Source organism: Rattus norvegicus, chromosome 18 (assembly GCF_021556685.1).
Source record: "Rattus norvegicus strain SHRSP/BbbUtx chromosome 18, alternate assembly SHRSP_T2T, whole genome shotgun sequence".
Classification (NCBI taxonomy): Eukaryota; Metazoa; Chordata; class Mammalia; order Rodentia; family Muridae; genus Rattus; species Rattus norvegicus.
In genome coordinates this window covers 68,569,450-68,857,807 of record NC_141551.1, presented here as the reverse complement: position 1 = coordinate 68,857,807, position 288,358 = coordinate 68,569,450, and the positions used below count along the sequence as shown (strand labels likewise).

At 40.6% G+C, this 288,358-nt stretch overlaps 1 pseudogene; it reads left to right on the top strand.

Moving 5' to 3' along the window:
- Positions 1 to 24,573: 24,573 nt before the first annotated feature.
- Positions 24,574 to 24,650, top strand: LOC147999869 (U4 spliceosomal RNA; annotated as a pseudogene).
- Positions 24,651 to 288,358: the final 263,708 nt, after the last annotated feature.

Sequence of the window (288,358 nt, the reverse complement as noted above, 5' to 3'; positions counted from 1 at the left end):
CCCCAAAGAACCTTTCTAAATAGGTCGACTCCCCCCATGACCTCCCACCGGCCATATCCTTTCTTTTCCACTACCTCTGGGGAGTGGTGGGCTACAAGGGAGGTTAAAGCACTTAAAAGCCATCATTAAAAATAATATTTAAAAAAATAAAGTTACTCTCTTTTCCAGCTGTCATAGGCTGGTCTCTGTCTCCTAGTTATTCTGCAGGTCCTTCCAGACTCTGCTACTTTTGTTCTCTCAGCATCTCCAGGTGCTCAGGGTCTCTCTGAGTAGACTTTCTTTCAAATTCATATAGTTTCTTGCATGACACCTACACTTTTACTCTATTTTGCCTTTATTAGAATAACTTTCTAACATTTAAGATATTCTTTTAACTCTGCTCTGCTACCTTAAGGATCCTTCTAATGGTGCTTCGAATGAGAATGTTCTCCATAGTCTCAAATGTTAGAAAACTTAGTTCCTGGTTGGTGGTGCTGTTTGGCTACTTTTAGTAGGCATGGCCTTGAAAGAGAGAGTATCTCACTAGGGTTGGGCTTTGAGGTTTCAAAGTCTTGGACCACTTTCAGTGTGCTCTCTCTGCTTCCTGCTTGTGGTTCAAGTTGTGAGCTCTTAGCTTTCTACTCCAGTGATCCTCTTGACCACCATGGCATGTTAAACTCTTATCCTTCTGAAACTATAAGACTGGAGGAAAATCTCTTCTATAAATGACCTTGGCCATGGTGTTTTACCACAACAATAGAAAACTAACTAATACCCTTTCTTAATCTGAAGCTCAGCCTATTTTCGGAGTCACTTGGACAGCCCTGCATTTTCCAGTTTATGACACATATTCTGTTGCAAGATATTTGTTTATGGGCCCAGATCCTTGCTGTCTTGTTACATTTTCAAGACCATGGTTGATCTTGTTTTATTCTGTTTTCAGAACCTTGGATATACTCAATAATTATGTAACATTTGCTGAACAAATCAATGGATGGCAGTCATTGGTCCATTAAATCCTCATTGATCGTTCATTAATGAAGTGGATAGAACTTTGGGAGCAAGAAGTGAGAAGGAATTAAGACAGGAAGGAAAAAAGCCAGGGGGTATTAGAGGGCTCCATGGCCTTTAATGCCATCATTCTAGCCTTCAATGAAGTTTATCTGGTATATTTATAGAATGCTACAGACCTTCTATCATTAAAATGTAATCTGATCATGGACAAGACTGTTTTATCTAGGTTGCTGAATGTACTCTATTGAAAAGAACTGTGCCTGGCACACAATTGTTCAGTGAATAGTTTTAAAACTCCTCATTTAACTTTCTTAGTACCCAGGAGTGAAGGGCTATTATTTTTAGATTCCAGAGAGAAAACAAAGCTGTGAGAGCTTATAAGTGGCCGGTCCAAGCTCACTAGTGGGCAGGTGAAAAGCCCCAGATGCAAATCCACACCTTCGGTGTCAAAGCTGACTTCATTCCCGTTGAGTTTTCTGTGCCACTTTGCAACACTACAAATGGCCAAGTCCTGGGGAGCCAGGGGAAACTGTTTCCAAGGCAAATATTGCAGATCTCAGCTGCACGTTGCGTTTTATGAAGGGAAAGGAGCCTAAAACGGTAGTGTGGGTGGGTCAGAAACCAGGGAATGAACCTCGTTTACCTGTGGAAACTGTCAGTCGGAGAAATGAAAATTACAGATTTCTTTGTCTGCCAGCAGTCTGAAAGCTCACTAAGGCTGTTCTCCTTTGTCCAGTATTCAGCAGCCAATATCCATCCATTATCAGAGGCTTCTGGACTCAATGTATAGCAAACACGAAGTAGATCATTGAGGTTGTAAAATGTACTCATTCTGAGATTTACACAATGTGATGTCGAAGAGACATGGCACAGCTATTTTGCCTTGCCCTATGTCTCTGCTGTCCTATGTTATACAAAGTCAGAACATTCAACAGGCTCATTTGCAAAGCCTTGTCCCTGGCAGGCAGAATGGAAGGACTCCAGTGACTCTTTACAGAGCACAGAGAAAGACTCCTCTGATCAGTCAGTTGGATGAAATGATCTTTGAAAGAAGCCAACAACACTTTTTAGTTTTATGGAGGGATATTTTTTTTCAGCCTCAGAGGACAGCATCCCAGAAATTTGGAGTTGTGTGAGAGAGGTGATCCCTTTGCTCTCACGGAACAACAGAGAGAATGTCACTGCTGTTCTGAGCAGATGTGCTGCCTGCGGAAAGGATATGGTGACCTCTTCACTCTTCCTCTCACTCATCAAACTCTCATTTTCAGAGTCCATCTTCCTTTGTTAACATTTTAACGGCTCACGCCTCTATGAGATGGTCCACTGGGGTTATGAGGCAATTTGGCTATTTCAAGAGAAGTACTGCCAATTTATGACATTTTCTCCCAATAACAGGAGCAATAGTCCTAAACCCCATGACCCTGAAGTCTGATCTTCATGGAGCAGTTATCCACAGGTGTTGGTCCTTGTGGTTGGCCACACTCAACAGTTGCTTGACTAAGGTTCCATCTAATGAGGTAGCAGCAAGTTCTGGGTAACTGAGAATCTGTCCATTTTGAACACAGGAACAAGCTCTGAGAGGAGCTAGTATGTCTGTCAGGTGTTTGAGTGTAATAGCTTGAATGGAAGACCTTAAATATATGGCCAAAGTCATTGTTTTAAGTTCAAAATACACCATCTATGGTACCGCCATTCTGAACCCTTGAAGGGAAGAAGCAGTTCCCTGGGTCATTGCTTTCACTTCAACAACTGTCAGGGGGATAGGAATTCTGCCTGGCTGCTGATATATTTCTCTCTCTATATATATGTGTGTGTATGTATATGTGTATATGTATATGTTGTATATAATTATGATTAAGTGACATATGTAGCTTCCTGACATTTCAGTTAAATTTCATGCTTTAGGCCTTGTTTTGCTCTGGTAAATGACAAGAGAATCAACCTTAGACTTAGCTTTCATCAAAGAATAGCTTTGTCATGTGACCATCAAAGCTGTAGGGTAAAACATAAACTCATAGTTACTGGACTTACCAAATAATTCACAAGATCCCTGTTTGATCTTCTACTGGGCATGGGCTTTCTGTAAGACTTCTTACTGCACTTTAGAATCAGAAACCAGCCAGACCTCACATTGGTAATGACATTTCTTTGAAGTTTTAGCTCTCTTTAGGGTTGAAGCATATGAAATAGCTCCAGATATCAACAATGAACATCCCACACACTCTTGAGTTATGCTTTTGGGGGTGGAAATTTGAGTGATCTTGAGTGAGGAGGTGGTCTCTGAGCTTCGCCTATTTTATCATAAGGGATTGTGATACTAAGAAAAGATGGGGCTCAGATTTGGGTCCAGGGTGAAATGTCACAAGTGTATGGTGGCTAGGATATTCTTATCTTTTGAAGTCGTTAGAATACAACATTTACTTACAGCTTCTTTAGTTTTAGATTCTTCTCCAATATTTCTAACACACACACACACACACACACACACACTACACCACACACATACACACATACACACACACACACACACACACACCCCTCATTGGGTGGGGTTGGTATAGGGAAAAATAGTTGTGCTCGCTGTGAGTTTGGAGAAATGTAATCTTTACCCTTGCCTTCCGGAGAGTACTTCTCCAGACACAGCTGGTCATGACATTTGCATGGCTTGGGTTTCAGAAGAAATAACACAGATTATGGAGAGGAACTAAAATAGAACTCACAGTACACATTTTATATTTTTTCTTTTTGAGGAAAATAGGTGTTAAAACCTTTTGAAGCAAATTTTATACAAAATTTAAGCATGTGTGTATGACTTATCCTTTTCGAAACTCTTGACATTCTGATATCCCTGTTATATTCTGTTGTATTGACTAAATAAATACAAAAGACATCATTGTATGCAATGAGTCAAAACTGCGTCCCCTAAAATATTTCCTACTATCTTATCCTGTGGTTTTTATGAATATCTGCTTATTGAAAAATAGGAACTTTGTAGATGTAATCAAGTGAAGATGGGGTCACATTTGATTAGGGTGGGACTCTAAATCCAATACAACAGCTGTCCTGGTGAAGGGAGAAAAGACATGCACAGAGGAAGTGTCACATGAAGAGACATGGGGAATACCAAGTGACCATGGGACAAGGATTGGTCAAGTTGTGGAAGAAGGTATCTTTGGTACTTGTGGCCACCCCCATCCCCCTTTCTGGATATTAAGCCTTCAGAACTGCAAAGTAACACAGTTCTTTTGTTCCAAGCTGCCTGGTTTGTGATACATCATCAGACAGCCCTAGGAAACAGAATACAATACCTGTCTTGATCAGTTTTGTGGTATGAGGATGAAACAATGGAGGCCAGGAACTTCATAAAGAACTGAATTTGGTTTATGATTCTGTTTGGAAGGCTCCAAATCGTGAGATTCCTAAAGGACCATCAGCTGGGTCGAAACATGGCAAAGAAGCAGAAAGGAAGCTTATCATGTGCAGAAGGGGGATGGGTGTGAACAAAGAAACAGGAGACCAGGGGAGATCCACGCAGGCTCTGTTGACAACAAAACCCAACCCATGCCAACAAACTGGTATTAATCTATTCTTGAAGATGGGGTTCTCATGACCCAGCTGTTATGAGCACAGCCTCTTAGAAGCTGCTTCTTCTCGGGAGGGGGGTGTTATCACATGACCTTTTAGATGACAAACCATATCGAACCATCACGGCACCTTCCTTTTATAGCCAATGATCACAGGGTAGTGTTAGTAACCAACTTTTGTTTCTCTATTACTATTTCAGAGTTAGAGCTATACCATGCTTTGCACATATATTTAGTACTTGGGATCATATTCTGGTTTTCTTTTCTAAGAAATTCAAGAACTTAAGTTGCTGCTAAGGCTCCATTTGCATAGTCTCTGATCCTAGTACCCAGCTTTGCAAAATCTCTAGAAACAATGTCTGTTAAAAATGGAATCAGAGACTTGGAGGATCGAGCACTGCCTTCTGGAAACTGAGTATCATTGAATAGAGGAACTGTTGGTCATACGCTCAAGAGTCAGAACCCTGATGAGAGGGGCCGGCTGTGTGTAGGAGTCCTGTGCACAGAGAATGAGATGCATGTGAAGTTTTTGTTTACATGTGCCTCCCTGAGGAGTATGGCGTGTCTAATTATCACAGCTCTCTTTTTTATATTAATTGTAGTTAACATCCAAATTAATGGTTCTCACTGTAGCTGCTGGTTTCTCCAGTGTCCCCCACTCCTGCTTTTAAGTCACATGTATTCCATTAGTCTCAGCCCTACCTTAAGGTCTTTTTTACTCTCAAGACCTTCCTTGTTTTGTAGCCTGTATGAACACATACACATGTGCACACAACAAACGTAACCCTCCTTAATTATCTTCTTTTCCAAGTTGTGTGTAAGATGTACACGTTTATACATGCATGTGTGCCTATGTAGAGTTGTGTGTCCATGCATGTAAGTCCAAGGTTAATGTCAGGACTCATACTTATTTGTTGACACAGGGGCTCTCAATCATGCTTCACTGATGTGGTTAGTCTTCTAGACAATTTGCACTCTCTCTGTCTCCATTTTCCAAAGCATAAATTACAGCTAAATCATCAGAGCACACAGTATTTACATGGTTTTTGGAGATCTGATCTATGGTCCTCAAGCATGTATGGCAATCATTTTAGCCACTGGGCCATCTTCCCAGACCCTATAATGTTAAGTTTAGGTTCTGCATATGAGAAAAATCTGAACTTGTTTGTGTTTCTGAGTCTAGCTTATTTTGCTTAACACATTGATTTCCAGTTTGGTCCATTTTTATGCAAATGTCCTGATTTCAGTTTTCTTTACAGTTGAATAAAATTTCCTTGTGTTTGTGTGTACCATATTTCCCATATTCATTCATCTACTGATGGAGAACTAGATTAGTTCCATTTTCCGGCTATTGGAAATAGTTTAGCAATAAACAAGATTGTGCAAAGATGGGGGAATGCCTCAGACCTCTCAAGAGCAGGGGGCAGGTTGCCTCAGGGGCCTCCAGAGCCAGACTTGAGGAGTGACTAGGCATACCTCCTCATTCTCTCTCTGAAAAGCAGTCCCCAGTTACAAGTGGTTGCCCACTGTTGTACAGTGTACCAGCACAGACAGTGTGCTGGGTTTTCTTTTCTCGTTTTTCCTTTTCCTTTTTGCAAATGTTCCTCACAGAAAGGGTTTGGCAGGCAACTGAACAACAACTTTGTCCCGGTGACTGATTAAACAAGACTGACAACCCAGATGGGAGCCTGGAAATTCCTTGGCCCTGATTGTCCTCAGGGTTGGGCTGGCTAACAAGTAGAGCTCTGTGATTACAGTTCAGCCTGTGAATGCAGTCTGTTGCCCCAGTTTGGGTGATTCTCCTGTCTTAGGTGCATCTTTGGAAAGCAGTACTGAGTTCAGGGGCATCGGTGCCAAGTAGGCCAAGGGGCTTTGGGCCGTTGTTATTGGTAACTCAGTCACTGTTTTCAACTGCTTTTCTACACAGTTCAGCGATGGAGATTTCATAGACTGTAGGTGGAAGGTGTGCTTAGGCCAACTGCTAGCAAGGAAGAGAGAGTCCTTAGCTTGATTCATCCCAGATACTTGGGCTTGAGCGTTCCAAAGTGAGGACAAATTGTGGCTGAGAAGTTCTACTTGCGTGTTGTTACTAATCAGCAGCTAGGCAGGGAAGAGACCATAAGTGCTCGCTCTGTCTGTCTGTCTGTCTGTTTGTCTGTCTGTCTGTCTGTCTGTCTGTCCCTCCTCTCCTCCATTTCTCTTTCTGACATCTCTCTTCTTGACTTACAAAAATAGGTGAATTTGTGAATAAGGTGGGTAAAGATAGTTTCTAACTCCCAGCAGGCTCTGTTTATTAACTCTCACATACATGTCTTCTTCCCTGGGCTTATGTTGTCATCCTTTGGAAATACAAGTACACGAGAAGTTTCCCAGAAAACCAGCTTCACATCAGAATTACCCGAGGATGTGATTGAGGATGAGGGTATGGAGATCTGAACCAGTGACTATCTGAACTGGTGATTCAGACTGTTCTTATGGAACTCCTAACTTCCTTCTCAACCTTACCACAGAGACCTGCCATCTATCTTATCTGAGCTGGATCTCTCGGGTTTCAGACTACAGTCTGCTTGAGTCTCTAGTAGTTCTATCTCCAATACTAGTGTCATAGCCTATGGCTTCATGGCGAGCATCCAGGCACAAACTCTTGGTATCTATACAGTACTCCCCATTCAGCTTTGGGCTCTGCTGGATATGCTTCGCCTGCTGTTAACACCTTCCTGGGCTATGATTGCCTGTGTATCCTTTCTCCTTCTTCAGACCAGAAGAAGCACATGGCAGGGGTGGGCAGGCAGAGATGGAAATCCCTGAGATGGATGGTCATTGGAATAGTTTGTCAAACTGAGAATCCTGTCTATTAACGGTACTAGGTGTGGGTAGATGAGTGGGGAGTCAGTCTCAGGTGGTGGTGCTGTAGTAAGCTACAGGTTGATATCTAGGGATGGAGTCTGAACTAAGCAGGTCCTCAGGATAGGAATGGAAGGTTGGAAGGGCAGAAGCAGGACTTCTGTTTTAGAGAGAATGTAAGAGAGACAGTCTAGGAGCCATGGCAAGAGGCTAAGATCTGAAACATTTTCAGACTAAGCTCATGCTACTTTTAGATTAGTTCATAGGATGTCAGGTTTAGAAACCCAGCTATAAGATGAGGTTTAATAGTTGTCAGACATATAATTGTCTCTTCAAGTGTGTGTAGAAAACTTACCCCTGGTTTCTGTGAATGTGACCTTATTTGAGAGTAATTTATCTGTAGATTTAACCAAGTTAAGGTTATACTTGATTAGGGTGGGCCTGAAACCCAATATGACTGATGAACAGTCTTTTATGAAAGGGACTCTGGACAAAGCTTCTCTGGGAGGAAGGTCATATGAGGGCAGAGACAAAGGTTGTAAACACGTGCTTGCTAGCTAAGGGATACCTATTGTTCCTATGGCCCACTAGAAACTAGAAAAAGACATGGAACAAATTATCCATCATAACCCCAGACTTCTGACCTCCAGAATTATTATAGAATAATTTTTTTCTTAAATCATCCATTTTGTGATTCAACATTCCCCAAGAAACCAATACACAGACTGGGGTAGTCCCATATTAAATTGCCACAATGCTGGTTCTTCTTTCACTTTCTTCTGTACAGAGATCAGATAGCCTTAAAGTTCAGGCAAAGGACTATGCCAAAAGGCATTATCAGCTTCATATGTTAGAAAAATAATTCACAACCATTATGTTTAGCTATAAGGGGTGTGTTGTCCACTTCATAGTTACCAAGAAGATATAGTAATTACAGCAGGCAGTAGAGAAAAGGGCCTATGGTGAAAATTACAAGCTACCTACACATGCTACAGTAGGAGTGGATATTAAGGTGTGGCAATATGCTTTCTGTGGTTTTGACTACATGGATGCAATAGTGATGCAGTTAAAACACCATATTTTACAAATTTTAATTTTATTCTTTCTCCTTGCCAACATTATGTAGTATCACACTCTCAGAATCCTGGACAGTGAGCGTGAGCTATCATGCTAGCCAGATATACGAGCTACTCAGTGCTGTATTGGAAAGTGTGTTTTGTTTTAGTTGATTTTGCCCAAATACAGGCTAATGCACATGTTCCAAGCATGAGCCTTGAGGCTCAAGGAAGCTGTAACGTTGGGTGTGTCAGGCATATTAAATGCATTTTGGCTTCTATTTTTGGGTTATAGGCACCTTATCCATTGTAAGTGGGGAAGCATCTTTTTACATGAGCCTCTACATGCGTGTATCTCTTATCCTCCCAGCATCCTCAAGGAAGAGAATCCTGGAGCCTAAGATTTAAGACCAGGAAACATGTAAATGATATATAATAAAAATTAAAAAAACCCTAAAAACAAGATAGTAAGGGAATGTATGGGTTAAGATAGTGAAACACGGTGCCATTTACAACTTGGTATGAGGTAACCAACAAGACTTGATGAGAGATTTACAGGTTCTAAGAAACCAGGATAGCAATGATGAGTCAGCTGGTCAGTTTCCACGAGACCTTCCCCTTTTGGAAAACATGCTGGGCACTGCTACTTATTACATGGCCTTGCTTTACTACAGTGTGGCTAATTATTGTAGATTGCTCTCAGTAAGCATGGCTTCTAGTGAAACTTACCCCATTTCAGGAAACAGGACCCAGGCCATCCTATAGAGATAACCAAGAAAACTACACCTATTTCTTGGTAATTGTGAGAACAAAGATAGCTTAGTACAGTTAATAGCATCTGGGAGACTGCAAAGGTCAGAAGTAGATAAAATCCAGTCAGTAGCTAATGACTAGAGATAGTCAAGGTCAACAACTCACAAAACCAGAAAGCTTAGCATAATTAATAGTTAGCAAGGCACCCACAAGGACCAAGGATAATAAACCTGGCCCTGTGGCTAACAGCTAGCAGGCAGTCAAGGTCAGTAACCAACAAAGCTAGAGTCAGAGATAGCTAAAGAGGATTGGCAGTTAAGCACTCCTAACGTGTTGGGCAGTAGATGATCCTCTCCATGGTTGGGCTAAGAGAACATGCTTAGATTAGGGGTCCTTTGATCCATGTTGGCCCAGATAATTAACCACTTTCAAGCGACATCACCTCAGCCGCTCTCTAGTTCCTATCTATAAGAATCCCAGACAACAGAATTTCACAGGCTTTTTGTCTGTCTTAGAAACCCCTCCCACCTTGAAGAGTTTCTCTTACCGTTCTTTGATTTCTTACTTTTCTGAAACAGTTCTTGAGAAACCGTGCTTCCATTTTAGCACTCCGAGGAAAATCCCTGTCTTTTATTTTTGTTGATGGGGACAATGAGTTTGGAACCACTGTTCCAAGTAAATCTTTGATGACTGTGAGTGTCCAGCATCTTAGGTCCTTGGGGTATACACAACCGTAAAATGTCCTATCACTCTCAAAAACCAATGTCAAAGACTTATTACCAAGATCAGCTAGGAAAGTTTGGTGCCCCCTTTCAGTGTCCCTAGAATGTTTGTGTCTTACGTTCCTTACATGTTGGGAAGTCTTTGTCATAAGCATCATTCCTTAACAAAGTGTCCTGAGCAGCAGGCTGAGCATCTCCATATAATCTCTTAGAGATCCAGGCTCTGCGAGTCCTCACCTGGTGTATCAAGAGAGGGTGTGTACCAATCCTCTACACTTCACAAAACCACTGCCTTGAAAACCACTCCCTTAATATTCTCTTGGAAGGACAGATTATTAGCAATACCTTGAAGCAAGTGGAATTGCTAGGCCGTACAATAGCTGTTTGCTTACCTTCTGGCTGTAATCCCAGATGACACTTGCCTCCCCGTCATAGTTATTCACGCAGCTCTCAGAACATTCACATTGTAGAGTCCCAAAGCATTCTTCTAAACTTCATTGGAATTTCATGGAGTGAATAACAGAGTAATAAAAGGAACTACTCAAATTTTGAATTAGACCCTGTTTGAAAGCTGACTTGAACCTTGAACATTTGTGTAAATTTTAGAAATGTATTAAATCCCATGTTTGCCGATTTCTAGATCTTTCAAGTAGTGATAATAGTATGTTGTTGGCAGTTAAAATTGATACATATATTTGGCATGTAAGTGTTTGTTAATAGATTTTATTTTAATCTTAATTAAATCATTGCCAATATGCTTGTCACCAATACACTATTGTCCAACTAATAATTTCTTAAATTTGGGACATTATTTATAACCTGAGTTAGTTTTCTTTCAGAAGCCTCAGGAGATCATCACACATGATTTCTAGGGACACTGAGTATTTTTTTCAAGGTCATATAGACAATCATTGGCAGAGATGAATGAAACCTTAAATCTTTTCAACTATAGCTCACTGTTCTGTCCAATTCTTTTCACAAAAATTTATCGAAAATTGAGCACAGTGAAATTGTAGCTCCCAATTGGAACTTTCCTTCTGTTTCCATTGGGCACAATAACTTTTAGGTTGGTTGTCATTTTCCAGAATTTTGGGTCATTTTTTTTAGTATTGCTGTACAGAAATTATCCTCAAATAATGAGATCGGTTGTTTCTAGATGAATTATTTCTACTCAGTTATAAAAGTGTGGCTTGAGATTCATTTTATTCTGAAAGAGAAAGAAATACTTTAAAGAGGATGAAAAATTGAGGCTTTAAATGCCATACTTTAAACCAATTCCTTCCCTCTCATTTCCCCAAAAAGACTGTATTTACTTCTCTCCCGTAATTTTCTGACTATTAGGAACAACCACCTCTGCCTGTTGTGACTGTGCATTTGAGCTTAGTGACTACATTATACTAAGCTTTGGTTAAAAAAAAAACCCACAGGACTCAGCAACATTGCCTTGAATGGACTGGGTTTTAAATACTTGTTATCAGTAATGCTGCTGACCTCCAGTTCGGACTGGTCATACATTGAATGTTCTTGGGAAGAATGAGAAGCGGTTGCTAGTCTTCTGAGGGTTTGACCCACGTGACCTTTCCTTTAAATGGTGGTGTTTGCTAGCCTCAGGAGAGGGCTTGATGATCTGGAAATCTGGTTCTGTCTTGTGTCTTGTGCTTTGGAAGCGTCTCCTTAGCAGTTGAAGATGCACGCCTTACACAGATCCCTAGTAATCTTGTGGTGGATGGACACATTAAGGACCCTGAAATAGATGAGGAGACTTGGAAGGTCAGTATGTCAATCTCTTGACTATGGCTGGCTGCTGTCTTTTATAGCCTTATAGCAATGGTATTCCAGGTTTAGTACCAACTCCAGGGTTCTTTACCAATCCTGTGTGTCTTTTCCCTTTTTCTTATTTCTCCTCCTTAAACTCGCCAAGCTGTGTCTTTTCACTCTTTCTTTCAAGGACCCTCAACTCATCAGGAGTAAACAACATCGGATGCTTCTTGTTCACTTTGTTATTGTAAATTAGGAGGCTGATTTTGCCAGTTAAATATGAGAGCTCACTGTGTTATCTATGGAAGATAGACAGGAAGTGCTGCTGCCAATAGTCATGGCTGACCTCCCAATTTATTATCTAAGAGGCAATTGCGTGCCACTAGTGAAAGTCCAAAAGAGCAATAAACAAAAAACAAAAACAAAACACACACCACACACACACACACACACACACACACACACACACACACACACACACTTCTTTCTGCTTTTATTGAACAGTCAATACTATAAAGTTTGTTTTCAGTTTTAGTACTTTGGAGGATTTTAGTATGTCGGGCTTGTACTTTGTGTAGAGTAAAAGGATTATGCTGAATAAACATGGATGCAAAATGTAAAAACGGGGGCATAGATTAGAATTTATCATTTTAAGGGATAAAAGTTAACCAATACTTATCAGTAAAAAGAAAAGTATCAGTTCACATAGATTATAATTTTAAGGGAAGCTCTCGCTTAGTATCATGTGTGGCTGGATTCAAGAGTATCAAGCAATATAACTTCTCTCTTCCCATTAGCTATGCTTTCTTTTGGCATATGTCATTGTGACAGCTGCTGAAAATCTCAGCACTGTACCATTGTTAAAGTTCTCATACCATTGTAGACTATTACTTTGTAAGTGATGTCAGATGGGGTACTTTACCTTCCAGAACTCCCTGGTGAAGAAAGATATTCTTGTCACTGATGAATAAAATCTGATTTCTGTTCAACATTGGGGTGCAGTGAGAGTCAGTCCTATTCTAAGGTCAGTGATCAACCTCATATTGGGGAGCAGACATTTTTCAGAGGTAAGAATATTTTATGAAACCACATGATCACCCGAGGAAGCATGGTGCTCAAACTGGAGGTAAGGAGCAGCCCCAGTCAGAGTACGATGAAACAAAGCAAAACTGAACCCAGAGAGTCACTTGGAGCAAACCCCTGAACAGGGAATCCTAGAGAGGGTGGTGCATGTCACTGGATCTGCTCTTAGAGAAGGATATCAGGCAGTGTTTAAGGAAATAAAGACACAGACATGAGCACGGAATGAAAACTGTAGAGGCCGTGGAGGCCGGAAGTCATGCAAAGGCAATAGCTTGGCGAGTCCCGAACAAAGGTGGTATGAAGCCTAGGACTCGCTGCCTCACTCTTTGCCTATTTTTCAGAAAATTTACCTTTGCTGTTTTGCTTCGCAGCGATCCTTGAATGTCCCCAGGACTGAATCAGAGCACTGTTTGTAAGGAGGAATCTAGGTCTTCAGTCAAGGTTTGATGATTAGAGACGGAGTAGAAAGACTTCAGGACAAGGTCTCTCGGTTTGGGGAAACAGGGACTGCTGAGGTAGACCATCCTTAACTCTTTCTTTCTTCCTCACCTGTTGACTGACGCCCACAATAGCGTCAAGGAGATATCGCTTTATGAAGTAGCTCACATGGCTGTTCCTAGACAGAGAGGTTTTGTTATGAATTCTGCTGTGTTATAACATTAATGAATAGGATCAGATATTTAGAAGGCCACATTGATAAGGTTAGTGAAGGGCATTGTTAATGTCGGAAATGAAAAATGGATGTCTACAGAAGTGCGAGAATGAGTTCAGAATGAGGAAGAACACTTAGTTAGGGACAATGTGCCTGCTTTGTGGGCCTGTGAGCTTGTGCTGGCAGCATGGAGAAGGACCACTCTGCTTCCGAAAGGCCAGTGCCCTGTTTCTAATATGCCAGAAAAGCCCAAGAGCTCTTGTTATAGAAATACAATATAAATATTTATTTGTTGGTACATCATATTTTATAGTTCTCTCTGTAGTGTGTGCGTGTGTGTGTGTGTGTGTGTGTGTGTGTGCGTGTGTGTGTCTTATTCTCTCAAAAATAATTTACCCTTTAAATTTCTGCATCATACAATATTCAGAGTAAGTTGTCACAGTGTATAGAATATGGTCTTATTGTTCCCACATCCCGTGGCTTAGCAAGTAGACAGAATACACAGATATGGACAAGCAGAGTGGGGGAGCAGAGTTGGGAAGCAGAGTGGAGGAGTGTTGTGTCCCTGGCCTGCTTGGACAAGGTTTGGAGGAATCTTGCCTCCTGGGAGGCTCTTGGTAGATTTCCCTGAGGACCACTCCTAGGCTTATTTGGAGAACAATGGAGACTCAGAACCCAGCATGGCACTTGCACAACAACTTATTTTTAAAGGGGTTATAAATATTTAATCATTTAAGCAAGAAATCAAAGCCTTTTGATTTCAAAGATCTTATAATCAGCTATCAACAACTCCCTCCTCTTAGAAATGAGCTAGATTACATTTTAGTACAAGTTTGTACCAAGTATTTGCTTTCATTTAATTACTGGTATTTTCTTTAAGGGCATATAAGACATGCTCCAAACAGTCATCTGTTTCCAAGCCCCACTGAGGGACTAGGTCACATGTCTCCCAGATGAGAGCTTCCCACCTGACATGGGCGTTGCTCTTCCCTATCTCCTCCCTCTCTCCCTCCCTCCCTGTGTGTGTAGGTTGCATTCATATATTCCATAGCACATACGTGTGGAGGTCAGAGGGCATCCTCATTCATCAGTCCTTTCTTCCCACTTTTGTTGCCTCTGCCTTCCCAGACTGATGGGGTCATGCTATAGCTCAGGAGATTTAGACAATCCCTGCCTCCCACACTTTTGCTGTAGAAACACTGGGATTACAGATGTGCATTGCCCTGTCTGGCTTTACATGGTTCTGGGCACCTAAACTCAGGTCCTCACATTTGCATAGCAAGTACTTTAACCATGAAGGTGTCTTCCCAACAGCTGCCCCCACCCCTGTTTCTCCTTGGTAGAAAGCCAGCTCTCCCCTAACATCACAAGGAAGCAAGGAGAGAAAGCATCTGGATGGTTTGGGTTTTTTTTTTAATAATCAGCTTGAGAATTAGGCAAAAGCTTGTTCAATTCCAAGACAAATCAGTTATTGCCAGTCTTGGGAAATTCTATAAGATTGAGCTAGACTCTCTTTGTTTATAAGGACAATCAATCCTTAAGATGTTCCAAATCTGGAAAGTCATTTATGTAACACACCAGGCAGTTAATAGTTTTCCCCTTTTGCTTGAAACATAGGCAGAAGTCTAGCATTTGAAAACTATGTAGAGTTAGTGTCCATTCGGAGGGGTGTGTAGATTCAAAGCAGGTTAGATTATTCTGCAGTTACAACCCGGAAATATAATTCCTCAAAGAAGTAGAATCCATCGGATATATGGATTTATGGTAGGTGCAGGGACTGGCTCATTCAATTCTGGAAAATGAGAAATTCTACAGTATGGACAAGGAACCAAAGAAACCATGGGGGCTCAGACCAAATCTGAAGGGCTGAGAAATTGAGGTGGTGCAGACACAAGTCTGGGATGCTGAGTGCAATGAAGACAGAATTCAGATGCCGAGGGCAGGTAAAGTGTCCTGGCGTTGCAGGCCCTCAGCAGTTGGCTGAACAGTCTCTATTATTCACATTGGGTGAAGATGGTTCTTATCCCCGTTGATTCAAATGTCAATGTCTTCTGTCTTCTGCAAATGCCTCCACAAACATCATCTACAAAGTAATCTTTTACCAGCTCTCTGGGTGTTCTCTAATGTAGTCATGTTGACACCCAAACCATCACAAATCCTCAAATCTCAGTGGCTGTGAAGATAAAGGCTTATTCCCCCTGCTCCCCTATGCCCCACCGCCATGCTACATGTCCAGTGTGGTCCTTGTGCTCTCTTTTTCCCCTCCAGTAGAATGGAGCAGCCTATCCATGCAGCGCTTCAATCATGGTGGTGAAAAGAAGCTAATATACTTTGGGTAGAGCAGGCCCCTTTATCCAAAGTGACACATATCAATTTGCCTATAATTTATTGATCAAGTCAGGCTATATGGCTGAGAATAATACTGATCAGGGTGGGAAAGTAGAAATTCTTTATTCCTTGGTGAACTAGTGGATCACTCGCGTTGAAAGCAAATGCTAAAAATCAGGTTCTGAGCCAGAGTGGGGCACAGTATTCTCAGGAAATATATAGGCTATAGATCTATGGTAATGGGATGTTGTGGGAGGTGCAGGTACACACAGTTAGGTCCTTTGCACAGGCTACATTTTTTCTGGTGAATGGCCATGGAGCCAAAATCTTGTCGCTTCTTTTTTAAAATAAGCAAGTTGGTTCTGAAGGGTTGAAAGGAAGGGTTAAAAAGAAATAACTCTACCCTTACGCAGCATCTGACAACTCTCTGTCTTCACTGCTTTTCTTGTTATATTTTTATTGAATTGTTCTACGGCCTCCTTATTTATAATTTACTAAGCAAGTGAATTGAGTCCTTTATATTTCTCCAAGGGAAAGAACGAAGTAGGCTGCTCTTTATTTGTTTGTGTCTCTCCATTGATTTCTCAGTGGGTCAATGGTTCACAGCGTAGAATAGCAGCGCCACCTTTGACACGAGTCTTTCTGCGATGCACAAAGATGGGTTTTGAGGCAGAGCCAGCCCTTGATGACCCATTTTCTTTAAGTAGTTCCTATGTGCTGCTGTACAGTCTTCAGTGAGCTTTTCATTGCTTTGTGAGAATATTAGGTTTACCTTTCTAGCTTGCTTATATTTCCCCTGTAGCACAAAATGAAGCTATGAAAGAAATCACTAGGAATAAGAGTTATAGGGGCACAGAAAGGCAAAGAAGCAAAGAGGTTATGTTAAATGGAGGCTTTGTCCTACATTGGATGGTAGAACTTCTCCAATATTCATTAATCATATTTTCTAATCCCAGCTGTAATTAAAAAAATGAGCCCAAATCATCCCTCTCCCTTATAGAATTGGAGAAAATGCCTCAGGGCACATTGCAGACATTGCTGGGCATCTAGGGAGGGTAGGCTACTGAGATGGCTGGGTACCACCTACCATCTTGGACCCAAGGCGTGTATCAAAGTCCAATCCCATGAGCATCTCTCAGTGGGATGACTGTAGTATTCAAGACTTTGTCTAAGGGTGAATTTGACTCTGAATTCTGGTTTATTCATCATTCCATAAGAAAGTGTGAAGTGTTCAATTACTTTCAGATTTCAGGAACATATTCTAGAGAAGGACTGTAGTCTAACATGGCTTCGTTCTTCCACAGCTGTCTTTCTTTTTGTGCTCAAATGCCTGGGTAGACGGGGTTGGCTAGCCCTGTACTTTGGCAGACATTGCCAGCACTGGGTATTCAAAGGAGGATAGGCAAAGTTCCTTGGTTCTCTGTGAGTGCTGCCCACTGAGTGATGGACAGCTAGATTCCCACAGAAATACCCTTTGGCTTAATATTTCATTTGTTGTTGTTGTTAAAGTGGAAAATGTCTTTGGGAAAATCCAAATCTGAGAACAAATTCAACCGAAGTTTATCTCTTTAGTTCTCAGGGCCAGGAAGATCAAAACCTCAGCCTCCAAGAGCACATTCCCTACTTTATAGATGGCACCTCCTTGCTGTATCTTCATAAGGCAAAAGGTCTCTGGGGTCTTTCATGAAAGGACACCATTTTCATTTACCTCCCAAGGCTCTACTCTCTAATACCATCACAATGAGGGCTAGAATCTGAACACTAATTTTCTGAGGACATCACCGGTTATTCAAACTGTAGAAGGTGTCTCATAAAAGTTTCCCACATACACTAATTTATGGTTTTCTTTTTTCCTCTGGAAGGAAAGATAGCCATATACTAAATGTCCTCCCGCCATCAGCATAGGTCCCTGATGACTACATGGAGGAGAGCCACCGCCCAGGGTCATTGGCCATGCGATATTGTGGTGTGGAATCACATATGCATTTCTATTATGTTTGAACAATTTTATATTTTCAGCCCACTGGATTTACAATAGCTTGAATTATCTTATACAGTATGGAAATGAGGAATGGGCAGGGAAGTTAATTGAAAACTAACAAGCCAGGCAGCCCAGTTTCAATTTGAGTTCCACATTTGCTGTTAATTAATGCTGTAGAGGGGCTAGTATTTTAAGTACTCACATACTAAACCCTCATACCCATAAAGTGTAGAAAATATTCTTGTGTTCTTAAGAAGTGTTAGACCCTTTATAAAGACAGTATAAATTGTTAAATGTTGTTTTTAGTTTTAATATGCTGGTTCATGAAGACTTTCAGGGGAGTAACTGAGGAGACAACAGAGCAAGGTTCCTTGGTACCCTAGGATGGAGGGAGGCATTTGAAATGTGAAGGGGGCACAGCCTAGCCATCCGGAGTTCAAAGACAGGTTCCACCTGCTTAGCTCTGTTTTTACCCACCTATAAGCGAGCATTCCACACATGTCCTAACTCTTCTAATAAGGACAAAGAGTGGGAAGGGAATTACAAGGTCCTTTAAACCAATTTTTTGGATAGCACACAAAGAAATGAATTTCACAGTGACGTTTTTTATGTATATAAAATTATACTTGGTTCTTATTTGCTCTCCCTCCCCCACGTCTTCCCCGTCTTGCTGGTCTTCTTTTCCTGAAAGAGTTCCATGTCTTGCTTTCACCAGGGCATGTATATTCCATTGTTCTCTCTTGTTTCCTTCCCCCACCCTTTAGATGCCTTCCTTCCCTTTCATACTTCCGTTTCTACTCTCATGCCATGTATACATGTAAGTTTGCATATGTGCATGTTCTCTGTATGTATACATCTAGATTCCACGTTTAGAGAGAGCAGGCAGTATTTGTCTGAGCCTTATTTTACTTAAATAGTAGATTTAAATCACTTTGACAGTGATTTCTAGGTCTATCCGTTTTCCTAGAATGCTATTATTTTATTCTCCTGTGCTGCTGAATCAAACTCCATTGTATATGTTTTCCTTATTCTCTTCCCTGTTGAGGGACATCTGTCTGGTTCCATATCTTGCCTTTTGTAAACATGTAACAACAAAAATGGGTGTGCTGGTCCCTGTGTTGTATGCTGACTTTTCACACTTTGGGTATCTATCCAGTTGAGAATCGCTAGGTCACATGGTAATTACGTTCTAGTGTTTTTGAGGCGTCTCCACCCTGGTTTGAATAATGGTACGCCAGTTTGTTGCCTACCAGCCTTGTATAAATGTTCTCCTGTCCCTACATCTTTGCTAGCATTTATTGTCATTTATTGATGATAGCCACTCTGAGCTGTAAGAAATAAAACATGGAGATTAATTTGCGTGTGTGTGTGTGTGTGTGTGTGTGTGTGTGTGTGTGGTGCTTGTACATGTGGGTGAGGGTATCTTCAGAGGCTAGAAGAGGGCATTGAATCCCTTGGAGCTGGAGTTGCAGACAGTTGTGCGTTGTTGTACAAATATAATAAATAATAAAATGTAGGGTTGTCTTTTACCTCTCTTGGTCTGGCACCGCGGTGCCCCCAAGATGTCTGCTAGATATCTTGGCGGAAACACATCCTTGGTGGCCCAGTGTCTCTTGCCGCCACACACTTTCCTACACTCAAACCGTCACATAAAAGAACACACAACACAATAACCTTTGACCCAATTGGTAAGCTATAATTGCCCACTTAAACATACAAAGCCCGGTACCATCCATCCCTTAGGAACATTAATAACAACCTGTAAATACACAGAGCGGAATCTTAACATCACCTGCCATGGCTTCTCACCCTCTCCTCTCCTTTCTCCTCTAGTCTCCTCCTCTTCCTTCAACCTTCTCTCCTGCCCATCCTTCCTTCTCCTCCAATGACAGGCCTCCTTCTATCCTGTACCTGCCCCTCACCTGTACTTTACAAATTCAATGGGGAGAAGTTTCTGGTGAAGTCACCTGATTCCTGAGTAAGTGACTAAGCAGCTGTCCTTGGGGCAGTGGAATTAGCATCAAAATACAGATAACTTCCGGGTAAATCACTACAGTTGTGAGACTCCATATGGGAACCAAACCTGAGTCCTTCAGAAGAGCAAGCATTCTTAACTACTGTGCTGTCTCTCCAGCCATGAAATGAAATACAATAGCAGTTTTAATTTGCATTTTCCTGATGTGGGAGGCTGTTGAAAAATTTTTCAGATAATGGATTCTTTCTTGCTTTAGAGATCTCTGCCCATTGGATGATGGGGTGGTTTGTTTTGGGTTTATTTCTTGCAATTCTTTAGAGACTCTATATAGTAATCTCTGACAGATATACAGCTGTCAGGGCTTTGCTGCTCCTGTAGGCTGTAAAGAAGCTTTGTAATTTCATGCATTTCTATTTTTTGTTTTTGGGGTTATTTTCTATGACATTGGAGTAGTTTTCTAGAAGTACTTGCCTGCGTTTGTGTCTCTATGTTTTCTTTGAGAAGTTTCTTTTTATCATTTCTGGTCTTCTATTAAAGCCTTTTACCCATTGTTTAACTTTATTTTTATACAGGATGTGATCTATGGACTTAGCTTCATCCTTCTTTGGATGGAGATCCAGTGTTCCCAACACTGCTATTGATTCAAGGGGCTGGGTGTTTTTGACACTTTTGTCAACAATTAGGTGGCTATGGCTGCATGGCTTTGTTTCTGGACACTCTCATCTATTGCACTATTTTTCTGTACCCTTATGCCAGTACCATTCTAGTTTTGTTACTGTGGATTTGTAACATACTATGAGATTGGGTATCAGAATGTCACCAGATTAACCTTTCTCCCAGTGACTATTTTGGGTGTCTTTTGTGCTCGTATGTGAGTTTTAGGGTTGTTTTCTAGATCTGTAAAGAATGCCATTAGGATCTTAGAGTGATTTCATTGAATACTTGTATTGCTTTTGTAATATAGTAATGTCCATAGGATTATTTCTATCAGTCTATGAGTAGGGAAATCTTTCCACTGCTCATGCTGACTTCAGTACTTTAAAGTCTCTACTGTAGAAGTCTTTCCTCCCTGGCTAGGTTTATTATGTAATTTTCGAAGATGTTGTAAATAGTATATTTTTCTAGATTTCTTTTCAATAAGTTCATTATTGGTATGTGAGAAGTCTGTTTAGTTTTGTCTATTGATTTTGCATCCTGATTCTTTGTTGAACATGTTTATCAGACCCATGGGTTTCACAGGGGAGATCTTTAGAACCATTTAGGCACAGGATCATGTCTCCTAAGAATAGGTATAATTTAATTTCATTATTTCCTGTTTATATCCTTTCTATCTCTTTCTCTGATTTTACTGCTCTAGCTGAGACTTCAAAGCCCATATTGAATGAGAATGAGAGGATTGGGCAGCCTTTTTATTTTTGATTTTACAGAAATGAAGGTTTTACAGAAGGTTTTACAGGTTTTCTCCATTTAGTTTGATATGGACTCATCCTATACAGTTTTTATCATGTTGAAGTATCATTCTTCCATTCCTAGTTTCTATGGGGGCTGTTATCACAGGGAGGGAATTGGACTTTCTCAAAGGCTTTTATGGCATCTACTGAAATGACCATGCAGTTTCTATCCATTGACCTATCTATGTCCTATGCTACAATAAGTTTCATATATGTTGACTCATTTTTGAATCTCTGGAATGAAACCTTGACAAGCATGACCTAAATGTTTTCTTGAATTGATTTGTAATTACAATATTTTCTTTTGACATTTTTGACCTCTGTGTTCATTAAGGAAATAATTGGTCTATAATTTTCTTTCTTTGTTGTGTCCTTATATGGTTTTGGTGTTGTAACACTAGCTTTGGAGAATGAGTTTGGTGACATTCCTTCCCTTTCTGTGTTGTTGGAAGAGTTTGAAATTCTTAACTCTGAGCACTTCTTTACTAGTATGGTAGAAACCAGCAGTGGATTCGTCCAGCCCTGACCTTTCCTTTCTAGGAGACTCTTGGGTCTGTTTACACTTTTTATATCTTTTTTAATTTTAGATTTAGTTGTGGAAATTCCTGTGTGTCTAAAAATTTATACATTTCTGCTAGATTTCCCATCTGGTAATTTAAGTTTTCAAAGTGTTCTCTAATGACTCTCTACATTTGACTGGAATTTATAGTGACATTGTTTTTCATCTCTAATTCTATTATTTTGGTTTTTGTTCCTCTTTTGGTTGGGCAAGAAGGCATGTCTATGTTATTTGAATTTTTCACAGCACTGGTTCTCTGATTGAGTCCACATATTGTTTTCATAGTCCCTTTTCATTGATTTCCGCCACAACCTCATTATTTTGTGTTGTCAACTGCTTTGATTTGATTTGGTTTGATTTGATTTGATTCCTCCTTCTTATTGTGCTAAACCTGAGGGTTATTTGTTTGAAATCTGATATTCAGTGCAAGCACACATAGCTCCAAAATTTCCAGTTAGAGGGGTCTCCACTAAAGCTTCTGGATTAAAATTGTTCTCATTTTCATTTGATTATAGGAATTCTAAAATTTCCTTCATGATTTCTTTAGTGACCTACTACTGTGCATTCAAGTGGACATTTTTCATACTCCAAATGTTTGTGTGTATTTGTGCTTTTTCCCTCTTGATTTCTAGTTTTATTATATCGTTACCTGATTTTTTTTTGTACTTGTTAAAGACTTGATTTGAGAAATAGAAAGCCATCCATTTTTAAGGGCTGATCCCAAGAACTACTGTTGTGTAGACATTTCCTGGGGAAATGCGCAAACATATATTCACCCATGACAGACTAAAGAAATGATTCTACCCATGTCTGACTTGATGAGGGAAAAAGTTTAGTTATGGTTATATTTATAGGAATTTGTGGTTATTTTCATTTTTATGGGAGTATGGGTAAAAATTTGTGCTGGCTATTCTTGATTGTCAATGTGACTGCATCTGTAACCAAAACCCAAAAATGGAGGGACATGCCTGTGACAGATTTCTACTTAATTAGAAGTGTGAAGATCCATTTCTAATCCAGAATTTTTGGAGACAAAATTCACACCATTAATCCAGATCTTTTGAGGTGTGAAGACCCACCTCTAATCTGGGCCATGCTTTCTGCTGGAAGAAGAACATGAGACAAGAAGCTTTTGCCCTTTCCTGATTGTTTTTGACCTCCTAGCAAGTCCATTCCTTTACTGGCGTTAACACCCACTTCTTTGGCATTCTGGTGCATGCTAAAGATCAGCTGAAACATCAGCCTCGTGGAATAACAACTACTGGGCTCTTGGACCTTTCTTTCATAGGCAGCCATTGTTAGATTTTCATTTGAATAAATCCACTCTTTCTGTCTGTCTGTCTATCCATATCTATCTATCTATCTATCTATCTATCTATCTATCTATCATTTATCGATTGTCTATTGATTCATTCTATAAGTTCTGTTATACTAGAGAAGTCAGATGAATACAGAAGTTACTTGCCTTGGAGCACAATACCACTGAAACCAACAACCCCAGCAACCATTGCCTGACTATATCACCTTGGGAAATAGTGGGGTCTTATGATCTCTTTACCCTAGTAACCATTACATACTTGTATATACCTATGAAGGGGGAGAGTTTCATGGACTCACCCCAGTCCAAGATGAGAGATTAATGGGCCCAGTGAGAATTTTGATTTCTTTAAGAACACAGAAATGTTATAGGAATATGATTTTGTTTTGACCCCAGGTGTGGGGTATGAGGCTGCTTTAGATTGTCCACAGCGCTGACAGTGATTTGCCTCATTCTCTATCAGGGGTGTGATTTTTGTCAGCTACAGATAGTTTCTGCAAGTGTATGACATTTGACATTTTGGGGACTCTTGAAAGCACACATACATACATATAAACATAATACATATATACACATATATACACATAGATATATGTACATATATGTACACACACACACACACACACACACACACACACACACACGCTAGAGCCCTGAGAGAGATGCCACTACTATTGGTCCTTCTGTTGCTGCTGCTGCTGCTGCTGCTGCTGCTGCTGCTGCTGCTGGCTGCTGGCTGCTGGCTTGCTTCTGGCTTCTGGCTTCTGGCTGTTGGCTGCTGTTGTTGAGGTTTGTCAAGGTTGATCAAGTGCAAGGAACTCAGTGCTCCTAATCAATGGGGAGAAATCTAATGAGATTGAGATCATTGCCCCCTTTCCCCTCTAACCTCTATCTGTCCTACCTAGTGTTGGGGTATTAGTAGAGTGGAATAGGGTGAAGGGTGGTAGAAAAACAAACCAATAAAGTAGCCAAAAGTCTGGTTATGGTCCAATATTGTTCAGGTCTCCTGTCAGTGATTATAGACCAGTAATTGAGAGTTTAAGTGGTCAGCATCTCGCCCAGAAAGCAATGTTTCTCAACAGTTGTAAGTAGAGTATATATTCCATATCCGTTGAGTGGAATATTCTGCATCTATCTGTTAAGTCCATTTGACTTATGGCACAGTATAAATCCGCAGTTCCTGTTTTCATTATTTGTTTGGATGACGTATATGAGAGGGGAGATTCAAAGTCACCAATAATCATTATATTGAGAACTATTTTACCTTTTATGCTATTAGTGTTTGTTTTATGTAACTGGGACCTTCAAAATTCATACATATATATTTACAATTGTTTTATCTTCTTGACGATGTTCCTTTTTATAAGTAGTGGCCCTCTTTATCCATCCCGACTAATTTTGGTTGAAGTACACTTTAGCAGATAGAAGAATAGCTACACCAGCTTGCTTTGGGGCTCTGTTCACTAGATAGATTTGTTAGAATGGAAGCAAATGTTAGCAGTAAAAAGAATGTTAGAAGCTTCGCACAGTGTCAGTATCGTAGCCAATGAGGTTTATCCGAGGTACCATTACTGCAAATTGAAAAAGAATGTTAGGGTTAAAATGGATTAAAATCAAGGGCAGTAAGAAAGAAGCCTTGCAGCTGGGTATGAAATAACTGATTAAGTAAGAGGAGAAACCAAAGAGCCAGTCTACACAGGCTCCAGCTGGCTCTCCCCAAAGCATCTCCCATAACTAACGTGCAGTAAACATCATTGCTCTTTCTTCTGTAAACTTACAAACCTTGTGGGTTGTCCCATTTTTATATGTGTTTTTGTATAGGATGTAGTTAATTAAAACAGGATGAATTAATGGTGAGGCTTGTTTCTTTTTTTTTTTTCTTTTTCCTTTTTCTTTTTTTTCGGAGCTGGGGACCGAACCCAGGGCCTTGCGTTTGCTAGGCAAGTGCTCTACCGCTGAGCTAAATCCCCAACCCCGTGAGGCTTGTTTCTATGGAAGCTTTCATCTATTCCACTTCTGTCTACCCCAGAGACTGGTACAGGGTAGAGAAATGTCAGATTAGGAAGTGCAAGTCCAAATGCTAGAGGCAGCACTTTGATATTGCCCCTCGGTTTGGGCTGACCTCCACTATGGTGGGTGTACTCACTTTCTGCTTTTGCTTTCTTACCTGCTAAAATAAACCTTGCCTACTCACTCACACTCTGTGTCCTGGCCCATTCAGAGCCTGCCCCACATGTGGCCCATACATATACAGCCACCAAACTAGATAAGATGGATGAAGCAAAGAAGTGGAGACTGACAGGAACCGGATGTAGATCTCTCCTGAGAGAGACAGTCAGAATACAGGAAATACATAGGCGAATGCCAGCAGGAAACCCCTGAACTGAGAATGGAACCCCCGTTGAAGGACTCAGAGAAAGGACTGTAAGAGCTTGAGGCCCCCTATGAACAACAATGCCAAGCAACCAGAGCTTCCAGGGACTAAGCCACTACCTAAAGACTATACATGGACTGACCCTGTACTCTGACCTCATAGGTAGCAATGAATATCCTAGTAAGAGCACCAGTGGAAGGGGAAGCCCTGGGTCCTGCTAAGACTGAACCCCCAGTGAACATGATTGTTGGGGGGAGGGCGGCAATGGGGGGAGGGTGGGGAGGGGAACACCCATATAGAAGGGGTGGGGGAGGGGCTAAGAGGATGTTGGCCTGGAAACTGGGAAAGGGAATAATATTTGAAATGAAAATAAGAAATACCCAATTTAATAAAGATGGAAAAAGAAAAGAAAAGGGGTTTCTGATGCCAGTTATCTTGTTGCTGTTGTTATTGCCAGATAGTCTAGGATCTAGGGAAAGCATTGTTAGACCTGTGAGATTCTTCCATGAAGATGGCAAAGACTCAAAAGAGACCCTTGCTTTAATCACGAGGCACTCGGAACAGACAGTTATTTCACCTACCAAAGGGAGCACAGGCCATTAAAATGTCTCCATTTCCAAATAGCCACTGTTAAGATTCCCTCATAGCCACAGTTCGCATCTACCACCTTTCCTCATTCTTGTACTCAGGAATTTGGGAGTTTTAGGTTTTAGGTTCTGCCTAGGCTTTGCTGTTTTTTCTTGTGCATGTTCCTTAATAGATTTGAGTCTATCATTTTCTCTTCTCAAAAATAAGAACAATAATTTTTACCCCCTGTAGTGCCAGGGATCAAACTCAGTATGTGTGTGTGCATTCGAGGCAAGCACTATCTTTGCTTAACCATAGCCTGGGGATTTTTCTACTTTAATTATTTTTTATTTTATTGAAAATAGATTTTGTTCATATAGTATATCCTAAGACTATTCATGAAAGTGTAGGCCTTAGGCTATTTCCCAACTAGCTCATAGAACTTAATTAACTCATCCCGGTATGTCCAACGTCCTCCATGTCTGGCTGGCAAATCTCCCACTTCTGAGTTTTTCCCACAATCCCTATCTCTTCCCAGAAGTCCCACCTTTTCTCTCCTGCATCAGCAATTGGCCCTTGGCTCTTTTTTAAGTCAACCAGAAGGTGAGGGAGGGGTACATTTACAAAATGCTGAGGCAGGTGATGAATACCTGTACAATAGCAAAGCCTGGCCTGTACTCAACTCTCTGCAGGTACAAAAATCAACATTTATCAACATTTGAATAATAGAAAGACAGCCTTTACCCAGATCACAAACTAATCACCTCAACAAGTGTTTCCTGCTCTGTGCTCACTGTTGTCTCCTCCATGCCTTTCCCTCTTGTCCTTGACTTGCTCCACCAGACACTCATCTCCCTTACACTCACGTGTTCCTTCTCTCCTGGAAATGTGCAGCTCCATTCTACCTCACAGTGCCCTACTTCCCTTCTTCCGGCCTTGTCATCAAATTAGGATTTTACTCACTTATCCCTGATTGCCTTAAATATTCTGAGATCTCAGGATGCCAGAGAATAAATAGGCACAGACACCTGGAGAAGGAAATGGAGAGAGGAAGAGGGAATGGAATATATATGGAGAGAGAGAGAGAGAGAGAGAGAGAGAGAGAGAGAGAGAGAGAGAGAGAGAGAGAGACTGAGAGAGAGACAGAGAGAGACTGAGAGAGAGACAGAGAGAGAGACTGAGAGAGAGAGAGAGAGAGAGTGAGAGAGAGAGAAAGAGGGAGGAGGGAGGTGGTGAGGCAGCTTTTATTTTTAAAGCACATTCTGTGGTCAGACTTAAAATACCAGAAATCAATATATGGAAGAACAACAGTATGGAGCAAATGAAGCAGGTACTAGTGTGGTGAGACATGTCTTTCTTTCCTGTCTTGAGTCACTGGCAGTTTATTAATTAGTGCCCAGAAATGTCAGACCAAAAGGGAATCAGACTTTAGACTCCACTCAGACTCCTGCCTTTCAAAAGTTCCAGAATTGGTATCCCTCATAGCTATTAGTGGGCTTGATGATGTCATGGGGCTATTAGGCAAAAGGTTCAAGCATGCTATCCAAAGTGGACAATTATCTCTATATGTGGCTCTTAATACTTGATATAGAATGTAATATTTTAGATTTATGGGTTTCTCTTCTATATTTCTTGCAGTATATAGGACTGTTGGAAAACAGAATTTATGTTCTATTTGTTGGTATACTGATTCCTTAGTAGGGTCTTTTCACTTTTGGCTTTTGAAGAATGTGGCTTACACTGTTTGCACACTGGAGCAGCCATAATACACTTAGAAATTTCACTACCTGAGGGCTGAGAGACACAAGAGACAGAGGGCCGCACATGCAGCACTAGCTCAGTTGCAATATTATTACTCTCCTTGAAAGAGGTCTAAATATGTATTATACTTCAGTCTTTCCCACTACTCTTATGACCATGCCATGATAAACCTTTCAATTCTTTGTTTAATGCACCAGACCTATCTGTGAAAGGGTACCAAACAAAACCTGATGTGAAAGGTTGGATGAGAGAGAGAGAGAGAGAGAGAGAGAGAGAGGATAGATGGTGGATGGATGAATGGATGGATGAGATAGTTGGATGGATGGAAAGATAGATAGATGATAGATAGATAGATAGATAGATAGATAGATAGATAGATGATAGATTGGCAGACAGACAGACAAATAGATGATAGATGGATGGAGGATGGATTGATGGATAGATGATGAATGAATGAATGGATGGATAGATAAGATGGATGGGTGGGCAGACACACAGACAGAAAGGATAGAAAAATATGTAGGATAGATAAGTAGATAGGTAGATAAATAGGTAGATAAGTAGGTAAGTAGATAGATAGATGTTAGATAGATGATAGATAGATAGATGATAGATAGATAAATACTCATTGGATTATGCTGGAGAGCATATACTGAAGTGAATATGGCGTGAAGTGTTCTCTGATGGGCAGCACGCAGTGCTTTGACTCATGTCCCTTAGCTGCAGGTGTCAATGGCTGACAGTAAGAGTCATCAGCCTGAATCTCTAATTGGGGATATAGCTTACACCTTGAGATGTTCCCAGGCAGTGAAGCTTCTGAAGCATGAAGACAATTTATCTGCTCTTAAACTACAGATCACAGGTTCGAGCTGAAGGCTTTACTTAGAAAGTCATGCCCCTGTGTGTTTTCTTAGGGCCATGGAAGAAATGCCTTCCTATGGGCACAATTGCAGAATATGATCTATTGGTTTTATTTCAAATTGCTTCATCAGGTAGAGACATCAAGTATTAGTCCCAGGAAAATGCTTGGAATTAGTGCATTAAAGCAAATATTCAGAAGCTAATCAATAGCTTTACCATACACTAAAGAGGTTCTTATTTTCAGAATTAGAAAAACAAGCAAGGAATTGTAGTAAAAGTTCCCCACAGCACTCACTTTAGTGATTAGTTCTGGCACAGTTTACCTTTTTGGATCCTACAGGGAACTATCCCTGTGTAACAAAAACAATAAAACGGCATAATTGCACGTTACTTTTCGCTGCTGTGATAAGACAGTAAGCTCTTGAAGCCAGCTCCCAGCAATATACTTCCTCCAGCAGGGCTGTAGCTCCCAAGTCTCCGCAGACAGCGCCACCAACTGGTGATTAAGTGTTAATGTTTAAGACTGTGGGGGCATTTTCCATTCAAACCAGCACAGAATGGTATCTCTTTAACCATGTTCTATTGAAAAGGGCAGTGGCAGTGGGGTTGTAGGCATATGTAAAAGGGGACATAGGAGCAAAAACTCTCCTCCTGCTCCAGTCTTGGCAAAGTTAAACTTATTCAGAATGCCTGCTTCCAATATGGCAGCCACGAGCACCTGGGCTGAGACCAACGAATGGACACACTGGATTTTAAGTTTTACTTAGACTTTATTTGACTTAAAGCAGCTCTCATTAAGCAACAGGTACCATTAAGCTGGTCCCTAGCTACCATCTGAGCTAGAACAGGGTTCAGGTATGACCTTGTGAGTCTGAAACGATGACATGGATTAATGGTATTGTCAGTGAGCAGTTCTAGTCAGAGCGTTCAAGTGTATTAGTTACTCTTCTTATTGCTGTTACTGAATACTCAGCCTGAGGCAACATCAGTGGGAAAGGATTTGTTTGGGCTCACACTTTGAAGTTGCAAGTTATTATGGTTGGGAAGAATCATGACAGTGGGAATCAGGATGGACCCACAGCGGTGGCAGCAAGAGTATGTAGCAGCCATATCCAGTCAGAAAGCAGGGAGAGAGAGAGAGAGAGAGAGAGAGAGAGAGAGAGAGAGAGAGAGAGAGAGAGAGAGAGAGAGAGAGAGAGAGAGAGAGAGATTGCAGTGCATTGCTAGCCTTCTCCCTTTTCTGTTTCTTCATATTCTGAAGTTCCAGCCAGTGAGATGTTGCAGCCTACACTTAGGGTGCGTCTTCCATCCTTAACATTCTCTTAAAATATCTTTATATATAACTGTGCCTGGAGGGATGGTGTGACCTAGGTAATCGTATATCATATGACAATCAAAATTAACAGTGAGAATAAAAGTTTCATTTTACGGAAGTGTAAGTCACCAAAACAGTGATAGGATAATGATATAGAGGAGGGACTGGGTCTAAAATCGAAGTCGGGGGAAGATAGAGATCTGGGCCAGAGAGGTGCTGATCGCAGATGGAGAAGTCCACCGGATGGCAGATGCGCCAGGTAATTTGAGATATTTAAAAGAAGGGGACAGTGATGACTCCAAGCAAGGGCCACACATTCCTAGTGCCCTGGTTTGTGAAGGACATGGGATAGAGTTGGGAAATGGTGCCAGCTCATGAGAGCGAGGGGAAAGAAAAGCAGAAGCCAGGACAACCAAATAGATCTGCTTACATTCCAGTGGGTAGAAGATCCCCCGCCCCCAGCACATGTGTCTGCGGATCTAGTTGAAATTCAGGTGTGATATTAGCAAAGAGAAAACAGATATAGGAATATAGAACAGCAGTTTCTGTCTTGTATGATTGATGGCGAGCTCTTCCCTCACTGGGTCTGAAGCTTTCAACTGTGTAGAATCAAGAGTAAGATTTCTCTGAACATGGTGAAAAGGAAATTACTGAACAGAGTATTTGCTGGTTCTGGCCATCCCTTTCCCTATTTTTTTGAAGGAGTTTACACCTGGAAACTTCCACTTTGAGTGCCTCCCATGCTTCTTTCTCATTCACAACTAAAACTGGAGAATCAAATAGCTAGGAGACCTATGGGAGCATAGACCAGGCCTACTGTTTTTAAGTAAGTTTGCCTCTGGTGAGGTTTCTGATAAAAAAACCATTGGTGTTTTATAAGGAAGATTTAATTCTAAATGTTAAGTTTCTGGGTTAAAACCTGAAATAACATGTATTTCACCAACTTCTGTAATGACAACTGGAGCACTTTCCTCTCTCTCTCTCTCTGGTGTGTGTTTTGTGTGTGTGTGCGTGTGTGTGTGTGTGTGTGTGTGTGTGTGTGCTTATTGTGTGCGTGTTGTGTGCATGTTGTGTGTGGTGTATGTGTGTGCATGTTTTGTCTGAATATCCATGTACATGGTGAATGACTAGGGAAGTGAGTTTGTTCTGAATAAGGTATGGTTTGAATTGAGGCTCTATCAATCACTAACAGTGTCCAGGACCTCTGTCCAGGACAGCGTTGTGCTTTCTTATGTATAAAATCACGTTGCTAGTGGTGGAGCGAGTGCTGAGCTCTCAGACGTCTTGGCTGCACTGTTCATAAACAGACAGTGAGGCGTGAAGTTGTAAAATGTTTTATAGGAAAGTCCATGAAGACTTCAAGCCTTCTATAAAATTGATTAAGAACAGCTTAAATCATTCATATTTTATTAGGAAATGACAGTGGTTATGAGTTAATCGATTTTGAATTGATTTTATTTGTGTAAAATTGGCATTTAAAAATGAATTTATTGCTCACGGCTACCTCTTCCGACGTGAAATTATCACAAAGCAGGTAGTAAATTCCCTCTGATGGAATCCATATCATAGACATTTATTCCAAATTGACCTCTTAATAGTATCTTATAAGAGCAAATAAAAAGGTACAGCGGGTGCTGGGAGCTTTGCGGGGTCTGGAGGAGGGATAAGAAAATGGTAAGAGTAAAGGATGTGAGCTAAACACCTACCTTTGGTCTTTGGTTGACTGGGACCAATCTGCATTGGGAGTATTTTGGATGGCAGACTTTCTAGTAAGGAAGGTGGCAGGTAGTGGGACTTCCCAAGTCTGAGGCTCCATCTATCAGGACCACACATCTGAACCATTGCTGAAAGACACACAGTAGCTACATGTAGAATCCCTCTGGCCACAGAAGCAGAGCTCTGGGTGAAAGGTCAGAGACAGGGGCGGTGCCTGGAGACCACATCCTCAAGTATGTTTTCACAATGACCCAGACCTACTTCCTCTCCCTAATTAGTTTGTACTCCCACTCTTCCAAATGTTGTTTTACAATTATTTTTGGCATTTTTCAAACTCCTATCATCTATTCCTTATAACTGGCTCTTAGTTAATAGCACTGACGCTTAGTTTATTGAGAAAAAAATAATAACAAGCTAACAACGGAGAACCTTCATGTTCCCCCAACCCAGCACCCTAACCTAACGCCATTTTATCCACTTCTTCAGTATCTACTATAATTTGCTTCTCTGTTGCTGTGATAAAACATTGACCAGAAGTAACTTGGAGCAGAAAGGTGATTTATTTAGCTTACAGGATGCAGCCCTTCATGGAGTGAAGTCAAAGCAGGAACTTGAGGCAGGAACTGAAGCAGAGACCATGGACGAGTGTTGCTTACTGACTTCCTTTCTGTGGTGATTTCTACACCTTTTTTACACTGCCCAGGCTACTGGCCTAGGGAGGGCAGCACCCACAGTGGGCTGGGTCCCTCCTATATGAAGTAGCAATTGAGAAGATGTACAAAGGTTTGTGTTAACTTACCAAAAACTAACCAGCCGAGAATCTTCTCTTGATGATGAGTGAAATATGTGCTCTGTTAGTCTTGGTGCTTCCCACAAAAGCTGGCTTCCATCCCTCACCCTGACACACAGGCATTGTTACTGCAGTTTCTTAGAATATCACCCAGGCATCGTCATGGTTTTCCTCTGTGCTTACTCCCATAGCTCACACATCCCACATGCTGGAATCACTTTCCAGTTGTTTTCCTTTAGTACCATTGTCATGTACTAGAACATCCTGAAAAGGTTGTCTGACCACACTTGCTCCAATTTCTCTTTTCCCAATTTAAATTTACTCAACTTTAATCTGATCTTTTTTTTATTTTTTTTTATTTTTTATCAACTATCTCAATAGGTCAAGAGACTTTTTTGCCTCACCAAATTCAGTAACTGATTCTTAGGGATTTTGGTAGTTTGATTGTAATTGGCCTCTTTAGGCTCATAGGGAGTGGCACTATTAGGATGTGTGGCCTTGTTGTAGGAAGTGTGCCGCTGTGTGGTTGGGCTTTGAGGTCTCGTATGTTCAAGCTATGCCCATTGTGGCTCACAGTCTCCTTCTGATGCCTGTGGATCAAGATGTAGAGCTTCCAGCTCCTTCTCTAGCACCATGTCTGCCTGAACACTTCCATCCTTCCAGTCCTGGTGGTAATGGACTGACACTCTGAAACTGTAAGCCAACTCCAATGAAATGTTTTCCTTTATAGGAGTTGCCTTGGTCATGGTGTTTCTTCACATCAATAAAACCCTAACTAAATAGGAATCCTCCTAACTCTTCGCTATACCTAAAAAAGCTCTTCTATTCCTAAAAGATATTCTTCCTCCTTTCCTCCAGCATCCTATCCTCTTTGTCTACTTCTCTCTCACTTGAATTTCTGCTCAGGTAGCTTTTACGGAACTCAATGACTCTTACCACTGGAGAATGCCAACACTCAATCTTGGCTCTGTCCTCTGTGTTCCTTTGACCTTATAATACTTGCTCTAGGCAATCCTATCAGGTCCTGTGGGTTCAGATGCCTTTAGCTCCATGACAACTATCAAATATATCCTTCCCCAAGAGATCTAGTCAATGACTGCTGATCATGCGGACTCGAATGCCTACTAGACACCTCAGTATGCCTTTAATCATACTCTAGATCACACTCTACTCTTCTTCTTCATGTTCGGTCCACCAGCTAATCTTTCTTCTCTTGCTTCCTCTTCTGTTTATTTTTGAGAGTATAATTTATTTACCAGGTTTCTCCTTTCCATTTTCTCCCTCCAACCTCTCCCATATCTCTTGCCTCACCTTCCTTCAAAATCATGAACTCCTTTTCCATTAGTTGTTAAGGCATTTACAAATATGAGCTGAACAAGGATGAGATGAATGTGCATTCCAACCTGGATAGGGGTAAGACCATGAGGCCTCCACCTTACACAGAAATCTAAAGACAACAGAGCAAAACTTGGAGTGGGAGAGGTGGCCCTCTGAAAGGAAGAGCAAAGCAATTGGTTGTTAAGTGCTAAAGGTTATTCTTGAGAACATACATACATACATAATACATATATAATACATATACACACACGCACTATGTGCATGCTACATAAACATACACACATGCATACATACATACATGCATATAAATAACATATGGAGCTGCCAGCTAATCTTGTTAGCATTCTTTAGGAATTGAGACCCCATTAGACCATTATCATCTCTACCATTAGCTATCAAACCTAACTAGGAACCCCCTCTCCATGGCTAGTAACCTCACTGGCACCCCTGTTTCTCCCTACTTCCCAACCTCCCACCTTTCCTCCTATAGCTTATTTCCCACCACATCTATATCTATATCTATATCTATATCTATATCTATATCTATATCTATATCTATATCTATATCTATATCTATATCTATATCTATATCTATATCTATATCTATCTATCTATATCATCTAATCATCTATATCTAGCTATCTATCTATCATCTATCTATCTATCTATCTATCTATCTATATCTATCTATCTATATATATATATATATATACATATGCTCTCTTAATGTCGTTTTTGACTCTCTGTTGTATTTTGAGTGTAAACTATCACACACAGGCTCACATGTTTGGAAACTAAGTCCCCCAGATGCTGGTGCTATCTGGGAGGGTTAGGGACTGGTTAAAGACTGGAGCCTTTCTGGAGGAAGTATGCCAATAAGGTTGAGCCTGAGGTTTTATAGCATGGCCCACTTCCTGCTCTCTCTCTGCTTCTGAATTGTTGATGCAATGTGACTGGTTTGTCCCCTGTTCCTGCCTCTGTGCCTTTCCTAATATGACTATTTCATTCCTTTTGGAACACCCTTCCCAACCTTAGGTTGTTTTAGTCAAGACAGGAAAATAAGCTAAGACACCCTCCTTTGCTATCAGCATTCAGGTCATTTACCACAAGGGTAGATGACATGGAAGGGATGTTAAAGTCCCTGCTCATCATAAGCCATAGTAATCTCTGCCTACTCTCTGCTCTGTCTCCAACTCCAGCCTCTTTCCTATCATACCCCTTCATGGCACACAGGCCTGGAATGTTCCTTGAAGGGACCACACACCCATCTGACTCTGTTTTCCACTGCTAGTCCTCCTTCTCAGATGCCTCTTCCTTTGGTATACACACAACCCATTCCCCTCCCTTATTCGGGAATCTAATGTTACTTCAAGATGAATATTGCCCAGCCCTTGCTAACCCCTCTTCTTATTTTATTTTTTTAAATTTTTTTTAGATTTATTTATTTATTATATATAAGTACACTGTCGCTGTCTTCAGATACACCAGAAGAGGGCATTGGATCTCTTTACAGATGGTTGTGAGCCACCATGTGGTTGCTGGGAATTGAACTCATGACCTCTGGAAGAGCAGTCAGGTGCTCTTAACCGCTGAGCCATCTCTCCAGCCCTTCTTAGTTTATTTTTGATACCTACCATTTCCCTTGATGTATTATGTGTGGCTGATTGTCATTATTTTTGGGTTCATTATTTATAAGTTCACACACTTACTAAGATGTATCTTGAAACCCATAATAAAATGCTCACAAAGGCAAAGTTTTATGAGCGTCTTGATGTATATGCTCTCAACTGAGTTGGAAAGCTAGGATCATCCATTTTCTTATTTTTAGCTCTCAGTATGCATGTCCCCTTTTAACGGCACACGCTGTGTTACTTTTTTCCTGCCTTTGTGAGTTTTTCTTATTTTTGGTGATGATTTCCCTGTTTAAGATGGCTCCCAAGGAGAGTGCTGAAGTACTATGAAAGTATATCATTTTTAAATAAATAAATGTACTTCATTGGTCCAAAATGAGCATACTTCTAATATATGCATAAACATTCTGATGAAACAAAGTAATTTTCATGTTAGCAAATCTTAACTTATTCTATCTTAAATAAAAGAGAAATCGAATGTCTGATATTTTATTTTTTTAATCTCAATGATTTGTTCATCTATGCCCTTGAAGATTGCATATCTCATTTCTGTATTTGATAGTTCCTAGAAATAGCTAAGAATTAAACATGAGAGAGTGCCTTGCTGGCCAAGTTTGGCTATAAGGTGGGAATGTTACATCTAAAAGGGATTGTAGATCCTTGTTGATTACTCCCATAGACACATGCTATCCGTACATATGTCTCTTGCTTATATCAACTGACTTCATAGTCAATCATGTATGTTTAAACGGCGCTATCTCGTAGAAACATTTTCCTTATACTGAGTTGAAATCTTTCAAACATTTTCTTCTAATCACACACTTATATTTTCCCACATAATGCATAAGCCAGTTCTGTCACACTCACCAGAACAACCCCCATACATATGTGCAGTTATAGTGGCTCCCAGAACTCACTACATTTTTCCAAATCTTTCAAGGGTTCCTTTTATGATGTACCTTTTTTTTTTTTAAAAAAATGAGGATTGTCTTGATTGTGCAAAAGAGGAGGGTCTTCAAAGAAATTTGATTGGAAATATAACAACATAGGACCAATTGGGCAGTGACTCTGGTTGAACAATTTTTAAAGAGCAGTTGAAACTAGTGGTGCATTTGTGTTGTTTTCTGTTCTCTGTTGGGTACTAATCACTACTTCTGTTCCATTATCTCTGAACAGTTACCGTCCAATGGCTGTGCTTTAATAGTGCCTTGGGTACAGGAGAAGGGGTGGGCCCAGACAGATGGCAGCATGGCAGGAAGCAAGGTAATTAGCTAAGTGATAAAGAATTCACTAGAAGAATTTAGAGAGTATTAATAAGAGACCATACACATTCCCCCAAATCCAAGGCATTGGGTGGGTGAGAATTTAAGCTGTGTCACTTATACTTCAAAGATAAAGTATTTTTAGTGTCTGTGGCCATCAGAAGAATGCAACTCAGAGCTACACTGAGAGTTCATCTTGCTCCAGTCAGAAATGGGAGGACAAACATATACACACTAAATGTGAGTGTGCCTAATTTCATAAAACAAATGCTGGTAGACACCAAGCCCTGTGGTTAACTTCAACACAGTATCAGTGGGTGACATGAACGTACCACTTTCACCAGTGTACAAGTCATATACACAAAAGTAAACAGAAAAATAAAGTTAAATGACATCATGCATCAAGTGACCCAACAGAAACCTGCAGGACAATCCATTAAACCGCTAGAGAATATACATTCTCCTAAGAAGCCCAGGGAACGTATTCCGAAATAGACCAAATACTACCACACAAAATTAGTTTCTTTTTTGAGTACAATAAAGTAGGAATAACTCCTTGTATTTTGTTCAACCACAAATAAAACTAGATATCAGCAACAATGGAAAACACGGCATGGAAATTAACAACACACTATTGGATGATGAATGGGTCATTGAAGAAATAAAAACAGGGGAAAAAAAGCCCTAGAATTGAATAAGATGAAAACAGAACATGTAGAAATCTACAGCACACAACAAAAGAGTCTAAGAAGAGAAAATTTACAGCTCTAAGCTCCCATATCAAAGAAACAGGGAGAATCTGAACAAACAACTTGAAAATATATGGCCTAGGCAAGGCGAGGTCCAACTGCATCTAAACCCATTAGATGTGGAGAAGCAATCAAGATCATATCAGAAAGAGTAAAATACAAACCAACGAACAACCAAACGCTCGTTAAAAGGAAGAGTTGGCTCTTGAAATATAAAGAGGATGGAAACATTCCTTAGAAAGAGAGGAAAAGCTAAAGTTAATGAAATTAGAAGTGAAATAGAAACATTGTAACAGGTATCAATGAACTTCAGAAAATTATGAGGAAATACCTTAAAAATCCCATTCCACTAACCTGGAAAAAAATCTACAGAGAAATGGATGAATTTCTAAGATGCATATGACCTACCAAAATTAAAGATATATAGCTAGCAATGTGATTGAAGTAATAATAAAAACTCTCTCAATTACAAAAGCTCATGACCAGATGGATTTCCTGAAGGATTCTACCAGACTGTCAAAGGAGAACTAAAATCAGTATTACTGAAATTATAATGTAAAATAGAAAAAGAAGGGTGCTTCCAAAGTCTTTTTGCAAAGTTAACTTGGTACCAGAACCAAATACTGACAGAACAAAAATGACAATTATAGACTCATCACCCTGATGAAGACAGAGGCAAGAGTCTGAATAAGACACTTTTAAACTTAATTCAAGGTCACATTACAAAGATCATTCGTCATCACCAAGACAACTTCATTCCAGAAGTGCAGCAGGTTCAACATAGGTAAATTGATAAATGTAATTCAAAACGTAAGTGAATTAAAAGATGAAAATCTCATACCATTTCCTTTTTTAATAGAAATGCTAGATCTAAACCATTTTTTAAAAGATTCATTTATTTATTATTTATCAGTACACTGTAGCTGTCTTCACATACATCAGAAGAGGGCATCAGATCTCATTACAGATGGTTGTGAGCCACTATGTGTTTGCTGGGATTTGAACTCAGGACCTCTCGAAGATCAGTCAGTGCTCTTAACCACTGAGCCACCTCCCCAGCTGTCATACCACTTTTATAAACTGTAAAAGGTCTTTGTCAAAATCTACCACCTCTTCATGATAAGTGTCATGGAGACTTCAGGGATAGAGGGAACATAACTCAGCATCATAAAAGCTGTGGTAAACCTTTAGCCAACCTCATTCTACAGAGACCAATGTCAAAGCATCCCTCCCTTGCTAAGATCAGAAACAGGACACGGATGTGTATGTTCTTCACAGAGGTCGAGCTACAGCAGCGAGCCCAGAGAGTTGAATAAAATAGATGCGAACAGGAAGAGAAGTCAAAAGCTCCCTGTTTGCAGATATTGGTTATGTACGTAGAATATCCTGAAGATTCTACCAAAAATCTCATAAAGTTGACACATACATTCAGAAGAATCCAAGATAAAAAATTGACATATAAAAATCAGTATGTTTCTTATATCCAAAGACAAGTGCACTGAAAAAGAAATCAGGAAAATGATCCCTTTCTTAATAGTCAGATACACATGCATGCATACATGCACACAAACTTCAAACAACAACAACAGACCACCAAGACCGGAGGGCAAACCTCGCCAAACAAGTGACTTTTAGAATGAGAACTTTAACACAAAGAAAGAAACCAAGAAAGATGGGAGGTGATAGGAAGACGACCATTTTCACAGATTGGAAGAAATCATGTAGAGGTAACCATTCTCTTTCAATCCCAACTGAAGTTCCAGGTATGTTCTTTACAGACAGAGAAAAATAATCTTAAAATGTATATATAAGCATGTACATACACACACACACACACACACACACACACACACACACACACACACACATACACACACACACACACACCCCAAAACCAAAAATAAAAAACAGCCACCCTAAAGACATGTAGAACAGTTCTGAACAAAGACAAAGACTATTGTTGGAGTATCACCATACCTGATTCCAAGTTATCCTAGAAAGCTCAGTAATAAAAATAGAACGAGACTGCAAGGAAACAGATAAATCAATAAAATATAAATACATGGTCCCAGATAGGATCCCATGGAACTGCAGATTCCTGACTTCTGACAAAGATGCTATGTGATGCTAGGGGGACTGACTGAATGGAACTGGACCGCTTTTTTCACCCTACATAAAACTAAACTCCAGTGGATCAAGGACCTAAAGGTAAGACCATACAGATACGTTGGAAATGCTTATTCCTCCAGGAGTAAGCAGGAGGCCATGTTGACACAGAAAGACAGGTAAAGGCTTTGTAAATAGGATTCTGGTAACTCAGGATGCAAAAACCAACGACTAATAGGTGTTATGAAAATCTACACGTGACTTCATAACAGAGAAAAAATCATAAACTAAGTGAACTGGCCCAGAAGGAGGAAAAAGATGTTATCTACGTTGCTGACAGAGGATTAATACCTGAAATGCACAAAGACATCAAGAAGATATCAAGAAAAAAACAACAACTCAATTAAAATGGTCCATGCATCTGAAAAAAGAATTCTCAAAAGGAGAAATATAATTGCCAATGAGCATGTAACGGTTTAGCGTCCTTTGCCATCAGGAAAAATGCAAAGTGAACTACTTTAGAATTCATCTCACCCCTCTCAGAATGGCTATCCTCTGATGACGAGTGCTGCTGAGAACAGTGGAAAGAGGAACTCTTGTTCACTGGCAGGAGACACGTGAACTGGCACAGTGACTTTGAAATCAGCGAGGATGTTCCTCTCAGATCTAGAAATACATCCACCACGTGACCCAGCTATACCACCCCTGGCAAAATCCAAAGGATTCTAAGTTAAGACACAGACTCAGCCTAATTATCCATCAGATGATCAATGGATTATGAAATTGTGCGACAGACACAATGTAATCTTATTCGGGAATAAAGAAAAATGATGTGATGTAAATTGCAGGAAAAAATGGGTGAAATGAGGAAAAAGTATTCGGAGAAGGGGAATCTAGACTAAGAAGATAAATGCTATGTACTCTTTTACATACTCAGTTCCTGGGGCTGGAGAGATGACTCAGTGGTTAAGGGCACTGCCTGATGTTCTAGGGGACTGGAGTTTGATGCCTAGCACCACCATGGTAGCTCACAGCATCTGTGACTCCGGTCCCAGGGGATCTGATGCCCTCTTCTGGCCTCCTTGGGCATGAAGACGCATGGGGTGTAAACAATACAGGCAGATGGACAATGACATATATAAATAAATACTTAAAAGTGTTTACAAATGTAATTCCTATAAGACAGCAGTATCCACTTAGATATGGCACATGTTATGATGCTCTTAAAATTTATATACGGGTCTCTTGCCTTCTTGTTCTTGCTCTGTCCTCTCCCTCATGTTCCCCTGCTCTTCCTCCATTCCCCTCCCCACCCTCCATGTGCTCATGGCCAGCCTCTATTCTCTCTCTCTCTCTCTCTCTCTCTCTCTCTCTCTCTCTCTCCTCTCTTACTCTCCCTCTCCCTCTCCCCATCTCCCTCCCCCTCCCCCTCTCCCTCTCTCTCTGCCTTTCTCTGTCTCTACTCCCTCAACTCTCCTCCACTGAATTTTATATATATATACATATATATACATATATATACATATATATACATATATATATACATATATATACATATATATACATATATTCACACACATATATACATATATACACATATATATACATATACATACATACATACATATATACATATATATACATATATACATATATATATATATAAAGAATAAAGCTTCAGGACAGTGATCAGAAATAAAGACCATTATGAGAGTACATACTTTGTATAGAGTTGCACATAGTATTTTATTTTAGTCTTTGGTGTCGTAACTTTTATGTTTCGAGGAGACCCGCCAACCTCTTCCCATTTATTGTTTTATTGTTTTTATCCAGTCAACACAGTGCCAAATATACTTGAATTACCCGCCTCTTATTTTTTTTCCAAAGAATTCACACTTCTGTGGGTGTCATGAATAGAAAGGCGGTATTTCCTATTGTGAACACAAGGATCACTTCTCCCTGTGCCTCCTGGAGAAGCCAACCCGGACTATTGGCTCCTGCGGGAAGTAAAAGAGTAGAGGCGGCTGTGTGTTGTAGCTGTAAGAAGAACCAGAAAAGGAAAATCCAGGAGAACGAGGGATCTCTGTAGCCTTAGTGATCTCCTATGTGGTGAGAAGTCTGGAAAGATCACTGGTCCAGATTCCAGAAGCAGGCAGGAAAACTCTTACTCTCTTCCTTTTGCATGCGGTGGATCAGAGAATTATTGGTTAAGTGGCGTGCCCTAGACTTCAGGGGAAATCGTGAGCGAGTGTGAGTTTACCATCATGGAGCACGCTTTCTGCTGTGACAGGATGGAGAAAGAGGAAGGGAGAAGGGGTGCGGGAGCATTCTAGCTCGGTCCAGGTGTCTATGAATCTTAGTATTTATTCTCCGAGGCTGTAACAGTAAAATCAATTCAGAGCAACAGATATTTATTTAGAGTCTCTGAAGTAGGTATCTATTTAGCGAGGAGTTATGAGGTCATAAAGCAATGGAAGTGCTTGTCTCTAGCTCCAGATTAGCCACAGAAGCCCTGACATAAAACATCTTCACTCGGGATCACCATAGTTACACCTACTGTTGCTAGCCCAAGCTATCAATTTTTGGGTTCAAAATGATTGAAGATCACCTTAGTTCTCTGCGGCTTTGGATTCACTTGAGGTTCTCATTTAGGCCTGCTAAAGAATAAAACGGGCATGAGGTGGCAGCATCCCATAAATGGTTGGGCCTGTAGGATAGACAGACCAGGTTTCATTGGAGGCCTTCTGCCCATCACGTGACCAGGGCTAAGGAGGACAAGTATTTTGCCTATACTTGTCCTACAGTGTCTCACTTGCTTAAGAGCTGCCGCTGGTCTAAAAGCGCCTGTGCCACTCACCCTCAAGGTTCCCATTTACTCTCGCTAATACACAGATCGTTGTTCCTAAGAGCTTTTGTGATTCTGGTGAGTCTGAAGTAGTGTCTCATTGTGGTTTTAATTTGCATTTCCCCATTAGTTTCACAAATCTTTTTCACAGGTTTATTGGTCATTTTTATCTCTTCTAAAGTAATTGCTTAAATCTTTTACAATTTTAATCAGGTTGTTTGTCTCATTATTATTGATCAGCAGGAACTCTTTATATATCATGAATACAAATCCTTTGTTGCATATAATAAGCCAAGAGCACTTATGTGTAGAAGAACTTGACTAAAGACGTTAAACAATAACTGTCTTGGTAACCTCTATCAGGCATCAGAGAAAGTAAAGAGCCAGACATCTCTGACTTACTGAACCGATCTGCTATCCTTAGCAGTTTGACTTTCACCTTGGATAATGGCTATAGAAACAGACACAGTCTCAACATTCTTATTTCCTGTTGGCCAGAGTTCAGTGTCCTGGACATGCACGTGATAAAAAAAAAGACCGGGAAAGCCAGCATTAGGCCATGTTTTACTTGGCTATAACAATTAGACATTGATTTAGACTCTTAGGATTTCTGTCTGGGGGCTGTGTACATCCCACGACTGCTGGTTCTGTGAGTTTAAAGAGTGGGATAGCCTTTACTCAGGCATCTGGCCCTGTGCATATGAAAACCCCAAAGACAACATGTCACTCTCTGGTGTGGCAATCGGTCCTTGGGGCCCTCTTGAGAAGTTAGAAAGTCAAATGCTTGTCCTAAATGCATAATCCACTAACTGTCATGAAACACCAGTGAGAGCCACCTCCTGGCTCAGCTTTAGCTGGACAAAAGCATTAGCTGTTATTCTTGCTGCAGCAGGAAGGCAGGAATCCTGACCACATTGTCCAGGGGAGCAAGGGCTTAAGGAACAAGCATCAGGTCAGGTTGGGGATTCTTCTAAAAAGTACACGTTGGGATGTCTCTTTGGGAAATGATTCCAACAAATGCCAGTGGAGCAGGGGTGGGTGGGTTGGAGGTCAGTGTTGGGGAGAAGGAAGTGGAGGAGAAAGGCAACACCGAAACCTGTGAGGAACTGGCTGTGTTAGGCTGAGGTACAGCTCAGCATCAGAGTGCACGTCTAACATGCTCAAAGCTCTGGTTTTCATCTCCAGCACTGCAAATGCACAGAAGGAAAAATTAAATCCTCACAGCAAAGCCCACAGAACTGACTGTCTCTGTGGGAGCCGAACCACATTAGGCTGCCCTGGAATATGAGACAGGTGTGTTCAGTGCTCTGTGAGGGTTGACTGACTTCAAGAACATGGAGTCGACTCTACTCAAGACCAAGCATGTGGGCCTCACCTTGACCTGAATTGTTGAAGTAGAGAGGGGAATGTAGGATCCTTATCGTATTCAGACAAACCTTAAGAAAGAAAGGAAGAAAGGAAGAAAAAAAGGAAGAAACTTTTAATTTAAAAGGTCGATTTTAAAATTAATCCGCACAACAATGGTAATTGTTATATTTTCCATACTTGCGTCCCTGGTCCTTGTCTCCTTCGTCTCCTTAAAAGTCCTTAAAAGTGCCTCCCTGCTGTATTTACACTACATATGAATAGATGTGTATTTAAATCTGGATGATGTACACAAGAGTAAACACCATGTTTACCACAATACCCACCCTATTATTCCTCTCCCTCCCCTCTTCTAAATAGTTCCCTTTATTAAATGTAGATTCTGCAAATGAAAGAAAAAAAAACATGACATTTTTCTTTCTGAATCTGTCTTAAAGGCTTTCTGTACATCTCCGTGTGTGTGTCTGTGTGTGCGCATGCATGTGCATAGGCCATAGTACACACATGGAGTTCAGAGGGTAACATTCAGGAGTCAGCTCTTGCTTTCCACCATGTAGGTTCTGAGGGTTGAACTCTCATTCCCCAAGCCTGGCAGCAAGTTCTTATACTGTAGACTCTTTTCTTGTCCTCAATGTGGCTTCTTTACCTTAACATGGGTCTATCCGTTTCCTTGCAAGTGACATAATGTCATTTGTTTTTGCTGAATAAGTACTCCATAGTACTATGCTGTCTTTAAACATCTAAGGTGATCCTTATACAGATCCATATTTGAGCACCATTAGTCTACACCACAGAACAGGTCAGAGATCTCATATCCCCCCTTATCAATGGGTTCCAAGCCCTGATGGTCAAATCACAGAGAGTTAATGCTGAATTGACATCTTCCTGGTCACACAGAGATTCCCAGAGTAGAAAGTCAGGGATTTCCCTTGCAGCTCTGCAGGGACAGGACACTATTTTTGACCTGGTACCTGGAGGAGCAATGGAGCTCACACAGCAGAGCAGAGACACCTGAGCCAGATGAAGACAAAAAACAGCATAGGCCAGTTTAGATCAAGGCAACCTCTCAATGCCCAGATTTCATGGAAGGAGCCAGGAAATTACTTTCTGGAGAATTAAGCTTTCTGTAAAGGGCTCTGAGCTCCCGGAAGGAAATATGCCATGGGACTGTACAGGAGTTCAGCAGACAGAACACATTAGCAAGACACATGAGAAGCAGTATCTTTTCTGTTGTAGTATTTCCTTGAGGCAGGGGGAGTGTTTTTTCCCATCTGTTGATGTCGCTCTGTTGAGATTAAGTTAAAGAGAATGGATTTCTCGCTTTACCTGGGAAAGCCTCCCAATGGCAGATATTCATCAGAGCTCCCGACTGACTTTCCCGAGAAGCTAAAGCTCGAGGTTTTCTATCTCTGTTGCTCTGTGCATCCATTGCCTTCTCTGTCAGCCCGCTCTTCCATTTTCTTCTTTTCTTTTTCCTTTTTTCTTTTAGTAATAGCAGGATAAGGAAATGTATTTTCTATGTACCCATCCTTCTTTCCCCCCCATTAATTTTTTTGTTTATTCAATTTACATCCTGATCGATCACAATCCCAGCTTCTCCCAGTCCCGCCTCACATAGCCACTCTCCTGTGCCCTCTCCCCTTCTCCTCTGAAAAGGGAAAGGTCTCCTCCCTGGGTACCAACCCATCATGGCAAATTAAGTCACTGCAGGACTTGGAACATCCTCTCCCACTGAGGTTAGACAAAGCTTTCCCCCTTGACTTGGAAAAAGTCACTACTTGTCAGGTCCCAATTTAGATCCCCTGTAAAGGAGATGGGAAGATTGGCCACTTAGACTAGAATTAACAGGTTTAAGAAATTAGCTGCCAGAAGGGAGGGGTTGGGGTGGGCTCTTCTGGTCCCCAGGAAATGATTCTTGATTTGTTAATAGACTTTCTGATTTTTGTTTAGAAATTATCATTAGGCACCAAGGTGAGGTGGAAAGACTGTGAAGCTATTTCTGGTCTGTGTAGGAGGTTCTTCATAACTCAGTTAATAGACCCTGTCATTTTGATTCATATATAAATATTGTATTAGTCAGGCTCCTCTAGAGGAATGAGACTTATAGAATGAATCTCTCTGTATATAGAAAGGGGATTTATTAGAATGGTTTGCAGGCTATAGTCTGTCTAGTCCAACAATGGCTGCTGTGAACAGAAGGTCTAAGAATCCAGGACTTGTGAACATCCATGAGTCAGGATGTCAAAATTCTTAAGAAAGTGGTTGGCTATTCCTATACCGTTTGTGTCACTGTTACATTGGTAGACATATCTCATAGTGAGAGCACTGTTATAACTTGCAGTGTTGAAAGCTGGGTGAGATTGTTGGGAAGTGCAGATGGAAAGTAAGATTCATCTTACGCTGGGTAGAATGGGCAAGATTAACAAAGCAAATGGCAGCCTGTGCTGATGAGGGTGAGGCAAAGGGGAAACACTCATCCATTGGTAGTGGGAGAGCAAACTGGTGCAGCCACTTTGTGAATCATTGTGGAGTTTCCTTAAAAGGCTGAAAGGAGACCTACCACATGATCCAGTTGTAAACTCTTGAACATGCACCTCAAAGACTCAGCATTTTACTACAGAGATACCTGCTTCTCCCTGTGTATGGCTGCTATAATAGTCAGAAGCTGGAAACAGCCAAGGTGTCCATCCATTCGTGAATAGACAATGAAAATGTACTCACAAATGGGATATTGTTAAGCCGTTAAGAAAACTGAAATCACGAAAGCAATTATCCTGAGTAAGGTCACTCGGGCCCAGAAAAACAAGAAATTCATATTTTGAAGAGAAAGTCACTGTGCACTGAGGTTTTCCTGGGGAAGATGGGTATCCTTTCCTGGGATTCTCATCTTACACAATCCAGTTATTCCAGTACATCTCTTACATATCACCCGCAGCCTGTAATGCCACCAAATGGATTCTCTTCACTAGAGAATGCAAATAACCTTTATACGGATCTCCTGACATAGACAGACACCATGACCTAGAAATCCAAGCAAATATAGATTGTTCAGGGTAGACATAGCATTTGCGCATTTTAAAGACTAGTTGTAGATCTTTATTCTAATTCAGGGTTTGTATTGACTGATAAAATCCTCTTACTGCCTGGGTAGCACTCTCCAAAGTCCTTGCTAATCATCAGCACTTTGATTTGTGGTGCTTTTAAGAAACCCCAAATTTCAATGTGGCATTTTTTTATCAGACAACTTTTTGAGGGTCCCCACTATGCCTTGAGTGTCATATTGCATGATAAGAGTGCAGAAGCCAAGCGACCGATCGGATAAACAGTTCTCTGCACCCAAATCCCATGGGAGGGAGAACTAAACCTTCAGAGAGGCAGACAAGCCTGGGAAACCAGAAGAGACTGCACTCTGCACACATCTCTGACACCGGAGGAAAACACCAAACGCCATCTGGAACCCTGGTGCACGGAAGCTCCCGGAAAGGGCGGCGCAGATCTTCCTGGTTGCTGCTGCCACGGAGAGCTCGTAGGCAGCACCCCACAAGCAAACTTGAGCCTCGGGACCACAGGTAAGACCAACTTTTCTGCTGCAAGTGACCTACCTGGTGAACTCAAGACACAGGCCCACAGGAACAGCTGAAGACCTGTAGATAGGAAAAACTACACGCCCGAAAGCAGAACACTCTGTCCCCATAACTGGCTGAAAGAAAACAGGAAAACAGGTCTACAGCACTCCTGACACACAGGCTTATAGGACAGTCTAGCCACTGTCAGAAATAGCAGAACAAAGTAACACTAGAGATAATCTGATGGCGAGAGGCAAGCACAGGAACCCAAGCAACAGAAACCAAGAATACATGGCAACATCGGAGCCCAATTCTCCCACCAAAGCAAACACGGAATATCCAAACACACCAGAAAAGCAAGATCTAGTTTCAAAATCATATTTGATCATGATGCTGGAGGACTTCAAGAAAGATGGGAAGAACTCCCTTAGAGAACAAGTAGAAGCCTACAGAGAGGAATCACAAAAATGCCTGAAAGAATTCCAGGAAAACATAATTAAACAAGTAGAAGCCCATAGAGAGGAGTCACAAAAATCCCTGAAAGAATTCCAGGAAAACATAAATAAACAAGTAGAAGCCCATAGAGAGGAGTCACAAAAAATCCCTGAAAGAATTCCAGGAAAACACAATCAAACAGCTGAAGGAATTAAAAATGGAAATAGAAGCAATCAAGAAAGAACACATGAAAACAACCCTGGATATAGAAAACCAAAAGAAGAGACAAGGAGCTGTAGATATGAGTTTCATCAACAGAATACAAGAGATGGAAGAGAGAATCTCAGGAGCAGAAGATTTCATAGAAATCATTGACTCAACTGTCAAAGATAATGTAAAGCGAAAAAGCTACTGGTCCAAAACATACAGGAAATCCAGGACTCAATGAGAAGATCAAACCTAAGGATAATAGGTATAGAAGAGAGTGAAGACTCCTAGCTCAAAGGACCAGTAAATATCTTCAACAAAATCATAGAAGAAAACTTCCCTTACCTAAAAAAAGAGATACCCATAGGCATACAAGAAGCCTACAGAACTCCAAATAGATTGGACCAGAAAAGAAACACCTCCCGTCACATAATAGTCAAAACACCAAACGCACAAAATAAAGAAAGAATATTAAAAGCAGTAAGGGAAAAAGGTCAAGTAACATATAAAGGCAGACCTATCAGAATCAGACCAGACTTTTCGCCAGAAACTATGAAAGCCAGAAGATCCTGGACAGATGTCATACAGACCCTAAGAGAACACAAATGCCAGCCCAGGTTACTGTATCCTGCAAAACTCTCAATTAACATAGATGGAGAAACCAAGATATTCCATGACAAAACCAAATTTACACAATATCTTTCTACAAATCCAGCACTACAAAGGATAATAAATGGTAAAGCCCAACATAAGGAGGCAAGGTATACCCTAGAAGAAGCAAGAAACTAATCGTCTTGGGAACAAAACAAAGAGAAGAAAAGCACACAAACATAACCTCATATCCAAATATGAATATAACAGGAAGCAATAATCACTATTCCTTAATATCTCTCAACATCAACGGCCTCAACTCCCCAATAAAAAGACATAGATTAACAAACTGGATACGCAACGAGGACCCTACATTCTGCTGCCTACAGGAAACACACCTCAGAGACAAAGACAGATACTACCTCAGAGTGAAAGGCTGGAAAAGAACTTTCCAAGCAAATGGTTGGAAGAAGCAAGCTGGAGTAGCCATTCTAATATCAAATAAAATCAATTTCCAACTAAAAGTCATCAAAAAAGATAAGGAAGGACACTTCATATTCATCAAAGGAAAAATCCACCAAGATGAACTCTCAATCCTAAATATCTATGCCACAAATACAAGGGCACCTACATACGTAAAAGAAACCTTACTAAAGCTCAAAACACACATTGCACCTCACACAATAATAGTAGGAGATTTCAACACCCCACTCTCATCAATGGACAGATCATGGAAACAGAAATTAAACAGAGATGTAGACAGACTAAGAGAAGTCATGAGCCAAATGGACTTAACAGATATTTATAGAACATTCTATCCTAAAGCAAAAGGATATACCTTCTTCTCAGCTCCTCATGGTACTTTCTCCAAAATTGACCATATAATTGGTCAAAAAACAGGCCTCAACAGGTACAGAAAGATAGAAATAATCCCATGCGTGCTATCGGACCACCACGGCCTAAAACTGGTCTTCAATAACAATAAGGGAAGAATGTGCACATATACGTGGAAATTGAACAATGCTCTACTCAGTGATAACCTGGTCAAGGAAGAAATAAGGAAAGAAATTAAAGACTTTTTAGAATGTAATGAAAATGAAGGTACAATATACCCAAACTTATGGGACACAATGAAAGCTGTGCTAAGAGGAAAACTCATAGTGCTGAGTGCCTGCAGAAAGAAACAGGAAAGAGCATATGTCAGCAGCTTGACAGCACACCTAAATGCTCTAGAACAAAAAGAAGCAAATACACCCAGGAGGAGTAGAAGGCAGGAAATAATCAAACTCAGAGCTGAAATCAACCAAGTAGAAACAAAAAGGACCATAGAAAGAATCAACAGAACCAAAAGTTGGTTCTTTGAGAAAATCAACAAGATAGATAAACCCTTAGCCAGACTAACGAGAGGACACAGAGAGTGCGTCCAAATTAACAAAATCAGAAATGAAAAGGGAGACATAACTACAGATTCAGAGGAAATTCAAAAAATCATCAGATCTTACTATAAAAACCTATATTCAACAAAACTTGAAAATCTTCAGGAAATGGACAATTTCCTAGACAGATACCAGGTATCGAAGTTAAATCAGGAACAGATAAACCAATTAAACAACCCCATAACTCCTAAGGAAATAGAAGCAGTCATTAAAGGTCTCCCAACCAAAAAGAGCCCAGGTCCGGACGGGTTTAGTGCAGAATTCTATCAGACCTTCATAGAAGACCTCATACCAATATTATCCAAACTATTCCACAAAATTGAAACAGATGGAGCACTACCGAATTCCTTCTATGAAGCCACCATTACTCTTATACCTAAACCACACAAAGACACAACAAAGAAAGAGAACTTCAGACCAATTTCCCTTATGAATACTGACACAAAAATACTCAATAAAATTCTGGCAAACCGAATCCAAGAGCACATCAAAACAATCATCCACCATGATCAAGTAGGCTTCATCCCAGGCATGCAGGGATGGTTTAATATAAGGAAAACCATCAACGTGATCCATTATATAAACAAACTGAAAGAACAAAACCACATGATCATTTCATTAGATGCTGAGAAAGCATTTGACAAAATTCAACACCCCTTCATGATAAAAGTCCTGGAAAGAATAGGAATTCAAGGCCCATACCTAAACATAGTAAAAGCTATATGCAGCAAACCAGTTGATAACATTAAACTAAATGGAGAGAAACTTGAAGCAATCCCACTAAAATCAGGGACTAGACAAGGCTGCCCACTCTCTCCCTACTTATTCAATATAGTTCTTGAAGTTCTAGCCAGAGCAATCAGACAACAAAAGGAGGTCAAGGGGATACAGATCGGAAAAGAAGAAGTCAAAATATCACTATTTGCAGATGATATGATAGTATATTTAAGTGATCCCAAAAGTTCCACCAGAGAACTACTAAAGCTGATAAACAACTTCAGCAAAGTGGCTGGGTATAAAATTAACTCAAATAAATCAGTAGCCTTCCTCTACACAAAAGAGAAACAAGCCGAGAAAGAAATTAGGGAAACGACACCCTTCATAATAGACCCAAATAATATAAAGTACCTCGGTGTGACTTTAACCAAGCAAGTAAAAGATTTGTACAATAAGAACTTCAAGACTCTGAAGAAAGAAATTGAAGAAGACCTCAGAAGATGGAAAGATTTCCCATGCTCATGGATTGGCAGGATTAATATAGTAAAAATGGCCATTTTACCAAAAGCGATCTACAGATTCAATGCAATCCCCATCAAAATACCAATCCAATTCTACAAAGAGTTAGACAGAACAATTTGCAAATTCATCTGGAATAACAAAAAACCCAGGATAGCTAAAACTATCCTCAACAATAAAAGGACTTCAGGGGGAATCACTATCCCTGAACTCAAGCAGTATTACAGAGCAATAGTGATAAAAACTGCATGGTTATCTATCTGAGACAGACAGATAGACCAATGGAATAGAATTGAAGACCCAGAAATGAACCCACACACCTATGGGCACTTGATTTTTGACAAAGGAGCCATAACCATCAAATGGAAAAAAGACAGCATTTTCAGCAAATGGTGCTGGTTCAACTGGAGGTCAACATGTAGAAGAATGCAGATCGATCCATGCTTATCACCCTGTACAAAGCTTAGGTCCAAGTGGATCAAGGACCTCCACATCAAACCAGATACACTCAAACTAATAGAAGAAAAGCTAGGGAAGCATCTGGAATACATGGGCACTGGAAAAAATTTCCTGAACAAAACACCAATGGCTTATGCTCTAAGATTAAGAATCGACAAATGGGATCTCATAAAACTGCAAAGCTTCTGTAAGGCAAAGGACACTGTGGTTAGGACAAAATGGCAACCAACAGATTGGGAAAAGATCTTTACGAATCCTACAACAGATAGAGGCCTTATATCCAAAATATACAAAGAACTCAAGAAGTTAGATCGCAGGGAGACAAATAACCCTATTAAAAAATGGGGTTCAGAGCTAAACAAACAATTCACAGCTGAGGAATGCCGAATGGCTGAGAAACACCTAAAGAAATGTTCAACATCTTTAGTCATAAGGGAAATGCAAATCAAAACAACCCTGAGATTTCACCTCACACCAGTGAGAATGGCTAAGATCAAAAACTCAGGTGACAGCAGATGCTGGCGAGGATGCGGAGAAAGAGGAACACTCCTCCATTGTTGGTGGGATTGCAAACTGGTACAACAATTCTGGAAATCGTCTGGAGGTTCCTCAGAAAATTGGACATTGAACTGCCTGAGGATCCAGCTATACCTCTCTTGGGCATATACCCAAAAGATGCCCCAACATATAAAAAAGACACGTGCTCCACTATGTTCATAGCAGCCTTATTTATAATAGCCAGAAGCTGGAAAGAACCCAGATGCACTTCAACAGAGGAATGGATACAGAAAATGTGGTACATCTACACAGTGGAATATTACTCAGCTATCAAAAACAATGACTTTATGAAATTTGTAGGCAAATGGTTGGAAAATATCATCCTGAGTGAGGTAACCCAATCACAGAAAAACACACATGGTATGCACTCATTGATAAGTGGCTATTAGCCCAAATGCTTGAATTACCCTAGATGCCTAGAACAAATGAAACTCAAGTCGGATGATCAAAATATGAATGCTTCACTCCTTCTTTAAAAGGGGAACAAGAATACCCTTGGCAGGGAAGGGAGAGGCTAAGATTAAAACAGAGACTGAAGGAACACCCATTCAGAGTCTGCCCCACATGTGGCCCATACATATACAGCCACCCAATTAGACAAGATGGATGATGCAAAGAAGTGTAGGCCGACAGGAGCCGGATGTAGATCGCTCCTGAGAGACACAGCCAGAATACCGCAAACATAGAGGCGTATGCCAGCAGCAAACCACTGAAATGAGAATAGGACCCCCGTTGAAGGAATCAGAGAAAGAACTGGAAGAGCTTGAAGGGGCTCGAGACCCCATATGTACAACAATGCTAAGCAACCAGAGCTTCCAGGGACTAAGCCACTACCCAAAGACTATACATGGACTGACCCTGGACTCTGACCTCATAGGTAGCAATGAATATCCTAGTAAGAGCACCAGTGGAAGGGGAAGCCCTGGGTCCTGCTAAGACTGAACCCCCAGTGAACTAGTCAATGGGGGACGGCGGCAATGGGGGGAGGGTTGGGAGGGGAACAGCCATAAAGAAGGGGAGGGGGGAGGGGGATGTTTGCCCGGAAACTGGGAAAGGGAATAACACTCGAAATGTATATAAGAAATACTCAAGTTAATAAAAAAAAAAAAAAAGACTGCAGAAGCCGAATGGGATGCAGTTGTTTCTCTTAGACAAGGTAGAGTTAAGTAGCCACGAGTATTAGCACTGTCACTGTCCAATGGAGCAGGTACTTTTAGTGCAAAGAAGGGCACCTACTTTGTTGACCTGGAGGGTGGGAGGGAAAGAGAGATAAAAACATCATAGAGAAGATAGAAGGTAAAGGGTGGAATCTGGCTTTGGAAGGGTATTTCCTTGTTTGAACCACGTGGTTCTGTGTTCAATGATCAGGTTGTAGCAACTTTAGGAAATGCTGAGGGCGCCAGTGAGGTCAGAAGAGGAAAGGTCACAGGAAATGGATCAAGCATCTTTCTTTCAATGAACAGGATCTTGGCAATCTGAGTTTTTAAAAGAGCCAGGTCATGGGATATTCAAGAGGGAAAGGGATGTGGGAAACAAGCTGACGTGGTAGTTTAGACCATAAACTGTTAGGCATTGGGACAGACAGGAAGTAAACCTGCCTTGCTTTTGTGATGCTGGGATTGAACTAGTGTCTACCCCATGTTAGGCAAGTACTTTTCCACTGAGCTGTATCCTAGACCCCAAACAGATGGCTTTTTACAGAAAATATCCAAAGTCCATGCCCTTTAATTAAAGTTTATAAGAGAAGATTTTGGGGAAAGGGGCAGATTCAGGGTATACGTTTCCAAAAGGCAAAAGGAAATTGGGCCAGGATTAAGCTTGAGAGGGGACAAAGGGCATTTCGTATGATATAAAGGGCACTTCAAATGATATTGGGGGAAGGGAAAAGGTTGAGGATGAATATGCTCAATTCAGTGGGGAAATGGGTGGAAGAAGATGGAGGGAAGGCCATGCCTAGTTACTTCTCTGTCATGTGAAACAGGAATCAAAGGCAGCTGGTCAGAGGGAGTGCTGGAACATTCGCATTTTAGATCTGTTCTGTCAACCAGATCAATGCAATCTGCCACAGACCCTCAGTTAGAGAAAAAGGCTGAATTAGAGGCAGACGATCTTCCGACACACGCTATGGAAAAACCAGAGAGGTCTATTCTTTACTGAGTTCCCATCTCCTTTTGGGGTGCTCTATCCACTCCTGCCTTGCCTCTCTCACCAGCCTCTAGAAGAGGGCACCATCCCAGAAATATATTCAGAGCAGGAATAAGTCACATTCTCCTTATTCCCTTGATTGCGACCAAGGCGAGCAGGGTTTTCCAAGGCTATCATTCCTTTAGAAGTAAAACGGAAGCAGGGGCACACAGGGCTGGTACTGGTTAGTGGTTGTAGCATTGGGTTGCTGGAAGTTACCTGTTTCTGGCTCACCCACAGGCTTACAAGCTCCTTCTCATCCCAAGCTGGAAGGTGACAAGCTCAGAGGTCAGGCTTCTCAAGCTCACGTCTACATCAAGGCTCCAGGGATGTGTTTCCATGTAGACTCTACTTCCTGCGTCCTTTGATCTCTCTAGAGACAAGGGACAGAGAGGGCTCAGTCTTGCTGCTACCTGTGAGGCTAAGTACAGTTTTACTAAGCAAAGGTTCCCTTTCTCTGTTGACTGGCTCTCTTGTTGAGCATGGCTTCCACATCTTGACACTCTGATCTCTATGCAGGCAACCACTTAGAACAAAGCAATAACATTACACTAGAATTCAGATCATATTCAGACTCCAAGATCTGCAGCAGAGGAGTTGAAACACTGTGATCTCCAAGCAACAAAGTCATTAAAAAAATTCTCTATTTTTAAATCATAGCATCCGCAACGATTCAGTCTTATTTTTGGCTTCTTTTCCTGGTGTGTGATTAATCCATCTATGGCTCTACAGTTGGTCAATTTGATAGATTGATTTGGGCAGACAGTTTTTTTTTTTAATTTAAATATTTACTGGGAAATACGAATTGTTTTTTTTTTCCTCCCAAGCGAACACAGTAAGTGAATTAGAGAACGGAGCTAGAACTCACTCCGTTTAGTGACACATTTGACTTGAAGTTTAATTTCAATGAATAAGAAATTAAGTACATGAATAAAGTTTGCTATGCCACCGAGGTAAGCACAAGGGGACAAATGCGTCAGATCAAACCGGTGCTATCTTGTTTTAACAATTATCTTCTGTGGAAATGAATACATTTGGGTTTAAAGGAAGAGAGAGGACTAGAACTGTATTGAAGGGAGAGCAAGCCATGCTGGGGTTGAGCTGCTCTGCTCATAGCTTCCTGAGTTACTTCACTTGTGATCATAACCTGTGCTGTTCCCTTCAGAAGTCATGTGAATGAACCTTTACTACACCAAAGCTTCCCTTTCAGAAGATGGTTTTCCCCACTGTACACAGGACCGAGGATGAATTTAGATCTCTCTTCAGTATCAGCCCAGGAAGATTTCTAGTGACACATCTGGATTTAGACAGTGAGCCTGTGGTTTTCATGGGGGGATGTCCTTGGAGTCATCTGTTTTCAGTCTCTGGCCACTGGTGGGCAAGAGCTAGGACAGACTGTAATTGTGAACACAGGCCCCAAGATACCCAGTGAATAAAGATATTAGGAAGCCTTACAACTAAAATTCAGACAAAGTTTGAACTTCCGACAGCATAGTTACAAGGAATAATTGAATCTACTGAGGACTGGATCTAGCAGGAAGGGAAAGTAGGGAAGGAAGGGACCCTGGTGAGGGTCCTGCCACCTTGGTGAGCTTTAACTGTGTGGTTAAAGTGGTTTTCTAGAGGAAAGGGAAACATGGATCTGAAATGACAATATACACTTTGAGGCTTTACATTTAACCCAAAGGTTGAGAAAACACTTGTATTTAATTCCTTAAGTTAATTTTGCTTGAGTAAAACCTCTTAGCTTAGATTTGACCCTTTGACTCTCCGTGTTTCCACAGTTGAATAGCACTCGATCAGGTGTAACCAGGATGATGTCTGCTAGCAAGGCATAGACAGTTCAGGGGTCAAACTGCCACATTCCAACAGGTTCTGTTCTTAGAACTTTCCCTAGCGGCACCGAGGGCCAGCCGGGTACCCACCACGCTCTCCCATTAGCCAACCTAAGCTGCGAAGACACTTGGCAAGGATACCAGTGTTTCTTTTTAGAAGAGAGGTGCTACATTGGAAATTAAGTGTGTGCATTGGTTTTGTGATACTCCTACTTCTCAAGGGAAAGGCTTTGTCCCACACCCTTCAGTATTACTGTTTGCCGGTGGCAAATCCCCAGGAAGGTTCCTTCTTCACAGTTTATGCTCCTGAGGGTCACACAGTGGGGAAAGACTTTGGCACACAGATCAAGTCCTGGGTTTAGTCAGTGAATGAACTTGAAAAATGCCTTGAATGTGTCTAGGCCTCTGTAGTTTGTTTTGTTTTGCTTTTTTATTAAGTAAACAAGGGAGTTGCACATTCTGAAGACTTCCCTAATTAGATCAGAGTGTCTTACTTGAAGAATTTCTGGTTGTTACAACTGAAAAGGGTTGCACGGCCAGACGGTTTGGGAAAGGGAGCATAAAAGAAGGCTAGCCCTTTCCTTCCCAAGAGAACCTGTGGCCGGTGCTTTGCAAATATGTTTTCACTCTAACAAGGGAGTCCACGTGGCATGAATCTTCTTCTCGGGTTTATTTGAAACTTGTTGTTTAAGAAGCATCCTGTGGGAGGATGCGTTTTTACCATCCTCTTTCTGCTTTAAGAGTTCCATGGCAAATACCACAGAAATCCCTTCAAAAGAAAGGATTGACTGTCTGTCAGACCCTAACATTCACCTTGATGGCCTCAATGAAGAGCAACTATTGGGCTTTCGTCCCAACAAAACACACCAGGCCAACATGGTTCCACATGCAGGGGTTTAATGAGAGAAGAAGAGTAGAAGAGGAGAGGAGTAAAGGGTGGCCGTGAGCACATGGAAGGAAAGGGAGAAGGGAATGGGGAGAGAAGGGACAAAGGGAAAGAGGCAAAAGCAAGAAAGCAAGAAGGGTGAGGAGGGGGCAAGCAGCCCCTTTTATAGTGTCAGGCAGAGCTGGCTGTTGCCAGGTAACTGTGGGGCGGAGAATACCTGACTGTTGCCAGGTAACTGTGGGGGTAGAGCTTAGACAGAATGCTAACAGCCACAATCCACTATCCACAATCCACGATCCATGATCCTGGGATGACCTCTCTGTACACCTCGCTGTCTTCTAATGGGAACTTTCAGACGCCACTCAGTGGAGAGCTCACCGATCATGGCCAAGTGTAAAGGAACTCCTCAAAGTGGGTACTTCCAAATAGTTGAACAAATCTCGCATCCTCATAATGATGTTTTCTTTATCTTGGGAGGTCCAGTCGTATGAAGGCAGTCCATACTTGAAATTTCAAGCAGAAGGTGTGAGCCATTCATGTTGCGGAGGTGGATTCTCTATAGAATAATTTTTAGAAGACTTTCTTTTAAAAACAGAAGTTGGTTGGTTTCACGATGATTTTCTTTCTTCTGAACTGTACAGCACTTGGTTAACTTTTGTAACTTTAACCGACTTAACCATTTTCTTTAAAACCATTAAAAGTGAAGACCCGATTTCCTTGCCTCACAGCACTGAAACCGGTGGGTTGACCCAGCATTTCTACTTTTAGCCTTGCTAGAAACCCTCTGGCTCTCTGCCTCTGGCCCTTCCCAAGGCTCCCCGCTGGGCAAGGGGGAGTTTCCCATCAGTAGGGGGCCATGCTACCCTTTCCCAGAACCTCGTTTACTCATCTTCCCAGTGTAATTTGCAGCTTGAAAACTTGTTCACAGGTTTATTTTGCAGGGCTACCATCTTTAGAAATCATTTTTTTTTATCATGTATCTGGAGCGTATGTTTTATTTCGCCAGCTGTCCCAAGTTGCTAAGGCTTTCCCCCTGCTGGCTGGGGAAACAGATTTCACTTTCAACAGCAGCTATGAATCAAGAGCTCACTTGATTGTGAAGGTGTTTCCTGCCTTGTTAACCAAATCATTATCACAGGAACGAACAGTTGGATCCTTCTGTGTTGACATAAAGCATTAGCTTTCTGGTAAGGATGGTTCTCCACTTCAGACACAATTAGGCCACTTAAGCACTTATCTTTATTAGTCAATGGACTGGCAAGTCTTTGCTCCTACCTGAAATAAGTAGTTTTTTTTTTTTTTTTTTTTTTTAAAAGCCATACAACCGAGCTCTAGAGGGGGAAGAGGTGTTTCAGAGTGAGGCAGTTGCTACTCCGTTGTTGGACATCCTCATGCCTGATCTTTTCCAGCAGTTTGGCTGTGAACTCACTAGCCCTTTATTATAGCAAAATAAATGTTTGCCTGCAAGTAGGATTTGTCAGTGTTTCTTCTCAGGGAGTGTGGTGGATGGCTGAACAAGTCTTTTTCTGTCTTTTGCGTTTGTGTGTGTGTGTGTGTGTGCATGTGTGTACACATGCATGCAGCCACCAGAGAGGGTTTCTCAGTCTGACCCTGGCTTGGGTATCATGAGGACAGGTCAACTTCTTAGCTTTGTGATGGTCAAGTGGAGATTTATGCTGGTCGTGTTTGGATTACACAAAAGATTGCGGGACTCATGTTTTTCTATCTTTCGCTTACAAAGCACGATAGCTTTATTAGTAACAGACAAGTATGGAGTTCTAAGACAGTGGATTTGGAAGTTACAGACAACGGTGTTTGAATGGGTAAGGGCCATGGACTATGTTACTTTTATATAATATTTGATTTACATGAAAAGGGGTCAAAACTGTGTTTGTTTGTTTTTTCTTTCTTTCTTTTTTCTTTTTTTTTCTTTCCGGAGCTGGGGACTGAAAAACTGTGTTCTTAATTAGGAAATATTCATAGTGACAGCTCTTCCCGGAGGGTTTTATGATTACTTGGAAAAGGTTGCTTCATCTGATTACATTACCTTATGTTGTGATGAACAAGATTTTCTAGTATCTTCATATCTTTGTGTGTTTCGATGCTAAACGTTGCTCAATCCCTCTTTATATAGATGATTTAAAACATGTAGTTGAAAGATTATTAGTTTATAAGAAAATAGTGGGTTGTGACAAGCACCACCTGTATTCCTTCCGCTCTGAGCTTTCTCTCTAGTGTATAATATTATGTCATTATCGCATATATTTGGAAACATTTTAAGTAACCATTTGTGACTGAAATATAAATGAAAATTCCACCCCCACTCCTGCCCCATCCTCACCTGGAGCTCCCTTCAGACATCTTCTGCCTCTAAATAGGGATGATTTGACTCCTCCATCTTCCCCATGTGTATCTCCTTCCTGTCTGTTCACTGCTCTAGCTAATGTGCTAAACATGTTACTGAACAAGAGTGGAGAGAGCAGGCACCCTTGTCTTGCTCCTGATATTAGAAGAAATTTTTTCATAGCCTTCCTCATTCAGTATAGCATTAGCTGGCTGCAGTTTTGTTGTGCGTAGTTTTCATGACGTTGAGTTTTCTCCCATTTCTAGTTTACTTGTATAAATGCCCTTTCTATACATCAATATTATTCTATGATTAATATTGTCAGTTTGACAGGCTCTAGAGCCACCTAGGAGCTAGGCTTTGAGGACTGCCTGTGAGAGATTCTACTGACTAGGCTAATTTGGGTGATTAGACACACTTTAGTCTCAGGCATCAATGTTCTGTGGGGTAAGATTTTGGAATAAGAATGAGAAAAACAACTAACATAACATCTATTGAGATAATTACATAATGTATGTGCTGTGTTTTCTTTATGGATCGCCATATGTTGATCCATTTATCCTTGCCCCTCTGGCATGAAAAGCTCCTCGATTTCATTCTTTCCTGATCTGTCGTGATTGGGATTCTCTTCTTAAGGCGTTTTGAGAATTCTATTTGTGACAACTTTGACTAGGAAATTTTCGTTTATTTCAACAGAGAAATTGGTCTACGGTGTTCTGTTTTATTGTGTCCAGTGACAATTTTGATATCACGTTAACCCTGGCTTCGTAGAACGAGTTTGACGGTGTTCATTTCTTTCCGTCTGATGGAGCTGCTTGAGGAACATTGGTGTGAGGTATTCTTCAAAGGTGCAGCAGAATTCAGCAATAAATCCTATACATGAGCTTACATGAGTTCTTCATTGTTGGAAGATGCTCTTCATTTATTAATTGTCATAAACATTGTGCAAAGAAGTAAAATTTATTAGATTCAAAGTCTATACAGCTTCATGAATGTTCTATACATTTGGAACACAGAAATTTTATTACTGCTTCAGTCTCATTGCCTGTTATGGAATTGTTTCAGTTCTTTGCACAGTTTTGATTTACATTTGGTAGGTCATATGTGTCAAGTAATTTATCCATTCATTCTAGATTCTCCAGTTTTAGGGGTTATTTTTTCCAAGTATTTGCTAATAATGAGCCTCTGGATTTCACTGGAATCCGGTACAGCCTCTAGTTTTATCAATTTGTTTCCCTTTATCTGTTAGCTTGGATAAAGGTCTTAGGGTTTTATTGCTGGGAAGAGATGCCATGGCTACAGCAACTCTTACAAAGAAAAATGTTTAACTGGGGCTGGCATACAGTTCAGAAGTTTAGTCCATTGTCCTCATGGCAGGAAGCATGGTGGCATGCAGACAGACATGGTGCTGGGGAGGTGGCAGAAGGAGAACGTGAAAATATGAGACCTCAAAGCCTCCATGGTGATGCACTTCCTCCAACAGAGCCATTCCCTATGGGCCATTCACACACTCGAGTCTATGGAAGCCATTCCTATTCAAACCACTACAGGTGGGTCAATCTTGATTTTTTTCCCAAAGAACTCTGTGTTTGGTTGAGTCTGTATATTGTCTTTTTACTCTCTGTTTTATTATTTTTTTGCCCCCATATTTATTATTTCTTACTATACCCTGCTTTGTGTCTAAGTCGTTCTTGTTTTTATAAGACCTGGAGTTGGATCATCATAAGTTAATTATATTTTTTTTCAGATGAAAAGTTATTCTGTTTTAGTTTTCTTTATTTTGAGAATTTCACATATGTGTGCAATGAAGCATCTTTCCCCTCACATTTTTTCACCTCAAATTTTTCTCTTATCTTCCTCAAACTATCCCCCCGCCCCAGTTCATATCTTTTCTGTTTGTAACTCACCTAAGTCCAGTTAGTGATGCCTATCTGTTCATGGGTTTGGAGCCGGTGCACAGTTGCATGGGAATCCTACTAGTCACCAAGTCTTCAAAAATTCTACCTTCCCTAATAACTTCACTGTCTATAGCTCCTCAACAATAGTCAGAACCTGAAGATCATATATCCCATCAATCAGAGTTTGGGTGGGCTTGACCTTGAATAGATCTTGTGCAGTTAATCCTAGCTATTGAGAATAGCATAATAGCGATGTCATATCTGTAATGTAGCACTTTACAGCACTCTTCCATCATACGACTGCTATATTCGTTCAGCCTCATCTTCCTTCATGCTCCCTGGGACTTGTGTCAGGGTTGGTATAAATGTCCCATTTAGGGTTAATCACTTGGTCTTCTATTCTTAGCATTTTGACTAGATGTGTACTACCATTGACTACTGTCTCCTGCAGAAAGAGTTCCTGACCGAGGTTGGGTATGTTGGTATAAACATACATATTAAGAAGATAATTTGGGCAAAACTATTTAGCAATGTAACAATACAGGTTCTAGTTTAAGACCTGTGGTTTCCATCACCATGGGCTTTAGAGCAGAATTACATTCCCAGGCAGGAAATTCTCCCATAGAGTAGATCTCAAACTAATTAGAAAACGGTTATTCACTCTAGAAGAGTCATTCCACACCTATGTCAGTGGACACATCTTGACAGCATGTTGTTATTTTAGCTGTCCAGTGTCCAGCACTGGGTAAGACTATCGATGTCGCCCTCAACCCACGGCAGTCTCCACAGCCCTTTAGGATTCTATGAAAGTTAGCCAGCAGGAAGTTTTGAGTCCGTTTGAGATTGATGTCTCTATGCCCTTCAGCCAATTGTGTATACTCATAGCTATAAACCATACCTAAGAGCTTTCCTACCTAGATCCTAAAGGTGCTGGTAAAAATGTGCCTTCATGTGCTTGAGATCCCATATGAACAAAAATGCCAACCAACCAGAGTTTCCAGGGACTAAGCCACTACTCAAAGACTATACGTGGACTGACCCCGGGCTCCAATCTCATAGGTAGCAATGAATAGCCTAGTCAAACACCAGTGGAAGGGGAAGCCCTTGGTCCAGCCAAGACTGAACCCCCAGTGAACGTGATTGTTGGGGTGAGGTCAGTAATGGGGGGAGGGTGGGGAGGGGAACACCCATAGAGAAGGGGAGGGAGGAGGGTTAGGGTGCTGTTGGCCTGGAAACCAGGAAAGGGAATAACAATTGAAATGTAAATAAGAAATACCCAATTTTATAAAGATGGAGGAAAAAAATTTTAACGAATAAAAGACTAAAAAAAAGTGCCTTCATTTACATTACATTCTAAGAACCTTTAATTTCTTTTCTGATTTCACCAATGACCCGATTCACTCAAATGTGTATTGTTTGGTTTCCAGGTCTTTTTATAGCTTTTTGTGTGTGTGTGTGGGGGGGTATTTTTTGCTACTTTTTTCTTCTAGGGTCATGCCTCTGTCATCTGATACATGATACCATAAATGACTTCCATTCTTTTATATTTGTTAACATCTTCTTTATGGTCTAGTATGCTGCTTCAGAGAAGGCTTTATGTGTTGCTGAAAAGAATGTGTATTCTGTATCTAGTGGATGGAGTATTCTGTAGATATCTGTTAAGTCTCTGATGTACCTAAACTCTGAAGTTTATTTCTGTTTATTTTTAATTAGCAAGATCTGTGAAAAGATGAAAGTGGGGTATTGAAGTCACCTACTATGATTCTATCAGGATCTATCTTACTTTTCATGCACATTAATTTTTTTATGCCACCGGGAACTTAAAGCATTTAGTTTCCATATGTTTGTAATTGTATCTTCTTGATCTATGGTTGCCTTTACTAAGAGTCAGTGGTGACAAGGGCCATTTCACTCATCCCTGCTCACTTTAATTGTATCCAGAATTATGAGACATCAAATTCATGTTTACTTAATTTTATGTTTTACCTATTGTAATATTTTATTTTCTGTACCCTTCCCTTGGTCCCTTATTATTTCTTCAGTTTAGTCAAGTTTTTGTTGTGTTTTCCCCCCACAGATTTATTGAATTTTTACTTCCATAATGTCTATTTTTTAGCCCAGCTTTCTTGATAAGCATTTTTTCCATGTTGTTCACTTTTCTACCCATATTTCACATTTTTTTTATTTTATACTGTTTTTCCCCCCTTTTCTACACTCTTTCTTTGGTATTGATGGCTTTCTTCTCCAGGCCTTAGATTACATTCCTCTGCTTGTTCTTATCTTCTTTAGGAGAATTGATCTTTATCATTTGAAAACTTAAACTCTTCACCCATCGTTTCCACTGATTTTGGTATATTTAAATCCAGCAGTTGAGGAATTATGGTCTTTTGGAGAAGTGATATTGCCTTAAGTTTTCATGTTCCATGTGTTTATGTGTTAAGATTTACACATCCACTAAGGTGCCTATCTTTCCTAGTTTTATCCTAGGAACTTTTTTTATTGAGGAGCCTGCTCTTGAGGGCTCAATTCTTAGCACCATTCAATGATGAGAAAGCAACTGTTAGAATATCAACACCAACAAACCAGGTAAGATATAGAAACATACCTATATTTTATTAACATCCAATCACCAGTAACCACGAGTTTGAAGATGAGTCTAAAGTAAAATGTGCTATATAATTAGAAAGTATTTGGGGGGTGCTTAAGAGATTGCTCAGCATTTAAGAGGACTTACTTCTCTTCTGGGGTCCTAAGTTCAGTTCCTAGCACCCACACATTTTTAACTTTGGTTCTTGTAGATTAGATTCTCCCTCTGGCTTCTGCAGGTAGCTGCATACACTCCCACATACACATAAATAAAAATAAATCTTAAAAAAATTAGGGAAAGTATTGAAATATAAATGTTATAAAGAAGGGAATGGAAGAAAGGAGAAAGACAAAAGAGAAAGAAAAGGCAGAAGAAGAAGGTGTGAAGAAGAATATTATGTAGGAAAAGGAAAAAATAGACCGAGCTAAGAGGGAAGAAAGGATTTAAAAAAAAAAGTTAAAAACCCCTAATAATAAGAAAGACTGAAAACAAAATTAAAAGTCAAAAAGATAATTAAAACAAAATTAAATGTTAAAAAAGATAGTTAAAAATGTAATTACAAACAAAAGAAAACAAAACCAAAAACAGACACAACCAAAAAAAAAAAACCACGATCAGATTAAGTCTGAATTCTACTAGTGGAGAAAAACAAAACCAAAATGAAACAAAACAAACGAACAAATGAACAAAAAATCAAGGACAGAGGTCAATAAAAAAAATTAGAAGAAAAGGATGCATAACAATGAAAAATGCTTAAAATTAATTGGATGTATGAAGGGGAATAAAATATAGCTTTAAAATAGAAGAATAAAACTACTGGAGAAAGTGGCATCTGCAGGGAAAGAGAGGTACATGGTGGGGAATCCGTCCTGTTGGAGTGGCCTCTTCCTGGGTTCTTCATGACTGGAGACTGCCTGCTCCATGTGTGGGAGGAGGGAGGACCGGTAGCACCTGCGCGAACTTGCCCTCTCTAGGGCTCATGCTGGTGTTTGTATTAGACAATGTCTGAGGTCCACCACTGGGGTCTTCATTTAGCACTGTCCTCTCTTTGCATGCTAGAGGCCTCTGCTGGCCACATTTAGATTTGCAGTCTATGGGCTAGGAAGGGTCTCCCACTCTTCCAGCTTCTCAGTTTCTACTTCCCGGGTGGCTCTTCTAGCAGGGGAAGAGAGAGATGTCTCAATTGTGTTAGGAGCGTGGGAAGCAATCACAGCGCTAAGATCTGTACAGTTGGAGACCCCGCCTTTGTATTTTCAAGACCTCTAAGTATCAATAATGCAGTTGGAGCGATATAGTTATGGGGTGTCAAGTAGACCCATGGGGAGTCAGCCTTTTAGACTCTACAGCAATGAACGTAGGTGGCTCCGGGGATAGATCTAGCCTTCAGCCTCAGCCTTAGCGGATGAGATCTGCCCCAGGCTATCCAGGGAGGTATTGCTCTTTCCTTGTTACTCACTGCCTCCTGCAGCCTGTCCTAAGGCTTGTCAGCACCTGCCACTCCCAAGCTGCACAACTGCTGCTGGGGTTTTCTCTCACCCAGGGATGGTGACATTAAATCCAGTGCCCCCGACTTCTCACCGTTTCCTGTTGTGAAGCCCCTATGGTAACTCAGTTTTAAACAATAGATTTCTTCTCAAGAGGGAGCCCAGCCAATGGGTGGGATTCCTTTAAATTTCTCACCTATCCTTTGGAGGAACCGCTCTCCCTAAAATTGCAACTGTTTTTTGAGGCTCTTTTGGGCTGTGTGCTTGTCCCGAGGATGGCCAGGCTTTCCCCACTGGGATGCCCTGTCTTACGTTTTCTGGAAGAATTCTCTGAACCCTCTCCCCACCGGGCATGTTGGCTGCTGCTGTGTTTAGCCGCACTTCCTTTCTGTCTATTATTTGATCCTTTCCCTATACCTTTAAGCTGTTCGGCCACCATCTTTATGAATTTGGGCATTCGCCCTCTCTTGGAACTGTCCCCACCCCCAACCTTATTCTGAGTCCTCTCCTTTACTGGGCGACAACAGGCAGTGTCTATTCTATCTTACCTAGCAGTCTCAGGCCGAAGGATTCTAAGTCAGCATATCACAGAGATACACGCACAGCCAAGCTTATTGCTACAGTATTCCCAGACTGCGAAAAGCATCAGAGAGTGAATGGATAACGAAAACGGGGCAAACACAGAATAGATTTTCTTCAGTCATAATGAAGTGTGGAATTACGGCTTCTCAGGAAAATAGACGGAATTGGCAATCATTGAGTTGTTTAACCAGACTTAGAGAAATAGTGAGTACTTTTTCTCATCTAGAACCTGGCTTTGATTTGTGTGTGTGTGTGTGTGTGTGTGTGTGTGTGTGTGTGTGTGTGTGTGTGTGTGTTTGTGTGTGTGTGTTGAAAGCAGGAAGGGTCCATGAAAAGGGGAGGAAGAGATCTTAAGTAAGGAGCGAGTAATGGAGCGAGAGGGTTATAGAGTATATGAGCCACGAAAGCAGAATGGAGAGAGTGACCAGTAAGAGGGAGATATTGGAGAGCAGTGAGTATGGAGGATGAATTAGAACAAAATATAATTATATGTACAAAAACATTACAATGGTCGGGGGGACGGAGGATGAACAGGGGGTTTCCAGAGGGGAAACCGGGAAAAGGAATAACATTTGAATATATATATATATATATATATGTCAAATACATATATGTCAAATATATATATGTCAAATATATATGTGTCAAATATATATGTGTCAAATATATATGTCATATATATATATGTATATATATATATACACCTAATCACTTTACAGGCTGATTTTGTGCTCATTTTTCTGGTTTTCTCCCCAAAACATGATAGCGATAATCCACGCAGAATTTCACCACTCTTTGATGTGCTCAGAACCCATACTGAGAGGATTAAGTAAACAAGCATCAAGTTAAGGACCAATCTATGAGCAAAGTCGTAATTTATTGATGAACTCTAGTCAGCAAGGCATGCGATTCTAAAAGTAGGAAAACATTTCACTTTTAATATTGATAAAGGCTGGGAAATGTTGGCTGGTAAATCTGCTCTTTTGGGATGGAGACACTTACGATCCAGGGAACTGAGGAAGAACCCAGTGCACTGTGGGATTAAGTGAAGCAGGGCAGTCACACACACGGAACATGGCCAATCATTGCACATTTGGTCTGCCTGAGATGCCACAGAAAGGCAGGAATGACAGGAACTTTCAGGGGTATCAAGTGACTTAGACAGGTAGACCGAATACAAGCAGGACCAGGGCACAAGGGAAGTTAGGGTTCTGCGTGGCTTTTGAAAAGAACGTCGCCAAGTTCCATCTGTTTGCCTGCAAATTTCATGATGACATTTGTTTTTTAAATAGCTGAGTAACACTCCACTGTGAAAATATACCACATTTTCTCTATCCTGTGTTCTGTTGAAGGTTGTTTCCAGTTCTGGCTATTAATGAAGAAAGTCATAGCAAATGTGATTGGGCAAGTATTCTTGTGGTACGATGGATATGCCCAAGTGTGATGTAGTTGGGTCTTGAGGAAGATCAATTCCCAACTTTCTGAATATTGATTTTCATAGTGGCTATACAAGTTTGCACTTGCCATTGGCAGTGGAAGAGTGTTCCCCTTGCTCCACATCATCACCAGCATGAACTGTCACTTGTGATATTGATCTTAGCCATTCTGACAAGTAAGCTAGAATGGTAAAGTAGTTTTGCATTTCCCTGATGGGTAAGGATGTTGAAAATTTCTTGGAGAGGTTCTTATCCATTTGAGATTCCTCTATTGAGAATTCTCAATTTAGATATGTACCCCACTTTAAAATTGGGGGGGTCTGGTATCAAGTTTTTTAATTTCTTCATATATTTTGTATATTATCCCTCTATTAGATGTAGAGTTGGTGAAAATCTTTTCCCATTCTGTAAGCTTCCATTTTGTCCTATTGATGGTGTTCTTTGCCTTATAGAATATTTTCAATGTCATAAGGCCCCATTTATTATTGTTGATCTTAGTGCCTGACCTGTTGGTGTTCTGTTTAGCAATGCATGTCCTGTGTCTATAAGTTCAAGGCTATTCCCTAGATTCAGTGAGTCTGGTTTTATGTTGAGGTCTTTGATCTACCTGGAGTTGAGTTTTGTGCAGGGTAATAAATATGGTTCTATTTTTATTCTTCTACATGCAGCCATCCAGTTTGACCAGCATTGTTTGTTAAAGATGCTTTCCTTTTCCAGTGTGTATTTCTGGTTTTCTTATAAGAAACCAGGTGTCCGTATGCTTGGGTCTTCAATTTGAGTCCATTGATCAATGTGTCTGTTTTTATGCCAATGCCAGGCATTCTTCATTTCTATAGCTTGGTTGTACAGCTTGAAGTGAGGGATAGTAACACTTCCTGAAATTCTTTTATTGTTCAGGATTGTTTAAGCTATCCTGGGTTTTTGTTTTCTCCGTCTGAAATTGAAAAATCGACAACTGTCCCTTCAAATTCGGTAAAGAGTTGTGTTGGAGAGGAATCCTGGATGTCCAGGAAGCACTTGAAATGTTCAAAGTCCTTAGTCATCAGGGAAATGTAAGTCAAAACAACTCTGAGATTCCATCTAGCCACGGGTCAGAATGGCAAAGATCAAAAACTCAAGTGACAGCACATACTGTTGAGGATGTGGACCAAGGGGAACGCATCTTCATTGCTGTTGGGAGTGCAAACCTGTTCAATCACTCTGGAAATCAACTTGGTAGTTTCTCAGAAAACTGGGAATAGCTGTACCCCAAGACCCAGTTATACCACTCCTGGGCATATACCCAAAAGATGCTCCAACATCCCACAAAGACACTTGCTCGACTATGTTCACAGGAGCTTTATTTGTAGTAGCCGGAAGCTGGAAACAAACTAGATGTCCCTCAACGTAAGAATGGATAAAGAAAATGTGGTTCATCCACACAATGGAATACTCTTCAGCTATTAAAAATAAAGTCATGAATTTTGCAAGCAAATGAATGAATCTTGAGAATATCATCCTGAGTGAGGTAATTCAGTCCCCAAAGGACATGCATGGTATGTACTCACTTATAAGTGGATATTATACATAAAATACAGAAGCCCATGCTTCACTCCACAGACCCAAGAAGGCTGGCCTCCAAGAAAGTCACAAGCCAGGACGATAGTTTCACTTGGAAGGGGGAATGAAATAGTCATGGAAGGCAGATGGATGGAAAGAACTGGGTGGGAGGGGGGATTAGGAGGAGAGTGAGCAGGGGTTCAGGGTCAGGTATAGGGAGAGGCAGGGGGGATGACTGGATGGCCATAAGAATGAATGGAACTGACAGCAGGATAGGAGGCATCTCCAGGAGGAGACAGAGACCTAGGATAGGAGAGGAACCCAAGAATCAATGAAGGTATCCTTAGCTGTGACTCACAGCATTGAGGATATGGAACCTGGGGAGGCTGCCTTCTGTGGCCAGCCAGCGACCCTGCTAGGGCGATATGGACACCAACTCACCAACAAAACTTTTGACCTAAAACAACCTGTCTAGAAGAAATGCAGGGATTGGAGCTGGAGCAGAGACTGAGGGAATGGCCAACCGAAAACCAGCACAACTTGAGATCCATTGCATGGACAAGTACCAATCCCTGACACAATTAATGATATTCTGTTTATGCATACAGTCAGGGGTCGAGCATGGCTGTCCTCTGAGAGGCTCCTCCTAGAAGCTGACTCAGACAGATGCAGATGCCCACAGCCAAACAGTAGATGGAGCTTGGGATCTCTTATAGAAGAATAGGAGGAAGGATTGCAGCCCCTAAGGGATAGGAACTCCACAGGAAGACCACAGAATCAATTAACCTGGACCCTCGAGGTTCTCAGAGATTGAACCAATAACCAAAGAACATACATGGGCTGGACCTAGACCTCCCTGCACATATGTAGCAGATGTGCAGCTTGGTCTTCTTGTGGTTCCTGAACAACTGGAATAGGGGCTATCCCAAAAGCTGTTGCCTCATTGTGGGATATGTTCTTCTAGCTGGGTGCCTTGCCGGGACTCAGTGTGAGAGGATGCACCTAGTCTCACAGAGAGTTGATGTACTTGGGTGGGAGGGATACAAGGTATGAGTTGTGATCCTCCATGTGCCCAGTGGAGAAGGAGATAGGATAAGGGGTCGGGTTGTGGGAGGGGCTACCCGGAAAGGGGGTGAGCAGGATGTAAAGTAAATAATTAATAATTAATAAAACAATAATAAAATTGAAAGAAAAATAATTTTGTTAGAATTTTGATAGGGATTACCTTTAATCTGTAGATTGCTTTTGGTAGGGCCACCATTTTTACTATGTAAATCCTACCAATCTATGAGCATGGGAGATCCTTTCATCCTGTGAGTCTTCTTCAATTTCTTTCTTCAAAGACTTGAAGTTTTTATCTTGTAATTCTTTCACCTGATTGGTTAGAGTTGCCCTGAGATATTTTATATTATTTAAGGCTAATGTAAAGAGTGTTTCCCTATTTCTTTCTTGGTCCATTTGTCACTTGTATAAAGGAGAACTACTAATGTTTTTGAATTATTCTTGTATGTAGTCACTTTGCTGCAGTATTTATTAGCTGTAGGAGTTCTCTGGTAGAATTTTTAGAGCCACTTATATATAATAACGTATCATCTGCAAATAATGATACTTCAGCTTCTTTCTATCCAATTTGCAGCTCCCTGATCTCTTTCAGTTGTCTTATTGCTCTAGCTAAAATTTCACATGCTCTACTGAATAAATATGGAAAGGGTGGACAACCTTGCCTTTCCTTGATTTTAGTGGAATTTCTTTGAGTTCCAATTCAATTTGATTTTTGTTATAGGCTTGCTGTAAATTGCCTTTATTATGTTTAGGTATGTTTCTCTATCCCTAACTTCTCCAGAACTTTTTATCATAAAGAGATGCAGGATTTTGTCAAAGGTCTTTTCTATATACAATGAGACAATCATATGCTTTTTTCCTTTCAGTCAGCTTATATGATAGAATATATATATATATATTGATTTTTCATATACTGAACCATCCTTGCATGTTGGGGATGAAGCCTGCTTGATCCTGAGTGAGGGAACCTAGAACCAGAAAGACTGATATGGTATATATTCACTTATAAATGGATATTAGCTGTTAAGTAAATGATAACCAAGCTGCAATTCATAGACTAGAGAAGTTAGGTAATGAGGAGTCTTAGGGGGTGTTCTCAATCTCCTCAGGAAGGGGAGATAGAAATGATTTTATGGATGGACTGGGGCTGGTGGGGATAGAAGTAGAAGGGGTCAGGTGGGAGAAAGTGGATTGGAGAGAGAAAGTAAGGGGTGAATCACCTAGAATTGGGGTTATATCTTGAGGGTGGTGTAGAAATCTAGAGTAGTAGGAACTTCTTAGAATCTATGAAGGTGATTCTAATAAGGACTTCTAGTAATGGGGAATATGGAGTCTCCACTGGCCATCTCTTTTAACCAATCAAGAATTTCAGCTGCAAGACTAGATTGCATTCAATCAAGTTGTTAGCCAAAGGGTTTCCATGGAAATCCCCAAACAACCCAGGCTGATGCTAAGATAAAAGATTGCTCTCTGAAAAAGTAAAGTGGATCCTTGTTGCCTGGGACAATATCCACACAACTCATTGAACATGGAGAAGTTGAGCAGGTGTCTACGTGGGAGCCTTACCCTTACATTCTAGTTTCTTTGGTGTGGGAAGATAATTTGCAGGGTCCCCAAAGAGAAACACGAACACCAACCCAGTCACAAAACCTTTGACCTACAATCTGTGCTGCCTGCAAAGTAAGTTAGGGCAATGGTTGCACAGAACTTGAAACAGTCAATAATGTCTGATTTGACTATGCCTGACATTGTTTGAGAGTCCAAGAATCAGAGACTACAATGCCCAGAGACCTAGAGGAAAACCAAATGACTTCTAATGATGTTGGGAGTGATGCCCTTGAAGTCCTTCATTGTTGATGTTATTATTATGGTTAGAATTAAGTATGACTGGGTTCATGGAAAATCCCCAGCCAGCTACAGTAGACTAATACAAATCTGGGGGTCAAAATGAATAATAATATGATACGTCAAGATACCCAATGTGATGACCTGTAACCTTTCTGAAAAACCAACATCCTGCTGACTAATAGATATGACAAACCTGTGACATTTCTGACATCTGTCAACAACAGCCTATTTCCTGACCACACGAATATTGTGTCCTTGGCCTGCATAAATGTTTCTTTCTTCCCCCCTCCCTCTGTTACCCCTGTTATGGTATAAATTCAGCCTTGGGAAAAAATAAAATTGTCGCCTTGTTCAGACTCTTGTCTTGGCGTCCTTCTTCGTGTCCCTTGTCCCCCATTCTCTTCCAGGTACACCCCCCGGACCCTTCGCTTACATAATGATATTCTGCTATATACATAGATTAGTGTCTTGGCCATCATAAAATAGGTTTCCTCAAGCAGCGAATAAGAACAGGTACAATGAACCATAGACAGACATTGAGCGGAGAGAGAGAGGCTCCATCGAATCCTTTTTCTCAGAGCTCAAAGAATACAGAAGATAGAAAACAGAAAAATAGAAGACAGAAAAATAGTAAGAACCAGAGGGCATGGAGGATACCAGCAGAACAGGCTCCCGAATCAACTAAGCAAAGAGTCTATAATCTCACAGAGACTGAAGTGGCAAGCAGAGGGCCTGCACAGGTCTACAAAATGTCCTTTGCACATATAGTTATTAGCTCAGTAATTTATGGAATTCCTGACTGTGAGAGCAAATAGGTATTTGGCTCTTATGCCTGCCTTGGAACTCTTCTCCTCCTGTTGGGTTGTTATGTGCAACTTTGATATGGTAGTTTTTGCTTCACATTTATTATTATTATTATTATTATTATTATTATTATTATTATTGGTAGTAGTAGGTAGTATTTAAGACAGTGTTTCTTTGTGTAACAGCTCTGTCTGTCCTGGAACTCACACAGATTCCCTTGCCTCTTCTTCCTGAGTGCTGGGATTAAAGGCATGAACCCAGCTACCTTATTATATTTTATTTTGTTACATTTGCTCATTATCTCTTCAAAGCCTGTTATTTTTTTTTGTAATGAGAAACAGAAGCAAGTGGATCCAGAGTGGAAGGGGGTGGGGAGGAACTGAGAGGAGCACAGGGAAGAAAAACATAGCTAGGTTATAGTCTATGAGAAAAGAATGTATTCTCAATAAAAGAAAATGGAAATAAAAAGAAAAGAGCTATCATTTATCCACGCCCATCAAAAAAGTGAGGTGTGGGAGCATCCATGGAGTTAGCTATCACCCTTGGAGCAGCAACTGTAGTCAATATTTCTGCTGTTGGCTGAGAAAACCCAAAGTCATTAAAAGCAAGCCAAGCTCAAATTTTATAGCTACTTTTATTTTTGAATGAAGTCCCTGTTTCAAGTCGAAAGCACATAAAGAAGTTTTGAAGAGTTTCCAAGGCAGAGAATATCAATTCTTATTGGAATGAAATCACATCTTGTCTTTGAGTCGTTAGTTTTATCAGCAGGGATGTTCCATGATTTGACCCTGTGATGCTGAAAACTGAGTTGAAAATGAGCCTTTTCTGCTGCTCCTCAATATGGCTTATTGGCATGACTTGGGTCATCATAGGTTATCCCCCTCTCCCCCACAATGTGAAGGTGACAGAGAGACACAGTGCTGGCTTCTGATATATGTGACTATTGTTTCATAGAACCTCTTTCCAGATAGCCTGGACATAGTGGGTAGCAGGGTCATCAAGGGATATGAGTTCATTCTCAAGAATGGGATTCTCTCTCTCTCTCTCTCTCTCTCTCTCTCTCTCTCTCTGTGTGTGTGTGTGTCTCTCTCTGTCTCTCTGTCTCTCTCTTTCTGTGTGTGTCTCTCTCTGTCTCTCTGTCTCTCTCTCTGTCTCTCTCTCTCGTGTGTGTGTGTGCTTTGGGGGTGGGTGTGGAGAAAGAGTTCGAAGAAGACCTCTCTTTCTCCTTTCTTTTTGTTGTTTTTGGAGCTAAAATGGCTTCGGTCTTAATGTGTAATTGAGGATGACCTCGAACCTCTGATCCTTCTCCTTCCACCCCTCAAGTGCTGGGATTCCAGGCGTATTTCACCACACTGGGTCTTGTGTGGTCCTAGAAAGAAATAGCACTCAGGGCTGCCTGTGTGATAGCCAAATGTTCTACCAACTGATTCCATCCTCAGCTCTTTTTGAATAGGATTTGTGGGAAAGACAATAGAAAATTGGAGGCTTAAAAGACAATACCAGGCAATGTTTTACTCTGTGGGAACAACAGCTATACAGAAGGGCACTGTGAAGATGTAAATGGCAAAATACAGTTTTCTTAAAAATATGTTTTACTTTGCAGCAAGAAACTTGCTTCTACTTTTAAAAAGTCAGGGCTGGCTGGTGCAGTGGTAGCACATACCTTTAATCCCAGCATTGTAGAGGCAGAGTCACACAGATCTCTGAATTCAAGGCCAATCTGGTTCACTGAGTGAGTTTCAGGACAGCCAGAGCTATGCAGAGAAAACCCATTTTGAAAAAGCATTGAGGGGCTGGAGAGATGGCTCAGCGGTTAAGAGCACTGACTGCTCTTCCAGAGGTCCTGAGTTCAAATCCCAGCAACCACATGGTGGCTCACAACCATCTGTAATGGGATCTGATGCCCTCTTCTGGCGTGTCTGAAGACAGCTACAGTGTACTTATATATAATAAATGAATAAATCTTTAAAAAAAAGAAAAAGCATTGAAAAAAAAAGCCATGGCTATGGAGATGGCTTTGTGTACAAAGCCCTTGATATAAAAATACGAGTATATAAGTTCAAATATCCAGAACATATAGAAGCAGGTGTGGTAGCAAAGTGTAACTCTGGTGTACCTACAGAGAGAGAGAGAGAGAGAGAGAGAGAGAGAGAGAGAGAGAGAGAGAGAGAGAGAGAGAGAAGAATCTTCAGTAGCTTGCAGGCCAGGCACAGGCACACTGTGGGTTTAGTAGTAAACAATAAGATTATTAAAAAATCTGGAAGGTTACCACGAATGCCTGAACTATTTGCTCACCTTCATAGGCACTCATATGTGTGTATACACACTCATGCACACACACACACACTCATGCACACACACACACACACACACACTTCAAAAAAGGACAATAAAAATTTCCTTATAAGTTGCCTTGGTCACAGTATCTTAACAGAGCAATGGAAAATTAACTGATCCAGCGCCCTACAGGTGAGACAATGTCTTGATGGTGACAGACTATAAGGACAGAAAGAACTCAGTTCTTCGAGGCTGAGCTATTTCCATATCACCTTCATGAGACAATTTGTTCAAGTCTCCTAGGTGTGCTGAGTGCAACATTGCTCTCTTTTTTTGTGTGCACTGACAGTAACAGTGTCATGCGTAAGCCACTGGTGTACAACTCTGACATTTGTCACAGGAGTTACAAACAAAGCAACACAGAAAACTTTTCCATCTGCAAGTGCAGTCACATGAAAAAAAAGCCAGTGAATTCTTTTGGAGCATCTAACAGAGTACAGATGTCGTCACAGCATCTAGTCTCAAATGTCTGAGTTCAGCTGGCCCATTTGGCTTCATGATTAACTCGATCAAAGGCAGATGTCATAATTGAACTCGAAGTATAAATTTTAATTAGCAAACTTTTACAATTTGTCTGTTTTCCATGTTGGCTTTCCAACTAAGATTTCATTTGCAAGTTCAGCGTGAAGAACGGTTGTAGCAAAAGCAGAAGGGAAGAGAGCAGTTGAATATTTGTGTCTGGGTATATTACTGCATTTGTTTGAGTGGATAGATTGACCCTTATTTTTATCCATTGTGTTGTTCGGGATTATGAATATGCTGGATAGTGATCTGCCATGGTGCTACATCCCCCAGCCTTAAATATATCAAATCCTTGTCACCACATCAGGAGCTAGAGGTCAAAGTTCAGTAGAACAGACTCACCAGAGATTTCATTTTCATAAAATGAACCAAAATTCAGTTGGATACTCAGGCTGGGAAACACAGCATCATCCTTGACTTATACCTCTCAAACCTCCTGTGTGTGTAATCATCAGATCTAAAGATCTCCCTCTGCAGCACTCTCTGACCCCCCGAGCCACACTCTTACTCCCCATGACTGCTACTCTAGTTCCATTTCCCCTTGCCTATCATTATTTCCAAATAGAAAAACGAGGATAGCTTTAGTAATAGCAAAAAGGGGCCATAAGGTCTTTACTTGTTAGCTCCTCTATGGCTTTACGCTACTGTTTAAAATAAGCTCCGTCCCAAGTGTGGGAGCCTTATGTCTGATCTGGCCCTGGGTATGTCTCGGTGTCTTTGTGCTCTGTGTTCTGCGCACCACTCATCCAGGTCTTCTGTCCTCTCCACACACGCTGATGGCCTTTCCTTTTTAGTATCCGTGCACATGCTGTCTCCCTCCATCTCTGCTTAAAGTACCTCAAGAGATCTTGCCATGTGAGCACCCTAATGTTTGTGTGTGAACCCTAATGCTTGTCTAGCATGCCTGCACTCATAAGTGTGTGGAGGTCAGGGTGTCATTTCTCCGGTGCTGCATTTTTTTTGGGGATGGGGTGGTGTGGGGCAGAATTTTTCACTGGTATGGAACTCACCAAGTATAGCCTGCTGACCACAAAGGCCCAGAGATCTGCCTGCCTCATCCTCCACAAGCTGCAATCACACAAGCACATCCACATGCTTTTTTTAGTGTAAATTTTGGGGAGTGAAAGGTCTTTGCGCTCTCTCTCTCTCTCTCTCTCTCTCTCTCTCTCTCTCTCTCTCATCCTCCCCTGATTTCTTTATAATTGACTTTATTTCTCTCATTTCACAATTTACATTGTGATATGTGTAAATACTTCACTTAAAAATTAGCTCAGAGAGGGCAAGAGTTATTAAGATGAAGAGTTGTTCATGTTTGGATAGGTACATCCATGTACTTATGGACGTATCTCTAGATGGATACAGAAGTGAACCGTGGGCTCTGTTCCTCCCTTCTGGTCCTGATGCTGCCACGACTGACGACGCCTCATGTCCAGCTTCTTTTGGTCTATTCCCCTGTATCCTCTGAAAAGAGGAGAACTTTCAGTTCTTGGGATTTTTTTTAAAGGCTTCTCTTCTGCTGCTTCTGCTTTGTAGTTTCCTGGTTTGTTTCCGCATCTGGACAGCCTGTTGCTAGGCAGGATGGGAAGCTGGGCTCTGCAGGTGCAGACTACAGCATCTCACCCTTACAAAGAAGAGGCAGTTCAGACAGCCTGAGGCAAACTAATGCACAACTAGCCAAGCCCTCTTCGCTCTCTGCCTCTTTTCCACACACTTCTCCCCACCCCTGTTCACCTTCCTGCCAGGAGCCTGCTGGGATCCTGTTGCTGTATGGTCGCTCTCTAAGAGGATGGATTATTCATTTGTGTTTGTTTCTCCTTCAAGCATCTCTGTGTGGATTTTCAAGAGACGCAGTGTAGACTCTAAAATGCACAGAAGTCTGTCTGGTGCTTGCTTTACAGATATTCGAGACTGGACTGGCACCTCTAACTTTCTGAGCCTCCCCTGTTTCACCTGAAGACTAAGACTCGCCCTGTTGGAATGACTGTTAAACAAAGCAAGACATAGAAGGTACTTACCACAGTACATATGGTAGCAGCCCAGTTTGAAAATGACTGTACATGCGGCTGGGTACATAGCTCAGCGGCAGAGTCCTTTAGGCCATAGGTTTGCTCTTCAGAACAGAAAAACCAAAACCAAAACCAGGCAGAAGGAAGTGGTGTTGCTTTGGCACTCTTCAAGTTTTTAAGTTCCTTCAGTAGGCCATTTCTGTTCAAATGAATAGCCAGTTTTGCATATAAGCCCAGAATTGGGAACTGCTGGACATGAGACTAGGCAAAGTAGAAAGCAATATTCTAAAACACCAGTACATTCATATACTTGGATTCATTTCAACGGAGCCTGAAGCATGGACCCTGTCAGCAACCTGATCCCTTCTGACAGGCAGGAGAAAGTGTGAAGGCCCTGACTGAGCTTTTTTCCTCCTCACTGTCCAGCAGGCTTCTGTCCAAGGTGGGGTGAGCTGCAAGAGCATGCCTAAACTGCCTGTCCCTAGACTCCAATCCCACCTTCTCGTCACCGCTCACTCCTCTGCCTCCTGGCAGTGAGGTAAAGAGGAGACAGCCCACTTGTCTTGGATGACACTGTGTGTGAGGACGGTGAGATGCGGGACAGAATGAGCTCCTGCTGGCTGTTCTAGGTCGTGGTCAGCTCGTTACTTTTCCCAGTGTGGGAATCTGGGGGGTTTGGGGGGAGATGGGAAAAAGCTCGGCCCAGAGACAGGGGGTGTTTTGTCAGGAGCTCCAGGGATGATGGAGTTTGTCCACAGAAGACATGCCGAGAAGCCAGGAGTCAGTAGCTTCCTGGGTGTGCGCAGACAAAGTAGATTTGTTTACCAGGAAGAACTCTTTTTAGAGACCATAGCATAAAGGTTTAGGAGCAGCTACTCTGAGATGCCTACTTCAGACTGTGGGCTGGGAAGGCCATGAATATATTGCAGACAGGAAGGCTGGCTTCCTTGGCCAGGTTGAGGAGACTGGACATTAGCCAAATGAAAGAGGGGGAAAAACAGAAAGGCTTTAGAGAGCTCATTTCCACCTCATGACCTTTGCACATGCTGTCCTAGGAACACTTTAGCTCCCACGTCTGCGTCAACTCCTTAGCTCTTCATCGGGGTCTTGTCCTTAGGAAACCTTGCCAGTGTGACTTGACTAGAGCCTTTCCTTTTCTGTTAAACATCCCTCCTCCTTGCTACTTCCTGTAGCATCTCCAAATGTGTTCAACATGCCTTTGAGTTTCTAAGTCAATATTTGACAAATATAAGAATAATTTCTTGAGGAATCCTACCCCACCACATCCATTTAGGCACCCACATTGCAATCAGTTTCTAGAATATAAGGAAGGTGTTTGAAGCGTATTCAGATCACTGGCTGCAGCTTTCATTTAGCCAAAGGAATGAGACAAAGATGGCTCTGATTGGCGAGCCCATGTCTGACTGCAAGTGGATGTGGTTCATCTGCGGGTGTTTTACAGATCCTTCTCCAGGCATGTCTGTCAAGTTCAATGTGAGCCATTTGCAAGGTCATTTATTTGTGTCGAAGGGGTTACACTGGCCATTTTCTTTGTTAGTTGAGCATTCCTCAAGTATTGGTATCAAGGGCATAAGTAGAGGGGTCCATGTTCACTTCTTTTTACAGAAAGCATAGCAGGCTCTGGGAGAGGGGAAAGTTTCTACTTTAACCATTAATGGACTTAGGTGAGAAATGTAGAAATATTAACAACTGCTAGCTAAGTCTGAATGTCTTCCTGGCTGTGGTCATTTCCAGGTGATGGAATTAGTCTTGGGAGCTTGTTTCCAGTTTGGTGGTGAAGAGTTATGGACTGGACAGTCAGCTCTATCTTGGGAGGCTTAGGAAGCTGTGATTAGCTCAGCCTACAGGTAGGTAGGCATCAAGAAGTCTCCTTCGTGGACTCACAAATAGATATGTGTGGATATCTAGCATGGCAAAGACTTTCCAAGGACCATGGCCTCTCTGAGACGAACATCTCTGCCCTTTCAAACATTGTTGGGGTGGGGGGAGAGACAGGATTAAAACAAGCAAAGTGAACATCCTGAGGAGAGAGCACCAGGGACATTGACAAAACCCAAGGAGACCAATGAATGTGCAGACCAAGTCTTCCTGAATGTGCAGGCCAGACGAGTAGGAATGGAGACAGAAGGGTCAGATGATGACATGCAGCCATGTCTGAGGACAGACCTGTGCGTTTCATGCTGTGTGATATGTGATGGTAATTTTAGGCTTCACGGAGGAGTGATGTTTAACCCAGTTTAAAAGGATCCCTGGGTTAAATTGTTAGGTATCTTTGTTAGGCTAGCCAGAACACCAGGTTTAAAACAAACAGACAAACGAACAAACAAACAAACCCAACAGCTTACAAGCAGTGTCTTTCCTAAGTGTGGCTGGACTCAAAACCACTTACACACTACTGGGGCCCACTGTTCCTTAAAGCTCGTGTGTTTCATGAAGACAAAACTCAAGGAAAGGACTTTAAGTGCTGAGATCCCTTTCCCTCCAAGAGATCATGATTATTCATCTCACTTTTTAAAATTTCTCCTACTGAAGGAAACGAGTGGGAAAGCGGCTCAGAGACATAAGCCTATAACAACCATGTTGATGCCGTGCTGGCATGGTCCTTCCGTGCCAGCAAATCCCTGGTTGTAGCAGAATTCATCCAGGAGAATCTTAAGCTCCAATTGCTCAAATCATTCTCCTCAGCTAAGCTTTGGATACCGATGCAATTATTCATTCCATGGCATGTGAGCAAGGATTTCTAGGAAACCTGAGGTGATTTGTCTGACAAAGCGTTCCTGTTCTGATCTAAAATTCATAAAACAGCTCTTGAAATGTGGTTTGGATTCCAAATACTGGACTTTCACTTTTTTTTTCTGATAAAGACAGACCCTCACGTTCTGGACCAGATCTTCTTGACACATAGAAGGGGGTAGGATAGCTGGGTGTACTCAGGGAGGCAAGAGAATTATGGGAAGGCTATGGGAGAAATAGCCAAAGGTGCTGGGGCTGACCGAGTACAGGAGCCTGGCATCCTCCCTGTACCTGTGCTTCTATCAGACCAGCATGACCCCAGGGATCGCTGTACAGACATTATTCAAGATATCCCTATAGGAGAAATCGAGTAGATACACAGCCCAGGAAAGGCTTCTCTGCTCTTCAGGAAAGACTTCTACCTCAGGTGATACAACCACCATAGCAGAAGGTCCTTTCGCCTACCACATTCCCAAGTGTGGGCCCATTCCTGGACAAAGGCCCTCTGGAATGAAGAGGAGAGGGGGTTGCCGGGGAGAACTGTTGCACGGACAGAACTGTATGCTGTCCACCTTCCTCCTGACCATGGCTGTAGGGAAGGGTGTCTATTTATAAGGATGACCACACTCAAGTGAAGTGGGCGTGGCTAGCTGATTAGGAACCACTGAATGTTGGAGAAGAAAAAAACAAAGAAAGAAAGAAAGAAAGGAAGGAAGGAGGAGGAGGAGGAGGAGGAGGAGGAGGAGGAGAAGAAGAAGAAGAAGAAGAAGAAGAAGAAGAAGAAGAAGAAGAAGAAGAAGAAGAAGAAGAAGAAGAAGAAGAAGAAGAAGAAGCTGTCACCACCACCAAGCAGGTAATCCACCGGATTTGAATCACGGTGGTCCTGCCCTGTTCCAGAAACATGTCTTGCAGTTATGTTCCCAGTTCTAGAAACTCTAGTTAGAAAAGGACCATCGTCCTTGTGGACTGACTCGCCTTTTCCATCAACCTCTGCTAGCCTATCTTCTCTCAGGTTGCAGCATGTCCAGTTTGCCTACTGGTCAGGACACTGATACTGCCTTCATACCAACAGACACACAGATGCCTCTGACTCAGGGTAGGTGAAGACAGTCACCCACCTGGGCTATCAAGACGCTTAGCTATGAGGCCTACAGCCAAAGACGATGGTAACTATGGCAACGGGCAGCAGTAGGGGAGGGGAAAATAGCCCCGCCCCCATTCCACCATTCCTTCCGTATATCACTGGGAAAGTGAGTTCGTTTAGCCTTAACTTTTTCACAGGTGGACTGTACACAGTATTTCTCCCATTGAGTGAGAGAACCAGAGTTGGACATATTGGAAGTCAAAGTTCTGAAGGGCTTTCTGAGAAGAGTGCAAAACCTCCATTTCTCAAATTAAAATCTATAATATTTTTTAATTTATTTATTATTATTATATATAAGTACACTGTAGCTGTCTTCAGAAACATCAGAAGACTTATTACAGATGGTTGTGAGCCACCATGTGGTTGCTGGGATTTGAACTCAGGTCTTCTAGAAGAGCAGTCGGTGCTCTTAACCACCGAGCCATCTCTCCAGCCCCAAAGAAATATAATTTTTTGGCAGAAGCATTTTTTCTTTTCTTTTTTTTCTGAGCTGGGGACGGAACCCAGGGCCTTGCACTTGCTAGGCAAGTGCTCTACCACTGAGCTAAATCCCCAACCCCAATATTTTTTTCTTTGTGGAAAAAAATTTTGACTAGTGAGACCATAGAGAAGCTGGGTTAATGAATGTCAGTATCTCTGAAATTCTTATGTGCTGGTGTTAGGAGGAGAGGTTTGGGGGGGAGTGATTAGGTCATGAGGCTCTATCCCTCATGAATGGGATTTGTGCTTTTTCAGAGTCTTGATCCAGTCTCATTGCCCTCTGTTATACTGCCTGGACAGACTACCATAAGTTCGGGCCACTGTTGCTGTCACATCATTGGCATGTTGAGGAACTCTGAGAGCTGGTTATGATTTGAGCTTAACAGCACAGCAACTGTCCTTTTGTTCAGGCTACCCTCTCCCGTACCCCTTGAAAGATGGTGTCATCCTCAGTGTCACTCACACAGCTCCAATGACAGTCCAAAAACTGTTAAGTGGAAAATTCCAGGAATGAACAGTTCTTATGATAAATTACATGCTACACTGAGGAACCGGATGAAATCTTAGACTTAGAAAGCGCTTCTGCCCCTAATAGTTACTTTGTAGTCACTTTGGTTATGGGATGGGGTATTGTGACTGAAAAGTAACTGTACTGTTATTGTTATAGTATATTGTTACAATGTTTAAATGTCATGATGATTTTTTTGTCAGTCTCTTACTATAGCATACACTTCTCTTTTTGTAAAGTTAAACTTTACATTTGTATGTATCTATGTATATATGTATGTATGTAAAGACATATTATACACAGAATTCAGTGCTATCTGCAGTTTCAGGTATGCACTGAGAGTCTTGGGACATATTGTTCATGGATGAAGACAAGAATTATTACAGATTTGGAAATAGTCTCACTCTTTGTTTCCTGATGGATGCTCTCATTTTGGGGTTGTATTGCTGCCTTCTCCCTGTCCTTTATCCCCCATGGTTAGTGACTACTCTTGTTATAGGCATGGGGAAATGCCTTCTGGTTTATGAGCCTCAATTCACCAAAATCTAGCTGCGTGACCTTCCATTGGTATCCACTCTTCACTTCTGGGTATTGGTTTCCTCATCTGCTGTTATAAATGTATGACTCTGGTGAATCTTCCAGATGAGATGGTCTATGTTACTGAGATTTTTTTTTTACCAAACTGGGGGCTAATATACCCAGAGAGTTCCTGAAAAGAAGAGAGACTCCATGCTGTGACAAACATGTTTGGACACTGTTATAATGGTGGCTGTTGTGTGTGTGTGTGTGTGTGTGTGTGTGTGTGTGTGTGTGTGTGTGTGTGTGTGTATACACATTTGTTCACTTGGCTGTCAGTAATGAGTCCAGTTTAGGAGTACTTTGAGCAAGGACTGCTAGATGGCGCTGTTTCCCCAGATTTCCTGGGAATCAACTTAAGCAGATGGCTTTCGGAGAATTAACAATTAATGTCAGCTGTATCAGCCAAAGACTGCAGAAAATATGTTATCCTCCAGAAACTTCAGAGGGCCGAGATCACTCAATGACGTTTCCCTGCCAGTTTGGTCCTATGGTAGCCAAATATGTGATCATACATGGCCCAGTCTCTCCCCGAAACTGGTCTTCCAAATAGAGGACATTAATAACCAGGGTAAACAAGGAAGATTGTAATAAGTGAGTTCTACACTTGTTTTCCAAGCCTTATTAAATTTTTTTTCTGAAAAGTTTCTTGCATGGAACAGTTAGCCATTCCCAGACCAGAAGGTGCCTATGAGGTACAAACAGTTCTGATGTGAGAGGCTACACGTTAAAGCAGGAAGCCGCAGGTTGAGCCATGGGCCGCTGCTCTGCACAAATGTGGAATGACTAGTGTAGGTGCAAGGGTCATGGTGGCAGTGGCTTCCTGACTTTCCGTGACATTTATTTCTCCTCATCAGATTATTTGAGTCAAAAACTTGAACGCCGTAAGCACGCTGTTCTCTTATCGGAGGACACAGATGTCTTTGTCACTCAGAAAGAGACGAGGGAAAACCAAGGGAAAGGAACAGTCAAAGAGGCTGTTATGGCATGAACATACATGAAGATGAAATGTCCTAAACCAGGCTCCCGTGTTGCATTTTGGGAGACTCTGGAAGCTTAATAAAGTAGGGCCCAGCAGAAGCAAGTAAGTTCCAAGGCGTATAGCTTTGAAGGCTATTCCTAGGCTGCAGTGCTCTCCCCCTCTTTGTCTCCTTTCTCCCAGGTAGTGAAGCAAATGGTCTGCTGCAGGGTCCCACCACCAGGATGTTCATGCTCCAACCCGTAAGGCTCATTAGCCATGAGGACAGAGCCTCTGAACCTGGGGGGGAAAATGAATTCTTCTGTCTTTAATGCTTTTTGATCAGGTATTTGGTTCCAGCAACGCAGGCATTTTATGAGGTCCAATCTCTTTAATATTTGTCACCCGTAGTCTCACAATTTCTGATACCCAGAAGGTGTGCTGAGCAAGTTAAGAGCTATCTAAGGATGCCAGGATCTGGACAAAGGCAGAGCACTGTCAGGTTATATGATTCTGTTCCCCCTGTCCTCTTCTGGCTGGTTTTATTGGAAGGTGTGCTATGTTGGGAGAAATGAATGGTGTTACGGTTGGGTTGATTAGTAGAACCACAGGGTTCTCTTGCGGACCTTGGTCATATTCTGAAATATAAAACCTGCTCCTTCTATGCTTTCCACCATCCCTTACTGTTTGGCTCCCCCTGGTCTTTCTCACCTAGACATAGAAGCCTGTTACAATTAAATCACTAGCTGCTCACTTTCCCTCTGTCCTTCTGTCTGTCCATCATTTCTGCAGGCAGTGGAGACTTAAAGAATGAGACCTGTCTATTTCTTTTATATTTTCCTTCTGCTTAAAGATTGCCTCCTGTGAATTCGTGTCCCCTGTAGAAAAAGTGTCCCCTGTGCTCATGGTAGTACATGCTGGTAGTCTCTCTCTCTCTCTCTCTCTCTCTCTCTCTCTCTCTCTCTCACACACACACACACACACACACACACACACACACATCATTTGCTCACAGCTCAGATGGCAACAGAACAGGGTGAATAGGGGCCGGCTCCCCTGTTTGAGAACAGAACATCCCTTTGCTGGCAAGTTCCTCTGACTGAAGGTACCAATTATTATTTTTGCTGTCTTCTCCTGCAGCCCCAGAAGCAGCTGGAAAGGAAGGGGCACCCTGTGAAGTCCCTGAGTGTCCTGCTGGCTCCCTAAGGCTTCCAGGCATTTGCCCATCTGGAGAGTTCTCTAGAGCTGGGGGCCTAATTAAGCGTCATCTGGCCACCTGAGAAGGCTCAGTGGGCCTCCTCTCAGCCTCCCCCTCGTCCAGGCAGGACTCTGCTCTGCCAGCTGTGGAGCTCTGGAGTTGGATTGGTTCAGCAGCTGCCCTGGTTAATTATTGGATTGCAAGGTCCCCAGGTGGCTGCTTCTGACTGGAGGGGGTTGGGCAGAGAGTAGGATGGCTGAGGGACATAAAGGAATAAGGGTGGGTGGGGACAATAGTCCAGGGGAAAGGAAACAGCGCAGACCTGCAGGAACTGCACAATTCAAATCTCCAGAGATTGAAAATGAGGGAAGGGTCATGGATTCCCAGACGGAATGACGTCTGTGCTATACCATCCTGCCACCACCCTTCCACCCCCAAACTGTATTCTACAGTCCTGTCCTTTATACTCGCCTTTAGCACCATCGCCCAGTCTTGTTCCAGTCCAGGAATTGACCAACTGGTTTTCATTTAGAAGAGCCTGAGTGTGTGTGTGTGTGTGTGTGTGTGTGTGTGTGTGTGTGTGTGTGTGTGTAAGCATGCACATAGGTGGGAGGAGTATGAGGGATTTGGAAAAGGACTGTTATTTGATCTTACTAGAAATGTAGGCTTCCGGCATGTGTTTGTGTGTGGTTTGGTGTGTTCCTCCATCTTGGTTTCCTCACAGTAGGGCAGGGCAGGTGGCCATAAACTTGTGCATTTACCCACGGGCAAACCAGATATGCCCACAACTCCGAGGATGGTTTCTGTTTGTCTTCTTGGCCACCTCTTCCCAAACAAGGACAAAGAGGAAGGATATTGGGACTCATTAAGAAGCATTAGATAAGAAAGTAAAACCATCCATGGGAGGCTGTGTTAGCAGAAGAAATATTCTCCAACTCACTGCAACCCTGAGTCATACGAACCTCACTGGCCAAAGGCTGAAACACAAAAGTCCATGGCTTTCCCTCAGGAATATGAGAAGTTCTTTGGTGATACGAGATAAGGATGGGGAGAGGAGCCTGTCAAAATGAACTTAGTGTAGTTTCTGTCCTGTTTTTATCCCTGTGTGTTGTCTTGCATTAGCTTTGTGTCTTCTCTGTGTCTTAAGGTCCCCATAGGAACATGAAAAATATAACATGATGTGCCTTTTCGTGGGCCGGAAGTTAGCATTCTCTGATATCATTCAAGGTCAAAATGTTTTGTTTTTCTATTTGGTGGCACTGTGCCCAACGTGGAATTTGTTTTTCCCTGCCCTGTAACGGTAATGGAGGACAGTTTCGTTTGAGGGAGGGAACTGGATGGAGGATATCTGCTCTGAAACATCATGTGTGCCCTGAACACCAGAAGGGCAGGATCCATACAGATGTGCACTTAGTTGTCAACTGTGGCAATAATTGGAAGGGTGGTGTGGCCAGAATTCCAGGGTGGAAGGGAGACAATCTCATGAAGACTTTCAAGCCTTCTTTGGGTCTTTGGAAACTGCACATCCCTAGTAACTCCTTGGCTGAGATGGGAGACTTCGGCCGGAGAGAAAGGGATTCCGAGATCTGCATCTTTCAAGGAAAAGTGAACTTCTTTCCAAACACTAGGTCCTTGCATTCCGTTAGTTCTAGGTTTAGTCATGTTGCTGCTGCTGCTGTGGCAATTGCTGCTGTTGTTGTGGTGGCGGTGGTCCTGCTGCTTCCCCAGGCCCTCTGGACACAAACGCCCTGGTGTGCAGAGAGACCTGGTGGAAGCATTGAGGGACAACTGAAGAGAATATTTCTTCTAAAGGGAGTCAGCTTGTAGCTGGGTGCAAAATGGGGAGGTGAATGGGTCTATTGTTTACATTACTCTAGGGCCAAGATAGATCTTAGAGGTTGACTGTGATGGGTCCCTGCAGGGTCACTGGAGATCACATGTTTGTCTTCCAGCTTTAAATGGAAATTATAATTAAAGTCCATAGGCTCTTCAGAGGGACCTGATCTCTGTGAGTTGATTCGGCCTGAGCATTAGTCTGCTGCAGGGATACTGCACCCCAGTGTCTTTGAGGGATGGGAACCCATCTTCCACTTGCTTTCTCCAAAGTAGGAGGACAGCATAGTACACTGTAGGCAATTCAAGTCTTACAGCGCCATTTCCTATTTTAAGCAGAAGCCTGCTTTCTGCAAACATGTGTTCTCTAGGATATGCAGGCTAAACGTGACCTCTTTTAAGATAAAAGGTTTTCAGGTGCACCCACCTGATCCTTCACTAAGATATAAAAATCCAAAGATGTCATGACAAGGAACTCCTCAGGGTGCATTCTGGCTTCTTTAGCATATTCAGAAGGGAAGATGGGAACACTGTCAATATTTCTATAGAGGAAAGAAGGATGTTAAAACATAGATTAGAGAAAGACAGGGATGCTGAAAGGTCAAACATTAGGTAAGCAGGGACTGGTAATTTCTGGAAGAAGCTGCCATCACTGCACACGGAGAATGAGGAGGAGAACATGGACCAGAGCCGAGAACAACAAGGGTGGTTGCCCAGGGCAGAGGAGGTACGATGTCAGAGGGACCATGGGCAAGCAACAGCAGTGTTGCCAAAGGACATGAGCAATGGGTGGTGGAACCTCTGAAGCGCCATTGTCTGATTGATCCTGGAGCCACCCAAATTGCTGATGTATAGACATGCAAGTGAGCTCAAGAAGTGTCCTAATGAAGATGTCAATAGCACCCAACAGAACCACAGAGCATGAGCTAAAGAGATGCTGAGCAAACGAATTCAGGAAGAAAGCGGCTCCTCCATTCCTCCCACATAGCAGTCCAAGGCTGTCCCTTAGCAGGGTCTCACTGGAATCCAGCTGGTAAGAGATTTGGACAAGGTAGGTTTCCAGGGTCCCTGGTCTCATTATAGAACACATGGTGGAAGAGAGGAAATAGGGGTTGGAACAAATACTTTTACACACTCCTGAAATGTAAAACTAAGAACTGAGGGCCAAACTGGATGAGATAGAGTAAGACTGAAGCCTAGCAATTTCTCCCCATGCTTTGACAATAAATAGAATTGCAGCCAGTAGTCAATATATGTGTCCTTATTGACCTAGCAGTCAACTTTATTAACGTGAAGGAAATGAAGCAAAGTCATATATACATCTGTATATATGCAACTTCTTTCCTCGGGATTCCTCCCATTTATTCTGATGATGTGCCATGGGTTTTCTTTTCTGGAGAAACTGCTTTATTTCTTCATGTCCCTAAGTGGCTGTTGGACAGTTCTGGGACTTCAACATCCTTAATCACCAGTGGGGTATGAGACAAGCCTTGACAGAGGCAGTGGTTCTCAGCCTTCCTGATGCTGTGATCCTTTAATTCAGTTCCTCATGTAGTCGTGACCCTCAACCATAAAATCATTTTCATTCCTGATTCCTAACTCTAATTTTGCTTCTGTTTTGAATCACAATGTAAATATCTGATACGAAGGATATCCGATGGGCAACCTCCAGGGGAATTAAGACCCACAGATTGAGAACCACTACACTAGAGGACAGATAGCTGGTGGATTGTAGCCCTCAAAACCATTCTCTGCAGAGGCAGGCTGTGATCTCTCTAGGTGCATCTTGGGAGAACGAGAGAAATCTGTCCTGTGTGCTCACCTTGTCTGAAATCACACGCTCTGCTTCATTTTCTTCTGATGAAGTCCTTTTTTGTTTAGGTCAGCCAGGGCCTGTCTCCTTTGTTTCTAAGAAGAATCTGAGATGATATGTAATCTTCATATGTATTTCTGTATTCCTGAGACATCATCTGCTTGGTGGAGATCTATTTAATAGAAACTCCAAAGCCAGCAACCTCTCTTACTTTCTGCCCTCCCAAACGGTAGAAGCAAAATGAGTTGTGTCAACCTAGGGAATAAAACGTCATGATCACGAGTTAGAGAGACCCGCCCTCACCGCTATGGATCCCAGACTGAGAAATGCATGGACATCACATTGGTAGAAGAGATTTTGATGCAGATGTATATTGATGTGGTTATTTCGATTTGCACTTAACAAAAATATACTAATTTTTTAAAAAAAAATTAAAGTAGCTAAATTTTCATTTCCTGGTCATGCGAACAGTGAATATCTTAGCGTGTTGCTCTGTCACTATGCCTGAACATACTGCGGATCTGAAATTCACTCAGAATTGGATTATGATCAGCTATGTAGTCTATGTGTAGTCATGCCAGCCGCTGTTTTAAAGATTTCTTTAAAGCTAAATTTTATTCAGGGCTGCCAGTTTGTCTTCAAAAGAGCTGCATCAAAATGTCACATGCCTGGTTTCTGCACAGTTATATATAAGTCATGAAAAAATGCCCAGTAAATGCATGGAACACTGAGGCCACAGGCCTGAAGCTTTATGTGGTACACAGAATGGTGTTTGTGTAATGTGTCTCCAGCCATCGAAGTAGTTACCAAACCCCTTCAATGCGTCAGGCATTCAGTCCACGTGTAGCTACTTTATTCTTTGAAAGAGTTTGACAATGGGCTCTGGGGATCCAATGTGGGTCCAGGAGACGATGTTGACTTCTCGTTATAGCTTCCAATGAAGCCAGACTGGCTCAGTAAGCCTTACTTACTAATAGTAGGGTTGGCAACAATAATTATATTTAATGATAATCTTTAATTACTATAAGAAAGTTTTGTCTCGATTTTTTTTTTATTTTTTGCAGGCATTGATACCTTGCAACTTTAGAAACAGAGTTTCACGCTCATTTAGAGTGTGAATGTCATCAAGGTATGCTTAATAAGCGTGCATGGTAACTACACAACAGAACCCAATTTTTCTATAGTTAATAAATGCTAAAGACCCCATCTGTTCCCTGGTTTTAAAACCTCAAAAGCTTTTTGTTCCTGTCCTCTCTTATCCTTTCAGACCTTCCTCAACTGTTTAGCCCACTGCTTGGTTACTCCACCTCCTTGAGATGACTTTGACCCAAGGCTGTAGCCTTGAACTCACTTATAGAAGCTTGGCATTTCTTGCTTTCTTCATCCTAACCTTGGCTTTCCGTTTTCTACTTAACATATTTGCTCTAGCCTTTTCTGCTTGCCTATGGCTTTCCAGGACAGAGAAAGTTGAACGGCTTTTCTCTCTTAGCTTTTGGCGTGGGACATCGTTTGGCCCCCAGCAGTGGGGTCTTCTGCACCTCATTCTTCTTTCTGTTCTGAGCTCCTTGTGAGAAGCCCTCTTAGCCCTCCCCACACCGCTTTCAGCCTCAGTGGAGTTTGTGCCCCGTTGTTTCTAGCATCCTCAGAGTTGCTGCTCTGTATCACTCACCTAGTTGGATGTGTTTCCTTCAGCCATTTACGGTCCTAAATGTTCTAGATTACAGAACTCACCATAGACTTTTAAGCAGGTATTTCCATCCCTTTCTCCTTCTTCTCCAATGTCGTTGTCCACTACAACCCTTGTCTGTGGAACTTCCTCTTTTAACCCTTGCAGGTCCCATCTTGAATCACTCCCACCCTTTCTGTAAACTTTTGGACCCATTTTCCTAAGCCCGAGAGGTTATCTAACTCAGATCGGTGCTCCCTTCTGTGACTGGTAGGAGCTTGAGGACAATACCACTAGCTGTGCTTTCTAGGCTGAGTGAGCACATTGTGTCAGATCAAGGCCTGGAGAAAGGAAGTGGCCATTGGGGCTTGAGCCAATGTGCTCAGATTTCTCTCAGCCTTCTAATGATCTTCAGACATCAGACTTATCTTGACCATGGGATTGTTAGCCCATGGAGTAGGGCTGTTGTTCAGGACTGTAGTTAAAACTGTGGGGAACACAAAACGCCTTTAACTCCATGTAACTTCAGCTATTACTGCCTAAACAATATTTTTGATCTTTTGGGACATGCTCTTACCTAACTTTCTTCCCGTAACAGATGGTGTGAGTTTGTGTTGTAGTGCAGATGAGTTAAAGTCACAGTTGGCAACATTTAGACTCAGGATGAGCATAGTGGTGCAGGGTAGCATACTGGGGGAACACGCATGCTCTGAAGCTAGGCTGTACGGCTCAGAGACCTGTGGTACACACATATGAGTTGTGGTTTGGAGTAAATAAATGGAGTTTTCTGTAACAAGATAATCTGAACCCGCGAGGTTGCTTTGATAATTTAAGTGAATACACACTGTTGCTAATCCAGCGCTTAGTACTGGATTAGCTCTTCCAGTTTCTATGATGAGGACATCTCTATATTGCCACATCCTGCATGGCTCCAGGGACTGACCTGCCTGAGGTGGTGAAAGACTGAAACAAAGACAGACACACAGAATAGTTGGGATCGTGTAGATTGGGAACTCTGAGTAACTGCAGTACCACGGAAGCATAGTTGTTCGTTATGTAGAGTTGAACATGGAGGTGGGTTATTCCCTACAGCTGGATAAGGAGGGAGGGTTATTATGCACTGAGAAACAAGCAGGCAGCGTTTATTATATACAGATGTATCAAGGAGGCAGGTTTAGCGAATCTCAGTAGAAGCGGTCCCTGTAGGAGAGCAGTCTTTGGAACATTTTCTTCACACACTATCAACATGGATACATGAACCAGAAAGCCATGGGGTCTGTCTTAGTTGTTTTTTTTTTTTTCTGTGAAAAAACACTACCATCAAGGCAACTCTTAAAAAGGAAAACATTTAATTGGGGCTGGCTTACAGTTTCAGAGGTTCAGTCCATTATCGTCCTTGTGAGAAGCATGGCGGCGTGCAGACAGACACGGTGCTGGAGGAGCTGAGGGTTCTACCATTTGATCTGTAGGCAGCAGAAGGAGACTGTGTACAACAGTAGGCATAGCTTGAGCATAGGAGACCTCAAAGTCTGTCCTCACAGCAACACACTCCTCCAACAAGGCCACACCTACTTAAAAGTGCCACTCCCTCTGGGCCAAGGCTCAAACACATGAGTCTACTCGCGATCATACCCTAGTCAAACTACCACAGGGTCCTCAGCCGTCCTGTATTAACAGCAAATAGCCTCCCAGGATTTCATTCACCCAGGGCTTCCTCTGCTCCCCACACTGTATGATCTTAGACCTGAGATTTCAGAAGTGCCATCATTGCCTTGTGTATCGGAGCACCTGGAAAGACACCAAGGGACCAGGAGGGACATTAGGAATAAACAAGGTATGAAGATAAGGAATAAAGAAACGCTCTGAAAAATGCTGACAGGAAATCTTAGGGCTATAGCTCCACTGGGAGACATGAACTCTGCTGGAGGGGGAGCTCAAGGAAACAGCACTGTGAGCGGTTACTTTACAAGGGAGGTTGAGCATTCACCAAGGATTCGGGGTGCTTCTTGCCAGATCATTATTGTCTGAGATGCCTATTCTCTTACAGAACTAGTCGTAGTCATCATTCCTAAATGGCTTGTCAGTGCTTACACAAGGAGGCATTTGTCTCTATACACACTTCCATTTCTTTTGGTTAGAATCCAGCTCCTTAGATATGAGCCTTCAAAGTTTCCATTGTAGGAGGAGTCACAATCCCAGGAGGGGAAGCCCTGACAATAGTATCAGGACCCTTTAGGACTACTCCCTAGACGCTAGAGGAACAGAACTCTGCTCGGGGTTGGGATAACACATTTTCAGAAGTAAGAACCCTTTCTCTGTGGAGAGGGTCATTTGCCTGAGAGAAAGCACAGATGAACAGCCTCTCCTCTTTCAATGTTGTAGCCATTCAGGTAGTAAATGATGCCCTTGATTGATTATTTGAAAAGTGGAGAGTTACCGAGAAGAGGGAAGGAAAGGGGAGAAGAGGAGTAGTGTTGGTGAATGTTGTCAACTGTATGAAAATGATAAGGGTACATAATAACATATAAAAACATGTTATAATGGTATTCTGAGCCCCAACCTCCAAGTTTGTACCCAGGTTAAAGAGTCCACAAGGCTGATTGGCTGATCACAAACCCTGTGATTATAGAGAGTTAGAATGTTGCAGGTCCAGAGCCAAATTATCTTGGGCCATCTCTATCCCTCTTAATATCCATACTGCTTTCCTCTATGCATAACTGGATATTCTTATGGCTCTCAGATAAATTCCTTTTTGAGATGTATAAATAGACCCAGAGTTTCTACCAAGAATAGGCTAAGAATGCTGTCAGGTAACAGCCAAGGCCTAGAGCAGAGGCTTCTCTATTTCATTGTAGCTCACTTGTGTTTCTGCCTATTTATTTTGAAAGTACCTTGATTTGTGAAATTCCTCGCAGTTTATAAACTTCATTAAGTGGTTATCACATTAAAACGTGGTATTTGGGGCAACACAAACCTATGTCCCCAGGCTGTGGTCACTCATAGTAAGCTTCAGAATAAGATATCTCACATTCCTTTTGAGCTGAGAACAGTGTGTTGAGTCAACACAATGTAACCCATTGCTTTGTACAATTAGTATATACAAATGCATTAAAAATTAATTCCCTTGGGGTTAGAGATACACTTAACTAGTATTCATGAGAAGCTAGGCTTAATTCTCAACATCACATAATACACACACACACACACACACACACACACACACACACACACGATGAATGACAAGTTCTTTGCCCTGTAGGATGTCATAGCTTCCCTTTGTCCCTGTCAGTATGATAGATCATTTAGAGTTCCTAATTCCATTTCTGTCAGTATAACTTCTAGTGAGTGGGAGCACTTCAATAGTGTATGGTCAGGGTTTTAATACTGCCCATTCTTGTATTGTATCTTGACCAACTTTATATCATGTTGCCATTTAAAACTGAGCTGATAATAATAATATCTACCATAGATTGTTTTGCAAGGATTCAATGAATTAATATAACATCTAGGACTTAGTAAGCACACAAAGAGTTAGCTATCATTTATCCTTTAATTACACATGAAGAATTGATGATTATTAACCTAGAAACTTTGTTTTGTTTTAAAGTCATTTTTGCCTTCCATAAACAATTTTGATTATTAAAAGTAACATTTGAGGTAGATTTTAGGATGTTTCTGATTTTCTGCAACATACACTTTTTATAAAGCTGTGTCCATTCAAAAAAAATTGCTGGCCTTCAGAGCTGATTCTAAACACTATCTATTCTTAGAGGGGGGTGGTTTAGCTAGTCAGCACTAAATGATAAACTCCCCTTCTCTCTGTCCACTGCACATGACTCAAACTTCATATGGTATTAACTGATGTATCTTGTACTTTAGTATTTTTTCTCCTTCTGTCTGAATTAGTGTCTTATTCTGAAGTATCTTGCTAGATATAATGAATGATTTATCTTGTGTAATACAATTTAGACTCATGAAAGGAAGATTGTATGGTATAGTTCTAAAAAATATTTAAATGTTATAGCCAGTTTACCTGCATCTAATGATTGATGTCTCTCCTTAAGTTGATCAGTGATTCTGTGCAAGTTCTTCAAACCCTCTGAACTTGATTTTGTATGGAATATGAAGAGAATTGGAAGAATTAAAAGATATAAAGCGTATGTGAAGTGCTTGGATCAAAGAAGGTGCTGGATAAATGTTGGTTCACAGTGTCACTGAATGCGCATTCCCCCCTGCTGGTAAACCGACTTTGCAATTACTACTATTTTCTATCTTTAATGAATCTAATGTTTGGCATGTGGTAATTTTTGGACCAGTCCTGAATTTTGGTTTGGCCCTCAAGATCACTTTTCATAACCATTCTTAACTTTTATGCTAATGATGTTTAGTCAATGATGAATCACATTATGATGATGATCCCATAATTTGATCAGTGATATTTTCCAATAATGTAATGGGTTTCCTACTTTTTGTAAGTACACAATTATAAATTGCTCAATTATAAATACTTGTTTTGCATTTCAGAGTATGTAACCCATCATCAAATGATGCATTGCAATGCTTCCAGAGTGCTTATGAAAAGTATAGATACCCAGGGGACAACCCAGAATGAGATTTGCTCTTTAATCTGAGAAGAGGTTGGGGATATACATTTTAAACATGTGCAAGGTGATGCCATAGGTGGTTCAAGCTTTGAGAAGCTGCTCTTGAGTTATGAAGACCTGAAAACAAGCTACTACCCACTCATGTGTCCCAAACTGCCACTGTACAGGAATGTCAACTCTGACTGGGTGCTGGAAAGACTTTAGGGCATGATGAGCTTCTCCAATTTGATGATACATCACATATAAATTTATTCCTTTGCTGAGAAATGTTTATAGATTGCTGTTAGGAACTATACTGTTTAGCAATTGTGATCGCAGAGTCTCTTCAAATAACCATGATTTCATTAGTTATCTAGATTTCCAGTACCAAGCAGGGTATCACTATACATACATATACATATTATATATATTACTGAGAACAAGTTGGAGAAAGCCTGCTCCTCTGCCCTTTGAATGGTTCTTACTCAGTAGTTAGTAATATTGATCTATCAGGCCTTGTCTGTATTAAGAGTTACCTGCAAAGGTTCACAATCAAGAGTTCAGCTTCATTGAGGTAACCCAGAGAACATTCATGGGTACCTAAATAGTCTTTCTTGGTGGAATTCTATTAATATCTCTTAGCCTTGTTATTCTCCTCTGGGGATATTGTAATTCTGTTGGACCCCGAGCCTGCTATAAAGTCGTATTTCTTTTTTTTCTCCTTACCAGGAAGCACAATCCTTACAAACCGACTTCCTGGGCATGGTGGACAAGTGGGCACACTGACTGCCACTCTTAGCTTATTTAATTGTTCTTTATTACTGGCTCATTTAATGGGAACTATGCATACCCATAATTACTCATGAGCCTTATCTCCTCAGCTGTTCTCTTGACAGAGAAATATCCATCATCACCATAGCTCTAACACTACCACCAATGCTTGAAAGTCCAAGTCCACTATCCAATTGTGAGAGTCTTTTTTTTTTTTTTTTTTTTTTTACCTCCAGTAGGCTTCTGCATTGTTCCAACCAAGTGTTTGCTGATGATGTATTCCTTTCTCTGGGGGGACACTCTCTGTTACAATCCTTAGTCCTGAGTATTTCTGAACAAGTCAGTAGTCCTAATTTTCATGTTGTATGACACTTAGGTGAGAGAAGTGGGACACTTATAGGCTTAGATTTTTAAAAACCTACTTAAATGCTTTAAACTCCCTTCTATCCCCCCACTCACCAGAGATAGTGGAAAGGAAAAGTTAAGAGGAAAAAGGGGAATATGAACCTGTTTAGAAGTAGTTTTGGGGTTATTCCAATCTTTGTTGTCAGGATGTCAGCAGTTCAGTTCACTCAAATTAGCTTGATCTACTCACAAACACCATTTACGAATCAGCAATGGCAGTTTGATCCAGAAGAAACCACAAGGCTCTGTCAATTGTCTGAGTCCACAGAAGCAGAAAGAAGCCACCAGAATATGAGAAGTTCTTTGGTTCATTTCTCTCTTTGGAGTCACAACAAGCAATGATCAGTGAAGAAGGCAAGGTAAACCAATGCCATCGTGTCATCAGTGAAGACAAGTGGTCAGCAAAGTCTAACAAGGACCAGCGAAGAGTGTTAAGGTGAACCAATGCCAGAACCTTGTACATTGTCTGTTGGGTTGTACTTGTGTCCTTTTACATGTCCTCTCAAGTATCAGATCTAGCAAAACATTGCATGCTCCCTTTCCAGGCAGCTTCTAGAAAAACTTCATGTGTCTGTTCTCAGCAAAACATCCTCTCATAAGACACATTACATGCCACAACTGAGTCCAAAGAAACCAGAAATTTCCACTTCAGACACTGTCATGGACGACTGTCTCTCCCGGATAGGCCTGCATTCCTTGGGTACTCTTTGCTCTTCATCTTTACAGTGAGTGTTCTCCACAACAAGCCCATCATTTGTTCTTGCACTGCTAGCTCCCCTGCTTGGAAAGACAACACGAAGCTGGAGATGGAGAAGTACCTTTTGCATTTGCACACATTCCTCTAATTGCTCTGTGCTCTTGCCTCATAGCTCACCCAGAGTGAGGGGCTGTGTGCTATGATGCTGGGCTCTGGAATGGAGCAGACAAATATGGCAGTGTATGAGCTAACAATGGCAGATGGCAGAAAAGTTTCCTTTAGACTCAGATGAGCAGCTATTTCTTCTAGTGCATTTTGATTACCATTTTATTCTCATTATTTGGCTAGAAAAGTCTGTCCTTGTATTACCTTATCATGTGTTAGAATCATTTTGTTTCTAACATTTGAAACAAAGAGCTGTTCATTACGCCATTTTAAAATATGCTGAACATGGTCCCGTGTGTGGCTGTCAACTCTACTACCCGAAGATGGCTTCTGTGCTAGAGAGGTAAATTCTTACCTTATCCCAAAACAAAACAAGACATAAAAACAAAAGCAGAGTAGAAATTAAAAGCCCAGGAATTTAAAAAAAGTTATTAATTTCTTGGATTTTTTTTGAGGAGTCAGGTAAGCCAAATAAATTTCAAATAAATAATACTTATGTTGGATCTGGAAGTCTCGAAGCTAAGCCCTATTTTTCTACTGTTCAGAAATGATTCCTTTCTAGCCTACTACTGTTGCTCATGAGAAATTTAGTGCATCAAGCTGTCTGGAAAGAGAGTTTGAGTGGCTCTTAATGTGGTTTAAGAAAATGTCCATGCCAACCAGAATAGAATTCTTGTGTTATTTCTGTCAGCAGCAGCACTTCTCCCATTATTGTTGCCTCTTCCTTCAGCTTGGCTCTGATAGTCATTGTTGATCAGTTTCATATGTGTCAGAAATGGCACCCTTTCCAGATCAGAAATCTTGGCACCACAAGACGGTCATCTTACTCTGTTCTCTGCTCTCTTGGGGGTTGGGTGGGGGAAGTAAACAGAAGGAATTATTTTCAGGCAAATCTCCTTTTTGATAAGATGGCTTGTATAAAGATAATGGGCAACAACAGGAAACTAAAATGGAAGGCGTCCCCTCTATTCAGAGCATCTCTAGTTAGTGGTAAAGGAGTGCTCATGCTTCAGGAAAAGGCCATCACAGGTAATTTTGTGAACCCAGCCACAGTCTTCCCGTTGTTGAGAGCTATGCAGAGAACCCAATTATTTCTCAAAGAACTGTCATTTTCCCAAGCGCTGACATTTTCAGCCTCTTGAAGAGCACCAACCACTGTTATCACAACTCTAACTTGAGCAATCAATCAAGGGGTTGAGATATTAAAGCTGGAATATATAATTTCACAGGGGATAATTTAGCAAAATTCACCTTGAACGGAAACATCTTCAGCCAGCCCCGTTTAAACAAGGCAGTCACTGTCTGCTCTCCTTGGTACTGCCCATTGCTCTCTACATTCACACCGCCCTGTCTCCAGCCAGAGCAAATTGAAAATGTGAAGAGGAATATGAAGTGTTGGAAGACTGGGCTTCATTGGTTCACTGTGAGGTTCATGCCCAGGCCTGTGCCCACTATAAAGAACCATGTAGAGAGCAAAGACTTCACAGTCCCAGACATACAGTCTAACTGTGCTGTGCTTATCTGTACATTCTCACAGTCAACTTTCTTCCACAGGTAAAATAGTCATATCCTATTGGAATATATATATGAATATGTATATGCATGTATGAATATGCATGTATGAATATGTATGTGTATGAATATGTATGTGTCTGAATATGTACGTGTATGAATATGTATATGTATGTATGAATATGTATGTATGAATATGTATGTATATGTATGTATGAATATGTATGTATGAATATGTATGTATATGTATGTATGAATATGTATGTATATGTATGTATGAATATGTATGTATGAATATGTATGTATGAATATGTATGTATGAATATGTATGTATGAATATGTATGTATATGTGTATATGCATGAATATGTATGCATATGTGTATATGCATGAATATGTATGCATATGTGTATATGTATGAATATGTATGCATATGTGTATATGTATGAATATGTATGTATATGTATATGTGTGTGCATACACACACACAAACACACACACACACACGTATGTTTTTTTCCTGAATATGTGTCCAAGTGCACCATGTATTTGCCTGATGCCTGTGGAAGCTAGACAAGGACAACAAATTCCCTGGAAGTACTATAGACAGTTGTGACCACAAGTGTGCTTTTAACTGCTGGGCTATCTCTCCAGCCCTGGAAGGTAAAATGTGTAAATAACACTGATGTCAGAATTTTCTTTACTATAGCCAACTATGGCATTTCCTCTTTATTCTCCCCATTCTACCTATTCTATGTTCTTTTGGGTGAGGAGCTATTGGCGAAGCTGACCTACCTCCTCTCACTAGGCACCAACTCTGGGATGGAACGGGAGTTATATTTAGATTCCTAATCAAGCAGAAGAAATTGTGTACATGGTGAATTCTTCTGTTGCTGGTGGTGATGAAAATGATGTTGAGGGTTAGAGGGGTGGCAGTGACAAAGGTCCTACAGTTGGAGGCGGTGTGCGCCTTGAGTTCATGAAGATCGGCTTTTCCTCTCATGAAGGGAATAGGCATCAGAGTCTAGCTAAAAAGATCAGGCTTGTTATGTAATTATATTAGGTAATTACAGGAACCAAAGACTGGAAGTCATTTGAAGCATCTTGAGAGAAAGGAAGGGTGAGGAAAGAAAATATTTACACCATATTTATCATCTCCTAAGATTTGTGTTCTTTCCCAATTAATCATAATAACGAGTTGGAGATTGGTGTGAATTCTATTTTATAAACAGGAAGTGCAAGCTGTAATTTAAGCTTGACATTTGTTAGTTTCCAGGTCATGTACTTCACAGGAGTTTGACTGAATACAAATATAAATGCGGGCATTGAGAGATCCTCATGGATCAGAATCATCTCCTGTCTCCTTCATCTCTTGATTGATTTGGGTGACCCATACCCAAGCCATTCATGATGCTCCCATTGGCCTTGATAGTGACTGAGAACCTATCACATGGGTGACAAAGAGAGGTCTGGTTGGTGGTTATCAGAAATAAGCTTCCTTGTCTTTGTGCATGATACTCAGTGTTGGTACTCTATGTAGACATGAATCCTGGAACCAGAGGAGCCGTTGGTTACCTGAGGAAAGCCAACATGGAAATGAAACTCAGTAAAGAGTTTCAAAGGAAACTCAGGAAAGAGGCTCAAAGCCATTGTCTTTTATGGTATGGTTGGGCTGTCAATTACATCCACTGTGTTCCTGGATTTTTGTAACATGAATCAAATTCCCACACTATACCTTCCCCCAATGCTCATAAAAACTTAAGTGATAAAAGCTGTGATTCTAAGCTATAACTTTGACTTTAATATCCAATCCTTTCCTATGGGCACCAGTGTTTGCCTAAGTGGTTAAAAACAGTTTAATTTTGTGCATGATGCATCGGAAAGTTACTTTTCGTTTTTTTTTTTTAAACCAGTGAATTAAATCAAATAATGGTAAAAAGATGATCATGACTTTGGTATTTAAAATGAAAGTGGAAAAGAACATAAAAAGGAGTTGAGGAATCATTTTAGAGTTATTGTTAGGAAGTCGGTACAACCATTTCACACATGTCTTTGACAAATGTGTGTCTAAGCACCTACCCTGTGGAAAGCACTTAGAATGTAGTGTGACAAAATTGCCAAGCTGCCCCTACAGAGTTCAGTGAGTTGGGAGCAAGGGTTGATAAATGACCTAAGATGCACCTTCTGCCTTTGTTATTGCAGCATGGTCATATCTGTTCCCATGTATGTAATCTACGATTCCTTTTGTAATACATTGTTAAGTTGAATATTTACCACAAAGGGTATATTGGTTACTGATCTTTGAATACTATTAGGACTTTCACAGGAAAAGTCTGCTCACTCAGGAAAGAAATACTGTTCCAATAAGATCACAGTTTCTAGATCTTGTGTGATGAATGTAGTCTATGTGGTAACGATTATGGTTGCTATAGATGTGATCAGATTGGGATAACTGACAGCCACAGGGAAAGCTGAGTTAGAGAAACTAATGGGATTAGAAGTAACACATGAACCATGTTGTCTGATAAGCAGGAGCCAGCAGTACAAATGCTACAGTCATGTTTGTGAGGTTGTGTGAGGGGAAAGAGAACACTAGTATATGCCAAAGAATTGAGAGAAGGAGGGCATGGCTACACCAGAGTGAAGGAGTAACAGGGTGACAAGGTGAGATGTGAGAGACCAAGCAAGATCATAATGGTCCATACAGGCCTTAGCTTTCAGTCTAGATTTTCCCTATATGCAATGGAAAACCATTTTATCCATGCAAAGCTCTACTTAATACACTTATCATCATTGAATAATCTATATGTCTATCATCTATTATCTATCTATACATGTATGTTTGTATGTATCTATCACTCTATCAATCATCTACTATCTAGGTATCTATCTTTCACTTATGTATGTATCTATTATCTACATATCTATCTCCAATGTATTTATCTATCATCTATCTGTCATTACATATCTGTCATTGCCGTATGTATGTATGTATGTATGTATGTATGTATGTATGTATGTATCCATCTATTTATATATCTTTTCTTCTTACAGCAGTGAGACATGGTGTCTTCAATATCCCAAAGATATTCTCAAACTCAAACTTGACATTTCTTCAAGATAAAATGGAACAAATGTCAGTAGCAGAGATCGCACCTCCCTAGAATGATGTCTCAAAATTGCCTGGGATCCTTCATCACTCATTTCCTTCCTTCGCTTTCCCATTAATTTTGTCTATCATTGCACTCTGACCATGTCTATTAACTGAACAAAAGGTGCAATGACACGATTTCTTATTATTTTTATCTTGTTACTTTCAGCTTACTATGATCTTACTATGATCTAAAACGGTAGTTTTAGTTAAACTGACCTCGGGCATTTTCCTGGGCTATAGCAATTGCTTTAAATATAACTGGTTGCTCTGACAAATTTAATAACATTTTGCTTTAAAACTTCAGGAGTGGGTTGGGGATTTAGCTCAGTGGTAGAGCGCTTGCCTAGCAAGTGCAAGGTCCTGGGTTTGGTCCCCAGCTCCGAAAAAAAGAAAAAAAAAACTTCACAAGGAGGACTTATTTTACAGTCACTAAATTTACCTTGCATAATTAATCCCAAACATTAGTGTTTTCTAAATTGAGCCTTGATCTATCAAGACATTGTTTGGAGAGAAGATATTTAAACTGATAGCTTTCATTCAGAATGGGTTACCATCCATCTGCTGTCTGTCTTTCTGTCAGTCTGTCTGTCTTCAATACAATAATTGCTAAAACCAAAACAAACTTTCCATTCAGAAGTGGAGCAGATGTTTGGGCCTTCTTTGCCACATGATATCATGTGTTTGGAGACACACCACTTTGCTTTTAGGAGTTAACTACATTCAAGAAATTTTATCACATGTAGATAATTTTTTTCTAGTTATTCTTGCTGTTAAGACAAAGTTCTGGAGTAAGGATAATAGCAGAATATGTGGTCTGTCATGTATCTCTGACTCTTTCAAAATAAATAGAACATTTTCTGTTCTGAAGGCCTGGCAAAGCTATTTGAATTTAAACTTGTTAGCCAATGTTGTCATGGATAATCACATACCCTTTCCTTTGTTCTTAGCTACCTAAAAGGAAATTCATACTATAGAAAATTATTTCAGTTGTACCTTGGTAGAATAGTCTATAATTAGTCTGAAGAAAACCCACTTGGATTGCTGGAAGAGACCATTTGGAATTTGGGACATGTTCTATGGCCTGGGTAGGTGATCTGTTTCTGACCAAAGTTTCTCTTATGGGAATTAATAGCCATTTCTGTTTCTTTCTTGGTCATTGCTTGTCCTGCAGTTGACTGATGCATCTTGCTTATAATCATAAATGTTTCTGTGCAGTCACAGTCTTGACACATGATAAGAAAGTAGTCCTTCAGCAAGGGAAACAGGACAGGAAGACTGTGGTCTCGTAAAAAAAATACAAAGTTTGTACAACCTCTGGATCCAAAAACTCATCGATAGTGAAATATAGATCTTCTAGATAAGTGTTCCACAACTCTACTTTATCCTCTGTTGGTCCCAAAGAGGAGACTGAGAAAAATAGAAAAGCAGCCATTAGAGTCACTAACACTCCTAGCTCTATTAGGTACTCATGGCTCTGGTTGAGTTTACTGTCACTATATCAGGTTTGTGGCGCTCTTTTGTTGAACATAAACAATTCCAAAAACTCCTGACATACAGCTAGACCACTCAGACATGTTGAAACTATAATAACATCCTAGCTTCATGATCGTGTTTGACTGAATAAGATAGAGATGTAAATATCATGTCCAAGGCCTAGCGAGCTACTATCACAGTATCTAGAGACTAATGACAGTACTCCCTTTTCACCACTCATTAGATAAAATTATGAAGATACCATACCACAGAATAAACCTTTCTTCCCAAGAGCATTAAAACACCACAAACACTTGTCTTTTTTGCAGTGTCTTTAAATCACCTAACAGAAAGCCCAATTCCATACTATGATCCTAGAACATTCTCTATGTGGCTTTGTCACTCTTTTTGGTGACCATTCTTTCCTGCTGCCATGAGGTGCAACCTTTAACTGACCTGGGTAAGCCACTTTCCCTCACTTATTTCTCATAGTACTCTATAGTTATCTATAGTAAAACTTTCCAAATTCCTGGTGGTGTCATTTTTTTCATCTCTTTTTCTCTTGGAGATAAATTATGTAATAGTGTGTCTCTTTTCTACCCTTTTCTTTTCTTGTATTAATACTTATTTTGTCCTTGTGCTTGCTAACTGATAAATATTTGTGGGGTGAGGTACTACTTCTGTTCTGTCTGCTACAGCCCAGTCGCCTCATTTAGCATATGTGATTCAGCTGGGCTAACTGTATACATCTGCTCCAGTTGCCATGGTAAACTAGCATGGATTGGGTGAAATCTAATTTTCTCACTGTTCTGGGGTCAAGAAGCCCAAGGTCAGGGTACTGTTGGGATTGGATTCTGATGCGAGCGCTTTTCTAAGCTTATAGATGGTGGCTTCGCTGTGTCCTTGACTTTTTTCTCTGATTGCTTCTCTGGAGAGAAAGAACATATGTGTGGTAGCATCTCTCCCTCCTTTTCCCAGTCGTCTTATTGAAGCACTTAGTTTTGGATCTCCGGATTTTCGTTTTGTTATAAGACACCAGTGTTCTTAGACTAGGGCCTGCAGTTATCACACCATTTAACCATAATCACCATCCAGAATGGCCCAATGTGACATTGGTAGTTAAGGCTTCGATGTATTTTCGGTGGCTACAACTCACATGATAGAATTAACCCTGAGATTCATCTGTAACAGGGATAATCATGTAAGCCTGTTTGTGGGCCGGAGAGGTTCTGAATAAGAAATCCCCTTGAAATGCAAATTACTTTTCCCTTTATTGAAAATAGACTTTTTATAATACATCCTGATTATTTCTCCTCCCTCTACTCCTCCCTCTTCCTCCCACATCCCCTCCCGCACAGATTTACCTCTTTCTGTTTCTCATTAGAAAACAGGCTTCTGAGGAATAATAATAAAATTAAATTAAAAATAAAACAAAAGCTAATACATTGGAGTTGGACAAAACAGATGAATAATCAAACAGACAGAAGGAAAAGAGACAAAGAAAAGGCACAAGAAACAGACATTGACAGAGAGACCCATTTGTTCATGAATTCAAGAGTTCAATAAAAGCACTACACTGCAAGCCATAATAAATAGGCAAAGGACCTGTATGAGATCTATATCTATATCTATATCTATATCTATATCTATATCTATATCTATATCTATCTATATTATATATCTAACTGTATACATCTATATCTATATCTATATCTATCTATCTATCTATCTATCTATCTATCTATCTATCTATCTATCTATCTATATCTATATCTATATATATATATCTAAAACCAAAACCGAAACCAGAAAGTCCTGACATGACATTTTGAATCAAGGAGCCTCCAAAGATGCCATAGAGTTTATTTTCTGTTGGACATCTACTGTGGGGGATGCAACCTACCTTTAAGGGTAGTTTCTTTCCCCGGTAAGAGGACTCCAGCCATATATATAACAGAGGATGGTTCAATAGGAGGAAAAGTCCCTGGTCCTGTGAAGGCTCATTTCCCCAATGTAGGGGAATGGCATGGCGTTGAGATTGGTGTGGGTGGGTGGGAGTAGGAGCATCCTCACAGAAAGAAGCATAGGGAGAGGGTTTGAGAGAGGCAGGGAAAGGGGATAATATTTGAGATGTAAATACATAAAATATCCAAGAAAAAAAAAGATTAGAGAAAACTAAATTTTCATTTGTAAGTGGCTATCATTTGGAAATAACTCCTGGGTTAGGAATGGGGGGGTTGTGTCCCCTTCTCCTTTCAGCTCTATGACCCCATCTGACTCAGACTCATGTGGACCGTGTCCATCCATGCACTGATACTGCTGATTTAGAGGGCCATGCTTCTCTGATGCCCTCTATTCCTCCTTTCTTAAGAAAGAGAAAGGCTTTTACATCCTTTCTACCTCCTCTTTCTTGGGGCTTCCTGAACCCCATGGGGGAAGGATTTGATAGAAAAATCCCACTCAGGGCTGAGTGTTCTAAGGTCTCTCACTCTCTACCCATTGTCTGACTGTGGGTCTCTATTTAATCACATCTGCTGCTGGAGGAATCTTTTCTGATGATGACCTTGATGTACGAGTAGAGCTGAATGTCATTAAGAGCCATTTTATTGACATGTTCTTTTAGTAGGACACTAGTGTTTGGTTTTACCGTAGCTTCCTGAGGTATTTAGTCTCAGGTTCTTGATCACCCAAGCAGTGTTGGATATGGGTTCCATCTCATGGAGTGGGCCTGAAGTCAAATCAGATATTGGTTGGTTATTCCCAAGACATTTATGCCACCATTGCATTAGCATAGGTTGCAAGCAGGACACCACTATAGATCAGAGGGTTTGCAGCTGCTTTTGTGTTTATGTTTCTCCTCTGGTGATATGCAGAGAACCTTTTGGTATCATGACCTCTGACCTAGAGGGGTGAAGGCTCTATGTAGACACCAGGTCAATTTCTTTAGGTTCAATGAGTTGTATAGGTGTTTTCTTCAGTGATAGAGCCTTGGTGACAGCTTGTGGAGCGCAATATCTAGCCTTAGAAACGCACTGGATTGCTTGGGGGTTCCCACAGGACACTTTGGGGTGACATCTCAATTATATGTACCCCAAAATGCAAAGATCTTACCTTTGGAAGAGGACAGGAGTCCACCCTCACCGGGGAGGATTGAGGTCAATTTCCTCTATGTTGGGGAAGGGCGGTTTCAGTTGATATTTAGAACCATATTTTTTTTTTTTCTAATCACGAGATGAACTTAGAATCATTAGTTCCTGTCTTGAATGGCTCCTTAAGGACGATATGTGGAATTCGACTTTGGGCCAGGAATCTTCCAGTTTCCTCCAACTTTAAGGTTGTTCTTTGTGCTGCTACTGAATACTTTAATTTCATTGACAATGGGACTGAGTAAATCTTCTCTGACTATGTTAGATGTTACTGAAAGAGCCAGGTAGTAGGTAAATATGTTTAGCTTTGTAAGACATGTGCCTTTTTTTTTTTTTTTTCATCTGTGGAACCCTGCTGTCTGTCACAGCATGGACGCTTCTGAGGCAAACGGACTGTGTGCAGCTGAGTGCCAATAAAACTGTATCAATGACATTAAAGTGCAAACTCCATGGTTTTCATGTATCGTGAGACAGCATTCTTCTAGGTTAAAATGAAGTATTTAAATATGTAAAAATCCTTTCTTCTTTGGTGAACATACAAAAAAATAGCCAGTGGGCCAGGGTTGCCATAGGGCCACAGCTTGCCAACCTCTTACATACAGCATTAATTTAAAAAGAGAAATACATTAATTTCCTGGGTATCCTTGGACCAACGAACTGCACTGATGGTTTTTCAGGTCTGGTTGGAAAAATCTCCTCCTCTCTAATTTCACTCACTGGCCAGGCAGAACATTGACTTTATTGTTTCCATAAGTTTCATTTTTACTGCTGGCGCTGAAAAAAAATCATTTCTCCATTTGCCAGGGTATAGCAGCTGACACTAAGGCTCTTGAGCCAGATCTAGCCTGTTCTACACTCTCCCTGCTTCTGGCCAGCCTTAATTCTGCCATTTCTCTAAGCCCCTCAGGAGCTGCCAGTGCCAAGCTTCAACCTGTAAACCAGCCCATTTCAGTAAACATTTCCAACGTCCAGATTTTAAAAATACCCCGGCGTCATGTTTAGATTCAATTATAAAGCATACTTGTATGTCAAAGAGGAGATGAACTGTGTGACTGGTGCTACACTGATGGTCATAGGTCACTTGGCAAGGATGACCCGGTCTTATTCCGAGATTGTGGCGAGTGACACCGTCACTCTTTCCTGGGGATCCTCTAATTGTGACAAATAAAGGTTTCTTTAAACACCGGGACATAGGTTAGTATAATTCGACCGTGGGTGTTTTTAGTGAGGGTGAGTTTAGTTTGGGTGATTAGGCGAAGAGATGTGTTAAAGGGCCCAAGAGAAGTTCTTGAGAGCACTTCCTGCAGGAGGCCTAAATTTAACTCCTACCACCGACACCGACTGGCTCACAACTGCCTGGCAGCTCTTTTCTGGCGTTCATGAGTACTTTCATGCACATACACTGTGGCCATACACACACTCAGGCGAATACTCATAAAATACAGAGTTCGCTGGACAACTTGTATGTCGAACTATAATCTTTGAGTTTTCTTTTGGTTGCAGAATTTTAACCCTTAGGTTAGGGATAGGGTGAGGGATAGGATTAAAGTTAGGGATAGGGTCATGGATAGGGTTATGGTTAGGGTTAGGGTTAGGGTTAGGGTTAGGGTCAAGGATAGGGTTAAGGTTAGGGTTAGGGTTAGGGTTAGAATTAGGGTTAGGGTTAGGGCTAGTTAGGGTACCCAAACCTTTCTCTCTTTAGTATGACATTGGCTAGGAACTATCACAGTATCACAGCTATCACGATATGACTACTCCTGTAAGCATTGATTATTAATTTGACAATATCTAGATTCACCTCGAGGACAAGCCTCTAGGCATATCTATGAGGTATTATTTAAATTTGGCTGAAATCTGTACATGCCAGTGAGCAATCAACCTGATTACCTTAACTGAGATAAAATTAAAACTCTACCAAGAGTGGTCACTACTCACAGTGACAGCTCCTTTTCCTGGGCCAGCTCCTTGGGACTGGATTGAAAGGAGAAATCACCTGAGAGTAAACATTCATGGTTTAAGGCTTCTTGGCTGTGGCACAACACGAGTACCTGCTTCCAGCTTCTCGTGCCTTGACTCTCCTCACACGTGGGACTGCAACCTTGATCTCGATGTGTGATCTGAAATAGCCTTCTCCTCCCTGGAATTGCTTTTCTCAGGGTCTTTTATCACAGTGACAGAATCTCGGAGACACCACATGTGTGCTCTCTTATCGAAAAGCATACAATGGCTTCTGTCTGCTCAAGGACAGTAGGAATATTGTGGCTATAACATGTATTTTTTTTGAAGGTCTAGTTCTGTGGTCATCATGAGAAAAACTCTGAAGCTTCACTTATTGATCAATATTTACTGATTCTTCTCCGCACACGGTGTCCTACACAAGAACTAACGAGATATTTGCATATCCACATTCCAATTCTTAAAATCGTCAATTTGTGTTAAGATGGGGTGTCCACTACAGCGACTTCATGAACTCTTTCCATTCATTAGCATCAATTCTTCCCTACACAGTAAGTATTTGATTATCTATCAAGTACAATACAAGTAAGAGATTCGATAATTAAAAAAGAATGACAAAGGTCCACTTAGAAATAGCAGATTCATTTGCAGAGCAGGGAACCACCTTAAAACATCATTTTAGTGTGGGAACAAAAACATAGCAAAGGGATGAACTGGTGGCCTTAAGACTAGTGAGTCAGCAATTGATGCTTTGAGGCAAGGTAGGCGTTGGAAAACTCTAGAGGGGGCATGTGAACTGGGCTGCCAAGGATGAGTGTGTCACCAGGGAGACAATGGGAAACAACATTTTGGGCAAAGTAGAAAGCCGGCACATCCCGACATCCCCAAAGCATGATTTTTTTTCCTACAAATGAGCTAAATTCACTCATAACTCTCGTCCTATTCTTCACCCCTTCTTCCTTTTCCTGGCTGGGCTGGCATACAGTGAGCTTGGGTGAATAGCTAATAGGAGATGAATAATGGATGAAGGGATATATGGGCTTGAGAAAGAAGCTGTTTACAATGTGTGGTCATAAACAGACGTTCAAACAGAAGTAAGCCATTGTAAGAAATACTAGAGCGGTTGTGGCCATGATCTGTAACTTTTGTGGAAGTTAGAAGTTAGAGCTAGGTGTTAGCGTGTTGCTGAGGATTCCATGTTGGTAATTCAGGCTGCCTTTCACAGCACGTTGCGGCCCGTTTAGGTGCTGCGTGTTTCCTGGTAGAGAATAAGTACCCACCTCTCTCTGTCTCTGATAACGCCCTAGGACGAGGCACAGCATCTTGTATCTCCCTCACTCCTCCCGGGAAGTGCCTGAAATCACTTAGCATCGGGGAAATTTGGCCAACGTGGCAGATGGGTAGGAACAACACTTCTGCTTGGCCTGAGGTTGAAAATGAGGTAGGTTGCATCACGCTGAGCAGGAATGGGAAAAACATGGGAAAAACAGAAACCCACAGGAAGGATGCTGTGTAAGCTGCCAAGACACATGGCAGGCAGGGCCAGGAGAATACCAGAGACCTGAGCCAGAAGCTGGAAGAGCTAAGTAGATACAAGGTTTCCTGCAGAACCCTGGCAGTTGGGAGGAAGACTGTCACCAAAAAGTGCCCTTTGCTCACAGCACAGAGAATTTGTTCCTTGCCTGGTCCAAAGCTTCTTCCCTTGGAGCTATAATTGAAATGAAGACATCCAGGGACAGCGGCTTGGTAACATTTCTGTTGACCAAATAAATATCACAAAACTGTTTCCCAGATGTCTAGAAGACAGCGTGGAGATTCTGATAGACCTGGCTCCAGTCGAGTTGCCTCCTCCCCTTAAACGGTTTTAGGCTAGCCATTGAACTGGCCAGACGTCAACTTTCTAATGAATAAAAGAAGGGGGAGGAGAGGCTAACTAAATCATCTCTAATACTGTTTTCATACTGCAGTGAAAAACACTGGGATTCGTGCTCTAAAGAAATTATCAAATTTAAAATGATAGAAATATTCGGATTACTGCTAGTCAGAACAACAATTATCACAACTCATTTAGGAAAGCAATTTGACAATCTATGTCAAGAGTCTTAAAACTGTTTTTATACAAGGAACTATTCAGTAGTTCTCCCCTAGAAAGCAAACCTGCGAGTGTTCTGAAATTCAAAAAGAAAAAATATTTCTTCTACTATTATTTTTAAAAGTAAAAAAAAATAAAGTAACAGGGTGTTGTTTAACTAACCATCCATAAAATGGATTAGTTTTAGTTATGTGAATATCAAACCATGTAAATGATGTTTTTAAGTCACTTTAACATTAAATAGGGGAATTATTGAGGTATATAACGGAATGCTTGTTGTACTATTTAGTTCAGAGAAAACAAGATTCCAAGTTACATAAAGAATATGATTTTGATTATGCAAAAAGACATAAGCAAGCTGGATAAATATTAATTTTAAATGTTCGGGGACTATTGATTTAATTTCATTTCTTTTTGTTCTCTTCTAATATTCTATAATAAGCTTTCATTACAATAAAAATTGAAGTAACTCAAGTTTATGATTATTAGTCAGCCATATATATTAAGACGCTGTCAGAAAAATGGAAATAACCACAATTATCAAGCATCATTTGTTACATAAAGTGAAATCATGTAGCGCATAGCTCAGTGGTTGATACATTACTAGAAAGATCACTGTATCCACAGTCAGAGGCTCTAGATTCAAATACCTCACATATTCTAGCTGCATGGTCTTAAACACTGACTCTCAGGAGTGCCCTATATCAAGTAGTCATCCCATCACCATCTCCCCGGAACCGGATTGCTATGTGTTTGTGATATAAGCAGCAGTGGTTCTGTTTGAAACCAAATATGATTCACAGTAATAAAACTTGTATACATCAGTGGGTATCACTGGTTTTCTGAGGTTGACCAATCAATATGTATCAGTCAGTAAGATGTTGTCCCTTCTGGGCCAGGAAACTGCAAAACCGTGACCAGGACTTGGATGAAGTTATTTATGCAGGGTAGTGGTTTAATGGCAAACCATAGCAAAATGGCACAGCCAGAGAACTGTGTTCCCCATCTATGTTGGTTTTCTACTCACTCTGTGGTCATAGAGAAGTTGTCCGCTCTGGATGCACCTCTATCTTATGTATCTTTGAGTTGATACTCTATTACCTACACCTCCTTTTGTTCATGAAGTCCAGGCTGGACTCAAACTTGCTTCATAGCTGAGAATGAACTTGAGTTTCAAATTCTCCTATCTCTGCACCCCCAGTACTAGCCCTACAGGTGTACCATACCTGGCTCTCTTATCTTCTTTCCCAGAGGATATACTTACAGACATGCTTTGCAAAGGATACAAAAGAGCAGGAAGCCATCTGGTCAACCCAAACCTACCGGATGTCTTCTCAATATCGACTAGTAAATTCTGAGAACAAACCTCCACCCTTGGTCTTTCATCTAGACTGTAGGAACTGTTATTGGAAAGAAGTTCTCCCCACTGTCTGTGGGTCAGATCGCCCATCAGTTCTCACTGTTGTTATTTTCCAACCCATGGGCATATTGGATCTTGAGGGAGGGACGAGGGATCATGGGTGATGAAGAATGGTCCTCTTACCTATTTGGTTGTGCACTTTTCTCTTTCCTGCCTCATCATTTCCCTTCAACAGGAGAGCACATGTACTCATGGGATTGGGAAGGTGGGAGGCAGCAGTGACCTCTGGGAAATAGGATGCTCTCAAACCCTTATTGGTCAGGGACTTCTGTCATCCTGTCCACAGGGAGGAGATGAAGGGAAAGATCCAAATAATAAATTGCTTTTGGGGAGCGCCAGAGAGATGCAGAAATAATTATGTTCAGCAGCCCGCAGGAGGAGGTGAAAGGAGAGGGGAGCTTGGTGAAATAGTTTGGTTAATTACGGAACAGATGCACAGCAACACCTTGGGGTGAATGCATTAGGGGTGGGAAGCTGTCATCTCCCCTCCTCTCATATTTATTCACAGGCTTCTGTGGGGCCCAGCTGGGGCTGCTTTCCTGTGAGTTTGGCCTCAGTTGGAGAGATCTGCAAGTTCAAAGCCTTCTCCTTATTTCCAAATAGGATCCTCCCTTCTGCCCTGTTACCCTGCTTTCTCACTCTGCCTCCCACGATGATCCTGGCACACCCCTCGGGGTTGCCTCTGATTTCAGACAGCTTGCATTATTTGGCCTGAATGGCTTGAGAAAAGACCTTCCAGACAAATAGGAAGATGGGCTTCAGGTCTCTTCAGTGTTATGCCAGTCTCCCTCTGTTCTGGGACCAGGCCGGGGGCCAAGAGCCAAGAGTAGCATGTGCTCCAGAGGCCCAAGTCTAGGCCCTGCAGCCCAGACATATGCAAATCAGGTAGCTGACACAAAGAGCAGAGGCCTCTGTTCTGATTGGCTTGCACTGTCCCTGGCCTCTCAAGCATTGTGCCTTTATGCCCTGGCCACAGGAGTTTAAGACCTGAAGCAAAGCTACAGGTCAGATGGGGATATGCTGCTCTCCCAGCTCTTTAATCTTCATCCTTCCCCTCCCCCTGGTTCCCACGCTCTCCCTGGCTATCAAATAATTGGAAGCCCAAGGTGGGAAAAGACTTGGGTTTCAGCCTCTTCCCTTATTTCAACATTTTGTGCATCCAAATCACTGCTCCGTGGTCCCAAAGGAAACCATCTTTGTTGTGAAAGAAATAGCTTTCCCGCCCTATGGCAGTTTCACCATTCACTGGATTTATACCCACCCAACACTGTCTTTTCTGCTGTTTTCCTGTGGTGACCCTTTCTCTTTCTGGGTAGGCTTTCAATTTCTGAAGAAGCCCTGTACCTTCCAGAGGCACCTGCAGTCCATTAGGTGCTGTTTCACCCTACTTGGCACAGGTCCCCCGTGAATGACTCAGATAGAGGTTCAGGAAAGTCAGATTCCATTGTCCACTAAACATGTCTGAAATCTCCAGTTGTAGCTTCTGGAATAATGGGTGGAGAAATGGCAGGTGCATCCCCCATAGTTCCTAATTCAGAGATCGTTTTCCCTATATGAAGGAGATGATTGAATATGGTGAATGATCCCAACCAGTGAACACGAGTGAACTCACTAGAAATGAAGCACTTAAGACACCGTTGGCTTTATCATTGTTATGCTGTCATTATTATTCTCCTAATTTCAAGACACGGGCTGTCAGTCAATTCATAAGCAATGGCTGCAGTCACCTAGTCCAGTGTCCTGCCACAAAGGCCACAAAAGCCGAGCTAAAATGCTAAATTTAGTCATACTGCAGAAACACAGAAGGAATTCAAAGCTGGTGTGAGGCAGTTGAGATTCTGTGGGTACAATGTGGGGTCTGAAGTCATGGGGTCCATTTGGCACTGCAGGCTGAGATTTTTAACCTTCCTTGGGACTATTTACAGCAGAAGCTGCAAATTGGACCTGGCGGGTTGTGTGCTCCATCTCCTATGTGCTTGGGTTACTTCACATGTAATTTATTTACTAAAGTTTTATTTTTTTTAAAGATTTATTTTTAGGTGTGTGTGTGTGTGTGTGTGTGTGTGTGTGTGTGTGTGTGTGTGTGTGCATGCAATGCCTATGTGGGCCAATAGAGGGCCTCAGATCCCTCAAAACTGTGAGTCACAGGAGGTTGTTGGCCTATAGTGTGGATGTAGAGATTCAAACTCAGATTCTTGGTAAGAGCAGGGCATTCTTAACAGCTGAGCCATCTCTCCAGTCCCTATAATTTATTTTTGTAAAATATGGAGTTGATGTTTGAAAATCAGGAATATTTACCGTATTAAAAAGTTTTGGCTTTTGCTTTAAAATGTAGCAGGTTTGAAAACAATGGTATTGGTGTTGCAGTGGGGAATGATTAGCTGGAGGCCCTTCCTCTAGACTTGGGATGGTCTCTGGTTCACAGCAATATCCTGCTACCCCTTCTGTCTCTACACCAGGCACAGGTGACACTTTGGCTTGTCCATCCCTCCTTTCCTCCCCTGTTCCCTCCATCTTTTCGTTTCTTCATTACTTCCTTCCTTCCTTCTTTCCTTCCTTCTTTCTCTTGCTTCCTTCTTATTCTCCTCTCTTCCTTTCCCCTTCTCTCTCTCCCTCCTCTATCTTCCTTTTTCTATCCCTCTCTCCTCTTTCTTATTCTCTCCCTCTTTCTTCTGCCATCCCTTCCTTCCTTTACCCCTCCCTTCTTTCCCTCCCCATCTTTCTCTCACTTATTTCTTTTGTTCCTTTCATTTTTATCCTCCATTCAGCAGAGCGGGACAGAAAAAGTTAATATTTTAGCTTCCAAAATTCCACTGTATGCACTCTGCCTGTTATGCTGTATTCTTGATTCTCAAATCCTTTTTTTTCCTGCTGTCTTCCCCTCTGGACTGTGCAATTAGAAGGTTCCTGTGTTACAGCCCTAGTGAGCACTGCCACATCCAACATGTACTGTAGGATTGATACTCAAGTTCTCTTACAGGTCTCTTGTGTACGCAGAACTAAATGAGATGCCTCATTAGACAGAATGGACCAAGCAAGGTAGCAAGATAAGTGGTATCTGTATTTCAATTCTATCAATGCACCTCCTTTAGGAGGTAGTGAAAGCAGTATTCTTTAGCCAGTCTTTACTGTCACAAGAGTTGAATGAGAAAGAATAGTCACGAGTCAATCACTTCCTCCCTCCCTCTCCACTGAAAGGCAAGAAAGCAACCTCACCCAGCACAGCTTCAGAACCAATTATCAATCATTGCTTAAGTCAGTCAATCATCATGTTCACCTGGGAATTATCATGGGGGATGCTTTCTCAGACTTCTTGTCAACCCCAGCAGTGGTGCATTGAAAACCCCGAGTTTTCAATGTTGTGTGGCTGATTCAGGTACTCCTACCAGTGCTCAACTAATATTTTGTTATCTCCAGGGTCGGTTTGTAATTGTTTCCTTCACTGCTTTGAAGCCTGGGAGTCAGAACTTTATCCTAAGCCAGACAGTGCTGGCCCACAGAAAGCCCAGAACCACTTATTTCATGGCGCCACCTGGTCACCCAAGAGGAGGTAGCTCCCAACTTAGCCCTGCTTTTTAGCCACAAGAGTGGAGAGATCTGCCTTTCTCCAGACCTTGAGAGCTCATGACCCAGGAACTGAGTTAAGAATAGAGTAGCCATCTCCTTTTTGCTGTTTGCCTGATTGCTTTCACTCTAGTTGGCAAGTTCATTTATCTTGCATGGAGGCTTTAACCTCACTGGTGTTAGAGGCTACTTCTTCAGGATTCCAATGTAGATTGAAGACCAGATGAGATGTCCAGCCTCCTGGACTGCACAACTACTAAATTTTTAGTTTTTTCATCAGGAGATGGCCATTGCTGGACTAGATGGACAACAACCTATACGCCTCCCTAATAAATTCACATATATAATCAATTTTGTTCCTCTATTCAAACCTGACTGTTACACGGCAAGTGGCTAAAAGGGAGCTTGTCTTAGAATCTGTATCCTGGAATGACTCCTGGTTCTGTGTTTGATTATTCTCCTTTCTGGCTGGGTTGAGCTCTTGGGAAAAGACTCTGGTGGGGGAACCTAAAATCATTGCCTTCCTGTCATCAGACACCTGGCTGCAGGTCCTGACTTGCTTGTCTTCTCTTGTTTACTCCAGACATGTACCCACCTCCTCCATCTGATCACAAGAAGAATTCTAAACAGGATTCTTAAGTAGTAATGACCAAAGGAACAAGACTCACTCTATTTTGGCTCTCTACTTTTTCCTTCCTTTCTTCTTCTTTCCTATTGATTTCACTGATTGTCTCTCAAATGTGAGGCAAGCATTTTGCCACCAAGGCAAATCTCAAGAAAATATTCATTTGCTTCTCCATCAAGGTATAGATTTCTTGAGAAGGCATCTGGTTGCTTTTGTAGCAATTTGGTACTTAGAGCAGAGGTGGTCCTGTTCTCTTACCGTTGGAAGTGGGATCCTGGGCAGCTGTAATGAATGGCTGGCAGGGACACTATGTTTGCTTAGCGTAAAGTATACTGATTCATGTCTCTGATGAGTTTACAATTTTCTTCCATCAGAAGCAACAATTATGTATACAGAGAGAGTAGGTGGGCTTTTTTTCCCCCGATAATCCAAGCAACCCAGAAAGCCTCTATGATTTCTCCAAGTGGCCAGTAGAAATTCTACAATGGTAAGTTCCTAGTGTACATTTCCTAGAATTTAAAGGCTACCTCAGGGTCACTCAAAGTCTACAGAAATAGAAAGCTTTTTCTACTATTTTACTGCCCCAATCCTATCAGGATCTGACCTGTCAAAGTAAAGAGAAAACAGCACGCTGTCCAGCACCAGGTGTGGGTTACCTCCCTTCAAGTTGGTGAGAAATGTCATATAGACTTCCTCTGCCCCTTGAAACTATGCACACTATTGCCATTGCCCTTAGGTTCCCTCTAGAACTTGGTTTAACACCCTAAAGATGCTACACATATTAATCAAAGGACATGGGGAAATGAAGTTGACACCAAGCAGAAAGCTTCCTCCTTGCTTGCTAGCTCTTATAATATTGGTGGGTATTTTGTAGCCTGCTGGGGTAAAAGCACATTAACAGTCTTACCATGCTGTAAAACCAGTGAATTTCAACAATGACTGAAGTTGCAGGATATGCCCACAGGTGCAATAGTGGTACAAATGTTATGGTGCAACCAGCTGCTTTCTGGTTGTATTTAAGGCCTGCTCCAAAGAAGGAAATAGCTTCATTCTGCAAATCTAGTTAAAAGTCCATGGATGGGAGTAAATAGGTCCCAAACGTGAACCTAGTAGTATGTCACTAAATGGACATAGTATCTCTTGCTTTCTGGATTTGTTTCTCTCTACCCATAAGTCAGTGCAGCTCTCAGACCTCATCAGAGAAGTTCCTTTGTGAAGTAGATGGTGGTTATCTTAGAAACCTACAACTAGCCAAAGTGTCAAGAGTTAAGTGCATGGGGAGTGCTCCACTACACATAGGACATGTATGCCACACCTCTCCTCTGAGGCTCAAGGGCTCTTGCAGAAAAGGAGGCAAGGTGATTTAAGTCACAGGTTAGGGAGAACCAGAGCAAAACAGAATCTACTGTAATTGTCAGGACCGCTGTATCCATGAATCCATGCTGCTGCAGTTGCCTGCACGAGATCAATCCAGGCAATACTCCAGTGTAGTCTGAGAAGGGGCCCAGGAGCCCCCACACCTGGCTGAGGAGCTACAGGTAGTGGATGATGGCTTCTGGGATGACAATCTGTTTTCTTAAAGGGTGTGACTCCTGCTCATTGAACACACTCCAGTGGATAGCCTCCCACCCAAAGCATTAGAGTTCATGGGTTATTAAATTTTGAAAATGGAGGACCTGGAGTTGGGGAAATGCGGGAATGTGACGGTAGGTCTGGGTGGAGTTAGGGGGAAGAGTTGAGGGTATGAATAGGATTGGAATAGAACGTGTGAAATTCTCAAATAACTGCTAAAAAATAAAAATAAAAAAGACCTGCCTGCTTTATGTGCAGCTTTATGAAGCTTACGTTAATACACCTAAGGCAGACTTGCTGTTAAATCCTTTTGCAGAGAGCTTCCCTGGCTCCCCGGGCTTCTTTCTGCTGAGCACGTCCTTTCATGGGTGCTCTGATTCTCTGAGAGCTCCCCAACCCCCTCCACCCCTCTTCATCTGTTTAATTTGGTTTCTGTGCACTTTGAACCTTTGCCCTGCAAGACATGACATGACACCATCTATTCCTATTTAAACTGTTATTCAGGACATGTTTGAAATGTGCATTATTCATGTATTATTCTTGGGCATTATTGGAGATCAGTGTGCAAGTCAGCTTTATTGGGCACCCTGGAGAGTGCGGCAGAGTCATGTGCACTTATAAATTGGACGGTATCATTTCCTGAAAAGCGGTCTTGCTCTGCCTTCTGGGGGGGAAAAATGACAGTTTCATGGAACTGCCGAGAACAATCATGCTTTCCAAAGAGATCACGGAGCCGTTTCATTTGACATTGGATGCACGCAGTTCAGCAGAACGCTTTGGCCAGGTTTGATTTACTTGGTTTTGAAACCCCTTTCAGACCCAGGCTTGGTTCAAAAGCTTGTAGGAGTCATAGGAGCGTTGTAGGTTTCAAAAAAAGTAAAATAAAATAAACTCCCCAAGCCTTCAGTTTGTCTTGCTTAGCAGGCCAACCCAGAGGGTTTCTGATCTAAGGTACAGAAATGGATACTTTGAGGAGTTTGAGCTGGCAAAGTGGTGAATTAAGGAAACTGTGGTTCATTGCTAGAGTCTTCTCGCTTTTCCCCAAGTGCCCCTCCTCTTTCATGGGAGAAAGTGATTCCTACATGGGGCAGTGGGGGTTTATGGTGCCTCTTGCTCTTCTGGGACCACTTGTGTTTACCAGAACACTGAATCCACTACAGGACCATGCCAGCTATGAACCAAGGTTGGGAGACATCTGGGAACACAAGAGCCATCCCATAACCTGTCTACATCACACACAAGAGCCATCCCATAACCTGTCTACATCATACATCACACATGAGTAGGCTCTTTGTGCTGTTTGGACTATGGCAGGCTCCATGTCAACTTCTGTACATCTTGAGGTTTTGTCTTCTTGGCCCCAATATTCTACAGGCGGGCCCCAGAAGAAACCTTCTGGAAGAGTCCAAATTGTCATCATAAAAAAAAAAAAACAGCTGCTTATAATACCATTTTGGGGTAGAATTTATACACCTGTATAATGGGTGCTTCCTTGCTTCCATGTATAGAAGTTCTCACGCACACTTTAATGAGGCCACACGTGTGACTCCTTGCAGTAGAATAATCTCAAATGGCCTGGGTGGTGTCAGCCTCGAATTTTGAATTATTAATGTGTTCACTTAATTGAAAGGTGGTGTTTGTTTGCTGTGGGTCACAGCACTGTGCTGGGCACAGGGGATAAAACAGATGAGAGGCAGATTCTCAATCATGCATGCGTGCACAAATACCCAACTGAACACCATTGGGAGCTGCTTGGTGGGCAAGCCAAAGAAGTTACAACACAGAAGCTTGGTCCTGAAGGAAGATGATCATTGTTGGTCAAGGCTGAAGGTTGGATAAAGTCACAAAAGCAAGGGGAGCAAGCTGTTGCAGGAAAAGCAGGGGCAATTCTGTGCTGAGGAATACGACAGACATAGGGATTCTGAGAGGGAAGGTTGGAGGAGGAAGTGAGATTGGAACAGGAGGTGCTCAGGGCTTTAGACGTCTTCATTAAGGAGATGGAGGAACTGCTGCCCATCTTAAGCAGGGGGAATCTGTTCTTATCTGAATGGTTCACAGTGAGACCAGATCAGAGTGAGATGAGAGCCAAGAAGGCCAGGTACAATGCCATGCCCTGACTCCAGCTGAGATAGGGCTGTCACAGACACTGGCAGGGATGGGGTGGATACGGCAGATGTAGCAGCCCTCAGAAGAAGGTATGAGCAGGTCTAAGGGCAGGCAGAATGGCTCTCGAGTTCTCGTGTGGGTGACGTCACGTCAGGTTATCTGGAGATAGTATCTGAGACGATTCCCTCAAGAGGTAAAGAAACCCAAGTTGGAAGAACAGGCATCACTCCAAGGAACCATGGAGAAGCAGACTGAGCTTGAACGAATGGAAAGATATTCTTTGAAATGTAAACTGAAGAGCCCGCCACTGCAGGTGCCAATCCTAGGGTCTGGGTCAGCCTTTGTTTATCACCAGTCTTTAGCTGAGGGGGACACAGGCTTCTGGTTCACAGGACAGTGGCTTTGAGGCCTCAGGAATCATGATCAAAGGTGATATATCCCTTTAAAGTCATTAAAATAGTGATAGGGAGTGATAGGGGAGGGAAATCTGGCATCTAAATTTGAATTTATTCCACCTCTGCACTCTGCCCACTGTGGAAACAAGGTGAGAGAACTCATAGATTTACTCTTTGCGAAAAAAAATTATTCAGGGAAGACAGAGGAATAGGGACTTTCCAAGATCTGGCATTAAACAAATGTCACCCTTTGACTACCAAACAAAATCTTCAATTCTTCAAAATCTCCAATCTACTAAGGTAAGAATATTAAACCAGTTCCTTGTGGGCAGTGTAGAACATATGGTGCTCTCAGTTGTAAAATATATACTTCGACAATAAAATTTAAACAAGATCCGTAAATAACAATCCCCAGTAAATTAATTCTAGTCTCAAAGTTATGGAAGATTTAATTGGGGACTTCTTGGTCTTCCTGCTCAGGGGTAGAGAGCCATTTTTACATCATTCTTTAAGAACCTATTTTCTTGCCGCTCTGCAGCCAGCCCTCCGTCTCTGATGGTTCAGACCATTGCTATACCCCCCCACCCCCCACCAATTCCTTGCTGCTCGATCTTTCCCTCGTGGATCAATGATTTCCAGGGATGGAGAGTGAGGAAGTGGGCGAACCCAAAGGAGTAGCGCAAGCCTGGGACTGATAGGTGAGTTTCTTTTTCCTGTGCCCGAGTGGGGGTAGCAGTTCTCTCATTTTATACCTTTGTTAGCATCCAAAGAGCTGTGTACCAAACAGTGAATTTTACTGTCATTAAAATGCACTTAGAAGCCATATAACAAACGGAACACTGCCTAACCCATCTAGGATGAATGCTCTACTCTAAGCCGAAGAAACAATTCCTGGCTTGTAGGAAGCAGAGTGAGTGTTCACCAGAGGCAAAAGAATTATTTGCTTATGGACTATTATTTGAACAACACACGCTTGGTTACAGAAAGGCTGTTTGGTCCTCAAAGTATCTTTATGTTCTGTAGGGATATCGCACTCTCTGTCTCTCTTTAAAACAATACCCAAACCGTCTAACCAAAACACCTAAATGCTAATTCTTTAAATTATTCAATGTGAAGTAAATGTTTTATTTGCTTAAACAGTTCTGAAGTCCAAAGAGATGTATACTTCTGTTGTGACTTTGGGTATATTAAAATGGAACACATATATAACAAATATAATACAATTGGGGGGGTCACTTAATGCTGAGCCTGGCTTGTATTGGACATTTCTCAGTGCATTCATGAGTTCTTATAAGAATCCTACGTGGAAGGCAATGTTATCTCTATTTTATATAGGAAAACTGTGAGACCTGATGGAAGTGACTTAGAGCTTATAGGGCTACTTAGAGACCATGCAGAGCCTGCTTTGAACCTGTCTTACACAGACAATGACTCACCACAGACACCCAGTCCTGGCTGTGCACATGGAAGGCTGCCAACAGCCCAGTCTCCATGGAGAGGGCTCCTGCCTAAGCAGCACACAGCTCTCACGCACATGGCGTGAGGATCTCGACATCTAGACAAATGTTTAGAGTTGGGTCATAACTCCAAAGCTCCCGCCCCATTGGTGGCCTCTGTTTTGTGACTAGTGAGAAAAAAAAATTCCCTTTGCAAAAAAGGTAGAGCCCAGGATCTGAGTCAGATCTTTTTCCAGTGCTAGCACAAAAACAAACAGCCACTTCAGGGCAGTTCTGTCAGGAAGATAAATGCTGTCTCATTGATCCCCCCACCAAGGAGCTTGTCAGAACGGCAGCTGCTAGCCCAACACTTTGAAGACTCAGCCCAGGAGTCCAGTCCCAGCCCTTTCTGTTGTCTTGACTAGCAATTCAAACTAACATGGCACGTTTGAATCCCTGTCACGGTCTAGCATAGAGAGTAAAGCGAGTGAGTGACAGCTTTGCAGGGAGGTCTAAAGCAGGCTGCCAGTACCGCGGTAGAACACGGCAGACACTCTGTGTCAGATTTTCTGTGCTGGCCCGGATTTACACCGGCAAAAATATCAACTTCAAGGGCAAAGGGAAATCCTGAAGGTCAGTGACGGCAGAAAAACGGAGAGTGTAAAGTCCAGTTGTTGCAGGGGATAGAGAAAGGCGGGCTGTTTTACAAATCCATGAATGGGTGTGGACTGCTTTCTGAATGTGTGAATGAGTGTAGGGACGCATGTGTTCAAGTTTTCCCTTTTTAGTCTACTAACTTCATCTCTACTTTTTCACCAGTTATTCCTGTCTGTCACTTGATGCTCCCGAGTTCTCAGATGATTAGACACAGGCAATTGCCTGAGCTTCCCATATACTAGGAAGTGGGCCAGTGTCAAAGGTAAAATGCGAGTATGGACAGAGGCAGATAATATCCACCCTCAGCTTTAACCTTTCATTCTTTGGAGGAGGCTTGTGTAACGGCGAAGCTGTCCACCAGGTGGCGCTCATAGTTTAGCTTCATCTTGGTTTCTGTTGTGGCAAAATTGCCCCAGCTTCTCTGTGGGAGAGATCATGTACCTTCTACATACCACACTGATTTCACGTGTTGTCAAATTGGGGTTCTATTGTTTTTATAATCACAGCTTCATTTTTCCTCCTTCTAGAACCTTGACAAGTAATAACATAACTTCAAGGTATAGCTTGAACCCGGAAGGTCTTTCAACTCACATTCCCCATGGTTCCTAAAGGGGTAAATTCTAAGCAGGATGTAGTGGCAGTCACCTAAGGGGTATTTCTGCTCTGCTTTACTATGTCCACCTTTCCTTATGTCTTCCTCTCTGTCCCTCTATGTTCCTCTTGATGGTTAGACAAACGGAGGCCTCTGATGCTTTCAGAACCCTTTCCGGGTTCATTACATAGTAGCTATGACATGGATTAGAAACCTTAAAAAAATTATCAAACCCTGAGTGCTAGGAGTCAAAGTTCAAAAGCTGGTGGAAGATTTGTCTTTGTGGAGGGCACTGAGGGGTGTGTGTGTGTGTGTGTGTGTGTGTGTGTGTGTGTGTCTGAGATGTTGACTTGATTTTCTATGGAGGTTTCCTCTGGGAAAATTGCATGGAGAGCTCAACTGACAAAACTGTTGGAAGCCCCAAAGTAGTACCATTATCGTTATCATCATTGTAGTCTAGAATCAAGATAAAGCTATTATTCCTGCCCTCCAAGAACCCAGCCTATTGGAAAGATAGGAAACTTACTCCGGTAACATACCAGTTAGTTGTTGCTGTGTAATTTGCTTCAAGTCTTCTTCTTCTTTTTTTTTCTTTTTCTTCTTCTTTTTTTTTTTTTTTCGGAGCTGGGAACTGAACCCAGGGCCTTGCGCTTGCTAGGCAAGCACTCTACCACTGAGCTAAATCCCCAACCCCCTTTTTTTCCAAATACTTGAATTTTTTTTATCTTTATTAACTTGAGTATTTCTTATTTACATTTCGATTGTTATTCCCCTTCCCGGTTTCCGGGCCAACATCCCCTAACCCTTCCTCCTCCCCTTCTTTATGGGTGTTCCCCTACCCTTCCTCCCCCCATTACTGCCCTCCCCCCAACAATCATGTTCACTGGGGGTTCAGTCTTGGCAGGACCAAAGGTTTCCCCTTCCACTGGTGCTCTTACTAGGCTATTCATTGCTACCTATGAGGTTGGAGCCCAGGGTCAGTCCATGTATAGTCTTTGGGTAGTGGCTTAGTCCCTGGAAGCTCTGGTTGGTTGGAATTGTTGTTCATATGGGGTCTCGAGCCCCTTCAAGCTCTTCCAGTCCTTTCTCTGATTCTTTCAACGGAGGTCCCGTTCTCAGTTCAGTGGATTGCTGCTGGCATTCGCCTCTGTATTTGCTGTATTCTGGGCGTGTCTCTCAGAAGAGATCTACATCCAGTTCCTGTCGGCCTTCACTTCTTTGCTTCATCTATCTTATCTAGTTTGGTGGCTGTATATATATGGGCCACATGTGGGGCAGGCTCTGCTTCAAGTCTTCTTAAGATACTCCATCTCTGTATTCTGAAAGGTTCTACAAGTTCTCAGGGAAAGAGGATCTAGGTTAGACTTTAAACAGAAAAAGACTAGAGGCCATACTAGACAGCCAGGAAGAATCATGTTGTGGAGACACGGGTGTGAACACGCAAAACCACAGACAGTTGGTAGGTTAATTGGACCCCTCAATGTTGGATAGCTCCTTTAAAATTTTATTTCACAAAAGGACCAAATCACAGTAAAATTCTAATTCCTTTCTTTATGGAGTGATGGTGTCCCAGAAGCCCAGAGAAATGATTAATCTTTAAAGCAGTATTTATTTCCATTCTTATTAAGTACCGAGAGTGACCTCATTCATTCAGCATATATTTATGGCGTATGTTCACTCTGCTAGATATTTTGTGGGAAACTAAGATATATCAGGCAAAATTATTCTCTCTGGAGTCTTTATGCTGGGAAAAAAGACAAGAAATGCGAATATAACGTTGCTGTCAGGGAGAGAGACAAAGGCTCGCAGGTAAGTACAGAAAAAATATTACAGGAGTCAGGGGCAAGAGAAAAATTATTTCTAGCTGGGACTCGATGGTGAGATACATTTATGTAAAGGTGTAGGGAAGGGTGTTTTTCTTGGAGTAAGAGGCAGCTGTGAAAGAGGAGGGGGGCATTAAAGAAATGGGAGCAAAGCTCTGGAGATGAAGTTGAACAGTGGCTGCAGAGTTGAAAGTGTGGTGCTGGGGGCTGACGAGCCTGTCAGAAAGGTTAAGGACTTCAGTTTCAGTGGTGCCTTACATATTTTTGAGCAGATGGAGACATTGGTTTGGGGAAAGATCAATAGTTCAGGAGATGAGCGCTTGACCTCAGCATGTAAGATGATCTTGCTGGGGACATGGAGGTGACTCATTGACTCTAAATTGAATATGGTCTTTTCTGTTGATACGTTTTTGCCATCATTACAAAAATTACTACCACCATCAACCAAACACACACACACACACACACACACACACACACACACACACACACACACTAATCAAATCAATGGAAATTCCTTCTTAGGTAAAATCAGGAGATTCTTTATCATCTATCAGACTGTCTGTCTCTCTGACGTGTATGCATATACATGTATGGTTTAGATTATGTTTTTGATTATTTTAAATTATGTGCACATAGGGTATTATTGCGTGTGAGCCTGTGGAAGCCAGTGACTTTCCTTTCCTTGAGCTATAGTTACAGGCAGCTGTGGGCTTCTGGACTTGGATGTTGGGATGCAAGCTCAGGTCCTCTGGAAGAGCAGTAAGTGTTCTTAACTGCTGGGCTGAGCCATCTCCCCAGCCCCTTAGTGGTTACCCAAAGTAGCTGAGAATAGAAAGAAACCATGCATGAAGAAGTTAACAGCAAGAAGAAGGTAGCCATTTCAGGGGGAAAAAAATTCCTGTTTTCCCAGAGGTGAGGAATTTGCTTCGATGTACAGAAACAACACCTTGTAGTTACAGCAATGGGATGTGGGAATCGGGTCAGCCAAAGAGGCTGGCAGGTGTGTAACAGGATGACTGGGAGAGAGAAACAGCTGAGGTTTCAAGGGGAGTTGTATTCCTGAACCACAGTTTCTGTCGTGAGGCATTGGAGATTGTGCTGTAGAGATCTGTCGGAGACACAGATACAATGCACAGACTCCAATACATATGCTGCCTGAAAATAACTGGTCCAGGAATTTAAAGTCAGGAAAGTTGCATAAAAAGCACACAATTTCTTTAAGAATAAAAAGCCAACAGAGATCTTTAGCTGCAGAAATACTGCATCAAAGCACAACATTGTGCTCAAATATTTCACTGTCTGTCGAAATGAAAGCCACACCAAATAGTCATCTTTGTCAATTAAAACAATTGCAAAGGAAAGTATAAGAACCCAAAGAAGTGATAGCAGGAAAATCTGGAAAGATAAGATGGGGGAGGTCAGGCTACAGAGAAGGAGAAGACACCCAGTCATCCTGGCAACGAAGACAGATGCAAGGACTCAATGGAGAGCGTTCTATGCTCTAGAAAAGCCCAAAGAACGGAAGTTACCCAAACAAGTACACATCAAATGTTCCATATAGAACATTACAGTATGAAAGGGAGAGAAGGCCTACCTACCGTATTCGTACAGCTAGTATATTTTAAGATGAAAGAGATAAAATGGAAAGGAAATATTTAAAGCACGAAATTTAGAAAAAACTTTACTAGGCTACAAATGCCTTGTAGAACTGTGTGGAAAGTATGAATAAGAAAACCATTGCCGTGGGTCAGCCAACATGGAGACACACACCACCAAGTACATTTACAAGATGTAAGAGTTTCCCAACTTTCTCTACAATGACAGGAAGTAGAGGTTAAAGCAGGTATTTGTTCTTCTACATCACAGCTCCATGTTATCCTGTAACCACGCAACGCTCAACAACACTCAGGGAAAAGGCAAATGGAGAATTTCATTTGCAGTCGAATACAATGGCTGTGCAGTAACTTCATGAATATACAAGAAAAACTTCTGAGGAAATTGTTTTCATGAGCCCCCTCTGAAGAATCTTCTAGAGGACCGATTTGTTAGCCAAGGGATGAGCAGGAGAATTTCAGTAAGACTTGGAGGCTTACAGCCTTTCACCAGCAGAAACAAAACACAAATTTAAAGATAAGCAAAGTGTTGACATGTCACATCTGCTCTGACAGCACAAGAAGCTAAAAGTAACAACGACTTAGGGGGGATTTGTAAGGAACTAGGCTGTTGAGAGTCTCCTTAAATATTACTCAATGCCTGTCCTTTAAATCTGACAGTGTGGCAAGAACTGATGAACTGGGGTATAGGACGGCAAACATTAAAAATGGTCTCCCCTTCTTCCTTTCCTATTTCCTCCTCCTCCTCCTCCCCTCCTCCTCTTCCTTCTCCTCCTCTTCTTCCTCCTCCCTTCCCTCCTCCCTTTCCTCCTCCTCTTACTCCTCTTTCTTTTCTTTCTCCTTCTCTTCCTCTCTTCCCTCCTCCTCTGACTCCTTCTCCTCTTCCTCCTTCCCTTTCCCTTTTGCCTTCCTGTTCTTTCCTTCAATGCTTTCCTTTCCCCTTCATTGCTGGGAATTGCACCAGGGCTGCGTGCGTGCCATGCTAGTGAGTTGCACGTTTCACTTCTTCAAACCTCCAGCCATCAGTTACTAACAGCTGAAGAACAGGGGCCGAGGGAAGAGGAAATGCGTTAATTTTATCTCTGCTTAGAATAAGGAATTCATATATGCTGGATAAAAACATAAAGGACTTGAGAGACTTACACAGAACTATAAAAATCCAAATTTTAAAAAACCCATACTAAAACAAAACAACAACAACAAAAAAACCCTAGGACAGCAAACAAATAGGCAAACAAACAATGGCAAAAATCCAAATAAAATGTTGTTGAGAAGACATGCTTATTGTATTAATTAAAGTAAATGAACTTAATTTACTTAGAAAACAGACAAAATTCCCGAGTGCACAAAAAAAAATGATATGGTATGTGAACAAAGTAATTCAATAAAATTCAGTATAGGCTGGCCATTGTAAACTAGAGAAGGTAGATCCCTTAGGCCCCACCAGCTAACCAAGCAATGCATCCAAACAAGGCCAAACGGCACAGAATAAAGAAGGAACTACCCAAGCAAGCCGAGTAAGTGGTAGTCCTAGTATTAGGAATGGGAGAATTCAGAAATAAACAAGGGGTTGTGGTAGGTTTATTGATTCTGAACATCTTATGAGTCTTTGACAATTATGTTTATACACATGTGGAACAATATGGCTTCCAAGTGCATTAAATATCAACAACAAAAGCCAAAAAGAAATGTAGCATAAGACTTCATTCAAGTCATTTCCTTTTTTTTTTTAAAAACAAGCTTTTATATGTGCATGTGGTGTGTGTGTGTGTGTGTGTGTGTGTGTGTGTTTGTGTGTGTGAGTTTGTGTGTGTGTGTATGTGTGTGTGTGTGTGTGTGTGTGTGTGTGTGTGTGTACGCCCAGGTTTGCATCTATGTTTACATCCACGTCTCCAGTGGTCTTTCCCGTCTTATTTGTCGAGACAGAGTCTCTTGTTGGACCTGGAGATTTCTGGTGAAGCTTGCCTACTTAGCTGGTCCAGGAACTGTTCTGTTTCAAGAGCATTGGCTTGCAGGCTGCCTCTGTGCACACGGGGCTTTTCCAGTCTTTATGCTTTTCTCTGGGTTGTGAGGGTCTGGATCCCTGTGTGGTGATTATTCTGCAAGTGTCTTATCAGCTTTGTCATCTCTCCCACCCTCATTCTCCTCTTTGAGCCTTGGCTAGATCAAGGAGAGTAAAGGGAAAGACAATAGTTTGAATACCAGGTAGATAAGTTACATATATCTTAAACTTACTGTTCTAAACAGGGCGGCTACACTTTTTTCAATACCAAGATAATATTTTTAATAATGGATTAGATAGCTTATTGACAAGAATACCAATAAACGCCAGGAAATGTAAACCATAAGAACATGCTCATTTTTTCACAAGGCAATAAAAATAAAGTTTAAGAAGCAAGTCAGTAATAAATGCTTTTTAACTGATAAATTAAAAGGAAAAAATGGTGAAATTTTTATGGGAGGGATAACATGTTTAAAATTGAATATTTTTTAAGCACAATTAATATAAGGTACCATGAATACCCAAAATAGAGTGCTATACAAAGTACAACAAAAATGTGACCAAAGTAAAACCCATCATTTTAGATACTTATATGAAGAGAAAAAAATACAAAAGCAACACAATAAGATGAAGAAAATTGTTATGAATGGAACTTGAAAATAATGGATTAAGTAAGTATGAGAAAACTAAATGTACATCTAGAAATTACCATTTAATTAGGAATAAAATTAGCTGGGTGAGGTAGTGCCTCTGTTGTCTGTAATCCCAGCACCAGGGAAGTGTAGGTAGGAAGAAGGACCTTGACTTTGAACCTGGTCTGGACTCTGCCTCACAATGCCAGAATCTCTGAAAGGAAAACAGGAAAGGAAGACAAAAACCAAATATGCGGGTTGACTTACATGTAAATGAAGAGATTACCTGATTTAGGAGGAGATGCAGATAATCCAAACACATAAGAAAACAATCAAAGGAAATCACCACAGAACTACAAGAACACTTTCAACACAGTTACCCCAAACTGTTTCTGTTTCGTAACATTATGTAAATAGTTTTGAAATTGTGGTTGAAGTTAATCGTTTTCTGGGAAAATATAATTTATCAAGACTCACCTCAGAGAAAGAGAAAACATGTAACTGAGATAATTTAAGCAGAAGAAATGGATAAGTCCAATAGAATCAGTTTTCTTATACTAGTAAGGGATTCAACCAAGCTTGTAAAGAACATTTCAAGGATTCAAGACAAAGAAGAAAAAGGAATAAATTTCAATTTTCATGAGCGAATACTGATATTAAAGTACTGATAAAGATTACATAGATTTGTAGATGAATAAGGTGTATGAACTATGAAGATGAATTCAAATACCTTAAGTAATTTATAAAAATAACAACACATTACAAGCCCAGACAAATGAGAAAATGGGTTTTATTTTCATAGAAACAGACTTTTAAAGTATTCATAAAACTTAATACTTATTACTACTCAAAACATTCCCAAAATATCAATCTGCAAGAGATAAAAATACATCTTTTTTAATCCAACATTCACACCCTGGATGCAGAAAACATCTTTCAGTTGTTAGGGGGTAGACACAGAAGTCTTCCGTAATGACTGCTGCGTGACACGTCTTTGGGACTGGTTGATGCCATTACGTAAGAAGAAGAAACTAGAGATCTAAAGACGCAAAGTGAGCCTACACAAATTTAGACTTGGTATGGTGAATAATTCAAGGTAATTAACAGAAATAGGGGACAGTAAGAAAACCCACAGCAAGAAGGAAGTGAAGAACAGTACCCGCTACTCAGTGCTTTTCCGTTAACACAATCACCATTTAAAAACTTAAAGGAAGAAACAGCACCTGTACAGAAGCCAACGGACAAAAGCAAACTGTGATCGAACATTATATGACCAGAAGAAGAAATATTAAAACCATACTAGAAGACACGGGAGAATAATTGAACAGTTGGAAAGATATATAGTAGTGATTTGATTATATTTGTGCTACCTGGCATTAAAGTTGAGTCTATAGTATAATAATATATAGAAAGTTAATTTGATTAACCTCTCAATTACATAACTTCTGGTTCACACTTCTTCCTGGAGGATTGGTATCTGTGTGGTTTAGGGATCCAAATTTCTTCTGTCCTTTAGACTTCTTCCCTGACTTATTTTCCTTTCCTCATCAACGCATTCACCTGGAGTGCTCATCGATACATCTATTCATAATTAGTTGGCAACAAGTTTTAGCTGGATGGAAGGACAGCTGAAGTATGTGGATTCAGTGGGCATGCCTTTCTGGAAGCAACCTCAGAATTATTTTAGTGGAACGTGAACCAGTTTTGTGGCACATACACAAGCTTGCTATGTAGGCTTCGTGTCATAGAATATCAATTCTTTCCTGGAATCTTCTTGACTTAATCATCATATTAAATTACAAGTGTTGCTTTGAAATAAAAAAAATTATCCTAAGATCGCCTATGGAAAAACAAAGGGATGAGCATCACTGGACAAATTCTGAAAAATAGGAGATAAAGTGGGAGGGGAATAAAACCGGCATTAAAACGTTATCATTTGGGGACTGAGGACTGAAAGGGGCTCCCACAGTCTAGCACATGCTATTACTAGTACTATTGCCCAGTTACTGAACTATACCCCCCCCCCTTTGTAGGTAAACGACAGTGATTCAAACAGTGAGGAGCCAATGTATGTATTGGTGAACGAACCAAAGGAGAATAAATGAAAATCTGGAAAGAATTTGAGCTGCAAATGAATAACTGTAATTAATCACTAGAGGAAATGATAGATCACCAGGAACTCATCTGAATAGACGAAAGCTGTAAGGATAAGAAATAACACCATGAATTTAAACGTTTAGCACAGAGGCATTTAAAATCATCGTTTGTGAGAAAAATTGAAAGTATTCCATAGCGGGTTTGGTCTTCTACAGCACTGTGTTTTGACTTGAACCATAGAAATGACTCATTGAAAAGGTGGCAGGTAATACTAATAGAATACCGATCACCAGATCCGTGAATGAGCAGCTACAGTTAGCAACAGACTATGTCTGGTCACTAGTTCTACCACCAATTGTAAGGTTGGAGAGGCAAAGACACTTTTGAGGGTCAATCATCGATATTAATGGCATTTAGTATAAAATATATACTCGTATTACTGAAATTAGAGAAAGCATCCCACATCTTATCCTGACTCTGAGATGATTGATCATCTAATAATTGATCACTGGCAGCATTATTAAGATTCCAAATGATTGCTGTCATTTACATATCTGTCATTGTAAGGTTAATTAATCATATTAGTAACCATGGACAAGTATATCGATAATAATCTTATCTTTCTATTAAAAGCTTGAGACTATTTGCTGTAGCCACTTGTTAGATACTAGTACCTTTATTTAGTAAAAATGAACACATCCCATTCTTAATGACTGCCTACACATGTGCACATACCTATCCCCACACTTGTGCCCATGCGTACTCTTCTTTATCAGGGGCTGAAAGCAACTAATAATGTCTCCAGCAAGGAAAAATAAATAAGAGCATACTAATGAACTAGACTTCTGCTTCGAGTTCCATTGTGAAGGATAATTGCTTGTTACTATAAATAACAGCATATGCCTGGGTTTGCAATTTCCAGCAGGGGGAAATATTAACTGTCTACATCTTTTCTGGAGAGTGTAAGCTGACTTAATTTGCTTTTGAATCAATCTAACACAATATCACTTAATATTAAACTCGGATTACTTCCATGGATAGAAAGACTTGGTTTCATCCAAGTAAGCAACACATTGATCAAAGCAGTACAATGACCTAAGCCATTGTTCGTTTCCCAGAGCTGCATGTAGGAGGACAATAGAAGACAAGTTCATCTGAACATTTCCAGGTATCTTTTTCAAAATTTTTTATTTGGTGACAGAGTTATCACTGTGTATGTAACCCAGGCAAGCCTGGAACTTATAGTTCTCCTGCCTCAGCCTCCTGAGTGCTTAGGTTACAGACATGCACTCCTATTCTTGACTCCATATATTTTCTTCCAGGGTAATATATTTGGTCCCAATAAGTCAGATCTTTTGAAATTTATTTCGAAGCGAACAACTTGCTACAGGCAAAATAAATAAAACCAGTTCCTAACAGAAGCACTTGGTCATTAAATGAATGTGTTCACTGTCCCCTCTTACCACACATTCTCAATGCTTTGTCCTTCTGTGTGACCTGTATGAAATATTGATTATAGATCTGAAGGGTATGAACGTAGCACCAATAAGGTTATAATACTCAATTTATAGTATCTAATCCTGATAGTATAAATCTTCTAGACGGGGCTTATAAATAGCTATCCTACAATAGAAACACCCAGAAAGAATATAAAGAACATTCTAAATACAATATTCTGGAGAGTTCTTTGTTTTTTAAACATGAGAACTCAAAGCCATTTATTCTGAGTATGACAGCTTTCTCGCCTCCCTTGTTTCGGCTGGTGGCTTCCTGGTCTGTTGACTTGGCCTCCTGCTAAAGAGTTAAACCCATTGGCATGTCTGTCACACTCCTGTCTAACGGTCCCCTAAGCAAGCCACCAATCTTCCTTGCTCTGGATGACAGTTAATGAACTGTAAGTCTTGAACCAATATTTCTGCTTCATCTGTGAGCTTGCAGAAGGCAAGTTTGTTTTTCACCCTCAGAAAGGACCAAGTGTATTTCTTAGTCAGACAAGGATGATTTGTTTTCCTGAGCCTCCTTTTAGTTCTGAGGACATCGTCTATGCTTGGAATGTAACTGTGAGAAGCGTAAGCTTCTAATCATCCTTCGGATGTTTTCATGGGCTTGGGTGTTTTATTACCTCAATGGTATTGCCAGCATTTCTTACTAACTACGGCGTTGAACATGCCACTTAACCTCTTTGAGCCTTAAAGGAGGATTTCAATATTCAGTGCCACTTCCTAAACAGAATCCTTCAGAGAATCAAATGAGATGGTGACTCTGTGTTTTCATAAGGATCATTTAGCATCATCCGATGACACATTATACTACTTATCAAAATCTGTACCTACATGTATGTATGTATTATGCATACGTAGCTGCATATCTTCTTTTACCTGCTAAACAGGTTCTGGGAGGTATAATTGTTTTTGAAGAATAGCAAAATGAAACCTAATTGGAACAATAAAGCAGCTGCTTGGAAGCAAGAGGAACATTCCATTTTATACAGTTATTGTGTATTATAGAGTCATTGCTATAATGCGTGCCTCGAGTCATGTGTTACCTTAAATCTCCAGTATAATACCTTTGTAAACTCTAATGTCCTTCTAAGTTATGGTTTCAGTTAGGTTCTGTTTCATATTTACAGAAATGAGACCACGAAAACCACTGCCTTTTTTCCATTCCATTTCTCATCTGTCTTCCTAGGATTCCACTCCTTTCTTCTTCTCTCTTTTCCAGTCAGTGTCAGCTTTTGCCTTTTGCGGTTGGAATTGGGAACAGAGATGTTTTTGACTCAAGTCAAGTTGACTTAATATATTGAAAAATATATTAATAATATGAAAAACATATTAATATATGTTTTTCAGTGGCTGATTTTTTTCAGGGATATACTACTTTCTTTATGAAATGTATGCAGGCACTCCAGGGTCTCTTCCTGGAGAATCCGCACAACAGATTTGTCTAGACATTTATTGCCGGTCTAAACCATAGCTATCAGCTGTAGTAGAACATGGTTCACCACCAGATAGGGTTGTGCACAAAGGGTGAACAGGTTGAATGACTTTTCCCTTTGGCAGGGTGTTCATTACTGCATCTGTCTTTAAAATTCAGCTTTCTCTATGGTCTATCTTCTCTTTCAAGATTTATCCATCTATTAAAAACCAACAACATGGCACCTAAATTCCATGTATTTACTTAGGATTTGTGTGTATGTATATGGGCGTTTGTGTGTGTGTGTGTGTGCGCGCGTGTGTGTGTATGGGAGTATATATTGATGTATGAGCTGATGAGCTGATGCATAGAAATCAAAGGTCACCTTCAAGTGTAGTTTCTCCAGTGTAGTCCCTCCTGCCATTTTTTCTTTTGAGAGAGAATCTCACTGGGTTTTAGGACTTACTGCTTAGGCCTCAGGGATCTTCATCACCAGTGCAGGGATTAAATGACTCATCGTGAATTCTTAGGCTGCCCTGGATTCTAATGAGTTCTCAGGCTTTCTTTGTGCTTGGTAGCCCTGGCAATTGGAGTGCTGCCTAGACATTTTGGAGGGAATACCCTTCCATTTGCAGTTGACTTTTCATGATTAGATTGAGGTTGGAAGCATTGGGGAAGAGCTCAGAGATAAGGGAATCAGTTCAGTGGTATCCTTCTTCAACATCACATCTTACCATGGTGAGAGAACATGATTTCGTCTGGACTTACCACCTCGGTGCCTACCTTCATCACCTGGCCACGGTGCTATTTGTCAGGCTTCTCTTCTTTAAGTTACTCTTCACCCCCATCTCATCCCATAACCCCTGGGAGGATTTTGCCACAACCAGCTTCCACTAAGGAGGGATGTGTGCTACTTACTTGAGGTGGGAATTTATTAAAGTTTCTTGGCCCTCTTCTCAGGAGTTCTCCCTACTATCCCAACAATTTAGTTATGAAACCTTTTAAATCGGCAATAATTGTTAATAATTTTATGCTTTGCTTTGCAGCTCATGACCTTGTTATGGTGCTCAAAGTGTAGCTCAGCTTTGGTTTATGGGAGCTCTCGTAGTGGCTCTAATTGACCGAGCCTATCGCTATGGGTACCACCTCCCTCTGCCTTCTTCCTTCTCTCTACCTTCTTCCCATCCTCTACCTTCTTCCCTCCCTTGGCCTCCTTTCCTTTTTCCTCCCTTTCCCATAACCCCTCCTCCTCTTCTCCTCTTGCCCTTTCCCATCCTCCCTTTGCCCCTGTTCTTTTTTCCCATCTTATCCTTAACTCTGGCTTTAAAAGATGTTCTGAGCAAACTCACTCTCTGCGTCTCTTTCTCTACTCCTAAAGTCAACTACTTCTGTGTGGATCTTATATGTGCCCGTGGGAGTGGGTCTGGGTTGGAAGAACCCAATGCTCCTGCTTGTACTGCAGTATTCCAGGAGATGAAGGCTTGGCTTTGATGTATTAGGCAGCTCCCATTCTCATGGCTGCTCCAAAGCATATTCTGCAACCTGACGAGCAGGGAGAAAATAGAGCATAATGTCTTTAGTATGGTGATAACCTTAGTTCTAGAAGAAAAACAGACACACAAAAGGTTATATTTTTTTTACAGGATCACATAGCTAACTAGAGAAGACAAAGTTTGAATCTGAACAGTCTGTTATAAGACTTTAAATTATTATCCGCTTCAATAGATAGTATGTTGATGCAAAATATGCAGGAAGGGCTTTTGTTGCAGTTTTTCTTGTTCTATTTCTTCTTATTAGTGCTTCAGTCAGGCACTGGTTTTCAAACCATTTGCTTACACGTACTACTATCATATTCAAGAGCACCCTAGCCCTGCGTGCAGAGGCTTCCAAGGTCTAACACAAGAGCAATGGCATAAAGACAGATGGGGCACAGGGAGCTTCTCGGACTGTCTGTCTTGGTCAGAGTGGCTCTGCTTCAGTCGCATTGGCCACCTTCTAGGAAACCCTTTATAACATTCACTGTGTGGGCAAAGGAGATGACTCAGTATGTAAAGGGCTCGAGGGTTTGTGTCTTTAGAACCCAGCACTCTGGCTACCAACCTTGCTAGCTGCATGTGCCACTGGCATCCCAATTAATGTTCATATTGATCTCCGCAAAGCACAATCAAGAGGGTAAGCAGGGTGGCTAGCAAACTTGAAAACAGTATTAAGTATCCAAATATCAATGAATTTTGATTATTCTGCTTTAGATGCCCCATGTCACTGAACTCCCATTGTCCCGTTCCTTGTATGAGTAACGCACAAGACTTTAAAAGCCTTTAAAAGCTATTTTTTTCAGGCATCTTCAATATAAGGCACACTTTACAGGGCTCAGTTCTTCAGCGTGACATCCCCCTCTTCCCTTTGATTTTCCCTTAACTTTCCTTCAGTTCTAGGGGAATGTTTCTTTCAACTGTGATTAAGGTGACATATTATTTATAAAACCCGGGTACTCAAAGTGCACGCAGTGTTTCTTCCCTCTTTCTTGATTACGCATGCCTACCTGTGGCCATCTGGCTTGCCCTTTTGTGGGAAGAGTTAGTGCTCTTGGTTTGCTTGTTGTTCACCTGACACACTCTGGCCAACAAACAGAATGACAGATAAGCAGAGAGGCCATAAGCCTTATGTGAGACGAAGCATCTATTCCACTAGTTAGTCTGATATCTCTTCTTTTTGTAATTCTGGGTGCTAGAAAGAAAAAAAAAAAACAGGATAAGATTCCGGAAAGTGACCTGTGGGTGATAAAGATGTGTGAGTGAAGTGTGCTTCTTTAAGCCATTGACAAAAGTAGGTTCTTACTGTGGTAAAACCAGCTAATAAATCCAGGTACAACTGAAAACAATAGGCTATGCTGGCAGGGATGATACCATTTGTCACCACCTCCACGTGGCCACACCGGTTGCTTATTTGGAATTATTTAATATCAATTTATTTCTAAAACTTGTTTCCTCATTTGCTTCAGGTCCCCAAGTGATGGTCTAGACATGGACTTGGGCTTCTTTTTTGGGTGGTCTTAAAAAAATCATATTGAAGTGAAGAGAAATAATTCTTTCCAGGAAGTCAGGTCGCCCGTGGTTTATACATCAGATAGTGCTGTGTGATTTTTGGCATTTAATAAAACATGACTCCAGATACTTCACCGTAGAAGAGCAGCGGCTTAGGAACAGATAACTCCAGGTTTGATTCCGTAGAAACTTTCTACTCTCTGGGGAGGATTGATAAATAACACCGCTTGTCTCCAGTGTCTGAAGCATACTGCTCGAGAACCATGCACTCAGCAATTATACATTAGAGCATTCAAAATATTCACTGCTGTGATAAAAGCCTTGTTAGAGAGATGCTGCAACCAAAGGATCGGCCTACCTCCCTCGGAATTCACCTTCCTTCCATCACTGTGAGCTTCTTCCGACGTCATAGCGCGGAAGAGGGAGTGCTCTGCTCGCAGTTAAGAGGTGCGCATCCTGGGTACAGCCTGAGGTCGATCACCTGTGGAAATCTCTTACTACGATGTGTCTGAGCTCAGGGGCACAGATTTTATTTTCATGAAGCAATGAGTTTTATTGGGGTTGCTTACAGGAATATGGGAAAGAAGTTACTCACAAGAGCAGAAATGACCCAAAGACAGTTGCGTCACCAGTGCACAGCCCTGCGTAAGTAACAGCTCACAAGACCTGGGAACCTGGGGCTCACCGCACACCTTGCAGGCAGCTCGACAGTTCATAGGGTGCCCTTTCTAAGTGACTCAGCTGGTCTACACCTCTTCCAGGAAGCTCCGCTCATTTCTGCTTCTTCCAGTCTGCTCTCAGGGTCTTCTTTTGCAGCTTTTCTCTTCAGAGTTTTTGTAGGTTTTTTTGCTTACTCTGGCAAGAAGATCCCAGGGAATCTGGTGGGTTTTAATTTTTTTTTGAGGGGGTGTGCAGATATCACCTTCATATGCTCACTTCTACTGACCTTCTTCTACTGTCCAAGCTCCATCGACTACAGTATACACAGTTTTCTTTTTCTTTTTCTTTTCTTTCTTTTTTATTGGATATTTTTAAATTTTCATTTCAAATGTTATCCCCTTTCCTGGTTTCCTGTCCATAATCCCCCAACCCATCTCCCCTATCCCTTCTTCTATGAGAGTGTTCCCCCTCCCCAAACACCCACCCCTTCCTATCTCCCCGCCCTGACATTCCCTTACACTGCAGGGTCGAGCTTTGGCAGGACCAAGGGCTTCTCCTCTCATTGGTGTCCAACAAGGTCATCCTCTGCTACATATGCATCTGGAGCCATGGGTCTGCCCATGTGTACTCTTTGAATGGTGGTTTAGTCCCTGGGCATAGCTTTTTTTCACAAGTGTTTCAATTCTTTGTTACTCTGACCCTCTCTCTAGGACAGTAGGATTACTGAAGACAGCAGTAGGGATGTCACTCCTTGGGGTGGGTCCTAATTCAGGAATATGTGGATCTGGGAAAGGAGTTATGATCTTATGATTCTGTGATTCAAACCAGGAATGTACAAATCCATGTATATACTCTGGGGTATGTACCCAGAGGAATCTAATCAGCATACAACAGAGATATTCATGTTTGGTGGGATACTGTTCATTATTACCAAGATAGAGAATTTTCACATCCCACATGACTTGGGTCCAGAAACTCCATCTAGAGACAGGAAAGGGATGGAGAGGGGGCAGAGACACATACAGTGAAGCTGTGATTCGGTGGGTTTCTCTAGCTACCTTTACAACTTGGGACCTCAGTATGTTTATTAAGTACAGCACAGGGGGAGAGGCTAGCTAGTCCTCGGGGCTTTCTGTAGGTGAGCCATCTCAGGCTGCAATCATCCAGGAGAAGGAGGCTGCACTTGCTGCTCGTCTTTGCACATAAAAGCTCACACTTACTTTCCTAAGAAAAGCATTGCCATCGCTCTTGAGCCTGGTCCATGTGGGTAATGGCTTTGCCCATTACTGTGGCCCAGTTGGTCTCAGAGTCATAGGCAGGCTATGTTCATGCCGAAATACACATTAGTGTCCCAGGAGTTCATTCACTCAAGGCTTCCCCTCCCCCCTACAGAGAACAAGCCTAAATGCCCATCAACATGTTTATGGATTTAAAAACATCATACACATACATACACATGATGTTTTATTCAGCCATAGAAAAGAATAAAATTATGTCATTTGCTGGGAAATTGGTGAATTAACGATCATTATGTGAAGCAAAATAAGCCATATCCAGAAAGACAAATATTGTATGTTTTCTCTCATATTCAAAGATATAGATTATATTTATATAAGAAAGGGGACAAATTTTTTGGGTAGAAATGAGACCACAGAGAACAAAGAAGAGTAATGGGGGTAAATATAAACAGTGTGCATGGTATGAATGTATATGGAAAAGTCAGATGAAACCTGCCAGGTTTTATAGTGAGTATGAACACACACATACACACACACACACACACACACACACACACACACACACTCTTTTTTTTTGATTCTTTTTTTTTTTTTTTTCTGGAGCTGGGGACCGAACCCAGGGCCTTGCGCTTCCTAGGCAAGCACTCTACCACTGAGCTAAATCCCCAACCCCAACACACACACACTCTTAAACACTCACAGACACTCACACACACTCACACACACACAGATATTCACACACATTCACATACACACACACTCACACATGCAGACACACTTACACACATTCACACACATTCACACACTGACACATGTACATATACATTTACACACAGACACTCACAGACACACACTCACATATACATGTGCAGACACACATATACTCATATACACACCCACACACAGACACACTCACACACGGACACACAACTCATTCACACATACACACTCTCTCACACACACACTTACACACACTCACTCACATGCAGACACACTTACACTCATATACACTCTATACACACACACTCACACATACACATCTAGACACACACACATATACTTATATACATACACTAACACCCACTTACACACATTCACACATACATTCACACACAGACATGCTCACACAGATACACACACTCATACACACACACTCACACACACTTACACACATTCACACACACTCACACATGCAGATTCACTTACACTCACATACACTCATATACACACACAGTCACACACACACTCACACACATTCACACACATTCACACACATTCACACACATGAACACATACACTCACACACTCACATGCACACTCATGCACACAGGGCAGGCTCACACAGTAGTAAAGCTTTCTGAAATCTCAGCAGGACAATGCACCTGTGCATAATTGCATTTGCATGGCCCACTGAGATGGGCTTGCTCTGAGGAGTCAGTGAGACAGTTTGTGTGGAAAAAATTTGATAACGATGGAACCCAGTGTATGGCAAGATTGGAGTGAAAACCATATAAGATGAAATTACAGAGATGAGGGAAGGCATGATATTTCTAGCTCCGGTATTAGCTTCACTTATAGGAAAACCAAATCAGAGGACTAAAGCAGACATCTGAATGCTCCACGCGGGTTTCTGTTTGGGTCCTCTGCGCTGCTTCATCTTCTGCTAGTTCCTGAGTAGTGGGAACAAGAGCTCCAGCCCCACAAAAATTCTGTCTTCTTCAGGCTTCAAACTCCACCGGAATCTCCTGCGGGTCCCCTGTGCTGTGATACTGTAGTTCCCTTACTGCACATGCTGTATTTGCCTTTTGGGGTGATTCCTTTCTATCAGTGAGGTGGATAGAGATGTTCGGTATGCTGCGTATGAAGGGAAGGTCAACCTGGTGAAAAGTCATCCAGGCCCTTCCTACCCAGCATCCTGCTGTGCCTCTGTCAGTGCTTTCCGAAGGGCATTCCTCGTCTTTTCAGTTAACTGAATATTCCATACATCAAAAGTGCTCTTTCTTAACTAGTTTGGGAAATGTGCCCCGTCTGTTCTTCCACTTGGAAAGCTTCAATGCCCATCCACATACTCAGGCAAAGGCACTGTTGGTGAGAAAGTGTTTGTTTGGCTTACAATTTCAGGCTACAGGCCGTTACATGGGAACGTCAACAAGGAAGTCCTGCATCAAGTCACTACACATCCACAATCAATGCCCCAACTTTGACATTGTCTGCTTACTTTCTTTGAGCTAGTTTGACTTACTCTCATACAGTTCAAGATCCCCTGTCTAGGGAATGGCATTACTCACAGTGCACTGGACCTTCTTACAGAAATTAACAGTCAATCCCTAAGACCCCAACATGGCACAGGATGATTTGATCTAAATAATCACTTATTAAGACTTACTTCTTAGGTGGTTCTAGTTCATGTGACGTTAACGGTTGAAAATAAATTATACAATTAATTAATATCAGTCATCTGATAATCAGGAAAGTGGGATTTGAACTTGGACTATCTCACTTCCAAATCCCTGACACGTTTTATTTTCCTTCCCATGAACCTTTGCGTACTACAGAGTCTACTGCATTCCCCTGTGCTGTAACACTGATGCACCTACCATTAAATAGAACATACTGTGTCTGTCCCTTTTGGCTGTTTCTCCCCTCTCAGTAAAGTGTGTATGGATAATCTTGGCTATACTTTCTGCCAAGAGAAAGTAGTTCTTGAATCACCCAGATGGCACTCACGCAGATTGGAGATACTCGAGAAAACAGCAGTCACTCCTCCAACTCCTTGTCCTCATCACCATGACAGAGTTTTTTTTCTTTCCCTTCACCCATGAAGGCAGCAAATATGATGCACTGAATTCACCCAGAAAATTGGACAGAAGAAAAGAGCTAGTGATACCCAGCAATTATGCCAAGCAAAAGCATGTATAAGACCACTGGTGTGGGGGGGTATGGAAGGGCTCGAGAAGGTGGGGCATGCACCCGAATAGCTTGGACCTTCAGCATTGAATAGTTCACCTTCTTTTTTTTTTTTTTTTAAAATAACTCTTGTTTGTTTTTATTTTTCTTTTTCTTTTTTTTTTTTTTTGGTTCTTTTTTTTTTTTTCGGAGCTGGGGACCGAACCCAGGGCCTTGCGCTTCCTAGGTAAGCGCTCTACCACTGAGCTAAATCCCCAGCCCAATAGTTCACCTTCTTACTGGGAAGCTGTTTGCTATAGAGTATCTAGAACATCCATGAGATATGGTGTTTCCAGAGTCCTTCTGGATACTTCAAAGGACCCACTACTGGGCAATGAGTATTAGTCAGTCTTCTCTAGAGTCACAGACCTTATGGAATGTCTCTATATATTAAGGGACTTTATTGTAATGACTTACAGTCTGAAGTCCAACTAACCCTACAATGGGTGGCTGTGAATGGGAAGTCCAAGAATCTAGCAGTTGCTCAGTCCCACGAGGCTGGTTGTTTCCAACTTCTGTATAAGTTGGAATCCTGAAGAAGTAGGTTCCAACAGATGTGCTAGCAAGTAAGTGCAAGCAGGTGAAGAAGAGTGAGTCTTGCTTCTTCCAAGGTCCTTATGTAGGCCTCCAGAAGAAGATATGTGGCCCATATTAAAGGTGCATTCTATCATGCCTAGATTTGGAACTTTCTCTGTCTTAGGCTGGCCTTGAATTCAGAGATTTGCCTGGCTCTGTCTCCTGGGAGATATATATATATATATATATATATATATATATATATATATATATATATATATATATATATATATATATATATATTTTTTTTTTTTTACCTTGCCTAATCTTTTCAAGGCCAGTATGCCTCAGGATCTGAATCAAAAGCATGTCTCATCCCATGTCAAGATCCGGGTCAGAAGTCTATGCCTTCCAGCCTCACTCAAGACATGGGTCACAGGTGTGCCCTCCATTTCTGGATTGTAGTTCATTCCAGATGTAGTCAAGTTGACAACCAGGAATGGCCATCACAGTGTCCTACAAACAACTATCCATCAGACAAAGAGAAGAGCTGCTTCCTTCCCCTAGAGATGTAATTACCACAAGCAATGGGCTTCCCAGATGCTTTGTTGCAGACAGATCCCTTGTCTTCTGAGTTTCTCTGTGAGCTTCACTAGGTCTGTGTGGGGAGTAGTGATTCTGCATTTCCCGCACCAGGGGATACCCAGATGCTCTGAGGATGGCCCAACTGGAGAAAGCTTGCGTTGCCCCAGTGGAATGTTGAAGAATGATCTGCCTTTGGAAAAGAGTTTGAGAAAGCTCTTCTTAAGATATAGCTTCCACCAAGTCTCTCCTGGGCCTAGAATGGGGGGCTCCCAACAGCTTGCCAGATCTCCTGATCCAGGCTGCTAATTCTCCTAATCTCAAGAATCCTCTAGCTAACCTGTGCGTGAGGAGTCTTTTTTTTTTTTTTATTAACTTGAGTATTTCTTATTTACATTTCGAGTGTTATTCCCTTTCCCGGTTTCCGGGCAAACATCCCCCTGCCCCCTCTCCTTCTTTATGGGTGTTCCCCTCCCCATTCTCCCCCCATTGCCGCCCTCCCCCCAACAATCATGTTCACTGGGGGTTCAGTCTTAGCAGGACCAAGGGCTTCCCCTTCCACTGGTGCTCTTACTAGGATATTCATTGCTACCTATGAGGTCAGAATCCAGGGTCAGTCCATGTATAGTCTTTAGCGTGAGGAGTCTTAATGGCTGGGAACTCTACTTTTCTTCTACCCCATCTTTCCAATTTTGTGGAAGTATGGTGGACACCTATCCGTAGGCCCCAGCATCAACATCCTATCCTCAATCTTCAGTCTTCTTTTCTAGGAGTCACTCAGTGACATAGGAGTGTCATTTGTCTCCTCCATGGTGGGCTACTCTTAGGAGTATGTCCCACTTTCAAGGTGAATTTAAGCTTGATGGAGGGAATTTGATTAAAGCCCAAAGTCTCACCCAAAAATAAGATCCCCAAATTTACAAGGACCATGCAAATTAGGACAGAAGGCCTGCCTCCAACAACTTAGAGTCCCCCCCCCCCGCAAGTGTCCAAGTAAGTCCCCCCAAAGGAGCCCAGTTTACAAAGAAAATCTAGAGTTGGTTCCCTATGTCTCCATTTCTTCCTTAGCTTCTCTTACCTTAGTCTCTCCATCTGGAGAAGGGAACCAGCCTAGGTGCTTGGTTTGGGAATGATGATGATCATGAAGACATAAGCTAGTTAGGAATCATATTACATTATTGTTCCCCATACTGTGTTATACACAAAAAACATATGTCAGTGGGGTTTGAGAGCAGGCAGGGGGCCTGAGGAGGGTAGGCCTGAATGGAACAGGCAGAATGGGTAATTGCCAACCTTACCAGTCACGGAATTCCTAATTTACGGATTATTGTTCCATGTTTTGTCTCTCAGACACCAATTTAGCGCAGGCAGCCTGAAATAAAACGAAGAAGGAGACGACTGGGGGGAACATCTTTTCCTTTTCCTGTACGGAGTTGATGACTTGCACCAGTGTCTCACAAGTCTTTAAGGGCTTAGGAAGAAGAGGACAGAAGGTGGGTGTTGATGGGTTCATTTGCATATCTGCAGTCACATCTCTATTGTTCAAACTCTACCCACGAGGAGCAGGTGCTCTCTGTCTGTCGTTGGTATTCATGTTCCACTGCACATAGAAAGAAATAAAATAATACACATAAAGGGCCTCACTCTTCAACAGTCACCCTTGTGAGTTGTACACCGTACATACAGATCTCATTCGATCGCTACAATGCTGACAGGGGAGGTATCATTATTTATATCAGCCAGCAGAAGTCGCAGAGGTTTCTAAGAGCTGGGGAGCGGTCACCACTGGTGAACTGCAGAAATCCGATAGGCTTCAGGCTCTTTCCTGCTGCCCTCCTGCTAAGGCGACTTTCCCTCTTTCTCCAGTCCTCAATCGATCTTGACTCCCAAGTGGCTTCAGGTCCTTTTAGAGACCCTGGCATCTTTTAGAACTCTGCAAATTTCATTTTCCTGCCCATTGCCTCTTCCTCTTCTCTGGAGACACTTCTTATAAATTGCAAATTTATGTTGCTTGTGCGTGACCCGATAGGGTGTTTGTTTCATATTGTTGGTGACAAGAAGTGGTGAGAAGAATGAGTGGCAGAATAAAATCTTAGAGGAGCAGGAAGTGGGGAGGGGCATAAAGCACAGCATTTCTTGACCTCTGCCTGGAGAGATGTGGAGGCGGAACTAGGTGGAGACATCTTTGGAAAGTGTGAGGAACAAAGTTGGAGCAGTTGCTGCTCTGTGACTTCTAGTTTCTTTGTGTAATTTGAGGTGCTATTTCATGGGGCCTCTCCCCTTGGGTTTCATTTTATGTGAGTATCTTTCTGTAGCCCTCACTGGTATTGTGGATAGGACAGAGCTTTTGAGGGCTCCTTCATATTTCATGGAAGGGAGGCCTTGGATGAAACTGATAAAACTCGCAATTACTGGTGTCAGCAACAAGCACCCTCAGGGAGGGAGGGAACCCTTCTGAATCCCCGAGGAATTTACAGAAGAGAGAGAAGTTTGATTTCAAAAGATCACAGTGGGCTCTGAGCTTACCAGACACTACCAGAAAAAGAGACAGGGAACGACCACATGATTAATGATTTTCTCCTTTAGAAGCAACTTAAAAAAGAAAAAGAAGAAGAATCTAGCTTTTCGAATAATTAGAAGTGTTTCTAATATGCACTGAATACCCACTTTATCTTGAAAGGACACAGCATAAATGAGTCTAGCAGTAGACTCAAAAATACTTGTATTCTTTAAAACGTCGCATAGACTATGACTTTGGAGCAGCTTCTGGGTACTGAAGATTCTGAGTTTCTGAGGGCCCCTTTAATTGACATAGGTAGGAAGTATCATTTGTCTCTTGTGTCAGTTGTTTTATTTTTTGTTTTTGTCTGCTGTTGAGCATGCTGTGTGTAGCACCTAGAGAAATCAATAGTGACATACATAGTTCGTGAACTTTAATGGCAAGATATTGCCATATTCACCATCTTCTTTAAAATTGGTGTAAGTTTTACCTCTTGTCCTTTCTTTCAGAAGACTGACCGTGGGCTCAGTCTAAGAGATTGTTTATAGATCTGCTTTGTGACTGAGTAACATTAATTGCCTTTAAAAACTTTCTTTCTTTCTTTCTTTCTTTCTTTCTTTCTTTCTTTCTTTCTTTCTTTCTTTCTTTCTTTCTTCCTTTTTCAACAAGTAGAAGCCACCATTTTCTTCAAGTGCCACTAGGGCTCCATGCCTGTGATTGATTTTGCCATCAGTCCCTCTGGTTGCACTTTAAATTAGTGTTCTACATATGGATTTAATTAGGATTTAATAAGTCTATAGCAAGTAAAAAAATGGCATGGTCCTGAAATCATGTTTACTGAAGATTAACCGCCATAGAGATTCAAATCCATTATGTAGGAGCCGCGATAAATAATCTTCCAGCATTAACTCATATGTAAACATTGTCTGTCACTTCAAGTTAATGCAGGTCCTCAGTGCCCATTTGTTAGTTTCTCTTGTAAATAAACAGAGCTGATTACTGTAACTAATCCGTTTTGGTTTTTATCAGTCAGTTCTGCAAAATTTAGGGCAAGAAAAGAAAAAGGTCAATCTAAATCTAAAACAAACTTTCTCAGTCGGTAAGGACGGAATGGAACATGAGAATTTGCATTTTAGACATGTTTTTGCACGATGCTATTGGTATAGGGGCCATATTAAGGGAAGCCTTGACATTTAGAATTATTGTTGAAGACTGAAAACAGGCATTGTGGTCTTTGCTGTTTAGTCACTACTGAAATCTGTAATAACTGGTTAGAGAGAGTGAAAGATCTGGACTTGTTAGGGAATAGCTTGACATATAGGATGCAGGTCAAATAATATATCAACAGCATTGGCGTTAGTGTTTGGGCAAGCCCAAATACTGAGGCCCATGTAGAAAAGAACTAAAGTTTGCTTCTGAAGAAAGGATTTGATCAGGCTCCAAGGAACAACCTGCCAGCCATTGGAGGATCCAGGTTGGAAGCTGAGCTCCTCAAGGTGGTGTAAACTGCAGACAAACTATCCTTTCTTTGAGTTGAGCTTTGCTTAACTCTCAAGCAGAGAATTAATTTTGTTGCTTTAAACCATCTTTTTTATTAAATGATGGTGCACTGCTGTCTAAACACACACGTACATGTTCACGAACGAATGCACACATGTACATGCATGCACTGGCATGTGCACAGGCATTGGGCACACACACATGCATGCATATTCACATAGGCATAAACATGCATGTACACGCATGCATGCATGCATGTGCATCCGCACAGGCATACACATGCGCATATGTACATACTGAGACATGTATGTGCACATGCACACACATACCAACACTGATGACATTCAGTTTTCTTTTTTTTTTGTTTTATTTTTTCTTGGAAATTTTATCTATTTACATTTCAAATGTTATCCCCTTTCCCCTGTCTCCCGTACCCTCTCCCCCTGCTTCTATGAGGATGCTCCCATTCCTACCCAACAACTGCAACATCAACTCCCTAGCATTACCCTACATTGGGAAAACGAGCCTTCACAGGACCAAGGACATTTCCTCCTATTGATGCTGGACAATGCCATTCTCTGCTATATATGAGGCTGGAGTCATGGGTCCCTCCATGTGTACTCATTGGTTGGTGGTTTATTCCCTGGGAGCTCTGGTGGGGCCTGGTTCATTGATATTGTTCATACATATAGGAATATGGGCTTACAAACCCCTTCAGCTCCTTCGGTCTTTTCTCTAACTCCTCCATTGGGGTCCCCTTGTTCAGTCCAATGGTTATCTGCAACCGTCCTCATCTGTTTCAGTAGGACTCTGGTGGAGTCTCTCAGGAGACGCCCATATTAGGCTTCTGTCAGAAAGCACTCCTTGATGTCAGCAATAATGTCTGGGTTTGGTGACTGCAAATGGGATGAATCCCAAGGTGGGGCAGTCTCTGGATGACCTTTTCTTCAGTCACTGCTCCACTCTTTGTCCCTGTATTTCCTCATAAGAGTATTTCGTTCTCTCTTCTAAGAAGGAAGGAAGCATCCACATTTTGGTCTTCCTTCTTGGGCTTCACATGATCTGAGGATTTTTTTTTAGGTATTCCAAGCTTTTGGACTAATATCCACTTATCAGTGAGTGCATACCATGTGTGTACTTTTGTGACTGGGTCACTTCACTCAGAATATTCCTAGTTCTATCCATTTGCCTAAGAATTTCATGTAGTCATTGTTTTCAATAGCTGAGTAGTACTCCATTGTGTAGATGTACCACATTTTCTGTATCCATTCCTCTGTTGAAGGACATCTGGGTTCTTTCCAGCTTCTGGCTATTATAAATAAGGCTGCGATGAACATAGTGGAGCATGTGTCCTTATTATATGTTGGAGCTTCTTTTGGATATATGCCCAAAAGTGATATAACTGGGTTGTCAGACAGTACTATGTCCAATTTTCTGAGGAACCACAAGACTGATTTCCAGAGTGCTGGTACCAGCCTGCAATTCCACCAACAATGGAGGAGTGTTCCTCTTTCTCCACATTGCCAGCATGTTGTCATCTAAGTTTTTGATCTTAGCCATTCTGACTGGTGTCAGAATCTCAGGGTTGTTTTGATTTGCATTTCCCTGATGACTATGTTGAACATTTCTTTAGGTACTTTTCAGACATTTGATATTCCTCAGCTGAGAATTTTTTGTTTAGCTCTGTCCCCCGTTTTTTAATAGGGTTATTTGGCTCTATGAAGTCTAAGTTTTTGAGTTCTTTGTATATATTAGATATTAGCCTTCTATCAGATGTAGGATTGGTAAGGACTTTTTCCCAATCTGTTGGTTGCCCTTTTGTCCTGTTAACAGTTTCCTTTGCAGAAGCTTTGCAGTTTTATGAGGTCTAACTTGTCAATTCTTGATTTTAGAGCATAAGTCATTAGTGTTCTGATCAGGAAAATTTCCCCTGAGCCTGTGTTCAAGGCTCTTCCCCACTTTCTCTTCTATTAGTTTCAGTGTATCTGGTTTAATGTAGAGGTCTTTGATCCACTTGGACTTGAGCTTTGTACAAGGAGATAAGAATGGGTCAATTTGCATTCTTCTATGTGCTGATCTCCAGTTCATCTAGAACCATTTATTGACAATGCTGTCTTTTTTCCATTGGATAGTTTTAGCTCTTTTGTCAAAGATCAAGTGACCACAGGTGTGTGGGTTCATTTCTGGGTCTTCAATTTTATTCCACTGATCTACCTGCCTGTCTCTGTACCAATCCCATGCAGTTTTTTTTTGTTTGTTTGTTTTATTTTATTTTATTTTATTTTGTCACCATTGCTCTGTAATACAGCTAGAGGTCAGGGATGGTGATTCCTCCAGAAGTTCTTTTATTGTTGAGGATAGTTTTCCGTATCCTCGGTTTTGCTTTTTTTTTTTGCTTTTCCAAATGAATTTTCAAATTGCTTTCTAATTCTATAGAGAACTGAATTGGAATTTTGATGGAAATTACATTGCATCTGTAGATTGCTTTCAATAAGATGTCCATTTTTATTATATTAATTTTTAGTATATTTTTATTATATTAATGAGCATGGGAGACCTTTCCATCTTCTGAGGTCTTCTTCAATTTCTTTCTTCAGAGAATTGAAGTTCTTGTCATACAGATCTTTCATTTGCTTCATTAGAGTCACACCAAGATATCTTATATTTTTTGTGGCTATTGTGAAAGGTGTCATTTCCCTAATTTCTTTCTCAACCTGTTTATCCTTTGAGTAGAGAAAGGCTACTGATTTGTTTGAGGTAATTTTATATCAAGCCATTTTGCTGAAGTTTTTTTTTTTTTAAACCAGGTCCAGGAGTTCTCTGGTGGAATTTTTGGGGTCACATAAGTATACTATTATATCATCTGCAAATAGTGATATTTTGACTTCTTCCTTTCCAATTTTATTCCTTTGACATTTCTTTGTTATCTAATTGCTCTGACTAGGACTTCAAGTTCTATATTAAATAAGTAGGGAGAGAGTGGGCAGCCTTATCTAGTCCCTGATTTTAGTGGGATTGCTTCAGGTTTCTCTCCATTTAGCTTGATGTTGTCTACTGGTTTGTTGTATATTGCTTTTACTATGTTTATGTATGGGCCTCGGATTCCTGGTATTTCTATAACTTTTATCATGAAAGGGTGTTAAAATTTGTCAAATGCTTTCTCAGCATCTAATGAAATGATAATGTGTTCTTTCCCCCCTTGGGTTTGTTTAAACGATCTTGATATGGTGTTCTTATTAGTCTTAAATATCAACTTGCCATAGCCTAGGATCATTTATTGTTTCAACTGAGGAATAATCTAGAACAAATTTACCTGAAATATTTTGTGTGAGCAATTGTCAATTGATCCAGGTACTGTGGGCAGCACCATTCCCTACCAGGGGATCTTGGACTGTATAAGAATAAAGAAAGCTAAAGGGAAAGAGCAAATGGGCAGCATGAGTGCATTGGTTTCTCTCTTTGCTTTTGACTATGATTGTGATATGACTAGTGTTTGAGTCTCTGCTTCAGCTTTCCTCAAATGATGGACTATCCATACCCTTGAGTCATAAGCCAAATGAACTCTTTTTCTCCCTAACATTGATTTTTGGTTAAGGGTTTTGTCATAGCAGCAGAAATTAAAGCACAACAAATGACATATTTTACACCCACAAATGACCCACAACTTACTTACCTAATAGTCTTCTATGTCAGGCATAGCTTTTGGGTTTCTCCTTTAAGAATATGCACTTTTAACAAAATAATCTTTACAAGTGAATTGTAAATGGGCAAAGTTTTATTTCTAAATGTGATTTCTCTCTCTTTCTCATTCCAACAGAACTTTATGTGAACTTGATTTTATGTGAGGAAAATAAGGATCTTTCAATACAGGCACCTTTTTAAAGTGATGGGAAACCCTATCTCTTAGCACATATTTTTAAGGTGGTAGAAAACTCTTCCTATCTCTTAGCACATATTTTTCAGGTAGTAGGAAACTCTTCCTATCTCTTAAGCACATATATTCACAAGGTCAATTATGCTTTCATTCTCATAAATACGACTTAATTACTTTGTATTGAGTAATGAGACTTTGATAGTAAAACAAAAACAATGGATGATTTAACACCTTAGTGGTTAGTGGACATTTACAGATCAGGATCAGGACTCTGAGTGGGGAGGTCCAGTTTCTTCCCAGTGTATAGACATGTGCCTCTATGACTACAACTGGAACCCTTGCATTCTTTCTCAGTAAAGAAGTGAAGTTATTGTCACACCACTGGCAGATCCTATTCTAGGAAGAAACAATGATGCAGAAAACGGACTTAGTCATAGAACCAAGGTCATATTGGAGGATTTATGTCACTAATCAAGAAACGTATATTCAGGCTCAGGGTTATTTTGATAAATGGGTATAATCTTCAAAGGTCAGGTTGGTTGAACTTTAGTGGGTATGGGAGTCTGAAGTCCTTTAAACTGGATGGAAATTTATATTTGAGATTTTAAAAGATACATGTGAGAAAGCTTTGGTATTTAGGTTCTTTTCGAATTAAATGCACCGTTGAGTGATTATTAGCATATTTATATTGTTCATAAATATAGACTTGAAAAATGTGGTGTAACTATCTCCATCACATTTTTGTTGAAATTCATTTTCTCCTAAAGCTTGGACTCTTGCACTTTATGCTCCTTTTTCTTTCCGTATTGCTTTGCACTCCCCAGTTGCTATCAATGGAATCATATAGAATGTATCCCACTGAGCCTGGCATATTTCAGCGATTTTGTTTATTTGAGAAAAAATTTTTTTCTGCCTTATTTATTTGTTCTGCTGAGTAATATTCTACTGTATGGTCAAAGCATTGACTACTCATAAATTGTTATATACTTTGTTATTTAAAACACTTAGAGACCATAAGTAAGGCTACTATGAATACTTATACACAATTCTATACAAAATTAAGATTTTTTTATCATTTTTAATCTGCTTTAGAAATAAAATTACTGAGGTTGGGGATTTAGCTCAGTGGTAGAGTGCTTGTCTAGCAAGCGCAAGGCCCTGGGTTCAGTCCCCAGCTCTGAAAAAAAAGGAAAAAAGAAATAAAATTACTGGATTATTTGATAAACACATGTTTAATCTTACACAAGATGTTCAGTTGTCTAGGATGGCTGTACCACTTCAACTTCTAATTAACAACTCACAAGTTGGAGCTTCACACTCTTGTCACTATTTGGTATTATCTCTAATCCCTCCAGCCCCAAACTTCAGCCCCTCAATTTAAGGCATGATCATGTCTCATTATGGTTTTAATTTTCCTTTTATTAATTACTACTGAGTTTTCGCATCATTTGAACTTTTTGTTATTTGTGCATTTTTCATGGTCTATTAGAATCTTTTGCTCAATTTCTACCCAGATATTTATTTTTTTCTACTGCATTTTACAAGGTTTTTGATACATCATTTTTAGAAATGTGCCTTGAAAATAATTTTAGGAGAGATTGGAAGGCTGACCGCATTACTTGTCATCTGGTGGAAAGCTCATTACTTGGTCCCCAGTGGCCCTACTGTGGCATTGCATGGTCCACGTCTCAATGTTTATTTCCAAGAAGCCAACAGCCAACTCTCTTCTTTTGATTCCTATGGATAAACTTTTCATTCAGCCTGAAGCTAGGGAAATAAAACTCTGGAAATATTATATAAGAATCTAAAGAAATAGAAAGGTAAGCAGGTAAACTATAGGCTCCTGGACCAACTGAGAAGCAGTCAGATGAACTGATATCATCTGTTGTAGTCATAATTTCATGTATGTTATGAAGATCAGTGGAACAACTGATAGAAATACTCACTAGAAGTTATTCATAATAGTGAAAGTACAAGTGGGTTTGGATAGAACACTTCTTTTCCATCTGCCTCCCATGAAGGCATTGCATAGAAATGCTTTGCAACATGGAAGTCTAATTTTTTATTCTATTATTTATTTTCAGTTATTGACAATTTAAATTGTTACTTTTTATAACCTGATTCTATAATTATTCATTTATTAAGATATTGGTGATGTTATAGGGTAAAACTGAGTAGTGAGCAGGCTTCCTTGTGAGAAGTAAGTGTTTCATCTCCTCCTCTCTCTTCTCTCCCATTCACTCCTTTCTCCTTATGTAGAACTGGTGATGCGACTAATGCTTGTGGAATGTGCAGTCTGGTCTTGCCTTTGAAATGGCTAGAGTAGCATTTCAATGTGCCGTTATCAGTGGTCCAAGTAGTAGGTTTCGATGTTCAAAGGTCCTTCTATTTTTCCCTTGTCAGTGATATTTAGTTTATCTGGCTGTCATGATGTTTCCAAATATAAGTATTTAATAGTTAGATCTCAAAAAAACTGTCACTGAGAAAGAAGTGTGCTTATAAGCAAGTGTTGTCATGCCTGCGGCAACCCAGGAATCTGAGGACTATTCATTCATCTAACTTGGCCCATAATTCAATTCTTGTCTTTATGAAACTGGATTCCTTTCCTGCGTGTTTCTTTGGGAAAGTATGACTCTCACCTGAGATTGGCTAGTGAAGTAATTCAGCATGTAGCTCTCACCAACCCATTCTCCCAAGGTCAATTCTTCCACCTCATTCCCTAAATACTTTATTGGGTCTTGCTTCCAAATGAACACACCTGCTTTAGTAATATGCTCCTGCCGTGTTTTTTCCACTCTGGGACTGTAGTACATTAGGACCTGTCCCCTAACACGTTCTCTGCTACTCTTGCAAGGTGGGATCCACACATTAGTTTTTGACCAATTACCTACTTCTCTGTGGATGACAGATGTTGCTAAATCTCAAAATTTTTCTACAGCAAACACCATTTAAGCAAGAAGACATTTATTATGCTTAACGAAAAGGATAAATGGTATCTACAAGAATATTCTATATATCAGTGTTAAGTGCCATTCCACTGTCACTGAGTCAGTTTCTACCCCTACAGATTACCCCTTCCTTTATAACTGCTAAGTATTATATTTTGTCCCCCAGACCCCCACAGGCTAAAACCCTGAGGAAGGTCTCTTCTCAGATATTGTAGCATTCCTCCTCTGAGATGATGCTGTGACTTCAAAGTCAATGTCTTCTTGAAAGTTGATTTTATGGTTTTGACCCCTCCAAGTGTCATTTATTTGGTTATTCTAAGCAAGTGGTCCAAATAGTCCTCAACCTTTAGAAAGCAAGGTTAGGGGTTGGGGATTTGGCTCAGCGGTAGAGCACTTGCCTAGCAAGCGCAAGGCCCTGGGTTCGGTCCCCAGCTCTGAAAAAAAAGAAAAAAGAAAAGAAAAAAGAAAAAAAAAGAAAAGAAAGCAAGGTTAGGGGTTGGGGATTTGGCTCAGTGGTAGAGCGCTTGCCTAGCAAGCGTAAGGCCCTGGATTCGATCCCCAGGTCTGAAAAAAAGAAAAAAAAAAAGAAAAAAAGAAAAAAAAAGAAAAGAAAGCAAGGTTAGGGGTTGGGGATTTGGCTCAGCGGTAGAGCACTTGCCTAGCAAGCACAAGGCCCTGGATTCGATCCCCAGGTCTGAAAAAAAGAAAAAAAGAAAGAAAAAAGAAAAAAAGAAAAGAAAGCAAGGTTAGATAATAGTTTTATTTCAGTTACCCATTCAAATCTTGGATATTGTAAGCATGGGGTTTCTATCGAGGGTACTTCAAGTACTAGGAGTTGTGGAAATTGTATTGCTCAAAAAATAGTCTTTTCTTAAGACATTTCCACGATTTGTGCCCAAGTGAGTTAGATCTTTTTTCTTCTTTCAGTAGCCTACTTAGAATCCTACAGCAGTTAATGAATATAATAGTCTCACCTTTCACAATGAGTATGGCCTCCCTATACTAGAAAAGGCACACAAAGTCTGTCATGGTATCAGATCATCATATTCATTATTGTTACTGTTAGGAGAATCTTGTTGACTCATGGCTATGTATAGTTCTTCAAGGATACAGCTATTGATCCAGGTTTGCCACAGTCTTCTGAGTGACCTGTTGGCACCATCCATTTGCCATCCTCACAGCAGTAGGTAAGAGTTGGGTTCATGTATGGCCCCATCCTCCTTCCTTTCTTTCCTATTAGCCTGTATTAAAATTTGTTGCAGACCTCCCTCATGGAGACAAAAACAATGAAGTTTTCATCTGGGATTAGAAAAAGGGCACACTCATATGACACTTAGTTGTATTCTTTGATTATTACATTTGTGAGATCACTGGTAACAAATGTCAGTCTGCAGCCATATTTTAGTTCTATTCCTTTGTCCACCATTTCTATCCAGGGTGGGAATGTAGTATTTATATTCTTACATTAAGCACCAAACAAATTCAAAGTGCTTACACCCTGAGCTATATCTTTTCTCATTTAAAGAAAAAGTAGACCATCAAATTCTTTGAACAAATTTTGAGGTTTGCTACTATATTAAGAAATAACAATGAACAAACAGAGTCTTCACTTTAGATGCCAAAATGTTGACATCTACACATACTTGGTAATCAGAAGTATAGGTTCAGCTTTATACTGTTCATCTTGAAATTAGATCAGGTCATGAAGTATGGTAGGACTTGGAATGGCTTGTAACACACCGGTGCCCTCTCCCTGTATTCGATGAATCTCTGGGTAAAATTTTGCTATTTCCTTCTTTTCTCTTGAAGGTTTTGGTTAAAGATCTTTAGCTGTGCTCTTTAAGATCATAGTTCTTCAAGCCCTTCAAATAAAAGAAATGTTCTTGTAAACAACTAAGACCTGATGATACAGATTCATCAGAGTGTTGAAGTGGAAGGACCTTGGAAATCATCAATTCCCTTCAGTTGTCACAGACATGGCACTAAGGCTCCACTGAGGTTCTCCTGCATCATGGTGATGAAGCTGTCTGGAGACCTAAGTCTTCTCAGGTCCAGGTTAGGTGTTACCAGTTGCTTGTGCCTCTTCATCTGGAGATCACCGAGATGGAACATGCCCAGGACCTTCATATAGTACATATACTGCTACTCTGGCAATACTTTTCTTTCTTGTAATATCCATAGGCAACTTATGGTACTTCTTGGGGCTTTGGCAGGCTGTCTATGTTAGAAGACTGGGCAAACAGCCTTGACCCAGCCCTTCATGCCTTTACCTAGAAAGAGATGCATTGTCAGTAGTCAGAATTGGGGACACTTTTAACATAAGCGTTGACTACATTGAACATATTATTATTTTGAGGATTTTATGTATAATCACGGCATCTACATCACTTCTGCACCCCTCCAGATTGTTACTTTTACCTACCTGCCTGCCTGCCTACCTACCTACCATATGTGGATCTAAAGATGGATCCCAGGGTCACATATATGTTAGGGAAATATACCATTAATTAGCTATACATCCAGCTCCCTTTAATGAATTGTGGTTTAGATAAGGTCTTGCTATGCCACTCACAATGACCTGGAGCACACAATTTCCCATTCTCATTCTCCCAAGTAGCTGAGATTACAGGTGACAGTACCTTGCACAGATATTACTTTTAAATGACTTCTAAGTTTGTAAAGTACTTTTTAAAATTAAATTTTAATTGATAACAATGAAATGTGTTATATTTTTAAATTAGGCACGCAGAGCAGTTGGCTTCATTGTGAAACTTTCACATACGTGCCCTCACACCTGATTCCTATTCACCTGCCCACTCTGGTCATCCTTTCTACCTCCTCGTTCTCTTCATTTCCTCATTAACCCTTCCTGCTGCTTTTGGTCACACACACTGTCTGATCTCTCCCTCACTTTAGACAGCTTTTATTCGCTCATACTCATCTTTCTACTTCATGCTACATGCACATATACACACATTTTCACGTGTTTCTATAACTCCACACATGACATGAACGTATGACATTTGCCTTAGCCTGGCTTATCTCTGCTGAACAAAATGATCTCTAATTATATCATTTTTTCTTCCTGAGTCTTGTCACAATTTTATTCATCTTTACACCCAAATAAAATTCCATTGTGGGTACACACCATACTTTCTTTCTCTGTTCAATTTTTGATGAACATAGATTGAAAGACCCCCAAAGTGGGAAGACCCTCACTCTAGTCTCGGGATGACGCGACGCCCTAAGAACTCGCAAGAGACCTATCTTGATGCAATCAACAAAACGTTTATTGATAGGGATGACAGAAACCAGTGCACTGGGGTCGAGACTCGTATCCCACGCAGGGGTAGAGGAGTTCGATCTTGAATGGTTGGAAGAAGGATAATTTAAAGGAAAAACCATACCAAATCACAAGGAAGAACCTCCTGTTTCTCATTATTGTTCTTTAAGATTTTAATCTAACTTTATGGTTAAGCAGTTCCTGCTATTATGGACAGCTACTGTTATGCTTAGCTAGTTTCTGGAACAAAGTGGCTGAACCAGCTGGTGCAATTACTCTTTCTGTGATCAGCTAGTTTCTGGAATAGGCAGTTGCAGGGCCCACTTTTGGCTTCAACTTTTGTCTAGGGGGAAATTTTAAACTTTTCCCTTTCAAGATCATTCCATAGCTAGTTCTATAGCTTGGCTACTGTACATGTTGCTTTCCCTGTATGTATAGATGTCTTTGTATCTTTGCAGTTAAACTGACTTAGAACTCACTCAGGTGTATAACTTAGAATAGTAGTTCAGCTGAAAATATAGCAAGCCCTGTTTTGAAAAATCTCTATTCTTATCTATCTCCAGAGAGGCCCAAGCAGTTTATATTTTCACCAATAGTCTGTATGAATCTTTTTCTACATCCTTGACAGCATTTGTGTTTGTTTTCATGATACATATATATGGTAAATATATTATAAATAACCTAATGGTGTAACTCAAGGCATTAGAAAAGGAAGAACAAATGAAGTCTCAAAGTAGTAGATGACAAGGAATAATAAGTATCAGGGCAGAAATTAATAACGTGAAGACTTAAAAAATACATAAAATTAGTCTAACAAACAGTTGTATTCGTTGGAATGACAAACAGCTAAACACACACACACACTCATAGAGAGAGGGGAGATAGGGATGAAAAGAGAAAGAGGGAGAAGGAGTGGAGGGGAGGGGTGAAGGAGAGAGGGAGAAAGGGATAGAGATAGAGAGAAATGCTTAGTAGCCATTCCAACTAGGTGAGATGGACCCTCAAAGAGATTTAAATTTTTATTTTCTTAAGGATTTTAAACATAATTTCAAGTGTTTATTGGTCACTTGTACTTCTTTCTTTGAGAACTATTTAATTTATTGATTGAATGGTTGAATATTTTGTCATTTCATATTAGGAGTACTTTGTGGGGTCTAGATATTTATTAAATGTCCATTATTTCATTCTGTGGGTGTGTATTCCCTCTGGTAATGAGTGTTTCCTTTGCTGTATAAAAACCTTTGAATTTTGTGTTCTTCTATTTCTTCAAGAGTTTTTTTATCCTTAAGTGAAACTGACTTTGTTAAAGAACTTTTTTTCACTTAGCAAGATAATCTCGTGATTTTTGTCATTACACTGATTTATGTTACATATTACTTTTATTGATTTATGTACATTTAACTATCCATGCATTCCTGGGATGAAACCAACTTGGCCATGGCATATGGTCTCTTGAATGTGTCTGGAATTTGACTTGCAAGAACTTTATTAGGAAAATTTGACTTTATGCTCATCAGAAAAACTCACCTATGCCCAGACCCCATGAGAGAAATCCAACCGCCTGGTCAGGTGGGCACTCCTGAGGCTGCAGAGCGGAAGAGACCACCAACACTGCCCACCCCTGCCCACATCCCTGGCCCAAGAGGAAACTGTATAAGGCCTCTGGGCTCCCGTGGGGGAGGGCCCAGGAGCGGCAGGAACCCTGCCTGAGACACCGCTGGAACCTGAAGGAAACAGACCGGATAAACAGTTCTCTGCACCCAAATCCCGTGGGAGGGAGAGCTAAACCTTCAGAGAGGCAGACAAGCCTGGGAAACCAGAAGAGACTGCTCTCTGCACACACATCTCCGACGCCAGAGGAAAACACCAAAGTCCATCTGGAACCCTGGTGCACTGAAGCTCCCGGAAGGGGCGGCACAGGTCTTCCTGGTTGCTGCCACTGCAGAGAGCCCGTGGGCAGCACCCCACGAGCGAACTTGAGCCTCGGGACCACAGGTAAGACCAACTTTTCTGCTACAAGTGACCTGTCTGGTGAACTCAAGACACAGGCCCACAGGAACAGCTGAAGACCTGTAGAGAGGGAAAACTACACGCCCGAAAGCAGAACACTCCAATGGAAAACCATCCAATGGAAAAAAGATAGCATTTTCAGCAAATGGTGCTGGTTCAACTGGAGGGCAACATGTAGAAGAATGCAGATTGATCCATGCTTATCACCCTGTACAAAGCTTAAGTCCAAGTGGATCAAGGACCTCCACATCAAACCAGACACACTCAAACTAATAGAAGAAAAACTAGGGAAGCATCTGGAACACATGGGCACTGGAAAAAATTTCCTGAACAAAACACCAATGGCTTACGCTCTAAGATCAAGAATCGACAAATGGGATCTCATAAAACTGCAAAGTTTTGTAAGGCAAAGGACACTGTGGTTAGGACAAAACGGCAACCAACAGATTGGGAAAAGATCTTTACCAATCCTACAACAGATAGAGGCCTTATATCCAAAATATACAAAGAACTCAAGAAGTTAGACCGCAGGGAAACAAATAACCCTATTAAAAAATGGGGTTCAGAGCTAAACAAAGAATTCACAGCTGAGGAATGCCAAATGGCTGAGAAACACCTAAAGAAATGTTCAACATCTTTAGTCATAAGGGAAATGCAAATCAAAACAACCCTGAGATTTCACCTCACACCAGTGAGAATGGCTAAGATCAAAAACTCAGGTGACAGCAGATGCTGGCGAGGATGTGGAGAAAGAGGAACACTCCTCCATTGTTGGTGGGATTGCAGACTGGTAAAACCATTCTGGAAATCAGTCTGGAGGTTCCCCCGAAAATTGGACATTGAACTGCCTGAGGATCCAGCTATACCTCTCTTGGGCATATACCCAAAAGATGCCTCAACATATAAAGGAGACACGTGCTCCACTATGTTCATCGCAGCCTTATTTATAATAGCCAGAAACTGGAAAGAACCCAGATGCCCTTCAACAGAGGAATGGATACAGAAAATGTGGTACATCTACACAATGGAATATTACTCAGCTATCAAAAACAACGAGTTTATGAAATTTGTAGGCAAATGGTTGGAACTGGAAAATATCATCCTGAGTGAGCTAACCCAATCACAGAAAGACATACATGGTATGCACTCATTGATAAGTGGCTATTAGCCCAAATGCTTGAATTACCCTAGATGCCTAGAACAAATGAAACTCAAGACGGATGATCAAAATGTGAATGCTTCACTCCTTCTCTAAATGAGGAAAAAGAATACCCTTGGCAGGGAAGGGAGAGGCAAAGATTAAAACAGAGACTGAAGGAATACCCATTCAGAGCCTGCCCCACATGTGGCCCATACATATACAGCCACCCAATTAGACAAGATGGATGAAGCAAAGAAGTGCAAACCGACAGGAGCCAGATGTAGATCGCTCCTGAGAGACACAGCCAGAATACAGCAAATACAGAGGCGAATGCCAGCAGCAAACCACTGAACTGAGAATAGGACCCCTTTTGAAGGAATCAGAGAAAGAACTGGAAGAGCTTGAAGGGGCTCGAGACCCCATATGTACAACAATGCCAAGCAACCAGAGCTTCCAGGGACTAAGCCACTACCTAAAGACTATATATACATGGACTGACCCTGGACTCTGACCTCATAGGTAGCATTGAATATCCTAGTAAGAGCACCAGTGGAAGGGGAAGCCCTGGGACCTGCTAAGACTGAACCCCCAGTGAACGTGATTGTTGGGGGGAGGGCGGCAATGGGGGGAGGGTTGGGAGGGGAACACCCATAAGTAAGGGGAAGGGGGAGGGGGATGTTTGTCCGGAAACCGGGAAAGGGAATAACACTCGAAATGTATATAAGAAATACTCAAGTTAATAAAAAAATAACATTATTATTAGCTCACACTGTAAAAAAAAAGAAAGAAAAACTCACCTATAATTTTTGTCTTAGTTATGTCATATTCTACTTGGTATCAAGGCAATGTCCATTTCATAGGATACATCAAGAGTGTCCTCCATCTCTGCTGGATGGTTAGGGGACTAGTTTCAGGTCTTCTTGAAGGTTTGGAAATCCTGGGCTTTTACTTGTTTGGGAGAATTTTATTACTTTTATGCTTTTAAACTTTTAAAACTTTTATGCTTTTAATTTAAGTGTGATAGGTCATATGTGCCTAGAAATTTATCCTATAGGTTTTGTTGGAATATAGTTTTTTTTATAGTATTCCCTAAGTATATTTATGGTTGTCACTGTTACCTCTTTATCCCTAATTGTATCTTCCCCAACCCCCTCTCTCTCTCTATCTCTCCAGCTGTTCATCATTCCAAAGAACACAAGTATTTATTAGACTGATTCTGTGTATTATTCTGTGTCTTTAATTTATTAATTTCTGCTCTGATACAAATTATTTCTCACACTTATGACTACTAGGCTTCATTTGTTTTCCTTTTTCTAATGCTGTGAGTTATACCATTAGGCTATTTATAAGATGTCTATCATATATCTAAACTTAAATTTTCTCTTAGAATTTCCTTATCACTACTCCAACTAGTCTTACGTTTTTAAAGTTTTTTTTTTTCATTTGATTCTAGGAATTTTTTATTTCCCCACTGATTCTTCACTACCACACTGGTCATCCAGAAGTGTATCACTCATCCTTCAAGTATCTGTGCAGTTTCTGCAGTTTTCCTAGCTATTAATTTCTAGTTTTATTTACTAGTTTCATTACTATACTGTTTGAATTCGATTCCTGCTCTCTGCTGTCTTCCCAAGCAGGGCTCTACTTTGCTGAAGCTCTGTACAGCCCTGGATGCCTTTTATTCAGTGTATCACTTTTTTCTCCCTCTTTCTTTGTATTTTCTGGCTGTTCCATCACTGACTTTGTGGATTTTTTTGACACTCTTTTTCCTTTTGGAAATTGAATCTTCGTTTTAAAAAAATTCTTACTTTTTCTTTCAGAGTCATGTGGAGGCAGCTTCTAGTCCAGGTTCTTATCTGGAACTGTCTAAGGATGCTATGAAAAGGGTGGAAAATAGTTATTTTTTTTCCTTTTTAAGAAGAGAAAAGGGAAACAATGCCAAGAAGAAGAAAAGAAAAGGGGGCAAGGATCCAAACTCATAAAGAAAAATAAACAAGTAAACAATAAAATAAAGATCATAGCGCATATATATATACATATATATATATATTCCCCATATTTATATTCTAAAGATACCCAACACATGCCAGTCCTTTGAGGCAGAAATTGTTAGGGTTGGGCTCTTGTTTTGATTCCCTTGATATCACTGCACTGGAATCAGACATTACTAGTCACTACACACATTGGTGAGGAGTGGTCCTCTTAGGAAAAGTGAGCTCTCCTTTTCCAGATTTGTTCTGGGGGAGTAGGTTCTGTGGCCTGAAATGTTCCTGGTCTTGCTTCTGTTTAAAAGTTTGTCAAATCATTCCATTATAGTGTTACTAAACATCTAAATTGTACTACTATGTAAAATAAAGTATGACAAAAGAAAAGTAAAAATTGGACAGCCCTATCACTGGATACTTCTGGCTTGTTTATAATACACACATGCATTACAACATATGTATTTCTTAAGGTCATAATAATCTCTCTCTCTCTCTCTCTCTCTCTCTCTCTCTCTCTCTCTCTGTGTGTGTGTGTGTGTGTGTGTGTGTAACTCCTACATCTACATTCAATTTTAGGCTGATTGATTGATGACAATGGTTGCAGAAAGCTGGAATATTTCAAGTACAGACTCACATTATCATTGGCTGGTCTCTAAACAGCTTTTTATTAGCTATCTCTGTGTGCAGCCAACATCTTAGTGACTATTAGGAAAATCCTTTTGGGACACACAAACAGACCCCTAGCTGCCACTAAGCAAAAAGCTGAGAATGTCATCAGACAGTAGACATCGCCATGCTTTGCTGGGGCCCTCCTAAATGATATTCCCATCATTATACTTGAAAAAAATAAAACAATGATTTCTGTCTCATCCAAATCTACAAAGTCAGTGATTTATGATTTCCTTGGCTCTGTTGCCATAAAAAATTTCATGGAACTTGCCAGGCTGAAGCATGGCATATGGGGTAACTTGGATCTGTGTTCCTGACTTTGCATAGTTATTTTATCTCTTATCTATGACCACTTTGAGGAGAGAGATGTGTTTGGTGTGTTGTAAGTGTTACTGGCCAGTGAGTATTAGAACACAAGCAACCAATCTGGATATAAAAGTCTTCATCATGTTTATTTAAAAAGCCAGTTGTCTTCCAGTTTGCATGTAGGCTACACCACTCAGTGTGAACTCATCTAAAGGTCATCAGGTTGAGTGGCCCATTCACTAAGAACCAGAGAGAGGGCGCTAGGCAATGGGATTGAAGACAGAGAAATGGTGACTATATTTGCTCACAGAGGGTGATCAGACTGAGAGTCCCCATTTGAGGAGCTACTTGAACATAAACTAGGTTGTTTTAAAAATGAAGATTATGTTTATAATAAACTTAGGAGTTAGGAGGCTCATGCCGAGGATCAAAGGTTCTTTGCCAGCTTGAATTATGAAGTGAATGAGAGGTCAGACAGACAGACAATCAGATGCTTTCACATCAACAACCAAACAATAAGCAGACAAATATTTTACATATCTTCACAACTGTAAAAAAAGTGCTAATTTTATTAGGATTTATATGGAATCCGGTTGAGTGGAAGCTATGCAATAAAGTGTCAGATGATAAATGTTGTCATTTTATTCTCAGTGGACATTGGAATGGGAAATAGACTCACTGCTCTGCTAGATTTTTTTCCTTTGGCTCTCATCAGTCTGTACTATCTTCACTCAGGAGAGTGTTCTCTAGTGATGGTGATGTGCTGTCTTTGTCTTTGGGGCGCTGCCTACTAGCCACTATCAGCTCCAGAACACTAAACAGGCGGCTGACATGACCGAAGAATTAAATCAGCAAATTTAACTAATTAACTAATTTAAATTTAAATAGGCACATGGGCTCACGAGAAAGAAAGAACTTAGTACTTCTCTAATGAGAGTTGGCATTCCTAATATGAAAATCTGAACTCTCAAGTGCTCCAAAATCTTAGTCTGAGTGCTGACAAGATACACCTACATAAACTTTTTTGACACACAAGAGTGTTTAAGAACACTACCTAAAATTTCCTTTAAGGCTTTGAGTATAAGGCACATATGCAAAGTAAATGAATGTTGTGCTTAAATTTGGGCCCAATTCCTAAGATAATTTACCACACATATGAAAATATTTTCTATGTAAAAAGTAAATTAAAATCTACAACACTTGAGTTTTCTAATTTTCTCCCCTTGCTGTCAGTGAAGAGAACATACAGAGTTTTGTCTTCAACTGCACACCCTCACCGTGTGTGTGTGTGTGTGTGTGTGTGTGTGTGTGTGTGTGTGTGTGTGTGTCCACGCATGTGTACACTTTAGGCTCCAAGTAACCGATCCCTGTGTCTACTGCATTTCATGGAAGTTAGGACTCACCCTCTGTGAAGAAGCCCAAGTACCAATTGATATCACACTGCTGTTTCAGGAATTGGAGTGCATCTAATCACAAACTACTTGACCATGGGAACACTGTAGAAAGCTGGCAGACAGGCCAACAAGCCCCCTGACAGAGCTTCATTTTTTTTCCCACTGGGTTCTCCATCCCTTTCCTTAGAAGACCTTGGGGAGCTAGAACTGCTTTTCTCCATATACCCTGGCATTCTGGCACAGAGCTCATGCAGTGGAAGCAGCATATGGATTGTGGGAGCTGTCTTTCAAGGAACCACAGATGGGCCAATGCTGGAGGAGGATGTATCCTTTCAGAGCTGATTCTTTTACCTTGCCATGAAAGTGCTGGCTGTTTTCTCCCTAATTTGCTTGTGGAACTTAATATCACTCCCAACACAGGGCCAGGTGTCGAGCATCCGCAGGTTGCATGAAGGAGCAAAATGTAATTGCTTTCATTTCGAACCCTCTGGCTTTGTTTATATTCCTTAAGGAAGTTAGAAGGACACTCAGGGATTCTGTGTCACATCTAACAAACACCTGTGCCCAGGACCTTAGCAGACGAAGCAGCTGACTTGAGAGTTAGTGCAGTGTTTGGATCCTAAGGAGCTGGAACTTAACTGATAAATTCTTGAGGTTGATTTATAAACGCAATTTTGGGATTGTGTTTTTTCAGTTGTTAGCATGTAACATGTTTGAGTAATAGTTCATTAGTGATATTTATCTTAATCTTAAGAAATTGGGAACTATTCTTGGGTGTGTTTATTCTTTCTACTTTTCTGGTTCAGGGTCATATCCAGGGACAGATTCCCTCCACATGCAGAGAGAAGAGGGGCTGTGACTAGGTAATAAATATAGCAAATCTCCAAGATGGCTATCTTCTTCCTCAGCCTCCTGCCCCGGACACCTTAAAACAAAGGCCTGATGGTCTTTTTTCCCTAGCCAGTATATACTGCTTCAGATGTTTAAGTCGGGTTCAGGACATGGTTACCTCAAAGTTGTGGGCCTATCAGTGTTCCTGTGGTTGCTCAAACTGACCAGCCCTAAATTATGGGAGGAAGATATCTCATGGCCCCTTTAAAGCCCTCCAGTCCTAAAGGAGAGACTAGATTTTTAGTCCTTTGAGTTCCTCCTCAACTTTCCAAAGGGTCTTTCTCTGTATGTCTGCAGCATGTGGGCTTTCCAAACCCTTAAATAACCTTTTCTTTACCCACTGATTCTGTCTGCTGTATTTGTGATATTCCCCTGCCCCTACTTATCAAAATCAGATTTTTTTTGCCTTTTAATTATATAACTGACAGAGAAAATGAACTTGGTCAGGACCCCTAGATGGTGATAATACTATGAAGGTTAGCTTGACCTTTCCATTCTCCTTCCCCTGCCTCCTGAACACTGAGAGCAGATATATAAGCAGTGAGATCCCATAAAACCTTTTTTTATTTTCCCCTCCCATCAATGGTATAATGAGGTCCTGTGTATGTATAAGCAATTTTGTAGAATTGTAAATACTACCCCTGCTATCCTGCCCAGCTCAAGTTTTGGTATTTTTTAATTTAATTTAATTTAATTTAATTTTTTAAACCTATTCACTTTACATCCTGTTTACCTCCTCCTTCCAGTCACCCCTTCCCACAATCCTTCCCCCATCACCCCACTCCTTCTCCTCTGAGTAGGTGCCTGACCCTGGATATCACTCCACTTAGCACTTCAAGTTTCTGCAAGGCTGGGTGCTTCCTCTCCCACTGTGGACAGACAAAACAGCCCAGCTAGAAGAACACATCCCACATGTTCAATTGCTCAGTACCCACATGAAGACCAAACTGCCTATCTGCCACAAATGTGTGGGGAGGCCTAGGTCCAGCCCATGTATGTTCTTTGGTTGGTGGTTCAGAGAATCTTGAACTTTAACCCCAATGCCAGGATACTCACTCAGTGGCAGACAGCAACAGCAGAAGCTGTAGCTTTAGTGAGCTACTCTGAAGATGACTTGTTGTATTCACTGTTGCTCCTGGTCCAATGAGAAAAATCTCTGTGACAGTGGGACTAGGCTCCCTCCGATGAATGTTGCTTCTTCTATCTGAGCTGAGCTTCTCGGGAAATCGCACAGCATCTTGCTAGACAGCCATCAGTGAGCAATGGGTACTACTATTTGGAGGATAAGTATCCTACTGAGATTCCCTCTGATCTCAGCAGAGCATCTTAACTCCCCCAGTGAGTTTCCTGACATCCTTAGACTCCCTTCTGCTGATGGACTTTCCTCTAACTCCATCCCACCTGAGTTTCTATTTCCTCTGTACTTCCTGCCCTGTGCCTATCATATCCCTTGATTCACACCCCAGGCTGGAGCTATGCTTCTGAGTTTATCTTGTATCCTGTCCCAGCAGAGCATCAACTGATTGTCAATCTCCCGTGCTCTCTGGCCACCTTTCTATAGCTTCCTGGGTAGTTTGTTTTTGTCTTAGCAAACGTAAATCCTGATTCCTCTTCAGTACCAATCTCCATACACGTTTTTCCCAGAATAGACATGTTTTCTGTGTAGACTGGGTATAATTCTGCCTCTTTATTATTCTCACAACCCCAGCAGCTGGTCTGGAGAGGTTAATGGAAGGACACTTTGGCAAAGGCACCTAGAATTCTGTGACTCTGACAGAATAAATTCACGTTGAATGGATGGTAATAAGGGTTCCCATTTGGATATGTTCTCTTAACTCCCCTCAAGCGTTTCAGAAGCAGCATTCTATTTGCTTCTACTAGTTTGCAGTAAATAAATTATTAGATTACAGGACAAGGCTGGAGCTGAGATAGCAACAACCCGGGTCTTGTGTAAGCTGAGTTCTGAGGTTTCCCACTGGGCTTCCACCCAATATTCCTTCTACCTCTTTCCTTGTTTCTGGTAATATCATCCTAAGGTACCCAAAATGCATCTCAGGATTCTCACTCATCTACTACTTCTGTCACTGCCTACTCATAGCCATCAGGATTGTTGGATGACACCAGACAGGCAATCATCTATTCAACTCACAGTTGATGCTTTTCTCAAGCATTGATTACTATTCTCCTCTCATGACGACGGTTGCTGGCATCATGAAACAGAACAGTTTCTGCACCACGCATACCCAGTGGGTGATCACACTTATTTATCTAACCCGGCGATTCTCTGCTTTGGATATATATTTCAATATCCTGAAGAGTTCACAGAACAAAAAACAGTTCTTACATTCCAAATAACCTAAAACCCACCAGGAAAGGGCCTCTAACATTATCATATCATATATGTATATATATATAATATATATATAATGTATATCATCTATGCATTAAAATATTTATGTTAGATGTACGAGTGTTTTGCCTGCATTATGTCTGTATACTACATGTGTGCTTGGTGCCCAAGGAGGCCAGTTACAGGGCACTGTGTCTCCTAAAACTAGAGTTATAGATGGTTATAAGCTGTTTGTGCTGGAAACCAAACCAGGGCCTCTACAAGAGTAATTAGTACCCTTAACCTCTGAGCCATCTCTCTAGCCCCTTGACACAGTGAGGTCATGAACTGGGCCAGGAATCTTGGTAAGGTAGACTGAGTTTAGAAACCCCAGTACCTTCAGGCCTGAAGACCATAGGTATTTCACCTACTGTGGACCAGATTCCTGTCACATGACCATGGCACCCCATGCAGAGGACCGTGACAGTCAGTCACATAGGGGCAACACCACAAGCCCCTCCACATACAGATAAGGCATCCCTAACATCTTAGACCAAGCCCATAGAGAGCATCTGCTTTAAGATCTCAGTTCCCCCAAAATGTATGTAAGACCCTGTGCACCAGGAATAAGTGTGCAAGAATCTGTCATACAAGAGCTGTAACACTTTTGAGGAAGAGAGTTCTCTCCTGAAGCTTTCACTGCTGGGAGCTGCTCAAACCTATCTCTATCACTTCCAGACCTTGGCTCCTATGCTCTCTGTGCCTTTGGCCACTCCAGTCAGGCCAGAATGCCACAGATCTCTGTGGATATCGTCTGGTACACAGACTGACATGACACTGTCACTATTTTGCTTCTTGTGAGATTCCGAGAAGCAGCTACTGGCCAGAGCTCAGTAGTCTCCATGCTTTAGCTGGAGGATACGCTGGTTAGCGTTTGTCAACTTGAAATAAATTGGACTCATCCACCAGCGCAAAGTAACCCTCAGCTGAGGAATTGCTCCCATCAGATTGGCCTTCGAGCTTGTCTGGGCATATTCTCCACCCCACCCCACAATCTAGTTCGATGCACACTACCTATGATCTCTGACTTAACATTTTGTGGCAGATTCAATGCACTGAAATTAGACACGCTGCCACAGTCCTTCTAAGGGCTCCCTGGCTTCTAGACACTGCTAGAATCTTCTGGTTTTTTTTTTTATTTTATTGAAAATGGATTTTTTCATACAATAAATTCTAATTAAGGCTTTCCCTCCCTCCCACTTTCTCCCTCCCTCCCCTCCCTTCTGGACCTTTCTGTTTTTGTCTCTTCTTATAAAACAAATTGTCATCTATGGGATTTAAAAAAGATAAAATGGAAACAAACAAATCAGAATAGGATAAAAGGAAGGGAAAGGAGCCCAAGGAAAGGCCCAAGAAACAGATACAGATGTACAGATACTCTCAATTCCACACTCAGAAATGACATAAAATACAAAACTTGAAGATGTTACACATATAAATATATAGATATATATGTACACACACATACACACACACACACACACACACACACACACACACACACACACACAAACACAGACAATGCCTGAAGGATAAGACAATAAATTTAAAAAGTAAAATAAAACAAAATAAGAAACCCTGATAGGACATTATGAGATAGAAAAACTCCAGTGATTCCTTTGAATTTGTTCTCTGTCGTTAACTATCTAATGCCAGGCATGCAGCCGACACTTAAGAGGAATTTGGTTCCCCAGTGTAATTCATGGGTCCACTTCTTCCTTAAGCTTCAGGACCTTATTTAGTGCACACCCTTGTAAGTCCTGTGCTTGCTGCCCCAGTCTCTGTGAGTTCATATGTGCCCTAATCTTGTTGACTTAATGGGCTCTGTTTCCTTGATCTCCTCCATTTCTTCTGGTTCTTACACTGATTCTGTTTCATCTTGCCCAGGGTTACCTGAACCGAGAAGTGGGGGGTTTGATGGAGACATCCCATTTGGGGCTGAGTGTTCCAAGTTCTCTCACTCTCTGCATCTCACTGTCTAGCTCTTGGTCTGTGTTTGCTTCCATCCACTGTAGGAGAAAGCTTCTCCGATGCTGGCCGAGCAAGGCACTGATTGACGAGCACAGCAGAATGTCTTTAGAAGCCATTTTATTGCTATGCTCCTTTTGTAGCACAGTAGCATTTGGTTTTACCTTAGGTCCCTGGACTAGCCTTAGGTTTTTGGTCAATCAAGGAGGTTCCTTACTGTGAAGTGGACCTTAAGTCAAATCAGATATTGGTTGGTTACTCTACACACTTTGTGACATAGTCACACTACCCTGTCTTGCTGGCAGGACACCATTGTTGACTGAAGGTTTTGTAGCTGACTTAGCGTTTACATTTCTCCTTTGGTAGTACATAGAGTACTAGCCTAGCATAAAAAATACTAGCCAGTAGAGGTGAAGGATTAAGGTAGGCACCAGCTCACTTCTCTGTTCAGTGAGTTGTGTAGGTGTTGTCCTCAGCAGTGAGGTCTTACTGTCAGTTCACGGAGAGCAGCCTATAGCTTTTCAATAGCCTCGAGTGTTTAGAGTTCTCCTGGATGCCCTTTGGCCAAAAACTCCTTTATACATAACACATTCTTTATTTGGTGATGAGAGATGGCCTGTTGGGGCTTTGTTTACCCTTTCGTGTGCATATATAATTTACAAGTTCCTACTGTATAGGCTTACTTGCAACTCTTTAATTGCCCTTAATTTCAGTTATCTCTTCCCATATCTCCCCCTCCACATCTAATTCTCTCATTTCATTCCCACCACCCTTCCCTATATTCACAACTCTATTCCATTTCCTTTTCCTAGGGAGATCTGTTTCTCCCTCATAGTCCCTTACTCTGCACCTAACCTCTGTGGTTCACAGAATCGTAGTTTGCCTATCTTGTGACTTTAACGGCTCACATGATGGGACCTTTTCCTGAATAGTGATTGGTGAAGAAGAGTCCAGCTCACTGGGGCCAGGGCCACCCTTGCGCAGGCCGTCCTGGGTTGCATAACATATCAAGCCAAGCAAGCCATGAAAAGTCAGCCAGTATGTAGCTCTCTTCCATGTTCTCTGCTTTAATTCTTGCCTGCGGATTCTTGCCTTGAGCTCCCGCCCAGGCTTATCATGACAGATGATGCACTATGCCATGGGAGTGTCAGCCAAATAAATTCTTTCTTTCCCTATGTTGTTTTGGTCATCATGTTTATCATCGCTGTAGATAGCAGATAGCAAACTCTGTGTGATACCAAGCAAGTCAAATTCTCTCAGGCTATCAATGCACAGTGAAATAAAAAACTGGCTTTCCAGAATGCTGTAGGAATCACATAGAAGTATAAGGAGGAGTAATTTCTAAGTGGAAAACCGTTGGACGATACGAGCGCCTTTGGCGATGGCTCCATCCTTGTTTCATCCAACAAAAAGTTTGCAGCTAAGTTGCATGTATCAGCAGCGGAGTGCTTTCTCAACGCCAGCTCAGAAAGTCCTCTGTTCATACTGTGGGAGATGAATAGCGCTAATAATTTTAAGCACACCTGGTGTGATTACGGGTTCTAGTTTGAATGCATATCACCTTCCAACACAATTTCTGAGAGCCAGCTAAGAAACAAGCCTTAGTAACATCACAGGGCAGGAGGTGGCAGGGGCTAATAACAATCGGAGAACCCTATGGCATTTCTGATGCCCTACTGTTGCGTGTCACCCAGTGTCACCTTGTTCTTTCCCATGGAGCAGAAGAGTCAATCACCCATGACCTATGCTTCCCTTCCCTTTATCTTCGTGGCAATTTTGTTTTTCTTGTATTAGACAGCTGGAAAGCTGTGAAAGCACTGATCCAGTTCTCTTGTTTCCTGAAAAATGTTAGATGCGTCTGTGCTGGAGAACAAGAGGGCAGGTTCTAAGTTACTAATGCTTTAGGAAGGCAGAAGAAAGCCCTATGTCTATAAGGAAGAAGTGTTGTAACCCATGTTCCAGGACACTCTGGCTTTTCCAAGATCACCAGCTGTCCCAGTGTCAAAAAGTGGATGCCACATATCTATGAAGAGATATATATCTATGGCAGGAGACAAATCTCAGAGTTTTCTTTTTTCCTCGAGAATTCTGTTTTAAAATCAATGAATGATTATAGCATAGAAAATCATTGACAAACAAAACAGTGATTCATCTAAAATAACCTCAATTACTTGCATGTTATATTTTATAATATGCTCTTTGAATATTTTCCTTTTCTGAACAATGTTCCCCTCAAGCTGTGCTTTTTTTTTACAACTTTCCCCCAAGCAATAAAATATGGCAAAATCTTTTCAACTAATGTTATTCTCTTCTTTTTTCTGTATTTCATGCATGTGCTCATATGCACAGTTATGCTAAACATGTGTTACATGCTGAATTCTAGTGAAAGCTATTTTGAAGTAAGAGGCTTATTCATAAACGTTATCATAGAGTTCTTGGGTTGCCAGGTTTCATCTATAAGTGTTTTTGTGCCAGGCAGTTTTCAAGTTTGCATCTATAACCATCCTACAGAGCACACACAGCAGAACCCACATCGCCCTCTGGTTCCCATCTCAGGAAGCCAAGCAAGGTTAAAAATATTTCAGTCTGAGGAATGTTAGCTGTGAAGTCAGTCTACACAGAGTTCTGCCATCCTTACAAGAGTTGTGAAAGGGAATAATGATGGGTTGCTGGGAGAGGACAACTGGAGGTTCATGGCCACTGTCCCTGAAGTCTGTTCATTTGCAGATGGTCTCTGTAGGTTGAAGGAAGGTCAACTGCCCTTGTAGCTACTTTTAGCAGTGACAGTAAAGGCTCTGGATAAACAGACAGGGCCAGGCAGAAATAGAATCATCATTCTTGGAGGAGTCAAGTTAGCTGATCAACTGGGTCAGCTTCTGCCTTTCCATATGGAAGCCAGAAAACATTAGTCAATTTGACCAAGAGTTTTGGGACCAAAAATTTAACGTGTCTTTTCCAAAGTACTTACCATAAATAACACACATTTTGTAGGTGGAATCCACTCCTCACCATCTGTCCCCACCTTCTCTGAGCAGCCTCTGAAGATGTCTTGTCTTCCTACACCAAGTCTACCTCTAGTCCACTTCTGGGGTACACACTATCAGAATTTGTCCCTAACAATCATAGTCATCACTTAGGTAGGTTTGAAATAGGTGTTTTCCTTTGAGCTTGGCTTTCTTGTCCACATGTGGTTTCTTATGAGCTTATAGATAGGTATGCACTTAATCACCCACTAAAAGAGATTTGCAGAACATTTTTTAGGGATTTGAGAGATTGCAAAAACTTATAAAATGCACTATTTACCTTAAAGGAAACTTCCAGTATGGAGGTATAAAAATGGCTGTGGTCAATGATAAATTTACATGGTGTATCATGACATATCAGAACAAAGGACTATGATAAACAGTGGCAATCTGAACAACTTCCTCGACAGCCTGAGGATTTGAGAGATAGATGTAGAGGAAAGGATTTGGATAGACTGGGTTAAGACCGGAAACAGTATATTCTTTGGTCAGAACTGAGCAATGGACATCTTAGATTCATGAGACAATGAAGAAAGTGGACAAGCCTACAGCAGAACACTGTATTGACTGCTGTCTGCACTCACCTGGACATGATCTGATTCTAAAGCAGGGGAAGGTTACTCTGGGTCAATGGAGCAATTTGATCATTTCACAAGTAACCCAAGCTGAACATTTCTAGCTGCCCTTGGGTTTCATGAAATTAACAAATGCTATTAAATAGTTCTCTCCTGCGTGGATTCACCTCATTTCCCTTGATATAACTTTCTTTTTTGGAAGTCAGTTACTCCTGGTCAGTGGTAGCACTGGAGAGGAGAATGAAGTCTCATGTAACTGTTGGCATAGTAGCGTTATGAAGGTGACTGCTCACAGATTTCATCAGGAAAGTGTACTATCAATCCTGTGGGTTTTTTTGAACATCAACAGATAGGGAATAGAAATCTTAGTACCATGTGGTAGGTCTTTTGGCCCAATCACTGGTAGTTACAATGCAAGGTTAAATGATTATTTTTTCATTAAAATATTTTAGTGCCCACTCTCAATATTCTACGCTTGAAGCAGTCTAGAACACATTTAGAGAAGACAAGATTAATGTCTCTCACATTACATTCAAGAAAATTGAAAGCACAAGGGAAAAAGTGGTGATTTATATTTCATTAAGAAATGATGACCCAAGCCCCAATTGCCTGTTTCTACTTTAGTGAGCTATTTGGGTCTTCAGCTCAGCCCCTTTCATAGAATGGCTTATATTCTAACTATGCAAAATATAACAACTTAAACAAGAGGCCTGTCTTGGTGGTAAAGGCTCACAGTTGTATCCACTCATGAAGCTGAGGCAGGGGAATCATAAGTCTAAGTTCTGCCTGACTACAGAATATATGCTAGGTTAGCTTAGACAACTCAATGAGACCTTGACTCAAAATTTTTTAATAAAAGAAATGTTAGAGGTAGAGTACTTTCTTGTTTAACATTTTCAAGGTCTTGGTTCAATTCTCAGTACCATAGAATAAATGAACAAAAGTTACAATAAAAACAAATCATTAATAATTCCCTGCAAATAATATAACTATCACCAACATTCTGATAAATGTCTTCTATGACCTTTTTAACTTAGGACTGTGGTTGTTATTACATAATATATTTTATTCTTTGTTTGTTTGTTTGTGTGTATGAGTTTTCCTTTGAGAGTAACACCTGGCTGGCTTGGTATCCTTTTTCAGTTACTTAACCTATAATCACTGAATTTGATCCTTGGTCAACAGCCACTTTTGGCTGATCAATATTTCTCTATGTATTTTAAATTGTGCATGTGTAAAGTACTGACTATTTATGTTATCTAGGTAGACTTTTCTAACTTAGCCTGGACATCATACTCTACCAAATTGTCCCTAGGGAAATGAGCATGTTAAATATGAATGCATATCTTGTGTTGGCATAATATAAGCACAACAGACACACAGAGAAGCTTTTAAATTGTGTTTTGGAACAGGATTCTCTTGGCAATCTTCCTCAGAAGTGAAGGTCTCTTTTGTGGAACTTCCAGCCCCCCAGTAGAGGGCTCCCCTCCTCTGCTCCTTCAATAGAAAGATTTTCTGAGTTTCTTACGGTTTGTCTTATAGGGACCCATCTGCTTTGTTAACTGATAGGTATCTTGGAAACAAGGGTGTATTTTAATCACTTTGAAATTATCTGGCACTAGTATTTGTGTTATAAACACTGAACAGTTGTCTTCTGAGTGAGGTTGGCAAATGGGCTGGAGTAAGGTCTTTAAGGGACACTGAGTCAATAAAAGGGCATCCAGAGGAGACCAAAGAGACAATGTTGCTGGAAAGCGAGTGGCATTCAAGTTCTGTGTGTTCTTCATTTTTGTCTTAACTAAATAGTAAGTTCTAATATTCTGCTGCATATGGCATTTGTATGTTAATAAAGGCATAGAAAGTTATACTTGACCAAGCTACAAAACAGGACACACATTAGTACGTAGTGGCCTTTTTTATAAAGAATTCGAGGAAGTTCCTAACTCTTAAAAAAGAGATATATACTGCAAAGAAAAAAGAAGCTTTTAAAAAGTCAAATGCTTCACATACATGGTGAATGCTCCACATTACTTTTGAAAATTAAAATTTGTTAATTAATTAGTTTTATTTTATGGCTATTTTGCTTGATGTCTTTCTGTGTGTCAAGTGGGTTCCTGATACCTGTGAAAGCCATAAGCAGGCATCTGATTCCCTGCAAGTGATCTTTGCATATGGTTGGGAATTTTAAGTGCTAAGAATAGAAATTGAGTCCTCCTCCGGTGGGCTCATGGAGGTCAGGGAGTCTCTATGGGTCAGACATAAGTCATTTGTATGTATGTTATGCTGTGTAGCTTGTGTTCTTGTGGTACTCCTAATAGTGGGAGTGGGGCTGTCTCAAACTCTTTAGCCTGCCTTTGGGACCCTTTTCCTCCTACTATGTTGCCTCATGAAGTCTTGATATAAGAATATGTGTCTGGTTTTACTGTATCTTGTTATGCCATATTTGGTTGATGTCCCTGGAAGGCCTACTCTTTTCTGAGGGGAGGGGAAGAGGGATGTGGGGAGGGGAGGCAGGGAGAGAAACTGGAGGAAGAGAGGAAGAGGAAACTACAGTCAGATGAAATACATGAGAGAAGATACAAATAGGAGAGAGAAATGAAAAGGAAAAAAGTAAACAAGAAAAGAGAGAAGGAAGGAAGGGAGGAAGGAAGGAAGGAAAGAAAGAAGGAAACTGAGTCCTCTACAAGAGCCACCAGTGTTCTTAACTGCTGAGCCACCATTGCAGACCCTACATTCCTTTTTCTGTTCTGTGTAGATGCCATCAACTAGTAACACCAGAAGGCAGCCTGGAAGTTAAAAACCTCTAGTGTGTGTTAGTGGTGACAGAGTATTTTGAGTGTAGACAGACAATACACCCCCCTTTACAATCACGGGAATAAGTAAGGAGGCAGTATGATACCCCGAGATGCGGTTCATGCTCTCAGCTTTTTAGTAGATCAAGGACAAATCTTGATGCAATGAGTTTCTGATGCTGTTAAAGGGGACTGTGTGGGTTCCTTGATGGCTTACACCAGAGACAACAGTCAATGCTCTCTGAGCTATTCCCTGCCATTATAAGTGGATCTTGTCCTAGCATATTGTGAGTCTACTGGAGCCACAATGTAGTCATTCCTGTGTCAGGAGCTCTAAGTAAACAGAAAAGAAGCTCTGTTATCTGTGCCCTTTCCAGCCAGGAGAAGAAGCTGGTAACATCTGGGGACACTGAGTTTGCATGAGGTGGGGCCTGAGGAATTGGAGCTGCTTGTATTAGCAGTATTCTACTCTCCCTAAATGCTTAGGTACAAGTTGAATGAAAGAAGGGAGGAGCCATGACATGAGGCTAAAGATGGCTGAAGAAATAAAGACTCATGGAAGCGCAGGAGAAAGGGCTCCACAGGGTATCAACATCTTTTCTTTTTCCTTGTTTGAGCTGAGTTCCCCCACAGCCAAACTCTGACTCTCACTCATATTCAAGTAGGAAGTCCATACAATATGTTCAGTAAGGCAGAGCAGAGAACATACCCTCTTCTATTAAGTGTTCTCTTTTAAGACAGCCATGGCTTTGTACATTACATCTTAATCTTATGCAGGAATGTTGAAGATATACCCATGTCAAAGAGAGAGACAATACAAGCCTAAGTTTGTTCAACACTGATGAAGGGTTGACCATGGGATATTGATACCCAGTCAATTCTGCCCTACACTGATGGCAGGAAGAGGAGTTTATCGGCCTGAGTTTGTGCTGACAACCACAGAGGAGCTGTTCATTGGAAGATGGGCCAACACATTTTAACTTGTTGGTATGTATGAGAAACACAAATAGAACTTCTATGTGTTGTATATTTTCAAAGTTTACTCTGAATTTAAAATGCTATTTTAAAAAGGCAACAAAGCAATGAAATCAGACCTTTTCTGAACACTGTATAAGAAAATTCATTCAAAATTAATCGCAGGTCGAAGGTAAGGCTTAAATTATAAAACTCTCAGACTTAAACATCTCAAAAGCTTCAGACATTAGAATTGTTAGTGTTTTCTTAGATACGAGCCAAAAGTACACAGCCAAAGTATAAAAAAAAATAGATGGATGGGACATACTTTATAAAAGCCAAGAATATGGTACAAAGTAAAAATGTAGTCCCACAAAATGGGAGAAAGTAAATTTTAAAATATATTCTCTATGAGAGGTTAATGTTAAAAAATATAGAGGAAACTCCTAAAAGTTAAGAATTATAGAAAACAATGATAATTGTAATGATAGCAAGCAACATGATTGATAAACAGGAAGGAACTTGAAAGAGATTTCTCAAAAAAATACAAAAGTAAGCATGCATAACACGTATATGAGATGTTCAATATTCCTCACAGTAAGAGAATGTGAGATAACGACTACGAGATAGCTCTCCCACGCCCTCAGCACGCCTAGCACACCTGATAGGGGGCTGCAAGTGTTAATTGTCTATAGAAAAGCTGGAATACTTTGTCAATGTTGAAGGAAACATTATGTGCGATGGGAATTATTTAAAAATTAACAGTGAGTTGCCACTAATCTTTTCATGTTTAGTTATGAACCCAGAATAATTTAAAGTAGGGTCTTAAAGACATCTTTATCCCTAAATTTAAAACAATATCATTCTCCAAAACTAAAAGACAAAAACAACCCAGGTGTTCATCATCAGCCAGGAGGAGATAAAATGTGACACACGCATGTGATGAAATATCATCTAGTTTTATTGAAGAAGAAACGTATGGCACATATTATAACATAGATGAGGCTTGGGGATATTCTATTAAGTGAAACAATCGAGTCACAGAAAAACAATCACCATATGATTCTACTAGGAGATATTTAGGAAGGTCATAAAGACAGAAAATGACATTGTTATTGCCAGGAACTTCAGGCCAAGTGGGGTGAGGAGGCTTATTGTTGATGACTGAAATTTCAGTTTTATAAGGAGAAAGGGAGGAGATGGTGTGGCTGTGTGGATAAAGGCTCTTGACCACTTCTCCCAATGACCTGAATTTGATTCCTGAGACCTACCTGGTGGAAGGAGAGAACGGACCCCTGAAAGTTGGTCCTCTTGCCTCCCACACTGAGACATGATTGCATCAATGCATACATATGCACTTGCATGTATACACAAATGAGTACTTTTTAAGAGAGTAGAAATGGTTGTACAATACAATTTTGTAGCACTGAACTACACCTGCAAGAATGAAGAAGACGCTCCACTTAAGTAAAGTGTACCATGTTAAAACGCGGATGAAAAAAAGAAACAATGTATCACAGAATCAGAGAAAAAAATGTCCAGGACAAAGGACCTGTTTGTATAAATGAGTCATGTTCAGAGGAAAGGCTAAATACAGACAGGGACAGGTTTTAACAGGACAGGCAGGAAACAATGTCCTTGCTAATTATATACAATTTCACTTGGTATTATTTTGTCCTAGGAATTATGTCTGTTCTGTGCCAGAAACATTTCTTGGAATGGTCTAGCATAAGTTAAATATCAAGTCTGGGAGCTTTATCTACATGTCCTAGGTGATGTTGGAATTACCAATTTTCATTCAGTCTTCATTTCTCCAAATAATGTTCACTGGAACAGAAATACCCAACACGAAATGTATTTTTTTACAGTAGGTAACAAATAAAATTCAGTGCCACGCTACCATCTCTACACTCTGCCTGGACTACTGTGGCATGAGCTGCATGCCAGGCAGTCTGTCAGCCTTGGGGCATGAAGAGCAATAACGATCTAGTTAAGAACTCATCTGATGGGGAGGGAGAGCTAAACCTACAGAGAGGCAGACATGCCTGGGAAACCAGAAGAGACTGCACTCTGCGCACATCCAGACGCCAGAGGAAAACACCAAACGCCATCTGGAACCCTGGTGCACAGAGGCTCCTGGAAAGAGCGGCGCAGATCTCCTCGGTTGCTGCCGCCGCGGAGAGGTCTTAGGCAGTACCCCACGAGCACACTTGAGCCTCGGAACCTCAGGTAGGACCAACTTTTCCCCTGCAAGTGACCTGCCTGGTGAACTCAGGACACACAGAGGCAGAATTCCTCTGAGACCGGGCACTTCCTGTGTTTACCAGAAGTCCCACACCCGCGGATCCCGGCCCGCAGCAGCTCTCTGCTCCCAAACCCCGTGGGAGAGAGACCTCACCGCCTGGTCAGGTGGGCACTCCTGAGGCTGCAGAGCGGAGGAGACCACCAACACTGCCCACCCCTGCCCACATCCCTGGCCCAAGAGGAAACTGTATAAGGCCTCTGGGTTCCCGTAGGGGAGGGCCCAGGAGCGGCAGGACCCCTGCGCCTGAGACACCGCCGGAACCTGAAGGAAACAGACCGGATAAACAGTTCTCTGCACCCAAATCCCGTGGGAGGGAGAGCTAAACCTATAGAGAGGCAGACATGCCTGGGAAACCAGAAGAGACTGCACTCTGACCACCACAGCCTAAAACTGGTCTTCAATAACAATAAGGGAAGAATGCCCACATATACGTGGAAATTGAACAATGCTCTACTCAATGATAACCTAGTCAAGAGAGAAATAAAGAAAGAAATTAAAAACTTTTTAGGATTTAATGAAAATGAAGGTACAACATACCCAAACTTATGGGACACAATGAAAGCTGTGCTAAGAGGAAAACTCATAGCGCTGAGTGCCTGCAGAAAGAAACAGGAAAGAGCATATGTCAGCAGCTTGACAGCACACCTAAAAGCTCTAGAACAAAAAGAAGCAAATACACCCAGGAGGAGTAGAAAGCAGGAAATAATCAAACTCAGAGCTGAAATCAACCAAGTAGAAACAAAAAGGACCATAGAAAGAATCAACAGAACCAAAAGTTGGTTCTTTGAGAAAATCAACAAGATAGATAAACCCTTAGCCAGACTAACAAGAGGACACAGAGAGTGTGTCCAAATTAACAAAATCAGAAATGAAAAGGGAGACATAACTACAGATTCGGAGGAAATTCAAAAAATCATCAGATCTTACTATAAAAGCCTATATTCAACAAAACTTGAAAATCTACAGGAAATGGACAATTTCCTAGACAAATATCAGGTACCCAAGTTAAATCAGGAACAGATAAACCAGGTAAACAACCCCATAACTCCTAAGGAAATAGAAGCAGTCATTAAAGGTCTCCCAACCAAAAAGAGCCCAGGTCCAGACGGGTTTAGTGCAGAATTCTATCAAACCTTCATACCAATATTATCCAAACTATTCCACAAAATTGAAACAGATGGATCACTCCCGAATTCCTTCTATGAAGCCACAATTACTCTTATACCTAAACCACACAAAGACACAACAAAGAAAGAGAACTTCAGAACAATTTCCCTTATGAATATCGACGCAAAAATACTCAATAAAATTCTGGCAAACCGAATCCAAGAGCACATCAAAACAATCATCCACCATGATCAAGTAGGCTTCATCCCAGGCATGCAGGGATGGTTTAATATACGGAAAACCATCAACGTGATCCATTATATAAACAAACTGAAAGAACAAAGCCACATGATCATTTCACTAGATGCTGAGAAAGCATTTGACAAAATTCAACACCCCTTCATGATAAAAGTCCTGGAAAGAATAGGAATTCAAGGCCCATACCTAAACATAGTAAAAGCCATATACAGCAAACCAGTTGCTAACATTAAACTAAATGGAGAGAAACTTGAAGCAATCCCACTAAAATCAGGGACTAGACAAGGCTGCCCACTCTCTCCCTACTTATTCAATATAGTTCTTGAAGTTCTAGCCAGAGCAATCAGACAACAAAAGGAGGTCAAGGGGATACAGATCGGAAAAGAGGAAGTCAAAATATAACTATTTGCAGATGATATGATAGTTTATTTAAGTGATCCCAAAAGTTCCACCAGAGAACTACTAAAGCTGATAAACAACTTCAGCAAAGTGGCTGGGTATAAAATTAACTCAAATAAATCAGTAGCCTTCCTCTACACAAAAGAGAAACAAGCCGAGAAAGAAATTAGGGAAACGACACCCTTCATAATAGACCCAAATAATATAAAGTACCTCGGTGTGACTTTAACCAAGCAAGTAAAAGATTTGTACAATAAGAACTTCAAGACACTGAAGAAAGAAATTGAAGAAGACCTCAGAAGATGGAAAGGTCTCCCATGCTCATGGATTGGCAGGATTAATATAGTAAAAATGGCCATTTTACCAAAAGCGATCTACAGATTCAATGCAATCCCCATCAAAATACCAATCCAATTCTCAAAGAGTTAGACAGAACAATTTGCAAATTCATCTGGAATAACAAAAAACCCAGGATAGCTAAAACTATCCTCAACAATAAAAGGACTTCCGGGGGAATCACTATCCCTGAACTCAAGCAGTATTATAGAGCAATAGTGATAAAAACTGCATGGTATTGGTACAGAGACCGACAGATAGACCAATGGAATAGAATTGAAGACCCAGAAATGAACCCACACACCTATGGTCACTTGATTTTTGACAAAGGAGCCAAAACCATCCAATGGAAAAAAGATAGCATTTTCAGCAAATGGTGCTGGTTCAACTGGAGGTCAACATGTAGAAGAATGCAGATCGATCCATGCTTATCACCCTGTACAAAGCTTAAGTCCAAGTGGATCAAGGACCTCCACATCAAACCTGATACACTCAAACTTATAGAAGAAAAACTAGGGAAGCATCTGGAACACATGGGCACTGGAAAAAATTTCCTGAACAAAACACCAATGGCTTATGCTCTAAGATCAAGAATCGACAAATGGGATCTCATAAAACTGCAAAGCTTCTGTAAGGCAAAGGACACCGTGGTTAGGACAAATCGGCAACCAACAGATTGGGAAAGATCTTTACCAATCCTACAACAGATAGAGGCCTTATATGCAATATACAAAGAACTCAAGAAGTTAGACCGCAGGGAGACAAATAACCCTATTAAAAAATGGGGTTCAGAGCTAAACAAAGAATTCACAGCTGAGGAATGCCGAATGGCTGAGAAACACCTAAAGAAATGTTCAACATCTTTAGTCATAAGGGAAATGCAAATCAAAACAACCCTGAGATTTCACCTCACACCAGTGAGAATGGCTAAGATCAAAAACTCAGGTGACAGCAGATGCTGGCGAGGATGCGGAGAAAGAGGAACACTCCTCCATTGTTGGTGGGATTGCAGACTGGTACAACCATTCTGGAAATCAGTCTGGAGTTTCCTCAGAAAATTGGACATTGAACTGCCTGAGGATCCAGCTATACCTCTCTTGGGCATATACCCAAAAGATGCCTCAACATATAAAAGAGACACCTGCTCCACTATGTTCATCGCAGCCTTATTTATAATAGCCAGAAAATGGAAAGAACCCAGATGCCCTTCAACAGAGGAATGGATACAGAAAATGTGGTACATCTACACAATGGAATATTACTCAGCTATCAAAAACAACGGCTTTATGAAATTCGTAGGCAAATGGTTGGAACTGGAAAACATCATCCTGAGTGAGCTAACCCAAACACAGAAAGACATACATGGTATGCACTCACTGATAAGTGGTTATTAGCCCAAATGCTTGAATTACCCTAGATGCCTAGAACAAATGAAACTCGAGACGGATGATCAAAATGTGAATGCTTCACTCCTTCTCTAAAAGGGGAACAAGAATACCCTTGGCAGGGAAGAGAGAGGCAAAGATTAAAACAGAGACTGAAGGAACTCCCATTCAGAGCCTGCCCCACATGTGGCCCATACATATACAGCCACCCATTTAGACAAGATGGATGAAGCAAAGAAGTGCAGACTGACAGGAGCCGGATGTAGATCTCTCCTGAGAGACACAGCCAGAATACAGCAAATACAGAGGCGAATGCCAGCAGCAAACCACTAAACTGAGAATAGGACCCCCGTTGAAGGAATCAGAGAAAGAACTGGAAGAGCTTGAAGGGGCTCGAGACCCCATATGTACATCAATGCCAAGCAACCAGAGCTTCCAGGGACTAAGCCACTACCTAAAGACTATGCATGGACTGATCCTGGACTCTGACCTCATAGGTAGCAATGAATATCCTAGTAAGAGCACCAGTGGAAGGGGAAGCCCTGGGTCCTGCTAAGACTGAACCCCCAGTGAACTAGACTGTTGGGGGGAGGGCGGCAATGGGGGGATGGTTGGGAGGGGAACACCCATAAGGAAGGGGAGGGGGGAGGGGGATGTTTACCGGGAAACCAAAGAATTATTATTACGTATTAAATAAATTTAAAAAAAAATTAAAAAAAAAAAAGAACTCATCTGATAATCCTCTGGACTGTCGATCTGGTCCAGTGGAGGAACAAGAAGAGTTGGAAACCCCGAGTGCTCATTGTGAACTCAACAGAGCAGCTTCTGGAAACCCAGGATGTCATGACAACACTGTTTGCTGCAGGATTCTATTCTCCAAGCAATAGTCTCCCCTGAAGAGCAGAATTACTTCTAGTTTATTCACAGGTTGTCCTCTGCTAGATCCCACATGGGGGATCCCAGGAAGGCATTGTAGAGTTGCTGCCCTGCGCTCTCACTTTCACATGCCTTATAGGGAGCTGAATGTTCTGTGCTGCCCTTTCCCACATTTAAGTGTTAGAGCCTAAAGTCCCAAGGTGATGGGATTTAGCGATGAGAGCTTTGGAACTAATTAGGCATAGCTCAAATCAGGTTGTGATCAGTGTCCTTCCTAGGATCCAAAGAGGCCAGAACGCAGTCTCTCTCATTTGCTCCCACTGTTTAAGGGAGCCATGTAAGGAAAAGCGAGGTTGCTTTCTGCAGTATGTTCTAACCAAGATCCACATCTGTCATTACCTTGACCTTGGATGACCCAGCATCTGAAATCAATGTCTGTTGCTTAAATAACCCATCTCGAGTACTTTGTTAAATGCCATGCTTACCGAGTGCATGCTACGTTTATTTCAGGAATGAGGAAACAGCCAAGGAAGAGAAACAAAGCCCTTTTGAAAGGAAAAGTTCCCGAGCACCAGATGCAGATAGCTACTCAAGCCTAAGCCTAGGAATCCTTTCATCACCATATACATGAAACCCAAGATTTCAGATCTTGTTATTCAGACAAGAGTGGGTAAACATGGTTGTTTTCTTTCTTTAAAAACAATGTCTATTTATTCTTTAGCTGAGTCCAGTTAGGGCTACCATTACAGCAATGGATATGGTGGTCATTTACTAGGGCATGGGGAAACTCCTAGTAGCTTCACTTTTAAAAGAAAAGTGACTCCCTTCCCCAGCAGTCATCAATGTCCTTGACCCAGTTTGGCAATCCCACCCTTTGGGACAGGCATTTGAGACACTTTGATGCTGCTAACATTTTGCTTTGGTCTCTCCTGCATGGGTTTTCAGACTCTTTATCCCATCACACCAGGCTGGGGAGCACGCTGCCTTCCACAGTAACTGCTCCAGGTCAGTTCTGTCTATGCATTTTCATGTATGGAACAAAATATTTCTAGTACTTCTTTATCAAAGTTTCATTGTTAACAAACTCATTAAGTTAAAACGGTACATAAAAAGTTACACCAAATTCTGGAATCCCAGCCATGCAATAGCCCAAGCATTGACTTATAACTCACTGGGTATGTATATGTCTGGGAAGGTAGAAGAAGTCAGTGTACAATGGAAATAGCCAAAAGAAATTCTTATTTGGATCTTAAAGGGGTTGTAAAAGAAGGTTTTCTAGGTGGAAACAACTTAATTTTTTTAAAGATTTATTTATTTATTATATATAAGTGCACTGTAACTGTCTTCAGACACACCAGAAGAGGGTATCAGATCCCATTACAGATGGTTGTGAGCCACCATGTGGTTGCTATGATTTGAACTCAGGACCTCTGGAAGAGCAGTCAGTGCTCTTAACCACTGAGCCATCTCTCCAGCCCTGGAAGCAACTTCTAAGGGGAGCTAATGAGGTCATATGAATAGACTTCAATAGGTGGGAACACAGGTAAGAGGGAAGAACCCACACAGAAGGATAGAGAAGGACAGATCTCGAGTGAAAGCAATCATGGCAAGTTCTAGGAACTGGGATGCACAAGATGACCCTTGGAAAGCAGGCAGGTGACAGAAATCGTCTAGTGTCTTAGAAGTCACATTAATGATTTTGCCCTCTGAGGCAAGAGTTACTGAACGTAGGGATTAGTGGAACACAGTTATATTTTGAGGTTGCAGCAGAACAATGGTCGGAGTGGATTCACTCCAGCTGCTCTAAAGAGACAGGTTGACTTGAGCTAAGACAAGAGACTGAAGATTGCTCAGCTCGCCTGTATGTTTTTTGTATTCCAAGCAGATGACTACAGTCTGGCGGAGGGTAATAAGAGTGGGAACGGAAATCAATATTCAAACTGAAGGTATATTTAGCAGAGAGAGAAGCGCTTGTTAAATTCGTGGTAATGAATTGGTACTTGGGAAGATTTTTAGTGCATCAAGATATTTCAATTTCTGTGTCTCAGGCAAGGCGGCCATTGAGCTAATTTATCAATGTTATTTGTCATTAGAAGTTCATTTTAGGGGATATTTACTAAAATTGCTATCAGTCATAAAGTTTTTTAAAAAAATCAATGAAAAACAGTAGTTTTTAATCATCTTCTTAATGCATGCATGCACACACACAGACACACACACACACACACACACACACACACACTTGATTTCAGTACACATGGTTATAATTCAGTGAGGGGTTTTAGAATTGAAAAGAAAGAGAACATTTGAAATGCTCAGTTTCCCCCATTCAAATTCCAGCCACGTCGTCTCATGCAATCCCACCTCATCTCTGGCACCGGCTGGAGAAGGTTGGAGTGGAGTTGGTATATTGTGTCATGTCCCTGTGGCTGCTTTCAACTCCTGTGTTGTCATAAATACCCTCAGTGTCCTCAATTACGTAGTGTCCATGTTCAGTATGACGGCAGCAACTCAGGTTCCATGACCCTGGTAAGGCTGGAATTAGAAGGCTCGTCATCAATGGGAAGGACAACTTCACCTTCCTGGAGTAGGATGCTACCAACATCAATTGGAATGATTCTGGTGCTGAATTTACTTTGAAGTCCACTGGTGTTTTTACTGCACGGAAAGGGCTGTGTATCACTAAACATGCCTTTATTGTTTGAGAGACTCACACATTTCTATAAAGAATTTTAGTTGTTTTCACTTTCCATTGCTGTCTCATACCCTTCTCCCCTTGCTGCTGAGTCTGGCTTCCTAAGTCCTCTCTTGCCTTTATTTCTTCTTTTTGTGTATGAACCACTGAGTCTCATTAGTTTTTTGGCTAAGCATGAGTAGGAGGTTATTTCCTACAGCAAGGAAAAAGTATCAGTGGCTTTAGCACTGAGGGAGATGACATACTCTTTTTGACACTCACTAATTAGCAAAGGTTCCTAAGGAAAGGGCGGGGAGTCCTGGTCCCCTCCCTAATCTGTGTTGAAATGCTATCACCTAGAGGTGTTATCTGCCATGAGCGGATAACCCCAGCTGCAGGGCATTCATGAGCCCAATGGCCATGAAACATCCAGAAGATGTCACTTTTCTGTGAATCTCCCCATCCTCTCTTACATTCTTCCAAACTCCTCAACTTTGCTATTACCTGAGTTCTAGAGGGGTGAGATTACTGCCTTATTTAGAACAAGCACATCACTTCACTTATTCTCATCTTCCACTTACAGATTCTTGCATTAACTGCTGGGGCGGGGCTTTTTGAGGGTATTTATGTCAACAAGGGTTATCATCTCTGTAGCTTTGGCTGGTATCCCCACAACTCTGAAATAGGTGCAAACCACGAAACAACTCTGTCAAGTTCATCCTAACCACCTTTGGCGGCACGACTTTCTTAGTCAAGATTATATATGACCACTTTGGCCTTGTGGAGGGTTTCCTGGTCACAGGCTATTTCATCCCCACCTCAGAGAAGACCATGGATGGCTCCTCTGGGAAACTATGATGTGATAGCTGTGGAAATCGAGGACATCTCACATCAACATTCAGTGACATTTCCAAGTCTGTGGACAAGGTCATCCTGAACCTGAGTGAGGAGCTCAGTGGCATGGTATTTCCATGTGTATTTCTAGCATTCAGGTCATTGATCTGACTATCCAGGGAAAGCTGAGAAATGCTATGGTACCAGAGGTAGTTAAATTGGTATGAGATGTATCCTAAAGGGTTTTCTGGGCTAAATAGAGGAAAAGGTTGTTCCTGCAACGGCCTAAAACTAATGTCCCTAATGGTGGGTGGTATTTTCAATTATTGATATTCATGGCTGTGTGCCTTCACTATAACTTATAGGACAGCATTTCCTATTTCTTAATGGAAGGAGAATATTTGTATTCCCCCTTGATATCAAGTATTATCCTATGATATATTTATATCTATATCTGTATTTATATCTATCCATCTATCTATCTATCTATCTATCTATATCACAAATATAAAAAAATCTTGAGAAACATTAAATTAAACCTAATGATGACAAAGACACACCTACTATTGGCTAATGTAATGAGTGAGAAAATGGACCTTTTGTAATGCATAGAATATCTAGAGTTTGCCCTATATAGGTAGGCAAAGCTGACAACTGCAATAGCATATATGTTTTTTCTCTTTCTTGTGTGTGTGTGTGTGTGTGTGTGTGTGTGTGTGTGTGTGTGTGTGTCTGAAATGCACTTTCAGTCATTTTTATGAGCCTGAACTCCTGTAACTTCAGGAATTTTACTATAAGCTGACTAATACCTAATTTGGAGAGACTCTTCTGATAATTGTGATTGGTCCCAGAGGCAAAGCGATGTCTACCAGGCTAACATTCTGTGGTTCTCTCACAGAATCTAGTCATCCAGGTGAAACGGAAAATTCCCACCAGTGTTAACATTTGGAGTTCTCAACTTCTTTAGCAGTTTTTCATCTGAGAGTAGCAGCCGGCACTATATCACACAAGCATATTGCTAGCCCAAGGGTGCTTTGGCAAAGCTGTTGTAATGTTTCCTTGCCTAGTAATCTCCTCAGGGGTATGGTTTGCTTTTTGTTACTTGAGAAGTTACCTGCAGAGAATTTGGTGTTTTATTTCTATTTTATCTTTAGATCTCTGCCCTCTGATTTCTATCCGAATGTAGCGACCATGTTGAGGGAATAGACGTCTGGGCTCAGCTTTGATTCCTCAGTCACCTATCGCTAACTTTTCATCCAACCTCAGGAATCTCATTTAATTATGTCACCCACAGACTCCGAACCCTCTGGACGCGAGGTGGGAGAGCCTCATGACATTTTCACGGCAAACCTTATTTAATTCTTGTCTACGTAGTTGATTAAAAGGTCGCGACTAAGGACAGTCTGTAAGGAATGTCTGTGGGGAGTTGGGGCTGGGTCCTTCTTCTTTTTGAGGACATAGAGAAAAGTTTTCCCCTTCATCTTCTGTCTAGAGATACCATGGGTACGGATCTGGCATGCAAAGCTGACCACGTGCCCAGCGACCATCTACACATTCCTGTAGAGAAAGCAGATCAGAAAGATGCAGAGTGTTTGCGAATCGTTGAGCTGTTCCCCAAAGCAAAGCTTTCCTCAAGTTCAAGTTTTATATGTATCAGATCTGAATGCTTCCGTTCTTAAAGTCACTAGTAAATTAGATATTCTGCTAAAAGAAGACAAAGCATCACTGGCAGGCATAAAGCTGCTCCTTTATAAAGTTCCTATCAATTACTTCATCATATTTTGTTTTCTTACTTTCAAGTTCCATTTTGTTTCTACTATGCTTATTTGTGTGTGTGTGTGTGTGTGTGTGTGTGTGTGTGTGTGCGCGCGAGTGTGTGTGTGTGTGTTGCTAGTCTTTGCAGGCTTTCTTTTTAAAATAAAACCAGAAAACAGATTATTTATTCATTATGAGTCTACCACACAATGAAGTTTCTTAGGGCGGGGGAGTAAGCTTTTATTGAATATCTTCATGAAGTTTCTCCCACCACCTTAACAGTTCAAGTTCTGAGTACTAGAGTCCATTAGTAGTCATACTGTCAGGATGCCCACGCCAGCCAAAATCAATCAGCTAACTTTTTTTGCCATTTTGATGAGCTGTGAACTAACAGAAGTGGCCACTCAGATACAGAATAAAAGTCCTAGGAAGGGGGAACCACCTTTTGGGTGACCGGTGAAGTTTGTGTCTGTCCCTTTTAACCTCTTAGTTACATGTTTTTAATGACTTCTTTGGTCTGTTGATATTTGAAACATTAACATAATTATCTATTTTAACATATTGTATTTACCACCTGCTGGCAATGGAACACTGAAACTAGCACTCGTCGCTCATTAACAGTAACACCAGTCCTTCATTAACAGTGTTGACCCAATTACATGTTGTGTATCCCAGAGACAAAGAACTATAATTGCAACTCAAAAGTGATTTCATAAACACGAAGATTCTCCCTTTTTGAAATGCAAATTGGAAAGCATTATTTGAATTTTTCACATAAATACAGGTTTAAATGAAACAAAATCATTCAACCAAATAAAATAAAAATTCAATCTAAAGAGAGGCCATTTGGAATCAATTGGTACAGAGCACATTTCTGCTTTGAAGGATCAAAACACTTTCATTGCTCGATGCAGAAATTAAACAAGTTAGCAACAATGAAAGCCAGACATCTGGTAAGTAACATCTACCCTGCCTATCAGCAGGTAGTGATTTTCTTTTGGAACCATTCAGCGTATTGTCTGTTGCCTGGACAATGGAAGTCTGATGAAGCATTGATATAATCTGCCTGGGGGTTTTCAAGCTCCATTGAAGAGGAGAGGGAAAGCAGGGGAGACTTGTAAAGAATCATTGTATATACATGCGCATGGGGCCGTAAATAACCGTGCCTTCACCTATCCTGTGGAACAGACCTCAATAAACAGAAACAAATGTAGTGTGATATACTTGCAGAGCTCTGGGATTTTCCTTTCCCCAGACAATGATACATAAAAAAATTAGATAAAGATAGCCCAGAGTACTAGGAAGAGCAGTGCTGAGAAAGAAAATCTGTGGTAAACTTAAATGTTAAAACAGGAGACGTTTCTTCAGAGTGCTTCAAATACTGTCCCCCTATCCCCACCCCTTGATTAAAAACAAAAACAAAACAAAACATAACAAAACAAAAAACACGCCACTGGAGGGAGTAGCATCAAGAATGCAAGGAAAAAAAGTCAGCTCAACAAATACTCCAGGAAATGATGTAGCTGGACTCCTAGTTAACAAGGAGCAATGATGGCTTAGATGCAGTATGTACCGTTTAAAATGGTGAAAATATCTTACACTGAGTTCTGGGAGTCTCCCAGACAAGTTTGGGACATACCTTTCAGAAAGACATCCTCATGCATTCATGTAAAACAAGGTTAAGGATATACCTTGGTGAATTCTGCGAGAGCCCTGGGATTCTTTGACCAACTTTGACAGGTTCTCAGTCTCCTTTTCCTCTCTCTCTCTCTCTCTCTCTCTCTCTCTCTCTCTCTCTCTCTCTCTCTCTCTCTTTCTCTTTCTCTCTCTCCCTCCCCCCTCTCCCCTTTTTCTTTCTGTCCTGTTCCTCGATCCACAGGCGTCTGTAAGACTCGGTGATTGAACAGACTCCAACAAGCGCTCTTACAAGATTGAAAGTGTTAATGCTACAGACTCTGTGTACAGAGTCAGCAATGGGTCAATCAATTCTGGCAGAGGACCCACCTTGGGAGTCCCATGAAACTCTGCAGCAGGACCTGGGTGCCTGACAGCCCAGAATGTGCTGAGTTGGGAAGTTAATCTGATCCCCTAGATCAATTGTAATTGACTTATGTCAGGCAGACTTTGCCATTTCTGCAGGAGCCTTTGATGGAAAGTCATTGAGACATTATGTAGTACCTAAACATGTATAATACTAAAAATTAAAAAAAAATTTTTTTCTCTTGGCTCACTATTATCAGACTGTTGGGTTTGTTTTCTTAAAGTCCCCTCAGCCTTTCTTTGGTATTAGTGAAGTATGCTTGAGTGTATTTGTAGAAAAGTATTTATCCTGCCTTGTGTCTTAGTCCTCTGTGTCTTAGCTCTCTTGATTTTGCTCCTTGCAATCTACTCAATGTGGTCTGGCAAAGATATCATTAGTATAGTTAGGGACATGCATTTTTACCATTTCTGACGACATTGAAAACTCAATGGGAATGAAAAGTTGGCCAATAGAACTGTATCATTGTAGAGGGCTAATCATTGCTAACCCTTCAAATGAGTCTCAAGATTGATTCAGTGGGTGCTGTTTCCTATGCCAAAAGAAGCTGATTTAACCACTGGAAAAATTCTTCAGGATAAATCCAAAATCCTATGCATTTTTATTCAATAAATGAAGTTTAGTTGCTAAAGCTTTGATTATCTGCAGTGGAAAAGAGAAGTTGAATAAAGTGTATCTTTGCACATCAAGAGGTGTTAAATCTAAGCAAAAGTAGGAAAATAAAAACATAGTTATTTATGTCATGTAATGGTAAAGATCAGTATGTATGCACATATGTGTGGTGCGTGTATGTGTGTGTACTTGTGTATAGAGTTGGCCTCTTCACCAAGCTTGTCACCCTTACATTGTTTTTCTACAAAGTACCAGTGGGTAAGATACTCATTTCATCCTTCCGATAACTGTAGGAGAAAAATCTAGCCAGTAAAATGGTGTGCAAATACGATGTAAGATAATAATTACTTCGATGATTGACGAAGCAGGAGTGTAGGATTTCTTTGCCTGTCAGTCCCAGGTTAGATCCTTCCGTTTTCAGTGAGCATCGTATTCTCTCAATATCTGTGACTGATGTGTTCTAACAAGCCCGACGAAGCAAAATGTCCTAAGTCTAATCCTTCATTCCCTGTCAAAGGCGTTTGTAAAAAAAAAGTTATCAAGGAAAAACTTTTATTTAAAGTCTTCAATCATTTGGAAGAGCTTTCTTCATACAGTGCTAGACTGGTCACCATACACAAAGTCTGCGTGTGACTAGTATAATCATCCAATGAGATGGAGCGGGCAGGATGAATCCTGAGAACATGCTCATTACCCACCTATGTAGTCAATTTTTGATAATTGGAAAAAGGTAACATTACTGCTGGAGTGCATGATTTTGAGAGTAAAGTTGTGGGGAGCGGGTGTAGCGGCAATCCCAAGATGGCACCCGGGACTGCTGCTGAGTCTTACGACTAGCACCTGAAAGTAAGCCACGCCCCATCGTGAGAGCTGCGCAGGCGCACGATGACGATAGATCAGGCCATGTGACGTGGACCTATGAATCGAAGTTACACAGACTGGATGGTTGAGGCGGAGTTGAGGGAGGTTATAAGGGAGTGCGCTCGGGGGCTGGAGTTTGTTGCTGCTTGCATGCTAAAAGGTTCCTGAATAAACTGCTTTGAGAAGAACATCGTGGTGTCGCTCCTTTCCTGCTGGTCAGGGTTGGAAGCGACATAAAGTGTAGTCTAGATGCATATTTTCAATGCACATACTGATCATCTGACCATAAGGAACTGTTGACTCTGTTAGCATGCCCTCCATTGCTGACCCAGCCATTGCGGTATTTGATTCTGCTATTACACAATCAACAATTTCTCTGCTCATACAAACTGGAAGTGTTTTGTAATCAAACCAGCTTTGCACTTGGCTAACCAAAGGAGAGGTATTCCAAGAGTCAGGTCAAGAGAGGTCACAGGCTGAACATGTATCGACTTAGCTGTAGCACACTGACTAGGTGAATAGTAGTTTATGATGTCTTAGATCAGCAGCAATGGTTTCCGCCAAGACTCTTGGAGTGTAGGAAAACTGTTCTGGGGTTTTAGTTTTGTTTTGCTTTCTAATTCATTAACGCACAGGTTATGCCTTGTTTCCAAGATAAAGTTGGAAGAATTTCAGTTGAAATGGAATTATCTCACATTGAAATATCTAGGGGTTGGGGATTTAGCTCAGTGGTAGAGCGCTTGCCTAGCAAGCACAAGGCCCTGGGTTCAGTTCTCAGCTCTGAAAAAAAAAAAAAGAAGTATCTAGACTTGCTAAAAGAAATGAGATTAAATTTCATTGAAATGGTCTATTGAAAGTAATATATTTCCTTCATAGTTCTCACGTTACTCGATTCACCTGATTCCACAAGACTTGTGTCTCCTGATGCATCTCTAGAACACATCAGCATTCTTCATCATCTTTTATTACTTCTTTCATGAGTAGCGCCCACCTCCCCCTTGGTAGCTATTTCCTTATTATGTCTTAGAGAGCAGGATCCTAATAGGTTTTTGGAGGAGGGTCTATTGACCTCAGTGCTTAAGAAAACACTGGTATCGAATCTTCCTGATGTCAAGGTTTAAAGAAGACAGGAAGGAAGAGGAGGGGTAGAAGGAGGAGTGGAAAGAGGAGGAAGTAGAAGAAGCAGAAGCTTTGATCAGGTTTTCCATCTACCCACTTTTACGCATTTTCCAATTCTTCCTAATGTCCATCCCTAGTTTTCGTCTTCTTCCAAATGCCTAACATCCACAGTAACCAAGAAGACGTGCTAACGAATAAGACTCATGGAAGACTTCTAAGGCTACCCTTAGGCATTTGTTCTCTTCCGCTGATTATCCATGTTTTGTAATACCACCAATTTGGCCAATTATTTCAATAGTTTCTAAATTTGTCAAGGCTCCAAGTAATTAATTTCCTTTGGATTTTTTCCCCTAAATCTAACACTGAGCTATAAAACCATCTGAAGTTGCCAGCACTTAGATTATTTCAAAGAAAGAACACATTGATTGAGATGATATTGTCTTCGACTATAAAAGGGTGGGGCTTATTAAGAAAAATGTCCTACCTGAACATGGCCTGTCAGAGCACCTTTAGAGATTTAATCTCTCTTCCACTAGGACCTGAGGGGTGAAAGGCATTAGTACAAAGAATGTGGAGTGGGACTTGGTCACTAACATCTTCTTGAACATCATGTTTTAATTAACGAGTTTTGTAGTCTATCCTCTACCTCTGCTGTGAAAACATCACATGCTATAGGTACAGAAGAGAAATATGTATTAATTAACTTCCAACGTATAAAGTGGGCTGACTCCGAGTTTATCATCACCTTACCGGGGCTCAGTGTTGCCGAGTTCAGTAACTTGTTTCTTGGCTCTGTCTGAGTTCTAAAACTGTGTCACTATCTAATTTTTCCACTCTCTTTTGATATCATTTTCTGTTCCTTAATGTCAACAAAGCCTTCCATCGATCACTGGGTGTCCAGGAGGAACAATAGCAGACTCCTTTTGGTTTTGGTATCTAGAAGTTTGAAGACATGTTTTGTCTTGGATCCCTCGTCACCCTCCGACCGTGAATTTGAATCATGCTGTGTTCGTTTTATTGTAGTCCATGCTCCCTGTTAATCAGTGTCAATTCCACTCATGTTCTGCTTTTATGTTTTCTGACAGTCTTGCTCTCCAAAGTCAGGGTGAAACTTCTTTCCTTTAAAAAAAAATCCTCCTAATAGATTGTTGTGCTTGTTTCATGAACCCCAAAAGGTCACCAAGAAAATGGGTGTTTTTATTCAACCTTGACCATGGGTCACACTATGAGGCAGGAGGGGGTGAAGCCTGGGCTCTCAGCGGGACAAAGTTTTATAGGAAATGGCAGGCAAGCAAGGGGGTTTCTATCCTGGCACACATCTGATTGGGGGTCTATTATGGAATTTTGTTGCTCTTTAAAATAATTGGCTGGTCCTGGGAGCCAAACCAAAAACTTAACTTCTGTTTTCCTCATGACTGGTGGTTGTTAGGAAGTGAGGTGCCAGTGGCAGGCATGTGACCTGGAAACTGATGCTAGACACAGGTTTGCTGGGGAGCAACCTAGAAACTGGTGCTAGAGAGTTCAACCTTAGGTCGGGTTCTCTTAGATGGAGTCTGGACCTAAGCTCTGATCTCTCAGATAACTTGGTGTTAGGTAGAGAGAAGAACATTACAGCTTTATTGCAACAGCTTTGAACTTAGAGCCATCAGTTTTTGTTTTGAAAATTGCGTGACTTGATTGGGTGAAAACTAAAATTGGGGATACTAACATCTATCTATCTATCTATCTATCTATCTATCTATCTATCTATCTATCTATACGTATATACATATATATATATGTATATATATGCATGTGTGTGTATATATATGTATATACACATACATATATACATATAGCTATTGTAGCCCATTCAGGTTATCATATTGTGGCTATTCCATGAATGTGCTCAGCTAATTGTTTTTCTGAAAACTTATCTAACTGCAATACCCTTTACATGATTGGGTACTCTAAATGGATAATTTGGAGCCATGACATGAAATGGAGCATTGAAGATGGTGGGACTAAACCATCAGTTTTATTGACTCTTTTCCTGTTCTTGTCTTTAAATTTGGACTCATTTCTACAACATCTATTTAGATGCGTAGTAGACATCTCAAGAAACATAGAAAGCATCTTAATCTCATCCTCCTACACTTTCCTCCCAAACCTTTTCTGTGTCAGTACGTTTCCTTCATTTATCCTTGATCCAAGAGGTTTTTTTGTTTGTTTGTTTGGTTGGTTTTTGTTTTTGCTAAAGTAGGAAAAATATATAGGTAAACTGGGAAGAACCAACCAGTCTGGATTAAATGATTCTCTCTTTAATCTTATGGTATTATTGTCCAAAGCATTAGTTATTTTTGAATTAATGTTAATTCTATAGCAATATGGGATTCTAGAGAATTTTAGAAAGTTAATGATTTATAAAGTAGTGTTATTGAAAAAGCGGTGACTTCACATTGAGAATCAGCAGTTAACTGTTGGATCAGGAAGGAGATTATGAACTAAAGTCACTTATTGGCCATTTTTTTTCAAAACTACCTGAAATCTTGTTTCATATATCAATTTTCAATCCAGGACAGTACAGGAAGCATGCTGGGAATGTCCCTCCAGTGTGTCACTGAATTATTACTGGATTATTTTTTACATGTAGTTAAGTAGCAGCATTTGTGATACAAAAATACTTTATTTTTAAGTGAAATTTTTTATCTCATGGTGGCAGAAATTGAATTCCAAATGGCTCAAACTGAACATGGAATAATTGGCAAAACATTCATTCATTAATGAGGAGTAGCTAATTTCTGGGCATGAGATTCTCTTTCTGATAGTACAACATGTAGTATAAACAACTAATAAGAAAGAGTATTCTCTGTGTTAGGAGAATTGATATGATTCAAAGAAAACATGTGATTATTAGGAGGAAAGGAGGTCTAGTAAAGACTGTTGAGAGGAAAGGGTCAGTGAACAAGCATGAATGGAGTGGGGAGTGAACAAAGCCAATTGTTCTTAGATTGTGCTAGGCAGGCCTTCCTGTGGGAGTATTAGTGAGTAGACACCCAAATGAATTGAGGGACTGAACCATTCAATGTGCTCAGAAAGAAAGTTTCTGAGCAGACAGAAATGGATAGTGGCTGGGTGGTCACTAGGAATTGTGAGAACACACAAAAAATGAGGTTAAGGATATAAAGTAGATTAAATCACTGGAGGATACAGAGAGAAATTTTAGGTAAGATGGTTGGATTTTAGGTACAGTGTGAGGTAAACAGCTAATCTTGACTCTTCTGGCTCCTGTGTGGGGAATAGATGGTAGACAAAAGTAGAAGGACGTTGGCCTTCAGGACGCTTACTCTTTTGCCAGACATAATGTGATATTGGCTTGTCCGACGCTGGTAGATGTGAAGATCAAGAAAAGTAGACTGGACACCTTTCCCCAAAGGTAATCCAAAAGACATGATGATGATGCAAACAATGGCTGCTAACCTTCAGCCCAAGATCTTAGAGTGAATTGAGGCATTTACCTCATAGCAGGAGGCTTAGGGAGGGTTTTATCTGTGTAGGGGAAGAGCTTAGTTTGGGTGTGGAGACTTGGAGATTTCTCTCAGACATTCACATGGAAATATTGAGCAGGGTGTCTTCTGAACGTATCTGGAAGTTAGGAAAATATTGGCATAATTTGGGGGATGCGAATGAGCAAACACTGTTCATAACTCATGAGATTCAGTGAGATACCTTGGAAAGTGAAAATGGGTAGACTTTGAGAACTGAGACTTTAGGACATTATGCTGATGGTATCTGTAGGTCATTCATGGAAAGTGAGTGGCAGTAATAATTCCTGATATCTAAGTGTTTATAAAAACCCAAAATACTAACCATAATCTCTACAGTGAGAGATGAGTGACGATGACTGATGAGCCACCAAGTAGAAGGGAAGTCATGAGGCAGTCAGGGTTGAAGTTTAAAGAGAAAAGGTGATTCATACAAGATGTTATGCTCCAGTTTTATTAAGAGCTGCTGTGAGGTGAAGTAAGGTCAGACTATTTAAAAATATCTCTTTTATTTTTGAGATTATAATTATATTATTTTCCTTTTTCTTTCCTTCCTCAAACCCTTCCATATACCCCTCCTTCCTTTTTCTTTCCTTTCTCAAGCCCTTCCATATACCCCTCCTTACACTCTTTCAATTACAGGGCTTCTTTTTCATATATATCCTCAATTTTTGTGTCTTCTCACAATTCCTAGCAACCAGCCTGCCTGTATTCAAGCCTTTGCTCACATCTTCTGTTTGCTTAGAACACACACACACACACACACACACACACACACACACACACACACACATTCCTGAGTCTATTATACTGTTCAGTCTATAATATTACTTGTATGAATGCATGTTCAGTGTTGACCATTTAGTTCTATATAACCAATTGGTGTGCTCTTCCCTGAGGAAGACTATTTCTGCAGCTCTCAGTATTCCTTGGTTGCCTGTAGATCTTTGTATATGACTGAGGTTTCATGAGCTTTTCCCCACCCACCAAAGGCAATAGTCTGTAAGGTTTTGGGAACCACTTGGACGACTTTGACCAACAATTCAAAGGAAGGCTTTGAATGCCTGGTGGTGACGTTTTGCCAGTAGTCATCACAGATGAGAAAATTTTATTTGCACTACATATGTATTGTTATACAAAAATTACACACACATATATATGGATATACATTCATATATATTATATCGGTAACAAGTTAATAATATGAATCCTTATGACTTCTTCAGATGCCCTTACTGTTGTTTCCCCTCCCCCATCCTTTATTTTATCTCCCTCTCCTAACTAGACCTCACCCCCCCTCTCTCATTTTCCTGGTGATATTACTTGTATCCTGCTAGTTCCTTTCTATTAGTTGCTCATCCCCTACCCCATTAGTGGTCCTTTTCTACTTTCTCCAGTTTCTCCCGCTTATGTTCTCACATCTGAAGATTTGTAGCCAGGAGCCTCCAGTGAGAGAGAAGATATGATGTTTATGTTTCTGGACCAGGGTAACCTCACTCACTGTGAAGTTTTCTAGTTCCTTTTATTTACCTGTAAGGTTCATAGTTTTATTTTAAGAGACTCCTAAAGCAATAATGACTACTGCTATTTATTGCCATTGACTGCCCTTGTTGAGAAGAAAGGTAAGTCTCTATTATTGAAGACATCATGTATGTCAGAAGCCTTGTGCTGGGACTATTTTAAAGCACAAATTGTTCTGATACAATTAAGTTATATAGTCAAAGAAGGAAAGGAAATAGACTACTGTGCTTTGAGTTTATGGCAGGAACATTTTAATCCTTTGCATTCTTGGCTGAGGTAGTAGGCTGATTTGGTTGATAATATGACTGGACAGATTCCTGAATCTCTTGGAAGGCTGTATGTTGGAATTGGTACTGGCAAAAGTATCTGGAAAACTCTTACCCCAAAGGCAATTGCCTTGTGAACTTGGACAAGGAACTTTCCAGAAAAGAAACCAAGCCTTTGGCTAAGCTGCTCAGTTCCAAATAGACAACTGTTGCTTTGGCAACACACTGGGAACAAGAGAATCTGTCTAGATGGAACGACAGTGCAGGGCAGGTGGAAGAACCTGCTGCCAGAGGTGCATCCTGTGACTGTGACACTAATGGCTGCCACTGAAAATGTAAGCTGAAAGACCTCACACACCTACCAGCTGGTAAGGATCAGGGGAGGGGCATAGATGAAGAGGAGGAAGCAAAACATCTAAGAAGTAGAGGATGGAGAAGGGGCAGGGAAATGTCTTCCGGATATGGCATGACTATCACACCATGAGCTCACAGTACCTGTGGTTGCCTGCTTAAGAGCCACACACGATAAAGGTAAGCAGAATTCCAACAACATTGGGAAGGGGTTTTCTAGGATTTCTTCTCTTTTCTTTTTCTTTCTGTTTCACTTTTGAGGAGTTATGGTAGTTGAAAGCTGCTCAGGAAAGGTAGCATCAAGGTATAGGTTTCCCATGCTCTGGTGGATGATCCCATACTCATGTGCACATAGACAGCCCTAATTGAACTTAGTGGATTATGAAAAAAAAAAAGAGAGAAGAAGATATAAAGTTGGGAGGTTGGGAGGGAAAGAGTTTGCAGGGCATGTGAGACGTTGGAGGTGGAAAATGTAGGGTAAATGTGTTATTTCATTTAATACATGTAAGAAATTATAATATGTATATTTATCGTTAGAATTATGACAAACTAATGTTGGGCCCAGGCAGGGATTTGATTTATGTTTACCTGAAGGAATCCATACCCATTGCTAAAGTATGTGTTAGGACAATTAGCTTCCTGTAGACTCAATTCCTCTGCTTCTTCGGCATCCATGAGAACTACAACATTGCTGATGTTATGTCTGAGTTTGAGGAATACAGTTGCTCTTTCTAAGTGACCACAGTCCCTGGGGCTACTTTATTGTGAAGAATATGTAAATGATCGAGGAGGAGATGCAGCAGCAGTCCTTCTTAGTGGTAGAAAGATGTGACAGAGGTTCCTTTGTAATAAATCTTTCCTACCAACACAGCCTGTTGACTGCTTTGTAGAAATAATGTTTGCACACTGTCCCCATGGCCCAATCTCTCTCTTACTATATAATTTTTTGGATCCATGGAAAATACTAGTCTTTCATTAAAGCAGGGGCAAATGTGTATCGATGTGTAAAGCTGTGTTATCTTAATTAAGACCAGCACTGAATCAGAAACATCCTCCCCAAATCTGGAAGCATTAATTTCTAACATTCTAGCTTATGGTATTGGAGCCTCAATTAAAACATTTAAAAACATTGCAACACTAACTTCGATGGAATGAGTAACTGAAAATGAAGCTCCAAAACACTGTGGGAATAACTGTATTTTAAGCTTTTTGGTTACACTCTATTCATCCACACTTATTGTAGGTATAATGGGATACTCATCAACCAGAGGAAAGAGAAAGGGAGATTCAGATGAGCAAGAAGGAAGGGGTCCACCGAGTGATCGTGGAGACACTGTTGAAGCCCAAAGAGCCGGATCAATAATTATATGGAAGCAGCACATGCCTCTCATGGCTGGGAGGTAGCCAGATTAGCATAGAAAGTGAGGATCGATCATCTAATGGCTCAGTCATTGAGATGCAGCTTTAAATAAATCTTTATTTCTTTGTGTAGCTATTGGGGACTAAGGTAAGGTAAGGTAAAGAAATACAGCTACTGGATTAATTTACTGCTACATTTACATTAAAGAAAATTCATTTACAACTTATTACCATTGCATTGTTTACTTTTAAGTTAGGATACAAGAAAGGTTTTAACAGCGCAAATATATATTTTAACAGTTTAGCCAATACATGTTGGTTTCTAATGTGTCACAGGGATGTCATGGGGTAGCAGATGAAGGCATGGTTAGACATACAGTTGTACCTGAGATATTGCCCCAAATCAGACAGCATCTCTCAAAGGGAGTGATGTGTCCAAGGTGGGCTGTCTCTAATAGAATCAGTTGGAAGGGGGCATAGCTGTCAAAGAAGGTCACATCTGGACAAATGGAGGATCAGAACAATCTACTATAGTAACAGAGACAGAAGCTTAAAATGGTTTGAGTGACCAGTGTGAGGTTTAAAGTCTAGAGGTTTATACACATGTTACCCAGAAAGCAGGGTACAAAATCCAGGCAAAGAGTCTAGAAGTCTTAATCCCTTTCCTACTGTTGTGAACAGACACCATGACCAAGGCAACTCTTAGAAAAGAAAACATTTATTTGGAGCTTGCAGCACTAATGGCATGGGAGCCATTGCTGAGAGCTACATCCTAATCTGTAGGTAGTGAGAGAGGGAGAGAGGGAGAGGAGAGAGGGAGAGAGGGAGAGAAGGAGAGAGGGGGAGAGGGGGAGAGGGAGAGAGGGGGAGAGGGGGAGAGGGAGAGAGGGGAGAGGGAGAGAGGGGGAGAGAGAGGCAAATTGGGCATTATACAGACTTTTGAAACCTCAGAGTCCATCCCCAGTTACATACTTCCCCAACAAGGCCACACCTTCTAATCCTTCTCAAATAGTGCCATTTCCCAATGACTAAGCATTCAAATATATGAGCTTATGGGGGCCATTCTTATTCGAACCACCACACCATTTGTTTTTTTAGAGAAGCAGAAGAAGCAGCAGGCAAGGTCTTCTTTCTAAGACATTTAGTCTCGCCTGGGTCCTTTATAACCTCTGTATACACTAGAGTTAGCCTTTCCCCTTCCAAGGTGGAGATGTAGTCATTTCTTCAAGTGGTGGTTTTGTACCCGACACAGTAGATAAACAGTGTAACTCAGAGTTTACACAGTATTTACTAGATAAAATCAGCATAAGATACACACAATACTAAGGCAGCAGGGGCACATCAAAAACATGTTCTGAACTAAAGAATGAAGCACAAATACTATCCTTCACTGTGGGACCTCAGGGAACTTTAAGTCATGTTCTCTTGGTCCCCCTAGTTCTCAAATGCTCCCGGCTGAGTCGCTTCATTTCCTTACTCTCAGTGTCTCTACAGTCCTAAGCGTCACTGCCTGAAGTTGACAGTCAGTGACTTATTTGCTGTATGTAAGTGATCTCGTTGTGTCAGTCTCCTTGTTATCTTAAAGAGACAACACTTCAGCTATGTCTTCTGTGAAAAATTTGCCCCCTTTTCCTCATTCTCTAATAACTCAGTTCTACTTTATTCTTAGCAAGGACTTTCTGGCTTAGCACCTTGGCCTCAGCACCGTCTCTGCCTCACGTCTTCTCTGCTCTAGCATTGTCTCTGCCTTATCATCAATGCTCCAATATCTTCTCTTCTTCATTATCTCTGCTTCAGCATCTAAAGGCCAGGAAAAAAGAATTCAGTATCCATAACACCTGCTGTCGATTCTTAATGCAACTCACACTCTGCCTACAACATGGTCCTTTGGGTGGATATTTATCTCAGTCCCTCTCAGTTTCAATGGGCACCTACTATCACAGAGATAGTCTACAAATCCCTCTTACCTATGGTCTCTCTCTTTCAGATGCGCCTCAGACCTTACTGTATATGCCGCCTCCCCCCGCCCCCATTTCTCATGTCTCACATTTTAACCATCCTTCCATTTCTCTATGACAGTCTTTAATTGGTTCTACACACTTTGGGTTGTAACCTCTTCTGGCCTAGGCTAACATTTACCTTTTAGGTTCCTAGTTTGGAGGGCAATTTTTAAATTTTGAAATCATTTATAAAAGAAGTGCAGAAGAATGAGTAGATTACATGCTTGTCGTGTGTAATTCCTGAGTAATCTCCCTTCATCTTTGGACAAGGTGACCAGCACTTGCTTATTCTGATTCATAACAGGTGCCGGGAGGGCAATACACTGCAAAAAGCTCCATGAAACAGCTAAGCCCTTGAAAATAAAGTAATGGACTGTATTTCCATGGCCAAATCAGATTCTTAATGTAATTCTCATGTTTTAGTTTTTCTAGCATCGGAACATGGAACATATTAGGAAGGTAAATTAAAAACCTTGGAAGTTGCATGGGAAAACTGCTTTGTATGGATTTATTTAGTGTTGGACTGAAGCACTAGGTGTTGAAGATTTTCCTGTAGGAGATTTTCAGGTTTCTTCCAACACATGGATGCTCATCACTGCCTCAAGTACAGGTCCAGCTGTTGCTGGAGGGACTAGGTCTCTTAGAGAGCACATTAAACACTAACCACTAAGGATAACAAACAGCCTCATCCCTAGAAACATTTCTTTCTTCCATTAAGTAGATTGTGTTACAGACAATCAATGGCTACTTTGAAAAGAATAAGTTTTCCCCAGGGATAAGCTCCCTGACAGGTGGTCTAGCCCTACATTCTCAGTCCTAAGCACATGTACTTGCTAGCAACAGTCAATACATCCAGTACACTATTTGTATATATGTACACATAGAGCAGTAATGACTGAAGAGGAAGAGGTTACAAAGAGGAAGTGTGGATGAAACATGGAAGAGACTAAACACAGGAAAAGGACCAGAGGAAAGAAACAGTGTAATTACATTTTAATTAAATAAAAAGAAAGAAAATAATTTAAGACAATAGAACAAAAAAACAGATACAATGAGCTCATCTCAGCTATTCTGAGGCTCTACTGTGTGTCATAAACTTACCATTAGCTAAGGTTACCAACATCCACCCCATGACTTCTAGGATTGGTATATAGAATGAATACTTGAAGGGAGATCTGCTAGGAGATGGAAAGGGGTCTCTGAGGTAGAGCAGTTCGAGTTCAACTTCCATTCTTAACACTTAATGAGTACTGGATTAAAACTAGAAACAGTTTCTGTGTGTCCCATTTCCCTCCACCATGACAATCTATTCTCCTCCCATAAGACTGCTCTTTCGAGGAGTATATGTAAAACACTTGGACAAGTGCCCGCCTCTTAGTAAGCATTAAGGGATCCCTGTTAGAATTACTGCATGATGTTATTACAGCCAGGCTCAAAGTGCACATTAAAAAAAAAATCAACGCATTGGTATATAAGAGGGAAAGATATAAAGCTTTGTTAGAGTGTTACATCAAATTATGGAATTAAGGGGCTGGAGAGAGGCTAAGGTGTTAAGGGTATGTGCTGCTCTTGCAGAAGACTGGGGGTTAATTCTTAATACACATGGAGAAACTCATAACTGTATGTAACTCTAGCTCTGGCAGCCTCTTCTGGCTTTCCCAAACACATACATACCTACACGTACGCATGCACGTACGCATGCGCACACGCACGCATGTACGCATGCGCACATGCAAAATAAATCTGTAAAGAACATATGAAATTAAATGTCATGAGTGCTAGCAAATAATTTGAAACCTGTGTCACCATTCCGCAAGATGAGAGACAGCAGCGCACTACAGGAATGTAGAGGGACACTAAGCAGAGGACATGTGGCAGTTCTTCCCTTCCTTTGCTTCCTGTGTCTTGAAACATTGTGTTTGTGAAGTCTGAAAGCATCCTTTGAGAATATTGTACTTTGGAAATTTATTCAGTAAGTTTTGGTCGTTCAGCTAAATGAAAAGTTGCAAAATGGTACAACTATCTCTTACATACCTTTCACCAATTGCTGACGTCCTTTCTTACCCTGTGTACACATTCATGTATATGCATTTTTATGAATCATTTGAAATAAACTAGAGACAGTGTGCTGTAGTATCCCAAACCCATCACTACACACTACAGAAGAGCAAAGGCAGCCTTCCAATAACATTTTGGTGTCAAAATGAGGGACGTGGGGCATCGGTACTTCTAGTGTTTTCCATCCTGGGACCCAACTTTTAGCTGTCAGATCTCCCTATCTCCAATGAGAAACAATTCCTTAACCTTCCTTGGTTTTTCTTCAACACAGTCATTTGGATGAGTTAAGGTCAGTTATTTTGTGGAATAATCCACCATTTGAGCTTCTTTACTTCCTGTGTTCAGGCCAAGATCCCATACAAAGCCGATGTGATCATCTCCGTGTGGTGTGTCTACCTGTGGTTTCACTCTATTGCTGGTGATGCTGAGTTTGATCTCTTGATTAAGGTGATATGGATGTAATTTCTCCACTATAAAGATGCTCTTTCCCTTTTCTGATTTAATGAGTAATTTAGGGGACGATCACCTGGTGTGTAATTGAGGTGAAAAGCCACCTACCCAAGAGGAAGTATTCATTCTTGGTATGGCGAGAATGACAGATCTAATTCCAAGAAGACAAATAGAAAGTCATTTCTTCTGGGTTTGGTCCCCAGCTCCAAAAAAAAAAAAAAAAAAAAAAAAGAAAGAAAAGAAAGTAATTTCTTTCTCATTCAGTGACTAGGTGGCATATTAACAAACATTGCTGAGGCTTTGTGTGGAAAAAAAAGTTGGAGTAAACTATATTATGAAAACTTTACACTGTTATTGAAGAAATGTATATAGATTGTTAACAGATTTCTGTGCTTATGGCATTTGAGAGATTAGGTTTAAATATTGAAATATACCTAGTCCAATATATGATTTTAAAAGATATCCTGAAAAAGGCTGGATGTGACTTAGGGAACTAAACTGAATTTTATGGGAAAGCTAGTTTGAAGATATAATGGGATGTTGCTCATCTTGGAATAAAATTCGGACTTTAGGCTTTAGACCTGGCTTTTAGAGAACCCACCTGGGAACACTTTTAACTAAATGATATAGGGTTGAGAGCTCCATATGTGAGCATTATTAATGAAATTACTTAGAGATAGTTCAAGTTAGACCAAGATGCACAAAATTGTAACAGGTCCCCAAGACTTAATTTTAATAGTAAGTGTTTGTTTGTGACATGTGGGGTTATCATGATTACGAATATCTTTGGTTTTTAAATCATACAATGATTCATGGTTTGCCTTATGGAAAAATACTTAGACTCATCTCACTTATAAATACTATGCATGCCAATAAATTTTAGAAAGACGAGTGTTGGGTATTGGCTGGCATTCCTGGTGATGACAAATGGCTGTTTGAGTGTAATAGCATAGTGCACTAGAACAGATAAATAAAAATTCAAATCAAAATGCTTCTTCTAAATAAGGTCACTTTAAAAATAAAACCTGTAAGAAAATAATAACAAAAGAGACCCAAAAGCTCCCAAACTAAAATTCATGAAGATTAAAAAAAATCACAAATTCCCAGCTTCCATCAACTCAGCAAGTTCAGAATAACCAGGTCAAATATTTCTTATTGGTATGCTACCTTCTCTGTACATGATATAATGATTAAACATAGGAAAACTGTTGAATGTAAAAGGAAGGCATGGCAGTCATGGGAATTCAAGGTGGGAGCGATTACAGGGAGCTGTGTGCTGATGAGACATAATTTATTCACTCTGGATGAAGGCTGCTACATAGGCTAGGCACCCACTCAGGAACATGCCAATACACACAGATACATACAGCCTCCCTCATACAGACAGGCACAAACACACACAGACTAGAGACTCTCCGTATATGGGCTCCAAAACAGTAGGCATAAAGGTTTCCAGACAGACAGACACAGGTAGGCTCGTAAAGACAAGGCCTTTGTCCTCAGGACCATATTTGTATAAAACCCACATAGAAGTCACAGTCTGTCAAAACAGTTATACAGCAGATTACATCCTTGTTTATTTTGGGGTCCCCCAGACATCCAGCGTCAGCCGTATTTTAACTGACATCCTGGGTGGATATCTATATCAGAAGCATTCTCTCCAGACACAAGCTAGCCTGTTCGGCCTTCTGTTCCTTACAACACCTTTGTTTAAATATTGGAAAGGGATGAGCTTCTAGCAGTGGTACATCAGGGCTTTCTCACAGCTACTTGTAAGACCAAGTGATTGACATTTGAGAAAATAGAAGTCTGCCAACTGAATAATTGACAGATGACACTAGGGAAAGAATATTAGAATTTGCAAAAATGCAGCCAAGGATGTGTTTATATTTATATTCCTCCATGTATATTTATGTGGCTTTTCTGAGGTACCTTATTTAGCTGTGAAGTCATTGAGAAAGACATTGAAATAAAAGTAACCATAGGTTGGAGGCCAGGGGTCTAGAGCAGGGGTAGTCCAGTTAGTGTGATTACCTGAAAAGACTCGAGAGAAGAATGTTAACAGTGCAAAAAGGACAATGATTTCTTTTCCCATTGGGCTAAAAGAGACTGTAGGCAGTTCAGATTTCCTGGACTAAGATAGAGGAACCCTTTCATGAGCTTTCCACCTTCTTTCTTATTTTAATTGTATAGTGGAAAGCCAAACCTTTAAGGAACCAGAGTCCAGCGTTACTTGTTGAATACCTGGTGTACACTTTTAGTTACTAATGGCTACTGGGAGATATACAGACACCTAGTTCTTGCTTTCAGAGAACTTGCTGCCCACAAAGATAACATTAAAAACAAGTGGCAACTCCAGACAGTGTATGCCAAATCTTGCACGGACAGTGCAGATGGCGACTGATGAGCTCAGACGGAGAGAGCAGATATTTACTGGGTAGAAAGCTTGTGGCATTTCCAACTTTACTCCCTGCCACTCTCATCTTGGTTCCAATGTTTGGGTTTAACCACCCTCAAGTTTTTCTGTAGCTTGTTATTCTGCCCAGAGCCAGAGATATCTTTGATATTCCTTAGGATCCATCTCATCCTCAATTCTTTTTTATTCTTCTATTGGATATTTTCCTTATTTACATGTCAAGTGTTATCCCCTTTCTGAGTTTCCCCTCCAGACAGCCTCTATCTGGCCTCCTCCTGCTTCTGTGAGGGTGCTCTTCCACCCACTCCCTCCTTCCTTCCTGCCTGCCCTGGCATTCCCCTACCCTGGAGCATTGAGCCTTCACAGTCTCTCTTCCCATTGTTGCCACACAAGGTTCATCTTCTGTGGCTGGAGCCATCATTCACTCCATGTGTACTCTTTGGTTGGTCATTTAGACCCTGGGAGCTCTGGGAGGTCTGGTTGCTTGATATTGTTGTCCTTATGGGGTTGTAAACCCTTTCAGCTCCTTCAGTTCTTTCTCTAACTCCTCCATTGGGGATCCCATTCTCAGTCCAACGGTTGGCTGCAAGCATCTGCCTCTGTGTTTGTTAGATTCTGGCAGAGCCTCTCAAGTGACACCTATATCAGGCTTCTATCAGCATGCACTTCTTGGCATCCACAATAGTGTCTGGTTTGGTGACTGTATATGGGATAGATCCCCAGGTGGGGCAGTCTCTGGATGGCCTTTTCTTCTGTCTCTGCTCCACATTTTCTCTCTTATGAGTATTTTGTTTTCCCTTCTAAGAAGGACTAAAGCATCCACACTTTGGTCTTCTTTTTGAGCTTCGTGTGGTCTGTAAACTGTATTTACAAGCTTTACAAGCTTTGGCATTCCAAGCTTTTGGGCTAATATCATCCTCAATTCTTAATTCAAGTCACTTATCAAAGGGTGTCCAATCACCACAGCAAGAAACTAGCATCCATTTTATATGATTCTGTGCACTGTAATGTTAGTTACTTATTCTTGCATATTCATTTTTTTATTTATTCTTTCTTTTTCAGCCAAAATACCTTCTTTCCCCCTTCGCTCACCATTTTATACCCAGAGGCTTACCCAACAAGAGTATGTGGTTTGAATAAAACTATAATAACTCATTAAACAAAAGTGGCAGAAATCAGAATGAGATCCTGTAGGGTGAGTAGAATCTGGTTACACTTATAAAAACGAGTGGTAGAGTATCTGAACGTGGGGAACTAGTGGGTGTGGCAAAATTGGAAGTGGGATAGCGTGTGCTACATTTAGAAGGCATAGAGGACCAATTTCTCTTTAAGCCGAAGGCTTGGGATGGGAAATGGTTGGGCAGAAGATAAGATTGGAAGACCCAGCCAGAGTGGAGTAGGTTTTGAAACTAAGCCTAAACACATCACTAGGCAATTTGGACTTTATCCTGTGTGTGGCCAACAGGGAGTCACTAAAATTTGGTGGAAATTGTAAATTAGAAAGCTTAACCTTATGTGTCCTTTGGCACTGAGGAAACAAACATATTCCAGCTCCCTAGTGGTTAAGGGTCCTGTGGAGATTTCTGACTAGACAATGCTAGAAAAGGCATGAGCTGAAATCATGTTGCAGTGGAGGAAAGCCATGACATGAATATTTCCAGCTAGAGATGCGCTCAAGTCCTGGAGAGAAAGGACATAGATGCTATACTTTGAAAGCCCAGAAATGTAGCTACCTTTTTAATAAAGCTGCATAATATCTCTATATTAAAGCCTAGACAAGTTAACTAGTTCCTTTCAGGACCAGAGGTTGATGAGATGTTTCTGCTGTGATACTGTTGACAGAAGACTGCCATTTGACTCTCAGGGTCTGGGTCTGGTGGCTCGCAGCCTCTTACAACTTCAGCTTTAAAAGACTGTATGCCCTCTTCTGGCCTGTATGGGTACTACACACACACACACACACACACACACACACACACACACACACACACACAGACACACACACAGACACACACACAGACAGACACACACACACTCATTTATCTGAGAAGACATTCATGTTAGTTTAACTTAGTTCAACCACTAAGACCTTGGGGAACTTGGAATCACACTCTTTTTTTTCTGGAAGAAAGATAGGATGTTTGTATGTGTTTTGGCACTGGGGCACTCATAAAATCAACACTCTCCCTGTATTTCACTCCGGCATGCCTCAAAACGAGTTACAGAGGCATATATTTTATATCAAAGCTGTATGATTTTATACAAAAAAATCAAAGGTATCTGGCTACCCACCAGCTTGCCTGAAATTTTAGTCTTAAACCTAACATTTTCCAAATCTTTGTTTTGTTGGTGAATAATAGACTCACAAACTTTTTCAACTCCCCAAAACCTGTGACTAACTAAACGGAATCTGTAGATTCTAATGGATACTTAAACATATGTCCATGCTAGTAAATCTATTCATTTCAAGACTTCTACATATTCCACAGAACATACCACAATTTTATCTCTCCATCTCCACTTAGGTCATCCTCATGTAAATGTCCCCCTTTTAAGGTGCTCATGGCATCTATTTAAAGAAAGGTGTCCTGAATATTGAATGTTGTCTTTCAAATGTTTTCTGGCTTTATGCTCTTGAGTAAACTGATTTTGCCTTTTGATATTTTATATTTTTAATGATGTTGAGAAGTTTGGGATAAATTAGGAAATGTTACTTATATGCTAAGTGGGAGGAAGGCAAATCTTGCTCTTCCAATGCATACGAGTTAGAAAACAGAGTTATTCTGTAAGCTTCATAGACATCCTATTTAGGTAGTGATCTGCCCATCTGACACTAAGTAGTAGTCAGTATTTAGTGTGACATTTTTAGTTTCCATTTTTGTCTCCTGTTTTTTTCCACTGGTTGTGGTCTTCTTTATCAGGAAACGAGTGAGTACCCTGAGAGTGTCTGAATGAATTTACTGTTAAATTCCCATCCTACATTTGCTTTAGGACCAGAACACAACCATATCTCATGCATAAACTCATTGAATCAACCTCTAACTTTTCTGATAAAATAAGCAACTTCAAGAGTATTTGCTCAATGTATGTCAGATATAGGGGCAAATGTTGTTTAAATAATATGTATCTCACTCAGCGGCATGAAGTAGTAGGGGTAACTGGTATTACAAAGAAGAAACTGGGACAGAGAGAAAAGTAAATGTTTTTGGAAAGTTAACACACACACACACACACACACACACACACACACACACACACAATCCAAGTATGTGTCAGAATGGAAAACTTACTGGAGTTCCACCCTCCAAACTATACTAGTAGGTAATAACTATGTCTTTGTGATTTGGTCACAGACAGATAATCATAGTGAAGGCATAAACAGCAACTACACATTACATGGGCTCTGATATTGCTAACTTTCTCGACCATTAAATTTGTATATACCTTCAACTGCAGACTTCACCCAGAATCAAGACACTATCGCTACTTATTCTAGAACAGTCACATACATGGAAATGTACTGGTCGCCCCTAGATAGAGTGTGAAGTATGATATACTTGACAATGTGTCTTGCCTTCATAGGCACTGACTTCTTCCTGAGACCCAAACAATCGCTTGCTATCCATTTGTCCATTGGACATCTCTACTTGGATATCCAATCAATACAAATATGAATTTTATTTTCTTTCTAACTCTGGTAATGCATAATTATCTTCTTTTTAAGGTCGCTGTTTCTCTGTTGATGAAAACACTCCAAGTTGCTTTAAAGAATCAAGCCTTTTCTCTCTCCTCAACTCTCAGTAGCCACCCAGACACCTTGTATCATCAACTTTACCTTCTAAAATGCTCACATATTGGGCACATTCTTTCCCTCTCCTTTATCCACTTTGTTAGTCTTATTTTGCCACCTAATGTCTCTTGCTTATAGGCCAACTTTGGTCTATCTGTTTCTCTCCCCCGTTTTGGATCATTCTACTCCATTGTTAACACTCAGTAAGTACCACCACCCACAGGACCAAGTCCAGACTTGCCTGTGCATCTGTCTCACTGCCTCTCTCCTCTCATGTATGATCTTGTCTCCACATCTCAAGTTACTCTACTCCATTACTTTCCCTGCCAGCCCTGGCTGGGAATCCACCACTCTTCAACACTCTGAAGATTTCTCAGTCTGTTTCTTCTGCCTCAAATCTCTTTTAATTATTCTTTTCCCTAACATATTGTTACTTTGGGTCTCTAAAGACCCAACTCAAAAGGTTCTCTCTATAAATCTCCCCTCAACCACTTTATGGATCTGATTTTTCTATCACATTGTATTTTTTTCTGGTGTATTAAAACACACATTATGTTCCTGTTTAATGTATCTATAATAATCTTAGCCTTTTAAAACAGGATAGAAATTAAAATAACTGTATATAAATATGGGATCACTCCTGTTCTGAGGTAAATTTAAACAAAAGACATTAAGTGATTAGCCACTTGAAAATTAAATGCAAGTTTGTAGAGACAATGGGTAGGGCAGGACTGGTGTGTTTAAAAGCCCTATAGTGAGGAACAGGACTCCTTTAAGGAATTGCATATGAAGTAAAGGAGGAATTCTTGACTTAAGGTGAGGTTGGAGGAATTGGTAGTGGATAGACTCTACAAGTCTCTGTAAACAAAGTCATAGAAATTCTGAACTCTTATCAAGAACAATGAAAATATTTGAATAATTTTTAGCTGAAGAATGTCATGACTCAATGTGTGTTTCAGAAAATAGCAACCAGGTTCTGGTCTGGAGAAGAGATTAGAAGGGTGCCATGGAACATGTGGGTTAAGAACTAATTATCTGTTTTAGTTACCTGGGCAGCAGTGTGGTTTAAACAGTTGTCTGTGATGTTGCTACTGAAAGTGTCTGCTCCAGAGAAATAGACAGCCTAGAGTAGCGTAGTGTGACCACATGGACATGCTGAAGAATTGTATGTAAGGAGGAGGGATTGATGAGTTTCACAGTTCTGTTTTTTGTTGTGGATGAGATAGCAGGCATTGTACTAGCACCTTTTGTCTTTCATGGTTGTGCACATGTGTGTGAATGGTCATGTCTTATGAGTGCACGCTAGCCAGTGATGTGCAATGGGAGAATCTTGAGTATTTGTCTGCTGGGTCCCCTTGGGTCATTCATATGTGTATGTCATTAACTACCTTATGAGCTCTTTGATTTGGGAAACATTTTTTGCCTTTGGATGCAACCCTGGGCATAAATAATTTTGTTTAATTTATGATATAACCTAAATTTAAGACACATCCTGTGAGTCACCCTGTAAGATTTAAAGAAATACACACAAAGGAATTTTAGCAAGCTTTTTTGCTAATTAATATCACCAGAAGCTAATCCTTCTCTAATCTTATTTTCAGTGCTGAAATGAAGCCTTTTGAAAATTACCCAGGACCCTTCAAAAGAGCTAATTGCTAGGGTTAGAATGTGTCTTTAACTATCTTCTGTCACTTCCAATTTTAGCTTTTGATAAAGAGGCTAAAAATGGCAGTTCCCTGTCCTACAATTCCTCTGCTGAAGTTCTTCCTTCTAGAGACAACTGGGAACCCATCATCCCTGTGTAGAATCTGCCATCTCCATCTCTTTCCACAAAGGAGTGTCAGGAAGATTCAGGCCTTTCTGACTCATGTCTTCACATCGTCCTAGTATTCCTTGAGGAAAAGGCTCTAATGCCCAGTTGATACAGCACAAATCTCTTCAGTGACTTTCTCCAATTCAAATGTCTTTGACTTGTCCCTTCTTTTGTGAAGACATCCTTTCTTAAGAAATTGTATTAGGCCAGGCATGGCCGTGTATGTCTTTAATCCCAGCATTTGGGAGGCAGAGGCAAGTGGATCTCTGTGAGTTTGAGGCTAGCCTGGTCTACTAGTTGAGTTCCAGGATAGCCAGAACTGTTACACAGAAAAACCCTGTCTCAAAATGAAACAAAAATGACATTTAGCTGGGCATAATGATGCATGCCTTAATTCCAACACTAGAGAGGCAGAGGCATGTGGATCTCTGAGTTTAAGGCTAGCTTGGTCTACAGAGTGAATTCCTGTACAGGCAGGGCTACACTGAGAAACCTTGTCTTGAACAAACAAACAAAACCACCACCACCAATAACAACAAAAGAAATTAAGTACCCCATTCTCTACTTTCTTCCTAACACAAACACATATGTTTGTAGAGTTTTATATAAAACAGATTCATTATCTTCTAATTTTCAAAGCCCATTTATTAAATCATCTTTGACCAAGGCTGTGGTCAATCACTTTTAACCAATCCTTCCAGACTTGTGTACATTCAAATCACACATCAATATTGATGGGAAGAGGGGTTCTTGCAGAAGAATGGAACAAACTTTGAAAGTCATTGAGAGTAATCAGTGGGACCACAAAGTGGTTGGAACAGGCTTTTTATGCCTGAAGGAAATGAGAAAAATCTTCCCAAGATCTGTCAGATGATGGATAATTTGAAACTCCTTGAAATTATTTATTGGAAACTGCTACTAAAACCCAGCTACAGTTTTCAGCTTGACAAGATGGGGTTGTTTCAGCTTTTAAACATTCAGAGAAAGCTGTAGGAAAGCTGTCATTAAGAGATCAGTGAATCAAGCCAATGAGTGAGATAATTGTTCACTGAAAAATAGAGGGTTGAATATTTAATGTCTCATCAGTACTAGACGGGTGAGGAGGGGTTACACTATTGGCTCATTCCTGTGAGCTGGCCGCCGAAGCCGGGGCCTTGCCGTTACAAAGCAGAAGAGAAATACTTGAAATCTGGAAAAATTAAAACGAGACAATCCTGGATCGTTTTTTTCCTGAGGCCTGAGCCAGATACAGCTGTGATAATCAGTTGGTGTTTATTTGCCCGTTCCAATCAAAACCGAGGGCTATTTGGGAGAGATTCTGCCTAAGAGGCTATCTGGGAGAGGCAACGGGTGTTGAGTGCTTCTAATGGGAGGATCTGTGGCCATTTGAATGGGGCCAGAGGCAACTAGGGCTGATGAAATAATAAAACAAAGCAAGGGCAGGAAAAGCCAGCACAGAAATAGTAGCAAGGGGAACCCTGGTGTCTCAGCTGCTGTGCTACTAAAGAAGCTGCAGCCATACTTCCCTCCCTTGCCTTTGCTGCTACCCCCACACCTCAACCCCCCCCCCCCCCCCCCAGTTCTGGACCTGCCAGGATTTACAAATCCTGCTGTCCTAATGTGAGTTCAGAGTAATTGAGAAGTCACATGGCACCCACAGTTTACCTCAAATCCAGGTAGGTTTCCTTGGAGATTGGATTTCATTTAGATGACATTGGAATTGCATTGGATGATAGTTGTCTGGTCTCAGGAAGCTACAGACTGATTTTTCTATGTTCTTGTAAGAGAAATCCTTGCGGATAAAGCAAGTCTCATGCAAGTCTGATACTCGATGTAGTGCGAGACCTCCTGGGATATACAGCATTCTTTCAGAGAACAATTTACCTCAGATTGTGAGAGGCTTCTGGGAGAAAAGAGGCTGGACTGGAATTCTCCCATTGAGGTTATAGACAGACAGCACCGCTGGTGGGTGTAACATACAGCGATGGCTCAGTGATTCAGTTTGGAGTTCCATGAGGAAAATACCAATGTGGAGAACACTGGCCAAAGGGACTGCTGTAACTTAAGTTGCTACAAAGTTGACTCTTGAGTGAATATAGTGATGATGGAGAAGTTCTCTGAGACCTCCAAGAGCCAAGGAAGACTTCAAGTCCTGAGGACAATGAGGCGCATTTCTATGGAATTCCAACACTTAATAAAGAACACAAAGTGGGAAAGACAACAGTAACTGTTTCCTTTCCTCTACCAGATTACATGATAGTAGCTAATGACACAGGAGAAGAACCTAGGGTCGCTGTGTTCAGCCAGACTGTTATTTATGCTCTGAGGTATGACTACAGCCCATCTTTGCACATATGAAAGAAAATTTCAAGTTAATGTATGTATTTAGAAGCATACATGTATGGCGTATGTGCACCTTAGAATAGATCTCAGTATGTAGAAAACTCTTAAATTTGGATATTATTTTAATTGTATTCCCAATAGCATTTATGAACACTCAACTTAGAGCTTTCTCCATGCACTAATGTGCTTTCTGCCATTAGAGATGCTGCACAGATTTACCTATAAGGAGTGTTAATTTCTTGGGTTAAGGACTCATGTCAGATGACCATGCCTGAAAGCTTTCTTAGTTCTTATAGTATGTGTTTAGTTACTGTAGCAGAGTGTGAAGATCCATTTATCCCACAAAATGACCCTGTTCCATTAGTTGCTGATCGTTCCCTTTATCATCTGAAGATCTAGGAATGATAGTGCAGCATTCATTTACATTGCAGATTAGACAGGTAATGGTATGAGGGCACACACTGCAGAGGGAGTGACTTTCTGTCTGATCAAATTTCACACATTGCTGGCAGGTTAAGAATGGGTGAATATGATGTTGGGTTAAAGATAATAAAACATTAGGATGTAGACAAGAGATGCTAGGTTCCAAAATGGCCAGGAGAGCTGACTCCAGGAGATGCACCCGTCTTTTGTTCAGTTGGATTGAGGATTAAGAATGGAGAATTATGACTTTGGACTTGGTGCTCTGTGGGTCTGTGGGGATTTGGGAATTTCTCACAAAGTCTGCGGCCTGTCTCTTTACTCTGTGCATTTCCAAGTTTACTGAGCAGTCTACATTTTTATTTAGTCATTGGAAGCTTTACCAGTGTCTCTTTTACTTCTTAGCTTTCCCGGACTTTTTCTTTTCTTCTGCAACTTTGAAGTAGAACTAGAAACCACATCAAAAATTGTACAGAGCATATATGATGCATTTTGTTTCTAAAGAAAACACAACTACGAGTCTACTCATATATAGTATGGCTTGTTATACATAAAAAATATATAACATATAATAGTTGTGTTGTATATCATAAGTTATAATATATACAAGTTATTATATAACATCTAACATCTAACATGATACATTCTTCATACTACATAATACATACTACAGAATGTAGAATATAGAATAACTTGTGCTAATATATACATGGTTTTGAGGTGTCTGATAGGTTTCTACCATTCAAGGGAATGACTTAGCACTCTTTCGTCCTGACTAACAGAAAATGGGGGAAAGTAAATCACCCTGAGAAGGTATCCTAAAGAGGATATGTTCACCCTACAAATGTAAATATATGTGTAATTTATATATTATATGTGTATAATATATATATTATATAGACATTGCTTTGGCATTTATATAGCTGTACTTGTGTAGCTTATCTGATATTTTTGATTCACAGTTACATGCATCTCTCCTGTCACTTGTAAAAGGTGTTTGCCTAACTGCATCGTTGTTGCATATTGCATTTTACAAAGCCCCAGAGTTTAGAAATGCCTTTGCTAATGCCAACATAGAGTTGCTATGAAAAATGTGCTGCCATGGCTACCCCTTTGCACACAGTCGGCGCACATGTTTGCACTCCTTCTGAATCATAGGGCAGGCACAAGTTTAGCTATCATGCATCCTGGCAGTCTCCAAAGTGTCTGTAACAACATGCATTTGCCAAAGGCTATGTGAGAGTCTCAGTTGCTCCTCAGGCTGGCTGTCACTTTCCTGACAGTCCCTAAGTTTCTTGCATTGAAAATGTTAGCCATCCTAACACCAATGGATCTTATCCAGACCCCAAAAGATTGGCTGCTTATGCTAGGTTCATGAGACGCAGGCTCAGCTGTTCTTTCAAAGGAGAACCTTAGATATATTCTGTAATCCTGTAAGAGGAACCTACTTCCTCAGCAGCATTCAGAAAATATCCTCTCATCTAGCAGAGTTCTTGGTTAGTTTCCTAACATACAAGTGTGTTTTACCACTATTAATTGAGATTTACAGCCAGGACTGCTTGGATCAGATGGTTTACAGGGCTTCTCTAAGAAGAACTACACTCTGGAATTAACCTAAATTAGTGAGCCAGAATCTTGGTATTTTCAAAATTCTAATATACAATTGTAATAATCATTATTGTTGCTACAAATTAAAAAACAAATAGCAGCATATCTATCCTCCCTGATTAATTGAGCCTTTCATTAGGAAGACATGGAGCAAAATATCTACTAATAAAGAGAAATAGTGCCAAGTATTGGGAGAGGAGTGGCGAAGAAGACTTGAATGGGGATAGGTCCTAGTGTTAGGATGGACCGGCTGGTTCCACATAGGTGTTGATAGAGCAAACTGTGGTTATGTGGTTTTGATTCATGTGATAGCAAGCCAACCTTTAAAGGAAGGAATTAGCTCTCTGCCCTCCTGACCCAGAAAATGGAGAGAAGACAGTGCCTGGAAATATATCCTAAAGAGAACATGTCCCCCTACAAGGCCGCCCTACTGTACTGTCTTTTATTTTCATCTCAGTTCTTAAGACTTACAATAAAGATAGAATATTCTAGAAAGATAACTTCAGCTCTAACAGGAGATTCTGTTCTCCAAACATCACATTCAGGTCGGAAGGAACCATTCAAGCAATCTTCAACCCTATTGTCATCATAACTTCTTCTGGGACCTTATATTTGTCATCTTTCTGTCAGTGCAGTCAAATATTGACACTGGCTACTTAGGGATTAAAGTAAAGCTTATTTTAGATCAGACTCATGTCCAAGATCACAGGAACTGTGAGTTTGGTACTGTGATGAAGGTAGCATTCCATAGTTGGGATGTGTGTAAGAATGAACAGTCGTATCCTAGAACCCAGAGGAGAAAATATGGTCTTTGGTCCTCTTTACTCTTTTGAAGGGGGTGAGTATGTAATGACCTCAGGGCCTGCCTAATAGTTTCACCTTCCAATAGCACACACTGAGACCCGAGCCTTTAACTTATATGCCTGTGTGGTACACTGTCTTTATTTTAGCCATGTTATAGTGAAGTCACAAATAACATTTCAGATTCATCAGGGAAGAATCTAAACAGACTTTTTCGTGGAGAGGATGATTTAAACCTAAAGATGAAGTTCATTCGGGATGTCTATACATACAATTCTCATCTTTTCCAAAGTTGGGATTCTGGGTAAAAAAATAATTGCCCTTTTGTATTTTCAAGCTATTCAGTTACAACGTGTGTCAGATGGACATTTGCTTTGTCCAACTGATGCTTTAATATTTGCCACTATGTTCCTGAAGATAATCTCCAATCCCTTACAATATCCATGTTTGCCTAAAGGCACTGGTTCCATTACCAGTTAAGCTGCTGGTGTGTTGAAGAGCGGAGGCTTTGGGTCTTGAAGTTATCAGCTTGCCTTCCAGAGAGACTGGAAGCTGAGACCGGGTACGTGGGTATTGTATGCATATGTGATGCAGTCCCAATAAAATCCGTGAACAAGGAGGCTCATATGAGCTCTGTTCTATATGTTTCATTTCTGGACTGACCTAATTTGTAATTTGTATTATTTAATGGCACTAAACTATATCTGTGATTAGAATAGCACTCAGTGAGTTCTAGAAAGTTTATTGAAGTCAGTATGGCTTTAGGGCCTCTGATTTTATGATTGCATGAGAAATGGATGATCCATAGGACTCATCATCATTCTCTCTCTCCCTCTCTCTCTTTCTCTCTCTCTCTCTATCTCTATCTCTCTCTCTCTCTCTCTGTGTGTGTGTGTGTGTATGTGTGTGTTATGCACATGGACCTACATATTTACATGCATACTTTGATCCAAGTATGTTTCAGTTTCATTTAGAGGTCCATTGATTCTGCTAGAGTCACTCACCTCTTAGCCTTTTGTTCTAAAACTGATTTTTCAGCCTTTAAAGGAACAGGATATTTCTCCTTTCATCTTTGAAATAGTTCAAGGCTCTATTTTATTCAGTTTAGAAACAGTTCCTTGTGTAGAGAGAGGGGCTTTACTAGCAGATGCAATGTAGTAAAGTCTTTGCCTTTCAAGCAACTTCTTGGTTTGTTCCAGAACAAAATATAGTAACATGGTAATAATAACTTTCCAGGCAGTCTGTCAAGCTAAGGAAAAAAAGAAAGGTTGCAACATTTTGGACCTTTTAGCACTTGAAAAACCATACAGAGTTTTAAAAGTGTAGGTATTTGGAACCTTTGCATATTTGAGATTATGTTCTTCCACAAAACCTCAAAAATATCAAAAGGAGGGTTAGGAGTCATCAACTCCATTGGTTTCCAAATGTTTTCCATAAGCCTGAGTTAGATTTTTCAGTTGTGGAAGAGCAGAAGCTCTAAGGTTGAAGTCCTTCTTGGAATATGTTGTGCTTGTTTTTAAGTAGCCTATTTCATAGCCTTTCATTTTCATAAAGTAACTCACTGTTAAAGCATTCATATCCACATGTACAGATCTAGCAGGGCCTTCATTGGAAGTAAGTAAATTGGAACAAGTGAACCATTCTGGAGGGTTGGTGGTGTTTTGTCAAGGTTGTGGTTTAAATGTATACGAATGATATGCATACTGTGTGGGGGTGTGTGTGTGTGTGCGCGCGCGCACATGCATGAGATAGAGAGACAGAGACAGAGAAGAAGGAGGAGAAGGAGAAGGAGAAGGAGAAGGAGAAGGAGAAGGAGAAGGAGAAGGAGAAGGAGAAGGAGAAGGAGAAGAAGAAGAAGAAGAAGAAGAAGAAGAAGAAGAAGAAGAAGAAGAAGAAGAAGAAGAAGAAGAGGAAGAAGAAGAAGAAGACTGTATTCAACCTCAATCAACCTTGAATATTGAGTTAGGGCATGACTAGAGATCAAACTGTTGGTTGTATCAGGAGAGAATGGAAGGAAGGGTCAAAATTTCTCTGCAGTTATTGTGTCCCTCTTGGCATTGTCTGGAGTGGGCAACCATTTATTCTTCATGTGGATAGCAAAGTCAGTTTTATATACATTGAGGGTACAGTGACAAGAGGTTCCACTGTGAAGGTGGACCTGTAGAGTCAAGCGGTTAGATACTGAAGTGTACTCCAAAATCCATTAGGAGAACCAGTGCTGTTAAAGAAATGAAAAAAACAATTCTTCCCAAGAGACAGGTGCTTTAAATTATGTCAATAAATACATGAAAGAATTCCTTTTAATGTATCTGAGTTCTATTCCAGGTGAAAGATGACTCCTTGACAGAGGCACACTTAAAAAGCTCATGTTGTTTTAATGGGGATGTTAATATTCTTCCCTAAGAGAGATAAATCTTTATAACATATTGTTTTAATCCTGCCACTTTTTAATCAAAACATTAAGTAGCTATCTGGGTTCAGAGCTGTCAGAATTATGGAAGGTTTTTTTTTTTTAAAAGGAGATTACATTTTATTTTAATTTTTCCAATTATAATGTATGCAAGTTTCAGGGAAACAAGGCTAATATAGACCAAGGGATTCTAGATTCCTTAAATATAGTGTGAAATAGTATCACCTTGATTTTAGCTGTCCTTTGAGAACACGCTTCTTCCAACTCTTAGAATAAAAGAAATGCCCTTCCCACATTTCATTCTTCATAACTTCAGCAAGGCACATTTGTTCTCTTCTGGGGACTGTGCTAATGACAGCAAAGTCTTCCCAAATCCTTTGTGTGAATGTGAGATGACTAGACCGGAAAGAGTTTTGGATTCCTGGAAGTAGACGAAGAATTTGCTGCAACACATTCCCAATATGAAAAACCAACTAAGACCTTTTCTTACGGAAGAGGGGTAGAAATCCAAAATATCCAAACAGTGTACCGAGAGGTCACCTGTTATGTATCCTGTCTGGTCTGCCAATCTTGTACAAGAAAAGATTTGTGGCACTGAATGGCTTGTTGAATACAATCAGACCTCTGCTCCCCATTAACTTTAAGATGAATCTCAGACTCTAGTTTGTTATTCCAGTTAATACATATTTTTAAAAATATTAACCACTTTTTTTCACATCACAGTCCTCTTCCAGCTCACTAATAAAGACCTTTTTATGGCTTTTGGGCAAACGAATTTGTCAGAAGAACAAAGGCAGCCATAGTGCACTCCCATGGGTTAAAATGGTCTCTTTAAATGTAATTGCAAATACGACGTGGTGTTTAAAGCAAGAGACACTGAAAAGAGATTAGAACCATTGGAAAGTTGGAAGTTGTGGGGGCAATTTTGGAAATTGATTCTGAGTTTGGAAGGGCTCTAGAGCTCACAGTAGCAAACACTCACAGGATTTTCTCTATTGTAGATGTTTTCATATGAGTATGTATGAATTTTGCATGCATGAGTGCATGTGTGACTTAAGAACAGAGCTCAAAGAAAATAAAGAAAAACGATGAGAAATTTACATGAAATGATCAGTGACGTCCCCCAATTTCATCTAATTTATTGACAAGGAACAAGGAGAGCACATGGCTCTTTTATTTCAATGGGCACATGGCCACTAACAATGAATCTAAGATTTACAAGCTTCCTCTGAAGCTTAGAGTACTTCCATTGCTAAGCCAGAGTCAATGAAAGTAAGTGGAAATGGTGAATTAACCTTCTGAAAGTGTCTTCAGAGTAAGTAGATGTCTCCTCTCCTTCTCACTGTGTTTTATACAGAGACACATTGATAAGCATGGCATTGAAACAGAAGTAGCTTTCTCTTACCTTGGCTTTCTTGAGTAAAGTAATATCGATGAATGTATATGTACATGTATAGACATATCATTTAGCACAATTCTAGAGTATTATTTTCAGTAGAGAAATCTGGCCAATATTTCTAAGAATCTTGTTAAATTCTTGGCAAACTGGTTTGTCTTGAGTGCCTTATAAAACCTGGGTGGGCTTGGAGCTGACTTCTGGCTCTGTGAGGCCATGAAGCCATGCTGTTCTTAGACTGATAACCCTGGTGAACTACGTATAGAACAAGGCTGCTTTGCTCTTGATTTCTATCAGTTTAAGTTAATGAAAATTTTAAATTACATAACCAATGTCTTGGTTTTTTTATTGCTGTAGACATATATCCGTGAGATTAAACTTCATTTGGAGATAGCTTTAAGAGTCTACTTTGGAAATTTTCAGGAATACGACGTCAGTATCATGTGCATTTTCTTTTTCCATCATATCCTTGACTCACCCAACTTTTGAATTTAATGCATAGCATCACCCCTTCTCTTCTATTCCTGAAGTTTTCAACATTCCATTCTTCTAATGATTTTTTTTTCCAAAAAAAAATATAATTTCTGGAGTTCCTCATTCTGTCATAAACAAGTTCAGTGGTCCTAAGGAAGACCTTTACTGCCACAAACTACTCAGGAGAACCCTATTAAGGTATGTCCAACAGTACCAATTATTAGGTATGCTGGAATGTCCTGGAAACATTTCTTTCCCCGAGCAAGGAAAACAAGCCTTTCTCATGACACAACTCATTTATTATGTTGAATGGCGCTGTATGGACACAATGCTTAAGACTGTTGTATACTCTTTATGATCAATAAAGAACCCATTCAGGTTACTGCCACTTATTTCATAAGAAAACTGACAAGAAATAGGAAATATCCTATCTTTTAAATGTCTCCAGGGCCCTTAGTGGGAAAGCAAGGTACAACCAAATGTTGTACCCTTTCTTTGTCTGGATGAAGTGATTCTTAAAGATCACTTGAGGTAGGCTTTTGTTGCCTAGTATCAAGCACTAGATCAGAAGCAAGAACAGGAAGTCATCCATGCTCTGCTCTTGATAAGCTTTACTCCCTAAATAAATGAGATTTTAGCACTCAGGGATGAGCCATCTCTCCTTTGAAATAGATGATCTGTAGAGCTTTTATGACTTTAAAAGTTGTCTTACTCAGGATTACATATTTTTAAGATTTAAAACATCAATAATCCAATAGACAGGTACCATGACAAAGTTTGTTAATCCCATTGGTTAAGAATAAGACCATTACCACAATTCTGAACCCAATTTTGAGGAAAGCTTGATTTTACTGGGTGCACCCAAGAGCTGGCCAGTGACTGCCTCCTAAGTCAGGTTAAAGAAAGCAGTCAAATAAACTTCTTATACTCCCTTTAAAGAGTAAGACCACAAGTAGTTGCAAATCAAATTTACAGAAGAAAGACAATGTGACAATATGGAAATAAGGAAAAATCTTAAACACACACAGATCTATGTGTTTACCATGTGATTAGGGCGGGCGATTACAGATGCTCTGCCTGGCTTATGGAGGATCAGGGAGGGTCAGGCTGTTCTCAAACATAAGTCAAGGTCCTTGGTTGGGCCAAAGTTGAAAACAGCATCTCAGCGCTTACAGTAAAATGGAAACTTTTTTAAAAAACAATACAACATAATGGACCCTGCTTTCAAAATGGAGTCATGTAGGTTCCTCAAACTGCCTCAGAAAGCTTCCTCGTTTGTTTTCTGATGTATCTACCTGTTAATCTACCTACACACTCATTTTCAGCCTGTGAGAATATTCAGGGAAGAGGAATGTTCCTCAGTGTGGTACCGTTGCGGCATCAACGAGGTCGCAGTCTTCCATTCTGAGGACGCTTATTCTTCACTTTAAGAGAAATTGAAACCTTTATCTATCTTTAATAAACATCTGATAATGATATAGTCCTTCAAAAGTTAGCTTAATAACTTTCCCTTTTTCTATGATAAACACTGGCAAAAGCAACTGAAGGGAAATGGCTGTATTTTGGCTCACAGCGTAAGACTACCACCCAGCCTGGTGAGAATGTCAGGGCAGAGGAGCTCGGGGCAGCAGTTACACTGCACTCACAGTGTAAGGAAGACCTGAAAAGGACAAAAGTTTGTTCTTACGACATTTTTTTTCCCTCGTATTAAAGTCCCATCCCTTGCCAGAGAATGGTGCTGCCCTCCGTGGGTGAGTCTTCCCATCTCAATTAAGGTAATCAAGAAAACTACTCACAAGTGTGCTCAGGGGCCCACTTCCCAGGAGAGTCTACATCTCATCAAGGTACCAATTCAGAATCATCTCCTAAGTCTACTGAATAGAAGAGTGTAGGAAATCAGGAGAACATGAAAAAGAGACAGGGAAGTGTTGGCTGAGGAATGGCAGGGAATAGGAATTATGGGTGTTTCAGAATGGCAGTGAACAGAGTGAACGGGAATTATGGGTGTTTCCTTTGACTGTTTCAGCATGTCTTTATATTCGATCGATAATTCTGTTTCCAAGGAAGTTATATGCAATTGTCTTGTCTACTTTAACATAAGTAGCTGTTAACGTTGAGTGTTGAGGTGAAGAGTGAGACTCTATGATCAAGGGAAGGCAGACATTTCTGAACTGCTTTTAGATACCTCTCTAATTTAGAAATAATGTTGATTTTTGGAGGAATGTGTTTCAGACTTTCTTCTTAGACATAACTCCCTACAGAAAAATAGGATAAAAATACTCATCTTAATGATGATTTTCACTGTCTATTCTAAGATATATTCAGCAGGTCTTCAAATTAGCTGTCAAAATAAAAAAATATTTTACTTTGGGACCAGTAAAACCATAATGTCAAAACAGATTTCTCTTTGCAACTCCCTCACACCACATGGATGCTCAGAGATCATAGAAGAACAGGGCAAGTTATTCCCTATGTGGTGATGGTTTGAAGTTTGGCTGAATAAGACCCCCCTTTTTTCAACCTTAGTGATGTCTAGTTAGAGAAGATGGTGGCCCTTTAAGAGCTGCTTTCTTTGACAGCTGTTGTTTATTGGGGTATGGATGCAAGGCTGAAAGAGGGAGCATCATTTACCTTTCAACATGTTGTGCAAGGGCTGAAAGACAGATTGCGTGTGGACATCGATTGGTGGGAGCTGTTGTTGAGGTCTTTGGACAGGCTCAGGATTTAGGACCCAAACCTTTGGCACAATGAATAACACCCTTGCAATATAATATGATCACAATCTCTTGCTATATTCCACATTTTCTCATCTCTTACTAATGCAGAAGGTGCACGCCAAGTTTTTGACAGGAAAAACATAGAGGATAATAAAGGGAGCAAAAAATCTTAGCACTAATAATTCCCCTCTGTCTGTCATGGCTGTTTAATGCTGGTGTTTACTTAAATTTTATTTCCGGAAGCCAATTGTTTTCATTTAATTTATTGAAATGTCCCTACAGGACCCAGTATGTGCCATGTTGGAAGGGATGTCTCATAAATTTCTGACAAGAATGGTTTCTCACATAGCCTCTGACTCTGACACTTCAAATCTCAGGGTGATTATAAGGAGAAAGCTCAGTTGCTTAATACAAAGGAAAAAGTAAAATTCCTCATTTTCTTTTAATAATTTTCTAATTTTTGGAGATTTATAACTGTATAATCCCCCCCCTTTTATTTCCCTCTGTCCAAACACTCTTATGCATCCTATTCCTATTTTTTCAAATTCATGGCCTCTCTTTTCTTTAATTGTTGTTACACACACATACAGCATGCTTGTGTGTGTGTGTGTGTGTGTGTGTGTGTGTGTACTTCTAATATAAAAATACAGCCTACTCACTCTATATAATCTTGATTGTATGTATGCTTTTAGGGATGAGGATTTGAAGCTCAGGAAACATTGTGGAAGAGAGGGCAGAAAGATCTTAAGAGCCAAAGGAATAAGAAGTTACCGGTAAGCTTGGGTCTTCTACAAAGGTCAGGGAAGTGGCACTTATGATATATCACTGAAATGTATGCCTAGATATTACATGGGGAAGAACAACACTGTTAGATATGCTAACATGGACAGGGGAAGTATGAGGCCTCAATCCTAGACAAAGAAAAACCGCAGGCAGCTAAGGAATGTGGAGAACAGGAGAAAACATCATCCTTAGGGTTGAGCACAGTAATTAATTATCTGACACCAAATGGTCAGTGAAGCCTTGCTCTGATTTTGTTGTTTATGATGAGAGGTTGCAAATATGAAGGGGCCATTTTTAAATTCTGAAATTCTATTTTTAAATATCGAATGGTTGTGATCTTTCTGGTTTTTGTCTTCCATTCATTTTATACCCAAAGGAGAATATCTAAAATATTCTGTCTAGCCATTGCATAGAGATTATTTATATCTTGATATAATTTCTTATGATATTTAAAACTTCATCATTTTAACAGTACTTTTGAATATTTATTGGTAAAAGGCACTTTTTTAAAAAAAAACCTTCCTTTTAGAGGATCTGAAAACTCAACAAGGTATTATTTATGACCTTCATTTGAATAAGATCTCCTTTAAGACTCTGGCACTTTAAAACTGAATCTGGCTGTTCCTGAAGAGGTGTGCCTAAATGATAGCGAAAAGAAAGTATTTTAGAGAGAACATGATTGTTTAATGGGTGTTGGTATGAAATTTAACGATCACTACACTTTGGAGGTTTGATCCCTACTTCACCCTTATATTGCTTTCAAAATTTCTTTTACTTCTTATTAAATACAATAGATCAAAGCTGAACATTTATCTCTGTGTCTTCTGAACGTTTTACTAAAAAGTAGTCAAGGGATTCAAAGTGATTGATACCTTAGAGAACAGAGAACATAAGAAAAGCCAGTGCACTCACATTTTGGAAGTGGCTTTTGGGGCCAAGTGAATGATTTAGGGGACTGTGGAAAGGCACGTGCAAACATTGAGAGAAGCTGAAAGGATTTTCAATGATATGATGCAATGCAAAACTTGACACTGCCAAGTCTATGTGATTGTGTTGGGCAAATCACAATTAAGACCGACTCAAAGCTTAATGAATTATTAACTTGGATCTAAACCTCATACATTGTGCTTCCCCAGTGGGAGACTTCCCCCTCAGACACAATAGATAGAGATTTAGCTTCAGGAATAAGAAGACGCCACAGTCGGCTGTCAGCCCATCACATCAGTAGGGCAATCATACTGGTAAATGCAGAATGGCATTGGATATTGTTAGGAAGTGCAAGATCCTCAGTCCCTTTCCTTCACTAGACTCTAGGAATAAGGCAAGCTATGCTAGTCCTTTTTCATGGGAAAATTGAGTACTTTCTTTGGGAGACTAATAACAGAGAAACCAATTACAGAAAGACATGATGACTATTCCGTTTCTGGATAACCCATTCTTTCCATGTGAACAGATAGCCAAGGATCATCAGTCAAGCATCAAGTCAAGCCAACTCCACATATGGTGGACGACAGACACACAGAGCTTCATTAGAGCCCTCAGAGAGGTAGTAGAAAAGTATTTATTTGCCATCTCCAACTGGAGTGCCACTTAAAATGCACTCATAGAGAAAACAGAAAATTAAAATTAGAGTAGCGAGAATGAACAACCTAGCAGAGAGTAAAAGGTGGATTCGGAATGTCTTTTTTAGCAATCACATTAGCATTGTATTGGGGAGGGTACATTTTCAGGGAAGAATAAGAGCGAGGGGAATACAAGGCATTCTCCCAGGTCAGCTACTGGACTGTGGGATTCAGAAAAGGACAACATTGATGAGAGAAAATGGTGAATTATGTAACAGACAATACAGGTCCCAGGTGCCTATGTTTCCATATGAGTGCATCAGCGCCCTGAGGAATCATGTAAAAATGGGCACCATGTTGAGTCAGACTTTTCATTGCTACACGAAATATCTCACAGAAATTTGGAAGGAAGAAGGAGTTCATTTGTTTCATGGTTTCTGTGGTTCTGCTCACCATGGCAGAGTGCACAGTATGACAAAGTGCATAGTAGGACTGTACAGCGATTATCCCAGGGGCTGGAAGCAGAGAAAGAGCACCGGTGATGTGGGAATTTCACATTTATTCATCCATTTATTCTACCTGCATCTGGAGTAGAAAAAGAAAGTTCTTTGCTTGTTACATTTGGTGTGGTTTTGGAACTACTTGTTTCATGTTTTAATCAAGGTAAAAATTGTGTTAAGGTATGTTTTTCATGTGATCTCACTTAGTGATTTTGAATAAAAACCAAGCATCTCTGTTTAAATCACTCTTCCAAGTGCCTTTTGAAGTATTTCCCCTTCGTCTTCTTGCTCAGCAAAATCATGAGAAAGTTGTCTGTCGTGATGTTCTCTCATGTGGCAGCTGAACTTCCATTGCCAACTTGATTGGTGAAAAAAGTTAACCTTTACAATAACTGGTTTTCTAGAAAGTTCTATTTTTAATACGTATGAAAGGAAACACGTTTAGAGTTCTCTTCCAATTCAGACATCCTTATGTTCACCGTTCCCCACCAGATGCTCAGTGTCCTTCCAAACAAGCTTTGCTTTTCAGGATTTCGGTAGAAGGCTGGGGAATCCAAACACTTCAGGCTACCTTAAATCATTATATGCCTGTATTTATATCACATATTGCTTAAACTTAGATGTGAAAATTGGTGGATAAATTACAGGAAAAAAATCAGTCCACATGTCAAGTCACAGTAAGTCTTTTTTACCTATCTAAGAATTTAGGTTAACTCAAAATGTTGCTGACTGTTTTCTCTTGAGAAAAGTTTTGGGCATGTTCTATATACACAACACAAGCAGGAGATAACACACACACACACACACACATACACACACACATGCACACACACGCACACACATTCATACACACATACACATACAGAGACACACACATACACACACATACACACATACATTCATACACACATACACACACAGACATACATACAGACACACATACACACACAGACATACATACAGACACACATACATACATAGACATACACACATACACATACACACACATACACACACATACATACACATACACACACATAGACACACACAGACATATATACATACACACACATACATACACACACAGACACACACATAGACACACACACATACAAAGACAAACACACAGACATATATACATACACACACATACACACACACAGAGACACACATAGACACAGACACACAGACATATATACATACACACACAGACACACACACACAAACACATACACATACATACACACAAATGCACATACACAGACACAGACACACACATACACATACATACACACACATGCACATACACAGACACAAACATACACAGACAAACACATACACACACATACAGTTACACACACACATACACACACATACACAGACACAGACACACACACACACATACACACACGTGGGCGTGCGTGCACACACATGCACACATAGAGTTGTATTAGACAGGAGCACTTTAAAGTGAAATGATTTATTTGAGCTCATGGTTTCAGAGGTCACAGACAGTGGCTGCTGGCTCCATTGCGTGTGGGCCTGTGGTAAGACATGTTGTTGAAGAAAGGACACAGTAGCTTCAAGCCGCACACTTCATGGCAGCAAGAGGTCAGGGACCCAATAACCTTCATAACAACCCTGGAGGCCCTAACGATGGTGTCTCCTAAAATTTCTACCACCTCGCCCACAAGTGTTACCAGTTCAGGAGCAAGCCTCTCATCAAAGCTTGTACAGAACACTTGTTAAAGAAAAAAATTATGAGAAAGAGTGAGTGAAAGAATAAAATAAACAATTATTTAACAATTTCCTTATTAATTCTAAGCTGATTCATTGGGTTTTTATTTCCTCAGTGGAAACTAACATTTTGTGGAGATAGTTCATTGCAAGAGGAAAGTTAACTTTCAACTGTCAAATAACCTTTTGTGAGTTTCCAGAAGCCACATTGGCAAAGGAAGAGCATGTTTTCACCTCTTCTCAGGGGGACACGAAGGGCCCTGAAGGCTAACCAGCCATGACATGGCTGTCTGAAGTGACACTGGCCATCAGACAGCTGTGAGTACCAGGCGTTGTTCTTACTTGGAGTAGTCCTGAGCTCCCTCTGCACCCTAACACCACAGCAGTCTTCTCTTGGTTTGGGGTTCACTGTACCCACACAAAAACTCTAAACAGTACATCTTTGTTATTAAGTAAAATCGCTTAGCAAAGACAGCACATAACCGGAAAAGAACACCAGCAGAGGTTACCAATAATCTTTTCAATTTGATCTCTTTTTCCTTGTTTTGTGTATAGATTTCTCACTTTTTCATAAGGTGAGTTACATCCATGTTTCTTATGCTATCTGTACAAATACTAAAACCTCACGCTTTCTTTACAATACTTTTTGTCCAATTTTATATTACATCTCTGATTCACTTGAAAATTTGTCTAGCTGGTTGTTTTCCTATATGCGTTGTGCTGGGAATTAAATGAGCCTCTAACTTTGCCTTCCTTTGATATATTTTATATATTTTATAGCAATATATTTAGTGCCTTGCTAGATTAAGATTACCTTTATAATACAAATTTCTGAGTATTTTAGAAACTTGAAGGTAATTTGTTCATAGTCTGCTATCAATAAGATTCTGTTCAATTTGGAGACCGTTTTTTGTGGCAACCAGAATCCATGGTCCCAGGCTACTGTCTGTCATTCATACTTGACTCTGAATAATTGATCTCTTCTCTCTAATTCTAATCAATTTATCTTCCCAAGTAAGCAATGAACTTTTTTAATTGCTTTACTTTTAATAAGGTTTTGTTTTCAGTTAAAGATATTCTAGCGTATTCGTTTTTAAATGATACTCTGGTTTATATTACATTTATCTTAAATATAGTCATAAAAATGTTGCTGGTATACTTACTATAGAATTAATACTTTAAATTATTTCATTGCAAAGCTGGCAGGTAAGAAGTTTTTAGAAAGTGTGCAGAATTGTATTCATCAGGCTTGGAATCAATGTTATGCCAATTATGAAGCAAGACGAGTTTCCTTTTCTAAGACAGGAATAATTAGTGCCCACTTTAATGATGATAAAAGTGGATCCACAGGAGGTTAAGTAACTTGCCTGAGGCTGTGCATCTTGTAAAGGACAGAGCTGTGATTTCTGCTCATCAGAAGGAGTAATATTGAGCCTGGTTGGTATTAGAACTGAAATGTTTGGTCTAGAATTGGACATTAAGTTACAATAGCAACCTCCTTACATATATGTTTATAAATTCTATAACACATTTGTAAAAATCACAAATAATATTCTTATTACCATTTTCTTTTCAGTATCTCTTTCAGCACGAGGGAGAAATGAAAAATCCCAAACCATTTTGGAGCTCAGTCAGTCAAGGTCATAGGATAATGAAGTCTTAGATCAGAGCTGGGATCTGAGGCTGCTGACTCCACATGAGTCCCCTGTCTATGATGCCTTCTGTGTATGTCTTTCCTTAAGAGTCATCTATAGTCTTTCTTCATTTGGGGAATATGACAAGTTTTTCCACACAGAGAGTCAACATATTTTGGTTGAAACTTCACCCTGTCAGAGAGGCTGCTTGGGACCATTAGAGCTTTTAAGCAAGGATGAGATAATCACAATAATTATCTTCCATTAGCAAAATGATCTGGCACCAGACTCTTTTTCCGGTTCTCACATCCTCTCTTCTAGGGTGGAGAGCATCTGAAATGGGCTCCCAGAACACCGCGATGAAATATAATCAGAAGTATAAAAATGAGCCAGAGGAGGGGTGGGTTAATCAAAGAATCCAGAGCGCTTAAAGATTTAAGCTCAGAAAAATCCAATAATTTGGAATAAAATAATTTTGTTTTTGTCTTTTCCAACGGGTCTGCTGTAGGATAAACTTCCAATTAGCCTGTTTGCATGAATACCACACAGACATTTCGATGTATTAGTTCAGGATTTATCCATCTAATTCATTAATAAATGCAGTAAATAAGGCTTATAAAGTACTGACTGCTTTAATTTAAGAGTGAATGCAAACCTAGAGAATCTCTATTTCTGTGGGAAGTTAAAAGAAATACAAAGATCTTTCTCTATTTTACCAAAACCCAATTAGAAACTGAAATTTAAAGGATTTTCTAAATAGTCTCTTCTCTAATCACTCCTCCTGGCATTTTCATAATTGTCATTGTATATAATTATTTTCAACTGTATGTCTGTACATTCTCTGTTCTTTGAGGCAATGGCATAAAATATACAGTTAGGGCTCAGGCTTGCCCTGAGGGTGTTTATAATAGAAAAGGAAGTGAATTATCACTGATAAAATGGAGGTATTTATGTGTATTTGGAACAGTCCCTCACATAGTCATGAAGAGCATCAGCTTATTGCTGGAATGTGAGCAGAAGAAAGAACTCTAGGCTTGCTAGAGTTGCTGGCTTGTATGTTCCGTGCTTGTGGTAGCAATTTCTATCTACTCAGTTCCAAATGCAACATTGAATATTTAGGAGAGATTCCATAGCTCCTCACTGAATCCACATTGAGTCTGAGAAGCTAAGGGAGCATCAACTCTAGCAGTTAATGTCAACATGTTTAGTGTCAAACTTTACTGCCCCTGACATCATCCTTAAATAATACTCTTGTTTGACGTTCCTTCCCAAGCGTTTGGATTTAATTTATATTCATGCATTCTTGACCTCTTAAGTTTGGATAATTCTATAGATGATTTCCCCAACTTTTCAGAACCAACATTTTAATAAATTTAAAAGAAGCTCAACTGTGTACAGAGATGGCATCTTAGTTTATGAATTTATTAGAAATCAATAATTTCTTGTCACATTTACTTAGCACGTGTTGAATATGAGGTATTATGCCGGGCTCTGAAGAATATGAAAGACAAAGACATGGATCCTGGAGCTCCCTATTGATCTGAAACACTAACAATAAGTAAGGATGAAACTTAAGGAATACATTAACATGAGAAATACTGCAGAATATAATCGGAATATGACTTACAGAGACAGCAAATGTTAAGAACTTAGAGGAAATACACATTTTTCTATCTGAATCTGTTGAGAAAGCTTTCTTGAATAAGGTTACTTTAAACTGGGTGTTGAATAAAATATAGTAACAATAAATTATATTTTAGAATGGAGCACAATTCAGAGGTATGTCAGGAAGTTGAATGATTTCAGAACTAATAGTGTTTTGAAACACTGCTAGATGTAGAAGTCAGGAGTCTCATCATCTATAGGTTAAGGCTCATTACAAGGTTTTCAGAGATTTGCCAATGTCAGCAAACAACATGATAATATCCCTTCTAGAAACATAATACTACACTGGGTCTATTATTATTTGAACTTGGGTTGGAAATTCTTAGTCTTTAAAGCCTGGGGTTGGGGGATGTCCTTAAGAAGGAAGGTAAAAGACCATTCAAGGGTGTGGTAAGTATGAAGAGAAGGAATGGATGGTTTGGGATGAGATCGAGGGTCAGGGAAACAGACTTTCATGGTAGAAATGCAGGGTTCGACGGCTCCAGCAGGGAGGCTTTATAACATTGGCTTCATCTTGTGCCCTCTGCCTTCCCAGATGGCCAGTGGTTGTCAGGCCAATTTTATCATCAGGATCAATGTGGCTTAATTACTGCCTTTGTTAAAGTCTTGATGACTTGTTATTTATTTTTAATAAGCATGTCATTCATTATGTTTCTTACCTAAATGTCAGGATGGTGAAGCAGGGAAAGGAAGTCTGTCTTATGTCTCTCTCCTGTCGTTACTGTCAAGCAGATATTATTGGAGCCCTGTCTCTTGACCATTGCTCTTGACAGTCTACTCTTAATAAAAGAAACGTAATGCATCTGTAAGTGGGGGAGGAATTCATTTCAATATTTAAAAGAAAACAGGCTTAATAAAGAACAAATTAAAAAGAGTTAGAAGAATGAAGGCAGGGCTATCTCTAGGTTTGCCAAATTAGGCACTTGCCTCCAGGGACTCTGAATTTATAAACAGATGGGAAGAAAGAGGTGGATTAGCTAATTAGACTAAAAAAGATCTATCCTTTTTAAAAGTCCGGTAGATATCTTCGGATGTTCTCACTATCAACAGGATGCTAGTTCTGCCTTTCTCATCTGTCTCAGTCTTTGCTTAGGTGGTCCATTAGATGTGGCACGTTCTTATCCATGGTTTCATTTGCAGTGTCAAATGTGGGTTGAGATAGTAGGGATATAGGGGTTCCAGCCCAGCCAGTCTTTAAGGTCAAATTGAATTGTGGTTGCGATACTTGAGTACAGCAGGCTTGCTTAACTTTCTCTGTAAGAGACAATAAATAAAATATGTTCGTGTTCACAGCCCATGCACAGTCACTCTCACATAGCCTTTTAGTGTGGGTAGTGCCTCCACTGGGAATACAGCTTCTTCATCATCATCTTCATTGTCACAGTCATCATCATCTTTACTTTTGAGAGAACCATGTTGCATCTACAAATCTGATGTGGGAGAAAAAACCAGAGATTTCCCTGGGCATAGAAGAGCCCTTTGTTCTCTGATCTGTGGTGCTCATTCTCCATTCTTTGCCTATGGGGATCAGAGTTAATCTGTGACTTCTGTTGGAAGCATGTGTTGATTGACCTTTTATGCCTTTTGGTATTGAAGTCAGTTCAACATAGAGTAACAGTAAAAACAACTAACACTCCCTAAGTGCTTCCATATCCCAGACCTCATCTAACTGCTATAAATTTGTACTCATTTTACTCTACTTAAATTTCAACAAAGAGGATTATTTTTCTCACCTGTCATGTAAAGAACCTGAGGTACCAGGAGATTAAATTACTTGCCAAGTTTATGAAGCTTATGAACAATAAGAGTCACTTGGATATGAATCAATGAAGTCTACCTCTATATTGCACACTTTCAGCTATAATGGCCTCTTATCAACAGACCACTTAATACACATATGTATTATTTTAAAGTACCAATAAAATTGTACACACACACTCACACACCGAGTACATAGTAATTATATTTGTCATCTCGGTGATAAATTTAATATGAGCATAGATGTAATAAGATCAGAGTTACATCAGTTATGCAATATTTCTTCATATTTGAAACTTTCAAAAGCCTTCCTTCTAGTACTTTTATAATTTATTTAATTATTACCAACCATTATTGCCTTACTGTGCTACAAAACTATAGAGGTTATTTTTCTTCTCTAGCTGGATTCTATATCCATGAACCATGCTGCCTTCCTCATATTCTTCCCACATTTGGTAACCACATTTCTCTTGTATACTTTTTTGAGATCACCATCAGCTTTTATACGTAAGTGAAAACGGGTAGAATTTGTCTTTCTTCACTTTGCTTGCTTATTTAACATAAAGTGTTCAATTCCTATCACTACTAGAGACAAGATTGCTTTTCTTTAGCTGAAGAATATCCCGTTGTTTGTACAGATATACATAGTTACCTTATTAATTCTTTCAATGATAGGCACATATGTTGATTCTATGTCATGGCTATTTTGAATAGTGGCAGTATACCTACAAATATTTATGTCTGTTTGACATGCTGATTTTGCTATCTTTGTATGTTGGGATGGTTTGAAGAAGAAGGAGCTCATATATGTGAATGCTTGGTCACTGGGGAATGGTACTACTTAACAGGGATAAGGAGGTTTGCTTTCGTTGGAGTACATGTGTCAACGGAAGTAGGCTTTAAGGCTTTTTAGAAAGCCCATGCCAGGCCCAGTGTCTCTGTCTTCCAGATGACCTAGATGTAAAACTCTCAGCTCCTTCTCTAACAGCGTGTCTGCATGGCACCATGCTCCCCATCATGATGACGACGGACTAAACCTCTGAAGCTGTAAGCAAGCCCCAGTGAAATGCATTGCTTTATAAGGGTTTCTGTTAGGTTGTCTCCGCACAGCAATAGAACACTGGCTGAGACTTGTGTATTCTCAAAACTGGAGCTTCTGAATCGAACAGTCATTCTGTCCACTAATTTTGGAAAGAACATACTGTTTTTCATGATAGTTGTAATAAGTGACGGTCCCATCAGAGTTTCACTTTTACCACACTTTCACTAATAGTTGCTTATTTTTTAAATTGCTATAGGCATTTTGTTAGCTATTTGCATATTCTTCATGATAGAGCAGGTCGTTTTGACTGTTATTAACTCAAATTTTTCTTTCCGTTGAGGTGTTTGCGTTCCTTATACATTATGGATCTTCTTATATATTCTACTGGGGACTCTCAGCTTAGATCCCTAACCCATTTTTAAACAGAGTCATTTGTTCCTAAATGCTTTGAGTTTTTCGTGTGGCATGGATATTAATCTTCTCTCTGACGTATGGCCAACAGAAACTCTCTTCTGTTTTGTGGATTTATTCTTCATTTTATTGATTGTTTCATTAGCTGCACATGTATTTTTAGTTTTTTGAGTTATCAGTTGTTGGTTGTAATAGACAAATGAAATGTCATTTAGAAAGTGCTTTCTATATACCTATATCTTGTACAGTACTACCTATGTTTTCTTCTAGCAGTTTTAGTATTTGAGAGTCAAATTGAGGTCTGGGATCCACTTGGATGTCTTCCGGGCAGGGTGATACATACAGTAATTTCATACTTTTAGGAATGGCCACCCAGTTTTCCAAGTACCATCTTTTGAAGATGCTAGCATAGTTATTTTTTACAATACTAATTCCAACTATCCAGGAGCATGGGATGTGTTTCTATTTTCTAGTGTCTTCTTTCCAGCCTTTCCTTCAGATGTTTTAAGTTTTCATTGTAGAAGCCCTTCATTTCCTTGGTTATGTTTATTCCTAGATATTTTCTTTTCTTTGAGGCTATGCTCATGGTCTCCCTTTCTGTATGTTTATTGTAGTGTGTAGAAAAGTTACTGATTTGTGCAAGATGATTTTGTATCCTGTGAAATGCTGAATTGGTTTATCATTTTTCGAAGTTTTCTGGTAAGCTGTTGGGATCTTTAGTGTATATTGTTCTGTTATGTGCTAATAGAGACTATTTGACTAATTCTTTTCTTTTTATTGGATATTTTTTATTTACATTTCAAATGTTATTCCCTTTCCTGATTTCCTGTCCATAAATCCTTTATCCCATCCCCCTCCTCCTTCTTCTATAAGTGTGTTCCCCCTCCCAAGCCACTCCCCTTTCCCACCTTCCTGCCCTGACATACCCCTACATTGGGGATGGGGTATCTGTCCTTGACAGGACCTAGGGTTTCTCCTCCCATTGGTGCCCAACAAGGCCATCCTCTGCTACATATGCAGGTAGAGCCATGGGTCTGTCCATGCGTACACTTTGGGTAGTAGTTTAGTCCCTGGGAGCTCTGGTTGGTTGGTATTGTCGTTCATATGGGATTGCAAGCCCTTTCAGCTCCTTCAATTATTTCTTTAACTCCTCCAATGGGGATCCTGTTCTCAGTTCAATGGTTTGTTGCTGCTATCATTCAACTCTGTATTTGACCCTCTCAGGAGACAGTTTTATCAGGCTCCTGTCAGCATGTACTTCTTGGTTTCATCAATATTATCCAGTTTTGGTGGCTGTATATATATGGGCTGGGACAGGCTCTGGATGGCCATTCCTTTAGTCTCTGCTCCAAACTTTGCCTCCATATACCCTCCTATGAATATTTTTGTTTCCCCTTTAAGAAGGACTGAAGCATCCACACTTTGGTCATCCATCTTCTTGAGCTTCATGTGGTCTATGGATTGTATCATGGAAAATTCAAGTTTTTGGGCTAATATCCACTTCTCAGTGAGTGCATACTGTGTGTGTGTGTGTGTGTGTGTGTGTGTGGTTTCTTTTTGTGATTATGTTACCTGATTCAGTATGAGATATTCTAGTTCTATCCATTTGCCTATTAATTTAATGAAGTCATTGTTTTTGATAGCTGAGTAGTACTCCATTTTATAAATGTACCACACTTTCTGTATTTATTCCTTTGTAAAAGGACATCTGGTTCATTTCCAGATTCTGGCTATTATAAATAAGGCTGCTATGAATATAGTAGAGCATGTATCCTTGTTATATGTTGGAACATCTTTTGGGTATATGCCCAGGAGAGATATAGCTGGATCCTCATTTCTGAGGAACCACCAGACTGATTTTCAGAGTGATTGAACCAGCTTGCAATCCCACCAACAATGGAGAAGTGTTCCTCTTTTTCGACATCCTCACCAGCATCTGTTGTCATCTGAGTTTTTGATCTTAACCATTCTGACTGGTGTGAGGTAGAATCTCAAGGTTGTTTTGATTTTCATTTCCGTGATGACTAAGAATGTTGAGTATTTCTTTAGGTATTTCTCAGCCAATCAATATTCCTCAGCTGAGAATTCTTTGTTTAGATCTGTACCCCATTTTTAATAGGCTTATTTGGCTCTCTGGAGTCTAACTTCTTAAATTCCTTGTATATAATGGATATTAGCCCTGTGTCGGATATAGGATAGGTAAAGATCTTTACCCAATCTGTTGGTTGCTGTTTTGTCATTTGCCTTACAGAAGATTTGCAGTTTTATGAGCTCCCATTTGTTGATTCTTGATTTTAGAGCATAAGCCATTGGTGTTTTGTTCAGTAAAATTTCCTCAGTGCCCACGTGTTCAAGGCTCTTCCTCACTTTTTCTTCTATTAGTTTGATTGTATCTGGATTGGTGTGGAGGCCCTTGATCCACTTGGACTTAAGCTTTGTACAGGGCAATAAGAATGGATTGATTGCATTCTTCTACATGCTGACTGCCAGTTGAACCAGAACTAGTTGTTGAAAATGCTGTTTCCCACTGGATAGTTTCAGGTCCTTTGTCAAAGATCAAGTGACCATAGGTATGTGGGTTCATTTCTGGGTCTTCGATTCTATTCTACTGATCTATCTGCCTGTCTCTGTACCAATACCATAAAGTTTTTATCACTATTTCTCTGTAATACAGCTTGAGGTCAGGGATGGTGATTTCCCCAGAAGTTCTATTATTGTTGAGAATAGTTTTTGCTATCCTGGTTTTTTTTTTTTTTTGTTATTCCAAATAAATTTGCAACTTGCTCTTTCTAACTGTATGAAGAATTGAATTGGAATTTTGATGGGGATTGCATTGAATCTGTACATTGCATTTGACAAAATGGCTATTTTTACTATATTAATCCTGCCAATTGGTGAGCATGGGAGGTCTTTCCGTCTTCTGAATTCTTCAATTTCTTTCTTCAGAGACTTAAAGTTCATGGCATACAGATCTTTCTCTTGTTGATTATAGTCACACTGAGGTATTTTATGTAATTTGTGACTATTGTGAAGGGCCACTGCTTATTCTTTGAGTACAGGAAGTCTATTTACTGATTTGAGTAACTTTGCTGAAGTTGTTTATCAGGCTTAGTAGTTCTCTGGTGAGACTTTTGGGGTCACTTAAGTATACTATAATGTCATCTGCAAATAGGGATATTTTGACTCCTTACTTTCCAAGTTGTATCCTTTTGACCTCCTTTTGTTGTCTGATTGCTCTGGCAAGGGTTTCAAGTACTGTATTGAATAAGTAGAGAGTGAGTGGGCAGCCTTGTCTAGTCCCTGATTTTAGTGGGATTGCTTCAAATTTCTCTCCATTTACTTTGATATTGGCTACTGGTTTGCTATATATTGCTTTTTACTATGTTTAGGTATGGGCCTTGAATTCCTGATCTTTCCAAGACTTTTTATATGAAGGGGTGCTAAATTTTGTCAAAAGCTTTCTCAGAATATAATGACAAAATCATAATCATTTTTTTCTTTGATTTTGTTTACATAGTGGATTGCATTGATGGATTTTTCACATGTTGAACCATCCCTGCATCCCTGTAATGAAGCCTATTTGATCATGATCAATGATCGTTTTTGATCTCTTCTTGGGTTTGGTTTGCGAGAGTTTTATTGAGTATTTTTGCGTCAATATTCATAAGGGAAATTGGTCTGAAGTTCTTTTTCTTCCTTGGGTCTGTGTGTGGTTTAGGTATAAGCATAATTGTGGCTTTGTAGAAGGAACTGAGTAGTGCTCCATCTATTTTTATTTTGTGGAATAGTTTGGAGAGTATTGGTATGAGGTCTTCTATGAAGGTCTGATAGAATTCTGCACTAAATCCATCTGGTCCTTGGCTCTTTTTGGTTGAGAGACTTTTAATAACAGCTTCTATTTCTTTAGGAGTTATAGGAATATTTAGATGGTTTAATCTGATCCTGATTTAACTTTGGTATTTGTCTAGACAATTGTCCATTTCATACAGATTTTCCAGTTTTGTTGAATATAGGCTTTTGTAGTAGGATCTGATGAGTTTTTTAATTCCCTCAGATTCTGTTGTTTTGTCTATGTTTTCATTTCTGATTTTGTTAATTTTGGATACTCTCTCTGTGCTCTCTGGTTAAGGGTTTATCTATCCTGTTGATTTTTTCAAATAACCAGTTCTTGGTTTTGATTCTTTGTATAGCCCTTTTGTTTCTGCTTGGTTGATTTCAGCCCCGAGTTTGAGTCTTCCCTGCCATCTACTCCTCTTGGGTGTATTTGCTGCTTTTGTTCTAGAGCTTTTAGGTGTGCTGTCAAGCTGCTAATATATGCTCCCTCCAGTTTGTTTTTGGAGGCACTCAGAGCTATGAGTTTTCCTCTTAGCACTGCTTTCATTGTGTCTCATAAGTTTGGTTATGTTGTGCCTTCATTTTCATTAAATTTTAAAAAGTCTTTAGTTTCTTTCTTTATTTCTTCCTTGACCAAGTTGTCATTGAGTAGAGCATTGTTCAATTTCCATGTACATGTGGGCTTTCTCTTGTTTTTGTTGTTATTGAAGACCAGCCTTAGTCCGTGGTGATCTGATAGGATACATGGGATTATTTCAATCCTCTTGTATATGTTGAGGACTGTTTTGTGACTGATTATATGGTCAATTTTGGAAAAGGTACCATGAGGTGCTGAAAAGAAGGTATATTTGTTTGTTTTAGCATGAAGTGTTCCATAAATATCTGTTAAATCCATTTGGTTCATAACTTGTGCTAGTTTCTCTGTGTCTCTGTTTAGTTTCTGTTTTAATGATCTTTCCATTGATGAGAGTTGGGTGTTGAAAACTCCCACTCTTATGGTGTGAGGTGCAACGTGTGCTTTGAGCTTTGGTAAGGTTTCTTTTATCAATGTAGGTGCCCTTGTATTTGGAGCACAGTTATTCAGGATTGAGTGTTCATCTTGGTGGATTTTTCCTTTGATGAATTTGAAGTGTCCTTCCTTATCTTTTTTGATAACTTTTGGTTTAAAGTCAATTTTATTTGATATTAGAATGGCTACTCCAACTTGTTTCTTGGGACCATTTGCTTGGAAAATTGTTTTCCAGTGTTTTCCTCTAGAGTAGTGTCTCTCTTTGTCACTGAGTTGTGTTTCCTATATGCAGTAAAATGCTGGGTCCTCTTTACACATCTAGTCTGTTAGTCCATACCTTTTTATTGGCGAATTGAGTTCATTGATGTTAAGAGATATTAATGAATAGTGATTGTTGTTTCCTGTAATTTTTGTTGTTAGAGGTGGAATAATGTTTGTGTGGCTTTCTTCTATTTTGTTCATTGCAAGGGGATTACTTTCTTGCTTTTTCTAGGGTGTATTTTCCCTCCTTATATTGGAATTTTTCATCTATTATCCTTTGTAGGGCTCAATTTCAAGAAAGATATTGTGGAAATTTGGTTTTGTTATGGAATATCTTGGAGTCTCCATCTATGTTAATTGAGAATTTTGCTGAACATAGTAGTTTGGACTGGCATTTGTAATGGGTCCAGGGTCTGTATGACATCTGCCCAGGATCTTCTGTCTTTCATTGTCTCTGGCGAGAAGTCTGGTGTAATTCTGGTAGGTCTGCCTTTATATGTTATTTGACATTTTCCCTTACTGCTTTTAATATTCTTTCTTTGTGTTGTGCATTTGGTGTTTTGAATATTATGTGATAGGAGGAATTTCTTTTCTGATCCAATTTATTTGGAGTTCTGTAGGCTTCTTGTATGTTTATGGGCATCTCTTTCTTTAGGTTAGGGAAATTTTCTTCCATAATTTTGTTGAAGATATTTACTGACCCTTTAAGTTGGGAGTCTTTGCTCTCTTCTATACCTATTTTCCTTAGGTTCGTTCTTCTCATTGTGTCCTGGATTTCCTAGATGTTTTGGGTTAGGAGCTTTTTGCATTTTACATTATCTTTGACGGTTGTGTCAATTGTTCCTATGGTATTTTCTTCCCCTGATAATCTCTTTTCTATCTCTTGTATTCTATTGTTGATGCTTGACTCCTGATCTCTTTCCTAGGTTTTGTATCTCCACAGTTGTCTCCCTTTGTGATTTATTTATTGTTTCTATTACCATCTTTTAAATTCTGGATTTTTTTTCAATTCCTTCACCTGTTTGGTTGTGTTTTCCTGTAATTCTTTAGGGGATTTTTGTGTTTCCTCTTTAAGGGCTTTCACTTGTTTTCCTGTGTTATCCTGTTTTTCTTACGGGAATTATTTATGTCCTTCTTAAAGTCCTTTATCATCATCATGAGATGTGATTTTAAATCCAAATCTTGCTTTTCAGGTGTGTTTGGATATCTAGTGTTTGCTTTGGTGGGAGAGCTGGGCTCTGATGATGCCAAGTAGTCTTGGTTTCTGTTGCTTAGGTTCCTGAGCTTGCCTCTTGCCATCAGGTTTTCTCTGGTGTTAGCTTGTCTTGCTGTTTCTGACAATGGCTTTACCCTTCTGTAAGCCTGTGTTCTTTTCTTTCAGCTGTTTCTGGGTTCACTGAGCTGTGGGCCTGGGTCAGCTCTGGGTGCAGGCAGAAACTAGAAAGGGTTTGTCCTAGACTGCTCCTGGGTTTGTGTGCCCTGAGTCCTCCAGTCAGGTCACTTGGAGCAGTTGATTTGATCTTACCTCTGCTCTCAGGTGTGTTGGTGCTCCTGGCCACTGACTTTCAGCTGTGGGCTCAGGCAGAAACTGGAAGGGTCCTGCCCCTGACTGCCCCTAGTTTCCTGTTCACAGGGCTCAGAGGGCACAGAAGGCACTAGGCAGGTCCTCCTGGGCCAGAAATGTGAGCAGAAGTAGTTGTCCTCTCTGATCTTACAGGATTGTACATACTTCTGAGAGTTCAGCTCTCTCCCCCAGGAGATTTGTATTCAGAGAGCTATGGGACCAGTTCAGCCTTGGGCTCAGGCAGAAAGTGGGAGTGACTAATTCTTTTCTTATTTGTATCCCTTTAATTTTTCTTTTCTTGCCTTATTGCTGTTGTCTTCATTATTCTTTCTTCATTGCTGTGAAAAGACATCATGACTCTGACAACTCCTATAAAAGACAACATTTAATTGGGGTTGCCTTACAGGTTCAGAGTTTTAGTCCATAATAACCATGGCAAGAAGCACAGTAGCATGCAGGAAGACATGGTGCTGGAGAAGGAGTAGAGAGTTCTACATCTTGACCCACCAGCAGTAGAGACTGAGACACACCTCCTTCAGCAAGGCCGTACCCACTCCAGCAGGGTCTCACCTCCTATTATTGCCAACCCCTGTGTACCTATGCGGGTCATTTTCTTAAAAACCAATACTTTCCATTCTTTGGCCCCCATAGTTTTATCCATATCATATGGAGAAATATATTAAGTCCAACATTTAATTCCCCATGGTCTATAAAAGGCATAGTTCAAAGTCCTCCTGAGAATCGTGGTAATCTCTTAAGTGTGATCCCTGGTAAATTCAAGATAACAATGCAGATCATGTACTTTCAACACAGAATACACAGAATATACATTACTATCCCAAAAAGGAGGGAAGGGAGCATAGTGAGGAAATACCAAAGCAAGACCAAAAACGAGCTGGGTAAAACTGTGTATCTCCATGTCTTGTGTCAAAGCACGCTTCAGATCTCCAATTTCTTCTCACTTTACTGACTGGACACAATTCTCTTTCTTGGGCTGCTTCAATATTCTGTGAGCAGCTTTCCTTGACAGGTATCACATGTCTCTGGCATCTCCAGCTTCAAAGCTTCACACACTGGCCTCTCTAGGCCTTCATGCAGGGACACCCCTGACACATGCCTGACCTCAGTGGTTTTCCTTAGTCACAGAGGAAGATTCTATCACCCCTTTCTTCTAGTCCTGACTCTAAGATTAGAACCATGTGACCAACACTGCAGAGTTCTGCTGCCTCATTGGGCTGGAACATGGTCTTCTCATTCAGTTACATCGTCACCAGCTTTGTGTTCAATTATTTCCTTCACCGTCCTGAAACTTGCTCTGTAGACCAGCCTGGCCTTGAACTCAGACATTCACTTGCCTCAGACTCTGGAGTGCAGTGATTAAAGGCATGTACCACCACACCTGGACCTAAACTTTTCTTTAATTCCTTTTCATAAGTTGGAAGCTTATCTGCTTATCCTAAGCAGAATAAATCCAAATGATCTGAGGCCACCACTTCCTTTATTCCATTTAATATCAGGCTTTAGTCTGTCTCTCTCCTTGAACACGACTTAGGTCCATTCTACTTTTCTCCTCAAACTGTACATTTTGTATTTTGACTTGCTCGTTGCTGCTTTCCATTACAGATTTCACAAGAGTCAACACTAATAACTAATAATGTGGGAGACGTTAAAGCCTGGGATACCTGTCAAGGAAAGCTGCTAACACGGAGTGGAACTTCATTACAGTGAACACTAATAACATTAATAACCCCATGACAGAGTCAACACTAGGATGTTTTGATATTTCTTCTGTCAACAGAATAAATCCAAAACATTCTACTTTAGCCTCAGGGAGACTTTTCAGACAAGGGCAAAAAGCAGTCACATTCTCAAACCAAATAGCACCAGAAGAGTCTCCAGGTTGGACACTAAAATTTGTCTCCTCTGAAACCTCTAGAGCCAGGCTTCCACAGTTCAAATTACCCTCTGCATTACCTAAATGTTTCCCTGCTGGTCTCTACTTCTGTTAGTTTGTGTCCTCTCTCTCTTTCCTTTGGTCAGTTGGCACAAGGGTCTATCAATCTTGTTTATGTTCTCAAAGAATTAGATCTTGGCTTCACTGATGTTGGTTTTTTTTTTTTTTGTAGTTCTTTATAGCTTATTAGTTTTTATTATTAGATTTTTATTATTTCTTTCAGTCTGCTGGTACAGGATTCGAGTTGATTTCATGCTTTTTTCAAATTCTTGGTTGCATCATTGAATCATTTGTGCTCCTCCTGATTTTTGATGTAGGCACTTACGGTTATAAATTCCCTGCTGACAACTGCTTTCAGTTGTCCCAGGCTTTTGGTTATGCTGTGTGTTTATTCTTCTTTAGTTCTAGGGATATTTTCATTTCTTCCTTGATTTCTTCTTTGACCCGTTCATCATTCAGTAATGAGTCATTTAATCCCAATGAGTTTATACACTTATTAGAATTGTATTTGCTGTTGATTTTAAGCTTTGTTGTATAACAGTGGTCAGACTGAATACATGGAATTACTTCAGTTTTTTCCCCCTGTGTTTGTTAAGGCTTATTTTTTGAGGTGGCATGTTGCCATTTTAGAGACGATTCTGAGTAAAATGTATATTCTTTGGTATTTAGGTTTAAATATATACTTATTAATCCATTTGATGAAAGACGTCATTCAGGGCTTATGTTTTTCTGTTTAATTTTTTGTGAAGATGACTATAGAGGTCACGAGATCCTCCTGCAAACATATAAGCACTAGAGAAACCAGGAACATTATACAGGCGAACTTTTCTCTTCAATGGAAGACTGGTTTCCTCCCAGAAGGCTGGCAGTGGATGTTGTTAAAGCTGGTTATCTGTTATCTGGATATCTGTGCTATCTGCCAGGCTGGGTCACAGCTGAATTTCCCAGAGTATTTTGTTTATTCTGGATCATTCCTCCTTGGACCTTTATCTTTAGATTTGTTTCTCAGTCAATAGAACCATCCTTAAGGGAGATATACTTTACTTTATATACATGCACTGTGTAGCCTGTTGACCTGTATTTTTATCTGTATGACTGAGTCCACATCAGGTCCTTTGTCCTTAAGCTATGGAGCCCATGTGCACAGTAGAGGTCACATGTGTTTCTTTGCAAAAGAGTTTTAGTGTAGTGACACCTTATGCTTTGTCGTGCACATGGGATTGATATAACTGTTACCAGGAAACTTTTTGAGAAAATTGTACTGTACTTAAATATGTCCAAAGGAAACTGCACTAGAAGTCTGACATACTACCAGTTAACAAAGATGTGTTTAACTGGATTGGCTTCGTAGTTCATGTGGATCGCTAGTCTGCTGGCTGCGGGTTAAGAACGTTGGAATTACCTACTATTACGGGGTTTGTGTTAGTTGTTAATTCCATTACCATGTGTTTTTGAAATTGCGTGCCATCATTTGGGGTATTTATGTTTAGAACTGTGGCCTTTTCTTGATTATTCAATCTCTTGATTAGTGAAGTGTCCTTCTTTGTCCCTTTTGATTAATTTCACTTTGAAGTCTATTTTACCAGATATTAGGATGGCAATACCTGCTTGCTTTCTGGTCTCATTTTCTTGGAATACAGCTTTCCATCTTTTTACTTGAAGATGTTGCCTATACTTAAAGCTAAGAAGAGGTTTTTGTAGATAACAGATAACTATATCTTGTTTATTAATCCATTCAGCTAGCCTGTGTTTTTTGATTGGTGAGTCAATTAATCAAGTCCCCTTTCAAGAGATCTGTTTTGAGGGAGTTATTATTATTATTATTAGAAATTATTATTTTACCTTATTTGATTGTTACTGCCGTTGGGATTTTTTTCAGGCTTCCTTTGCTTCTACTTGGTTGTTTAGTCATCCAGTTGTCTATTTTATGTTGTCTCTTTTGTAGTAAAAGAATTTTTGTGGTTGCCATGCCCTTCCTTCCTATATTTGCCTTTAATTCCTGGTGGGAAATTTAGTGTACTCTCTGTTCTCTACATATTGAATGCTGAAACACAGTAGGTAACAATTTTCTATACTTGCATGATTTCTAGGCTAATCATTATAAGTCAGATGCTATTCAAGTAACAAATCACGATGGCTTTTAGACCACCATGGTCTAGCATTTTCAAAAATGCTATACTTTAAATGGTAGGAAGTTCTACTTCCTGTAGTCACTAAGGTTATATGCTTAGTAAATGTCACACTCCTTCCTCTCTGTGGTAGGTTAGTAGAAAGATTGAGATCCTCATATGAAGTTTACAGAAGTGACCCACGACTCCATATTAGCCATTTAAACACTGTCCCAATTAACTGAAAAGGAACCAGAAAACATAGTGATGCCAAATGTCATTTTAAAAATATTGATTTTGTTTTGTATTTGTGTGTATGTGCATGAGTATGAGAATGTGCATGTGGATGCTCACAAAGGCCAGAAGAAAGGTATTGGATCCCCTGGAGCTGGAGTTCTGGATGGTTGTGAGCAGCCTAATATGGGTGCTGGGAACCTAGCTCTGACCTATGCAAGAGCAGGAAGTCTTCCTTACCACCGAGCCATCTCTCAAGTTCCAGTGCTTTGGATATATGTAAGCATTTCTGCTACTTTGCTTCATAACTTTCAATGGATTTTCATATATGATGGCTTCAAACACCTTCATGTAACCCCTTTAGAATGTCAAAGTATGCATGGTTATCTGTAGTTTACAGACACAGAAGTTGCTAAATTAGAAGAGAATTCAGTGTTCTGATCAAGAGTAATGAGAACACTATTTTGGTCTAAAATTGGCTTCTGCTGCTAATTTGCAGCAGATTATTTAACCTTTTGTCTCCCATTACTAATCTCTACAATGTGAAGAAATTCCTAATGCTCACACATATCAAAAGACTTAGAAAAGGTGCATAAATTACTTCACATTATGCCTGACCTGTGCCATAGGTTTAATTAAATGATAGTTTAGTAAAACATCTTCCCCATGGATTCACAGTTGTTGGGCACAGGTTTGAGAAAGGCATTCTTGTCTGCGATATGAGTGTCTTCTCCCACTGTCAATAACTGCTGTGTATTGGGAACCTTCCCAGGGAAACACAGGAGACAGTGTCTGCATACACCAGTGATGGGATAAGCATATGTGAAATTATGAGGGGCTAGTATGTAGGTTCTCCTTCTAGGAGGAAATGGCGCTAGTCTCCATTTTGGCAATTGAAAGGAATCTATGTGGCTTGAGACACAGATTCTAGAGGAATTAAGCTGTGCTAGCTTCTATTGTCTTCTCACATGAGGGTCTATCCATAGACATGAGGGGCCATCTATAGGCATGAGGGGCTATCCATTTCACTATATTGTTATATCTTACCCAATCTTCCCCTTACTTCAATTCTCTGAGTGCCCACAGATTCAGCATTCCCTGTTGCTGAATCAAAATATATGCAGTTTTCTAAGTCCACCCATTTATGCCATGACTCAGTGCCTTTGGACTCAGTGCCTTAAACATCTTTTTCTGGTGCTTCTGACTCCTGCTTGACCTTTAAGACTCAGTCCAAGAAATAATCAATCCCTGTTTTGCTCTAAGGTCTTCCTCTATTTTCTTTGAACACACATTTATCACCTGTCCTGTAATTTTCAGTATAGTTGTCTTCTCCCACTATTGACTAATAGAAAGATTTTGTTTGTTTGTTTGTTGCCTATGTTGGTTGAAGTAAACGGGGAACACCCCATTCTGTTCGAGTTCTAAGACTGAGGAAGGAAATAAGGAAGTATACACAGACTCATTTTTCTTGTTGGAGAACTGGAATATTCTGTATTTAGGTTGTATTAACTGAATGTTTAAACTATACTCCTATGAATTATACTACTTTATATTGCCTAACTCGTGACCAGACGCATTCCCATTTTTCCTTCTCTTTTTAACTTAACCCTTTGTTTTCCTCAACTAACAACTTATTGTTGTGTGGCTCTGGCTTAGTCAAAGCTGTTAGGTGTGGATTCTTCTGTCTCCTGGCATCTGATCATCATTTACTTCCGGTGTGTCTCTTATATTAAGTTTCTATTTTTAGCATACACATCTTTGTCTCCTACACTAAATGTCTTTGGTAATAGTGTTCATACATTATTTTTTAAAACTGATGATCCCTGTCTCATTTCAGATAATTGAAGACTTCTCTCAGTTCAATCACCTAGATACAGGGTTCAAAACTCAGAATAGAAACCATAACCACCTTTATGAGAATCAAGAGACCTTCAGCATGGGTTTGTAGGCATGGCAAAGACCATAATACTTGGCAGAACAAAGAACTGATTCACAGTACTACTCAGAATTTAACATGTGTTTTAATAACTATTAAAAGGATACGTTATTTTATGCCGGAGAATTATAACAAGACTAGGCTGAAGGCAGGCAGGCATAGGGGGGTGAGGCACTCCTAATTATCCTGAACTGAGAGGGAACAACTGGAAGAAAATCCCACATTTTGGGGAATTTTCTAGAAGGACTTTGGATACTAGTTTCACAATGTCCTTGTGCTAGAAGTCATTTTCACCATGAGCTTCCTTGCTGATGGAGGAATTTGACAGTTTCTAGAGAGAAGCTCAGCTTCTTTCCTTAATGCCAATATTTTAGAAAACTTGTCTGAGTGCCTAAAGTGTCTTCAACAGATATATTTTTTTTTAGATAGGCTCTGTATTTAAGTATTATGTTGATAAAACAATGGTAATAGTAGAATAGCTTTATGACACATGGCTTTTACTCCATGGCTGAATAGATCATACTCTCTAGTTGGTCTCTTCATAGCACCACTCTGAAGAGAGGAGGGGACAGCTGACCATGGAAGTCCAGTTGTTACTACAGCAGAAACCAAAGGCGAAGTGACCCAGCATCACTGATGATCGGCCTGTTTTCAAATGTCAATATCTTTTAGGCCTTTTTGAAAAGGCTGCTGTAATTGGACAATTGAGGCAATTATTGGAGCCATTGGGTTAAACACAGCGCCTGGATTTCAATTTTTTTCCTTTTTGGCTGTTTTAGGTAAGAACATTCCCAACTCTTTCTGAGCTGATAGTGGTAGTGGACCATCAAATGCTGCCACAAAATGAAGAATTAGTTGGGATTATCGGAACCAACCGTACTTTTTGTTTTGGGATAATTGCCATCACTTTTGTCTGCATCATCCTGCTACCTCAGATTATTGGATGTGTAGAGGGACTCCCTTCATCTCACTGGGTCCTGGCTGTATTGAATATATTTTAAGAGGAACATGGGAAATTTGTGTACATCTAGAGACCTCATCAAAACACACCAGACTACAGGCCCTCCCACTGACAATGTGCAGGGCTTAGTAAAACATATGGGATTTTGCCTTTCTCCTATGCCCTGGGACTTCAGGGAGTACATGTAGTAGGAAAAGAAGAGCATTAGGATTTGGAAGGGTCAGAGGTATCATTGTTTGGCTGTGAGATATTTCAAACTCGCCCCATGTTTCTTGAAGACTTCTGGATTTAGTGTTCTGGAAGGGAGTCATACCTCCACATTCTAACAGCTGACTTTTCTGAGTAGAGCTGGCCCTTTCTGGATGGTACAGATAACACCCTGTCTCTTGCACACACATCTAACCCTGTTTATCTTCCTATGCTTGATGAGTTTAGTGGAAATATTTATAACAAAGCATGAATTGAGTTTTGATGATAGCAGGAGATGAAAAAGGTATGGAGATTATTTCTCCCAGATCAAATTCCTCAGATGAAGTATGTTGCTTTCTTTTATGGAATCCACATGGTCTCCTTCCTAGAAAATTTTATGTCAAAGTCTCAACACTGGGTCCCCCAAAATGTCATCATATTTCATGTTAGGTGCTTTTAAAAGGGGCGGGGAGGTAAGTTGAAATGAGGCCTTTGAGGTGGGAACTTAGTCCAGTGTAACTAAGGTTCTTATGACAAAGAGAGAAACAGAAATGTGTGTGTAAAGAGCAAAGAGAACTTGAGGACCTAGCAAGAGGGGTCCTCTGTAAGCTGTCTGTAAGATACAAAGAGGGACCTCATGGGAAACAGCTTCTTAACACCTTGATACTGGGTTTCCAACCTCCGGTATTATGAGGAATAAGTTTCTGTCATTTTCACCATTCCCTCTCTGCTGCTCTCATTGGGTAAGCTGAGCAGACCAATATACTGTTCTTCACAGGGACCTCCGTGATGGTCTTGTCACAGTAAAGATAACCATCAGACAAAATGGAAAGAAGTAGACCTAATACACGACTTCTCAACATTAAGAGCACAGAAAGGGTTTAGGTCCTTCTGAATCTAAGTGTTACTTACCTCAAAAAGGGGTGGGGCGTGTTTCCCTTTTTTAAATTATTGGATAATAACTAGTTACCTCACAGAACTCAACAGAAAGTACGTATTGTTGACAAGGATTCTGCACAGGGGGAAAGTAATGAAGTAAGAAACTGGTACAGAGCCACATACTGAGGTGGGAACCCCAGAAATGTATGAGAAAGTCCTTAAGGGTGAGACATGATACACTCTAATTGGATGTTGCCTCTTAAACCAATTGGTTTGTCTTTAACACACACACACACACACACACACACACACACACACACACACACACAAATACCTTCATGGTAGTATTTTTTTTTAAATATACACACAAGCCCTTGTTTAATCATACAAACCCACATTTGGAAAAGTTTGGGTAGACTTAAACTGAGTTACATTTCCTCTTGATTCCTAAGGCTTCTCTGAGTCCAAAAATAACATTTGCAAATGACTGATCTTCAAGCTATCATAATCTCTCCCCATCACATAATCATTCTGCACTTAAACTGAATCTTCTGCACTTTAATGATTAGATCTTCTCACCCCCTTTAATTTATAAGCAAAATTGATTCTTTGAATCAATATCCCCAGGGGGCAGCAGAATCTGGGCTGCTGGGGGAGCCTGAGATGTCCAGTCTGAATGTTAATTGTTGTGTCTCCTGGAGCAGGGTTGGGTCGCTGCTCTGGAGCTAAGAGCCAAAATCTGGCCACATGTCAAAATCTATACCCACACAACAGAGTCATTTTTCTCTAGATCCCAAATAAAAGGAGATTAATCACATTTGTCTCCCTCACTCCCTTTCCAAGAGAATGCTTTTCTGTTTTAAAAAGCTGTGTGTTGACTTCAGCTTTGAAGGGCCTGGAGCACAGGGAAAGATGATTTGGAAGGATGAGGAAGGGTTTGAGAATGCCAGGGAAGATGCTCTGTGCTTCGGATTTTTGCTATGCAGGTCTGATCATCCTCCCTTCTTGGTGCTTCTCCCTTCCTAGTGCTTCTCCCTTCTCATCACCCCTTCAGTCCAGCAAACCAGGAGGTAACCATAGTCATTAAGGCCAGTGGCTTTTCCAAGTGTGGTCTCTAGAACAGCAGTCATAGCTCCTGAGAAATTCTTTGAAATTCCTGTCCTCACTCTCCTCTCTGGACTCAGCGCTCTAAAATTTTGAGCCAGAACCAGGTCATTTCTATTGCCAGGGCACTGGGTATTCTGATTTATCTGGTGAGCTGTTGTTTTAACAGCTTACATGGGGAAATATTTTTCTTGAAGTTTCTGAGTATCCACATTTAGTTTAAAGTCATTTCTTTTCCTTGCCCAAATCTTACCAGCCCCTGAAAGAGTCAGATCCTTACAGTCTACCTTCTCCTTGTAGGGTTCCGGTGAGATAGGCTGTTTGGGACTTTTACCCCTTATGACACTGCTGTTCTTGACCTTCTTCATATACTGCCAGCGACAAAAGAAATAAGAATGTATGAGTCTTAAGACTAGCAATTAAGTATCTAATTTTCATGTATGTAAGTTTCTGTTTCTCATTTTACCTTGTCCCTAGAATGCCCACCAGTAGGGTTGACTGTTTAGCACTTTCCATAGAAATGGCTCTTTAGAGGTTCATGTTTGTGCCAGAAACCAACTTTTAACAAACTTTATTTTACTGGGGCTGGAAACAGCCTGCCATGTTGACGAAGACTGAAGTCAAATAACATTTCAAGTTCATCCCAGGACAGAGTCATAGTCCCAGAAAACTCCCTACTAAGCACAGCTCACTGCCTAATGGATAAATAATTATTAAATAAGCTTAAAGAAGCTGTTCGGTTCAGTGAGTCTGAGTGATACAGCTCTACTTTCCCATGACATAGGTGTAAATTAGAAACACAGCTGAAGCTAGAAACGTGATGTCTTTAGCATACCGTAATTATAGTTTTCTCCTGCCTTAGTCAGGCATGTTAAACTCTTCAATGGAATGGCAATAAGAGAACCATGGTCTCTTACCTGATGTTTTGTGGTTGAGATAGAAAAGAGCCCTATAATGAAGGTTAGAAGTTTAATCTGTTGGAGAAAAAAAATGATCCTTCTCATTGCATCACCCCCGAGCTGTCTGCAGTTCTTTTGCTGTATCCAGATGCAAGTCATGAACTTGCAAGGGAAGCGTCCTTGGTGTTGGTGGTTCCAGGCTCCTGAGGGCCAAGGATGTGGGGTGAGCTCTACTCTCATATGCTCAACATTGGGTTCAATAAAGTAGAGGTTAAGCCAAGGTCCATGAGCCAGATTCATACCCAGAGCAGAGGCTTACTGCTCTGGTCCTTGAGGGTCATAGTCCCATAACAGGCACTTAGAAGCATTTGCTAAAGAGCATGCAGTCCTCACTTCATCCCATAAAGTGACTAAAAGCAGGATAAAAGCCTCACATTCTCTTCCTTTTATGGCTGCCTCCTTTACTTTAGCTGAAGGCACATAGATAATTCACTGCCCTTAACCTTTCATCCTGGGTCACCTAGAATTCTCAGAATAGCAGAACATCTCAAGATCAACAACTCCCAAGAGGAGGACATTATCCACCATGGGAGAGAAGTAATCTTGAAGGAACAAGTTCTTCTCTAACAACAATCATGATAACAAATTTCTGCACACCACTGTCCAGAATCTGAGCTGCAATGGCCAGCAGATCACAGGTAGACCAGGGTTTCCTAACTCTGAATGTCTTCCCTTGCCTAGATTCTCCCCCTACTTAAAGCAAAACTCATGTTTATACCATGAAGATATAATTAGGGATCATTGGACTCCTTTACCCATTCTTCCAAATGTAACTAAATTGAATAGATCTTTTTCTTACCTTTAGCTGTCACTTGTACCTTTAAATGACATTTGGGTGAGGAGTGAACAAGCTTAGCTTTTCAGGGATGCTGGGGTCTAGGCTTTAAGTCGGAAAACTCAAATTATAGTCCTGCACTCTGCAAGCCGTGACCCACAGCTCATGACAGACAGCATTGGCAGTGGCAGACAATGGCAAGGATTATGGATTTGAACCCCTTGTGCATCAAAACCCTCAGTAGTAAGTGTTGAAGAATTCTAACACCAGCTAGTATTGAACAGCTATGAACTGCTGTATTGAGGGTCTTGGTCTTTAGGTTGGCGGCTCACTTAACTTATTCCACTGTTCTCTCGTCACTAGCTTCCTCTGTTCCCACAGTCAGTTTTTGCCCCCAGTTATTTGAAAGAATACTTTAGTCGCCTTATCTGATACTGCCAATCCTGCCATGGTTCTGCTGCTGCCTTGCCTTTATGTCACCATCTCAGTCCCTTTCCCTCCTGATAACAAACAATAAAGAACAAGCCACCTGGGAGAAGCTTTTGCTTGGGCTTAATTTTGCAAGCTGGGAGAGGCTCAGGAGGATGCCTCCGGCTGATACTAAACATTTAGCCAGGAAAAAAACAGCATGACATAGGTGTTACATGCAAGGCGGGCATTAGAATTTGGATCAATCACAGAATAAACTCAACAGCCATTACTCACAGGCTAAGTATAAGCTTTGCACTGAATCGCAGGTGTAAATGTTCCCTTCTTGGCCTGACGGAAGAGTTGCATGTTGAGCAGAGTCAACAAGCACTCACAGAGGTTTGTCTTGTAGTGCCAGGGAAGGGTTTAACCCCACCCAAAACAGACAGAAGATGATCTGATGCAAATCACAATAGCAGAGTCTTTATTTGAGCTAGTTGGGGTCCCTCAATGCACTTCCATCAAGGACAATTTTTGATGGAGAGAGGAGCCTCCTCTGCATTGGTGGTCATTAGGCAGGGGTAGACTTGTAACCTGGTGGTGCAGGTTTGTTGGGGTGTAACCTGGAGATGCTGGTCTTGTTGGGGTTAGCCTAGAGACTGGAGCTAGGCTTGGGTTTTATTGGGGGGCAACTTGGAAACTAATGCTAGGTACCAGCCTGCCAGTTTACTTGAGTTCAAACTCAGTCTCTAAAATGGACTCCGAACTTAAAAGATTTGGCTTCTCAGTCTTATGACAGCATCTGATGTGTCTGAGTGGTTGTGCCTAGAACAGGAAGTCCTGAAGCAGGCATCATGATTGTGGTGGCTCCGTATAATGACAGGAATAGTCTCACAGTGCTTGAAAAAATTCAAAGAATAATGTTACTTGTATGTATGTTTTTCTGGTTGACTGATTGCCATTGGGTAACCAGTTGGTGCTATCATTCCGGGGAAAGACTATTTCTCCTGCTCTCAACATGCCTTTGTTGCCTGTCGTTTCTTGTGTAGTTTAAGGCCTCTTGGGCTTTCCCCTTCATTTTGCCACGTATACTGGTGGTGTTCTTGCTCAGCTTCTGTTCAGCCCGAGCAGGTTTTATTGCTGTATTTAAGAATATGTATGTATATAAATACATGCGTGTAATAATAACACTGTAAGTAGAAAGAGGCCATGCAGTAGAGTGAGGAAGAAAAGAGGGATTTAGGAGGAAGATGGCAGAGGGGGAAATGATGTCATTACATTATAATCCCAAAATAAGAGAAATAAGAAAAACACCTTATGTGTTTGAACGTGCCAAAGAATAAATTAAGAATGTTTTTAAGGATAAAATTATTATTATATTAAAATTAAATAAATAGCACCAAAAACTTCAAAGCAGTTGGGCTGCTATGAATGAGGCTTAGTTATGAAGACAGCTTAGTATAGTGTCAGGGAAGTGTTAGTGAAACTCAAAAGACCAGACGGGGCCAAAGCCAATCGGATACAATCATACCAGTAGTCCGGCAAGCATCTAATTGAGAGTGACTATGACCTTTAGCATAATTGACTGGTGCTGGGAGTCAAACCATAAACTTAACCTCTGCTTCCCTCTGCATTGGTGATTGCGGGGGTGGGGGGTGGTGGGCTGGTTAGGGATTAACCTGGGAATGCTATATTTGTTGGGCTTAGCCTAGAAACTGGAATTAGGTTCTGGCTCTGTTGGGGGTAACTTGGAAACTAATGCTAGGTACTGTCCTGTTAATTTACCTGAATTCAAACTTAGGTCAGGTTCTCTAAAAAGGAGCCTGGATTTGAAAGATTTGGTCTCTCATTAGTTAGCTATCAGAGGCAGTCATGCAATGTAGGGTCTTCCAGCTCCGTTTAGATCAAATGAACTGCTCAACAGTGACAATTTTGTTCTTTCACCAAAACAGAAATAATAGCAGCAACAAAACCACCAAGGGATGCTTGGAATAAACATTTTACAAAAGCTCAACACAGAATACTCCTCAGTACTATTCAACAATGCTTAACAATTAGCCAGGGACTCCTGGGAAGAGTTGGGTCTCTTTCATTTGTCTTAATAAAGCTTCCATTGATTAAAGGGCTTCATTAGCAATATCTACTATTGTGACTCATGTTAACATTTGTTCTTCTACAAGGTAGGGAAGGACTTTATCTTGATTTCAGTTTCTCATTAGAGCAATGCTTCTGAAAACAATATGAGCTATGGCCATTGCCCTTGGTTGCTTTCCAGAACTTGGAGAATAGGGTACTTCCCTATTGCTGAAGACCATGACTCACTTCAGATACAGGACTCAGAGCACATGATTTGGAGCTGACCCAGAAGCTTCCTGTGTTTCAGATCTCACATCATTAGAATGAGCTTTGTAAGCTACCAAAAGAGAGGCACAATCATTCGTACCATCTAGTTGTAAATCCTGTGAACCACAATGGCTGGACAATATCTCAAATGATGTAGCAGTGGCATGATTGTTGCTAATGAATAGCTGATGGTTTGCACTAAGGACCACACAGTATGAGGGAATGCATGCCTATCACTGTATATGTAGCTACCTTTTCATGGCTGGAGAAGTTCTAGACCCAAGAGGGGAACTTGATACTACTATTTTCCTAAATCAGTATATTTGTGGCTGTATTCTGAATATTTAAAAACTATTTTTATTAATTATTTGAGAATGTCGTACAACTACAGGTCCATGTCCCTCCTCCCCTAAGTCATTCCCCACTCCTTGTACCGCCCTTTTTTGAGATGTTCTTGCAGTAGATGCCCTAGTCCTCGGGCTCTTGCTAATATTTTTGCCCTCCCTGCAGCCACTTCTCTGTTGATCCCTGAACCTTAAGTGTGTAAGGCCAATGTATTAAGTGGTAGACCACCTCCACAGTCAGTTTTTTTCTCTGAATTTTGGCTAGTTATGGATTTCTTTAATGATTTCTCTTTTATACATGCCTGTCTTTATACTACACAAGTAAGTGTAGATTTCATTACTCATGAAAGAAGTTTGTTTTTAAATAAAAATAATGGATGGAGACTATTACATAGATCTCCATCCTGTTGAAATTCAGAGAATAAAGGAATAGAGGGTGGCCAACCCTAACTGGCACATCTACAATGTGGCCTCGGTACTTAAGGCTCAAGCAACTTTACAAAAAATGAGGTGGAAAGATTTTAAAGCCTAGGACATCTGTTGCTAGATAGCATTCCCTAGATATTACAGGGAATTGTCACTCATGGAATCTCAGAAATATTGCTGCCTCGGTGACAAGAATAAATGTCAACATGAGTTGACATCATAAAGTGAACAGAGGGAGTCCTACAAGGTTATACACCTAGAGGAAGGGTGCCAGGTGTTCAGCGGCAGCTGAGAGAGAGTCAGTGTCCTCCAGGGACAAGCTCCTCGATAGGATCTCCAATCTCAAGAGTTCTGCTTGGGAGCTACGTATGTATTGTCAATACTGAATGAATTCCATAGATCGTATAGACACGTGTATACATATGTATGTATGTAAGAAGGTAACAATAATGTTTCTAAAAACAGAAACCACAAACTTTGGAGGGGTGGGGATGAAAGGATTTTGAGGTGGGATGAAGAGGCTGGAGTGAAGTAGACATAGCACTGGTTTGATGAAGTCCTAAGAAAAGAGAAAAAGAAAACCTTGAAAAATATAGTAAAGAATGCTTGAAATACTGACTCTGTGTTAAAAATATAATTGATTTGGGGATTTGGACATGACTATGTAACAGAGGTGCATGTATGTTTTCATATATGCACTCAGATAAGAAAAGTGATGGGAACTAACTTCTGTTCATCAAAGGACAGAATTACAGGACACGCTGTGATCTGTTGGGCACAAGAATTAACTTGAATGGCACAGCTTTCTCTTCTTGCCTTCTCCATCTGGAAGACTGTCTGTCTGCTGATATGGTGGTGAAACAATCCCTCTGACCTGTTGGTCTGTTAGACTAACAAGGACAATGCTGGAACTTGGAGGAAGCCTTGAATAAGACACATCTGCTAGGGCCACCTTGTTCTGTTGAGTTCTATAATGCTGAAATGTCTTTGAGCCTCCCTGGACTTCAGTTTCCTAATCTGTACCATGAAAACAGTAAGCTAGCTACTGTCTAGGTAGATCTGGGTACTCTGCTTTTAGGAATAAACATCATTTTTGAGGATGGCATTTCAAAAAAAATAACAATCGAAGCCTCTGATATTACCTTCACTACTCCTCCCTTCTCAGCGATGTATCATGACTTTTTACCTGCAATGGCTTTGATCCCCTCTTTAAAGGCTCCACAGAGCTCTCCAGTGGGCAGGACCCAGATATCATTATGCCTTTTGTTACCAAGCACATCATGTATTTACATTTTTTAACAATTTTGCAGATTTCAGGAAGAATTTGGAGGATCTCTGCTAAAACCGATTGCATTGTAACTGTTACTTTGATTGTTTTTCCAAAGCCAAAGCAATTGAAGTTCTGTCTGAAGTTTGCAATGTTTTCTCTTATTTTTCTATACCTCCCAAAACAGTACATGTGATGAAATCCTTTAATTTTTCAGACGTGTATAAAATGATAATTTATAGTTGACGTTATACTTTCATCTATGTGGCTTCTCTTCATGTAGTTGTAGGATATTTTGAATTTTACTCATACACCGTTCATTTATATTTTTTATCTGTGTATTTTTTTTCCTTGGAAATATGAGCATATTCTTGAAATAATAAGATAATTGCCTGGTTTTTATACTGGTTATATTTCTCTCTAGATATTTAAGAAGAAATGCTGGAAATGATTTGATATTTAGCTATTATATCTATTTTTCATATCCATGTGTCCTTTGGGTATTTCTAATGAATACTCTCCATACAATATTTATTTTTAATTTTAATTTTTAAAAAAAACACAATGTCCTAATGATATAACCTTTTCTTTCCTGATTCTATAGTGTTTGCCCAAGACAGGAAAGTCTCATTCCATTTCTTTCTATCAAATTTCATCACTTAATTTTATGAGTGCTTCCTTCAATAGGATATACTAGCAGTTGCTTTTTATACCACCTGATAGCTTTAATAGGAGAGTTGAGTACTTTTCCATTTAGCATTGTGCTTTGTATTTGATTTTACTTTTCTCCTTCCAGATCAGAGGTTTTTAATCTCTGCCTTGTTGGTAGTTATCAGTATAGGTCTGTTCATAGGGCTCTCCAATGGAGTGTGGGATGTTTAGAAGCATCTCTGGCTTCTATAAGTAAAAAAGCTACTTTATAAGTTACAGCAACCAAAATTTTCTCCAGCTATGGCCCAGTGCACCCTGCTGAGAGATGTCTGTCTTGCCTAGCATCCTTCACTTTCAGGTGATACCTACTCCTTCCTCCAAGTCTGACAGTTCTCTGTACATAAATTATTCTGAGTATCTATTCCAAGTAAACTTATGTTGGCTGATATGCTGGAGTGACCAGTGCCTGGTTTATTCCTGCTGGACGCTCTGACATGGGAGTTTTAGTGCTTAACCTGGGAAGGTTTTCAGAAAGTGGGGATGAGCTAGGTGTATGTCTTAACTGCTATTGCACAGTTAAAGAGGACAGCGAGGGGAGGTACACCTAGCCACCAAGAGTTAGCATTTTTTATGCTGTTTGTTCTGTAAAGTGTCCTCATCTAGGGTACATTTGAGCTCAGTGAAAGTACAGGGAAAGTCCCAAGACAGATATGTCTGAGAGTCACAGTAACACCATCCGATAACTTTATAGCATATCCTACTTCTTATAGCTGTATTTCTATGTTAGCAATTATTTTCCACCATAGTTTATTCTTAATTTTAAAACTTTTTGTTGTTTTATGTCTTTATTTTTCTCACCAGGCATTTTCCTCTGGGGCAAACTCATGTTGAGAATATGTTCTGTTACAGAACCCCCGTTGAAGGAATCAGAGAAAGGACTGAAAGAGCTTGAAGGAGCTCGAGACCCCATATGAACAACAATGCCAAGCAACCAGAGCTTCCAGGGACTAAGCTACTACCCAAAGACTATACATGGACTGACCTTGGGCTCCAACCTCATAGGTAGCAATGAATAGCCTAGTAAGAGCACCAGTGGAAGGGGAAGCCCTTGGTCCTGCCAAGACTGAACCCCCAGTGAAAGTGAGTGTTGGGGGGAGGGCGGTAATGAGGGGAGGATGGGGAGGGGAACACCCATATAGAAGGGGAGGGGGGAGGGGTTAGGGGGATGTTTGCCTGGAAACCGGGAAAGGTAATAACAATTGAAATGTAAATAAGAAATACCCAATTTAATAAAGATGGAGAAAAAATTAAAAAATAAATTTTTATTAAATGGCAAAAAAAGAGTATGTTCTGTTACTGCTTCCCTTTGAACAACTTTATTTCACAGTAAAAGGTGAACTACAACTTATATATGTAAAGAATTTTTGGAGATCAGTTCTTTATTCTTATTGTTAGAATGGGATTGATCCAGGTGACCCGGAAGTAAATGAAAGAAGAGATGAAGAGCAACAGAAACAGATTTTTGTTTAATTAGAGTGATGAGGGCAACAATCTCTCAGTGGAGAATAAGTGCAAAATTGCTAGGGACCTGAAGTTTGTAGGGTAGAAAAAGGAACTTAATGGATGGAAAGATTTTCATCTGCAGAGTATTTTCTGCTTTCTAAAGTTCATAAATTTTTGTGGAGGTTCTTAGCACGTGGACGTCCTTGTTGTCTTAGTTAAAGTTTTTGTTGCTATGAAGAGACACCATGTCTGTGGTAACCCTTAAAGGAAAACATTTAATTAAGGCTAGCCTGAGGTTTCAGAGATTTAATTCATTATTGCTATGGTGGGATAGGAAGTTGTGGAAGAGCTGAGGAAACTGGAGAGAGAGCTGTGAGTTCTACATCTGGATCTGCGGGCAGCAGAAGAGGACTCTGAGTCACTGGCCTGGCTTGAGCATCTGAGACCTTAAATCCCACCTCCCAGTGACACACTTCCTTCGATAAAGCTACACCTACTCCAGCAAGGTCACACCTTCTAATTGAGGCCATTTTCTTTCAAACCACCACACTTGCCAAGAGTTCTCTTAGGAGGTGTTAATGACCATTGATCCCTTGACAGGAGCTTCCTGCTCTTAATTGCTGTCATGTCTTCTCTTCCTGTAGGGAGTATCTCTTGGTACATGAGGCTTGTAGGTCATTAACTCTTCACTGATGAGTAATGTTTTTCCTTATGGTAGTCATCCTTCTAGGCTTGTCTACTTTATTTCTTTTCTTTTATTATATATATATATATATATATATATATATATATATATATATATATATATATATATATATATTATTGTCCTTTCTTTATCTTTAAAAAATGAGCACACATCATTCTTTTGAATCTATTATCCTCTTATTGCTACTATCAAGTATTTTTTTTTTTTTGTATTCTGGTTGACAGAGTAATAGCCAAGGAAAAGAATTGCCTCTTTATGTAAGTTGTTCTGAATATCTGCCAGATGTTATTTGGCCTGGTTTTCAGGGTTCTGTATTCTGTTTAAAAATCCATTTGGTGTTTGCTCTAAGCACTGTAGCTCTATTCTTCATTTCATCTACTCTGACCCTCCCCAGATGAGCTAGGTGTGAGTAGCCTGGGATTCAGGTACAATTGGGGGTCATTGATATCTTCTTGTCATCTGTCCCTATTCTGACTATTGAGAGGGAGAACTGTGCTTGTAGCTTTGAGTTCCTTGAATGACAAGAAGCCACCTACATGAAGTTCTAACGTGAATATAATGCCTGGATTATTTAAACAGTTTATTCTAGGAATAGCACGTGAGCTTCTTCAGTGTATGTACATTAAATGCACAAAGGCTTTCTACTTGAGTGGACTTTGCATTGTTTCTTTCTTCCTATCAAAGTGAGTTATAAAAACACACTTTGCAGCAAATCCATCTTCTGAAGATAGTAGACACAGAAGTCACAAGTCTTTGAAGCCCAGGCCATTCTGCAAGAAATAGAAGGGAAATGAGCTAATTCCAACACTTGTCATGAACAGAAGAGGAATGGTTACCGACGCTCCAAGACCTATTGCTTTCAGATGAGTGGTTATGGCTACAGCCTCCCTCAAAGTCTCATTGCTGTGCTCCCTTCACTAAATGGCTTCTTGGCAGAAATGCCTGCTTCCTGGAAAAACACTGAGAAAATGTTGCTTGTGGTGCTGATGTTGGTTTTCTTGTTGAGAGAAGTGTGCTCTCCTTTTGTCCCTCTGAGGTCTCTGTTTTAAGGTAAGCTTGTCTTTGTATGTCTGCATTCTCCACATTTTGTTTGCCAGGGTTCCAATGCATCATAGGGGCTCAATAGTGACAAAGAAGATGGATGGGTGATTAAGAGAAAGAGCCTCAAATCCTCCTTTTTTTACATTTTTCGTTTTTTTCTTTGGTTCTACTCTCCATCTATTTGGCAAGTGTTAGCTTTAGGTCTGTATTCTATCCCTTTGACTTCGAGCTGTCTATAGTTTTTCTTCTGGTGATTTAGTTTGGGTAATTTAAATACAGATCAGAAAGATCTTGCATTAAATAAGCCTCCAGGCTGTCAATGAACATCAGGTAGCTGTAAAATATCTTCGAGCCATTAATTTGCATTCTGAAAGTCTTTGAGCTTTTCCCCCTTTTTTCTTCATTATTTCCTCCCCCATTGGGGCAATAACCTTTTGTGCCCAATTCCCACATACAGATTCATCCTTTGTTTTTAGTATGTGATTAGGTACTGGTATTATGGGTTTTTTTTTATTGTTTTTTGTTTGTTTGTTTTTGGTGAGTTTTCTTAGGGTTTGCCTTTGTTAACATTGAAAATAATCTTCCCTGGTAATCAAATCATATTACAATGTAGGCACAGAGACTAGGAAAGAATTTATTTCATTACATCATGGATCTGTGTATGTGCGTGTACAAGACACAACAGGAATCATTGACTGCAGTGTTTAGCCTTTGGCCCTTTCTTAGTTTCATAATCTCTTATTCTAATTTACATTTAAAAGAAAACAAAACACACCTATTAAATTCTAGTGATTTCCATCATGCAAAGTCTCCTTGGCATAGATCTTAGTTGCTAACCTTATATCATAATGGGATCTAATCAATCACAAAGCGTCCACTGTCGACTCTCAGGAAAGGACAAGAAAATGCTTTAGGAGCTTAGAGAATTATCGGTCTCTGTGTAGCAGGACTTTCTTTGCAGATATGTTTCTGTTTCTGTGCAATGCTCTTGGTTCCAGGAAAGAGAGATCCGATAAACTAGGGAAGATATAGAGACTGACAGGACATTTTGCCCTCACAGTATTGGAAGTGGTAATGAACAGTGATACACTGAGCTACTAGACACAGGTCCAGCACACTGAGTCTCTTTGTCTCGTACACATAATCCATACTCTGCTTCTTTTTATGGAGAACATTGATATTACAATCTAGTGTGTGTGTGTGTGTGTGTGTGTGTGTGTGCACACGTGAGTATGTGTAAAACATTTCTTAGGGATTGTGTTTTTTAACATTGAAGACCTATTTCCCTGGTGATAAAAGCTACTTAAACTTCCATTTTCCAGTCCCAAAAAGTAATTCAGAATTTGTCAGTCGTGGTTATATCTAATATTTTTGTTTATTTAAGATTTAAGAATGTTGGGTAAGAACGGGGTGTTTCTTGGGGAAATATGAACTCGATCCAGAGAGGCAACCAATGATACCAAAGTAATTCCACCGAAGTTCAACTTGAAACCACTGTGTTTGCTGAAGTTATTTACAGTAGTATAGATGAAAGGTTGCTTACAGAAACAGGGTCAACTCAAAGTTGTCTGTAGCTTACCCTACATGATACTCATAAAGTCTGCATCCGCAGACCGCTAACTACCTTACAAGCAACTTGACAGGCCAGAGAGTATCTTTCAAGCAGCTCAGGTGGAGAGAGTCACTCTCCAATCACGTTTTACTTCTCCCACAACATTCAAGAGGTGGATTCAATGATTCTTGTAAACATCAGGAATTATTTGAGACTTGTGATTTGTTTGCTTCTTAAGTGCCATCCTCTTTTTTTGGAGAAACATCTCAGTTTGGAAGAAAATTGGTACACAAAACGGTGTCACATTTGGGCAGTCACAGTTTTGAAATTGTATAGGCAGGCATAGCTTCTGAGATTAGAAGGAGACAAGACGCAATCTTACAGCAAACTGCCTGATACTACTCGAGCTCGTACAATCTTTTCTCCTACTCTTTTTGCAGTGTTGTCTGAGTGATTGGAACAGAAGTGTTTTAATAAATGTATTTACTGGGACTGGCTTCACAACTCTGCATTTTGAACATTGTGGTTTTCTCTAGTAGTCTTTATTTATACTGAGAAACCTTAGCTAGATTTTTATTACCAAGCATGGCTTCCCTCTTGTTGAGTGAGTCTTGTCCAACTAGAGGGCTGTTGTTTACCACCACTATAGCAGGTAGTTTTGGCTACACAACTTTGAGCTCCTGGCAAGTCCCAGATGGATCCTCTGATGAAAGACACATACACGTTAGTTCATTTTTAACCCGCCTTACTGACTCAGTGACTGGGCTCTTTTTAGCCTCCCAAGGATAGTGTGCCCTTACTTTTACAACTTTCTTAACACCTTTAAATCTTCCTTCAACTTAGTTGCTCAGTTAATTTATTCCTAGCTTAACATCTCTAAGTCTTCCTTCAGTTTAGTTGCCTGATTACCTTCTTGTGAAGCCCATTGGTCTTGCTGCCCAAGACACTTTGGGGCTGCCCTTCCATGGGCTACTTTCCCTTTCCGTCTACATTTTGGAAGCGCTCCCCTATAGCTCTGAGTCTCTTCTGTCTCTCTTCCCCAAGTATCTCGATTCTCCTTCTCCTTTCCCTTAGCCTGTGGGAACCTGGAAGTCCTATCTCTTCTTACCACCCAGCCATTAGCTGCTGGCATCTTTATTGATTAATCAAGAACCAATTGGGGATAAGGACATTCAATGTCAGTTCTCGAAGATTATCGATTAAATCAAAGCATCAGAAATAATTCTCTAAACACCATGGTATGTGTGCCACGGCTGTACCCTTAAGAAACCATGCTGGTCATTGATGTGGTTTACAGTCATTATAGATAGATAGGACTCTAATTTGGAAGTTTGCAAAACATCTATTAGAACCATTAAAGCTAGTCCTCATGGAGGGAGCATCCAGGTCAGTTCTAGCTCTGGGGTTTTTGGCCCTGTTTCTAAAGTGCATGGTGTCTTAAACATTAGGGGATTATATCCCACCACTGTACGCCAGGCAAATAAGGTTAATAGCAATAAGCTGTATGTTTTGGCCATCTCTTTAACAGCTTTGGCCAACAACTCAAAAGAGAGCTTATCTCTGGTATTGGCACTTTTAAAGGTGATCTTTCGCTCGTGCAGGGAGTACTATCAGTCCAATATTTTTCAAAAAGTCTCAATAAAATTAAGTGTATTAATATACAGAATTGTGTGCATTATAGGGCCTTTAAAGGTAAATAGTTAATAGTATAATTCCTTGTGTTTTTTCAGGCTCCCTTATTGTTATTTTACCTTCAATTCCTTTCTTTCACATTTAGCTCCACCCTTCTGAAGAGCTTACCTTCCCCATTTTCCTTTTCACTTGTATCTTGCTATTTCCCTTTACCCCACTCACCTTCTTCTGTATTTACTCTCCCTCCCTAAAAGAATCGGTTTTCTATAAGGGGCTTGAGACCCCATATGAACAACAATGCCAACCAACCAGAGCTTCCCGGGAGTAAGCCACTACCCATAGACTGTACATGGACTGACCCTGGACTCTGACCCCATAGGTAGCAATGAATATCCTAGTAAGAGCACCAGGGGAAGGAGAAGCCCTGGGTCCTGCTAAGACTGAACCCCCAGTGAACGTGATTGTTGGGGGGAGAGTGGTAATGCGGGGAAGATGGGGAGGGGAATACCCATAGAGAAGGGGAGGGAGAGAGGTTAGGGGGATGTTGGCCCGGAAACAGGGAAAGGTAATAACAATTGAAATGTAAATAAGAAATACCCAAGTTAATAAAGATGGAAAAACAAAGAATCTGTTTTCTATAACAGATCATTTGTATCCTCATATTCCCCCTCATACTCTCCCCATCTTTCTCTCCATTTACATCTCTACTGAAAAGCTTGATTAGATCACTTATACCTAACTACCCCTCTCTCTGTTTCTCCCAACACCCCTATCCTGGTGATGGCCCCATTTTCCTTTGCTGGTTTCTGTAGTTACTACAGGTTGTGTGCTCATATCTGAAGATTTGGAGCTGGCACCATGAGTGAGCCCGTCCAGCATTTGTCTTTTTGGCTCCGAGTTGCCTTATTCAATAATCATCTCTACTTCCATTCATTTACCTTCAAAGTCCATGATCTCGCTTTTCTTTATCACTGAATGGTATGGCATAGTGTATATGCGCCGCATTTTCACTCTCTATTTGCTGGTGGCGAGATGTTTATTTTGTTTTTATTTCCTAGCTGTTAAGAACAGAGCAGTAATTGGTGAGTCTTTTGTTTGTTTTTTATTTCTTTTGCATGAATCAGAATTCAATATGAGTCCCTCTCAGATGTATAGCTGATAGATATTTTCTCCCATTCCGTGGACTTCCTTCTTAACTGGTTGATTGCTTCTTTAGCTATGCAGAAAGTTTTAATCTTATGAAGTTCCACTCATCGGTCACTGGCCATCATGCTATAGGTATTGGGAAGAACTTCCTGAACAGCACTCCATCCATTATGTGGTGTCATAGAATGAATGGCCACTTGGCAATGCATTTATGGAGATGCTCTGCAGACAAAATGTGGTGTTGTTGAACAGGAGTGACTTTTGTCAGTCCTAAGAATTCACATCTTGATATTTACTTTAATATCCATTGGTTGGTGTTTGGTCTTTCTTGGAATGTGTCTGGTCAATCAATGCTCACCGCGTTACAAAGTAATGGCTGAATTTGAAATGACTCTGGCTGTTTGTTTTACATTAAGTTTTGTCTACATTATACTTGTTCTATTCTGCATGCTAGCAGAACAAATTTGCTTTGTCCAAAATAGTGGCTTTTCAGACACTTAATAACCCGCACCATTTCCCTAATGTTTTCTTTTTCAAGCTGTATTTTACTAAATGTTTTAGTCATTTCTTATATAATATTGCTCACACATTTTCATCCCTAGGTTTATTCTCTGGACATGTTCTTATTAGTCAAATGATAACTGGACAAACTGAATAATCTAGATGTAGCTTGATGAGGGGGTACAGGGCTGAGTTTTGGGGATGGGGGTATGTGCATGTTGAGTGGAGTTAGGCATAGATAACAAGCAATGCTTCCTCAAACTAGACACCAAGACTGTACTATTGATTTTGCCTAATAACAGCATTTTCTTTAAGAGAGAAAAATCAGGTTTTGGTTTCTGCAGTCTCAGAATTTAAAAGAAAAATCTCTAATTTTTTTTCTAGGATCCACTGTGAAGATTTTCTTTCTGTTCAACCTTTGTCTGTGTTTTTCCATCACAAGGAAATAATGAAAATGATGGATGTATTTTAAGTACTAGATAGTTTTCAGACCATTCCTTTCTTCTTTACCAATGCCCTTGTTTTACCCAGAAAGAGCCTAATCTCTGCCTAACAATTTGAAATGTTATTACTAGCAGGAGGATTTTTCTTATGTTCTCTCCAACTTGTGCCACTGGCATTTCTGAAAGTGATTTTATGAGGTATGGGATTCTTCTGCTTAATTCTCTGGGTTGTTTTTTATCCCAAACAGATTTAAAAATATTTAGACCAATCTTCTTATGCTTCCCACTTTTCCTCTGTTGAAGAGTCACTCAGAATCTTTTATGTAATTGTCAGAGTTTCCTTTCCTGTTTTGTGACAGTAGAATAAGGTCAAGAACTTGAGACTAGAAAGGTCATGCCCCTAGAGGAAAGCCTACTACTATTATTCTGCTAAATGAAGACAGCAGTAAAATGACTCCTAATGCCATAGAGCTAGAACCATTGATCAGTGCATTGCTGAACCTTCATCAAAGTAAGTTCTTGTAGTAGACAGTTACTTACATGGGGACTCATAACTGGACAGTGTCCAGAGTGTGAGAGACATTGGAATAGTTAACTCCAACTCATCTTCTTTCCTCAAGGCTCAGGGATCTATTCAGATCTATTGAGAGCCAGAGGTGATAGACGGTTGCACAAAAGCAGCATCTTCCAGATATAACAGGACTGATCCACATATGAACTCACAAAGACCGAAACCAGGCTTAAGACCTGCACAATTTTCATGCTAGACCAGATCCCAGCATAGAGAAGGGGAGGTGGGTACAAAGTTCCATGCTGTTTGAAATGGATCAGTGTTCTTCAGCTGGATACAGCAACCAGCTCTACGTCAGTCAGGCCTCAGCTCAGGAGCACTTGGCCAGCCCAAAATGGGCTCCATGCTTTGATTCTGTTTTTGTGGTAGGTATTTTGTCCTTTGTGGTTGTTGTTGTTGATTTAGTTTCTTTTTTAAGAGAGAGAACAATGAAGTTGGACTCATGGTGGTATCTGGCTGAGTTGAGGGAGGCGAAAGGATATGATAAAATACGCTGTATAAAAATTTAAAAAATAATACAACAAAAGCAATTTAAGGGAGAAATGGTTTATTTAGTTCAAAATTCCAAGCTACTGCCTACTGTTATGGAAATCACAAAAGTAGGAGACATTGCATGTGCCATCACAAAGAGCATGAATACATGCTTCTCCTATTATATACAGTTTCTGATTTCAGTTAGGTAATAGGTCCACCCAAGGGCAAGTCTTTCCACTTCAATTAACGCATACTCAGACTCTTCTCCTAGGGGGCTCGGGCTTTGATCAAGTTAACAATTAACACGAGTCATTGCTGTGCTTGTCCCATGGGAGCCTAATCACGTCTAATATTTTTCTCTTTATCACCAGGTTCCGATGGTGTTGATGTGTCTGGTATATGATGTAAACACCATTTTGTTCATGTTATTATTGAGAAATCATATCAGCAAACTTACAATTAAATATGAGTAAGGTGAAAATTAATATACACATCAGTTACTTTTCATATTAAATTTTCCCCATTCAACTTGGTTGTGTCAAATGATATTATAATTATATAAATTAGTATGTCTGTGTAACATCATTAAAGGTTATAGCACATCCCCTTATCTGTTTCTCCATAAATAACCTGAGAAATATGTAATTTGCATAAATATGCTGTGGCAAGTATATATATATTGGCCTAGCATGTACATATAGGTATGAATGTAAACAAATTTCAGTTATGACCATCAGCTCTCCTTAACTTTTGAAGAAATAACATAATATTAGGTCAAGAGGTCATTCATCGATTTCAGTTGTGTTTATTATTAGATAATTCACTCAATTGTTCAAAGAAAGTCAAGCAACAGATATCATTTTCTCTACAGAGAGTGTTCCTCTAAGGCACCCGTAGGAGAGGATGAGAATAAAAGATGTTTTTCTTCAACTTAGCATTGAAGTTTCTGAATTTGTATTTGAGAGACTCACCCTCTCAACTGCCTTTGGAGCACCATATGCCTTGAATGCATTTTTCCCTCCTTAGAGCTCATGCATTTTGGGGATCAGAAATTCTTTCTGTTTTGGAGTTAATATTCTAAGTAGTTGGCAGGGATAGAGTACCCTGACAGTACAATTGCCTTTCAGAATGTCGCACAACTCCATTTTGAACTTTTTTGCAGGCAAGAAGGGAGACAATAATTTCTCTCTTCCATTAAATATTCAATGGGCAAATACTAATCTGAAAGAAAATTGAAATTCTCTCGGTGGCACATGCAATAAATGACAGTTTAGATTATATTAGAAATGCAGTAATTCTCTTCAGGTCAGTTAACTGAGCTAGGAATGGAAATCTAAAAGAAAAGTAAAGAATCACGCCGAGTGTTACACCTCTATCCTCAGGCAATAGAGGGTTGCAAGTTTCAGACAGTATCCCTAGGCAGTGGAGGGCTGTTGAGGGCTGCAGGCTTTGGAGGAAATGGGGTGACACTGGGCTCTGGCATGCTGACCTGAGGGGCTATATTGTACAGCATTCTCTGCAATTTGCTTTTGATACTTGAACCCCTCAGGATCTCTGGATCTTTAGTGGAGTGAGTATGCCGAGAAAATATTTGAAAGATATTTACTGTGAATCTAGCAATCTCCAGACTCTGGAGTAGTAGACTTCCTTCATTTAAGAGGAAACCTGGGCAACATCTTAACTCAGGGCACAGAAGGACCCTTGCACAGGGGCTGGTCTTTTGTGGAATCTACTGCTCTGTTGCATTGAGGGCTGCAATGCTTTTTCCTAACTGAAAACATTGAGTTGATTTCTTTCTTTTGTTTCCTTATCTATCTCGTTGAACATCCTTCGGGGCTCTTTAGGAATGCAAAAAAGAAATTTGTTCTGCTTACTTTCTTATCTGTGATTTGATAGTAAATACCATTGCTGGAGTGTAGTGATTCACAGTATCAAAGCCAATTGATTCCCTTCAGCTTCATCTTCTGCTGCCCTGAAAGGGAGGGATACATGATTGAGTTCTCACATTTGCAGTGACCCCCTTCTTCTAAACACCTTGGGGCTGGGATCTGTACTTTCCTATCACCTTGGGCCAGTGACTTAATTTGTACCTAAACAGACGCACATAAAATCGCATAGTTCCCTGCTGAGGTATGAACATGCTTAGAGGTCACTGAGAGGAGATGATGTCTTCCTGTATTTTTTTTTACTGCTATAAGTAAATTAACACTTACTGCATAAGTGTTTCTTTAGCTCACAGTCCTGATGGTTAGAAATTTCAAGATTAATCTATTGCACCTTGTGGAAGTTTTCTTCCTAGGTTAGGGGAGTGGGCACTCTGAAGCTTCTGAAGCCAGCTTAGGCTAACTGAAGTTCCTGACTCAGGTCTCTGTTTTTACGAAATCACACATCTTTTTTGTTTAGAGGTTCTATCCCTATGTTCCCATTTGACATTATTGATCTTCCACAAGTCCTATCAGGACCGTAGTTAGACTAAGGGACCAATCTCCTAATATATTACATTAGAGGATAAATTTCAACTGAATTTTGAACCATTGTGGATAGTAGGGCCAAGAAGGATGCTCTTTTGCAAGACTACACATTGTCCTTCACCATTCTTTCCTAAAGGACCATCTCTCATCCCTAAAATATCATTGGTTATTATTGTGAGTGTGCTATGTCAAAAACATACAGTGATGTGTTTGTGTGTTGCCACAATGTCAGAATTTATTTAATAATAATAAATTCAAAAGATACAGAGCTTCCAAAGGAGCGATTTCCCAGGTATTCCCATTTTCCTTAATAATCTGGCTGAGGCAGCCAAAGGCTCTTTTGTTCTAATCTCAGTTATTAATATTAACTGCCAGATCACACATCACATGCCAGAAACAGTATATATGTTTAAATATAATGTGTGTGTATGCGTGTATGTGTGTGTGCGTGTGTGTGTGCATATGCATGTGTGTGCATATGCGCGCGCGTGTGTGTGTGTGTGTGTGTGTGTGTGTGTGTTAAAGAAGTTAAGGGTTATAGAGGTGTGATATGTCAAAGAGTCCCAAGAAGTCAAAGCTGGGAAGTCTTAAGGATTCACAGACCTGCTGTTGTGAGACAGGCCTCCGTGAGTCACAGATTTAAAAATGAAACTGTAGAGTTAAGTCAAGGTGCAGAGGACAAACAACAGGACTGCATGCAGATGAAGGAAAAGGCAACTTATAAACAGCAGATCCAGACAGGTAAACAGAAGGATGACATGATGTGGGTTCATAGAGTGAACTGAAGCCTCGGGGATAGTCAGGAGAGGTTTGTTCTTGATGACCCTACGAGGTGGTTAGATGGAAGTTCAGTGGGGATTGGGGACAACCATTGTGGTGCTATGCTCATCTCTCTATTAGGTCCAAATGAAGGAGTTCTACTCTTCCTTTTGTTTCATATGCCAATAAGTTGTTGGATATGGTTTTCCTGATATGGTTTTAAATTTTCCATGTACCCTTATAATTTCAATCCACTGTGATAAGTTTATAAAGTGATACTCCTACTATGAGGAATAAATCACTTATTGGTCTGTACTGTTTGGGTTATGCCTGATACACGGTATTGTGTTCTGTCAAGGTTCAGGGTCATTCTCCATCCTCAAAATGGAGTCAAAAGCTGCTAGTAAAATGGAGTCTTAGGGAAGGGCATGGTCTGAAAAGCACTATTCTACAGAGAGTGTAACTTATGAAAGTTCTCAGGTTAGGGGTTCAAGGTGAACAACAATGGAATGGGACACAACTTGTCACAACAATGATCCAAGAATGACAACCTCACACCCTTTTCAGATTCCTATTTAACTACCTCACATTATAAAGGATTCATATCCTTCTTTTAATGTCTTCCCATGTACAACAAGTATGATGGGATAGGTTGATAAATTATGGCTGTGGACCTAAAGATGTATTAAATTATAGCAGAAGCTATTGTTTTTTATTTTTATTTTTTATTTATTTTTGTTTATTATTTTTTATTTTTTGTTCTACATCAAAGGTAGAGTTGCGAGTTTGTAGTAGAGGTAGTAGAGACTAAAGGTCCCACTGATAGCTCTCAAAAATTTATCTCTGGGCTGGAGAGATGGCTCAGTAGTTAAGAGCAGTAACTGCTCTTCCAGAGGTTCTGAGTTCAAATCCCAGCAACCACATGGTGGCTCACAACCATCTGTGATGAGATCTGATGCCCTCTTCTGGTGTGTCTGAAGGCAGCTATAGTGTACTCATGTATAATAAATAAATAAATCTTTAAAAAATTTATTCTCTGACTTTTAAAAAATGTTTACTGATATCTGAGTTAAACCAAATTTAAAAATATGAAATTAATGATAGAGACAGTTATGACTACAGCAGTTATTTGTCACAAATACTATAGATTTATATTATTAGATGCCTTGATGTTTATGTCCAAGTAAGTTATTTCAGTGACAGACACAAACAATGAAAGGAATGGGTGCAGTGCCCTGTGACTCATACATCCTGCAATTGCGTATTTGTGGCTATCTGTTTCTTTAATGGTGTCTGGAGATTATTTATATCGGTCTGTCTCAAAGTTTGGTCTCTGAAATAAAGGCCAGCATCAGCTCCTCCTTGGTAATTTTTTAAATGTACAATTTCGGAGTCTCTTTCCTGGGCCCCATTGACTAAAATTCTTGAGGAGCAAACAATGCTTTCAGAAAGACATTTGTATAGGGATTCTGGAGGCTTATGGAATTGCCCATTTTGTAACATGGTGAACCAGCCTTGATGACATAGATAGAAGAGGAGAAAGCTAATCAGCTAATCAGATTTCCGGAATGAAGAGGGGCTTCTATCATGAAGTATTAGAGAACAGGCAGAGTTAAATTTCTGGGTGCTAACATTGCTTCAAGAGAGAGGACATAAGAAACATGATATTAATCATCCTGGACATAGCTATGGCATAGATGCTTGTATGTAGTGTTCTCCGTCTTTCACAGCTTCTGCTTGAGAGTAACAGTGACAGACCAGCCAACGGCCTTTGACCAGTGGGTTGAACTGTAAATATTACAGCGGTAATTCCCATTTTATAAAGAACTGAAAAGACGCCAGTAAAGCCTTGGCATCAAGCAATCTGAAATGAACTCAACCCAGAAGTGGCAGATGTGAGCTGTCACCTCCGACCTATCTGTCAGTATGGTTATGCCTTTTCTGTTACAACACTTGCTTTCCCAGGATGGGGGCAATGAAGGGTTGCAAGACCTTACAGAGGTCACATGTTAAAGCTGCTGCTGAGTTGTTCTGCATCCCTCTGGCAGGGTTTGGACTTTCCGAGTCTTCCACTGAATACACAGTGATTAGAAAGCCCGGTGTTTGGACATAAACACGATGGGGAGAATGCTGCTCCTGGGTCTGTGGAAACACGACGTGTTCATCTTCACAACACGCAGGAAGTACTCTGCTAGGTTTCTGGAGGTCAAGGAACATAGAAGCCTAGGGAAGCTCACTTCCTTGCATTACTTGCTTAATGCCTTCATTTGGTCCACATCGTTACAGGGAGTATAGCCAGCTTCCCCAGAGCATTGATCAGAAGCATAGCAGGAGCGGGAAAGGGGAACTTTGGGAAAATATTTAATTTTTTTTCAGTATTCCTATTGTTTTCCTGTTGCATTAAATAATAAATAAGAATGAACTATCCCACGCTCTCTGGTCCCTGTGGTCTCTCTGCATCCATGGCTAGCCTCATGCAGCGACCGCCTATCTTGCCATTAGCTGTCACAAATCCCTGTAACCCAGGAAATTCAAAACTTTAGAGGCTTGTAATTTATCAGTCAGATTTATATCAGTAAATTCTCACCCCACAAAACGCCCAAACAAAGAACTCAGAGCCAATTGATATTGATAAAAACTGCCCACTTAGATTGGACAAATTGTCCTGGCATAATCCATCCCCTATGTGATATTCAAAGCTACCTGTGGCTATTTAAAGTCACAGGGATCTGAGTCATCCTTCTCTTCCTCCATCTTCCTCCCTTCTTCTTGGAAGTCCCGCCTACTCCTTGCCCAGTGATTGGTCCCTAAAATCTTTATTCATTAGGGGAAAGTCCTTGCCACATTTTCCTATTCCTGAAAACATTCCCCAAGTAGAATCGTCTTTGGGGAGATGTAAATGGTTGACTTAGGAAAAACATTGAGTGAGAAGGATATGAGAATAAAATTGGGAGAAGCACTGATGGTAACTGTGAACTCCTAAAGGGGTTTTCTGTGTCCTGCCTGACGATGCTGTATAGGGCAGTGTCTAGCATAGCATCTTGAACATAGAAGATGGTTAGAATATGCACACAGAACGGAAGGACGATAAAACTGTCAAGTGGCGTTAATTATAGTGACACTGGAAAGCGATTTTTCAGTACAGGAGGTCTATTTACAAGACTATTTCAGCAGATGTCAAGGTCCTGTACTATTATGATAGACATTAATAAATGGGTATGCTACAGATGATGACAGGGTCTTACTCTCTTGCTTGTGACCTATCACCTTGTAGACGATTTTTTTTCTTCTCTTACCACTTCACAGCACTCAAGTCATGGTAACCATAGAAATGCAGGTCACTTTTGCAATTTGATAGGTATGTTCTCTTAAATGGGTGCTGTCTTTTGCCCATGTCCCTCCAGCCCAGATGCCCCATAATGCTAGTCAGGGAAGTCAGGGCTGGGGAATCAAATTATACTGGGCCAGATTCAGCCAAGACACAGCCACCTAGATGCCAAGAGCAAACTGTGAGGTGAAATCATTCTACGATAGGCCCATATGCTGCGCTGCTGACAGGAGTGAAAATGGGAAGAAGGACAGAGAGACCTGAAGAGAAGCAACGCTGTCATCTTAAGCCCAGCTGGAAATGCGTGATCTGGGTAGTTGTACCAGTGATTTTATATATATATAAAGTTAGATGGTTGGCTCTGTGTGTGTGTGTGTGTGTGTGTGTGTGTGTATGTGTGTGTGTGTGTGTGTGTGTGTGTGTGTGTGTGTCTGTCTGTTGATGGAGGGAGAAGGGATCTCAAAGTCTTTTGGCATTTTTCTTCTGGCCATGTGAAGCCTCCATTTTTATTATACAGTGCTATAAAAGTTATCTGTTTTTAGGTATGTCTTTCATGGAAGAGATTGTGAGCAACATTGCCACAGATTGCTGGAAGATACTCTTCATAGTATAGAAGAATAAAAGGAAGGATCTCTTTACTTCCTAAATCCTGTGGTGGCTCACAAATTGTCAAGTTTCCTAGATAAACCGATGATAGCTCTAGGGATATTTCTTTCCACATTTTCTTGGTCAGCATTTGTAACATCTATATAATACAGTGGGAAGAGGAACATGGTTCTAAGTCAGAGTTGAAAGACTGACATATGTCTTAAAGTTAAAATTCTTGCAATATGGCCTTTGAGCCAGCAGTAACTGTACCATTGGAGATTACTAGACAGGTTCTCTCAAGGCTGAGTTCAAACCTTCAAAGTCAGATCCTTTGAGATGAGGCACCCATTCATCTCATCAAGAATAAGTGTTCCAGATTCTTACGCTGAATTCTGAGAATCATTGCACCCAGTGTCAAGAGCACAAGAGAAAAGACGGGAAATAAAAGTTTTGATCTCTTGACTAATGACCCTGGACTATTGCCCCTGAGGTAAGGGGTGTAATTTTTTTTCTATTTTCTTCTTATAGGCTTTTGGGTGGGATTGTAGGCACATAAGCAACTTTCCCAAGGTCAATCAGAATAGGAGAACTGATAAAGTACATCCAGGTGTTTTTCTTTCCAGGGTCAAAGCTCTTTTAACAGAGGGGAAACTTTCTTAAAGCTTAAACTCCCCGGGTAAATGGCCCTGGTGTTTGCATAAGGATTTCTCTGATCTTCGAAGGTGCTGAGATGGTTTAATCAATCAACCCATCAGAATTTATTGAGTGCCTTCTGGGCACACTTGGCTCTCTGGGAAATGAGTGATAAGAAGAAGAATCCAATGCATCACAATTCAGTGAGGAAAGACAAATGCTTGTTGTGTCCAGCAAAGTTTGGTATATGATGCCGAGGCAGACATTTTGAAGTGAATATGCAAAGTCCCTGGTGGCCACATGGCTCTGGACATGGTTCATATTTGACACATGAATTTCAGGCCCTTGGAAAATCTACCCATTCTAAGTCTCACCAAGCCTCCTTCCAGATCACAGTTTTTGCAATAGCCTCATCCCCATTTGATAATGGGGTAAATCAAGTCTCATCAAATAAATCTAGGCCTCCCTGGTAATGCCAGTTGATGAGACAGACGCAGGAATTAAATCTGAACTGTTTGAGTTCAAGTCTGATTTTCTTCCTATGATGATTTTTTTTAGAACAATGTCTAAAAGCAGCTTGTTAACATTTATCCTACCCCTACAGTATGGCTGTAGTCATTTAAATGTCAAGAGATAGTGGGTCTAAATATCTAAGGTTGCATTTAAGGGAGTTGAGGGTTTTCATAGGCAAAGATCAGTGTGCCTTGGAAGGAATCACCTTCCTCCACCGAAACTATCATGCCGATATTTGTTCAACTCTGTGCTGAGGATTTTTAACACACAGCACATTGAAAAGAGCAAGTTAACATTGTGCGCGCCTCTTCCTAGATCGTTCCCTTACTGCCAAGTGCTTCTCCCAGCACTAAAATGATTCCTTATATGGGCCAGCCTCAGCCTAGACAGTACAGGGCTGAGCCGGAGCAGGGCCAGGCTGGAGAGGTAGGATTTCCAGGTTCCAGAGTCCTCGGAGAGCTTGCCTGAGGACATTCCCTTCAACTTGGGAAGTCACTAGCAAAGCCAGTTGAAATAGCAATTAAAGTCGTTAGAAAGCTGCTACAGTTTTCCTTCCTAGAAACCAGTTGCCAGGTACCAGGCAGGTGATATCCATGACAATATTTATGTCCAGTTGTTGTTTGCACGGGTTGGCTAGTACGACCTGATAGAAGCATGTCGTTACTTGTGAACCTCAAATGTCAGCACAGAACAGTCCTATAGAAGCTGACCTGGAAGGAAAAGTATTTGCTTAAGGGCAGGGTGCCAGGAAGGCATTTGAAATGCTTGCTTTAGTTTTATTTATAGAGAGACTTTTGTTTTCTAGGCTCCCTTTGGAGTGGGAACTTCAAATGCCTGATAGATTATCAAAGTCCAGCTCAAGTATAAGGAGACATCTGCTGCTCCCCGCAGTTTCTTCTAACAAGTCAACATTTAACTACCTTGGTCCTCATAAAAATGACCTCAGTGGAAAACAACAAATTTAACTTCTTTTAAAATTCAAATCCTGTAATACCCAACATGAAATGTATGCACAAGCTTTAGAAGAACACTGACCAACACAACAGTCTCCTTTTGTGTATCTTGATGGTTCACCGGAATTCAACTTTCAAGAGTCTTAGTTTTCAACTATGTTTAGCATGGCATTAGTTTTGCTGATTCTAATTCACCAGTGTGTACCATATTTACAACGAATGTAAGTAGACATAGCATACGAATAAAAACACCGGAGGATTAATCAAGTATTAATTAATCAAGTATTAATTAATTAGAGTATTGTTTTTCACATCTTTTTCTTCATTATTGATTACTTATTTATTTATTTACATTCTCAGTTATGGGAATCAAGCCGTGGCTTGGGAAATGCTGGACACCCTACCCCTGCTTATGTCTCATCATAGGAACCAGTTTTATCTATGGGGTCACCTTAACAATTCACAGATGTATAGATTATGGCCCTTATAAATATTTGTATGTTGTTACTTTCTATTTTTATCATACCTTGGTTTTATTAGCTTGTATATCATCAAAGTTCACCACCTGCATCCTAAATTTATTTGTGTAGAATATATTACTGTTAGGTAGGACCTTAGATTCCCTGTTCCAATTATGTTAAGGGTAGACATGTGGAAGATCCACAGGAAGGAATAAATATGTCATTACCAAAAAATAATGAAATTTTACATCTAGAAAGCACCCTCAGAAAGTCTTTTTGGTCATCTTAGCTTAAAATTTGAGGTAAGAGAACCCAGGGCTTGTGGTACTCTACCCTCTGATGGCAGGTACGTGGTAGCCACTCAGCCTCTCCAGCCCATGGAGTTGGGCTTCAAGTACTTCCAGATCAGCATGCAGATATTTAGAAATAAATTACTGTCCGTGTATATGGGAGCAATAGAGACTACGACTGAGATTGGCCCATGAATGCAGAATTAAGATTCAAAAGTAACTGTGGGAAAGTAGAAAATAGTTCTCTTTCAGAGTCAAGGGCATGGCCTTTGGGACATTTGTAAGTCCCTGTCTAGCACAGATTCTGGGTACAGTTGTAAAATCTCTGAGAGAGCCCAGCTCTTCTCTTCTGGAGACTAATGATGTTTACACTGGCAAGACCTTTTTTTTTTCTTTTTCTTTTTGACACACTGGCAAGGTTTTCAGAGGAATAAAAGCAGCAACAGGCTCAGGCTTAGTTACTTGAATGTTGCTTCAGTGTCTTTGCAAGGCCCAGGCAGGCACAGCTTTCTGCTTCTGAGCACCACCTCCACCGCCCTGTACTGGGATGCTGTTTTGACAGTGTCCTACTATCTTTTAGCAGAGGCAGCCGCTTAATCTCCCCTTGGCTCTGCCCACTGCCTTATTTACTTTCCATTTTTATTTTAGCCATTCTGCATTCTTTCTGTGAAGTAGAAATGAGAAGAATTAAAACGAACCTTGTTGCCATTCATAGAAATAGTAAGGAAAATAGTTCTAGCTGTTATTTTCACTTTTGTCTATCATTATTTTAATTCCTTATTTTATATCTACCAACCTACTGCTCATTGTGACCTGCTTCCCTAGAGGTGAGCTCGCTCAGTCTCCATTCCTATTGGCACCAGATTCTTTATTTCAACAACTTAGTATTTTTGTCTGAAATCTAGATATTGTTCACAGAACTACTAGAAGAACCTACATGTGACTCCAAAATAAATTTCATATATATTCATTTACCTATATACATATATATGCATTTGTTATACACACACACACGTAAGACTCTCTCTCTCTCCATATATATATATATATATATATATATATATATATATATATATACACACACACACACACACTAGCAAGACTGTATTGTAAGATTTTTAGATGAATAAAAGTAGCAACAGACTTGGTTTAGATCACTTCCAGGCTTAGTTATTTGAATGTTGTTTCAACATCATTGAAAGAATATCTATCTATCTATCTATCTATCTATCTATCTATCTATCTATCTATCTATCATCTATTTGTCTATCTATTTATCTATCATCTATTTGTCTATCTATCTATCTATCTATCTATCATCTGTTTTTGAAATCGTATGCACACAAACATAAAAACAGAGCAGCAGGTTATTTGGATGTATTTGTGCATGTACATACATAAATACCTACAAATACAAGTATATGTAGGGGACGGTATTGGAGGGTCTCAAGAAAAGGTAGCTGTCAGGGTCGGGAGGGAGGAAAGGAAGTGCATAAAAGTGATGTAATTATACTTCAATTAAAAACATATTTTAACACCCCCGTCTGTCTGTCTTTCTCTCTCTCTCCCAACTACTTTGATTAATCTTTTTATCCCTTGCCTCATCTTCTGAAGTCATCAGAAGCACTGCTTAAAGTGAACTTTGCTCACGGAAATGTCACCTCCTGCCGGTGTCTCTACTCCTTTACTCATCTCCTTCATTTTTGTTCAGCTAAGTAAAAATTCCTTTCTGCTTTGTTGTATAGATAATAAATTCTCAAAATTATCTACTAAGTCTGTTTTTTTTAGTGGATGTTTGCTAGCAGGATCTTCTCAGTCTAGTGTCACCAAAGCCCCTGCAGGTTTCCCCTACTCACCTCCTCATAAGCTGCCACCCGATAAATGCTCTGTGGGGCTGGTGACAGCTTTGTGTACAAGGATAGAGGGTCTCAGGTAACTTAAATTAATGCTCTTTTGGGTTTGACTTTGCAGTAACGTGTAAGGATTGGTTCCTGAATAGAGGACCTTTATGGGAATGTATTGTTTTACTTTTAGTAATCTAATAGAAGGACTTTCACTTTAAGACTTGCATTAGCCCTTCCACTGTAAGCAGTCTCATATTCTTCCCACATATATTATACTTTCAATGCCAAAAGCAGCATTTGTAGTTCACCCAGCATGAACAATTCTCTCAGTAAATATAGTGGAATTGGGATCATATGTAGGGTATCAGTGCCCTTATTTAAGCTTCATCAAGGCATGAATTGGGAACCAGATTGAGAAGATATTTTGACTGGTTGGAAGCTGCTCTACAATCCTGTCACTTTAGTATTCAAAGTCAAGTTTATTAAGATAAGAATCATGTATAGTAAACCCATCCTTTTGGATAAATAGTGCCATGAAATTTAAGCCATGCCTACAGTTGTGGAATTAATTAACATAGTCAAGATATTGAATGCCAGAAAAGCTCCCATATGTGTCTTGTAATAGCCTCTTTGTAGTCAACCCCTTTTTATATCTTTTACAAGTACAGAAGAATGTAAGGTACTGAGCCAAGTTTAGAACCTGACCCACAGAAACTATAAGATAATAAAGCCATTCTTTAAGCATGCAGCTGATGATACAGCAGTAGAAAACTAATACATTCTAGTTTTTTTTTATTATTAATGAAACCACTAAACTAATTCAGAACTACTGTTTTTGAAGTGGAACCTTTTAGGGTTTTTGGAAAGTTAGTTATGTCAAATGATGCTTTGTTGAGGTATACAGGTGAAAGGATGTCTTGCCAAAGCAGGCAGGTGAAAGAATGTTTTCCTGAAGCTAAGAGAATGATGGTTTGCTGGGGAAGACACAGGTAAAAGGATGCTCTGATAGAGCAAACACATGAAAGGACCTGGGATGAAGGACTATAAATATGACCCCACAGACAGTAAGAGACAAGCACTGAGCATTGGTTTGGTTTGGTTTGCTCCACCTCGCTATTCTTCACTAAGGACACTCATGTATTGACTTGCCTTATATAGCTTTGAGCTTATATAGAGAGTTGAGCTCAACTTGTGGTAATGATGTCATTGAGAGGTTCCCATGGAAGTTTGCCGCTTCCATGGTTGGTTGGTGATCTTTGTGGTACCTTCAGGGTTGAACTACCGCTGCTGATTCATGCCTGGTGTCTGCCTGTCAAGAGGACTGGACTGTAACTATTAGTTCCTCTATGATGTCTGCCTGCCTAGAGAAATGGCCGGCAACTGCCGAGTCATACTTGGTGTTTGCTACGGGACTGAACTGCTGTCAAAGAAGATGAAGCCCACCCCCAAAGAACTGTTGCTGAACAGGTCCACTTCCCCCATATCCTAATAACTTTTCTCTTTTACTACATGTGCTGGGAGGTAGGCTAGAGGGCAGGTTGAACCCTTCTTAAAAAATAGGTTGGAAAAAATTTATGCCTACAGCTGTTGGCTTATATCTTGCTGTCTTCTGGTTAAATACCTAGGAGTGGAACTACTATGGTCAATGTATATTTAATCCTTTAAATACATGTTCAAGCTGCACCATTTTATGTCACTTAGGAACATATGTGAGTTCTAGTCACCTCATGGTTCTATATATTGCTATGACGTTTGAATTGGATTCTACGGAGTCTGAGGTCTAGGAATAATTTTCTTACCCTTTTGGCCTAGAGTTTGGCTTGTGTTCATAAACTACTGTTTAGAATTTTAAAATCAATTAGGTAATTGATTTTAAACACTTTCCTTTTACACTCACACTGAAGGGCCTTCATTCCTTATCTTGAAAGGGACAGTATCAGACAGATGGGTTTTTACTTCTTATTCAGACACAGTGACTCCTCTACAGGAATGGTTCTCAAATATAGTTGTCCATTAAAATTACCTAGAGGGCTGAAATATCACCAAGATCCTGTCTGTCGCATATACCAGTTAAATCTGGTTCTCTGGAAAGAGGGCCAGAAATCACAGACATATTTTCAAATCACTGGCTAGGCAGCAGGGTTAAGACCATGAGCAGCACTGGTGTCTGCAGTCAAGCTGATTAATTGCCCAGGGTGCGGCCTGGGTGCTCAGGGTGTCTAAAGCTCTCGAGATGTTTTTCAGTAGGCAGTGAAGCCATAGCTCTGGCTTCATTATCCAGTAGACAAAGCAACTCTTTGAGAACTGAAAAGCCAGAGCTGTAAGAGGCACACCTTCAAAGCTACAACGGAAGCAGGTGGGGAAATCTGCCATTCAGATAATATGATCTCACTTTGCAGGCGGTGAACTTTGTACTAATTACTTTTGTCTGATGCAGAAACATCAGTTGTACATCTGCCCCCAGATTTTCTTCCTCATATAAACTGCAGCATAATGGTTGTTATGGTTCTCAGGGACACACAGAGCCAGTGGGCCACATATGCGAAAGGACCACAGAGAAACAATTGCTGTCAGAAGCATCCCACACTGCCTTGCATTGCCTTGTCCTTGCTCCCAACTTTGGATTTGAAATGTTGTTTCTGGGTCACATTGCTCCCCAGTTTGATCCTTTGAAGTTAACATTTTTTTTCCTATTAAATTTACAGCAATTAACTAAATGGTGTTTGTGCTGGTGGGAGAAAATGAGCGCCACTGCGTTGTTATGAAACCATCACGACTTACTTTGATTGGTTATCTAGAACAAATATCTTCTGGTAGGTTTGAATTGCCACCTCTGGATGGCTTTAAGGTAGCTGTTTCCAGGAATGCATAGTGGGTTACAGATAACACAAAGGAACCAAAAATATAACCTGTTTATTGAGGCCTGACAAAGCTGCAAAGCAGGCAGAATGTCATAGTGAAATGGCCTCATGGTACGACTTTTCATCCTCAGAGTTCAAGCTGGACACACTTTGGAATTTACCACCTGCGCATCTTAGGGTCAGTTATTTATCTCTAAATTTCCTTTTCTGGTTCAGCTAATATGAGTTTACTTTTTGTTTCTCTGTAGTGTTCTTGCCTCTATCCTGTATCCTCGGACATTTTATTTTAAAACACTCAATGGCTCCAGGAACATTGGTATCGGACCAACTTGGGGCAGACTCCATCCATAATCCCTTAACAACCCCAACTTTGCTGTTATAGATAACTAAGTGTACACTGGCCTACAACTTACTCTGTATCTGGTACTGGCTCTTCCAAACAACGATCTTCTTGGAGTTGGAGATCCTCTTACTAAACCTCAATGGCTTATACCCTTGATTTCATGGTGATGGACTGTGGGTTCAGGCCTTTGATTCTCTGTATCTTTCCCTGAACCACTGTGGCAAAGGAGAAAGTGTGGCCAACCATGGGCCAGTGCTGTTGTCACTTCTCACGTTTCTTAGACTAAAGTAAGTGGTAAGATTGTGTCCAATTCTAGACTAACAATTGTGTGTGTCACACACACAAACACACATACACACTTAGACACACAGACACACAGACACACAGACACACACACACACACAATTTCCATCAGATCAAGGTTCAAGGCTCAGAAGGAGGAACAGAGATGGTTTTAGTGTGTACAGGAAATCCTGTATTAATTATTTATGGGTCATAGTTTACACATAAGACACTGAGAATTACATTGGCCAAAGGGAAAATGCACACTGTTCTAAGAGAACCACTCTTGGGGATACCATCAAGTATCCCCAAGGAAGATGTGTGTTGCCCAGGAGGAAGTGAGGGACTATGTATAGAGACCCAAATGCTCAATGCTCACATTCCAGGTGCTCTGAATAACTGACAATTAGATCAGAGCCCAAGGTTAACCTTGCTGGATATAACACAAAAGGCTACTTTCCCCAGTAGGTGTCCTTGAAGACAAGGAATATACTCCCCATCTGCCTCACACAGCAAGCAGCAGATAGAACTAAAACCAGACCCAGTTCTGACTTAGGGTCTAGGCTTGCTGGAGTACAATATGTTTCTCTTAATCTATTGATTCCAAGGATAGTTTTGGGGGAAAAAAAAACCCTTGACTGTCTCCTTTCCCCTCAGCATCTGTGGACTCAGAATATATGAACTTTGAACAGATTTCCTTCATTTGTTCTTTCCAACTTTGTTCTTTTACTGAGGACACCATCCAATTTCTAAGAGGATTTATATTTCTTGGCTTATGGCTTCTAAATGTTAATTTGGATGTGGGATCATTTTTGTTTCCTGGATGAATTGGGTTTAATCCACATTTCTGTAAGGTCTTATGAACATACAGGTTCATAAGTACATAATCTGGAAGCCTGTGGGAAATCCCCCACACACACTCCTTTCCAGGGGAAATGAATTCACCCCAATCAGAAGACAGGATTAGTCAGGCTTGACCTACTAAATTGAATCAGACAGTTATACAGCGTCAGATGTTCCCAGCATTGACCTTTTTAATGAGAAATGGATCTATTAGATCTGCTTTGCTCTGCTATAAAATATTTTATGAATTCGAACAATGCTTTCCATCACTTAGATAGGCATCAGGATCTGAGGAGCGCTTAGGCTGAGACCAAGTAAACTCGGCTTTTGATGGCCTGGCCAGGTGGAACGCGTTTAATTTGTTAACTTGCTGACCCTCTTTCTTCTCTAAGCCAAAAGCCCCCAAAGACCAGACACCAGTGAATACGTTTTATAAAAGAAGAATGAGACCCAGCAGAAGTCCTTTGGAAAAGCCTCATGAAGGATGCAGTCTCTCCTGCTGGGGGCAGACAAAGCATCCAAGGCTCTTTGCTTTCCTGTCACATCCACAACTCCTGTCCTTAAATGCAGCTTCGGGGCCTGACAACCGGAGTTGACTAGTTAAGTGGATCTTAAGTTCCGTCTTTAAAATCACCCAGCTGTTCTCTTTTCTCCAAAATAAAACCAGCCCAGCTGGCGGGTGGGAGTTTCCTACTGTGACCCAGGAAGCTGAGACCCGAGACAGGTGTGAGTAGGGAGGATGGAGAAGAGGGGCGGGGCAGACAGGGGCGGCAGGTGCTGCCCTCCCCAGGGGCTATTGTGTCTTGGGCATGGAGCACTGCGAGTGGTGCTGCCTGTGCGTGGACTTAGGCGGAAAGAAGCCATATGTTGTGCTGCACTCCGCAGACACTTGTCCAAGGCACAATGGGATCATTGACTGTTTAGAGCTGGAAGGGGGTCTTTGAAACCGAGGTCCGTCATCTTAGAGATGCTTAATATGGTGTCCACAGGTGTTCACATTCAGCTCACGGACAGGACACACAACTAACCAAAGACCCGTTATTCTGCCTCAAGTGCAACTTTCTGATAACGCCTGAGGCAAGGGGGTACAGAGAAACCCTGGTATTCACACCTTGGTGGCATTACTGGGAGAAAGTATGCTAATGTAAATGACATTATTACAAGCAATATTTACAAGCCAGAGACTCCATTCCTGTAATGCTACTGAACATGCAGAATATAGCATGGCATTTAACCCAGTGTTTCTCTGGTGCCATTACCAAAAGACAGCAAACATTCATATAATATATACATATATATGTGTGTGTGTATATATATATATATATATATATATATATATATATGTGTGTGTGTGTATAATTCATATTATATATATGTCACACACATATATATATACATATATATGTATATATATGTATGAAGGAATATAAGTAGCAAAAACTGTGGTTAAATGGAAAACAGTATTTTTGTAGATGTATACATGTTTCCCTGGGGATGAGGTAACAGGAACAAGAAGGCATGCTGGGATCCCATTCCCATCATGGCCATTCAGAATCAGAAGTACAGTGCTTATAAGGTTTTGCCATGGCATCGGTCTCCCTCCAAGTAGTATTGTTTCCTTCCTCCCATCTTTTTTGTTAGTTAGTTTGTTTGTTTTTAAGTGGAGCTTGTTTGCATTCCCCTGGAATACCTCCTCCTGCCTTTACCCAAGACCTTGATCATGAAACCTATTACTCTAGGTTCTTTGAAACCTTTATGGAGCCAATGCAGTTACTCTAATATAAACAGGGATAGCAGGGGAAGACTGAAGACTGAATGGTTGACCCATTTCATCCTCACCAGGATACCAAGTGATAGAGCACAGGTTCTTCCTGATCTGAAGCCCCAGAATGGAGGAACAGCAAAGGGAGAACTCGGGAGAAGATTTATGTGGACTCTTGTCTCTATAAATATCATTCATAAGGGTGGGGCTTCAGCTAAGAAACCTGGCGTTCTATCTTCACTCCAACACTGCTGTATGATTTTGAGGGAAATTTGCATGTCTGAACCTGTTTATTCATCTTCAAAAGGAGATCAGTCTTCTATGGGCTGGGAAGACAAAGTGATTACATGAATGCTTTATCTGTAAGGAACCACCACCCATCTAAAGCTCCTGTTATCTTGGTGGGAGAGAGTGGAGGTCATCCATGAGTTAAGAGGCACCTGCTGAATAGGAGAATTCGTGGGGCTTTCCTGCTGTAACTTGGTAGGTGTTTCTTCAGGTAAACTTTTAGATGGTAGATGAACCGAAATTAGGGGCCAGGCAATGAAACAGAAAGAAATATCTGCCACCCATGAACTAGGAGGCAGCAGTGCCATGGTGGTTAGGGTCAATATGGAATTAGTCTCTCACCCATACTCAGGAGTTGTTTCTCTCTCCTCCAACACACGAGTTCTTACAATACTGACCGTTTCTTATCTTGAGGACCGTTTCTTATCTTGATGAATAACTAAAGCCAGTAGCTGGCTACGCTATTAAAGGAACAGTGACCAACCCTTAAATGCCTAAATGTATCTGGATGCTGCAACTCTAATTGTGTGTCAGAATGATGCTCCTGTTTCAGAGTGAGATTCACCATATCTTTAGTCGAGAATGTTCTGGCTCAAGTCATCAAAAGATGCCCAGAAGTAATGAAGAGCACTGGGAGGCTATCGCCAGCAACCTCTGGTGTGGGATGAACAGGAGGCACTGAAGTCGACATGAGCTGAATTTGTTTCCCTCGTGTTTGAGAAAGGGCATAGAAGTGATCCTTGCTTCACAGGAAGAAGTATCATGGCTACCCAGGGAGGCTGGATGAACTGCAGCTGGGAGGGCATCGGAGTTCCTTGGAACCTTTGCAGAGTGGCTAACTTTTAGGGAATGTCTCAGGATGGGGCAGCATAGGAGAAGCTGTGCCTCTGGCAGAAA